This window comes from Urocitellus parryii, unplaced genomic scaffold (genome assembly GCF_045843805.1).
Source record: "Urocitellus parryii isolate mUroPar1 unplaced genomic scaffold, mUroPar1.hap1 Scaffold_70, whole genome shotgun sequence".
In the NCBI taxonomy this organism is placed as follows: Eukaryota; Metazoa; Chordata; class Mammalia; order Rodentia; family Sciuridae; genus Urocitellus; species Urocitellus parryii.
Window position 1 is genome coordinate 110,527 of NW_027554136.1, and position 288,358 is coordinate 398,884.

Consider the following 288,358-nt stretch of genomic DNA (forward strand, 5'->3'; position numbering starts at 1 on the left):
GAATTCATTGTCACATTGGGATTGAACATTTTTTGACCCTTACTAACCCCATGAACTGATACAGAAACTAGATGATTATCCTACATCACCTAAGAGAGCATCTGAAAACATCATCTCCCTCATTCTCAAAATGAGAAGTCTGGGTCTGCAGCTAAAGGTCATACAACTATATGTCAGGTCACACAGCTCATATTTTAAAGCTTTATTCTCTAGATGTATATTTTAGCTCTACAGAAATGTGCATACTTTGTCTTCATATTTCTTTGATGATTATTCTAATCCTGATTCAAAAGAATAGAAATGTGTTAATTTGTTAACAACTTTTGCAAGACTCAAAACCTATTCCAATTTTGATGTATCCTTTTAGGATTTACTGCTACTCATCTGCTTGTGTTTTTCTGTCTTATGGTGGTACGAAACTTTCTTTTTTTAAATATGTTTATTTATTTATTAGGTGTAGATAGACACAACACTATTTATTTATTTATTTAATGTGGTGCTGAGGATCAAACCCGGGTCCCACCTGTGCTAGGGGGGCGCTCTACCATTGAGCCACACTCCCATCCCCGGTACTGAACTTTCTAAGATAGGCATTGTTTTGCATGATGTATCAGAAATTATTTTTTCTTTCAAGATTCTTATTATACAGTTAAAAGAAGGTAATGATAAAAGTATATGTATGTTAAAAAACATTGACATAGTACTTAAATATTTTTGAGTCCTACCTCTGTAAATTTTCTAGTTTGGAGATCTTGTACAATTATTTTTGAAAAGTCTCAATTTTCTCTTCTAGAAAAAAATGGATGTGTTGAATTTTATTGGTAATTATTTTATAGTCTTTAATGGAGTTCCAGGTCATATAGGTAGATAGAAAATATAGTAAGGGTCACATTACCTATGTAAAATGTGTACTGAATTAAAATTTGTAAAATAAGATTGAACTAATGTTCATATAAAAACAAATTTTGTCCCATAGCTAAATAATAAGTCTCATATTTAATCTAAAAATATTTTTTAAAGATTTCTTTGCTGTCCATCTAGTCTTTGTTTTCATACATAACTTGCTGTACCCTTAGACGCCATGGCATTCCAATGCTATTGGGTTCATGTTGAAAAACAGACCAGAAAAGTTAGACTTAAGTTTCCTCAAAGATCACAAGAAAATAAAAGGGCATAATTATTATTAGAGATATTGTGCTTAGTTTAGATAACCATGAGTGTTTAAGAGCTGCATGGATATAACCAGTTCTAATCAACAAATTCATTTGTAAATTTGAGTACTTTATTTACCTTATTTCAGATTCCTTTCTTCTTTGAAAATGTATGAAAATCCTGGCATCAAGTCACAGACTTGCTGAGGAACAAAGTAAGCACCATAAACATTAGCTGCCATCATCTTCATCATTTTGGATGCCATTTTAGCATCTCCATCATCATCATCAATTTTCCAAGTACAGATTTAAAAATTTCTGGTTAATCTATGAACCAACAGTAATTGGATAGATATTATTTTTAAATAATGTCTTTTTGAATAATGCATGAAAGTTTCAGGAATATTGAAATACTTTTATAAAACATACTGATTCTTATAATTTATCTAGTCATTTCAACTGAAAGTACATAGTTCAGTTAAATCATAAAGTTGCTTGAAAACTGTAATTTTACCATACCCAACACAATACATTTGCAAACAATGAGCCTTAAAGATCACTTTTTTTAAGCATAGAGTGCATTAGATTAGGTTTCTACTCCCTTGATTAACTTTCTTTCTGGATTACCAAAGGTATTCCATATAGTTGACCTCCCAAGTCCATAAACCAATATTTCTTACAAGTCACAAATTTCTTATTTATTTACATTTTTTCCAGTCATAACATATTGCAAAATAAATTGAGTGAATTATTTGGAACTATGATTTTTTTTACATTCATATCATTATTATTTCCTCATCTGTGTGCTATCATAGATTCTATTTTGACTTCAGAACCTGCTCACTCTACAGATACCCAGATGTTTCCATATGATCATCATAAAATAGGGGAAATCATCCCCAAGAGCTCATATACATCTTTTATACAAACAGAGATTAAATCATATTTAACTGGGTGCCTGTCATATGTTATTGCAATGAACTAAATGTTGGATCATTTTATTTTTTATGCTATACATTTGTTTCTAAAATTTTTAATTGATTTCAACTTAGGATTTAATTCCACATTTAAAAAAAATATTTTCATTTAGTGTACAATATTTTCAACCATTATTTTAACACTTGACAAGGATAGAACCATTAGTTTCTTTATAGTTTTGACTACTAGTTAAATCCATAAATATTTGTTTATTTAAGTAATGTGTAACAGACTTGTTTTACAAATACAAAGACTAATACACAGTCTGTAATATAAAGAGACAGTCCCTTTCAACAGTTAAAGACTCACTTCTTTCAAGTATGCTCTGTTTTAGATGCAAATAAATAAAATAAGAAAAGGAAGGAAATGAAATGCGTAGACAATGTGGTTCTATATTTTGAATTTACATATTTACTGTAAAACAGCCCCAAACTGGTTTCCTCAGTTATTCTCTCTGAGGACCCAGATGAACCTCCTATGATTAAGTGGCTGGGTTAAATTCTTTGACCCCGGCTGAATTGTGTTGTTCCTTGTCTTATTCAGATTCCCTGGGATTCACTTTGCTCCTTTCCTCTTTACTTCTGTCCTCTTCTTTATGACTGTCACATTCAACTGTGTACACTGGCCAGGACCGGCTGTGTTAAACAGAGCTTTCTCTCTATCTTCTCCCACAGCTTTTCATTCTGCCTGTGAAACAAAGTTAACTAGACTGTTATTTTGTTATTTTTCTATACTCCTCCCAATGCTGTCATGCTCACATCACTCTTTTTTCTAAATCAAGTTAAAAATCACACGGAATGCTTAGGTCCCTGTTTTAGTCAGCTTTTCTTACTGCTATGACTAAAGGACTAGACCAGAGCAATGGTAAAGGAGAAAAAAGGTTTATTTAGGGACTCACAGTTTTAGATAGAGGTCTCAGTCCATAAGATGCTGGCTCCATTCCTCCAGGCTCAAGGTGAGGCAGGACATCATGGCGGAAGACTATGGCACAGAGAAGCACCTCACGTGGTGACCAGAAAGCAGAGGGCAAGACTCCACTCTCCAGATACAAAATATATACACCATAGCCACTCCTCCAATGAACCACTTACTTCTTCCAGCCACCTCCCACCTGCCTCCAGTTACCACTCAATTAATCCCATTAAGGATTGATGACTTCAATGATTCAAGGCTGGATGTGATCATTTCTCCTCCAAACCTTCTTTGGTGTGGAGGAGAAGTGAGCTTTAGGGGACACCACATCTAAACCACAACAGGCCAATAGAGACAGGAGATTCAGTATCATATCCTCCAAGGTCCGGTCTATGCTCAATGTTTTTAAATATCTAGAAATCTTATTTTTAGGTGTATCATTGCAGACTCAATAGCAGAGCATTCAAGTGAATAGGTCTTGGTGTTGAAAAGATAGAGTTTCAACTGCAGGTATGTCACTAACCTTGTCAACAAAGCAATCTAATAAATCCCTCAGCTCCCAAGCCCATAAATTTATATTATTTAACATACAGGATTTGGTTCCAATTATCATATTTTATTAATTCCAAGTCATATGTTTTATTTTCTTCAGATTTTCATATCTCTGAAATGAAGATGCCTTTGACAATAAATATGGGATAAAAAGCATTGGATAATAGTTTATTTCACAAAAAGTAAAACATCCTGTAATTTGAAAAATATGACAATGTAACAGGAAGCTCTATGTGCAGAGATTAAGAGTTTACTTTGAAATGATACGCTAGACAAATTTTACCTCTGCTTTTCATAGATACATGACCTTGGAAAATTGTTTTACCATTATTATCATTTTTCTAACCTGCAAAATGATTTTGATATAAACTATAAAAGCCTCATTTGTTGCTGTTGGCAGATATGGTGTGATGTTTAGAACTCTCGGATATGTAGCCAATGCTCAAGGAAATTCAGCTAGCTTTCATAAAGTGATTTAAAAATCTTTTGAATTTCAGGTGCTTCATGTTTCTTTCTTTTGTTAAACATAATTATTGTATACTACAGGGTCTCCTGAGGTTATACTGATAACATTCTCCATGAAGTTTCTTCTTCTAGATACAAAGGCCAGTGATATAACAGCAAAACATTTGTTTAAGGCTACTGTCCTTTCTGACACTTTCATTGAAAGATTTCAGAACGCTCATTGTGTTGTGAATGGTTAGAGCTAGGTCAAAAATGTATATACTTCTGATACACAAATTAGAACAGATGGTAGAACAAAAGAATGTGGTAGGAAGATTGGGGGTAGGGGGGATTGTTTTTTAGGTGGATTTCTATCCATCTGGCAGATTGGATTTCAGAAGATTTCTTTAAAAGAATTTCAAAGGAAAACCCCAGGCTCTGTAGTCCAGAAAATGCTGATTTTTCTCTACCCATACCTGAGGCTTCTTGGCCAGGTGTTGACCGTCCTATCATTTGGAGATTTGTATTCAGGGATTGGTCTTAGACCAAAGGGAACTGTGAAAAATCTATATGACTAATGGGGAGGGCATGACTTTCCAAATATTCCTAAATCTGTAATCTGTTCATATGAGTCTCCTCAACCTTTCATAATAAATTACCACACACCAAATGGCTTAAAACAACAAATGTATTGTATCACAAATCTGAAGGCCAAAAGTCTGAATCATGGCATCACCAGGACTTGCTTCTCCTGAGGACTCCAGAGGAGGGTTCTTCCTTTCCTGGTACAGCTTCTGGGAGCCTTGGTTATTTCTTGGCTTGTGGAAGCACTACTTGAATCTTATATATTCCTCTGTCTTTGCTTGGCATTTCTTTGTTATTTCTGTGTGGTTACATGATGATCTTCTTTCTTCTAAGGACATCTGTCATATAGGGTTAAGGTGTCACTCTGCTCCAGTATGACATCATTTTACCTTAACTGATTGCATTTTCAAAGACCATTTTCAAGTAGATCACATTCTGTGCTACTGGAGATGAATATTTTAAATATACCTATTTTAGGGGCCCAACCTAATCTATAATACCTTTATAGAGACATATGATCTGTAGTATTTTAAAAACTATTTTGTTTTACAATTTGGTTGAAGCATCAGTTAGGCCTCTTGGATATATAGAAACTTCATAAGCCTAGCATATAGGTAAACTTCATAAGCCTAGCATATAGGTAAAATCCAAATTTACTTATTAAAAGCCCAACCCTGTGAGCAGTCCCCAAATGAAAGTGTAAAGTGCAGGTGTTTGTATACAACTCTCCCATTCCTGTAAACATGGCTTAATTTGATTACTTATGGTTAATGAAACCAACTGATGAACACAATTTAATCCAATTTTATGTTTATAATTCATTTTGCTATATTTTCTTCATTTTCTTATTAGTGCTATGATTATTTGATTACATTGGTATGCATTTCTTTTTCTTCTATTTTCCAATTTTTTTAACTTTGCCATTCCATCAATAGTTAACATTAATGATGCATTTTCCCAGGGCATATAAGTAAAATAAAATATTTTTCTCCTAATGTATGAGAACATAGTGGTTCTCTTGCCACTCCCCTCACCAAGTAAATTAAGACTTTTGGACACTTCTAGGCCTCCAAAGCCTTCTACTGTAGCCTTAGGTAATAACAATAACTGACATTATGGAATGCTTGTTGTATGTAGGCCAAGCACTGTTAGATGTACTTTAAATATATTAATACATTTAATTATTATCATACCCTATGAGATGAACTCTTTTATTATATACTCTAAAATGAAAATTTCAAGTAATCAATTTATTTTCTGCTTTTTCATTCATGAATATTCCCAAATTATAAAACAGTGAATGAAACACAGTAAGGATTCAAGAAACATGCGTAATAAATGTATTAACAATTAGATGAGGGGAATGATATGGAAGAGTGGTTATGCAATTTATCTTATTCCACTGACAACAACTAGAAGAGCCTAGACTGAACTCTACAGGCTTTTTCCTTTTGTACCAGAGATTGAACCCAGTGGCACTTAACCACTATGCCACATTCCCAGCCCCTCCCCCCCTTTTTTTAATCTTTGAGACAGAATCTTTCTAAGTTGCTTAGGTCCTCACTCAATTGCTGAGGCTTATTTGAAATCATGATCCTCCTTCCTCAGCCTCCCAAGCTGCTGGGATTACAGGTATACAACACCATGCCCAGCCACAGGCTTTGATCACAGAATTTATGCTGCTAATTTTCACTTTTTGAGAAGGTTCTTTGTTTTTTGCTTTCATCTCATTTCCACAAAGCAAATCCTAGGTTTACTAATAATAGTTGAAAAATTTTATTTTTCCTATTTTTAATCTCTTTGAAGACGCCATTTTTAACACATGATGTTATAAATTTCTAAAAAATGAGTCATTGTCATGATGCTTCCTAGAATACTTGGCTCTCTTGTCATTTCTCTAAATTTGAATGATCACCCTTAGCCCATACACAGTTAAAGTTTTGTGGAAATGGCTAGCTGGAGTTGCTATGGAAGGAAGGGAGTTGACATTACTGCTTCCCTGACTCACCCAACTCCCTTTTAAATCATATTCAATCTGACTTTAATGCCTCCTCTGTTTTGATGTCACTTCCACAGCCACTAACAACTTCCATGTTGTTAAATATAGTAGCCCCTTCTTGCTCCCACCTTTATAAGATTTGAAGAACCATTAGCAGTTGTCAAATCCCTCTTTCTTAAAACTGTCTGCCCGTTTTGTGTTTCCCAGCACCACAGTTTTCCTTCTACATCTTTAGCTCTATATTCTTAGCATGTATTGGTAAAGTCCTCATTTTATTTAATTTTAGAATTTTTCAGACTTGCTTGTGTGTGGGTCTGCTTTCCTGGTTTTATTCATATCCTCACAATAGTTGATAATGCCAACCTTGTAATGTTAACTGCCTCTTATATTGTGCCTTTAATTTCATGTAACTATTTAAATTCCCTGTCCCTGAATTTATATATATATATATATATATATATATATATATATATATATATATATATATATATATATCTGTCTATTTGATACCATTCTAAAATTTTTCATGACAATTACAATTTCAACATATACAAAATTCAACTTTTGATTCCCATTCTTTCACACCCCACAAATCAGTTCCTCCTTTATCTTTCCAAATCACTAGATGGTCTCAGTTTTCAAAGAGCTGTGAATTGTCTGACACATAAACCATAACTTGTTTTATCAAGAAATTCTCCAAAATATTTAGCAAATCCCTTTTCTTAGCTAACTCTGATACACCAGGTTCCAAGTCTAGGTTTGCATCTCTTCTTGCATCAGCTACAAGAATCATGTGTAATTCTCTCCTGCCTTCGTGTTCCTCTCCATTCAGCAAGAAAGCAGTAGTTTAAAATCATAACTGAGGTTATGTCAGTCCCTCACTTACAAACTTTCCATTTTATCATAAACACAAATTCACATATTCAATATCGTCTCATACAACCTCATTTGTTCTCATCAAATTACATAGGGATCCTATTCTTAATTTGAACAGGATTCTATCTTTTCCTAAAGGCCCCCGTCTTGTTTCTTAGGCCATTTATGCTGTTGACTCCTACTTATTCTTCTGACATCAGCTTATGTTGAACCATATCAAGAATTACTTTGCATCTTACTTCACCCTGATCATATTACCATATTTAATCTCTTCTTTTCATCCATCATGATTTTTACTTTGTATCTGACATATGTACATTTTTCTTTTTTTCTGAATTTCTTACTAAAATAAGAGTTCAGGGACTTTGTCTTTACTGCAATATGTTCACTGCCAAACATAACAGCTAGGATATATATTTAAATGTTAGTAGAAACCATGAATAGTCTAAGGAACAAATGTAGAGCATAAATTCTCTTTTCAGGCAGGTATTGAAGCTCTTCTCTTGACACTGGATCAACACCTAAGAGCATAGGGCTCACAACCTAGGCCCTCTACCTTGCAGGTAGAGAAAATGAGTTCCATCACATTTCCTTTTGCTATAACTGAATATCCTTAAGGGGACTTGAAGTCCCTGTGGTATCTTTTCTGCCAGATTATTTAACTCAATTCCTTCCTGTTGTACCACACACCATTCCTGATCACACCCTTGACAACACAGTGCTATCTGTGTGATATATTTCAATGTCATACATGAATATATGCAAGTACAAGTATATATACAGGGACAAAAGAAATGACTGGGAAAGTTGACCAAAGAAGAAGCCAGTGAAAAATTAATGCTAGCAGCTAGGGTTATGGCTCAGCAGTAGAGCGCTCACCTCGTAAGTGCAAAGCCCTGGGTTTGATCCTCAGCACCACATAAAATAAATAAAAAATAAATAAATAAATAAAATCAAGTTTATTAAAAGAAAAATTAAGGCTACATTATATGATAAAGACAATCATTTTTGAAAACATATTTTTAAGTTCAAAACATTAACAAGGCTATGCTAAGATCTGAGGTGGCTAGAATGCTCTGCAGAGAGGTGTCTGAATAAACTATCAGGAATTAAAAGAGATATGTGAAGACAAAGAGCGACGCAAAGTATTTTTTGTTGACACAATTTTCAAAGGATCTACATCACTATCTTTCTTTGAAGCTGAGATTTTGGAGATAAGTTGATAATTTCTCAAAAATAATACAAGTGGTGTAAGTTGGGCAAATCCAGCAGATTTCCAAAGCTCAAATGAGACTTTTGGTAATACACTGCTGAATCATTTTTAATGCCTCCATCAGATTATATGCTTATCACCAAACAGAAACATAGATTATCATGTTGAGAACAGGCCCAATAAATTGTGGTTCCTAAATTTTCATATTAATAAACATTGAAGAGTTAATAATAATAAAAATGCAGACCATGCCACTGTCGTTATTGAGCACTATCTGTTAAAACTTTTACTGAGTACATTATAGGATTTATTCAAAACTTCTATGGAGGCCTGGGATTACATAAATTAAAGATCACATATGCTATGATTTACAAGAAGAAAAGCTGATTCAGGTGAAAACTAAGACCAACTTGCTATAACTGATTTTGAGAAATAATAATAAGAAAAGTCAAAGGAAGAGTTAAAGATCAGGTGCTGGCAGGGTGACAGACATACAAAATTGCTAGTTCAGAGATGTGACTGCAAAATAGTCTACTTACATGTCTGTGAATGAACCTTGTGGCTTCCACTGCTCTCAAATGTGTGGAAGTAAGAACAACTGTGTCATCATATTATGGTGTTTTTAATATAGGCTTTAATATTTTAGAATGCTTTCCCAACCAATTTCTTTAAAGATTAAAAATAGTTACAATCCTTATTTTATACTTCATCATGATGCCCTCTAACTTTTTTTTGTATCTGTTTGTGTTTATTATATGGTAGGTAATATAATAGTGTTTTTTCTTTCATGCTCTCCTAAGATAGGATTGAGGGATGATTAAAAGCTGGCAAATTATCTTCCTTGACCATCTGATTAAATCTAGACTTCATCCATTATACTTATTAGATGCTCACACACCTCAGGTGTGTATGCACCTACCCTGATCAATCAAGGGCCAGACATCACACAACTAGAGGCAAGAAACTGTTCAAATTAGCCAATCTACATGACTATAAAACCTAACCAACCTCACCCTGCTGATCATGCTCACCCCTCCACCCCACTGTAACATTCTAACTTATATCTCTGTACCCAGTCATAGCTTCCCATGCACTCCTGCCAGACGGCACTCTCTCTTTTGGAGATATAAGTAACAAAAAGTCTTGTCTTTCATCTATTTAAATGTCATTGATGTGACCAACCACCAAAAGAACCTTAAAAGTTTATAAAGAAGGCATACAATGCAGGATTCTGAAATTAATGTGTTTGAGAATACATCTGTGATCATTAATTCCTTAACCAAGTGGAACTCCAATTCCTGTAATAACAGACAGTTTTGAAATATGAGGACAGATGTAGTACATCTATAGAGTGGATAGTGCTTGGTGAGGAGGTGGAGAAATTTCAGGACTTGCTTTCCAAGGACCACAAGTTGGAAACTCTGTATCCCTGTTATTGTACCAACTCTGCAGTCATGGAAAGTTGGAAATTGAAGGTTGCAAATACTGGCCAGTATCTCAGGGCATCCACAATTTAGCAATACTTTCTGTGTGCAGCCCTGTTTCTGCTTAATTGTGGTCCCTGCTGACTTTACTTACTTGCTTGCAAATTACAGATACCTCTTTATAATGCCTTTTAACATATTTTATTCAATATTTTCAGGTAGCAAATTTTCTTTCTTGTAGTTACTTTTCTTTTTTAGTTAGAAAGGCATTTTAGAATACTTAGTGCACCCTATTGAGAGAATGGATGTCTGCTGATAAAATCTTAATGACTGTGTACTACAGATTAGGAGGAAAAGGAAGAACCCAGTGTTCTACAACACACAAATTAAGCCCTGTTCTAGGAAAGCAGACAGATTTGTGCAGCATTCTGTAATAAAGTTAGACTTTTGTTTCTTAAGGAAATTAGACAGAGTTAGAATGTAAAACACCAACTCCAAAGGGTAGCTAAAATGGCCCTATCATTTTTAAACTTTCTGAAAGGTGTTGTATAAAAAGCTATCTTGTCCTACATCTGCTTTTACATGTCTTTCCTAATATGTCATTTAGACTATCAATAGGACTAGGATTTACAAAACACAAAATTATTTAACAATATGTAAGTCTTCTAAAGCATATAGAAAATAAATTGCACTTAATCATTATTGAACATGAGATTCATCTCAATTTTGATGTTGGTCACCTCTAAGAGTGTATTATCCAAATCTGTTTTTGTATAGTCAGTGTTGGATTTTCTCTTCTTCTTTCCTTCAATATAAGAAAATCTATTTTGGGTTCAGCTAATTATTGCTATTTTATTATAAGCAACTTTCAAGTCTGAAACAGACTCCTTCAACACGTGAATTTGAAATACAAAAAGAAAAATATGTCTACATAAGCCAGATTAAATTGTTTCCATTGCAATAGTGGCAATAAAATGTCCTGTATGTAACACCATATTTGAGGAGCTGTCTTGGTTACAAAACTCAATAAAGTGTTCTTCCCTGCCAGCTGGCATCCGTTTCTAAGAAAACCTACTTTAATGTGATGTTGTCTACACATAATCATTTTTAATGCACCCCAAAATCTACCTCTGTAACAAGCTTCATTCCTGAGCTTGTTTCATTGGAACTGTAGGCATCATAAGTGATAAAAAATTATTAGTAATGTAGACAGAGAATGAAAAAACAAAATCTGTTTTGTTTGTAAATTGTGCCCTATTTAGATAAGGTAGATATTTATGAATATTATGTTGGATTTAGGCATGATATCTAGAAAAAGAGCTGTGTAGGGACATGTGTTAGATGAAAAAATGTTTTCATCATTTAATATCTAGTCTCTCTGAATTTAACCTTTGAAATACCTTATTTGGCCCTAGTTGTGATACCAACAGTTTTGCTACTTTAAAAAATATAAGCACACTTATCTGTGTGTTGTATGAATGATATTTTAAAACAAGTGCAGATGTTCATGATTTCATGAGAGCCAACTGTTGTCATACTGTAAGGAGGTGAGCAGATCCTAAAGCATCTTCCTGTCTAATTCACCAGCTTTGTGTGCATTAACTGTTGGTCAGGTTATAATATGTGCCCTCTGAGAGGGCTCATTCCTTAGCAATTGCCAATTTATTTTAAAAATAAATAAATTTGAAAATTTCCAGAATTTCTTGAGGAGATAATTTTATATCTGAATGATTTTGTTACTATAGATATTTTTTTTTCATTCTAAGATTTAAAGAAAGCCCTATATGCTGTCTCTTATACACACATACCACATATGTGCACATGTGTGATTGGCAGGATATGGTCAAAATGAAACTATATTTTATTTTTTTTTTATTTTATTTTTTTTAAAGAGAAAGTGAGAGAGGAGAGAGAGAGAGAGAGAGAGAGAGAGAGAGAGAGAGAGAGAGAGAGAGAGAATTTTTTTTTAATATTTATTTTTTAGTTCTCGGTGGACACAACATCTTTGTTGGTATGTGGTGCTGAGAATCGAACCCGGGCCGCACGCATGCCAGGCGAGCGTGCTACCGCTTGAGCCACATCCCCAGCCCATGAAACTATATTTTAATTCCAGCTACCACTTGGTATTTATTCAGTGGCTGCTTCTTCCCCTGATCTTAGATGAAACTTCTTATAGATCACATGATTTTGTTGTTCATCCTCATTACTTTGAAAAACTGATAATTCTTTAAGTCACAAAAAACTATCCAACTTGAAAATTAGAAATATACAGACCCATCTAATAAATACTTAATTGAAAAAAATTCAGTTACAACTTCTCTTCCCTTTCTTTTTACAGACCTTCCATAGTCAGAACTCAATGCACCCACAGCATGAAACCATTCTCTTAATAACTAGTTTTGGGATTGCTCCTATTCTTGATTTTTTTGTATCTTAAGAATGGTTGAATTCTGCTGCCAGGGATTTTCACCAGAAATACTCTTGATGATATTGTATGCCTTGCTCCCCTTACTGTTTTTCAACTCCCTTTGCTGAATGCAGAAATCCAGAGGTACCAGTGCTTCACTCTTTAGCCTGATTTGACCATTGGTGGCCCAAGTCAAAGACCAAGGTGCCCCTACAAATGAATGATCCACACTTTTGGACACATACAGCTTACAAGAAGTGCTAGTATATCATTTATCTCCCAAATATTTTTCTGTATGTTTGCCTGCCTCTGACTCACCTAGATTATAATTTTTTTTTTAATTTTTCACATTGGAGAAACAAATCCACCCTTTCACCTAACTCCTCCAGTGGATTTAAGTTCTAATCTGGAGGCTAAGATAAACATGGGCCACTTTCCCTCTTCCTTGGACAGTTATGAGCAATTTTCCCTCTAGATTCTTCACTTTCTTGATCATTTTATACATTCCACATGGTTGACATAAGAGTCAATTAGCTTCTTCTCAGTTATCTGTTTGAAACATCTTTATGATAAATATAATGAAACACTATGTTCATCCTTCAGCTAAAACTGAGATAAGAGACATTCACTCTTAACTTTGAGTTAGATAAGGTAAAATAGTTTCTTTTGTTATGAGGTATTAAATACAAAATCACTTTCAGAAGCCCTATTTTACTTACACTTGCAAACCTGTATTAAGCTCAGTTGAATGTTTAAAGTGTTTAGCCACATCAAAAGTTTATACTCCAAGTACAAATATGTAATCCAGAATTCACTTGTGATTGACAACTTACAAATGTTTGTGAGGATTCAGATTTACAGACTGACCTGGATGGGAGGCAGTTTGTCTCTTCCTCTGTAGCAGTGCTTCTTGGATGCCACAGCACTAATTCATTCTTCAATTTGCACCAGTTAAGATATGTCGATATTTACTTAGTAGATTTTTTTTACAATAATCTAATTATTGAATATATATTTTCCCAAAACAACACATCCTCTGGAGATTATGATAAATGTCTGGTAGATTTTATTTTTTAATGAAATTTTTCTTTGGTACATCCTTTCAACTTACTAAAAAAGATACTGTAAGAATTGCCTGTAGGAAACTCATGAATTACACATATATTTGTTCTTACTATTGTTTATTCTGTACTAATTCTTTTATGAGCAATTACTGAACTATTTCTCTGGGATTTAAAAAGTAACCATGGCACTTTAAATGAGTGATATTATTATTATTATCATCATCATCATCATCATCTAATGAAAATTACAGGGAATGTATTTTGCCAGTTTTATTGTTTGCACTGTCTTCTCAAAAGCTCATAATCTGCTTTTTAGAATTTTGGTGATATGCATAGTATATATACAAGATATCAATATAATTGTTTTCTACATTAATCTCACCTTGGGGCTTATCTTATTTTCACAATTTGCTATCATTTTATCACATGAATATTTTATTACTAGATACAAATCCTTTTGGAATATAATAGGGTATAGTTTAAAATAAGCATTATACTTATTGTGGCACATCAAATTGTAATGCTAGAAATTATTAAGCTCATTTTATTTTGTATAAATCCAAATGCTCTACCATCCAGAGCATATTTTTTTCTTACAAAATAATCATAGATAAATGTATGTATAAGTTTACTTGACTCCTTTGAATCTGTTACTTTTATCATTGATAATTCTTCCAAACAACAGTACCTAACTAACAAAAAAAAACCAGATTTTATGGAATCCAGGGACATTGAAAGTTATCTGACACCAAAAGTCTCCCCAGTATGAGTCTGCAATATGTAAAATTGTAGTGGATGCTATAGTAGATTTTTATCTTCTGATTCTATTTGAAAAATCTTTCTATGCTTAGGGAATTCCATTATCAAGAATGTGTGGCAGACACTCCGTTCTATCGAGATTTGCTTATGAAGGTGGCTGTGTAAGAGCATCCTCAATCATCCAGATGGTGCAGTGATCCATAAGGCACTGGTATCTTATGCTAAGTAGTTCTTTTTTAGAAAAAAAAATGAGTATTGTTTGTCCATCAAAATACACCCAATTCTCTGCTCTCTCGTGAATAACCTGTGAGTAACCTAATAATTTTTAAAACTAAATTTATTAAAGTAGATAAAGTTGATCATTAAAAAGAATCTTGATTGATACAGATAGAATATAACTAACCCAGACTTATCTTTTATAGATGTGAAAATATGACATAGAGATGGAACTCTGGTATCAGAAGAAAAATTGGAGAATTAGTGAGAATAGAAACGGAGCTAAGTGGAGGTAGTGGAGGTAGAACATTAGTAGAGAAAAGAGGATACAAATTTCTAGTACATAACCAAGAAGATTGGACCACAGGAGCTCCTATAACTACCACAGCTGTTTTAATTTTATCCTCTTGCTAAGGATCCATCTTTGTGTTGCCACCAAAACAGATACTCTTGCTTCCTCACATCCACGTATACTCTCAAAGTCCTCATAAGAAGAGTATAAGCTGTTACTATGTTTCATCTGGACAGAGACAAAAGCTCTATCTGGCTGTATCCCAAGTATATAGCACAGAACTTGGCTCACAGCAGGCTGAAATACATGAATAAATGAATAACTTTAAATACATAACTGACACAGCAAATTACATTAACTCTAAGGAGTATTTTGATGAATTATCAATTAATCCAGTCTTATTTTGTACTACACATGCGCGCACACACACACACTCACCCTCTCTTTTTTTTTCAAACACACATTTAAAAAATATGAAAGGATAAAATGCTAGAGGTGTTTATGATGGTTAACTGAGGAACAAAAGACACATCTATTCTCAAATTTCTCTAGTTAAGGAAGTGGATATTTTTTCATCTTTCTTTACAAAAATAAAAGTCTTCTAAAAATGTGAAATTTAATGCCACCTAGTATCATTTATTATTCCATCTCTTGCTGCATTACCTCTAGGTTCTAGTGTAATATTTTTGAATATCTGTCTGTAGAGCTTAGGCTGCTTCAATAATTTTTTCCTTTCTCTGTAAGATTTTCTTTGGTTAATATACCTTGCAAGCACTTAATGTGGCATTTTGATTTGTTTTGAAGGTAGCTTGAGCAGTGCTTGACCTCGCAGACTTCTGTAGATCACTACTGATTTAAAGTGGCAGACTAAATACTCCACATTGGCCTGCATCAGATGTTTAATATACCAATAAAACAGAATTATTCCATAGGAAACAATTTTGTCAGTAGTTCTACAGCAGTAAACAGAATACAAATATCAGGGTATTTTTCTAAGTTACAGAGCAAATATATCAAAGAACCAAATTGTGGATCACTGAGAATTGCAATTTTATACAATATTTTGTGAGGAAAACAAAAAGCATTAGCTCTCAAACTCTTCAAAGTTGTCAAATATATCACCAACTATAAGGAATAACATTTGCTTAGAAAAATTTGCATATATTTTCAATCCCCTTTGACCACACTGCATGCCCTTTTCAGTATAATGCAGTCTATTTAAACCAAACAAAAATATCTCTCCATTGCGTCAAATCAGGAAACTACCAAGAAAGGTATATGACAAACAACCGGGTATCTTAATTTATTGCTCACATTGAAATTAAATTCTCTGGGGCTGGGGATTAGCTTAGTAGTAGAATGTGTATCTAGCCTGTGTGAGGCCCTGAGTTCTGTCCTTAGCACTGGGAGAAAACAAAGAATTATGTAAAGATGGTAGATGGGGACATTTCTCCTTCCAAACTTGTAATATTATTCCTTCTTCTGCTTAATGTCTTTTCTTCAAAGTTAATTCATATAATTTAACACAAAAAATGAATTCAGGTGAACAAAACATTTTAACTATATCATGAAGAAATTATGAAATGTAACTGACTATATTATAGCTTTGCGGCAGTCTGGCTGGGCACAAAAACACGAGCCACTCACAGCCTTGTAGAGTCAAACAGCAATTCTTTATTCTCGAACTGTCACCGGCACTCTACACGCATGTTCTGGGGAAAATCCACCAGCACTCTATACGCACGTTCTGGGAGAATCCACACTTCCACTGGGCTCTGCATCCCAAAATACTCTCTGAATCCCGCGAGAACTCATTGAGAACTCAAGGAGAGGCTGGGCGCCTGAGGAAGCAGGATACGCCCTATTCCCAGCAGGGTCCACCTTAAACCTGGAACCACCCTAAACCCAAGGAGCGCCCTAAACCCTGATCCTGATCTGCCCTGGTCCTTGAGCAAGGTCAACTTTTATGCAATGTCACTGCAAATGACCTGGGTGCAAGGCAAGCCCATTTCCACAATGGAGAGTCCTCCCTCTAAGCAACATGGGGTAGGCTGACAAGGAAATTGCCATGTGTCATTCTTACTTAGCTATGGCTCTCAACATAGCTTATTCACATTAATACTTTACATTCAAAAATATTGAAATATTATTTAGCTCTTGATTATCATTCCCTTTGGTTATGCTCCTTTTTCTATCTTCTGTATCTTTTTTTCAAGTAATTCCATTTCTTGTTTTTTTTGTGATTCTAAGTTTGATAATATGTCCATTCTTACATATTTTCTTAAATTTCATTAAGTCCACTTAATTTCAGGTCAGTGTTTACCATTATAATTTTTCCTTTGTAATTATTTTATTTTATAACTTCCTTGAGATACAAAAAGCACTCTTGTTAGAAGCATAGCTCCTTTCTATTGAAATAGTTGGTAGAAACGGTACTTCTCCAGATGGGGGACCCTCTATATGTGCTCTCACTGCAGTAGCTATACAGAGTCTATGAATTTTCTCTTAGTGATACCCCTCCATCTACACCACATCCATTAATTCTACAAACATGCACTGCATTCCTGTTGACCAAATAATCTTAATTGAGATGAATACACATGCCTGGCTTTATTACTATTACTTGATTTCTTAACTGTTTTTCCTATGACTCTTAGCTCCTTGAGTCTATGGGCCATGCTTTTTTTTTCCTCTTTTCATTACCAAGGCTATAATCTAAAAAGCCATCTGAAAGAAAGTCTTTGTGCATTATAGATTTTCATGGGAGAAGTATATCACATTAGGAATTATCTGATTTCTATAATATTTATCACAATACCATAGTATACCAAGAGTTTTCTATTCAAATTTATTCCTGTAAAAATATGTGAAGGAAGGAGTCAACATATGTGGGCCTGAGGAACAGATGCAGTGATATAATGGAGATCAAATGATCACGTTTAATGTTTTTCCAAATTCTATCTTCCATCAGTATACACTTCATTTTTTTCTGTTCTTAGATTCTAATTACCTTGCCATTATTTGTGATATGCCTTTCAGTCTGTGTTCAGGTATGCATAAGTCTGTATTTGTCCTTAAATACAAACCTCATAACAGATAATTTGTGAAGCATAATTTTGTTAAATAACTTGAGCAAGCTCAAGCAGCATACTACAGAACAAAAATGACCACCATCCTCCCATCCTTGAATGCACAACTCTTTAATATCACTTTGCCATTCATCACTTCAACAAAAAAGCCTATTTCTCAACTCCTTGCATCTGGACAATTTGTGGTGCTTCATTCAATGAGACTTTAGTAATTGTGACATAAACAGTCTTGAAAAGCACTTGTGCATTGGTACTTACTTTCTTTCTGCTACTTGGAATTCTGGCATTGTTCTTATAAGGAAAAAAGTATTTTAGTTTATTAGAGCTTAGAAGACTACATATATAATCATAAAAATCACATTAATACTATAGATATACTGATCTGAGTATATAGATATATAGAGATACAAATATACAGACCTGAGTCATCCCACCTAGAGCCCTGAATGGCATGCAGTCTGTTTACAGCTGGACATGTGAGTGAGGTCATTCTCAATCCTCAAAACATATTCAAGATTAGGAAGCACTGCTTAGTAAAGTCACAAATTTCTAAGAAATTAAATGTTATTTGCCTTACACAAGTAAGAGTTGCTGTTTTAAGACATTTTCCTCATAAAAGTAAATGAATTTAGGTACTAAAGTACAAATACAAGAATTTAGCAAAAACAATCACCATTTACATTAATCAGTCTTATGCTACTGGCTCATTTACTGTATTAGAATTTTTGTGAGCATTTTCCAACACCATTTAGCTCTGAGTTGAAAGTTAAGATTTATTATGAAGTTTAGTCCAAAAAAGAAATAGATGTTATAAAAAAATGCTTTTAGTAATGTATAACCTTTGAAAGCTTTCTCTGTCTTTTAGATAAATTTTGAAATATCTTTGAAAAAGAATGGAGATAAAGGATGGTAGGTGACTTTTTTTTCCTCAGACACCAAGGATATTGCTTATTGATATTTCAATATTATTTTAATTATATAGAAACTTAAAATAAAAATTATGATTTCAAAAACACTTATTTAGTCCTTTCCACACAATAACCAAGCTCTGTACTGATATATATTCTATCTATTTAATGTTTACAGGACTTATCACATATAATGTACCCATAAAAATGCAGATTAAGTAATTTATTGAAAGCCATGCTGTCATTAGGTAGCACAGCTAGAGTTTCTATTGTTTCTACTTATTTCAAAACCTATGGTTTAACTATAATGTATCATGGCTCCTTATAACCCCAGATTCAAAACATGATTATTTATGGTATATTTGCTATTAAGTACATTCTAAGAAAAACCATGAATGCCTTTCCATCTTTTAAGACTATAATGGAAAAATTACATTTTTTAGGACAAGTTATTTTAATTATTGAGGCTCAGAAAACTAGCATAACATTTAGTATAAAATAAATTAGGCATCAAAAACACTAGAGTGAAAAGGAAAATGGATGACAAATGGAAAGTCCCCAAACCAGAGGTTGACATTTACAGTCTCTGTATCCATTCTTCCTTGCTTTGTAGACATCCTTTTTTGGCTTATTTGGGTTTCATCCAATAAGCTTTACATTAACAAATTAGCATGTCTATAGCAATGAACATGTATTAAATGTGTTAGTGTTACATTATTTTCACAACTATAGGGAAATGAGCTGGAAAAGAAGAAAAACAATACACAGATTAAAAGTTTGTCTGAGATTACTTATAAGTAAATATTAGTTCTTAAACTTAAGTAACTCCTTGGGAACAAATAAACGTTTCTCTTATTCTTTTCAGAAGGAACATTTTGGGAAGAGTTCTCAGGGTGTGTTGACTTTGAAATACCTTATATAGCCAGCAAAACATGTTTCACAACTGTTCTGTTTTCTTTATTATTAGTATGTTTTTAGTTTTATTCTGAATCTCTGAATTATACTCTCCTATGTAGTAAGAATATCAGACAATGACCTTGTAGACTTAAAATTATACATGGAATGTTTCTGATAAGATACAGCCTTTCAAAATGTAGTTATCATGATCAATAACCCACCTTTGGAAAAAAGAAAACTGTTTGTACTTAAACTTTTTTAGAATAAATGTGAGTTAACCAGCACTCCTTAGCATAGAGAAGAAACAGAGCAAGACTTTGCTTAGACAAATGTATACTTCTAGCATCTTCAGAACATATCCATTTTTATTTGCTTTATAAAATTTTCATGGACTTTATCTTTTAAAAGGAAGGTTATGATTCTGCATGTTCAAAATCACTATGGGATTTACTTGGGATGTGGGAGTGGTTATGCTCCTATAATCATAGGTTAAAATTCATTTTACAATTAGTACAAATATAGCATGACTAAATCTAATTTTTAGCTGAGGTTTTAAAGTAAATTAAGTGATTAGAATCATATTTGAAATAAATTATCCAATTTTATTAATCTAAAAAGTATTTATAAATTTGATAATTCATCTATTGTTCAAAAAATCATCTCTAAACTTTTAAGTGTTTAATTTTACTGAAAGTTTCACTGTTTTCATTAGTGTCATTTTACCCAATTTACTGACTGACTTATGCAGTCCCATGCTGATGAAATATAAAAAAACTCTTTCAATTCAATGCCATCCCATTTATTGATTCTTGGTTTTATTTCTTGTCCTTTAAGAGTCTTATGAATGTCTATGCCTGGCACCAATATGTTGGAGTGTAGACACTATTTTCTTCTAGCAATCGCACTGTTTCTGGTCTAATTCCTAGGTTTTTAATGCAGGGTGAAATATAGGTATCAAGTTTCATTTTTCTGTATATGAATATCCAGCTTTCCAAGCTCCACTTGGTTTAAAGGGCATCTTTTCTCTAATGTATGTTTTTTGGCTCCTTTGTTGAGTATATGATAGCTTCATCTATGTGGATTTGTCTCTGTATCTTCCATTGTATTCAATTAGTCTTTCATGTCTGTTTCACTGCAATTACCATGATTTGTTTGTTACTAACGTTCTGTAGTATAATTTGACGTCTCATATCGTGAACCCCCTGCATTACTCTTCTTGCTTAGGATTGCTTTGACTATTCTGGGTCTCTTCTTTGAATTAATTTTAAAACTGTTTTTTTCCAGTTCTTTGAAGAATGTCATTGATATTTTCATATGTGTTTCATTGAATCTGCATAATACTTTTGATAGTTTGACCATTTTGACAATATTAATTCTATTATCCAAGAACATGGGAGGAGGTCTTTCCATCTTCTCAAGATTTTGTCAATTTCTTTCTTGTAGTGTTCTATAATTATCATTATACTGGTCTTTTACCTCTTATGTATATTTATTCCCAGGTATTTAATCTTATTTTTTAGGCTATTGTGAATGAGATAGTTTTTCTGATTTATTTCTCAGTGATTCATTACTGCAGTATAGGAAATGAAATGATTGATGTATGTTGATCTTGTATTCAGTTACTGTGCTAAATTTGTTTATTAGCTCTAGAAGTCTTTTGATTGCATCAAATTAGAAATCTTCTGCATAGCAAAGTAAATAAAAGCATGAAGAGAGAGTCTACAGAATGGGAGAAGATCTTTGCCAGCAGCTCCTCATATATAAAAACTATAGATATAATCACATACACATGCCAAAAAACCAAGTAATACACTTAATAAATGGGCAAAAGAAATAGACACTTCTCCAAATAAGAAATATACATGGTCAAAAAATATATTAAAAGAATTTAAAACATCCCAAGTAATCAGGGAAATTCAAATTAAAACTATATTGGGATTTCATTGCACTTCACACACAATGTCAATCATCAAGAATATGAACAATAAATAAATGCTAGAAAGGAAGTAGGTGAAAAGTAAACTTTTACATTGCTGGTGGGACTTTAATTTAATATAAACATTCTGGAAAGCAGTATGAATATGCCTCAAAAATTACCCAACTATACCCAACTATCCTCCTTATCAGTATTTATTCATAATAAGCAAAATCAGAATATTATAGTGAAACATCAGCACAACTCACAGTAGCCAAGTAACAGAACTGGCCCAGATGTCCATAAACTGATAAATGAATAAGGAAAATATGGTGTATGTACACAATGACCTTTTACTCAGCCATAAAAAAATAGTGAAATTATGGCATTTGTTGGTAAATGGATGGAAATGGAGAACATCATGCTAAGTGAAAAAAACTAAACTCAGAAAGTCAAGGATTAAATGTTGTTCTTTCATATGTGGAAGCCAGAGAAAAATAAGGGAGAAAGGGGGGAGAGGTAAACCTATAGAAATGGACTTGAGATCCGTGGAGCAGAAAAAGAGGATTGAGGGGAAATGAGGAGGGATAAGAAAAGAGAAGAATGGTGGAATTAAATTGAACAAATTATGCTATCAACATTTATGAACATACAATAGTGAATTTTACCTTTATATGTATCTATAAAGCACTAATTATAATATAGAACTATATATAAATGGAATTACTATAAAGTACTAATTATAATATAAAACTATATATAAATAGAATGAAGACAGAGTAGAGAAGGAGAATAGGGTTTGGGAGGAAGAGCAAAGTACTAGGGACTAGTGTAGAAAATAAATTCTATGCTTGTATGATGATTTCCAAATGAATCTTATTACTGTGTAAATAACTATAATGCTCTAATAACACATAAAAAATGATAATTAAGAATTACATATTGTGGGATAGTGTCTAGGACAAAAGAAAATATATCCTACTAATTTCAAAACAAGGCAATTTAATCCTGTATATATGAAAAAACTTGTTCTAGGTTAGGGTATAGTTAAGATCAGAAACCATAAGCCTTTTTATATTTAAGAATTGGCATTTTTTAAAAAAAGTCTACAAATATGAGTATTTATTTCTATTAGACTTCCATAGAGACCTAAACTAAGAATTTTATTTGTAAGACATTTAAAAATATGATATAAATTGATATAGATGATCCTTCTATGTAAAATAACTCTTAACTGGATCTAATTTTCAGTGAAAACTTTCAATTATTCATAAATTATTATGCTCTACTTATTATGTCTTATTTTAATAGGTAGGTTTGGCTTTTTCATGAATTTTGAAGATTAATTTATTTTTCCAAAAGTTTTGTCACTTATGCTTCCACCTATTAATTCAAGACCCCTGGACATTGCAATTTTCTCTTTTCTTTTTCCATTAAATATATTTGTCTCACAAAAATCTGTAACCGCATGTTGGGGAATTTGGTTTCTGTTCTTTCAAGCTCTGCCTCTGATTTCCAGGACAGCTGCACTCTCTGGGATCTCTTTTCCACTAGTAAGTGTTCGGTCACTCCAGGCAGATGCAATTGCTGCTGCGACTGGGTGTGCCATCATCCTAAGGGCACATCACTGATGCTCTGTAGTCCTTTTCTTTCTGATTAAAAAGAAAAAAGAAGAAGAAAAATAGGAGGGAGTCTCAGAGTCTCAAAGGTCTTGAAAGGAGAAACAGAATGATGTCTCCTCCCTTCTGGGTTGGTTTTCAAAGCAGCCTTGGTTATGTCTGAATATTTAACAGAGATTTTATTTCGGTGTAATGTTTTCTTCATATTTTGTCCATAACCCAATCAATCTCCTAGAAGGAAGGTCAACTAGAAGAAGATTGCTCAAACAAGCTTAGACCAGAGCAGAGGGACAGTTCCAGAAAAAGGCACAGTGTACTTTATTCTATAATCCACCTGTCCAACTCTTCCTGGAGCTTCATCTGAGTTTAAACAATATGATGACAGCTCAAGAATGGAAGTTAATGATATCAAGTGTAGCATGTAAATCTTTATACTTTTCTTAAAATTTGTTTTTAAAAGAATGTAATTTAGAGGAAGGAGATAAATACTGTTTTCCCCCCCACTGAAACTGTATATGAATACACATACATGCACACTGTACAAGGAATTCTTTTAAGTCATGAATTTTAAAAAGATTTTCCTCAGAGAGATGAGAACAGATTTATAACCAGCTGGTGCCAGGCTATATTTGGCATATGGAACCTAGATTTAGTTATCATCTTCAAAGTCTATGAATACCGTTCTAACAACATTACTGTGCATGTAAGACAAATGGTTGGGGAATTCCTTTAAGCAATCTCCAGGCGAGGAGAACAAGGTCAAATGCCACGGCAATGTGCTCCAGTTCCTGAATTTTGAGTCCTTAGCTAGGTTCTCTGAGGCAGCCAGAGCTCTCAGTGATGCTGAAAAAGCTGAGGGTATTTTGAAAAAAAGTAAGGGTGGCAGATTGTTTTTCTGTATTTTTTTGCTAGTATATAGAGACATGGGTTAGTTAAATGAGAATATGTGAAATATGCTGAGTTCTGAGAAGTAGACAGCTATGGTAGAATGAGGTGCCTGTCTTCCCCTCTGAAACAGGTACCAACAGATTCTCTATGCCTTTGTTCTAAGGAGATCTCTGTGCTCCCTGCTGAATAGCTATTGAGTTTTCTATGTGTTAGTATTTTTTATCAAATCATCTCAGTTCCCCTCAATATCTTCAACCTCAGTAGCACTTGCCATCAAAGCAACATTATCTTCTGCATTCTGGGAGGGAATTCCTGATGTTTCAGATGATGTTCTGTTAGAAATCCTTACCCACCCAGCTCTGGTGCCTGGATCTAATTTTAAGTGAAAACTTTCAATTATTCACTAGTGCCTGCCTCCCTTTCAGAAAATTTCCTCTGCTTCCCACTTCTAAATCACAGTCAAGCCCACAGCCAGCTGGACCAGGTAGACCCCTGGTCTCTCAGGAAATACTTTTGAAACCCAGAAAGTACAGTTTTGTTTCCAAGTAATAAAATCTGAGAATTGCTTTAAATCTGAGGCTAAAATGGGTAGAATTCCTTTGTTCAAATTCAACAGAGATTGGGATGCAGTTGGCTCCAGTTCATGTTCAGAATTTTAAGTGCATACTTTGTTTCTCTGTGTCAGTTCTCTTGTAGTTTTCAAACACATCTCCATACTATACTTATCTTTATTTGAGTGGATTCTAGTCCTTGCAATAAAATATTTGCTGAAAAACGCTTGGGAAGACAAGAGTTTATTTAGTTAGAGTTCAATTTTGGAAATCATGTATTCACTATGCCCAATAGGAAAAGCCTTTTCTGAAATTTTTACCTGGATTCTGTTCTTCCTTATTTCTCAGAAAACTTGTGGTACTGCAAGTATGAGAGAGAAATGAAGGGTATCTGCCAGGGTCCTCAGGAATTGCAGTCTGAGGGATAGAGATTGCTTTGATTTTTTTTTCTACTTTTGCCTTTTATTATAAACTGAATTTCTTTCATGCTTCATAATTTTTCTGGAAGATTTATCTTTCAGAGAATTTATTTGAATCCAAATAATATTTTTTCGTCATTACTGACTTTTAAAATTTCTATGATTTTGCTCATCTAGGATTCAGTGTTGACCTAGGTGTTTCTTATAAAAGCATAGTACTCTTTGCCATCTGTGCCTGTTTTTTCAGATACATACACTCTTGAAACCATGGGTTTATTATTTGAATACTCTCCCTGTTACCAGGAATTTGTACATTTTTTCCAAAAATCTATATAGTTTAGTCCAACAACTATTCATATTCATATCCTATCTATTTTAGAAGGTTTGATATAAAAAAATCATTAGATAACTGCATGTGAAATCATATTAACAACTATGTCCGCAAAACAAAGGCAAAATATCTCTGAAAAGAGTTTTGCATGAATAAAGTTGGGTCTATCTTTTTACAAATAAAAGTTGTTATTAACTATTTGTCATTAAGAATTAGAAATCAAACTATAAAAAATTTGCAAATGCTAGAAGTATGTTAAAGAAAAATAGTTCCGATACATAATCCAAAGTCAAGTGATGATTTTTTCCCCAAATACTCTGGTATTTCTTATTATTTTACTGTTTTGCTTTCAGTAGAAAAGTATATCATGGCAACTGGATTTTAATGGTCATAAAGGATCCTTAACTGTTTTACGTTACATTTTTTTGGTGGGGGGGGCTTAAGATTAAATATTTCCCTTTAACCTACTTTTAATTATCTTCTGATACCCTGTAACTAATCATATAGAATATTTTCATGGTCAGAGTAAAAGGAAATGCTATATGTCTTTAAGGTATTTACCATAGTAAACCTCCTGTGGGAAGAATGTGTGTGCATACCTTCACCTGTTCATGGGTTTTAACCCATCTGGGCCCATGGGTTCAGTGATCTTCTCTATCTCTACTCTCTTTGGTACTATTTTGTTATAGTAATAATATTCAATATTAGACAACATTAGACAAAATGAATATCTCCAAAACAGTCAATAGTAGAGATTTAATGATGAAATAATTTTTGTTTTAATAAATACTAGATGCTTGAGATAAATGTAGAATACTAAAAACCCAGGTATTGAGTATTTTTTGTCTTTTTTTTGTCAAATCATCAGAAGAAAGAAATACATTTGTTCTCATACTAGTTTTAGACAAGTTGGATTTCTCTAAATAATCCAAGTGAAAGGATTTGAAGTACAAGGAATATAAAAAATATATAAAGGTGAACAAGGGAGAAATTTTGCATAAATCTTGACAAGAAGGGGATATTGCTTCAATGATGTACACAGAATTTTTGAGAAACAAACATGTTATAAGTCTGTTTTAAAAATCATTTGGCAATATTCTTTACTGGGTTAAATGACAACTAGTCTCTGTTTTTTTTTAGTGAAAACATTTATGATAGTTAAGTATTCATATAACTACTTTCTTTTGTGTCAGCAATGCTATAGTTATGAGAAATAAGGAAAAGTTAAAGTTTGTTAATGAGTCACATTTAGAAGTCATACATTAAAAAAATAAAAAAGAAAAAAAAAACAAGAAACAAAATTATGGGTAGATGAGCTTCCCCGTGCCCTATAGGCATGCCAGATTTGAAAGACTTTTACTTGGAATTAGTAAAATTATTTTTTACTTAATTGGAATTAGTAAAATTAATTTTACTTGAAAGACTTTTACTTGGTTTCTCCCAGTCCCACCATCCCTTGAAAATAAATGAATGCTATTATTATTCACCTCTTTACTTTATGTGAATAACAGATCAAAATTCATAGAGTCATGGCTGAGTAGAGCTCTTGGTTTGGATATTTAAGGTATTTATACCCTAAGAATAAAGCACACACAGGCATGTCTAGAGGGCTCCTGGAATGTCACCATCAAGTATCACTTCACATTAGGGGACTGTGGAACATATTAATATCAAATTAAACTTTAAGATAGACAAATATTGGCTTAGGAAAATGCTTTAGAGTGTGGAAGATATGATTACTCCAAATACAGTTTACAACCCATTTCAGATTGTCCTCTGGTCTATAGTCACACAAAGAAAAGGAAGAGATGTTTACATTGACATGAATATAAAAAATTTAGTGTCAACTTATAAATTAGATTTTATGTGAGGAAGCATAGTATAACATCTGAAATATGGTAAGTGATAATGCCTAAAAAGAAAACAAAAACAAAAACAAAAATGCTGTCTAGAAAAGCCTATGAGACTGAAAACCCAAGGCAGAATCAGTTTATGTGCATCAGCACTGAATTAATAATGTCTCTGGATATGGCAGAAATAGTTCAAGGAAACTACTTTTACAAGTTTCACATTGGTTTCTGAGAGGAACTGAAACTTTGATGCAGGTCTCAGTGGCGGTAGAAATCATACTTCAGCCTGACAGTTGACACTGTGTTGGGACCCAGATCAAGGTGCAGACATTATAATAACATGTAATAGCAGAAAAAAAAATAAAGAACTTTAGTGCAAATAAGAAGGTGCTTAAGGTCTTCTAGATCTTCTGTTTTGGAAGAGCTAGAATCAATCTCTTCCCACTACTGAGTGAATATGGGATTACCTTATCAGGATGTTAACTTTACTCCTGCTTTTGCTTCAAGCAGCAAAAGTTACTTTATGTGTTTAAAGCAAAGGATTCTAAACAATATTTCTATATTGGAAGTACTATTGTGTGATTCCACCAAAGGTTTTTGGTCCATGTGTTGTTACAACACATTATGTATGTTGTGCTGACAGGTAACAGACAAGCCTACACACATCAATATGTACCTATGTTTTTTTTTTTAAAGAGAGGAGGGAGAGAGAGAGAGAGAGAGAGAGAGAGAGAGAGAGAGAGAGAATTTTTAATATATTTATTTATTTATTTATTTTAGTTCTCCGCAGACACAACATCTTTGTTGGTATGTGGTGCTGAGGATCGAACCCGGGCCGCATGCATGCCAGGCGAGCACGCTACCGCTTGAGCCACATCCCCAGCCCTGTACCTATGTTCTATAGCCAGAATATGAAAGGATTGAAGACACTAAAATGAAACTACCTTCAAGTCCTATCAGAATACTAGAATCCTGTTTCATTTTTATTATTTTTTTTTCCTTCTTTTCTTTTTTTTCTTTCTTTTTTTTTTTTTTCTCTTTCTGACCTGGTCTATAATTGCAAATTGGATTAAAGATTCCCAATACATTCAGAGTATTGGTGAATTATAGTAGGGTTTTTTTTGTTTTTGTTAAACATGAGGGTTATCATTTAATTAGTACTTTTTAACCACTATATAAAAGATCTAACAACTCTCAAACTAATTATTAGAGTTAATAAAGAACGGGAGATTCTATATAGTAAGTTAAAAGTATATCCTTTGAAGAAAGGAAGTATACATTTCATTCTGAATGATATTTAGAGATAGATGATTTTGAGGATCATACATTTAGTGGATGAGGGCTGCTCTGGGCTTGCTAGCAATTGTGCCCTGAGGTCATAGCATTGCAGATACATCTTGGAGATCATAGCTACTAATTGAATTGTGCCGCCTTGTCAGTTACCTGTCAGCACAACATACATAATGTGTTATATAACAATACATGGACCAAAAGCCTTTGGTGGAATAGAATAATAGTACTTCAAATATAGAACAAATAGTTCAGCATTTTTTTTTTTTTTTTTGCTACAAACATTTAAAGAAACTTTTGTTGTTAGGAGAAAAAGTGGGGAGAAACATTAGCATCCTAAGGGCTTAATTCTGTATGAACAAAAAGATGACATAAAAAGCAGTCTTAAAATTTTATTAAAAGGGATCATACTGAGCATGGGGGAGCAAAAGGATATTCAGAGTAGGTAATAAATAATTGGGTTATCTAGGAAAGTTGAGAGCTGGTTTAAAAGGCAAAGAACTAAAATGCTAATATCTTCAGGACCCTTTCCCCACCCCCTCAACTTGTTGCCAAGGTTACCTGGTCTACAGAGAACTGTTCCTCCCAACAAGAAGTTGTTAATGAATGAATGCCTCCTGGTCTGCTCCCTTCCTGCCTGTATCCCTGGGTGGCTTCATTCTCACAGTTGGATCACTCCACCTTTTGGTCACTAGTCACATTGGCAAAATAAGGGGTAAAGGGGTAATGAGAACAAAGGAAATCTAAAACCTGTAAAAGGGGCAGGACACCCCCACTTCCTCAGACACCCAGCTCTGGGGCCCTTTCTCTTTAAAGCAGTCTATCTCCATTTTATCCTGCAAATAAAATTTGCTTTCTACTCTTGCCTTGGCATTTCTTGGATGTTCACTTTTCAAATGGGGAAATGGGACTCAGCCTGATACTCATCACTGGTAACAATAGTTCTCTGAAGGAAAAAAACATACTGATATTTTTTCTTTTTAATAAAATTGACCAGGGGAGTGTTATATTTATTATGTGGGTTGTAATTTCCTTTATTAAAATGAATAGGAAATTTTTTGCCACATTTATTATTTAACTATAGTTTTATTTCCAGTATAAACAAGAAGACATTGCATGATAGACACGTATTCTGTTTTTTTAACTTTATAGGAGACATCTAGTCTTTTTTGCCCCATGTCATGAATTACATTGCCCAAACTTATATGAGTATCGCACAGGCAAGAGAACATCCCCAGACTCCATCATTCCTTTTCTCCAGAGATCTGTCTCCTCTCATAGGGATAGATGAAAACTATAATTAAGAAGGGGCTTCTATAAACTGTCCCTGCCGTCATCAAGGCCAATACTGAGTTAGTGCTGCTACTACTGAATCTGTGGCCATTTGATTATCATTTGAACTGTGATCAGTCTCATTTGCCTACTATGTTCTTGGTAGTGTACTATATTCATCACACAGACATAATTTCTCCTATAATTTACTCAATTGGTGTGTAATTCCCTTTTCCTATATTTCAGCTACATATCTATCTTAATCTACAGACTGACTTTCCACATTAGAATACAGCAATCACTTATGCTTCAATCTAAAACTAACATCTTGCCATTGTTTTAGAACAAATTTACCCTTTTCTAATTATTCTAGCACTTTCATCCTTCTCTCTTACATCATCGTTATTCTCTCTAATGTATGATCTCCATCAATGTACAGCAATGCTATTTTGTCTACTCTCTTTAAAAAAAATACTTTTGGAAGGTAAGGGTCAAGAGGGATGTGTAGAGAAGGTTACTTTCCAAGCTGCTCCATGATATGAGACTAGGAAAGCCTACTAACAGCTTATTTTTGGAGTCAGTGAAAAAATAAATTCTGGGCTCTCAGGGAAACCTAAGGACCAAGAAGCTTGGATAGACTAAAATTTAAAAAAAAACAAATAAAGAAAATAAAGAAAAAACTCACCTCAGCACCAGCAACCAATGCAGATCCATTGAGGGAAGATCAAAAAGAGAGACTAAGAGAGCCTGTATTTCACGTGGCATCGAAGTGTGTTTTGAAGTGAAAAGGACAGTGATCAGGGACATTGTCCAGCTGATCTGGTGGGTGAGCTGCACTTTGTTTTTGTGTGAAAAGAACTCCACACATCTTCTGGTAGGGCATAGAGAGCCTGGACAGCCACCATCTTTTCTCCCCACTGCACTACATTGGCCTACAGGTGTGGGTCCAAATCGGGCTCTTAGACCTGTGTAATTAAAGCTGCATCCAAAAATCTGACCTGGCAGAGATCCACCTTGAGACCCTGAGTGTGATTAGAAAAACAGGTGAAATTTAGGAGTGGAAAGTGTTACACCCATAGGAATTTGAGATTCTCAGACCCAAATGATCCTGGGTGTCTCTCACTCTTTGAGCCTTACAGTTCATAGGACCAGCTGGGGACAATTGGGAACTTGATGGGGCAGGGAATGGGGAGGAGTGAATGTGTGCTTTGGGATTGTGCTCAGGTGACTGAGATACAGGATCTGGGGAAGGTGGAGAGTGGCCAAGGACTGGCTCCTCTGTCACTTGAGTGGAATCTAGAGGAGATTCCAGCAGTATAGACACCCAAAGTGAACTGGATGCAGCTGGGTTCAGGAGCTATGCTGATTTAAAAGCTTCACCAAACATAATTCCACAAAGCAGTAGGGGGTCTAGCTAGACCCAAACCCTCCTATGGGAGCTTCACCTCTGGGAACACCTTTCACAGAACTCTAGAGCAACCTCTCTCTATTGGTGGAGTGTCTACACTGTAACCTGCCCCACATCATACTGCTGAGAAAGGAAGCTGAGAACTGGTAACCTGACTAGCTCCACAAAAAGAAGAAGAAGAAGAAGAAGAAGAAGAAGAAGAAGAAGAAGAAGAAGAAGAAGAAGAAGAAGAAGAAGAAGAAGAAGAAATTGACAGCCCACAACTACTACTCTTGCATGCAATACATACCTCAAGAAAAAATGGAAAGAAAGACAATTGGGAACTGACAAACTATATATAATATGGATACCGCTGGTTACCAGTTATCTTCATGAGTCCTGCTTCCCAAATACGGAAGTACGACCAGAGAAGCATGTCAAGGCTAGAGTAGACCAGAAAGCAAGAAGCTTTATTTAAAGGATAGTAGAACAGACTTCTCCTGGGTAGAAGAAGGGGACCCAAAAGGCAGAATTCATGGGATGAGGAAGTCCCATTCCTTTTTGTAAGGTTGGCCTTAGACCTTAGCGTAAGTAACTCCATTTAGAAACTTCAGTTGGAAACCTGCGGTCTCACCAGACACACTTACAGAGCCCTTCATTATGGCCCTCAGGCACAAACAACTCATTTCTTACTCTGAAAAACTCGAGAGTGAAGCCTTTGGCATGTTGCCCTTGCCCTGATAAGAGCGAGAAGAAAAAAAAAGTGAAAAGCAAGAGAATGGGTGGGGGGGAACAGGACCACCAGACCAGATGCTTTAACTCCAAGATGAATGACATCACTGAGAAATCTGGTGGCAACTGTTCAGGATTGAAAGAGTGGTCAGAAGTCCCAAAATTTAGTATAAATGATGGAGCACATAAACAGACATTCAGCCAGCCAGCACTGATGCAAACAAGCCTGAGAGCTTGATGAGGACCTGGACTAATGTCCCAACTTTTCTCATCTGCCTGATCCTCTGCGTTGTTCTCAATGCTCTCAAACTATAGCAGCCTCTTGACTCTGGCGAGAAAAGTACTTCTCCCTATGCCCACCTCCTCAGCCAGTCATCAGCTCCACTCCAGGAGAAGCCTGCCTTGGTTTCTTATCTGATCACCATGGTCTGAATGAATATGCATCTGCTGGACTTAGAGTCTAAGCCTTGAGACTTTTGATCTGACACTTCTGGAAGACTCGTTAAAATAGATTGCTAGAACAGGCACAGTGATGCACACCTATAATTCCAGTAACCTCAGAGGACAAGGCAAGAGGATTGCAAGTTCAAGTTCAGCCTCAGTAACTTAGTGAAGCATTAGCAACTTAGCGAGAATCTGTCTTAAAAGAAAATAAAAATAAAAAGTCTTGGGGATGTAGCTTTGATAAAATGCTCCTTTGTTCAATCAACAATACCAAAAAAAAAATAGATAGATGGGCCCCATCTCCTTCTGGAGTAAAGTCTGATAATTTGCAGATGTTGCTGGTCCAGGTACCATGTTTTGAGAACCATTACAATTGAGAGTGTGTATGAGGATATGACAAAAATTACCTTATTGTCTTCAACTTACTGTCTTTGTCTGTCACAGGTTGAGCCTATGTTCAAGAATTTGTTTTTTCTAAAAAAAAATTCTCTTGTGGAATGTGATGGACATCATTATCCAAAGTACATGTATGAAGACACGAATTGGGTGTCAACATACTTTATATGCAACCAGAGATATGAAAAATTGTGGAATATATGTGTAATAAAAGAATTGTAATGCAAAAAAAAAACAGAGTACAGGAATGAAGATATGAATTGGCGTGAGCATACTTTATATACAAAGATATGAAAAATTGTGCTCTGTATGTGTAATGCATTATAATGCACTCTGCTGTTGTGTATTTAAAAAATAAAATCAATTAAAAAAATTCTCTCTCAGCTACCTCAGTAAGTTCCACAGTTTAACAAAGCAAACTCACAGGAAAGGAAGGACTAATTGTTCCACTTCCTCTTGAGGTAAAAAGTGTGTGTACATTACAGCTCAGTCATTTTAAATAGCAGAGTTCAGAGGGCTCTCAGGTCTTTATGAAGCCACCCAAGTCACACAGAGATGCTGCTATGTCCCTACTCTGAAAACAGTCCCATTGTAGAGTGTTTCATAAATGCAGAAGCTGAGACCTCTAAATTGGCTGGGAAGCTGGTCATGCTGAGACAAATAACTTGGGTAAAACCCAGATTAGAGTGAGAAAGAAAAAAAAAAGATGTCTTTAACCAATATCATCGAACAACATATGTTAAGTTTAATTGGTTCAGAAGTGAGTACAGGGTTCTAAATATGCAGAGAACATGTTGTATTTTGAAACTCCAGGAGAACTTAGAAACTGAACAATGATGAAAGGAACCCTCCAGAGACTCTTAAGATACTCTCATGGTAGATTAAAATGTGTGTGTGTGTGTGTGTGTGTGTATGTGTGTGTAATTTCTATCATAAATTATGGCAACCACAGAACAAATATTTTTGAAAGAGAAAAGAGAAGAGAAAAAACTCTCTACCTCTTTTGTGTAACTGTGAATAAGATTTCCTTCCATATGTTTTGAAGAGTGTGCTTAGATTTAAATGCAAATCTGAAGCTTGTGTAACTAGCCTAGTGAAGCAGGGTTTTTGGAGACAGGCAAACTTGGCTTCAAATCCTCAGTCTAGACATTTCCATCCCCCAGCTCTGCATCTGTTGAATGGAGATGATAAACCTGGTTTGTCTCTGGATGGATTCAGTGACATGCTCACCGTGTGCTCAACACGGGGCTCAGCATAATGTAAACACTCAGGAAACGGTAGCATCCTTTTCTGTTTTCCTTGAAAGACTTGTCAACCTTCCACAATCCGAATAATTGGAATGCTCTTTATAAAACTAGGCCAGAAGTATGCCTAGTTCTATTCTATGCAGCTGGCAGAATTTTATCCCACAAATTCATGGATGGTTCAGGAGCTGCTTTCAAGAAGATGTGTGTGACTGGCCTATCCAGAGCTTGTGTTACCTGGGTTTTCCTCAGAGATGAAACCCTTCAAAGAGGAGTCAGTCAAAGTAAATGAGTGGCCTTTCGTGCTCCTGCAAGTGAGAGGATGGTTCTGTTGTTTTTAGCTAGGCTGTGTGGGTTTGTTCTAACACCACAGATTACAACCTCACCACTGTGGGCCGCTCAAAAAGCCATTTTGGTAGTCTAGATGGAAGGTTACTAGGGAGATGGGTGACAGATTTTGACTCTTGAAGATAGTTACAGATAACAATAGGCAGAATACCAATTAGTTCATCAACTTCTTTAATCCGAGGAAATTGTTTTATACATTCTCTTATATTGTTCCTAAGGAAAATTGGTAAACTACCAAGAAGGACAAATATAAAAGCCCTTTGACCTAGCAATTCTAATTCTAGGACTTTATTCCACAGAGATATTTATGCATGTGTGAACTAACCTATGCACTTCTTTCTGAACACTATTTTTTTTAAATTTGTTATTTTTAGATATACATGACAGTAGAATGTATTTTGATATATTATGATGTGGAGTTATCATGCTTCTGTATTCTTATATAAACTTAGGAATGTTATGTCCCATTCATTCTAATGTCTTTCCTATTTTCATCCCCCTCCCTTCCCTTAATTCCCCTTTGTCTAATCCAATGAACTTCATTCTTCCCTCCCTCCCTACATTATTGTGTGTTAGCATTCCCATATCGGAAAGAATGTTGGACCTTTAATTTTTTGGGATTGGCTTATTTCACTTAGCATAATAGTCTCCAGATCCATCCATTTACCAGCAAATGCCATAATTTCATTCTTCTTTATGGCTGAGTAATATTTCATTGTGTATCTATACCATGTTTTCTTTATCCATTCATCTGTTGAAAGGCACCTAAGTTGGTTCCATAGCTTAGCTATTGTGAATTGAGCTGCTGTAAACATCGATGTTGCTGTGTCATTATATTAGGCTGATTCTAAGTCCTTTGGGTATATGTCTTGGAGTAGAATAACTGGGTCAAATGGTGGTTCCATTCCAAGTTTTCTGAGGAATCTCCATACGGTTTTACAGAGTGGTTGCACCAATTTGCAGTCTCTGGACGCTATTTGTGCTGGTGGAAAGTTGCATGTAAAAAAAGACTAAAAAAGTATTGCTCACCTGTGTAACAGAACATGTAGGCAGCTGTGGAAAAAAAAAAAACGAGGCCACTGAAAGCCCTCATGAAAAAGGCAAATTGCAAGTCACTAGGAAAAGGATAAACAAATTATAGCATATAATGGAAGACTCTTCTGTAATGAAAAAGGAACTAGTGGTGACACTGCAGCATAGAATACTTTCAAATACTATGTGCCCATTCTTTTTTAAATGGGAGAAAGATTCTATAAATGTATTTGCTTGTGTACCAGCTAATTATTACCTGGATTGTTGATGGGAAGGGAACTATATAGCTGGCAGACAAGAGTAGGAGAAAAACATTTTACAGTGTTCTTAATGATACTTAATGTTCTTGTTGATACTTCTACATTTGGAAATGCAAAATGTGTTATGTACTAGAATAAAAATGGAATACCCTACAGGTTGGGGGCATAGCTTATTGATAGAGCACTTGCCTGGTAGATATGAGGTTCTGGTGTTGTGCAAAAAAAATAGCTTTTACCTATACCTATGTTTGGATATTACATACAGTTTTTCTCTCTTGGTATTTTCTTTTGATGCTTTACCCAGTTTTATAAAAGTTGATTTAGCCTATATGCATATGTAGAAGATTATATTTAAAATTTATATCTTTTTGTATATTTCAAACCCGACATTGTCATCATTTTTATATTCCTAATCATACAGCTTTTATCATTTGAGTTTACCCCTTTGGTATATTTTATTGCTTTCAGAATTTCTGTGATTCCATCTGGGATAATTCATCTTCTGTCCAAAAGTAAGACCCAGCCTTGCTAACTAATGGACTAGAACTCAAATATTCTTAATATTCTTTTAATATGGCTCTGTGAGTATTAAATTCTCTGGTTTTTGTTTGTATGACCAAGTCTTTATTTCTTCTTTACTTATGAAGGATATTTTCACTGGCTAGAAAATTCTAGATTGGTATTTTTTTCTGTCAGTGCTTTGAAAATATCATTGCATTTGTTTTTTGGATTTCACTTTTTTGATTGAAAAGTCGATGATCAGTGTTACCATTACACTTTGAGGTTAATGTCTTTTCCCTGAATGTTTTTAAATTCTTACTCTTTGACTTTCAACAATTTTACTATAATGTGTGTAGATTTGAATTCTTCTGTGTTGATTCTGATGGGGATGTAGAGCTTATGAATTTGCATCTTTGATATTTTAATTAATAATATTTCTTCAGATGTTACTTTTGTTCCTCCTTCTCTTTTGGGACTTCAGTTTACATATGTTAGATTTGCAGCTTTGTGTCTCAACATGCTTTTCTGGAAACCACCGCTGCCCCACATACACACTTTTTGTTGTTTGTTGTTGTTCTTTTGTTTTTCTTTTTTTTTTAATCAAAGCAGCTGCAAACAAAAAACACCCAACCTTTACAAGTGTTCTTTTAGGTGATTATGCTGCTTCATCAGTACGTGCAGATTAGGCCAGGAAGGAACTCACTTATATGATGCCACATACAGGCTGGGGGGAGGAAATGTCTTAAAGAGACACTGAGGACAGTGAGTCATCCTTCTGCTCTAGGATTGCTACTGGACCCCTCAGACACTTAATGCATCTTATAAATGTCTCTCTTTCTTCAGAGGAATTTTCCAGGTGAAAGGATTTGGGGACTTTCCTGTGAGGAAGAAACTGGAGTTTCACAACTTGTTCAGAAGAGGAAAACTCTAGTCATGTTTCCATTTGTTCAATCAGCTTTATAGAAGTTGTACATTTATGGTGTGTTTGTTTAAGAAGAGATGGAAACTATGAGAAAACCTGAAATAATCCATTATGAGGTTTTGGACTAAAGAACTTTGAGGAATTCATTCCAGACTCTACTTACACACACACACATACACACTACACACACACACAGATATTGATATACGTGAATTGATATGAAAATATATATATATATATATATATATATATATATATATATATATATATATATTTTTACGAAGTAGGCTCCAGGAACCACTCACTCTGGAGCCAGCCCTGTTTGTGCATACCTTACCCACACTGTGTACTATGATCCAACCCTTTGATATTGACACCCTTCAGAGCCAGTCTTTCCACATACAACACATTTTTAAACCTTGATTTTTTTTTTATGCTACATTACCCTAAACTTGCAATTCAGGAGATTTGAGGTTAACATTCTTTCACTGTTTATTTGGAGCAAATCATTTCTAGTTCCCGAACAATAGCTATTTGCAAGGTTTAGTTAACTGTATATATATATATATATATATATATATATATATATATATATATATATATTCATTTATATACCACCCACAAATGTCTATCACTATTATTTATTACTATCTCTCACTTTACACTTTGTATTTGTTGGGTTTTATAGTTAGTTGTCAGTTACACGTTTGCTTTTCTTTACTTCTCTCCTTTTTACTACTTAAAGCATACCAAATTCAGGAAAAGCGTCCCCCAAACCTCTTTATAAAATACTTAGAGATACGGTTGTTCCTTGAATCACTTTAAAAATCCTTCCAATACTTGGCAGCTGAGTAAACCAACATGTAGTGAAATAACTTTCTTTCAGGGATGAAAGCCAAAGAGAAGCCCTCTGGGGCCACATGTTTTCCTAGCACAGCTGCTAGTGTGGGCTGTGGTTCTGATTGTTCCACTTGGAGATTCTTGCACATCTTTGCCAGTGACAGCTGGCAAGATGCCCAGGAGATCAGATAGTCCAACCCCTTCTGTTTACATGGGATAAAAGTAAGACCCAGCCTTGCTAACTAATGGACTAGAACTCAGACAGCTGGTGAAAGGCAAGCCTCAGCACTGTGCCCCTGACTTTTCACTCTTCTTTGCTCTTCTAGGGGCATGCATTATAAAGAAATGGGCAGCATGACAGTTAAAATACTTGAAGTAGGAATGAGGAAACCTGATGTCTAGATGTCATTGGTTAAAAAAAAATGTTGTTTTCTTTTCCATCAGTTCTCCTTCTACTTTTTTTTTCTTTCAAAATCTGATTGAAAAGTTTCTTGATCCCAGAAATGTCCTAAGCATTCCATGTCTGAATCTGTAACTCCCTCCTGTTTGCTCACAAGGAACTGTGCACATTCCTGTATATTAATACTATGTTATGATACTTATTGTATTATAATTAACCAATTATCTGTCTGCTGGTAGATACGAGTATCTGGTGTTGCACAAAAAAAAAATAGCTTTTACCTATACCTATGTCTGGATATTACATACAGGTTTTTCTCTCTTCCCACCATGCATTATACTGAGCTTCATACAGGCAAGAGCAACATCTACTTCAACTTCAATCCCCAGCACTTGGTGAAGGGCCTGGCACTTTTTGTGCTCTTAATGTTTAATGAGTGTATGAATGAACCCAACCATCCTCTCACAGATTTGCAGTTTAAGTAAATACTGGGCATTTTTAGTTATAAAAAATCACCTGGGATTGTTGCCTTAAAATGCAGTTTTCCAGGCCACACTACAGGAGATGCTGATTAAGAACTGGGGTAGAGGCCAGGAATCTGCACTCTTTGTTAAGCAGCCAATGGTTTGATGCAAATGGTGCAAGCTCTAGTCTATGATTAGTTCACTGTATCTTAGTCCCAGATGAATCTCACAATTGCCTGTTGCTCTGAATAAAAACTTATAGTTTCTCTCTCTATTCACTGCCATGAATTCCTCACCACCACATTTACTTCCCATTATGGAGTAAAACAAACATGTTAAACAAACCCCAAGGCACCCTTCCAGTAAACTTTGGGAAGATAATATTTATAAACTATTTTGAGTTTTTAGAATTATGGTATCTCAGCTCATTAAGGGAATATTTTCATGGTGTAAATCTAGAATTATGAAATTTATCTTGGACATGTCAAATTCAGTTTGAGAATCAAATGAAGAGGGAAGTAAACCCTCCTTTGTGTGAGCTCTTGTTCTGGCTCTGCTCCTTTTTGTGTAGGCATATTCCCCTTCACCAGGACCAAAGGAGGAGTTAACAGTGTTGATTTGAACACTGGGATGCTACATGTTCTTTTGAGACTGAAGTTCCATATTAGTAAACTTAATAACTGACATTTATATAACTTTTTAAAATTCCAAGTAACATACCCTGCCTGGGTGCTATTTTATATCGTTGCCTTTTTGAACAAATTCTGAACTTAAACAATTTCATAAGAGGAAGAACTGCATGAGGTAGTAATATAAGCTCCCTTTTATGGGTACTGAAAGGAATTCTGATCCTTTGCTATATTTCTACATACTGAGGGACCCTGATTGTGATTTTTTTTTTACACTATGGTAAAAAGAATGAATTTCTTGAGACTTGGTTTGTGGTTCTACATGGAGTCAATTTCGGTAAATGTTCAATATGCACATGTAACTCTTCAGTTAGGTTCCATAGAAACTATATTTTCCATTTTAAATTTTGATTCCCCCACCCTGCCAGGCTAATGCAGTGGGATGCTCTCTCCATTCTGGGCAGTGAGCTGCAGCTCAAAGCCAGTCACATGATCAGAAGGGGAACAAGTGAGACACTTTAATAGATACATACTTGGTCTGTCACCAAGCTATGGTGTACAGTAGGTTAGATGAATTAATGTGTTATGGACTTACAACATTCTCAAATTATGATGGGTTTATTGGGACATAACTCCATAGTTTGTGCAGGAGATCTGTTTATTGTAATGTGCTTGTATTCTGTTCTTCATATTTTTTTTTACCCGTAGCTAATCTTATATGCATTCTCCATAGGTCAACCTAATTCATATTTTTGTCATTTTATATGGAAAAATAGTATCTTTTGTGTTTTCCACTATTATTTGCTCTGTCAGTGGTCTCCCTAGCATTGGAATTTTGGGTTGTTTTCAGTTATTTGCTATCATATAAATAGAGTTCTTATGTTCATTTCTGCTCAAATTATATTTTTCTTTGCATTAATTCCAGAGGGTATATTCTCCAAAGTGAGCTGATTAGATTAAAAAAAGTAATGGCAGTTTTATAGTGCTTTTTGCATATTACAGTATTACCTTCCAGAGACACTGAACCAATAAACAACCCCTCTGGGGATCTGGGGCATGCTGGTTTCTCTACTACTTGACCAATGAGGAATTTTATTATTCCAGCCTACTTTTGCTAGTTTAATATCTGTGGAGGACCTCCCAAGAGAAATTTTATTTTCATGATCTTTAAGGGAGGGGTTGGGTTTGTAGCTAGATGGTAAGATGCTTGCCTAGTATGTGTGAAGCACTGGATTCAATTTTCAGCACCACATATAAATAAATAAAATAAAGATTCATTGACAACTATAAACTTGTTTTTAAAAAAGATCTTTAAGGGATATGAAACAATTTTTTTGCATGTGTGGGATGACTCACTATTTTCATTATAAGGATGATTTGCCTCCGTATTTGACAGTTTCAAAGTGACAGGCTTAACTGCCTTTTTGAATACTGATTCTGTATGGGTAGGAAATAGGATCAGTGCTCAGTGTAGAGTCAGACCTGAAGTGTCAGAGAAGATCAATCACGTAACACTGAATTAGGAAACTCTTATGTGACAGATTGGAGCAGAAATGCCAGTTGACCATAGATAAGAAGGACTAGAGAGTACAAATATTCTAATTTTATGACAGATATAAAATGATGGAGCCTTTATGTGAAACAATAGGTTTTGCTTCACAATGAAAGCAAGAATTTGTTCCTCCTGCCTCATTGATCCTCTCAGGTGTCATTTGCTTTCCTTTTCATTTTCTGACAGTCCCACTTTAGACAGACCACTCTGGTCTATTAAAGGAAGGGTTTAGGGTGGCCATGAAACAGGAACATTCTATTTGAGAGACCTTGGGGAAGAACCTGGAGGCAGAAGTCCCTGGAGAACTCATTCTTGTCTGTGGAAAAGGACATGTTGAAGGTTAGAAAAGGTCAGGCAGAGGCCTTTGCTTGGTTATCTTGGCCCTCTGTGAGGTATGTTTATCTTCTCAAGTAAATAAATTGATTGCAGAGGTGGTTTGAGTTCTGATGGTGCCAAGCCCAAGATACGATGTTTATGAGAGTCACAAATTTTGCTTTGGACAGCCATCGGATCTGATTTTTAAAAAATTGGCAGCTATCCAGCTTACAATTAGAATCAGTCTATTAAGCACTTAGTGACAAAATCTGAAATTTTCCTTCATTCCTAGTTGTCACACTTGATTTGACAATGTTTTGCTTTTTCTTGCTGAAATACTTATGCACACATGTACACACATGCAACGTATATCTATCTACTTTATGGAGATATAATTCACACTGCAGAGTTCACCCATTTAATGTGTACAGCTCAATGACTTTAATATGTTCATGGAGTTATTTATCAATCAATGTGGTCAATTTTAGAACATTTTTGGTCTAAAAAGAAATCTTATACCCATTAGAAGTCATTGTTCTTTCCTGTATAGTGGCCCCAACCCTATGCAATTACTAATCTATTGTCTACCTCTATAAATTTTCCTATCCTTGGCATATCATATAAGAAATCATACAATATGTGGTCTTTTGGCTTAGCTTGTTTCACATAGGATAATGTTTTCAGAGTTTATCCGTGTTGTGGTGTGTATGAGTACTTCATTCCTTTTTTTTTATTTTTGCATTGTTAAGTTGCACTGTAATATTACTTTTAATTTATCCATTTCTTACTTGATGGATATTATTGTTGTTTCCACTTTGGGGCTGATGTGAGTTCTGCTGACACCAACGTTCATGTTTAAGTTTTTGTGTGGAAGTACATTTTCATTTCTCTTGGTTTTTTTTTTTTTTTTCATTTCACACCTGGGAGTGAAATTGATTGGATATATGGAAACTGTATGTTTAACTTTTTGAGGAACTGCCAGATTTTTTTCCAAAATACTTGTGCCATTTTACATTTGCACCAACAACGTGTAAGTACCCCAGTTTGTCACTGCCCATGTTTTTTTGTTATAGCCATCCTGGTGGTCATAAAGTGGCATGTCTTTATGATTTGATTTGCATTATCCTGATGGCTAATGGAGTACTTACTCCTAATCTTAGTATTTTTATATACACTCTGAAACTTTAATAAAGGAAATGCTATGAGAAATTAAGGAGTGCAGTTCATGCTGGCTTCTGTAACCTCCTCTGGGGTTTCAGAGTCCTCAACATCATAATGTGAGATATCACCATATGCTCCACATTCTCCCATTTTCTCCTGTTCTCGCATCCATTCATCATTCAGAACCGTGGGAAGGAGGCATGATGGCCCTGCCTTGGGTTAGGTACCCACTCTTTTCTGTTTGTGTTTTTACCTGGGAAGCACACAAAATGAGTGGGCATTTTGAAAGGAAATTGGGATGCTCTTGTGGATGGATAATGGATGCCAAAAGTAGGGCCAGAATCTGGGTTTCTTACCTTTCTCAGCCTATCACAAGACTGGGAGCAAGCAGACCATGTTAGACACCTTGCCATGCAAGTACTTAGAAATTATGCCCTACACATTATCATAGAGAAATATAATAAATTTTATTTATACCTCAGTAAATATTATATTGAAAATGTATATCTGCCTGTTTGTGATACACAGTGTGTTTCAAATATATGGCCTCATTTGATCCTTAGTAATCGGCGTCAGTTTCTTGTAATATTTAGTAGTGATATAAATATTGTATGCTTTGGCCTCATTGTATTTTTTGTGAACTAACCTGAGAATCTAACCACCAACATAATGATGTCATAAGACAATGTGGCCCTAGTTCCAAACAAATGACTGACAAACAAGTGCCCAGAAGTCAACCTGTTTGTAAACAGGGGTCACTGGCCTGTGGTCTGTGCCAGCTGGCCTAGGTAGATGATGTAGAACAACTCTCTAATATTTGTGGTTCCTGACTACCAGAGGCATTGGCTGAAGAGTCAGCAATGTCAATATGGGTGATGCAAAGGATAGGAGCAGTTTGGAAAAAATACAGTCCTTAGGAATTACAAGTCACATTTAAAGTGCTTGCAGGGAGGTAGGAGGATTCCTAAAACAGTTCTCTGGGTTCTCTGGTACAGCAGGCAACCAACCCAACAGGTTCAGCTGCTTTAATGAGAATGTCTAGATCAAAATGGAAACCAGGGTTTAAAGGGTTTTAGTCAGAGATCAGACATCCTCATATAGAGCTAACCCCTCTGAATGGCAGGAGAGAAGGAATCAAATGCCCTGTATCTTTCACTTGGGACTCGAATTCTTCCTTTTGCAGTCAGTCCTGGGCAGTAGCCATAATTGCAGGCATCCTGGCCCCTGAGAACTTCTCAAGTGTATATATTATCAGACAAAACTACAATGTCCAAGGGTAATTTAAGACAATTCTCACTATTACCCAGCCAAGACATATTTTATAACATGATATCAGAGATTGTGCCTATAATTATCATGATTTTTATAAAATGATCACTTCATTTAGATTTTTCTATTTTAATTCAAGGTATTCTTCAGCAGAAATAAGGAAACAGTTTACCCTCCCACCAAACCTTGGCCAGTACCATCGACAGAGCATAAGTACATCTGGCTTTCCCTCTCTTCAACTAGTAAGTATGGGTTCCAGGTTTACTTAGCAAATGGTCAAGTGCATAAGTGTCCAGCCTATGTGTTTGCTTCCTGATTGGCTTTAGGTCTTCTCACTGCCACATGACATTCTCCATCCACCAGTTCATAAAGCTGCCTGCTTTTTTTTTTTTTTTTTTTTGTACCAGGGATTGAATCCAGGAGCACTTAACCACTGAGCCACATCCCCAATCCCCAGCCCTTTTTGTGTTTTATTTTGAGACAGAACCTTGCTAAGTTACTAACTGCTCATTAAGTTGTTGAGGGTGGCTTTGAACCTGCAATGCTATTGCCTCAGCCTCCCAAGCCCTGGGATTACAGGCATGTGCCGCTACGCCCGGCTCTGTCTGCTTTTGACATAATATTCCTCTCTCCCTGGGCCAATCGGGGCTTAGAGGGTAAATAGGACCCAGTGGGACTCTGATTCTGACACCTCTCAACTTAGAGGGCTTCCAGGCTACTCAGTTTCACCCAAATGGTAGTTCGTATTTGATCTAACCTGGAAACTTAACCATCATTAGTAGAATGCTTTTGATGGGAAAAAAATCTATTCAAAAATCTGAAAATTTCAGCCCAAGTAAAAAAAAATCTTTGTTTTATAAAATCATTTTCTTGGAAGTATAATTTACATACAATAAAAATTGTCCATTCTAGGTGTAAAATTTGATAAAATTGGTTAATTTATAGTCATTTAACCTCTACTTAAATCATGCCCATTCAGTCTCCTCTCTCAGCCCCCAGCCCCCAGCCCCCAGAGCCCTTAATGAAGCAACCACTGATCTGCCTCTGTGGTTCTAATGTTGCCTTACCTAGAATTTCATACAGTTAAAATCATACAGTATGTACAAAGCTTTATTTTTAAAACACATTCCCCCTTTCTAGTCGAAGATGATCTACATTTTTATATTCACACCAATTGTTGAGTATATAGATATATACATATAGATATATAAAATATTATTTGAGGACTAAAAGCCAGATATGTGCCAGGTGAGACACATCTGACTTAAATGAGATGGTTCCTAAAACCAGATTTAGACATTCACTTCCTTTGTGAGAGGTCTCCAGACCTCTCTACATTCACTTCCTCACACAGAGCACAGCAGCTCTTTCTGGCTGGTTCTAGTGGTTATCTTGAGGAGGTTAGGTTATTTTTTGTTTCTACTTATTACTTCAAAACCACTTCTGCTCTTAGAAATTTTGTAACCTTCCACTGCATTTCCTGTAGCCGCCATTTTGTCTCCCGTAACAATTTACATGCCGTGTAACTGTGTGTCCTTAAAGGTATGTTTTATTGGAGCGATTTGTGGTTATTTCAGAAGGGTAATTTGTGTGTTGATTCATTAATGAAATAGTGGTACTAAATATATATATATAGCGTCTTTTACTGTCAGAGGTAACTTGCGATGACATTTCTTTAAAAAAAATCTATTTAGGACCTCAGTGGCTTGCTAAACTACCCCTTTTATTTGTACTTTTCAGCTCTGTTTCAAAATTTAAGATTACAATAAATGCACATCAAGCATACACTGTCCAAGTGCATGTTAAGTGAACTTTGTAGCTAAATTCCATGTGCTTCTTGGTTTAATTGGTGCTAACGTATATTTAATTAAAACCCCCTTCCCAATTTTAAAGATTTGTGAGTCGGGTTGTATTCCAAACTGCAAAATTTAATGAAAAAGTGACTGAATACACTCTTAAATCTTAAACAATATAGGAAGCTTTGGCGCTTTGCCTTTTTGTAAATTGAGTCTGTGGCTTTCTGTACTAGCTGTTTTGGGAAATGGTATGAACATCACTATTAAGAGACTTTAAGGTAGTTATTTAACAAGCCTTAACCCCTTGTCTCCATGCCACTGTTAACTTCTATGCTGCAGCCTTAAATATTTGCAGGATGAATTTTTTAAAAAAATGTTAAGTTACAAGAAAAAAATTACTTAATATTTGCACATATTCTTTTAATAGTTTGCTGCATCAGACAGTTTTGACAAAAGTAAATTTTGATAATTACTTCAGTAGCTAGGAATTTTACACGTGGCTTAGCTACCTATTTTTTAAGAGAAGATCTTAAGAAAGTAGTAAAAATAAGCAAGATGGTAAAACTATTCAAGAAGCATGTGTTTCTATAGTTGTCATCATTTGATCCTGGTTCTGTTTATACATGAATATTCCTTAAACTATATTGAAATATGTTGTTCCTGGTTATTCCAATTAAGTTTTATAAGTCTCTTTGCCCAACTGTCTAGCACAGTCCATATATATATATATATATATATATATATATAGTCTGCTTAGGATAGCCCATCTCCTATGTTCACCTGCTATCGTGTTGTAATGTGAGAGTACAGTGGTTGTAGTTTTCCTCAAATCATCTTCTAGAGTGAAAGTTCCCAGAAGAAATTATCAACTTACATGGTGTTTCCTTTTACCTTAAAAACTAATTTTTTCATAGAAATATAATGTCGTATTTCAGCATAATTCATTTGTTTCAAGGCAAAGGAAGGGTTTATCATTTAAATACTCCTCCTGCAGCAGCTTCAGAAAAAATGTTCTTAAACCAGAGGCTGTAAACTATTTATTGTATTATTTTGGCCAAATGAATAACAAGATCAAGTACATTTGACCTTTGTTGGTCTTACCTTTATCTAACCACCATTTCAGCAACCTCTATGCTGATATAAATAGTTGTTTGATTTTTTAAAATATTTAATCAAAGTCAGGTTATTTAAAACTCAATCAATGACAAGTCTGTTGATGGTGTGGTACAGTTTTGCAAGAGTGAAGAGTTTGGTGTCAAGACAGTCCTGGAGTGAAAGGATTATTGCCACTTCTTTGTTATATGATTTTGGACAGGTTACTTAACTTATCTGAAGGTTTTGTATTCCTCTTTTGCTAAATTGGCATACTAATGCTGCCTACAAGAGGGTCAATATAGACTCTGAGTAAATAGTGACTAATATTGCTGTCTTATATATTTGGCACTATAGAGGCACTGTGGAAGAATTAAAAGAAATATGTAGGAAATGGTTTCAGCTCTGAAGGGCTTTTTGATATCGTTCGGGGGACAGGTTATATACAGATTCCATACTGGCTTCAAATGTGAAATATTTGCAAAGACATTCAGAAGAGAAATATTCACCATGTGAGAGGAGGCAAAGGCTTGATGGAGAAGGCTGAGACAACCTGGACCTTTAGAAGCTTTAGTGGCTTCTCTGCCACTGGATGGTTAAATCAGAATTTCAGGGAGAGGGGACAAAATATTAGTGTCTTAACATTCCCTGGGGACTTTGGCATGGGGCCATGGTTGAAAATCATTTAAAGATTCTCAGGTTGGGCATGGTGGTGAACACCTATAATCCTGGCCACTTGGGAGCCTGAGGCAGGAGGGTCACAAGTTCAGGGACAGCCTCAGTAACTTATCGAGGTCCTAAGCAACTGAGAGAGAATTTGTCTCAGAAAATAAAAAGGGCTGCAGATATCACTCAATGGTAGAGCTTTAATCCCCAGTACCCCTCTCTCACACAAAATATTCTCAGTAGATAGAAATATTTTAAAAACAAGGGAAAGAACATACAGAAAGGTAACATTTCTTTTGTTGTTTGGTATTCTCTGAATTGCAGGATGTGTGGTAAGGAAGATCACTTGCTAACCCTGTAGATACATTGTATAGAAATATACTGGCTTCTGTTATGTATCTGATAAATGAGAGAAAGGTTGTAAGTTTGATGTTGTTTTTTCTTTCTACTTTATTGTATTTTTGCTTTTAACTCTTATTGTATGCATTAACTGTGATGATTTTGTGTATATATATTTTCAAAGTAGATAAAATATTTTAAAATTTGGCATTTTTAATATGAAGAAGATCAATCATTTAGAGTTGTTTTTTTAGACATGATGATAAACTTGCCCTGGGTCTAACTGAGTCCTTTGTGACCAGGGCCAGAGAGAGAGCAGCTCTGACCAATAATAAACATCCCTAGATACAAACTCACCCATTGACGTTGGCATTCTCTGTTGCCACAGCAACGAACACAGGTTGATCAGAGACCCTCTGCTGCCAGTTATTTATGAAAGCACACAGCTCTATATTTGATGCTCCTGATAAAATGAATCTGTAAAATATGAAAACTATTTTCTGATTATTGGAAGTAGAAAGGGGAGTGAGACATCCAAGAGGAGGAAGGGTTGGGACCTATCCCTTAAGGTATTAAGGAAGATTTGAGGCACTGTGTGTGGCTAATAACTGTAAGCTACATTTTTTTATGGAGGAAAAAAATGCTATTTTAAAAAAATAAGAATAGAAATGTTTTGTTTTGAAATAGAATAAATCAGCAGGACTATAATGGCTCTGCATGAAAAGATAGAAAAGCCACATGCTGGATATGTACCAAAATACCATGGTTACGTGTTTTCGTATCTAATATTTACATTTGAAAAAACAGTTTCGTACCTTGCAAGTATTTGGTTTTGCTCTGGCATTGACTTCTGTGAAATACAGCAACCTTTTTCTAAGGATGGTAAATGGTGAATCACTTGATCAACATGGTCCTCTTTGATTCTTCTGAGTCTATTGTTCTTTTACTTCATCTTTCAAGGACTTGTGGTGTTCTTAAGTTTCATTGATTGCACTGGAAGGACATGATGGAAAAGGAAGATCTGAATATGGTCTCATGCACATTCACAGTGGGAGATAAAATGAAAGAGTGGCAGGCATCTTGCATGTAGATAGGCATTTCATTATTGTCATTGTAAAATAAGGGAATCAAATCAGACTTGTTAAAAAATAAATTGAAGCCCATGATGGCATGTTCGCATCTTCAATGGCATCAATGGAGGCAGAAAAACATACTTTGAAATCACTGAAACTCAAAAAACCTTACCTCCTTCACCTCTGTTTACTGAAAGATGGTAGAGCTGAGGGCTGTCTTTTTCATTCATTTATTAATTCCAGAAATATTTGTTGGTTCTCATTTTGTGGCAGAAGCTGTTCTAGGAGCTGAGGATACAATAGTTAATAGAGAAAAGGGCAACTTACATTTTATAATGGGAGATGGGCATCAATAGGTAAATATACACTGTGCAGGAGCCAAAAGGACTCTGCAGAATGAAACAGAAAGGGAATGGTGACACAGTAGAATTGCTAGTTTAGATTGGTGACCTGTGAATGGCTGCATGTGGAAAGAAGATACTGGAACAGAACTGGAAATGAACTTGGCAGATCTCCAAAGGAAGGGTATTTCAGTTAGAAGGAATGGCATGTGCAAAATCCCCAGGGCAAAGAGTGGGGCACGCTACAGAAACAGCAAGGAAGCAGGGTGTGGCCTGAGCTGAGCGGGTAGCAGGAGATGAGATCTGAGATTGGAGAGAGAGCAGGGATGGGTTGGAGGCCTCCTCCGATGAAGACAGGAAGCCACTGGAAGCATTGAATACAGACCCAGAACCATTTGACTTTTTATGAGAATCATTTACACAGTTCTTATAAGGATCACTCTGTTTGGAAATAAGACTAGTGAGAAGAAGAAAGATTGGGATAAGTCACTGTGACAAAGGAAAGCAACAGATCTGCTTGGAACAAGATAGAGACAGCAGAGAATGTGAGAAGCAGTTGGAGTCTAAATATATTTCAGAAGAAACATGGAGAGGATTTCCTGATGAATTTTATGTGGAGTCTCAGAGGAAGAGAAAAATCAACATAGATTCAAAAGTCACTGGCATAGGCAACCAGTGGAGTGGAATTACCACTTGGTGATATGCAGAGGCTTGAAGGTGTGGGAAGAGCAGGTTGTCAGAAAAATTAAGCATTAGTTTTGAATTCATGATGTTTGAGAGGTCAATTAGATAACCATGTGGTGACATTGAGGTGGAATTGGAAATGTCAGCCTGGATTTCCTGGCAGAAGTTGAAGCTGCAGATATAAATTAATAATTTTTTAAAAGATAGTATTTAAAGCCTTGGGAGTCTGTAAGCATACCTGGGAGTGAATGCAGATTAAGAAGCAATGTTTTAGGACTGCATCAGTGCCCTATGAGATGGTGGGTACCCTTCATGTAGTAACCAGTCATTCCAATTTGCCCCGACTGAGGAGTTTCCTGGCACATGGCACTTGCAGTGACTGGAACACATGGGACTTGTCCTCCATGAAGAAAGTGTTTCAAGAGGGAGGGCATGGGCAGCTGTGTCCAATGCTGCTGATAAACCAGGACTGTGCAAAGACTATGGAATTCAGCAGCATGGAAGGCTTGGGTGACTTTAGCCAGACTTGTCTATTGTGAATAGCCAAGTAGATATGAAGACCACCCTCCATGGGGGTAAATACATTTGAGGACCCAAGGCCCATCCACTGGAGACATGGAGCCTTTTCCCCTGTCTCATCCAGAGGGATGTGAAGCCTCCCCAGCACTGTGACAAAGCAGTCAGGTCCGTCATGACTATGTGTGTGATTGGGTCAAGTCATTTAACCTCCCTGTTTTCAATACTTGCTAACTATTCCTCAGATTTGTCATTTAAACCAGCTATGAACCTGCTATCTGTATACTACATATAACAAATGGTACACACTGTGTGATAACTCGAGGTATAAAAGTAACATTATTGAAATTGCTTTGGATCACAGCATTTAAACTAGTCTTTGGTTTTCTGTTGACTAGGAAGACACATAGCTTAAAGCAGAGGAAACAAAACAGTTTTACTTTATGCTTGGCTTTATGCTTCTAAGAGCTGAAGTTCTTTCTTGGACTGATCTGAGAACGTCTCCCACTTGCTATCCTGCCTGATTCCCACACTGCACATCCTACTGTGATTCTTGAATTCTTGAATTCTCTTCAATATTTGTATATTTATATTCACAAGTATGTGTACACTGCTCGCCTGATGATAAAACCTACTCTTGAGATTAAAACAGCAGCTAGTCCAGAGAGCAGAAATCTTTTCTGGTGAACAACTGCTTAAAGATCTAGTTGAGAGTAGTGGGGGTCTCCATCTACTTGCCAATAGCAAGTCTAGTTCATATCACATTTGGAATGACCAATTTCTTCCTTGTTGGTTTCAGTATGGAAAGTGTAGGGGAGATAAATTACTAAAGGCCAACTCATGTAGTGTGGTGCTGGAAGTCCTGTCAGTGATAATTCTGTCATTACTATTGATGTTTAGTCTGTTTCATCTTGGAATATAGTAGACCTCAAGAGTTAATGACTATCTTGTGTATATTGTGCTTGGCACATTGCCACACAATTAGTGCTCAACGATGATACTGTGATCTTTATCAGTTCCCCCAAAGGTAGTGTTATTTATTCGGGAAAAGATTGAAAATGTCATCATTGCACTGTTGATTGGAATGCAGCTCCCTGGAAGCAGCCACCTGTTCTCTGCATCCTAAGGCCCAACTCAGTGACTTACACTCAGTAGATGCTCAGCAAATAATTCTTGAAGGAGGGAGTTGGACATCCTTTGCTCCTAGTCCTTGGACAATGTGTCCTGTAGGTAAAAAATGCTGCTATTGGCCTGTTTCCCCCCCCCATTATTTGTAGCTTTGATTTTCAAGAATGTTCAATTATCATACCTTGACTGGAACTGAACTTTCTTCTCTATGACAAGTGTTATTTCTTCATGAGGCTTCTATTTATTAATTATATAGTGCTCTTGTCATCATGCTCAAAGTCTTTTTTTGAGGGGGGGCATGGAGATTGAACTTAGGGAGGCTTTAACACTGAGCTACATCCCAAGTCCTTTTCATGTTTTTTTTTTTGTTTTGGAACAGGTTCTCATTAAGTTGCTGAAGCCAACTTGTGATCCTCCTGCCTCAGCCTCCCTAGACACTAGGATTATAGGCATGAGCCACGGTGCTCTCTTTCCCTGCCTTTTTTAAGTTTATATTTCCTGTGCTTCTGCTTGAGTCATTAATACATTAATTATTATATTTATTTATTTGTTTACTATTATTTACTGTTATTATTATTATTTATTATTATTTTTTTGAGCAGTCAATACCATGAGAGATTCAGAGCAGAATATGTGGGTAGAGGGTAAATTTTTTTACTCACTTCCAAACATACTTATTATTGCCTTGTTTAATTATCTCAGAAAACACAGATTCCCTGAAAGGCCTGTAAAAGAAAACTATCAAAATTACAGTGATGAAGAACATAAGACTGGGGCTGGGATTGTGGCTCAGTGGTAGAGTGCTTGCCTAGCATGCATGAGGCACTGGGTTCGATCCTCAACACCACGTAAATGTAAAACAAAGATATTGTGTCCACCTAAAACAAAAAATAAATATTAAAATTTTTTTAAAAAAAGAACATGAGACTACCTAGACTAGAATCCAGAAGGAATTACACTGATACTTCCTAACTGTATCATCAAGGACATGTTGTTAAATATCTAGCCCTTCATTTCATCCTCTGTAAAATGAGGATAATAAGATTGCATGCTTCATCGGGTTCTAGTAAGGATTGAATGAGATGATGTTTGTAAGACCTATTCCAATTTCTTGGCATGTAGTGCTCAATAATTATTAGTCCATAATTATCAGGGCATAAACTTTACAGTAATTAGTTTAGATATTCAAAAAATGTAATTTTCATAATTTCCTATAGATCTCATTTCAATCCCTAACTAAGCACTCTGTTCTGTGTGGCTGATTGGGAAAAGGGAAATGAGAGTCTACCTTCTTGATTGGGGTCAATCTTATGTGGGAGTGTGTGGTAGGTTTGTTCTGTGCATAGATGAAGCCCATTGTTCCCTCTGGCAGAGTTCAACAGTGCTCCCTTGCAAATTTGGTCCACACCTGGTTCACTCAGAGGTTGGTGACTAGCTCTTTAGTCCTGCTGGTCCCTGGTGCTTCCTTTCAAGGTCCCCTTGTGAGGACAGCAGTCTTCTCAGCTGACCTCAGGTCACAGTTAGAACCACGGGAGACTTGTCTGGCCCTCTCATCCTACCTGTAATGAGCTAGGGTTTTGCGCCACTCTCCACTACTAGGGTTCACCCTGTCACCTTCTCCTCTGCATCCAGATGGGAAGTAGAGTGCATTTTGCCCAATTCACAGCTTCATCCCCACTTTCAACATAAGTCATTCACCAGGGACAACAAGGATGGGGAGGGGACGGGGCAACCACATTTACATTTTCTCCTTTTACTTCCTTTTGCCTCTTTGTTCATTTTCTCCAACATGACACCCTTTGTGGTGTGGGGCTTTAAGAGGATGAAAAACTGGTTTTGTTAGCTTTTCTTCAGAGCTGCCCTTGGATTGCATCAGGGTTGTACAAGTCAAGATCACAGTAGGACAAGTCAAGAATCCGAGGCATTTACTTTTTTGGCCCATTGCAGGTAGAGGTCAAGGAAAATAGCACCCCTGCAGGCTCATGCCTCCACATGGTCAGCCAGAAATGAGCTGTCCACAGAGCTGTCATTATTATTATTGTTGTTATACAAATGTACTTGATGTGATTCTTTTACTTCCTTCAGGTAGTGGTTCCGAAGTCTTTGGATTTCATGGACAAAAAAACATGCTTTGTTTATTGGAAGACTGACAAAGTATTGCCAAACTTTAATTTTATCAATGAAAGAAAATATATTATTTTTAAGTTACCTTCTCTCCCAGCAAATCATTTATTTATTTCTTTTTTCTTTTTGGCGCTGTTGGGCTTCAAACTCATACCTCACGTGTGCTAAGGCAAGTGCCCTTCCTCTGATCTACATCTCCAGCCCCTCTCTTCCCTCCCTCTCCCACTATGGAAGTCCAAGATGAAGAACCAAAAACAATTCTTGCAAAGTGAGCAAATTTAGCCACAAGAAAACTCAGCAGGTTGCCCTGAGATTGCTCACATAGCTGTGGTCCAGTGAAAATTTCTTCCAGACAAGTGCCAGTCAGCCAAGCTGTGCTTGGAAGTCACTGCCTAGGAGGTGTTCAGCCACCAAGGCTGACTTACGATTAGCTGTGATGATGTATGAGCATTGGCTTTTGCAAACCAACATATAGGATAACTCAGGCCAAAGGAAACACTGTGCCTAAATATTTAGCCAAAGCAGGGCTATTTGCCTAAATTTCTGGAAAATTGCCTCCTTTCCCCACCTTGCTGAATTTGGGTAAACAAAACATGGCCTCAGAGAGCTTTTGCAGGAGAAATTATAAAAATTCTGCAAAGTCTTGTGATCTCATTTTGGATCTCCTCAGGATTCCTCATCAAGATGCAATTAAGCAGAGAAAAATTCTGCCTTGTGGTGTAATTTTAATTACTCATCGTGTTACGACTTGACTTTCCATTGCTGCATTTTTTTTCCTTTCCATATCACTGCTGCTGTGTTTGACAGCTCCTTCAAAGAGTCACTTCATTTTAGGCTAAGAGCAGAGCACTAAGTTGAAAAGGAGGGTGAGGCAAACATCCTCCACTGCCTCAGTCCTTTCCCCAGGAAACCGTGCAGGAACATTCTTTTTCTTTTCCTCGCCCCTCTAGCCTCAGTTTTATGACCCGGTGGAGTCTGTGGACTTCGAAGGACTTCTGATGATCCACCTGAACAGCCTGGATGTGGAGCTGGCGCAGGAGCTGGGAGACTTCACCGATGATCACTTGGACGTGGCATTCACACCAAAGGAATGTAGGACTTTGCAGCCCTCTTTGCCGGAAGAAGGGTAAATTGTTCCCCTAAAATGTAGATGGGATTGTGATTGTTGTGACTGTTGTTGGGAAGGATGGAGATTCCCTAATTCTGAACCTCTTTTAAAAATAATCATATTTACTCAACCCATTAAAATGTGCAGGAAGAAATAAGCTTCTATCACCTACTTAGAGAAGGTTTTTAATTGGTTTAGCCAGAGGCTTTGAAGAGCTGTGAGGGGACTACTACGCCAGTCCAAGGATGCAGTGGGACACAATGGAATGCTCCAGAAAGGTTAAGATTACAGATATGGAGCAGGACTGACTGTGGCCTGCTCAATGACCTTGGACTAGTTAGTTATCAATGTCTCCACGTGTAAAAAGTCACAATAATCATTGAAATGCCTCCATTCAGAAGCATCTTAATTGTTTCTACACAAGAGATTGGATAAACTTAGAAATATAAGTTCTACCCATATTTATTGAGTATCTACTAAGTGCTGGGTACCAGAATAAAACAATGAATAAGGCAGAAACCCTTCCTTTGCAGAAAGTTTTGTCAAGGGGAAAACCAATGGGGAAAGCACAGTAGAGTGAATATGTTAGCAACTGTTTGGGGTTGAGTTCCTAAACATAGAAAATAGCCCTTGTTATCAACAACTGTGGAATTCTATTGAAATGAAACTCCTCTTCCTTCCATAAAGTGAACTTCACAGTCTCTGGAGGTTTAGGGTGAAATTTTATCTGTATTCATTTTTAAAATTCAAACTTAAATTCACATCCTGGACACTTTCCACCTTCACATTTTCCTCAAAATGTCCTAGAAAAGAGATCATAAAACACAGTTCCTGCCCTCGTGACTGAGATATTTCAGTTCTAATTTGCATTTTATTTAATCACAGTTACATAAGGTTGGATGACAGTGATGTGGTATATTAGGTCTTCTCATTTTCTTGTTCAGACAATTCTCATTCTGACAGAAGAGCCGCCCATCTACGCAGCTAATGTTTTTAAGGTTTTCCCCTTGACAAAACTTTCTGCAAATATTCCCTAATGTTTTGGGAATATTCACTTCCCACTAAACCAATAGCATTAGCATCCTTGGGAAACATTCCCCCTTTGTTAGTCCAATTATTCAGATGTGGCTTTAATATAATATTGCATATTATCTTCACATTTGGTAGAGAATCATTTAATTTTATTTCTTTGTGTAAACTTTATCTTATTTCCAAACTTGGTCTGAATCTTGGAACAACCTGTTTAAAATACTTAAAACAAATTTAGAAGAAGGAGTTTTTTTTTAATATGTTAGAAAAGGGCTGGGGTTGTAGCTCAGTGGTTGAGCACTTGCCTCACATGCATGAGGCACTGGGTTCAATCTGCAGCACCACATAAAATAAGTAAGCAAGTAAAATAAAGATATTGTGTCCATCTACAAAAAAAAAAGTTTTTTTAAAAAATATGATGGACAAGGCAACTTTTCCCTACCATGATTTTTAAAGGATTTTTCTTTATTTTTAGTTGTAGATGGACACAATACCTTTATTTATTTACTTACTTATTATTTTTATGTGGTTCTGAGGATCAAACCCAGTGCCTCATACATACTAGGCAAGCACTCTACCACTGAACTACAGCCCCAGCCCCTGGCAGATTTTTTAAGTATACTATTGCCTTGTCACTAGAATTTACAGCTAGCATGTTATCTATCTAATGTCTTCAAAACAACCTCTAGTATTTCAATTTTTTCCAAAGTCTTCTGAATAAGCAAACCAAGAGAAGGCCTACCTAGAACTATATGTTGAGCTCTGATAGCTTGCTAGTCGCAGCCTGGACTCTACAAGTGAGGCCCCATTACCACTGTGACTTGGAGGGAGAGCCTGTCACCTCATTCTTCTGAAAAATGAGAACAAAAGTAGTGCCTGCTTTGTGGAGCCGATTAGGAATTAGCTGAATTAATGCATGTAAAGTGAATGCATCAGCACCTAGTCCATAATAAACTTACATAAAGTATGAATTACCACATACAAAGTGGTAATTTGTTCTTACAATGTGCTGAACACTCTTCTAGGCACTTTGCACATGAATTTATTTAGTCCTCATCGCAATTCTCTACAGGAGGCACTCTTAGTATTAATGTCACCACTCCCAGGTGAGGAAACTGAGGCAGGAAAGGGTTGAGTGGCCAAGGTCACAGAACTAGTAAGGGTTGAAGCTGGGATTTGGACAATCAGGACCCAGAAATCAACTGTCTAACTGCAGTATTTCATCTCATACTGACAGCAAGTCCATGGGTTCTGTTCTTATCTCCACTTCATAACAAATATATATATATATATATATATATATATATATATATATACACACACACACACACACACACACACCACTAATATACCTGAGATAGATCAACTTAAAAAGAAAAAAGGTGTATTTTGGCTCAGAGTGTGGGAGATTTCAGTCTGTGGTCAATTGGCCCTGTGGCTTTGGTCCTTTGGTGGAACTGCACATCATGGCAAGAGAAGGTGGCAGAGGAGGTCCATTCACATTATAGCTACGTGCAAAGCACAGAGAGGGCCAGACTGGCACCCCACAATCCCCTTTGAGGACATGTCCCCAGTGACCTAAGAGCTCCTATGACCTAAGAGCTCCTATGACCTAAGAGCTCCATGTCCTAAAAGTTTCACTGCTTCCCAATAACACCAACCTGCAGGCTACAACCTTGGTGTGTAGGCCTTAGGGGGACATTCGAGGTCAAAACTGCAGCCTCTTCTCTTTACAAATGAGAAAATTATGACCTGTACAGTTTACACTTATCTATCTCTGGTATTAACGCCTTTGTGACAACAGCAGAAAGCTTTGCTACTACTGTTATTTCTGATTTCAAGACTTTGAAACACATGTAGAGTATTTCTCAAGGCACACTTCAAGCACACATGACAGGCACCATCCAAGACTAAAGTTGGTGTCTGCAACCTTATCAGAGCCCAAGACAGCTCTCTTGGCCTTCTAAAAGGAAAATACACAAATTTGAACAAAAGGACACAGAAGCAAAAATTTACCCTGTTATTATAAATACTTATTTTTCAGGTTTTGTATTTGATTATCGCTAGTTCTACCCATTTGTGTTGTAATGCCTTCAGGGATGAGTGTAGATACCAATTCTCTATAATAAAGGAAACCCAAAAAATATAAAATGCCAACATATTTGCCTCATTAAAATAAAAATATTGCCTCGGGATTACTTCAGACAGTCAAAATGAATGGGCGAGAACATCCTTAGCATTCTCATGGATATAAATTTGAAATCATGTTGTGGCCTTTGGCTATGATAAGAGATTGCTTTGTGGGTTTTATCCAGTATATATTCTTGTCTCATTTTCTACCTTATTAGGGTTGAACTGGACCCTCATGTCAGGGATTGTGTTCAGACATATACCCGGGAATGGCTGATTGTAAACCACAAGTAAGTTACTTTTCTCCCTCTTTATATATGTTAATTTTATATTGTTAGCCTTTTCTTGATTTTTTTCTAAAGGAATAGATTTTTTGGAACAATTTTAGGTTTACAAGAAAACTGAGCAGAAAGTCCTGACAGTCCTTATATTCTCCCTTCTAATCCCCCCACCACTTAATTTCCCCTATTATTAACATCTTGTATCAGTGATACATTTGCTATGCCCTCTGAGCCAGTGTTGATGTGTTATTGTTAACTTGAAGTTTACGTTACTGTTTAGTTGTTGTTGCTGCATTTGTTTGTTTGCAGTGCTGGGGACTGAACCTAGGGCTTTGCATGTGCTAAGCAAGGGCACTATTACTGAGCTACATACATTTATGGCCCCAAGTTTCTTTTTTTTTTTCTGAACATTCTATGGGTTTTGATAAATGTATAATGACACATAATGTGCCTTGCAAAATCACACAGAATGGCTTCACTTCCCTAAAAATCCCTCGTGTTCTACCTTTGATTGCTCCTCCCTTCTTATCATCACCTCTCTTTTTTATTGTCTCTGTCATTTCATCTCATTCCTTCATGTTTCCTTCCTTCCTTCCTTCCTCAGTGTGAGCGATCAAACTCAGGGTCTTGCACATGCTAGGCAAGGAGCCTACCACTGAACTACACCCCCCAGACATCTATATCTCTTCATGACTTAATAGTTCATTGCTTTTTATTGCTGAAAAATCTTGCATTTTATGGATGCATCACAGTTTGTTAATCTACTCATTTATCAAGAAAATTACATTTTAAGCATAAAAAATAGAGCCTTTTAACCAGGGGTGGTGGGTCCCTGTGATCTTATATACTCAAGAAGGTGAAGTAGGAAGATCACCCATGTCAGGAGTTTAAGGCCACCTTGGGCAATATAGCAACCCTTGTCTCAAAAAAAATTAAAAAAAAGATTTCTGGTTTTATTTCTATTCTGATGAGTTCATGGGGGGGGGAAGTAAATGAATTAAAACTTGACCTTGGATTCAAAAGTATTATTAAAATTTGTGATCCAGACATAAATTACTTGCAAACTCTCCTGTCAAAAGGGTCTTTCTCTCATGGATTATTCAAATGCTTTGTGACATTGTCCTGAACTTTTTATTTCCATACTGCTGAGCTGGACCACACTCTCATGAGAAACATCAAAGCACACTGAAATTCTCAATCTTTGTGTGTGTGTATGTGTGTGTGTGTAAGTGGGACGGGGACAGAGGGGCCCACTCCACTAGAGACAGATCATAAAACCTTGGACAAGACATAAGAATCTTGAAATTTGATGGCCTCACCTTTACTGTACCCCAGTAAAAGTTACTGTTCTGTGAGATAAATGATGAAGGATTTGGGGGGTTGGTCTTCTTCCAGCTCCTGGAAGTGTGTCATTGAATTTGTGCTGATGGTTTTTGAAATAATGTCAGTGTGAGGACTATTTCCAACAGCCAAGGAAGAGAAAGCATGGCCTATAAAAAATAATGAAGAGAAAGTTAGAACCAAATCCATTCTGTGTTCTAATGCAAGTGGAAAAGTAAGTTTTCCAGGCAGTCCAATAAGATTATACTTTGCTGGTAATAAATAGAAAATTTCAGAACAAGTTGTTCTCATTCTTTTAGATGTTATAATTAGAGATACTTTCTGGATATTAAAGTTCTAAAAAAATCTAAGAAGGAACAGTAAATAGAATAGGTCCATTTTACTAAATTTGGTTTTCAGATTTATTTTCTATTTGAGACACTGTACTTTTTCTACTCATGACCATTCAAGCTCCTTGAAATATTTTTTTCTATTTCCCACAAATGTAAAATAAAAAAGAAACTCTTCTTATAATACTTACTGAAGAAATTTTAGAAATTATAGGGAAACAAAACAAAAAAAAACTCAATTTGATTATTATAGATGATTACCTCTGACAATTGTGATTATCCAATGAGTCACATTTCATTATAGTATATGTTATATAAAAACTAAATCAGATTACAATACTGTTTTATAGCATCCATTTTCAGTTTTCATGGTAAATGGTAATTATCTCTTTACTAATTAAATATTCTTCTTCAACATGATCACTAGTGATTGGATAATAAATTTATACCAAAATTCACTTGACAGACTTTAATTGGTTTAGATGATTCCCTGTTTTTCATTTTTTATACTTAAAATGCAGCAACGTCCTTCTTCTAAAATTTTGTACAAATTTGTGATTTCCTTTTTCCTGTTGAAATAAATCTCTTAACAATTTCGTTGTCCATAGGTATAGATATATTTAGGGTCTAGGGAATAATAGATCCAAGATTTTTAATAATATATGCATAAATCATGAAGAACATTGGATATTATCATTTATTATTATTTCCATTTTTTTTGTAAAAAAGCCTGTCCTTTATTTGTATTTTCTTTCATTATTAGATTGAGCATATTTTTCCCACATGTTTATGGGCAACTTGTAAGTTTTCTTCAATGCTCTTCTTATTCATGAAATTTATTTAACTCTTTACATAAACTATTTAGTCTTATCTAACTTTAGAAGAACTTTTATTTGTAGAGATCTTAACCATTTGCCTATCAAATATTAAAAGCTTCTTTCCTGGTATGCCTTTGTCTTATAACTCTTAAGATTTAGAATTATTTATGAAATTAAATCTATATTGATATTTTCCCTTATGATTTTTATTTTGGCATTATATTTAAAATTTAACTCATAACCCTAATATTTTGTAGGATTTGGGGATTAAAGCATTAATCCAGACCACTACCCATGGTAGTTTCTTCATTTGTTTTTAATCTCTTCTGCAGAATCAATGATTATTTATACATTTATTTCTTAAAGTTCTGAAATCTTTGTGTCTCATAAAGCAATATCTGTTTTAACCTTGTGTTTGGCAACATACTGGAGATGGAGATTACCATTGGCCTGGTTCTTTCCACAGTTGTGTAACGGGCCGATTCTGTTCTCAGAAATCAGCAAGCAGACAGGTAAAAGCACACAGCTCCAAAATTTATTGTCAGTTCCTGGTTCATTTTAGCTAGCATTTTATTGAGGAGGCATCTTTTTATATCCTATTTGATTCTCTGGTACTCAGAATCTGACACTCTGAACATAAAAACCACAATTCCTGGCACATACTCCTATCAGCAGCATTCCATCTCTGTCCATAATACTTTACTTGTGGGGAGAATCTAGTACAATATTGCCGGACACCCTTCATCTCCCAGCCCATACACATTTTCATCTCAGTTCTTTTCTGAGTGTTTCTTTGTGGTTGTGATGATGATAAAAGGCACAGGGCAGAGAGAAGAAGGCTCTGACTCGTGTGAGTGCCTTCACAGGTAGCCACTGCAGAGGAAAGACAGTCCAGCTTTGTAGCTAGTGTAGACACTGACTGTTGAGGGGTCAGTAGGAAGGAAGGAATGCAGCACCTTCCAGTCTCTCTTCAGGGAACTTCCCTTTGGGGAGACACAGAATGGCACAGCCTTCTCTTTCCAGCTCCATCTGATCAATAGAGGTTCTTTCCAGATTTAGGCTTGAAGTTCTCACTAGTTTGGATGAGTTCTCATGTTTTCTGTATCTTCATAGGTAGTTCACTGGGAAGTCAGAAAGAATGCAATAGAGGCTGCTGTCCAGTTAGTTGTTAATTGGTAATTCATTAATTAGCTCTCCTTTGAACTTTTATTTTATGTGACAAATAACGCATGCTCATTTTGAAAGAAAATGAGTAATGTGGCGGTCTCCTGCCTCCCTCCCGGCCTGCTGCCTGCCCTTCCCCTTCCACTCACTCCTCACTGCCTGAAGTTCACAGTGAGCCTTCCAGATCTTCTTTTCATTGAAGGATATATGGCTGTCTATATTTTTATAAAAATATGTGTATATGTCTTTTTATAGATTACAAATGTTAATATTTTTCCAATAATATTTTTGACATAATTTTATGTCAGAGATTTATCTTCTTCTTTTGAAATTCTGCCTTGATTTCCTCCAAGGATGAAAGAATCTACCATAAGTTATATAATTTCTCTACTAATGGGCGTTGCAGTTATCTCCCCTTTCTCTGTGATAAATCATACTACAACAAGCATATATGCAATTTGCAGCTATACCTGGGTGTGAAATTATCTGAAAGCATAAATGGAAGCAGTTCACCTAATATATTATATATGTATATATTATATTTGAATTTATTATATATATATTTGAATATTATATATTATTTTAATATATTACATATATTCAAATAAGTACTGCCAGATTCTTCTCCAGAAAAGTTGTGCGAATTCACTTCTTTACCAACTTGATGTGTGAAACTACCCTTTCTCTCTATATCCTTGTCAATGTTGGATGTCATTGATTAAAAGAAAATTTAAATTACTCCAATATTATTCTAGTTATAATTTTAAACTGAAAGCTATTACTACCTATTTTCTGAATACTGTTTCATGTCACTGAGTTTTTTTCACTATTATTCTAAACTCTCAATTAAATATACCCTCACAGATGACCTGAAGCTTCACTCTGTTATAGTTTGGACATGAAGTGCCTCCCAAGGACTTATATGTAGAAGACTTGGTCCTCATTGTAGCAAGTTCAGAAGTGGGGCTTTTAGGAAATAATTGGATCTTGAGGGTTCTGACCTCATCAGTGCATTGATCAGCTAGATGAATTAATAATTCAAATGGTCTATTGGGAGGTGATAGAACCTAGAAGGTGGGACCTAGTTGGAGGAAGTAGGTGACTAGGGGCATCCCCTGGATGGGTGTTTCTTATGATTCTAATATGCATTCTGGAAAAGGCAAAGTCATAGGACAAAAAACAGTTCAGTGGTTGCCAGGGTCTGGGATTGGGGAAAGGGAGTGAGTACAAGAAGGTGTGAGAGAATTTTGAGCAATTCTGGAACTGTTCAATGTCTTGATGGCAGTGGTGGCTACATAACTGGATGCATCTGTCAAAACTCACAGAACTTTCAAAAGAATGAATTACAATTGCACCTCAAAACAATGGACAGAAATATAAGACAGTGCCTGGCCTTAAGTAATTAGTCTTTAGATGTAAGGTCTATTATTTGTTATGGTTTATGATATTATTTTAGAGAATAATGGTTTCTCTGGAGTGGGAGTAAATTAATTCAAATCCTGGTCCACCACTTACTAGCTGTGTAACCCGAGGAAAATTAATTTCATTGTACTTCAATTTCCTCATCAGGATGACAGGAATTAGAATAATAACTGACTATAGGGTCTAGGGTATGATGCGGTGGTAGAGCTCCTGCCTAACATGTGTTCAGCCTGGTTTCAATCACCAAGACTGCTAAAAAATATATAAGAAGAAAGTTGTAAGTTTTTTGTTGTTTGCAATAAATGAGTTAACATATAAAAGTACTTAGAAGGGAGGCTGGGGATATAGCTCAGTTGATAGAGTGCTTGCCTCGCATGCATAAGTTCCTGGGTTTGATCCCCAGCACCCCAAAAGAAAAAAAATGTACTTAGAAGATTTCTTAGCATAAAATAATAATTCAACAGCTATTAGCTATTTGTGCTGTTATTAAATGGTAGTATGGAATTTGGCTTAATTACTCTTGCCCAAATGACAAATAAATTAAAATCAGACCAATGAGAAAGATGTTTTATGTCAAAAACAAGAGGACAGCTCAGTGTTGTGGACGATTTCTTTTATTTTGATGATCCAGGGTAGATTCCACATTATAGATACCATAATTTATACATTCATGGAATAAAGACAAGATTTGGAAAACATGAGATTTGTACTTTAGGATTTATGTAGACACAATTTCTCTAAAATATTTCTTCCAAGTGAAATGAGGTATTCTGAAGTTCTTATTGACATAAGGTAATAATTTAATAAATAGTAGCTTCTAGTTATGATATTTATTAAATATCAGGAAAAAACCCTTACACTAGCATATCAAAGGAAAAAGCAAAAAGCTAGCCCATATATTTTCATGCAGATTTGTGGTGGGGTGACCTGTCTTCCTCTAGAGATTTGTACTTAATGAAGCTACTTTGCTTTCCACAGAGATGTCTTTGTCATCCAGAACCAGGCAGTCAAGCACTGATTTAGTTAGCTCTTTTATTCCTCAATTATCTCCTTGCTGATATTACACTTCTCAATAATATCCAGAGATGGGCTTTTACATCCTTGCTTTCCATGATAATGGCTTTGAATCCCACTTTGGGGGCAGAGGAGTAGAGTAATGACCTCAGTGCTCCCTCCCACCCTCATTGTCCTGTAGGGCAATTGCCACTCATAATTGAGATATTTAAATCAGACAAATAATGCTGCCCATAAAGGATATAAGAAAGCTTTCATCTTCTTTTTAACTTAATAGAAAAATATTAAACTATACATAAGTGTCAATACATGATCTCTTTTTGGTAAAGTTGTTTTTTCATACTAGAAATGCTAGTCCACACTAGACTGGAAAATTCCATGATCAAACACTATCCTGTCTTTCATATCTTCAGCTCCAAGTTTGGTGTCTTTGCTCTAAACAGGATAGTAATTTTCTCTCCATGGTTTTTGAAAATAGCCACTCATTTAATGAGTCCTTAAGTGCCATGTTTGTGTGTCGATCTCATCTGATTTCCATATATCTTGATGGTTTGTATGGATCGAAGTTTGATAGCATCCTTTGAGTGATATTAACTATTTTGAATGATTTTCCCCTGTCCTCTCTAAATGCATCAAGGGGTGATTAACTTCAAAATGTTGTTGATGTCTTGGGAGAGAAACAAACTCTTAAGTAAACATGCTTACACGCTATTTGTTCTTGGTGTATTATTCCCAGAGACAGTGAGACATTTTCTGAGAGTTACAGGCAGCATCATAAAAGCCCTTTAGACTTTGTTTTTCATCCTGGGTGATTAAGGCAATTCTGTAGGAAGGTCAGGCTCTAGGAGAATGGGGATATCAAGGAATGGGGTATCATCTGTTTTATTACTCCATATTTTACTCCCAGTGTACTGGTAAACAATTAAAATTCAAATACATCAGTGCATATAATTCAGTTACTCCCAAAACACCATAAAAATGTCTCCCTGATCAATAATTGCTTATTATGACATGCTGGCTGGCAAGGTGCTTAGCTGTCTGCTTTCTTAAAGCCAGCCAGCCTCATCAGTCTATGTGTTAACACAGAGCAGGCGCAGCTGCGAGTTATCACTGAGCCGCTCTCCACCTGCCGAGTGGAGACTCTAGTTCCAACAAACCCACTGAGGCCCTGTTCAAAGATTAAGGTTTTCCTGAAGCTTCTGCTGACCTGGTCAGAAGTAATCACTCTCATCTGTGACTTTTCAGTATATGTCATTTGTATTTTTCTAGCAAGTTTTGCCATTTGCTACACTAAATTCTTATTACCTAAGTTTTTATCTCCCTAAATGTGAGGTCTTTCTTATTAGACTACAACTTTGTTAAGGACAGGAATTCCTTTATAGCTCTCTACCTCCTCATCAGTGCCTTATTCTCAGGAGGTATTTATTAAACATTGGTTGAATGGAAATATTGATGAAGCTTGAGCAAGCAAATACCCATATCATATTCAAAGCCATCATTGTGGTGGCAGATCTGAGAAAGGAACTTAACAAAGACTGCCTGAAAGGGATGGAATTGAACAAGCTTAAAGCAGGATTACAGACTCATTCAGGTGTTGATTTTGGGGGGAGAGGGGAATAGTATAGCTAAAATCCGAAAATGTGCTCTTTTCAGAACTCTACCCTTGTTCTTAGTAACTAAGTACCTTTCCCATATAAAAATAACATGGTTCCACAAAAATATGGGTGTTAGGAGACTTTAAATTCAACACATCCATGAAATAGGCATATATAGCCTTAAAATACATTCATTACAGCTTTATTTAATGGTGTTGTCCTTGATGGTAATAATGATAGCTGCCATTTATGAGATGCTCTGATTTATGTTATTGGGAAATGGTACTTAGGAGCCAAGATGTAAATGTTGGTGTGCTCATTGTTATTAAGGTGTTGCTTCTCCTATGTTCTCTCAGTGAACAGATTTAAGGAATGTGTGGGGGTGGGGTAGGGTGTAGTTGTGTGTGCAAAAAGCTAAGAGTTCATGTCAATATAATTCCAACCCAACATCTAGTTGTCTTTTTTTATTCTATTCATTCTAGTTTTCTTCTTTCCATATTTTATAGCCACTTTTCCATACAAAATCTGTCTCCCTTTTTCCTTAGTATGTTGACTTGTTGATTAATCCCCCTGTATTTAGCCATCACCCATGCCCTCTGCCCATTCCCACAGAGCTGCTCTCTCCTCCCACTCTGTCCCTGACACCCTACACTGGCTTCCCCCTGCTGCATGGATACTCTCTTCAGCTTGCTAGTGCCAGGACAACGCTCCTCATGATACCCTCATCACCATACCTGGGCTCTGACACCTAGTTTCAGGCTTCCCTTCCATGTGGTTGTCCTCCTCACACCAGTTGGATTGATTCTCCATGCCAGGCAGTTCTTTCTAAATGGATGCCCTCTGCACCCTTCTTTGAGATTTAACTGCCCATTCTAAACTTGCTCAGCTGCTCCCTTCTCTCAAACACAGACTACAGACAGCTGCATTGTCCTGATGACTTTATGGGGCAGGAAACCAAGAAAGCAGATAGGCAGCTTCTCAGCAAGGCATGTGAGCAAAAAAAAAAAAAAAAGCATGGGGTGCTTTACTGGAATTTAATACTGGACATTTAAAGAAGATCAGAGACTCAGGAGATTGAGTAGAATAAAATAAAGAAAAAAACCCCAGCACCACAGTCATGGCCGGAGGCACCAGCTAGAGCAGTCCCTCTACAAGCAAAATGGAGGGATAGGGGAATTAAAGGAAACCACATTTTTAGATGGCCTGAAGTGTGTCTGGGTACCGACAGTTTAGAAATCAAAGATACTGCCAGACTAAACTGAAAGGTGCACTCCACAATATCCTTGCCTGGGAAAGAAGCCCCATCTCTCCCTGCTTTGGCTACAAGTGGAGGACAGCGGAAGGAACCATTTTGCAGCTGCATCTGAGAGAGGGACTGACAGCTGAGAGAGCTGAATCCTGGCAAATGTGAGTTTGGCCCAAAATACAGGCCTAGAAAACACACATTGATGATTTTATGTTTTTTGGGGTTTTTTTGCACCAAATTATATGGAAAGTAGAAGAAAGGAAATTGAAGGAAAAGGAGGAGCCTGCATTATTTTCTAAACTTCACAACAGGCCCTCAAAGTGTGCATAAGTTTTCTTCTTTCCTCGCTGGAGGTCACTGCCTGAGGCCTGTCTCTTAGCCAGCATCTGAACCCAGGTCCTTTTGACTATAGAACCTGGATCCTGCATGCTCCACCACCCTGCCTCTAAATAAAATACTACCACATATGTTTGGTCTTTCAACTGTCATGGGATGTGTAAGACTAGTGTTTAAAGAAAGGGCGTGCAGTTATTTTGGGGGAAAATAGTTTGTGTTCACTTCACAAGAATAGTTTTTCCTACCATTTGATCTACTTCCCCATCCTTCTCCTGTCTGCAGAGAGGCTCAACAGAAACCCTCTTTTTTGACTTAGTTGCCAGTGTGGGGTAATGGCGGGGGTGCTTTGTAGCCAGGGGCACTGAACCAGCGGTCTCAATACCTGCCCTGGTGGTTCCTTCTGTGCTGGCACTTCTGGAATGAGTCATCCTACATTCTGCCAACCCTCGTGCTCTCCTCCCTAGCCAGGGTTACCCTTGCTGTCATAAGGGAGTTTTGTGATTTTCTGAGATTTTAAAAATGAGGAAGGAGATGATAAATTCTAGTATGAGTAAAAGGAGAAAAGTTTTTTTCTGATTTCAAACATACTGTCATGGGAGACACTAGTCTTAACACTTTCCATAGCAAAAATCCTACAGACTGGAATAAACATCAGGTTAAAGCTAATATATTTTGAAATGAGCTTTTAACACTTTCATGTAGTTAATTTTTAATGCTATTGGTCAATGGCTTTGGGGTCCATGTAAGAACTCCAGGTGATGCTGTAATTCAATGGAAGACAGAAAAGAAAGCAAGCACCTATTTACATGAAGTAGCCAAAGAACAAAAGTTGAATATACTTCGTGTTCCCCTAAATTAAGTATTTTTGAAAAAGAAAAATTGAATGTTAATTTTTTCAGATAGAGTATATGATTTTTTAACCATAAAATTGGGGAAGACATTCTAGAATTCATCTCATGTCCATTTCTCACCCTTTGAAGAAATAGGCAGAGAGATGTGACCCAAGGGCAATGGAGGCAGGAACACATCTGTAATGTGTGTGTGTGTGTGTGTGTGTGTGTGTGTGTGTGTGAGAGAGAGAGAGAGAGAGAGAGAGAGAGAGAGAGATAAAGAGAGAGAGATTCATTTGTAAATGAACACTCTTAGAAATAGGTTAAAAGATTTTTAAAGCTAAGGCAGGTGTTGTTCTGGTTGCTATAGTTACTACACAAAAGGACTTTAGCTCAGCTACTCCCTGAGTTCCCTCCTGTGGCTCAGGGTTTTTTTCTAAGGGGCCTGTCATACTGAACCTCTGACTTCAGTACCCTTTGGAGTAGACCGGTCCTAAAAAAGGCAAAGGACAAATACCAAAGTGGAAAATGTGTATTTTAATTCACCATTTGCTTTGATCTTAGAATGAATTAACATTAACTTATTTGGTCATTTTTCTCCTTAAATTGAATTGTTTTGGAAAAATAATCAGGTATCATTTGGGGGAGTATAGTCATGGGACTTAGATTACTTAGATTTACCACTACTTTGAGTTGAATTATCCTCCCCCTCTCCTTCCCCAGCTCACACACACTTTTTTTTCCTTTGAACCCTTAGGGAAACCCAGGCAGTCCTGCACATACCTGACACCCCCGACAGCACATACACATACATGTTGCCACCTAAATTCACATGGGTGAGAATAATTTTTAAGAAGCTAGCAGATTTGTGAAATTCCACTAGAAGCTTTTGCTCAAAAGAATTTTGTTAGGAGAAAATAAATCTTATAAAATAAAATCTGCTCATATGTATCTCTACTGCTTTTTACCAGTGTAATTGTGCACACTTAGAGCAACTGGAACCGAAGTAGTTTTCATAAATATTTCAAATAGTTATTACTTCTGGAGAATTGTTTGAAAGGATCTCCAAAATACTTTTTGTTCAGTGATGTTTCTGAACAACATGATTTATATTTTTAATTATTGTTTTTCTGGGGTTTAGGAATCCCAAATCAGGAATTACTCTGGATACATCTTTTTTCTAAATGTTTGGGTTTTTTTTTTATTTGTTCTAATTAGCTATGACAGCAGAATGCATTTTGGTTCATATACACAAATGGAGCACAACTTTTCATTTCTCTGGTTGTACACACAGGGATTAGAGTCACACCTTACATGCGGTCATATGTGTACCTAGGATAATGATGTCCATCTCATTCCACCATCTTTCTTGACCTCAATCCCCCTCCCCTCGTCTCCTTCCCCTTTGCCCACTCTTCCCTCCATTCTTTCCATGCCTCCTCACATTAAATGTTTGGTCTTATTTCTTTATTTAGAGTATACCATATTTGCTTACTTGGCTTTTTTTTTTGTTTGTTCTCAGTTCCCTAATTTGGCCTGTTTTTCACCCACGCTTGTCCATACAGGTTGCCAGGTGAAGTGTCAGGAAACATTGAAGATGGCCATTGAAGTAACCCTGACTTGAATTAGTCACCAGCTATCTTGTCCCTGTTCTAGACTATTTCTATCTCCTTTTGCTCAAAACAAATTATTTGTCTTCAAAGCACAATGAAATCCAGGGAGAGAGTCCTGTTCTCCCTACAGATGACACTGGGACATCACGTTCTGTAATTAGTGCAGTGAACTAAAATTTATTAACTACCTGCTGAGTGCCTTGCTCCTTCCTCCAACACCCCTCCCTCCCAGGGAGTTATAAACTGTATTTGGATCATTGCTAGCAGCTCTCCTACATTTCTTGCTTTATCTGTCTACCATTCGATTTGCCTGATAAATTCTAACCTCGTTGCTCTTCCCTTTAACAACCTGCTCAGTGGTTTTTCTAATAGTGTAAAAATCAAACAAAATGGGTGTGCATGCATGCACTTCGTAGCATGTTTTCCAAGAAGCCTGTGAGTCATAAAAATGGGGAATACACACATTGGTTTCTGTAATTATGATTGACGACGTTCATGGGTTGCCTTTTTCAGGATGGTTTCATTTCTCTACTGACGGTGCTACAATTCTATTTTAAATCCTCTCCTTTTTGTAAACACTACACATTTCTTAAACGCTATCTTGGTGGAGTTCAGAGTGGCGTTTGAGAATGTCCACCATGAATTTCGACAGATCGATCACTTATGTCTATTTTTTTCTTGACCAAGGCTTGCCTCTTTTATTCATTAAGAACATTGATGTGGAGATGAAATGGTTTCCTCTATTTTTATCTTCAAACAATCTCTGCAGCTTCTGCACATTGCTAGATTTCTTCTAGCTTCTTACACTAGGGTCATAGTTTAGTGTCAGCTTGAAGCCAAGTGCCCCACAGCTGAAATTACCGCCCTTCTGCAGTGGCATTTTCCCAGGCCATTCCACCTTTAATAATGAGTCAGCCAGGAGGCAAGTTTGTGTCTCATTACAAGGGAGCCTTGTCTTGGGCCTGTGCATAATTAGATGCCAGGAATTACAATTGGTTCTCTCTTTGAAAGCTTTTTCAGCACCATGTCTACACTTAGGCCATTACTTTTATTTTTGATCTAATGGCTTTGCCTCTTTCTCCCTCTGTCTCTCTCTCTCCATATTCAATAATATCAACCATAAATGAAACCAAGGAAGTTCAGAGATTTTCAGCTTTAAAAAGACGGGATCTTGCAAAGATTTTCAAAAGACGCTTCAGAAACAGACCTTTGAGTCAGAAACCTTGGAGAACAGTGAACACGCCACTCAGGTATTTCCTATCAAAAAACATGGTTACCCAGTTACGGGGCTGTTCTGCCCAAGGCATGCACAGTTTTTTAAACCAGAATAAAAGTAAGACTCACAGAATATGTGAGTAGGAGGAACTCCCCATCTGAGTCAGTGATATATTGTTTTCAAGCTTGTTCATAGCTATAGAAATGGGGATGCACATGAAAACCCAAAAGGTCCATGATTAAAATAGAAAATAGTGGAGGTACTCTAACTTGGGGAGAGGAACCTCTTGAGCCTGTCCCTGTAGCAATTCCTGCAGAAACTGGGTGGTGCTTCGAAGGAGGATGGCAGTGTGACAAAAAGCTTCACACTGAGGCCAGACATGCCAGATTCTCTTCCTGATTCTATGATTTTTTTAAGGTGTAGCCTCCAGCAGGATAATTAAACTCTCTGGGCTTCAATTTCCTCCCCTGGAAAGATACTACTAACTAACTCATGAGGTCTTTTTTTTTTAAGAGAGAGTGAGAGAGGAGAGAGAGAGAGAGAGAGAGAGAGAGAGAGAGAGAGAGAGAGAGAATTTTTAATATTTATTTTTTAGTTCTCGGTGGACACAACATCTTTGTTGGTATGTGGTGCTGAGGATCGAACCCGGGCCGCACGCATGCCAGGCAAGCGCACTACCGCTTGAGCCACATCCCCAGCCCCTCATGAGGTCTTTTGAGCATTGAGTTAATATGTGAAAAGTTTTAAAACAATGCCAAATATGCTCATTGCCCAGCAAATGCTTGTTACTCTTATTATTGATGTCATTATCATATTATTATAAAGTGATTACACTTTAAAAATCAGTGCTCTGTACACCCATGTTTACAGCATCATTATTCACAATATCCAAAAGGTGGAAGCAATCCAAGTGAACATCAGTGGATGAATGGATATTCAGAATGTGGTTGTCAGGGGCACAGGAAGGAATGGGGACTTATTGTTTATGGGGTACAGAGTTTCATTTTTGCAAGATGAAAAGAGTTATGGAGATGTATGGTGATAATGGTTGTGCTACAATATGAATGTACTGAACAGTACTGAAAAATGTTTAGAGTGATAAATTTTATGTTATTTATATTATACCACGATTCATCTTCTAAAACTACCTGCTGTAGTCAACCCACTTATTTTTTGGTGAGAAAAATAAACAGATGAGAAGTAATTTGTACAAATTTGCACAGGACTTCTTTGTAACTTGTATAGTTTTCATCTTCCAAATATCCTTCATAACACAGGCATGTTTCAAGGCTGAGGACCAGAGTCCTTAAAATAATACCTATTTTTTCAAACAACATGGTCCCTAAAGCCAAGCCAGTTAATTAATATGAGCTCCACAGAGAAACCAGCCATCATTCCAGTGCTGAATACACAGGCTTACAGAAGGATGGAATGAATACCTGAATGCTGTATTCTGTGGGGGACTTAGGGGGGTTTCATTGGTTATTTTGACTATGTGATAAACAACTACATTGTGCCTTGTATTAGTTAGAGGCTACATTCCATTTTTCAACAAAAGAAATTTAACATTGGGAAGTGTGTACTTGATCTTGGAGGATGGAAAAGGGGAAAGTTGAGGTTATACTGCAGGCAACAGTATACCATCCTGAGCTGGGGTCTAGGGCAGTGATTCTCTACCCTGATCTTCATCAGAATCCCCTGGAGGGCTTGTTCAAGCAGAGTACTGGGCTGAGGCCTGGCTCTGGCCTGGCTGGGGCCTGAGGATTTGCATTATCTAATGAACATTTTCCAATTGATGCTGCCAGTCCCAGGACTATAGTCTGAGGAACTTAGATCTAAGGAAGAGCTTGTAGCTATTAAAACCTAGAAGCTCATATGTGGATTCTAACCACAACAAGGGAGGTTGAGGAGGAAAAGAAGAAAAGTCCATTGGAATAGACAAAAGAGAATGAAGGGAAGGGAGAGGAAATGGATTAGAAAGGACAGTGGAATTAACTGGATGTAACTTTCCTAGTCTTGTATTTGAATATACCACCAAGGTAACCCCGCATCATGTACAACCCCAAGAATAGGATCCTAATTAGAATAAGTTATACTCCATGTATGTATAATATGCCAAATGCATCTGCTATCATGTATATCAAAAAGAACAAATAATTTTTAAAAAAAATTAAAAAGAAAATCCTAGAAGCTCAGAAAATGGGCCTCAGAGTAAGTACTCAGATCTCCGAGAAGCAGCACTGGCCAGCTGGAGGTGTTATCTCAGGATCTTGGAGGAAGGACCTCATGGAGTCTGGACTCAGTGATCCATCCAGGAGGTGTGGTCCAGCTGGTGCTGGTACCTCCAAGGACTTGAGATGAGGATGGTTCTGGAAGGGCCAAAACCAGCTGGAAGGCAGAACCAACTGTCTCTATCAAGATGAGAGGAACTGCAAGCAAAGGGGAAAGACAGGACTCACTCCCTTCTCCCTCCTCCAGCCATCCAGGCCCCCTCTTGTGCCCTGAAGGGAGCAGCAGACAAAGCAGAGTATCCTGTGCTGAGATCCCAGGTCCAGCATTATAGGGCCCAGTACAAAAGGGTGAATCTGGAGCTGAGAGACAGTGGAACCTGCACACATAAAGCATGCTCTTTCTTATGGCATACCGTCAGAGCACTCAAGTGAGTCAGCTGGCTGGGTTTAAAAGCCAAGTAGGTTTTTTGTTTGTTTGTTTGTTTTTGGTTTTTAACATTTATTTTTTTAGGTGTAGAAGGACACAACACAATGCCTTTATTTTTAGGTGGTGCTGAGGATCAAATCCGGGTCCCACCCACCTAGGTCAGCGTTCTACTGCTGAGCCACAATCCCAGCCCAAGAGCTGCGTGTTTTGAAGAATTAGAATAGCACTCTTTATGGAGAGATGCTCAGACTGTGAGACAATGAGCAACATTTTCTGTCTCAGTCTCATTCTGCTGCACCTTTGTATCAAATGGAACAGTGAGGCCACACACTTGAATGGAATGGGGAGGCCACAATTTATTTAAGTTAAATACATATACGTGACTCCTCATGTATTTCACAAAGTTAGATCATGTTACACATAATATTGTATGACTTCCTTTTTTACTCTATTAATATGAGAGCATGAGTCACATAACCAGGGGATCTGTTCTGAGAAATGTATCCTGGTGCAAACACTGGAGGGTACTTACACAGACCAAAACAGCTATAACCTCACTAGGCCAAAGACTGCTGTCACATATGTGATGCTTTGTTGACCAGAATGCTGTTATGTGACCCATGGCTGGACCATGATTACCTTTAACTTCTAATGACTACATGGTTTTTGTGTTTTTTTTAAATGGCTGCATGATAACATTCCATATTATGAAACTCAGAAATTTCTTAATGCTTCTTCTTTTGGGGAACATTTAGTTTGTTTCCATTATTTTGCTTTTACAAACAGTGGATCAGAGATTCTCGTGTCCTCACATCCTGCACATTTGTCTAGTTATATCCTTAGGATAAATTCTTAGAAGTGAAATTTCTGAATTAAAGGGTATGAGCATTTTAAAAACTTTGGGTGTATATAAAGGTTGAGATCCTTTTGAAGAAACTTGTGAAATCAAATTCATTTTCTACAAATTCATGTAAATTCTAAGACATAATAATAAAAGTAGTAAGTGTGCATTTTGATTATTGCTAACACATTAGCATATGTAAAATGTATGATTTAGTAGAGTAGCACTTATTATTTTAATGAGGTAGATGGATGTTACAAAAATGTTCAATATAGAGAAATTATAGCACTCTATGTTCATTTTGTAGAACTGAAAATAACATTTTACCATAAAATTTAGAGATTTTACCATTGATCCATCTGTAGTTTTATAAAATATTGTTGATTTCAATCATTTTTTCTTTTCTTTTTTTAGAGGAGATATTGCTATGTGTTTTGCCCAGGCTGGTCTCAAATAATCCTCCTGCCTCAGCCTCCCAAGTAGCTGGGATTATAGGCATACCACCCACCTGGCCACAGTGATTTATTCTTTGTTGATTTCTATGAACAAGCCAAAAACTTATAGCAGTCCAACATATCTTTCAACCCCTTGCTTATGTCTGGTTTATTTACCTCCAGTGAGACACCACCTGTTTCCATATGGGAAGGATGAATTTGCATTTTAGGAGGGTCCAGTCTAGAAGCTAAGACATCATTCATGTCAAGTTCTTGGTTTGTTCCAGAAACTCCATGAGGCTGAGATTCTGTAGACTCGAGTTCAAGCCGTCTTGAGACATTCGGAGTCTAGTTCTATTGGTGCCCACTCTCTCTCACTAAGGCCTACCGTCTTCTCTTGCAGACAGGCCCCCACCGTGTGAACGTGCTGTGTGATGTGTCTGGGAAAGGCCCCCTCACTGCCTGTGATTTTGACCTCTGCAGTCTGCAGCCTGACCAGCGGCTAGAAAACCTGCTGCAATATGTGAGTTCCGAGGACTTTGAGAAGCAGAACTAGGAGGCCCGCAGGACCAATCGGCAGGCTGAGCTCTTTGCCCTGTACCCATCAGTGGACGAGGTAAGTGCAATAGTCTCCAAACTGGACAATTTAACTGAGGACTCAGGGTCCATAGGAATATTCTATCCTTCATTATCACTGTAGAGCAGCACCTGATGTTGAGATGGTATGATTCCTGGGGATGTTTTTTGTTTTGTTTTGTTTTCACTTAGGCAAGTCTGCATCACAGCAGAGCCAATTATTGATCATAATACAGATGGGATTCTGATAATAATAACTAGTATTTTCATAGCACTTTACAAAACATGTTTACTGAGATTAACTTATTTAGTCCTCAAAACATTTTAAAGGTCTATATGGAGCAACCCTACTCAGAGTCAAATCATCCAGTTTTTTAAGGATACATATTATTAAATATTGATGTTCTTTAGTGTTTCCTTAACATTATTTTATTGGTCCTTTTGTACAACTGGAGAGACCTGCTTTGAAATAATTTCAGGCTAAGATAATCACAGCCATGTGCCCAGTATATGGAATTTTAGGATCTTGCTTGTCCACCTCTTTCTTTATTGAAGCTGACCTGTGACAACTGGATAATTTAGACCTTGCCTGCAGTCACTTGCTGGGATACTTTGGAAGGGATGAAAGTGGCCATTATTCAAACCTTGTGTCTGCTTGGGCTCTTTGTATTATAGAGGGCTTTTGGCCTTCCCTTCTGTGTATCAGCTTATCTACACTGTTGGGTCTTTGCAGAATAGATTCCTGCTATATCTTTGCTATTCAAATTTTATTAAAATTTCAGTTGCAAGAAGTAAGATTTGAAGAGATTTTTTCATTAAAAAAAAGATATGCCATATACTTATATTTGAAATTTGGACTTCAGGTCAAGCAAGAATATCAGGAAGCCTAATTCTCACCCCCTGTGATGCCCCCCCCCACCCTGGGAATTGTTTGCTGACTCACATTTTGATGTCCTTACCATTGGTCAGCAAAAAGGACAGTTCAGGAAACAGCAGTCATTAGGTACAACATTGTAATATGGAAATATTATTGAGGACATTGACCATCCAGCACCTCTCCTCAAGGAGCTAGGGAGAGGGAATAGGCCTCAAGCCCTCAGGCAAAGATTTGTGCATCCTGAGACAGTGTGCATGATCAGTGGGGTGTGCATCTCCCGAGTTCGTCACTAAGAGTTCCTCACTGAGAGTTCCTGTTCACCTCTACCAACCATGACAGCTTCGTTATTGGAGTCCTGAAGTTCCTTTACCTTTATTTTCTTGTTCTTATTTTCTAACCACTTCGTTTTCTCATCTAATTATTTTATTTGCAGTTTTATCTGCAGCCTCAAATCCTCTTCTGAATGAGGCAGATTAGAAAAATAAATTAACATACCTATAGTCCCAACCACTCAGGAGGCTGAGGCAGGAGGTCACTTGAGGCTAACCTGGACACCATAGTGAGACCCTTTCTCAAAGAATTAAAATGAAGTTAAATACCTCACCTATATGTGGAATCCAAAAATGTCTACTTCATAGAAACAGAGAGTAGAAAGGTACTAATCAGTGGGCAGTGGGTAGGAGTAAAAATGTTTATGGAAAGGTACAAACTTTCAGTTAGACTAGAGGACTAAGTTTTAGTGATCTGTTACACTATAGTGACCACATTTAATGATAATATATTGTGTATCTTTAAATTGCCAAAAGAATAATTTAAACATTTCTCAAAAAAAGAAAAGATTAATTGGTAAGGGAATTGATATGTAATTAACTTGGTTTAATCTTCCTAGAGTATATACATAAATCAAACTTCACATGAATATACACAATTATTATCAACTTAAAAAGCAAGTACATATGGGTTGAGAATGTAACTTAGTGATAGAATATTTTTCTAGCATGCATGAGACCCCTGGGTTCAATCCCCACCATTGCAAAAGTGAAAAAACAAAAAGTACACTAATAGGAATAATATGTTTAATATTATCATCTCCATTTAGATTAGAAAGTGAGAATCAAAGAGGTTGAACAATTTATTCAAGATTCAGCAAGTCAGGCTGGGATTATAGCCCAGTGGTAGAGTGCTTGTCTTGCATGTGTGAGGCACTGAGTTCGACCCTCAGCACCACGTATAAATAAAATAAAGATATTGTGACCATCTACAACTAAAAATATATATATGTTTTAAAAAAAAGATTCAGCAAGTCAACTAAATTATAAAACAGGGACCTCACATGCTGCCTCCACATCACAGGTTTGTGTGCTTGCATATGCTACCTATTATATTAGCACATATAACTGAAATTTAAAGATGGCATTTTAAAAATCATATCTTCCAACTTTTTAGTTTCTGTCTACATTAAAATTCTTTGCCATATTTGTCAAGAAATAGTAAATCTGACTGATTTGACCTCTACTTCTTTCTTTTTCCTCCCATTTCCGTGGAGATGCTAACATGTAATAAAGAAAGCTAAAGTGGACACCAAAAGAGAGAAAGGAAACCAAAGGATTAAAACAGGGACAGTAGGACATTAGCTAATTCAAGTCCCCCTGGTGGACTAAATGGGGGGATGCCCAGTCTGAACTGACCAAAACAATGAAACATAAATTGCCTCTGAAGGAACTTTGTTTTATGGTCCGGAAACTCAGATGCTACTGAAAGTTATAATCTAGCCAAGTTCCTAAATGGCTGCTTTTCTTGAGTAAATAGGAATGCTTTATAATTAGCCGACCAACTATTTGTAAATTTGTAGGGCTAAAATGCTTGATGGCCTCTGTACCAGCACTTTTAAAATTTTGAAGCTGTTCTTACAGAAATCGCCTTTGTACTTATAATTTGTACTTTATACAAAGAAAGTCCTGTGGAATTGAGGTGAGTCTCTGCCTAATCTGAAAGGATTATAAATGTTGATTTTTTAAAAATAATACATTAATGACATTATTCTATATCATCATTATTTTATTTCCTGGAAATAAAAGTTAGAAGAGGTGAAGTATTAGATCCAAATTTTGACTAAGTCAGTAGGAGAAACCAAAGTAGAATTCAGCCACCAAACTTTGCCATGTGAGTTCTGTCCCTGATTCACAGACCCTAAGAAAAGCATCTTATGGGTTGATTTTTAAGGAAGACACCACCACACTCCAAATAACAGAAAAAGAGTTTGCTTAGGAAGGACTCTTGGTTACAAGTGCCACTCTTTTGGTTCCCAACTAAAACCCAATTTGGGGGTTAAAAAGTGTGGGGGGAGAAATACTCATTGACTCACATAACAAGATCAAAGGTCAGCAACTGTGGAGTTGGCCTCAGGGTTCACTGAGTCTGTAAGGGAAAGAATATCATCTCTCTCATACTTTCTCCCCTGAATCCTCTCTTTATTTGTATGTATTTCCTAAGATAATAAAAACAACAAGTATTCACTAGAGCTTCCTATTTCCTCTTTCTTCTTCCTCCTCCTCTCCTCCTCCTCCTCCTCCTCCTCCTCCTCCTCCTCCTCCTCCTCCTTCTTCTTGTATGTGTGTGTGTGTGAATTAACTCCTATTTCAGACAACTGGGAAGGCTCAAGAAATTCATAAAGAAGAAATTTGGGAAATATATCACCCAAATGTTATAAGGAGCCTTGTTTGGATCCTAATTTAACAAATTGAGATGGAGAATTTTAAACTGACAAAATATTTAGTGGCAGTAAGAAATTATTGTTAATTTTTTAGGAGTAATAATGGTATTACTGTTATGTTTTCAAAAGTCCTTACTTTTTAGAGATATTTACTGAAATACTGACAGGTGAAATCATGTGATGTTTGGGAACTTTCTTCTAGTATTGAGTGGGGGAGTATAGATGAAACCAGGCTAACTATTCATTGAAATTGTTGAATCCATATGAGGTAAATGATGATTCATTGTATTAGTCTCTTAACTTTTGTATATATTTAAAATTTTCCAAACCAGGCACAGTGGCACACGCCTATAATCCCAGGAGCTCAGGAGGCTGAGGCAGGAGGATCGCAAGTTCAAAGCCAGCCTCAGCAACAGCGAGGTGCTTAGCAACTCAGTGAGACCCTGTCTCTAAATAAAATACAAAATAGGCTGGGGAGGTGGCTTAGTGGTTGAGTGCCCCTGAGTTCAATCCCTGGTGCCAAAACTTGTAGATGGACACGATACCTTTATTTATTTATTTATTTTGTCATATATGACAGCAGAATACATTACAATTCATATTACACATGTAGAGCACAATTTTTCATATCTCTAGTTGTACACAAAGTAGAGTCCACCATTCATTCATGTCTTCATACATGTACTTAAGGTAATGATGTCCATGTCATTCCACGTCTTTCCTACCTCTGTGCCCCTTCCCTTTCTCTGCCTCCCCTTCATCCTACCTAGAGTTCATCTAATCCTCCCATGCCCGCACCAACCACATCATAAATCAGCATCCTTAAATCAGAAAAAAAAAACATTTGACACTTGGCTTTTGGGGATTAGATAACCTCACTTAGCATTATATTCTCCAACTCTATCCATTTACCTGCAAATGCCATAATTTTGTTCTCTTTTAATTCTGACTAGTATTCCATTGTGTACATATACCACATTTTCTTTATCCATTCATCTACTGAAGGGCATCTAGATTAGTTCCACAGTTTAGTTATTGTGAATTTGGAGGCTATAGTTATTGATGTGGCTGTGTCCCTGTAGGATGCTGTTTTTAAATCCTTTGGGTATAGATCAAGGAGGGGACAGCTGGGTCAAATGGTGGTTCTATTCCCAGTTTTCCAAGGATTCTCCATACTGCTTTCCATATTGGCTGTACCAATTTGCAGTACCACCAGCAGTGTATGAGTGTGCCTTTTTCCCCACATCCTCGACAACACTTATTGTTGTTTGTATTCTTAATAGCTGCCATTCTGACTGGAGTGAGATGAAATCTTAGAGTAGTTTTGATTTCCATTTCTCTAATTGCTAGAGATGTTGAACATTTTTTCATATATCTGTTTATCAATTGTACATCTTATTTTGAGAAGTATCTGTTCAGTTCCTTGGCCCATTTATTGATTGGGGTTTTTTTTTTTGGTGTTAATATATTTGAGTTATTTATATATCCTAGAGATTAGTGCTCTATCTAATAGTGCATATGGTAAAAATTTTCTCCCATTCTGTAAGCTGTCTATTCACTTCACTGATTATTTCTTTTGCTGAGAAGAAACTTTTTAGTTTGAATCCATCCCATTTATTTATTTTTGTATTAATTCTTGCACTATAGGAGTCTTATTAAGGAAGTCGGGGCCTCATCCAACATGATGGAGATTTGGACCTACTTTTTCTTCTGGTTTAATTCCTAGGTCCTAGATTCATTTTGAGTTTTGCATGGTGAGAGATAGGGGTTTAATTTCATTTTGTTGCATATGGATTTCCAGTTTTCCCAGCAACATTTGTTGAAGAGGCTGTCTTTCCTCCAATGTATGTTTTTGGCATCTTTGTCTAATATAAGGCAACTCTAATTATGTGCGTTAGTCTCTGTGTCCTCTCTTCTGTACCATTGTTCTACAAGTCTATTTTGGTGCCAATACCATGCTTTTTTTGTTACTATTGCTCTGTAGTATAATTTAAGGTCCAGGATAGTGATGCCACCTGCTTCACTCTTCTTGCCAAGGATTGCTTTATTTATTCTGGGTCTCCTATTTTTCCAGATGAATTTCATGACTTTTTTTTTCTATTACTATGAGAAATGTCATTGGGATTTTGTTTGGAATTGCATTAAATCTATATAGTGCTTTTGGTAGTATAGTCATTTTGACAATATTAATTCTGCCTATCCAAGAACAAGGTTGATCTTTCCATCTTCTAAGGTCTTCTTTAATTTCTTTCTTTAGTGTTCTATAGTTTTTCTTGTAGAAGCCTTTCACCTCTTTCATTAAGTTGATTCCCAAGTATTTTATTTATTTTGAGGCTATTGTAAATCCTCATTTCCCTTTCAGAGAATTTGTCACTGATATACAAAAATGCCTTTGATTTATGGCTGTTGATTTTGTATCCTGCTACTTTGCTGAATTCATTTACTAGTTCTAGAAGTTTTCTGGTGGAATCATATTGTCAGCAAATAGTGCTAATTTGAGTTCTTCTTTACCTATCCATATCCCTTTAATTTCTTTCATCTATCTAACTGTTCTGGCCAGTATTTCAAGAACTATAATAACTAGAAGTGGTTAAAGAGGGCATCCCTGTCTTGTTTCAGTTTTTAGAGGGAATGCTTTCAACTTTTCTCTGTTTACAATGATGTTGGCCTGGGGCTTGGCATAGTTAGCTTTTATGATGTTGAGATATGTTCCTGTTATCCCTAGTCTTTCTAGTGTTCTGAACATGAAACGGTGTTGTATTTTGTCAAATGCCTTTTCTGCATCTATTGAGACGGTCATGTGGTTTTTATCTTTAAGTTTATAGATGTGATGAATTTCATTTATTGATTTCTATATGTTGAACAAAACTTGCATCTCTGGGATGAACCCCACTTGATCATAGTGCATTATCTTTTTGATGTGTTTTTGTATTCAATTTGCCAGAATTTTATTGAGAATTTTTGCATCTATGTTCATTAAAGATATTGGTCTAAAGTTTTCTTTCTTGGATGTGTCTTTGCCTGGTTTTGGAATCAGGGTGATATTGGCCTCATAGACTGAGTTTAGAAGTGTTCCCTCTTTCTCTGTTTCCTGAAATAAATTGAAGAGTATTGGTATTAGTTCTTCCTTAAAGGTCCTGTAGAACTCGGCTGTGTATCCATCCAGTCCTGGGCTTTTCTTGCTTGGTAGGCTTCTGATGACATCTTCTATTTCATCACTTGAAATTGATCTATTTAAATTGTGTATATCATCCTGATTCAATTTGGGCAAATCATGACTCTAGAAACTTGTTGATGCCTTTGATATTTCCTATTTTATTGGAATACAAGTTTTCAAAATAATTTCTAATTATCTTCCGTATTTCTGTAGTATTTTTGTTATATTTCCTTTTTCATCATGTATGTTAGTAATTTGAGTTTTCTTTCTCCTTCTCTTCATTAGCATGGCTAAGGGTCTGTCAATTATATTTATTTTTTCAAAGAACCAACTTTTCATTCTGTCAAATTTTTTAATTGTTTATTTTGTTTCAATTTCATTGATTTTAGCTCTGTTTATAATTATTTCTTGTCTTCTACTGCTTTTGGTGTTGATTTGTTCTTCTTTTTCAAGAGCTTTGAGATGTAATGTTAAGTCATTTATTTGTTGACTTTTTATTCTTTTAAGGACTTAACTCCATACAATAAACTTTCCTCTTAGTACTGCCTTCATAGTGTCCCAGAGATTTCAATATGTTGTATCTGTGTTCTCATCACCTCTAAGAATTTTTTAATCTCCTCCTTGATGTCTTTTGCAACGCATTGTTCATTCAGTAGCATATTATTTCATCTCCTTGTGTTGGAGTAGCTTTTAATTTTTATTTTATCATTGATTTCTAATTTCATTCCATTATGATCTGATAGAATGAAGGATAGTATATCTATTTTTATATTTGCTAAGAGTTGCTTTATGGTCTATTTTATAGAAGGATCCATGTGCTGCTGAGAAGAAAGTATATTATCTCATTGAAGGATGAAATAGTCTATATATGTCAGTTAAGTCTAAGTTGTTGATTGTATTACAATTGTAATTGTATTGTTCAGTTTTTATTTGGAAGCTCTATTAATTGGTGAAAGATGTGTGTTAAAGTCACCCAGAATTATTGTGTTGTGATCTATTTGACTCTTGAACTTGAGAAGAGTTTGTGTGATGAACATAGACACTCCATTGTTTAGGTCATATGTATTCATTATTGCTATGTCTTGTTGATGAATGGTTCCCTTAAGCAGTATGAAATATCCTTCTTTATCTCTTTTGATTAACTTTGGCTTGAAGTCTACTTTATTTGATATGAGGATGGAAACCCCTGCTTGCTTCCACAGTTCATGTGAGTAGTATGATTTTTTCCAACCTTTCATCTTCAGTCTGTGGATGTCTTTTCCTATGAGATGAGTCTCTTGAAGGCAGCATATTGTTGGGTCTTTTTTTTTAAATCCAGTCTTCTACTCTATGTCTTTCAATTGATGAGTTTAAGCCATTAACATTCAGGAATATTATTGAGACATGATTTGTATTTCTAGCCATTTTTGTTTATTTTTGGTATTTAATTTGACTTGGTTTCTTCTTTGATTAGTTTTTTCCTTTAGTGTAATACCTCCTCTTGCTGACTTTCATTGTTGTTTTTCAATTAGTCTTCATGAAATATTTTATCAAAGATGTTCTGTAGTGCAGGCTTTCTAATTTAAAAATTTTAACTTTTATCATGTAAGGTTTTTATTTCATCATCAAATCCAAAGCTTAATTTTGCTGGATATAAGCTTCTTGGTTGGAATCCATTTTCTTTCAGAGTTTGGTATATACTGTTCTGGGATCTCCTGACTTTGAGGGTCTGGGTTGAAAAATCTGCTGAGGTATGAATTGGTCTCCCCCGTATGTGATCTGATTCCTCTCTCTTGTGGCTTTAAGACTCTATCCTTAGCCTGTATGCTAGGTATTTTCATTATAATGTGTTTTGGTGTGGATCTCTTGTTATTTTGTGTTTATTTATTTTTTATATGGTGCTGAGGATTGAACCCAGTGCCTCATCTGTGCAAGGCAAGCACTCTACCACAAAGCCACAACCCCAGCCCTTACCCTTCCCTTTTTAGTGAAATTCCCCTGTGACTTTTTCACTGTTTTAACATGTTTAGATAAGGAATCCAGCAGGTCTAACTTGTTTTTCTCTCTACTGCTTATTTACAGATCTCAGAAAATTTCCACTGTGACCTGAACTCTGACCAGTTTAGAGGATTTCTGCGAGCTCATACACCCTCAGTTGACCCATCGAGTCAGGCAAGATCTGCAGTCTTCTCAGTCACCTACCCATCCTCAGACATCTACCTGGTAGTCAAGGTAGTTAAGCACAATGTGATATGCACATGCTAATGTTCCCATTATTGCTTTATTCCCAGCCTGTGTGTGGGGTGAAATGACAGAATATGTCTACATGTCCTTCATGGGATTTGAATTGTTTCCTTCTCAACTTGCTCCTTTTGCCTTATCAGTAAAGTCTGTTTGGCTGTTTTGTTTTCACAGTACTAGGGATTGAACCCAGGGCCTTGTACATGCTAAGCAAGTTATCTACCAACTGAGCTACATTCCAGCCCATAAATTCTGTTTTGAATACTAGAAAGTCTTGGGTTTTTTGGAGTCCTACAGTCATGTAGATACATGACTGACAAATACCTAAACTTTCTGAGATACATCTGCCAAGTGGAAATGATCACAGTGACCTCAGTGAGTAGTTGTAACTTCATATTAAAGCCTTGTCCTTCCTCCTAACTAAAGAATGTGAACTTTGCTGTGGGAGAAAGGAACAACATCTTTCTTGTAGTTTCCTCACAATGTTCATGTTTTCTCAGAAACCATCAGCTAAATGTTTCCAAGTTCAATCTCTGACAGACTGAGGTAAGGGACTGTGATTTTCAACTTTCACTCTCCATTTCTATCACCATCCCACATACTGTGCCTATGGAGAGTCAAAATCTGTGGGGGCATTGCAGCTAGAACCTTCCATTCTATGCTGTACTCTTGGCTGATGTAAGAAAACCATAGACTTTTGCCACATACCAACACAATTGGATAGAATTCAACAGCAGTGGGTATTTAACTAACCTCAAGCCAAACAATTGGACTTATTGACTCTACACCAAGACTGTAAAATAAATAAAAACAGCAAATCCCGGTATCTGATTTCGTATACATTCAGCCTTCTGCGTTTAGAACATTTTCAATTTAGCTCAGTATCTTATGTCCATAATCCCAACGATTTGCCCAGGATCTTGTGGTAGTAGCATATAGATTCCAAATAATTCAGATAACTTAGAAGTTACTTTCTTGACACCATTTTACAAAAACTATGAAAGATGGGAATAATCTAAAGTTTGAAGGGAACCTGATTAAGCTTGTGGAAAGTATGGTTAAAAAATTGTTGCTAAAAAGACACATCTATAGTTGTCAAACATGTCCTTTCCATTGTAGTATTACTTAGAGATTCAGAACATTTAGCTTAAATTACACTGTGGCTGTCCTAAAAATTCACAGTTGTCTCTTGATCTAGGAAACCAATAAAACCAACACCAGTTTTATGGAGTAAAATTGTATTTCAAACTTACTTCTTAACAGATGACTTTATTTTGATTGATCCATAGTAGGTTACCAAATAACTGTGGTAATATCTTTTGATTACTATCAATAACAAAATGTGTTCCCAAACTTTGAAATGTATAAATGTATTCATTTGGCAATAACAAACATACTTTAAATTATCTGGATATAATTGTGAAATTTAAATATATATAGCAAGACAATGCCTAGTTTGCTTTCTATTTATCTTTAGCATTTATCATTGCTGCTTTTCTCCTAAATATGTAGTAAATGCTGTTGTAATACTTAGCTCATACAGGTAGGCATCATTTGATAAAGAGGGGCTTCTTTCTATCGTATTTTTAGTCTCAAGATGAATAACAGGATTTTAACCATATTTTAGGTACAGTCACCTTGTTCAAGTATTAATATGCTATGACTTTAGGAGGTCATTTCACATATAAAGATTAACCTTAAGCTTTCTAAGAATTGTTTTAAAATATACAAATCAGACTGAACAGAGATGAAGGAAGCCTCTCTACTTTAAAAGTCCCAGATGGGTCTGAGGTTGTGACTCAGAGGGAGAGTGCTAATCTAACATGCATATGGCCCTGGGTTTGATCTCCAACACTGAAAAAAACAGCCCCTCATTATTCTAATATGCTCCTTTGCCCTAGCTCCCATGGTTGTGAGGACTCATGCATTTCACGACATATACTTTTACACATCAATCATAAAGGACCGTACCATGGGTATTGTATCACCTTGTGGTTCCTTCTCATGAAGTACTTGGAGTCTCCCTTGCCCAGTATTGTCAAGGGATAGTACCTCCTGCTCTGGTTGAATCTGGACTTTTCTGCTTCCAGATTCTGGTGATCCCTTTGCCATGGGTTTCAAATAAAGCCAGGGCATTCCCCATCCTTGCCTCAGGATCCTGATTAAAATATTCATAATCTTATGTTCAAAGTTTATTTTAAAGAGCATGTTTTTAATCATTGACTTCATGGAAAAGATTAGCTTCCTTCTCATTTATTGTACAAGTTCCTGTCTATGAGCTTCAAGAGAATGAGGACCATATTTATTATGTTCACCACTTAATCTCCCCAGTAGCTATCACCATAAATGTTTTTTGAATGAATGAAGGAATTTGGATAAACAGGAACACAAGTCAGTTTCTAGCTCAATTACTATTTGTGTTTCCAATGTGGTACATCCCTCATCGGACCAACCTTTCCTTCAAGCTGTGAGAATAAGAAAGGTTTTTACATTCTTCTATGCTTCCTGAAACAGGTGTCTATTGAGCTGCATTATGCCACTTCCTTTGAAACCCCATTAATGCTCTCTCCATCAGTAGGGTATGCTGGTTTAAATACTTTGTGCTTAACTGAGCTTGCCTATTAAAATCATGTGTCTATGGAATATGTTGACCTAAATTTCTTCTTCAAGGACATCTCAACTAATGGCTCAAGTTAATGGGCCTAAATCCACTTGTTTTTCTCATCAACATCAAAGTTAAATTTTCTTTGCACAGAGAATTAGAAAATTTCAAATTTCTCCTTTTCCTTTTCCTAAACATAGTGCCCAGATTTATGGCACCTCCCACTAGTTCCTTCACCTGAAACAAAATGGAAGGTGCTGGACAGTTATAGCATTCATTCATCTCCCATCCAGCTAGCAAATTGAGAAGCTGCACATCTACAGTTTTTGACTTTCTTTACAAGTCTGCTAAATCCAAAGAAGTAGCCCTAATAGGAAACACAAGGGACACAATTACAGATAATTTATTCTGTTCATTTATTCATTTTGTGGAAGGTGATAGTCCCCAACTTGACTTTTATGGAAACCATATTTCTTTTTTACTTTGTTAGCCATAATAAAGAAAATGAGCTTTTCACTTCCTACATATGTCTCATGGGTTTTGTTTTATAAATAACTTTTATTGCATTTTTATTATGGATATAATACATGTTTATGGTTTAAAAATAGAAACTACATATCAGCAATAGGAAGAAAATAAGAATCACACATAATCCCACCATACAAAGATAACCACTGTTAACATTTGCTGTATTCCTACTATCATCCTTTTAACATGTCTTCTTGACTTTTTTACAAAACTGTGTGGTATACTTCACATTAGTTTTTTTAAATCAGAAAACATATATTATGGGCACCCTATGCCATTGAACATGTTTTCATTTTGGTTTTTGGTTTGGGGGTTTTGGGGGGGTTGTGGGGTTTTTGTTTTGTTTTGGTTTGGTTTTGGTACAAAGGATTTAACCCAGGGACACTTAACCACTGAGTCACATCTCCAGACATTTTTGTATATTTTATTTAGAGACAGGGTCTCACTGAATTGCTTAGGGCCTTACTAAGTTGCTAAGGCTGGCTTTGAATTTGCAATCCTGCCTCAACCTCTGGAGCCACTGGGATTACAGGCGTGTGCCACTTTGCCCAGCTTGAGCATGATTTTGATGGCTGCAGAGATTCCACTATGTGGATATAATTCACTCACTTGTTTTAATATTATTCTTATTGGTAGGTTGAAAAAGTCCTTCAACAGGGAGAGATTGCTGACTGTGCAGAACCCTACATGGTTATAAAAGAAAGTGATGGAGGAAAGGTATGATGATTTGATTATTGGTAAATGATTAAATCTTAGGATTAGAAGATATTTACAGAGGTGTTCCACAAAATAGTTCATGTGGTCTAGCCTATAATATGTCCCCATATGAAACACTAATAAATTGTATTTAAACAAAAGAAGAAAGAGAATCTATTATTGATGATAATCTTTAAAAGTAATAAATTATTGAACTCACAAAAAATGACATGCACCATCCCATCGTAAGACTGTAAAATTTGGCCAGGGCAAAAACCATATCCAATCATCTTGCTTCTGAGGCTCTGACACAGATGATTGGGAGGGCTCTGGAGACCCCATAAAATTAAACAGTACTAGAGATCTCCTGACCTTTCTCAACACCATGGATCATTGTCCTTTCCAGTATCAATAACTGGTAATTGGCTGTGACTACTGTGCATCATAAATTAAATAGTAAATTACAGGTCCCAGGCCATTAAGCACCAACTTACAAAAGTTCTCCAAATGATTTTTTAAACCTGACCTTTCTAGAAGAAAACTTCCCTAATCAGACTAATACCTTTGAAATAAATTGATTGAACTCAAAACACTTCTTTTTTTTTCCATTTATCATTCAATCTGAACTTGAAAAGAACACACTGGAAGTCTTGTCAACTTAATGAAGAAGTTGTTGGCAATATTTATTCTTATTGAAGTTTTCCAAGGCAACTTTTGTTTAAAAAAATCTTTGGGGGATCTTGGTAGATGATGGATTAAATTTTTATCCCAATTTTCTCTCATGAGAACTAGGTCATACAACTAGATCTGAAAGAAGCGCTTGTGGATTCACTGGTATATTAATCCTTGGACATTTCTTTTATAGTAGAAGTTACAGTTTACTTATAGCCTGCTTCAACCTCCTCCTATAATCATTGTTTTCTGATCAGCTAGACTTCTGGTGCAAGTTGATATTTTCTGCTGATTCACTCTCTAGTCAGTGGAGTTGGGGTTTGCAGATGGGTGGCATATTCATGTTAGAAGTAGTTGACTTGCTGCTGGTTCCATACTGTTTGTTTCAGCTCATCTCTTTCCATTTTCCTCTAGAGTAAAGATAAAATTGAAAAACTGAAACTGCAAGCTGAATCCTTCTGCCAACGTTTAGGGAAATACCGGATGCCGTTTGCCTGGGCTCCTGTGAACTTAGCCAGCATCTTCAATGTCTCCACCCTTGATAGGGAGGTAACTGATGTGGAGCCCACAGTTGGTAAGATTTTCATCTGTTGTAAGATGGGAAGGGATCCCCAGTGTACTGACTCTGAGGTCAATGCTTAATAGTGAGGCTTAAGAGAGCAGGAAGGTGTCCGAGACAGGAAGGAGGAAAGAAATAAATAGAATGTAAAACTAGCCTGCTGGAATTGCATATGTTTGATTGGACAGGGATCCTCAAAACAATTGCCATGAACAAATTTATGGAGCTTAGGTATACTCTCACATTAAGAATTTTGGTTGGAATTTTCTGGATTTTTTTAACATTTCAAAAGATTAATTTTTAGTAGTCACTCCCTCTCAAACAATAAAAATTGTGAAAAATAACAAAAAATATAGTAATAATCCATAGTGTGTTAAAGACACCACACGTGGCTCCTGGATATAGAAACAGCCACTATTACAAAGGCTTTGCTTTGAAAAGCAAAACTCAGGTTTCACAGCAAAATTTCCAGTTTTTTAGTTTATTTTGCCAAGTGCAATGAAAGAATGGACGCTAAAAGAATATCTAGTTACTGTTCCAATTCACTTTATTAATTTCTCTCTTTTTCATCACTTCCCCTTTGATGAACAATTAATGTCCTACAGTTTATACATGGAGCTGTCCAAGTGATTTTAAAATTTTCAAGTGGGCACCACCACCCTGCCCCCCACCACCTGTGTCAGGGTTTCTGTTTTCCTAAATGCCTTTGAATTCAGCAAATATTTAAGTCTACCTTCAAATTCTTTATGCATTCCTTAGCTCTGCTGTTTACCAGGGAGTGGAAGAAAGGGTATTTGTTATTGATGCTTTTCTTCTGAAGTTGCTGTTGCATAAATTCTAGTTAACTCCTGGTTTACTTCTAATTTGTTGATAATAAACCTCATTTGACTACATTCTGATCCCACACCACAATTTTTAACACCAACTTCTATGTATACCCTTTTTTAAGTATAAAGGATAGCCTTATTTGAAAGTGTTACATGGGGAGCTTAGAGGGCTCCATCAGGTAGTTTAGCCCAGGGCTTGTTGAGACCTCAGTGATCAAAGGTCAAGGGTAAATTAACCTGACTACCAGGCAACCCAAGATGCAGTGTATTGTATGGAATTTACATGGATAGTGCTAGCAAGAAACTGTACTTCAGCAAGAGAGTTGGAAATAGATAAGAAAATATTCAAAGGCAAGAATTGGAACTATTAGAATTCTAAGTAATTTGACTGTATACAACAGAACCCCTGAGTTTTGCATTGTAAAAGCCACAAGATTATTTCCAACTGAATTCACAAAGGAGAGAGAAAACTAGACAGAATTCCAGGATCTTGACCCTGTCTCATCCTCATCACAAAGGTCAACAACGGAGGCAGAAACTGAGTTCTCTTGCCTAGTCCACATGAGAGAGGCAAGCTGGATCCAGAATGTACTCAGGCTGACCCCAGCATGTTTGGGTCACAGTCCCAAATGCATTCAGGGATATTTAAGTACTTGCCTTCCCCAGTGGAATGCAAATGTAAAAATAAAACAAAAGCAAACTGTGTCCTGACTAAATAAAGCTTACCAGGAGATCCTGTTCTGGTTGCAGCTCTGGATTTTTGCTGGTGGCATCTGGCCTACCCAGTCTCATGTGAGAGGGGCCCAGGGCTGCTCATGGCCTCTCCATTCTTATCCAACATGAGGACTAAGAAAAGTGGGGGCCCACAGAGGGAAAATTTTATTCAAAACAAGAATGGCCATGTTCAAAGGCTTTCAACCTATCTTAAGATGTTAAGATATGGGAGAATTCATGACTGCTGTGTATGGAAACAGAAAGGTACACTTTCAAATGACAGTTGTTTTGCTTTAAAGGGAGAAGCTCTGCAGGTGATTGGAGGAATTTGTCCCAATCTAGGAGGCTTTCTGAACCAGCCCTCTCCTTGGAGGAAAATGGAGTTGGACCCAACTTCAAAACCACCCCCATGACCATTAACAGCTTTTTCAAGCAGGTATCTTTGTTACAGTGGATCTGGATTTGTCCAGGCAGTGGTATGAGTGCTGGTGCCCTAAGGAGGAATCCAGGTAGTGATTAAGAGAGCCACCATTTAACCTCACCAAGCCTCAGTTTCATTATGTACAGAACAGAGACGATGGTGCTTGCTTCACCCAGTGGTTGGGACAGTTCTATGACACAAGGGATGTGAAAGCTAGATTATGGTACATGCTCTGAGTGCTAGCTATGTCAATTGAGAGATAGATTTGTTTCTGTTCATACAAACTATCCTATTTGAACTGTCTTGGTCGGTGCAGTTAATAGGCTTTGAAGAAAGTCTGGCCAACATGTCATTTCCCCACTGGTGTCCAGGTCTCCTGGCTTAGCTGTCCTCTTCATCTCTGTTCCATGTGCAAACTTGCCAGGACTCCTTCTTGCTTATAGAGAGTGACCATTCCAGATGATGCTCTTGGTTAGTTCAATAAACATTAAGACTATCTAAAAAATAAAAACCTTCCCAGAGTTCTCAAATGCAGAGACAGAAGGTAAAATGATGGTTGCCAGAGACTGAGAAAAGGGGACAGGGTGTGGTTGTTTGAGGAATATAGGGTTCTAGGGGTTTTGTTTGTTTTGTTTCATTTTGTGGGTTTTTTGTTTTGTTTTGTTTTGTTTTGTTTTTGCAAGATGAAAGGGGTCTGGAGATTGCATGATAATTTAAATGTACTTACCACAACTGAACTGAACTGTGCCTTAGAAATGCTTACGATGATAAATTTTATGTTATTTATATTTTGCCCTGGGGAGGCAGGGCAACTTGATTTAGACTTGGTTTGACTGTTTGACTATTCTGGAAAAATCTTACACAGCTCAAGCGGTTTTCATAGGGCATTTAAAAGTATTGTATTAACAAACCAAAATGCAGAAGGAATGCTTAGGGGGTCCATGTGTAGAAATAAATAGAAAAGGACTGAAAGGGTTTCTATCCAGGATACTGTCCTTCCTGATTGCAGTACCTTGGGTGACAAGGTATTTGACTCAATTAAGTCTGAGTGTTCTCCAATGGACTGACATAGCTACGGGTTGTAGTAAGGATTAGACATCATGCACATGAGTATCCTTTAGCAGAGTGCCAGCCCCAGGGTGTGCACGTAGAGGGTAGGTAGCACTTACGCTTAAACTTTTTCAAGGTAAATGTGAAAAGAATGAAAGAGGGAAAGACACCTTCTCCATCTTCACATCTCTGAAGAAGAAAGTAAACTAGGGAGTAAAACTCTCATCCATGGATTGAAGGTGTGGAGAGAAGCTCATGGCTGGGATTCTGAAGGGTCAAATAGGCTTCCTTAGAATGCAGTAGAAGCCCCCCATCCTCAGCAGGGCTGATAAGAGGCTGGTTGATTTCCTGTTGCCTGTTATCCTAATTTCCATGAAAGACCTGTTAAAATAAAACTTAAAGGTAAAAATCTTCCCCAGCAGTCAGATATCCTGAGTCCAGGAGTCCACAGCACATCTCCACTAACCCCACCTTCTCTCTCGGCAGGAGGGAGGTCGCCTCAGTGATGAAGACTTATTCAAGTTTCTAGCTGACTACAAGAGATCTTCATCCTTACAGAGAAGAGTCAAGTCAATTCCAGGTGTGGATGGATTGTCTTTTTCCTCTTAAACTGTCCCCAAACTACTTGTGATTAGATTCATTCTTTGTCCGATACTATGATTTATAAAAACCATCTTCCACTTGCGATGTGGGAGGCTTGCATTCGAAATTAAGAATCTGGGGGCTGGGGATGTAGCTCAGTTGGTAGAGTACTTGCCTCCCATACAAAAGGCCCTGGGTTCAATCCCTAGTACCACAAAGAAAAAAAAAGAATCTGAATTGGTCTGCATTTTTGGCAGACCAAATTTTTGTTAATGTTTTCTATTTATTAAAGAATTGATTCTGTAAATAATATATTCTAGATCTGGTTTCTCAGATAATTTTTTGAACAGAGAAGCCTCTTTTATCTTATGTAATATTATAAGGAAACCTAGTATTTAAAAAAATAAATGTGAACTGCTTTGGGGAAGGTAAAGACGCTTTCCTTATTGTCAGCACAGTATTCCATAAGATATTTCTACAGCACCCTGGGGTACCAAGGAACTCAGTTTGAAAACCACCAATTGTTGCTAGCAATACAGGAAAGTTACTTAGCTGTGCATTACTATAGTGTGATAGTTATGGAAGGAACTTTAAAGATCCTCTGATCCATTCTCAGTCATATCACAATTTCTTGCCTTTTATTTTATAGAAACCTCATCTCAAAAGTTGTCATGACATGCTTTTTCTCAAACTATGGGAAACTATCTAGGAACTCCAAAACTCTCACACTCTCACAAATTACCCTTATATTCATAAAAGAAATACAGTACAATGTGGGGTGCATGCATTTGAAGTTAAGAATCTGAGTTGGTCTGCAGGTTTGGGTCTTTCTAGATCCCTCTTACATGACTATTTCTGTGCTGAACTCTCTCTAGGCTTGCTCAAACTGGAGATATCTCCAGCTCCAGAGATCATCAACTGCTGTCTGACTCCTGAAATGCTGCCTGTGAAACTCTTTCCTGAAAACCGAACATGTCCACACAAAGAGATTTTGGAATTTCCAATCCGAGAAGTGTATGTCCCTCATACCATGTACAGGTAAGAAACACAGGCTCTTGGAAAACCGTGACACCCACCTCTGGAGTTGTGTTTGGATAATGCTTTTCTCATCCTCCAACATATCTTCCTAGGTTTGGGGGGAAGCAAATGTGATGGTTATGTAACTATAGATAATTGGTAGATCTCTTTCTAAAAATGGTTTATGTAATTCTCCTTAACAAGAAACTGTTTCTAAAGTGCAATTTAGATTATAGTGGCTAATTTAGATTCATATTATAGAAATGAAATGGCTCTACTAATCAATAACTTGGTTTTCTTCTGTGCACAAGGACATAAAATAAAAAAAAAAAACAGTATGACTTCAATGTCTGACTTGTCTAAAAGATGGGTCTTCAGCTCAAGGCCAGCTCTACCCAAGAGAATTTACAGCACTGACAGAAATGTTCTGTATGTGTGCTGGTTGATACAGTAGCTGCTAAACTATTCAGTATTTGTCTGTTCTGTATTTGAAATGTGGTTAGTGCAGTGTCAGAACTAAAAATCTAATCTTATTTAGTCTGAATTTAAATTTATGTAGCAACATGTGGTGACTACCTTATTGGAGAGCAAGGAACTGGACTCTGAGGTCCTGAAAGACCAGGCTGCTTTGGGATCTGAGAGTCACATGTGGTGCCACCTGATCCTTCATGTGGGATTTGGGAAGGATCTCTTGTCAAGACACATCTGCCAAAAGCATTGCTGCTCATGTACTTTTTTAAAATATTATATATTTATTTTTTAGGTTAGATGGACACAACACAATACCTTTTAATTTTATGTGGTGCTGAGGATTGAACCCGGGCACCGCCCGTGCTAGGCGAGCGCTCTACTGCTGAGCCACAATCCCAGCCCCTGTTCATGTACTTTTATTGTTTGTTTTGAGAAGATTTTTTTGAATTAAACACACACACACAAAAGTTTTTCCATCTTTTCTCCACCATCCAGAAATGAGATTTTATTGTTTATGAGTTATTAATTTTTAAATAGAACATAAAATTAAATCATAGTGATTAAATGAAGCATCTTTATCCCCAGTATCTGACTGCAGACTTCTACCGTACCTCCCAGTCTTCACTAGCATTATGAACACTTGTGTGTTCTTCCATTTTCTCTGGTTTACACATGTGCATGCATGCACACACACGCATATGTATCTGTGACTACTGAAGGGTTTTTATTTATTGTTTTTGTTAGTTTTTTGTTTTGTTTTGTTTTCTGGCACTGGGGATTGAACCCAGGGGTACTTAACCACAGAGCCATATCTCCAACCCTCTTTTATGAGACAGAGTCTTACTAAGTTGCTTAGCACCTTGCTAAATTGCTAAGTCTGGCTTTGAACTTGTGATCTTCCTGCCTCAGCCTCCTGAGTTGCTGGGATTACAAGTGTGTATCCCCACACCTGGTGTGAATGATATTATTTTTATATTCTCTTAAAATTTACATAATGACCTCATACTCCACATGCACTTTTTTTTACTTAACAATATTTTTTCTTCTCCCTTTTTTATTACTATGTACTCATGAATTTTATTGACTCAATGCCTTACATTCAGTTAGTCTTCTTTCTTTTAAGTTAGTTGGATTGCCATGAATTTAAACAGTGCGAACTCCTAAACATCTTGCATTTTAGAATTTCAGAGTATGTCACTCCTTTAAACTGCTGAATGGTATTCCTTTGTTTGAAGAAGCCATGTCTTATTTGTCCATTTCACTCTTGATAGACATTTGCGTTTTTTTCCAATGCTTGATTCTCATCAACACTGTCAGTGAGTTTTTGTCCTTATCTGTGCACGTTTCAAAGTTTGAATATGCCTAAAAGTGAAATCGCTGAGTCACTGCTAGCATGCATTTTCGGATTTATTTATACTGCTTGTTTCCAAAATTGCACCAGTTTGCTATCCTGCCATCAGTGTAAGAGAATTCCTGTTTCCCCAGTTCCTCATCTGCACTTTGTATTCCATATGTGGGACTCAGATGCAAAAAGCTTCAGAGCTCACCTCATCCAAAGGCCCCTGCACATTTCCTGATTCACAGAATTGAGACGCAGAAAGAGAAGGTGAATGGTTCATTGGGATCAAAACTCACAGTGAGAGAGACAAACAACACTTACAAATAATCAGAGCTCTTCCTTACACATGTGTGTGCCCCAGTTAATCCATCCTAACACAGCTCTTCATTCTCTATCCTCATTCTTTAAATGCCAATTCAGCCCCCAAGACCTCCTCCTAGATAAGATAAGCATTCTTAGCATGCAGTCCTTTCAATTCCCACTCCCTAGAGGGAGATGAAGGATAGAAAATGTTTGCTTGGTAGATGCTATGTTTGTGTCTTTTATAAACCTTATCCTATAATTGGAAAATAACACTTGTAGCATTGGAATAAACTTGTACCAAATGAATTCTACCGGTTATCCAGCTTCCCCTCAGCATTTAATCACCCATGGGAGTCATTTATAACTCTCTTTGCTCTGTGCTGCAGACATTATCCCTTAATTACATCACAGCAGGATTGGAATGCATTTGTACACTGAAAGACTCAGAAATGTAGGAGTGCTAAGGAGGACACGTCTGGACAGATTGCTGCAGACCAACGAGGCGTCATGAGAAGCAGACCCAGAAACACACAGTGATGTTCTTGAGCTGTTCTGAACACTGTAGAAAGGCCAAGGCCTCTGCACTGGGAACCAGGCCTTTATTCTTGGGGTGATAGAAAATACTTCCCTCAAGTTTGGCAGTCTCCCCTTCCCTTGGCTTCCAGGCCACCATATTTTATAACTTATTTAAGGACTTGGTTTTCTTCTTCATGTCGTAAGAGAATCTTACTATGTGAAAACTTCAAGGAATTTAGAGATCATCTTGTTCTAACCTCTTATGTTGTTAAACTTTTAATTTCTTCTCCAGTCCTCCTGTGCTTGATAGTGGGCGATTAGGTTGGGTTTTTTCTTTTTGGTACCTGGGATTGAACTCAGGGACACTCAACCACTGAGCCACATCCCCAGCCCTATTTTGTATTTTATTTAGAGATAGGGTCTCAATCAATTGCTTAGTGCCTCACCCTTGCTGAGTCTGGCTTTGAACTCATGATCCTCCTGCCTCAGCCTCCCGAGCCACTGGGATTACAGGCATGGCCACCACACCTGGCCTGATTAGGTTGGTTTTGACAGAAAGTCAGGACCAGACTAAGACTCCCCTTTCATACACCTACACCTCTCCCCAGGAAAAAGTGGTCTGTTAACAAAGTTTGCCTTGGGAAACCTCACCTTCCTATTTCTGTTCATTTTGCTTTCTTTTTATTCCTTACCATCTCCCCATGACTCAAAAAACCTGAAACTTTGTGGCTTTTCTATTCCCTCCCCCAAAATAAAGGTCTCTTTTAAGCACCTACTCTCTAAACTCATTCCCCTATGAGAACAGGTATGACTTGAAGTCTTCTCTCTGCTGAGAGTACTATTCAAAAATTCCCGTTTCTGTTAGAAAAGCTTTCATTTGACTTGCCTGAGGAATTCTGGACATGATGCTAAGGGCCCAGCATGTAGGGCAACATCCACTGTGAACATTGCTATGTCTGCACCATTCAGTCTGGTCATAGGAAATCAAATACGTGAAAATGAAGATTTAGGAGCCAGTGAATTCAGGGATGGTTCTATGTTTCATAGAGGAGTCACCTCATGAATGTGAAATATGGTCTAACTTATAAAAAGTTGATCTACCAGAGCTTATAGAAAACAGATATATCTGTTGAACCAATGACTCCTAGGATTCAAGTATTAAAGAATATACTTTTAACAAACAGAATTCCCTAGACGGGGGTAGGGGTGGAAGGTAGACTATCACATGGTTGTAATGGAAGACATTGCCTGGCCTCCAGTGGGAAGGGTGACCAGAGTCACACAGTGCAGGAATCTTAACATTGATGAGGTTTCTGTTGAACACCACATAAGTAAATTCAGGTTACCTCTATCTCCCTTAAAGGAGCATCTGCCATGGACCCTCCAGGAGAATGGCTCAGGATCAGCTGAAATTGCTTTTGAGCCCTCAGCTTCACCTTCCTTCCACTTCTTTAGGTGCTTCCTTTCTTCGCCTGCCCCCTCAGGTGGCCTTGGTCAAGGTCACCATGTTGTACTGCAGAGAACACTACTCAAGTGGCATCCTGTGTGACCCTTGACCCTGCCTCTACCCTCGCCAAGCTGCTTAAGGAGAGGTCCCAGCTCAGTTACAGACTGCCAGGACTCCCAAGAGTTGGGCATTCAGAAAACAAACACTTGCTCACACAGGAAAAGATCAACTCCCAAAGGCAAAAGTGCTAATCCCAGGAATAACCAGGTCTCGAATCAGGGACTCTGGTCCTCTGCAGGGACATATCCACCGGCCCCACCCCACCATGAGCTGAGGCATGGGGTCAGACTAGTCTCCTGAGACAGACTCAGGCAAGTGGCTTTGAGAAATCACATACAAAAAGACAGCGATTCTGAAAGTAGCTGCAAAAAATTAGGTTGATAAAGAGGATTATCCAAGCCTGAGTTTGGCCTTCCTGTCTCTACACACAGATTTTTTTAAATACCAGTTGTTTGTTTACAAACACATTTGAACTAACTTCTGGCTTATTTTCCGTGTGATCAACAGCTGGTAATGGAGATGCCAGCTGCCTTCTGGTGGGAGCAGAATGAAGACTGAGTGGGGGCCAAGGCCCAGCGAGGTCTTCAAGGGCATTTTATCCTGTGGCTGCCATGGGGGTATATGCGAGATCACAGGCACCTAGGTTGTAATGAGCTTGTTAAGCTCCTCGCCATCCCTTTAACTGGTGATTACATTAAAGAAAGCCACATAAAGTGCATTTCATCACTCATCCCAGCCCTCGAGATTCTCTGAGGTCTTGTTTATCCAATTACCAGACTCACTGTGGAGGACTGTGCTTGCTGGGAACAGACGGATCAGTCAGAACATGATTTCTTTGATGAATAATTAGCTGTTTTCAGGCCTCCTCCCATATGACTGAACGTTCTCAGACCAGAGAGGTCTGCTCTGGCCTAACATGGAGGTGCCTCCTGTTTCACAGTGGGATTTTAAGGAACATTACCAGACTTATAGTTTACATGTGAAAAAGAATGGTATAGGATGGATGTAAGAGTTGATCTTGAATGAGTGGCAGGCAGTTATGATTAGTGAATAAAATTCCTAAGGGAAGGAATGAACCCAAAATAACTCTGGATGAAGTGGTTAGGCAGGAGTTGGGGTATAGGGAGTATCCTTGAATAGGATTCTATTTTATCCAAGGAAATGGATACCCAGTTTAAGGCCAGCTAACTCTATATCCAGAATAGATCTTCTCAATGCTGGAGACAGAGTGATTGTGACTTCCAGTGTTCAGTCTTACCCTAAAGACTCCAATTCAGGAGGTGGCACTCTGGTGATCTCAGACTCTCCTTTGTTAAAAATCAAAGTTTCCCTCTCTGCGTGAAAGAGAAGTTTTCATTCTCCCAGAAAGAGGTAAAGGTCCTGCATAGCATCATCCAAAGGTCCACAGCCAAAGGTGACTTAGGCCTCTGGAAACTCATTGGAAAGGAGCTGCTGCTTCACTTGCCTGGTTTGGGAAGCAATCCCAATGTACACCTGGACATGAGTTAAAGTGGATTTGGCAAAGAGTAAGTATGTGTCTATTGAGAACCTACAACACCACAGCATACCTCTCCATGTGAGGATGGTGGTTTTATGGCATAATATTCATTAGATGCTATAAGCACTCAAGTGTTATTGCTAATTAATGGTTAGAAGTTTATGATATGTTTGGCGCTGTCTCTTTAAATCACCATCAAAATTATGCCTGGGTTACCAGGCGCAATAGCACATGCCTGTAATCCATTCCAGCAGGTCCAGAGGCTGAGGCAGAAGGATGGCGAGTTCAAAGCTAGCCTCAGCAACTTAGTGAGGCCCTCAGCAACTCAGTGAGATCCTGTTTCTAAATAAAATATTTAAAAGGATGGGGTATGTGGCCCAGCAGTTAAGCATCCCTTAGTTCAATACCCAGTACCAAATATATATATATATATATATATATATATATATATATATATATATATATATATATATATATATATATATATCATATGTATATGGCATCCATTATTTATTGTTTCTTTGAATTTTATTCATTCTGGAATAGACAGCCTGTTGTTATAGTAGTTCAGGATTTGAAAGGTGCAAAAGTGCACAGAGGAAAAATTCTCTCTACCACTTCTGATTTCCAACTATTCAATTCTCCTCTTTAGAAAAAACCCACATATGTGTATAAATGGTTTGTTTATAAAAACTTCTTTTCCACAAACAAATGCTTATTAACATAATAAAACCAAGGGGTTTGGGGCTTCTGGATATAGATGTAGAAAAAGAGGTTGATGTTATACCTTCATTTATTTTACAACTGTTGAGTGCCTGTATTGTGCCAGACCCTGTTATAGACACTGTGGAAATAATAGTGACCCAAACAGATGGAAACAGTGCACCTTTTATACCTCGAGCCTAACTTTGACCATTGGAGACAGCCTTTTTGTTTCAATTTCTTAATCATCCTTTCAGATATGGACTATGCATATATAAGCCAATATATTCATGCACTTTTCCCTGTCCATATAAATGTGTCATGATCTTCACACTGTTCTGTATCTTGATTTCTTCACTGAGTACTATATTGTGTGAGCACTTTGATGTGAATACATGAAACTACGTTTTTATAGCTGCATTCAATTGTATTATATGAACAGTTGTGATTTTTTAAGTCCTGTATTGATGGGCTCTTAAGACCTTTCTGCTCTTTTTCTATTATGAATGTTATAATGAAATAACTTATGGCACACTTATTTATTGGAAAAATTCCTAACTCTTTAAAGAAGTGTTTTAAGAACTCTACCTTAAGTATAAGACAATCCAGAAGCCCAGTCCTTGTTCTTAGAACTTTCATCCATCAAAATTTTATAATCAAGCCATTTACTTAGGAAGAGCAATGACTGCTCAGATCAAATCTAGCCATTTGAATTAGCCAGGGACTGAACACAAAGACAAGGGAATTCCTGGTGCCAGTAGCAACTTGGTCTCAGTAATAAGGCGGGGACACAATCCCCATATTTATGATGTCTTGCTTCAAAATTCAGCACTTCTTTTTATAAGAATGAAAAAATTCAGGAGGGGAGGCCAATGACCCAGGATTATTATGCTGAGGCTTTGCAGAGCTACAGCTTCAGTACACCATTCAGCCACTGGGAGGCACAATTAGCTTACTTTCTGGATTCAGACAGTTCCCTACCTTTCTCATTAGAAAACAGGAGTGGTGATTTATTAAAGAAGAAAATGCACTTCATCTTTTGCCTTTGAAGCCAAAGACCAAGAAAAACTAAAAAGTATTCCAGTGTTTCAAGAGATGGCAGTTGTCATATTTTGCGAAAGATTTTATTCTCATCTGCAGCTTCTGCCTTCTTTCATTAGTAAGTCCAACACTGTTTTTGAAAAAAAATTACTAATTTTTTAATGACTAATTGCTTAGATTTCATGTATCTTTACTAATTAAAAAATCAATGTAAGTTTCCCACTGTTTTTCAAAGATGCAGTGGGGAAGGGGACCAAGAAATACATCCCATTGTGCTGACAGTGAGATCTCCTATGAGAGCTGTTTTTCAGTGTACATATTTACACATTCACCATGGCTGCCTCATATACAAAACTAAAAGAATGTGAAAAATTTTGCTGGAATCCAGGGGCACAGCAATAGTGAAATATGTTAGAGGGAGGTGCTGTGTACACTTATTTTGCTGGTCCCTCAACTCACAGCCCTTATCAGTCTGCTTATTTATATCTACTCCATCTGAATCCACAGTGTGTTAGTGCTGCTGCTTATTCATGACTATTTTAACTAAAACCCCTGCAGCCCATTAAGCAGGGATGAGCATCGTTTTCTTCATGGATCCTTTACATAGCATTTGGCGGGAAAATTCATGAGGCATCTTGTTTTCACATGGCTAAGGGTTAAGATCAGTGGGGGCAGAGACAATGGATAAGTAATGAAATTAAGGCAACTCCAGGCTTGTGTTTTACTGTGATGACAAATGGTTTGTCCAGACTAGAAGGAGCACTCTCAAATTCAAGATGCCTTCTTTCCTTGATTTTAGTTCTTTTGTTAGTTTTTTGTGGCTTTTGTTTGTTTGATTTTGAAAATGGGCTTCACTCATGTTGCCAAAGTCTATCTTGAACTTTTGGCCAGCTTTTTCTCTTCTGATGAAATAGCCTTCAAAGAAGTGTTGCTGTTTGCTGGAGGGGACCTTCTGTGCTTTTGGGCTTTTTCACCCTTAGTTCTAACGTTCCCGTGTTCTTCACAGAGGCCCCCAAAGGTCGGCACTCAAACACTCCTCTGAAGCAGAGGTGTTTTAACAGCTCTCCATTAATGGATGACCCATGATCTGAGGCCTCAGACAGGCTGCCCTTGGCCCCTCTCAGCAGAAGTTGGGTGAAATATGAGATGCTGTGTCAGGGTTTTCTGAGCGGAAAAAGTGGATGTGAGTGGGAGGTGTAGGCAAACACCACAGCACAAAATAAAGAGAACCATGAGTAGCTGGAAGGACTGAGTTTTGACAGCATAAGATAATTTTTACTTGTTTTTGCTTTATTTCTGGTGCTGAGGGTTGAACCCCAAGCCTCATATATAACAAGCATGCTCTCTACCACTGAGCAGCACACGAGCCCCAAAATAAGATAGTTTTCTTTAAAAAAAAAGAAGAAAGAAAAGAAAGAAAGAAAGAAAGAAAGAAAGAAAGAAAGAAAGAAAGAAAGAAAGAAAGAAATGACTAATTGCTTACATTTCATGGATCTCTACTAATTAAAAAAAAATCGATTTAATTTTCCCACTGGCTTAAAACACCTGAAAGGTTATACAAATTCCAAAAATGGCCCAGTCTTACCTCCTGGGCTTCATACTGCTTTTTTGATAACTTTCAAGTATAAACTGAGATCTATGTAACTATTTGTTGAAATATAAGTATTATGACTCAATTAGGACAAAATTAGAGGAATTCAACTTCATGATGTATTGGTTTCTAAGGGATTCCCAGGCCCAAAGTAATAATTATGCAATTTAGCATTGGGAAAATCTCAAAGCCCACTGTTCATTTTTTTGTAGTTAGAGTTAAAAAAGTAAGCAGTTGGTTCCTTTTTTTTTTTTGTTTTTTAATCCTTCCCCTTTTTCAACGGAAGTGACCTGAGCTAGCCTTTCTCTCTTATCCAAGTTCAAAGACTAGTTCAGCTGCTTTTCTGAAATTCCTTCAATCAGTTCACAGGTGGGCAGGAGATACACTTCTTCATGTTATTAATAGATTTGTATTTCTGTTATCTCAAGGCACCAGTTGATATCCTCAAGGATGACACATATGAATACACCCAAAGTCACTATTTACATTTTGAGGAGGTGAATATAAAGGAATTCTGACTTGTTCTCTGTAGCTCAGGCTTATAGGATTTTACCTCCCTGTGTAGGGACATGGGACTATTCTTCAATTAATGTCTCCAATCACCTCATTGGACTCTTTTGAGTTTTCTCATCCTTCCCTTCTCCTATCATTGTCTGGTGAGCACTTGGCTCCCCCTTAGCCCCATCTGTCTGGAAACTTCCCCATGCTCCTCAAGCTTGGCTCATCTTGATCTGAAGTTCTATCCTCCTGTGCCTTTCTTGCACCCTTGACCTTCACATTCCCTGACTGCAATGCTTTTTACTTCATGACTTTTGAGCTGGATGCTGCCAATATATGCCTCCCAGGATACTTACATGTGATTATAATTCTTCTATAACATCCACAAGATAGTCTTAATGGGGAGACATAGAGGGGAGGGAGATGACTTATTCTGCTCCAGCAGGTTTTCTTTCACTTTAATAACCAGCCATCCCAGGGGTGAAGACTTGATTGATGGCTGCTTCCTCTTTTGTTAAAAACATACATCACATTAGTGGTCTGTCCTCATTTTGTGGATAAGCAAAATGATGGTACTTATGCTCCCTAGCCCCTCTGGCTGAATTATTTGGAAGCCAGTGAAATTCTGTTTAGACAGAACATAAAGATCAACCTTCTTGGAGAAGAACTGGGTGGTGTTAAAAGTCCTATTGTATTCAACCTGATGGGAGGCCAAAGGAGACTCGGAATCAGAGCCAGGAGGTTGAGACTCATTTTCTTTATGTCTAGAGTGGGATAACCTTGTGATGCTGATCTCAGGGGCTTTGAGAGAAGAGTAATAAAGACTTTACACATCAAAGTCTTTTGATAAATACAAGATACTTCACAGTGCACATTTTATTTGTGGTTTTTATTTGTGTTATGTGAATATATGCTGCAGACCCCCATCTGCTTGTCAACTCCTTGGATGATAGCAGAGGCTCATACTGTTTCTCCCTTCAGGACCTGAAACAGGGTTTGGAGTCTCACTCAGGAAATGCTCTTTGCGATTGGCATGTGGAAGGGGATGAGGTGGGTTGATAACTAGCTTAGTTTGCAGGTGCTTTGTTCTGGGAAGGGTTTAGTTGCCACGTGGCCATGAGAGGGCACTAGCCACATCCCTGATTTCTCAAGCTTCCTGATAAGCCATCTCTTCTGCAAGGTGCTGATAGGGCCTGGGTGGCCACCTTGATTTTTGTTGCATGGTCTATCACTCACTGAGAGTAAATTCTGAGTTGGTGCCTAGGGAAAGCTTTTCTCAAGTGAGAATGTTTGGATGTGATCTCTACTTTGACTTTGCACCTGGAAACATACGTTTTTCTATAGTCTTGAATTGAGAGTGCAGTTGTGGTCTTGTGCAGGTCAGGAGGACAGGCAATTGGTGACCATCTACAACACCAATCATTGCTGGAAATGAGATCCTGCTGCTCCTCTGATGCCTCACAGAGGGTGCCTTCACTCACTGATCACCAAGAAGAGACAATTATCTACACTTGTAACCAATGCCACAAAGCTACCATTATAACTACCTGTTGCCAAATCATGTAATTTTTTATTATCTCATTGATGTCTTTGCTTTTATTTACAGGAGATTTTCATTAAAACTTTGTGGGAGAGGGAAGGATATTAGTGGCAGGTACTTTTTAGTATTCTTCTTATCTTTAGTGTAACCTGACATAGCCTCTTTAGGGCACATTAGTTAGTAAAATCAGAAACTAGAGCTAAAGAAAAAATATATTTTTAGAAATTCTCAAGTTTTTTAAAACTAACATGGAGATTGAATTGACTCCCAGGAGGTTCTTTTGAGATTAACAATATTTTCCCATAGGTAGTTATTGCATTATGTTCCACAGACCATGAGGATAACTCTGTGACTAATTCAAGGCAGAAATTTTACAAGGTAAAGCCATTTTTTTTCAAGGAAACATATGATTAAGTATCAGAGGATAACCCAATGTATACCTTAAGCAATATACACACTTGTATTAGTTACCCATTGCTGCCTCCCCAAAACTTTGCCATTTAGACAACAGTTAGAATTCAGCTTGTGTGAATTATCCAGGTGCTCCTGCTCAGGCCCTTCAGAGAGCTGTGGTCATTTCAGGGGCTCCCTGGAGGAGGGTCTACTTCAAAGCTCACTTGTGTGGTTGTAGGAAGAATTGCTTGTTCCTGGGTTGTTGGACTGAGGGCCTCAGTCCCCCACTAGTTATCAGACAGAGACTTCATTGAGACTCTGCTGCACTGGTCTTTTCCAAGGACAGCTCACAACATGGAAACTGGCTTTATCAGAACACGCAAGCAAGAGGACAAGCAATGTGGAAGCCAGAGCCTTTTTGTAATCTAACCTCAAAAGTCATATCCCATCACTTTTGTCCTATTCTCCTCATTCAGTGCAAGTCACTAGGTCTAATCCATACTCACAGGAGGAGCATTACCCAGGGCTGGACCACCAGGAGGCAAGGATGACTGGTAGTTATCTTAGAAGCTGCTAGGACAGTTCTTAACCAAACTGTTTTAGTCAACTTTTTTTTTTCTGCTGTGACTAAAAGACCTAACAGGAACAATTGTAAAGGAGGAAAGTTTATTTGGGGGTTCATGGTTTCAGAGATCTCAGTTCATAGGCAGCTGGCTCCATTCCTCAGGGCTCAAGGTGAGGCTTAACATCATGGTGGAAGAGTATGGCAGAGGGAAGTAGCCCACATGATGATCCAGAAGCAGAGAGAGAGAGAGAGAGAGAGAGACCCTAACTCACTAGATACAAAATATAAACCCCAAAGCCACACCCCCAGTTGCCACCTCCTGTAGCCACACCCTGTCTTCAGTTACCACTTAGTTAATCCTCATTGGATGGTTTATTCACTGATTGGGTTAAGAGCATCATAACCCAATCATTTTTTTCTTTCAAGCTTCTTTCATTGTCTCAACGTGAGCTTCTAGGGGACATCTCACATCCAAGCCATAACACTACCAAAAATGAAGAGAGCTCCAGTTGGATTGGAAGAAACATGGAGGGTGGAGGGCAAGCAATGGAGCTTGCTGTGTGAACTCTGTGAATGACATGAGAAGGCTGTCTAGGGAACGCATCCCCCCAGTCTAGTGTATTTCCAGCACATCTGCAAGGAATCCCTTCCTAACAAAAGAAAAATAACCAGTTTTTGACAGATCTTCAAAATCAAGAAATGTCCTTTCCCCCACCCTCTTACTAAGGCTCACTCCAAAGAAATAAGCCTGCAAAGTAGGGAGGATTTTTATTTATATATACCTCAGTTAAAGCAGATTTCCCATGCTTTCTTATATTTAGTAGTTGGGGGCTGGGAGAAGCCCTAAACTGTATATACTAAAGAATATGGTCATTTCTCTTTTTGTCCAGCACCCCAGCACCTTGTTCACCCCACTCCTGTCTAATCCCCCTCTACATATTCCCCAAGTATCTGAAGATCCGTGTGTGTGTGTGTGTGTGTGTGTGTGTGTGTGTGTGTGTTTAGTACACTGAGCAAAAGGAAAACTAGCGATGAAGGGTAAATTTTGCAGGATGTCTGAAATGTATTCTGCTAAAGCTGTTACCATCCCACCCCATTTAGGAAAAAAAATACATTCTTTTGTAGACACTCAAAAAGTAACTGAAATGGAGTTCTAATAAACCAAGTGGGGGCTCAATCTGTAGAACAAATTTCTAAGCCCTTCCTGTATGGAAAAAAAAGTGCAAGGACAATCAGATAAAGATTATCCAAATCACTTAGACCCTTTAAACCACATCACAGGTGCCATGGGGAATAGCCAGAAGTTGAGAGAGATACATTTGCCCAGTGAACCTTTGGAATATTTTGTTAGTCTCAAATTTAAGGGAAAAAATGTAGAATAAAAAAATTGATTCGGGTACCTTTCCATCTTCCCTTTCTTTGTAATTCTCCTCAGCTCCTCCTGCCCCCTCCTCCCAGCCCAAGCATCCAGATCTCACTAAGAACAATGCCTCCTGGTAACTACCCCATCCTCTTTCATCTTTCTCCATTCACACTTTCAGTTCCTATGTCTAGCCTCTTTGTAAGAAAAAAATGCTGAGTAAACTAATTCCTAATAAAATGAGAGCAAATGATACATAAACTTCTTAATACCTTAAACCTGCTAAGTAGGATTTCAAAAGAAGATTGGGGGGCATGGGTACCTTAATTAGTAAAATTTTAGTTAGTTCAGTATGTTTAAAAAAATATTTTCAAGCAGGGTTAAGGGAGATTTATTTTTTGTTTATTAAAGTAGTCAGGTTTCCCCCAGTGGGTTTCAAATGCTTGAATATTTGTGATTCTTTTCAGTAGAAACTGACCTGAGATTCTGCTTTATATAGCAAAAGGAATGTGAGTTCTGATTGCACACTTAAAAGGAATTTTTAACCTACCTCCTATGAAGGGGTGGGATGGGGATTGATGTAATAGAAAAATTACTCTGCAAATATCATAGTAGCTGTGAGTGTTCAAATAATTTTAAAGACAAATTACTGGGTTCAGACCCCAGCACTGCAAAACAAAAAGACAATTTATTAGTAGTAATGATAGTTGTTTTATATTATGCAAAATCACCATGTCTGATATTCAAGATTCAGTTCATTGATTGAGGAAGTATGAATATCCTCAAAAAATATTTTAAAGAGAGTAATAAGAGGTATTAGGCTGGCTGTTGTTTGGTTTTGAGGACTTTTTTTTAACATAAAAGATTTTAGAAAGAGAATATTAGGTCACTTCTTATAGAGTTTCTAAACAATTTGGTGATGTTTTCTCTCTGGCTTCTTAACTGCACTTGCTTTGGCAGGGTAGAGCAGAGGCCCCTGATTTTCAGAGAACAGCACCAGCCTTGATACAGAACGTGTCAGCCTTGCCCACAGAGCCCAAGGTTACTTGGGGGCACGCTACTCCTGGAACCCACACCCCAGTGCCTCCTAGCAATCCCATCTCCTGGCCCAGTTCAGGCAGCCTCCTGCCCTCTGGCTGTGCCCTGGAACAGATTTCACACTCTGTTTTTCTCACTCTGAATTCTGAAAATGGCCCTTTCTCTTCATTCTATATGTCAGGGATTTTCTTCCCATTTTCATTTTTTACTGATTCTTTTGTGAGTTTGCATTTTTATCTGACCTGAAACATCAGATACTGGAATAAACAAAAAAAAATGGCATGAGTCTGTGGTCATGGAATGATAGGAGGGGACATAGCCGGTGTTCTATTTTTATGGACTTATTTACAAACCTTCCCACTTTAAAAAAGCGATGGAGACAGCTTATAGAGATTGTATAACACGGTGTGAAAATTTTCTGGGTGAAAATAAAATAAGGAGAGGAAATCAGTCAAAATCTAGGTAAGGTTATTACACAAAATATATCTTAATATATAAAAGTATCTCTAAAAGTCACCTGCAAATTTGACTTTGAGCTTCCTAGGAGCCAAGGAAGTGAGGAGGATAGACTCACAATGATCTATAAGATTTATGTCTGCCAAATTAAAAACAGACCAGCTCTCTTGAATTAATGCTTCTCAAACTTGAATATGCATTTGAATCATCCATGCGGGTTCTGATCCAGCAGGTCTGTGCTGTACTTTTAACTGGCCTGGAGTGAAGGTGATCATGTTAATTACTGCCCCTGCACCCCTAGAATATCCTTTGAGTAACAGGGTTTTAGCTCACTTATAAGCACATATTTACAAAGTATGCTTCCACTTTTACAAAAAAAAAAAAAAAAAAAAAAAGTAGCCACATTAGGTTTGTAAGTTTCCTAAGTGATTCCAGGATATATAATATATTGAGTTTTAAGATTTCTAACTTTGATTTGCTCTCGATGAATTTAAAGCATCCAAACCTCTAACATGAGGGGACAACACTCTCATCTTAGTGCTATGCAATTTCAAATCTTTTTTAAAAATCTTGTAGTTGGTTAGTCACTGTAAATATTTTAAAATCACATTAGAATAAATTTGTGGTGAGTCTGATTGTTGAACAAAGACACTGTTTACTATTGTTCTTAGAAGTAGCCGTGGGTCTAGCTCAGAGCACCTGGATTTGAGTTGCACTGTACCATTTGCTAGCTGTGTTACTTGGGCAGGTTATGTAGCCTCTCTGTGACTTTTCTTCTTTTGGACCCAGTAAGGTCAGGTATCTATCATAGATATTTAGAAACAGTGCCTGCAAATAGTGAGAATAATGTAGGCTATGTTTATTACTGTATCTAAAATAGATTTTCCTGGCAGTGAAATATGTGTGCTAAATTAAAATTACCTCCTCAGCTGATTGCCCTCAAATACTTTGAAAAATGTATGTACAGATGTGCAACTTTCTTTTGAATACTGAAGTAAAAGACATCATATAACTCTAAGATATTACTGCTATTAGTAGCCATTTGAGGTTCACTCTGATAGAATCAGTCTGATGCCAACAAACTGCTGAAGAAAGGGCACTGACCTTTTTCGGTGGTTTTCCATTGAGAGCATCTTGTTTGTTGGTGCACTTGGTTTTGCTGCATTTCCACTGCAGCAAATAATTCATCAGTTCCTTCACTCTGTCTTTGCAAAAAAAAAAAAAAAAAAAAAGATATAGAGGGAGTTTTAAAACACAAGTAAAGAAAAAGGAACCACTTTGAAATTGCCAAAATTGTTAGGCTGAGAAAAATAGAAAGCTTTTTCTGTTTAGGACTGTTGCAGTGGTGGTGCGTCAGGAGAGCCAGGTGCCCATTTACCAGCCCATCTTCTTTAATCCAGTGCATATCACTAGTCGTTTGCTACTAAACGAACACAAATGTCTCAGGCTCTAAGAAAACTAATAAAGCCAGGCGTAGAGGTGCATGCCTGTAATCCCTGTGGCTTGAGAGGTTGAGGCAGGATGATGGCAAGGTCCAAAGCCAGTCTCAGCAACTTAGCAAGGTCCTCAGCAACTTGGTGATACCCTGTCTCAAAATAAAAAATAAAATGGGCTGGGGACGTGACTCAGTGGTTAAATGTCCCTGAGTTCAATCCCCAATACCAAAAAGAAAACTAATAAAATAGAAAAACTATTTTTTATGGTATTGTATTCTCTCCTGCAATTCCAATATCCATATCTAAGGGTGGTTTTTTTTTTTTAAGATTTCTCTAAGTTGGAAGCACCTGACTACATATTTAAACATGTTAAATATGTACCCACTTCCTCATTTATTAAATGTACTTTACATATAATTATGTATCAGGCTACAAACTAGGGGGATTTTTTTTTAACTGCAAGTTAACTTCAGTAGTCTTACCATTGGCTGATGAAATTTTACATAAAATAAGCATTTAATTAAATATTAATTCTGATTTTGAGGTTTTTTTCACATTTTTGTAGATTATAACCCCCCAGGGGTCTCAGACTTTTTTATGGAATCCTAAGATGTCCATAGATCCTAGGCTCTGTGCTTGTCATTCTGAGAGTTAAAGTCCCACAAACAACCCAAACCCAGCTCAGAGAAGAAAATTATCTATCACTTGCTAACTAACTGATAAGAAATGAACCTCAGTGACAAATGGAACTAGACTTCTAGATGCTCCCTTTAAAAGAGTATTTCAGGGGCTGGGGTTGTGGCTCAGCAGTAGAGCATTCACCTAGCACGTGCAAGGCCCTGGGTTCAATCCTCACCACACTACATAAATATAAATAAATAAAATAAAGGTATTGTATCCAACTACAATGAAAAAATAATTTTCTTTTTTTAAAGAGCATTTCAGGGGCTGTGGCTCAGTGGTAGAATGCTTGCCTAGCATGCATGAGGCACTGGGTTCCATCCTCAGCACCACACAAATATAAAATAAAGATATTGTGTCCACCTAAAACTAAAAAATATTTCTTTAAAGAGCATTTTACCATTTTCTGGGATGATGCATGGTAACCTGATGGGCTGGTGAACAGAAAGACACAGAGACCGGGGAGACTGAGAGAGAGAGAGAGACAGAGAAGAGAAAATGCACATAAATAAAAGACAGAGAAAGCAGCAGACACTGAGAGAAACTGAAAAATAGAGAGGGAAATCCAGGCAGATTGTTGGTTCTCTAAGTTATATACATTAATATCTCACAGTCTGGCAGAATGTTTGAAGTTGTGTTTTAAAATTTACTCAGATGTTTTACATAGTCCTCATGAGACACCTAAAGCTATATATTTTGCAGTTTACAAAGTAGTTCTCAGGTATCCTTGCATTGAGACTGGACCCAAACCATTTTATTACAGGTGAGGAAATTGATTCATTCAGCTCTTGGGGAAGGGTGCATTTTACAGGTTTTCAAAGGACCCATTGTCTTATTTGGTTAGGGCCACTAATGACATACAAACCCATACAAATCCATTTCTTCTGATATAAAAGCAGCTTCCATTTACATGTACTACTGATATTCAAAATCAACATTTTTTTCTTTTTCTAGTTTGTATTTGATAGTATGACTTTGCTGCAAACCATTCATTGAAATTACGGGAAGAAGAAATTGACACCAATTCCATTTCAAAATCAAACCCACCCTTTTATTTCCCCCCACAGTCTTCTAACCTTTACCTTTCATGCATATTCAGTGTTTGTATATTGACAGCCCTGACAGATATAAAAATTTTATTTTCCAAGTTTGCACTGAACTTTATATAAAGAGTAAAAGCCATTTCTCCCTGTGCCTCATCCCTGCACCCAGCTGATTCTGGGAGCTTGACTATTGCTGGTAGAGGCCTTTATTCCTCCTGTTGATCTGCTCAGCTCTCCTCTTAAGGCATTATGCTCTTTCTCACCTTCTGCTGACTGTGCTAGATGCTCAGCTGTAGAGCAGTCCCAAGTGTCCAGTTGCTTAAACTGGGGACTTGTGTGGCTTTTTGCTATAGCTCACTTGCTGCAAGCTGTATAAGTCCCTGGGAAAACACATGGTTGTCATATTGTGAATAAGGAACTGGGCTAGGTTTTTCTCTGCTTCTGTGCACTGAACGAGGCTAAACTTAGGATAAGCCAAACTAATATTTTGTGCATTGTGATTTTTAATAGCATGAGACATTTTCTTTTTTTTTCCTTTTTTCCTTTTTTTTTAGTTGTAGTTGGACACAATACCTTCATTTATTTATTTTTATGTGGTGCTGAGGTTCGAACCCAGGGCATTGCATGTGCTAGGTGAGCACTCTACCACTGAACCACAACCCCAGCCCGACTTTGAATGATTTTAAAGTCTGTTTGGGTTAACATGTTCTCAGCAAAGGAAATAAAAGAGGGTCCCCAAGTGGTAAGAACAGATAGATTTGGTCCACAATTTAAGTAAAACCAAATTCCACAGTTATCCCCAAGGCCTGCTACATTACAGCAGTTTAAAAATAAGTTGAGGACTGGAGGTACAGCTGAGTGCAGAGCACTTGTCTAGCATCCGGGAGGACCTGGGTTCCATTCCCCACATGCTGGCAAATCAATCAAAAACACAAAATAAGTTAATGGTGTTTTGCTGAATCTGCGTGAGAAAAAAAAGTTCAGGGGAGTTTCCCAAAACAGTTTCTAACCAAAAGAAGCCATCTAAAGTATTCTGGAAAGGAGATGACTACTGATGACTACTAACTGTCCCATTCTGTATGTACAATGCATAATGCTGAAGAAAACCATTTTGGGCCACATTTGGGGAAAGGTAAGAGTATCCTAAATGTCTTGTGCATGGACTCGACCTGTAGTTACTAAATACTCATTCAAAATAACTTTGTCCTAACAAGCAATTCATCTTTAAGGTATGGGCTACACCTCACAAATCCTTAGATAATCTTATTCTTAGGATTTTTCTGTGGCACTTCATTTATCAAACATAAAACATTAAGAGCCTGTTTATCAGGTTGTTAATAACTACTCTTATCTGTGGATTATATACCATGCAGGCAGATCTTCCATCCCAAGATAATTATTTTAAAAGATGCTAGTTTAACAAAACCTATTACTTAGCATTCTTTTTGAGGTGGGAAGGTACTGGGCATTGAATTCAGGGAAACTCAACCCCTGAGCCACATCCCCAGCCCTATTTGTATTTTTATTTATTTATTTATTTTTATGTGGTGCAGAGGTTTGAACTCAGGGCCTTGCACGTGTGAGGTGAGCACTCTACTGCTGAGCCATAACCCCAGCCCCCGTATTTTATTTAAAGACAGGATCTCACTGAATTGCTCAGCACTTCACCATTGCTGAGGCTGGCTTTGAACTCTGGATCCTCCAGTCTCAGCTTTCTGAGCCTCTGGAATTACAGGCATGCACCACCATATGCGGCTACTTAGTATTCTACATTTCAGAAAAAGCATTTTCTCAAAAAATTTTTAGGCAAAGTTATTCAACTTTTCTGAGAAATCAGTTTCCTGACTTGCAAAAAGAGATGTGGGGCTAGACTCTCTTGAAGTTTCCTTCCAGCTGTGTGCTCCACAGAAACTACACAGAGCATGGGCAAAGCAGACTACCTGTGCTGAGGTTTGAAAACAAGAGTGAGCAGCCCCTTCCAAATGAATGTGCAAAATTGTTGACTGTGTTGGCTGTTGTGTGGGACAGGGTCGTGGGTCCCACTGTATGGGGCCTAGGACAAGTGTGGTAACAGCAAACCTGATTATCCAGTCTGACACAGCTACTTCTGTTGTGATTTACACAGCCCCTTTCATCTAGCTACTTCAAAGCATTTTTACAAACTTTGGCTCATTATTCCTCCAACCACAGCATTGAAGCAAGTTTGATTGGTGTCTTTTCAATTAACTCAAAGATTAAGAAACTGAGCAAAAACAGAATTTAGAAGTATTATTTCAAAAGTATGCTGCATTGAAAAAAAATTTTTTTAAAGTATGCTGCATTGAAGAGGAGCAAAACATGTAAAGTGTTCATCAAAGTTTTATCATTGAAAAAAAGGAAAAACTCTAAATGCTTATTTTTGGAGGTAGTATAAATTATGACACATTCATATTATGGAATATCATGCAGCTGTTAAAATAATTTCTATTGGCTTTTTTTAGTTAGCTTTTGCATTGCTGTGGCCAAAATACCTGACAAGAACAATTTATAGAAGGGAAAGTTTACTTGGGGGCTCACAGTTACAGAGGTTTCAAGCCATATATGGCTGGTTCCATTGCTCTGGGCCGAGGTTCGAGATAGCACTTCATGACCCACTTCATCCAGCCATGCTCCACCTGCCTATAGTTAACACCCAGTCAGTCCCTTCCAACTAGGATGGGCCAGTTAGGTCACAGTTCTCACACCCAATCATTTCACCTTTGAATATCCCTACATTTACACAGGAGATTCTGCGGAATACCTCATACCCAAACAATAATAAGACTATTTAGTCATATTGGGGAAAATACCATAACTGAACAATGTTAAGTCACACAAAAATAAAATAAAGCTTTGTACACACCGTTTGAGAAGCAGATTTAATGTATAGAGGAAACGACTAAGTGACAATATGCTAAAGTTTTAACAGTGACTTTTCTCAGTGTAGGGGGATAATGAGTGGTGGCCATTTTCTTGTTTATACTTTTTTGTTCTTTTCGGTTATTCAGGATTGAAAAACAATGGGCACACAGTACTTTCATATACTGCTTTCACAATTATATGTGTATATAGGATAATTACATAATTGTGAAAGACAGAAGAGAGAAGGTGGAGCGCCAATTAAATAGAACAGTAGGAGAGACCTGTGAGGATGTGTCTTGTGGGCTGAAAACCAAGAGATGAGAAACAGCCTGTCATTTAGAAACCTGGGGAGAGCTCTGGGAACTGCAGGTATAAAAACCTTGGGGTGGGAGTAATTGGAAATGACCTTGGCCTTGAAGAAAGGCCAGTGTGTGAAAGTGATACGAGAGAAGATCCAACAATTTTCCAAGAGATGGATGATGTAGGATCTGTAATACTGAGTTTAAGAAACCCTTTTAAGTTCCTGACACCTGTTTTACATTTTGAAAGATCCTTCTCACCAGTATAAAAAGAGTAGATTATAAGGGGCAAGGGTAGAAGTCATGATCAATTGAGAAAGCATTGCATCAGTCTCAGGTGGTCTGGGCGCAGACACTGTGGGCACAGTGGAGTGTACCTAACTTATCAGCTCTGCAGAGGAAATGATCATCACAGTCATACCTTGTTAAGTTCTTGCTCGCTAGTGCCTCCATAGTCTATAGGTTGGTGCTATTATTAGTCCCACTGGGGCTTCATAAAGGCTAAGTAACTTGCCCAAGTCCACACAGCTAAAAGGCAAAGGAGGAATGCTACAGGTCCTCTGATAAACATTAGCTCTCTTATTTGAGCGGCAGCAGTGGAGATTAAGAAGAGCGAGCAATGGGTAGAGAGGGGTCTGTACCCCACATGCATCCCATATCCCAACTGTAAACTGTCTTCTGCCATCCATCACTACCCCCACATCCACTCCTGACAGTAACTGTGGTTCTCCTCTGTCTCCTACCATCAATGTTGGGCTGCCTCAGATGGACAGAGCAAGATCTGGGGGTGCTGCTGAGTTAACAATGTGGTACAGTGGAACCAGCGCTGCACTGAATTCTGTGGCTGGCTGTGGCTAACCCAGAGTGAGCTGGCACTTAACCTCTAGGGCTCAGTTTACTCATCTTAAAAAGTTGGGGCTTGCCAAGTGCAGTGGTGTACATCTGTAATCCCAGCAGTTCGGGAGGCTGATGCTGGAGAATTGAGAATTCAAAGCCAGCCTCAGCAATGGTAGGTACTAAGCAATTCAGTGAGACCTTGTCTCTAATAAAATACAAAATGGGGCTGGGGACGTGGCTCAGTGGTTGAGTGCCCTGAGGTCAATCCCCAGTACATTAAAAACAAACAAACAAACAAACAAACAAACAAACAAACGCTGGTGCTCAAGCCTGAGCATCATGTCATTGCCTGTCACCTACTTTTCTGGGTAGGCCATGTATATTTAACTGATAGTTGATGCTTTCTGTGTATTCTGCCATCTAAATTAAATTCACTTCCCTTTGTTAAAAATTGTTGCCTCGCATTTGTCTTCTTTTTTCACTTGAATGTAAGTGGTTAATGCAGCCAGTAATGGACCTGTTAAAAGAGTCCAATGAGAGGATAAGATGGAAACTAGAAAGAGCCAGGAGCAAAGGCTAGAAATCAAGGGGGAATGCATGTGCCAGTTTCCTCCATTGTACAAAGAGCCCAGAAAGGCCACAAGAGACAGCAACTCTAATCTGTTCCCAACACGGTCACCCCATTCTGCCTCCACTGGGTCTCCCAATTTAGAGACACTGGGGTAAATAAAAATAGGAACTGCTACTTATTTGTCTTTTTACTTACTTTTTTTTGAGAAAGAGTCTCACTAAGTTGTTAAAGCTGGCCTTGAACTCAAGATCCTCTTGCTTCAGCTTCCCAATTAGCTGGGACGACAGGAGTGCACACCATGCCCAGCTCCTGTGTGTTCTTGACAGTCCCAAATACTGTTTTTGTTCTTGAACATCTGGGGACATTCATTACTGAGCAAGATATTTGAGTAGAGAATCTTTATGCTATTGCTTTTTCTTCCCTGATGTGGGATGTTCTTCCATAGCCAGATAAGTTTATTTCAATGTTTTCCCAAATCATTTCTAAGAATATTACACCTGTGAAAGAATAAACAAATGAATTGAGTTCTGAAGCCAAAACACTTGGGGAACCAGGCATGGTGGTGTATACCTCTAATCCCAGCAACTCGGGGGATTAGAAGGATCAGCAGTTCAACCAACCTGGGCAACTTAATGAAACCCTGTCTCAAAATAAAAAAATAAAAAGGATTGAGGATGCAGCTCAGTGGTAGAGCACCCCTGGTTCCATCCCCAGTACAACAAAAATAAGAAGCAGTCCTAAAAAGAAGCTGTCCTTCCCCACCTCTAAGGCATTCACGGTACACACTTTTATCTTGATTCACCCCAGTCTTTCCCAGTAGTGTTTGATCACACTGTTGTGTGATCACCACTCCCTACCTCTTCCCCATATACTTGATAACACTTTGCAGAGCACTGAGGGGTCCCTGGAACTAATTTGGAAATGCAAGTTTGGGATGCAATTTTCAATGACCATCAGTCTAATGGAATCAAATTAATACCTAGTAGGAGACTAGATGAGGTTTTGAGGATCCTTGGTGAAATAAGTGTCATTGCTTTCAGTAATGATAAGTTGCCCATGAAATATAGTATGTAGAGGTGCTTGTGGCTCAGTGGGAAAGCACTTGACTGGCATGTGTGAGGTACATAAAAATAAATAAAATAACACCACATAAAAATAAATAAAATAAATTTACTGTGTCCATCAACAACTAAAAAGAAAAAAGAAAAAAAAAGAAATATAGTATGCAATACAAATTTCAAAGTTGCTCTGAAAATAGAATATGGAATAGGAAAAGAAAAGATAGGTCTGGTTCCCAATTCTAGGCTTCCTCACCTAGCATATACTTAGTTCTGAAGACTGACCCATTTCAAAATAGATATTCTCTCATATCCTTTTACCAAACCAGAACACAGAGATTTTGAGCATAAACTAGCTCTCCCAGTGCTTCACAGGGCTATCACAATGACCATTAGTGTTGGAACGTGGCAGACCCAATAGGTGACATTGGTTATTTAATTTAACCATATGTATTAAAGGGAAGCAATCTGCTGTTTATTTGTGTAGATCTGTCCTGTAGAAATTCACACGTATAGAGCTATAGTCCTCAGATGTGGGGATTTTGACTGCCTGTGGATATATGATAACATCTGAAGACATTTCTGGGTGCCAAAGTTGAGGGGGGGTCAAGATCTCAGTAGAACCCTGTAGGTGAGGACTAGGGATGCTGCTGAGCATCCTACAGTGCAGAGGGAAGCTCCCTACAACAAAGAATTATCTAGTCCAAAAAGTCAATAGCCGCCAGGTTGAGAAACTCTGTTGTCTATTAATATACAAATCCTTGTAAAGTCTTGTGAGACCCTGCATTCATTGATGGAATGTCTGGTGACCTGGACTTCGTTCTTGGGCACTTCTCTCCTAGTATTCAATCCATACAAAGGTGGTTTTGGTATCTTGGAAGCCCTTGGGGCAAGAATGTATCTGTTTGGGGAGCACATATGGCCTGGAAGTTAAAAGAGAGACAGATCATGAGCAAAGAAGACAAACATTTCCCAAAGGACATGATACCAATTGAACCAGTCTTTAATTTACTGTTGACACTCAAATAATGAGACCAGAGATTGAAGGTAGACATGAAAAGCCATTCCTAGTATTTCAGTTGGAGCTACGCAGGGGGAGTATAGCTTGGTTAAGAGCACAGGGCTGCCTGGCTCAAGTCCTGACTCTGCCCTTTCCTAGCCATATAGTTTGGCACATGTTATTCATTTTTTCCTCAGTTGTAACATGGGGATGATAATGTGGGTATGATGACAATGATATTGGTACCTACCTAAAGGATAATTATGAAACTTAAACAAAGTAGTGAATAGGAAGTATTTGGGTCTGTGGAGGTTGTTTCTTTTTTTTTTTTTTTTTTTTTTGGTAATGGTGAACCCAGGGCCTCCCCATGCTAGGCTACATCCCCAACCCTAAATATGTACACTGAGCTACATCCCCAACCCTAAATATTAAGTATTTAAAATATCACCTGACTCAGGATAAATCCTGCATAAATGTTAACATTATTACTGTTTCTTTGAATCAGGACTATTCTTCATCAAAAACAAATTTTCCTTTATTCACAAAATATTTACTTAGCACCTATTATGTTCCAGGCACTAGTCTAGCTGCTGAAGATATATCAGTGAATTGAAAAGCATCAGATAAGGGCTGGGGCTGGGGCTCAGTGGCAGAGTCCTTGCCTAGCATGTGTGAGGCACTGGGATCGATCCTTGGCACTGCATACAAAAATAAATAAAATAAAGGTATGCTATCTATCTACAATTACAAAAAAGAATTCTAAAAAAAGCATAAGATAAAGATAGTTATCCTGACACTGGGGTTATGGCTCAGTGGTAGAGTGCTCACCTAGCATGGGTGAGGCACTGGATTTGATCTAAACACCACATAAAAATAAAATAAAGATATTGTGTCCACCTAAAACTAAAAAATAAAATATTAAAAAAATACCTATCCTATGGAGCTTACATTCAGTGGAATATACTAGAAATAATGCAAATAGAAAAAAATATATGCAAATTATTCTTAGCCTAATATCTGTTACATACTTGTCAAATGAATGAATATATTTCTCAAATTATTGTCATTATATAACAACCAGGCTTGGAAGTTTGATCTGTCCTCTTAAACAAGAGGGAAAGTTAAATTAATACAGAGTACCATGCCAATAGGAAATAAAATTACCACATATGGATTAGAAAGAAAAAAAAAAAGAGAAAGAGAAGGAATGAAGTCAGGTCATGAATTGGGTTTAAAATGAGCTGAGCCTTTTTTGCCTTCTTATCTGTGTATCAGACCTACAGTCACCTTCTTGCAGATTTCAACATTCCAAGACATTAAGACTTGCTAAGCATCAGCAGTCACACTACATAGAAAAACAGAGAAAAGTGTTGTTTTTTATCACATGGCTGCAGCTGATGCGGAAGAATCAACAGAAACTTCATCCTCCAACAATAATTGACTTCTAAAGGGAAAAACTCCATTAAAATAATCACTCTCTAGGTACTCAATGAAGAACTTGGTTAAAATCAACTCTAGACCTTATGCTTTAGTTCTTTTTCTTTTCTTTTCCAGAAATCTACTCTATGTCTACCCACAGAGGCTGAACTTTGCTAACAAACTAGCATCTGCCGGGAACATTACAATAAAAATCCAGTTTATGTGTGGAGAAGACCCTAGCCACGCTATGCCGGTAAAGAGGGGGTAACATTGACCTTACAGCAGGGTGGGAGGTATTTCCCCTGTGAGTCCTCATGAGCAGAATTCAGGGCTCCTCCATGTACAGAGTATTGTCTTCGGGGCAGCTGTACTCACCGTGTCCAGGCGCCTTTCCAGCTAGTCCAGTATGGTTCCACAAATGATAGGAAAACAGCCTCAATCTAAATTGAAAGCCTCTTTCCTTACTCCATAATGAGTTATGAAGTGTTGGACATGCAAATCATTTTTGAGGAGTGAAAATGTACTGCAGTACATACCTACCAAAACAGACCGCATCTACAGATAAATATTAAGTACTGCCTAGTAATAGTAAACACACACCACTTCAACACCTTTTAGGGATGGTTCTTCATCCTGAGGCAAAATATAAGTCAAATAATAAACATATAATACAATGTGCTCTAAGAAGACAAAATGCCAGAATCTGTACTTTTTAACTATCTATTACTAAATGAGATGGGTGGTTATTGAAACTGTTTTTCATAAGTTGTAGAATACAGTTACTATACCTTTCTCTGGACTAGGATCTCTCTAAGTTGCTTAGGACCTCACTAAGTTCCTGAGGCTGGCTTTGAACTTGTGATCCTCCTGCCTCAGCCTCCTGAGTCACTGGGATTTCAGGCATAGGCCACCATACCCAGTCATAGTCAGTTCTTTTGCCCGTTTGGTTGGACCACTTGTAGGATCTTGCACCCTTAATTTATAAAATTATGAGACTACAGCATCCTACTGGCCCCCTGGTAGTTGATTTGAATATATCCAAAAGTCACTATTAATTTTGTTCATTCTGTATTGGTGAACAGGTCATCTTTGGAAAGTCCAATGGGCCTGAATTTCTGCAGGAAGTGTACACAGCCATTACATACCATAATAAGTAAGTATATTTCAGAATCCAAACTTATGGCAAGATTGTTTCAGTGTCTTCTAGTTTTTCTGGCTTTTCCAAGTGACTTTTGCCAACAGTTTTTACAATTTAGGGCCTAAAGGACACAGTACATTTTTACCAGTTCCTTAATTCTGTGTTGACTATGCAAATTTTTCACCATCAACTAAGAAAGGAAGAAGAAAATATGGTTAAAAATCTAATATGATTTTGACTTTTTTTTAAATCTCCAATCCTTGTATGATGCAGAGAGATTCTATAGTGTTAAGTAAGGAAGTACATTTTCTATCTTGCTTTGAGATTCCAGATGTGACCAGAAGCAAAATCCAATTTTGGTCATCTTATCTTCTGTACATGACTCCTCTCCTGCCCTACAGCCTGCTTTTAAGTTGACCACAGCAGAAATAGAACTCTCATAATTATGTCAGTAAAATGAACCATGGAATAGTTTTAAAATGTTATTTGCATTTAGTAGGATGGGGAGTTGGGTTTGATCCTGGCCTGACAACCCAGGCCCATTTACATGCTTCCAGTAAACACTGGCCAGGCTTGACATAAGGGTTAAATGGGGTAATGTGCATGAAGCCCTTAGCCAAGTGTCTGGGGCTTCATAATTCACTAAAACCGACTTCCTTTTATCTCCTGCATCATCCATTTTTCCTCCGGTCCTTTAATGAGAGCAGCCTCATACCAGGCCCTGGTCTTTGGGTAGAGATGAAAAAAGAGGTCACAGCAGGACTCTGAACCTTACCCCTTTTTCAGATTATATTGTTGAGTTTTTCCATTGTATGTGGGAATTTCTTTTTCCTTGGCAAAGCCTTTCATTTGTGAGCAGTTGTATGTAAGTGAAGTGTATCCAGTAACAAGCATGGTTTCAAGGACATCTCACTCAGGAACAGAATAATGTCAAATGACAAGCCTTCACACCATGCAGGCTAACTCAAGAGCAAAAGGGCCCCTGCCATTGCAATTTATAGTCAGAGAAGTCATCCTTCTTGCTAAAAGTTATTTGTGTATAATGTGCTTTTGAAACAGGTCTCCTGACTTTTATGAAGAAGTGAAAATTAAGCTCCCTGCTAAGCTCACAGAAAATCACCACCTCCTATTCACCTTCTATCATATCAGCTGTCAGCAGAAGCAAGGAGCCTCCGTAGAAAGTCTCCTGGGATATTCAGTGAGTTGTTTCCAACTTGCTAATTCACACTGCAGTGCTGGGCAGCCAAGGTCCCTGCAGAGATAAACAACTAAAATCCATTCACTTGCTTTTTTCCTGTCAGAAGTAGCAAAATGTCCTAAAGCAGATTATAGGAAGAAGCTGAAATGAGTTGACTTAGTAAATGATGGATTTTACAAATGGAAAGTTACTAGGTGATAGATACTGAAAGAATATTCATTTTTTAAAGAAAAGCATTGCAATGTCTGTTCTTTCCAAATTTAATATATGTGCTTCACATATAGAAGTAGCTTTTTTTCTTTTTTTATTCCTTTAAAAATATAAAAGGTAAAATGAACATTGATGTTCAACACACACAAACATTGGTTATAAAGAAAAATGCTACTACTTGGGCTTTAAAGGCAGTAAATCATTGATATGACCATCTCAGGGACTCTCAGGGAATTTAAAATGCAAAGAACTGGACAGAAACGACTGCCAAAAAGAGACCTGGTCAATATCTCATCATTGTTTAGTTGCATTTAATTATTGGGAGCCAGATAAATTACCCAAATTATATGCTATAATAAATACCACTTTATTCTTTGCATCATCTGTTTCAGTGGCTGCCAATTCTCCTAAATGAACGTCTTCAAACTGGATCTTACTGTCTCCCAGTTGCCTTGGAAAAACTGCCTCCCAACTACTCCATGCATTCTGCAGAGGTAACCAACAAGGGGCCATCAGCTAGTTCTTGGCTATCAGGGTCTTGGATCACTTCCCCTTCCCTTAAATGTGACCAAGGATGCTCATTATGTTTTTTGGAGTGCTTATCTCTCAACACACAGTATTTTCTGAGAATTTATGGCTCTGATGGGAGAAATATCTGACTGTGAAAGAAACCTCATTCAGTTAGACGCCACCAAATCAGAATGTTGAGTAGATGCAGCCTGTGCCCTACATAACCTTACGTTTGGTAATCTGCAACAAAGGAGTCCACAGAATAATACATTCTAGATTAAGAGACAAGTGAAGCCCACTATTGATGAAAACTGCTCCCAGAAAGGATCCTTAGAAAAGGTTTCCAGGACACAGTCTGTCAGCTTCTCCTGTGGGTCGCGGTCCCCAGGTGGACACTGAAGTTTTTACTCCTCTAAAGAACCCTTCAAGTACCATCAAGCTTTTCCCCTTCCTGCCTCCTGTAACCCCCTTACCCATACATTCTGCCTGGGGTGAGCCCATTTAAAGGCATCCCCACAAACTCTCCATCCCAGCCACATCAGTTCCAACTCCAGTTCCCATGCTTCTCAGTCCCTTTGGTTTAGGTCTACATCAGTATATTATGTACATCAGAGTATTATTGTGAAGCAAGTTGCAAATATTATTTCACTTGTACATATTTAAATATGTACCTTGAAATCAAGAGCTTTTTTAACCTTCACAACACCATTTTCATACTTTGAAAAATGAACACTAACTCCCTGATCTCAACAATAGCCAGTCAGTGGTTGGGGCCCCCATCATCCCATTAAGGCCATTTATTTATTACACTTGTTGGTTTGCCTCCAGATCTAAATGGAGTCCACAAATTACTGTTGGTTGATGTGTTTCTTTTGAAGATCCTTTATTCTAGAGACCCTCCTTTCGCTCTTATGTTTTCCTTTGGGTTTTTACGTTAAAAAAAAATTCCCAAGGCTTTGAATTTAGATCTGACCTTTACAGTCAAGTGTCTTCCCAACTCTTTTGCTCCTTACCCCTCTCTCCAGGCTGTCTTCTTCCTCTTATTGTCTTTTTCCCCTGGAAAGAGAGGTATCTTTTGAAATGCAGATTCTGATTCAGCAGGGCTGGTGTGGCCTGAGAATCTGTATTTCCCAGGTAATATTGACAATGCCAGCCTGCAAGTCTTGCAGCAGTGTTTAGAGAGGAAAGACAGAAGAAAGTGAAAGGAGGGAACGTGAATGGCTGTGGTGAACAGAGCCAGGGCTAGAACTCCCCTGGCCCAGGCTCACCCCACATGCAGCCTGGCTAAGGTGATCAGTGGTCAGGACTCATGGTTGCTGGCTGGAAGAACATTCACTTCAGGTTCACGTTTCGCTTGGTTCCTCAGCTAACTTCTCCCAGTTTGCCTTTGAGTCCATGGTGGCCATCGCCAACAGTCTGCACAACAGCAAGGACCTGAGCAAGGACCAGCACGGGAGGAACTGCCTGCTGGCTTCCTATGTACACTACATCTTCCGCCTGCCCGAGCTGCACAGAGACTCGCCCAAGCAAGGTAGTGTTGCCCAATAGGGTATCTGGCGCCCCACCCATTCCATTGCCTTGTAATTCAAAATAAATTCAATCTTATTTTTCAGAATTAACAATTTATGTAAGTCCTGAAATTGAAAGTTTCTTTCTACATTTTCTTCCTCCCTTCCTTTTTAGGCTCTAAGTACCTATTTTGTTTGCTTATTTGATAATATTTCTGTGCTCCTTACCCAGTTCTAATTTATGATTCAGCTAAGGATCTCTTTTTAAAAATATGTCATATTCACTTATGAATATGTCAAAATAAATCCCATTGATACATATAACTATAATGCACTAAATTTTTTTTAAGTAAAAAAAAAAAAGGATTAAACACTTTGATCAAGTGTGGCTTACATACTGGGAAAATAAAGATTGAAAAATGGAGAAGTGTTGACTAATGTCTCGAAGCCTGGGATAATGACAAAGAAAATAATGTCTATCCAATGGCAGTGGTATCAGAGGTTCTTAAACTTTTCATTACTAAAAAGTTAATTAATAAATTCCTTTTCTCATTTCCCCAAACTAAATTTTTAAAATAATAATGATAATTTAGTTTGCTAATTTTCTCAATTATTTATATAGATAATATAAATAACTTTGGTTCAGCATGATATAATAAATAGCATAAGTTTACCAAATTCCATGCCTAAATAAACGTGGTACTTTATTAGTCCATGCAGCCTCATTTCACATAAATCTGTAGTTTCACCCAGGCTGGCCTTGAACTTATAATCCTCCTGTCTCAGCCTCCCAATTTGCCAGGATGGCAGGTGTACACCACCATGTTCAGCTCAACTCTATGGATTTTTGAATCTCAGAAAACCTTACTCCAGGAATTATAAAGTTATCATCATTTAAATATTGATAAATTTAAAAATAACCACATTTAGAACTTCTCTTGAGAAATCAGAAGTTCTGGCAACCCTGGGTTCTGTTTCTTCTGGCAATAGGAGGCTGGAAATGAGGTGTGTGTCTCCAGTTCACCACAATCCTCACCACTTCTCCTGCCTCCTATCCCATCTACTTCCCTAAAAAACAGTGCCCACCCCCAAGTTTTGATGAAAAGACTAAGTTTAAGGCTTGATCTGGTAGGTTTTCATTCCTCTACCTGCCCTATCCCTCTTCAGTTCCTTATCAAGGTCTGTAAGTGACTCTGGTCCTCTGATGGCATGTCTCTGCTGGTGGGACACAAGTGGCACCACTGCCCTCCCCGACCCTCGATACCACACCTATGGACGCACGTCTGCTGCTGCTGTGAACTCAAAGCTGCTGCAGACCTGGGTGATGAGCAGCAGCAACCCAGACCTGGCAGGGACACACTCTGCAGCTGACGAGGAAGTTAAGAACATCATGTCTTCAAAGGTAGGGAAGATGGCAAACTCTGTTTCTTTTAATGTATATAATGCCTTGTGCGGTATGGTTCATGTGAAAAACTAAGACATTAATACTAGTACATTATTATTAACTAAAACTGACCTTCAACAGTTTTTCTGTTAATGTCATGTGTATATTCTAAGATAAATCCAGGGTATCACATTGTACAGATTTACCTTTGCTTTTCATATAACTTATTTAAATGTAAGCTTATATAATTTAATTTTAAAATAATGTCCTTTCGCAAGTGGCTCAAAAAAATCCAAAAATTTATTAATCACCTCTCAGAAACTGCTGAGCCAACTTCAGCACATCCCTGTGTTGATTTTGTAAGTCTAAAGGATAGAATATCAATAAATTGGTTCAACCTATCGATCATCAGAATCTCTGGGAGTGCAATGTTTTAAAAGAGCCATAAATGATTCTTAAGTTCAGCCAGAGGTTAAGACCTCTGCAGGGGGAGGACAGAGGGCAAGGGCAGGTGACTTGCATAGGACCACACTGCAGGGTATGTCAGCACCAAGACCCAATGCTGGAAAATAAAATTCATATTATTCACTGTTTCTGTGTGGCTAAACCAGCTAATGCTCTGACAGTCTCCTACCACTGCTAACTGATTCTGAGCAGAACTTTAAGTGACAGTCTTGCTGCTACATCTTTCAAAATGGAATCCATCAGTTCAAAAGAAATAAAGGTTAATCACTCAAGTCGAGCATTAAGTATCTGACCGACACAATGGGCCTTAGTAATAGCTGCTTTTATGTTATTTCTCCAAATTTTAGTTTAAAAAAGTTTTTAAAGGCATTTAAAGGGCTGGGAATAGAGTTTAGTTGGTAGAGTACTTGCCTTGCATGCACAAAGCCCTGGGCTCAATCCCTAGTAAAACACACACATACACACACACACACACACACACACACACACACACACAAAGGCATTTGCAAAGCTACAGATAGAAAGCAGAAGTTCTAGGGTTCCAGAGAGTGCCATGGTTAACGACATTGTATTGAATATTTCAAAATAGCTAGAAGAGAGAATTCTGAGAGTTCTCTTTTTTTAAAAAAAAAATATTTTTATTAGTTATTGATGGACCATTATTTATTTGTTTATATGAGGTGCTGAGGATTGAACCCAGAGCCTCATACATGCTAGGCAAGCCCTCTACTACTGAGCCACAACCCCAGCCCTCTGAGAGTTCTTACCACACAGAAATGATAAATATATGAGGTGATGAATATCCTGACTTGATTACCATACCTGTATAGAAACTTCATACTGAACCTCATAAACATGGATATTTATTATGCATCAATTAAAAACAAACAAAAGAAAAATTTTTGTCTAACCAAAAGAATAAAGCATGACCCTTTCAGAAGTGGTTTTTGACAATTTATTAGTGCTTAGGGGACTAAGTACAGTACCATGCTAAACCGCAGAGGGGCACTGTTCTCACATTCTTTCTGTTTTCCCAATAAAGTCACAGAATGTTAAAGGAACTATTCAGCCTATAAAAAAAATAAAAAAATAAAAGCTATTAAAAAAAAAAGGAACTATTCAGTATCTGATTCTAACTAGTTTTTAGCCATAGGATGCTAAACACCAAATTATTAATGGTGATTAACTTAGGAACAAGTGAAATTAGGTGTGAATTTACCTTCTTTGCTTTGTTTTGACAAAGTATTTTATCTTTGTAAGAATAAAAAAGTAAGAAATATCTTTAAAATCAATTCTGAGCCTAGTGTAGTGGCGCACACCTGTAATCCCTGACACTTGGGAGGCTGAGGCAAGAAGATCACAAGTTTGAGGCCAGCCTCAGCAACTTAGTGAGATCCTGCCTGTCTCAAAATAAAAATAAAAAGGGCTATGGGTGTGGTTCAGTGGTTAAACACCTCTGGATTCAATCTCCAGTAGGGAAGGAAGGGAGGGAGGGAGAGGGAGGGAGGGAGGGAGAATTCTGAGATTGTGATTTCCAGGCTTACTTTCTCAGGGTGTCAGTGTAATTTAGCTGACTGTTGAGACATGGTTTGTGTTTCAGATTGCTGATCACAACTGCAGCAGGATGTCTTATTATTGCTCTGGCAATAATGATGTTCCAGGTTCAACTGCAGCCCCAAGGCCAGCCAGCAAAAAGGTACTGAGCAATTTGGAGATAATTCCAGGAAAAGGAAGGACTGGTCTGGACCCTGCATTATGATTGGAAATAGATACTATCAAAGTACTCTCCAGTCTTGTCCCTGCCCAGCTAACATACAAACACACACACACACACACACACACACACACACACTCACACTTACAACTCTATCCCTTACCCTTCATTTTTTAATCACCTAAATGTCCATGAACAACATAATAATTCTCAAATTTAACCAGGCATTAGAATTACCTGGAATGCTTCTTAAAACAGATTACTAGATCCTACCCCCTGAGTTTCTGATCAATAGATCCAATCTAGGGCTAAAGAATTTGCATTTCTAACAAGTTCACAGCTAATGCTATTTCTGGGACAACACTTTGAGACTCATTGCATTAGCCTCTTTTTTAGTGGAAGATGAGCTAGGGATAATTCATCCATGACAAAAATGAATGGCAGTAATTAAATACAATTATTTCAATACTATTTAAAGTGATATGAAATGCTTCCGCCTAATTCTCTATAATCAGCCTTATCTCTGAGTTCAGAAACTTTACAAGATGTAGAATTTCTTAAACCAAAAGAATTCTTTAATCATAGCCAAAGCCAGGGTAGTTTAAGAGAGGTGTGGGGGGTGGGGGGTGTTCAAAAGCTTTCTGTCAAGCCAGCCTTCAGACAAGTTTTCCCCTGAGCTAGGCACCCAAGAGTCTCACCATTATGGTAACTTCTTAAGGTCTATAGTGTCTTTCAAGACTCTAATTAAAATGTGAATGTGCAAATTGCAAAGAAAGCCTCTTGCAACAGCTAATGCCACAGGGGAAAGTTTGTTAAACGGGCAAGGAGGAAATGAGCCTCAGCATAGCTTTCTTTGGACTGGAGGAAAGATGAATCAGAGACACTGTAGGGCCTAATGCTGAAAACTTTGCAGTAGTCCAGGCCCTATATGTTAGGGAGATGTACCAGGAGTTAATTATAAAAGGAAAGTGAAAGATGTTCTTAGACTAAAAATTTGTCATCTACCCTAAACGTTAGCATTAGCTGCCATAGCCCCTTCTCAGTGACTGGTTACAAATACCATCTCCCTTCTTAAAAAAAAAAAAAAAAAAAAAAAAAAAAACAACAAAAAACATTTGCCTACACCCTGACTTCCTTGTAGCATGTCCTGTTTGGTTTTGCAGTTGCCTTCTTTTGACCTGAAATGACCAGAAGAGAATTGTTTCATTGCAGGGAGAAGTTTAGCCAATGTGTTTCCTTAATAGCTCAGCAAACAGGGTTTTGCGACTTGGTTATTTCATCTAATGTCTAAAGCAAGGTGTTCTTGTGAGAATGCCGCCCAGTAAGCAGCAAGCTGCATAAATTACTTTAAAAAGCAGCTTATCCTTGTCTAATCTCTTCCTGCCATAAGACTCTGGTAGCCAAACTGACCTATTTACATAGGCTAATTCTGACATTGGTGGAAAGTCTCTTTCCCACCATGGGAAGATCGAGGTGTGGCCAAGTTATATTGCGCACAGTTGACCACCTGCTAGACCTATCACTCAACCCCACACCTCTCCCAGATGGCAGAGCCTCACTTAAGACCCTAAACAGCAAACAAATGTGTTCACATGTATGAAGATTATTAAACTCTGACTAACCTGCAAAATGAAGTGAGACCAGCTGATGAGCTGAACCAAACGGGGATGGAATCAGTTAGATCACACAAACATCCACACTGGAAATTTCCATTTGTCTCCTTTTAGTTTAGCTCTCAAAATTTTAATATTCATAAGAATTAGTAAATTGCTTGCATGCATACTGTATCCTATGGGTGATTTAAAGGATTGTTGAATGTGATCTTATATGATCAATTTTTGCTTTAGGCTGATTTTAAAACTTAACTCCACATCAGGATGTGATATTAGGGTCTTCAAATAGTTTTAACTTTCTAAACCACTAAACAATACAAAAAAAAATGAGCTAGTTCGTCTGTATTTATTCTAGGTTCTGTAGGTATAAGATGAATGGAAGCCACAGAAAATTCCCAGATACTGCTTTTGCCTTTAGTTAGGGTTTTCTCAGAACTAATGGGGTCTCCAAGATGCAGGACTTTCCAATGTGAGACTAAGTCAGCTACGATTTGTTTGTAGTTCAACCTTGAGTCCTAAACTGCTTCCCCATCAAAACTACTGTCAAGTATATTATTAAGGGGCTGGGGTTGTGGCTCAGTGGTAGAGCGCTTGCCTAGTCTGTGTGAGGCACTGGGTTTGATCCTCAATAAAAATAAATAAAATAAAGATATTGTGTCTATCCACAATGAAAAATAAAAAAAACAAAAGAATATTATTAAATATCCAGAGAAGTTGAAGAATGGGAAAGATGGGAAAGGTAAAATTCTGCTCCATTTGCTATGGAGCAGACAGGGCTTGAAGGGAAATGAAGACATAAAGTGGAGCTGAGGGATGTTCCAAGCTTCTGACTCTGGGAAGGAATGTCAAGTTGCAGGTTCCGGCTACCACCATGTCCCTCTTCTCATCACCCATCCAATCACATTTCCCACATAAAGCCGTCATGGGAGTATGCAAAGGAAAATTATCCAATCAGGAAGGGAGTTTACATACCCTCTAAATCGTGGTCCCCAAACTGTGACTGGACCAGCAGCATCAGTGTCCCCTGGAAACTTGGTAGAAATGCAAATTCTCAGACCCTGCCCAGACCTAGCATCTCTAAGAGTGATGTCCAGCCATCTGTGTGTTTTATTTATCAAAGTCACCAGTGTATGCTATTATCTATCCAAATTTGACAACTATTGCTACCTATCAGCTGATTTTATAGATGAGAAGATTGAATACAAAGAGAAGAATGGTTTGCACATGGTCAAACTCTCCCCAGGCAAACCACTCATCTCTTTGTACTCCATGCCTCCAATTTCAGCTGCTACCTTGGAGTGCTTCCCCTGTAGGACAGTTTCACTCGCAGGCTGAGTCTGTTCTTTCAAACCTAGCTCTCCTGCACAGTATCGACCTCACCTCGGGTTATGTCAGCACTGTCTTTGCAGTTCACTGCCTATGGCCTAGGACATCTAGGATATATGCTTCAGGAACTAACAGGCTATTAAATTGGGAAAGAAGAAGAGGGGTGTTGGTGAGTCCTGTCATCACAGCTTGGTTTTCCTAACTGTTGTCAGCATTTCCACGAGGAGCTTGCCCTGCAGATGGTGGTCAGCACTGGGATGGTGAGAGAAACTGTCTTCAAGTATGCTTGGTTCTTCTTTCAGCTTCTGGTGAGTCTCACATGTTCATATCTATGTTCTACAGGGCAAGAAGAGAACATGGCATAAAGGCAGTGATGTTTTCCATATCAGGAACTGACACCTTGTTCACCTAGTTGTTCCTACTGAAAACCCAGGGTTATTCCTTAAAGTATGACTCCTCTCACCTCTTCATCCATCTTCCATAGAATCACATGGATTCTACCTTGAAAATCTGCCTCTAACCCATAGCATCTCATCCTGTTCCCCACCTGCCAAGCCACTCTCCTTGTTCACGTGCCTCTTGAAGGAACTTCCTCTTTCTCCCCCCTCTATCCACCTTTGCCCTCAGCCCATCCATCCTACACAGGACAGCCAACATTAAACAGTGTCACTCCTCTCTTCAAATCCCTTTAGCCAGTTGCAATGTATTGGCAAAAAAAAAAGCATAAATACTTATCATGACTAAAAAGCCCTTGTATGACTCTGCTCTTTTCCTCCATTTCTCACTTCATCTCATTCCATATTCCCCCCTCATCCAGCCACATGGTTACTCTTGTAGTTCTTGGAAGGTATTAAGCTCTTTTTCAGCCTCAAAGTTTCAAGTTATCTCACTAGTTCCTACCTTTCACTCCCTTCCCGATCCCCACCAGACACACACTGTGTTTTCTTTAGGCTTCAGCATAAATGTCACCACCTCCAGTAGCCCTTTTCTGACCACCTTATATTATAATGTAATTCTTCTATTTCATCATTCTCCTTTTAAACACCCTATTTATCTCTACTTATCACCTAACCCAATTTGTAATTTCTTTTCTTTCTTTCTTTTTTTTTTTTTTTTGGCTCACCTACTAGATTTCTAGAATTGGGGTCTGTCTTCTTCATTCTCCTATCTCTTGTGCCAGCACTACCCCAGATCCCTGCCAACAGGATCACTTGGGGGGGGGCTTGGTTAAAATAAAGCAGATTCTTGAGCTTTTTTCTAGGACTACTAAATAAAATCAGGAGGCAGTGGTGTTCAGTTGCCTGTCCTACCAAGTGGCTTCTAAGCACACCTATAATCCACAGATTCACATCACCTCTGCTCTGTAAGTCCTAAATAAAACTGAAGTCTTTGAAATGTGTACCCAGCCAGTGGAAGCATTTTACATTCTCCAAGCTAAGCTGGTTAAAGTGAGTGGCTGCAGCTCACAAGTCCTGGGACAAGACTGCCAGCAGTGGGACATAAGTTCTGGCAGAAATGGATGGTCACAAACTGCTCCCCTCTTTTTTCTTGAGGCATGAGAAGTATTAAAATCAACACTCTATGATCTGTATATCCTGCTCCTACTTACCTACCTCACCCACCAACAAGCTTCTCCATAAAGAGGATTCACGTGGGTTATGATCTATCTAAACAGTTTATACAAATTATCCTGAGTTTGACTGTCAAAATTGCAGTTAAAAAAAGCATGAAGCAAAAACTAAATTTGATATCTTGGAGAGTCTCATAGAAAAAAGTCTCGAACAAAACAGCATTCCAACATAAAGATGGTTGGTATTACTCCTACACTTGGAGCACACTTCACCTAATCCATTTTTAGATATTATCTAATACTTACATGCTACAAAGCACTATAGTTGTTTGATCAGGTAACCAAGTCCCTTGGGCAGTGTATCTCAAGCTCTGCTATGTAAGCATTCTAATAGCAGCTCTAGGGACTCTTTAACTCATCCTCGAAACCTTATTAAAACCCTGTGAGAAGGCTGGGGGTGTAGCTCAGTGTTAGAGTACTTGTCTAGCATGCTTGAGGCCCTGGGTTTGATCCCCAGCACCATAAAATAAATAAATAAATAAAAATAAAATTTGGGTGAGAGAGTAGTGGTTATCCCCATAGCACATACCAAGGCTGAGTAGGGAATTGCTAGCTGCTCTGCCAGTGAGGTATAGAGCCTCAATTCTCCAACTATGAAGTCCAGATTCCTTTCTTCTACCACTTTGCCCCTTTGGGAAGCCCAACCTTACAAACCATCTTCTTAGGTTAATGTATTGATAACATGGAAACCCTTTGCCTTTAGGAGTCAGTCAACTTTAATGTAGAGCTACATTGTTATTTCCATACCTAGTAATCACGAACTCAGTATTGCTAAGCCTGAGTGATTCCACAAGGAACCTTAGAGCTCTGTTTTGAAGGCCAATTTGCATTCTCTTCAGGTGTAATGATATCTCCTTCATATAATCCCAGTAACAGCTGACATCCCGAGGAACAAAAAATAATAGCATCCAAAGTATACTAATCATCTTACTATATATATAATGTACCAGGTGCTGTTTTAAGCATTTTGAAGCATTATCTCATTAAATCCTCAAGCAATCTTTGAGGCAGGGGTTTTTACTATTCCCAAAATACAGACATGGTTGGAGGAAGGATGGTAGCCATAAAGAGAGTCTCCAGAGGCTTCAGCAGTACTGCTTCACTGCCCCTAAGTGCAGGGAGCTAAGAACCATTGAAAAGTTGAAAACTGCACTTGATCTTGCACATCTATTTACTAGGACTTGGTGGACCTCAAAGGGAGAGCAAAAAGTAAAGCGAATAGCCCTCCTTGCCTCCAGCGAGCCCCTGATGCTAAACAGATGAAGTAGTTGGGAACAAAAGTGCAAGTTTAAGCACTCTAATGGGGTTGGTCAACTTGGAGATCAACCAAGGCAGCAGTTCCACGGGGCTCTGCAGGCTGTACCCTGTCAGGGTTCTAGCAGGACAGAATTGAATAGGACTCAACAGGATTAACTGAAAAGCATTTATCCAAAGGTCTCTGCCTGAGGTATACACATGGTTACAGGAGTCAATAAGGATTGGTGAGGCATATGGGAGCAGCAGCTGCTGGAAGACTTTATCTATCCTAGCTGTAAAGCATGAAGAGTAGGAAACAATGTAACTGGGGTCTAGAGACAGCTGGAGGCAGAGAAGAAGGTCCATACAACAGGAAGTGGAACCTTAGGAAAATGTCGCCACTGCCAGAACCACACTGTGGCAGGGATTAGGGCAGGAGGAATGGATAACCACCCAAACCCCTCTGTTCTTCCACCTCCTGGTCCCCTGCTAGTACTTCCCATTGCCAACTCCAACCAGCAGCCAGAGAAAGGATTGGGGGCCCAAATAATGCAATATATAGGGACATCTTCCCAGCACTCAGAGGTAGAAATTTAAGGTAAGAAATTTAGCTGAGGACTGTGACAGAGGCAAATGGAAACTCTTAGTGTCCAAAGAAGACTTTGCAAGAAAATTAATCTCAGGGCACCCAGTGCTCCATGTGTTGTTATGGATTTACCTGACCAATGTCTGGGAAGTTACTAAAATCCCAGTTTTTTACTGAAGGATCTTGATGAGAAATAAACAACAGCTTCCTTGGGCTTAGCCAACAACCTGGGCAGTTTAACATCCTTCAGTTTGTGTTGATGGCCAAGCACTAATGAACAACCACTTTGTCAAGAGAGCTGTTGAGCACAACCCTTGGGTGAATTTCACACTTGGCTAATGAATAAGCCCCTGTGCTTCTGGGAACTGCTGAGCCAGACCTTGGAGACCCAGAGGTAAATGGGTGACCTAGTTTACTCACTGAGGACATGAAGTCCTACATTAAGGAGTTCTTGAAAGCTACCCCTACTTTGAATGGGCTGCAGAGGCCAATATGAGAGAAAAGATTTTGCTGTTTTACCTTACCCTACAAATAATGAGCCACACATCCACTAGTATTTCTGCTGCGTGTTCTCCTCTGAAGACCAGGGACACAGTAGCTTGCAAGTGTCGACAGCCTGGAAATAGGCCATTATTTGGAAGCACAGTATTGTGAGAATTATTTATTTGGTTGTAGGATGGCCAAACTCAGCAGGAAGGAGCCAAATGCAGTAGTGAGCTCTAAAAGCCTGGTGCTGGGGTGGGTTAGTCAGCAGGGAATCTGGATCGGGGTCACTTGAACAAAAAGGCATTGTTTTCCTAGGTCCTTGGTTGGGAGGGCAGTGAGAGAGGTGCTTTAATCAGACAAAAATGGCATCCAGTTCCCACCATCATTCAAGTCCCTCACCAGCTACGTATGTGGGGCTTCCTCGGATATGGACATGTCTATGGGTCCTAGACCAAACAGACCCCTGTGGTGAGGAGAAACCATAATTCTTACACTCAATTTTATATGCTTAGTTCTTCCCCAAACTGGTCTTAGCATTATCTGAAAACATGCAATATATGAAGACTACCTTTCTGTTTTTCTCTTCTTCTTTTGCCTTCTCTCTGTCTTTGTCTCAGTGCTAGCAAAAATCAAGCATCCTGCTTTCTGAGAGACAGAAATCTACTGTTTGTGCATAAAATTTCTCCCATCCAGTTCTCAGGAAGGGAAGTTCAACTTCTAGGGCAATTTCCTTTTGCAGTGACTCTTAGACTAACACAGACAAAGTCATGAAAATGACTTCAGAGTATAAGCACTCATCCACAAGGTCTCCCAGTCTTTCCCATCAGACTGTTCCTAATGGCTTCAACAACTTCCAACAAGGATAATACTCAACCTCTGATGATGTTAAAGGAGGGTATATTGACCCATGAATCTCTTGGCCTCAAGAAATCTAAAAAATAAGTCTGGATTTTAAGTTATGGTAGGCACTGAGTGTGTGTTACACCAGTCACCAATTGATGCACAGACTAGATAGATAGAACTAAAAGTTAGACTTATAGAACTCAAAAGGTGATTCTAGAATTATCATCAGAAGCGATATTCTAAATAGAGGTTAAGTTTCCAGCTAGCCAACAAACTCCCATTCAACCCATAACATGGCTTTAATTTATAGAAGCACAAAGGAGCCTGATTGTAAACTATGAAATTGTTTTTGGAAAAACTGTGTTCCCCATTTCATCTTGAAACTTAGGATGGGAGGAACATTTCTCCTTTGTTCTCCTTACCACGATTGCAGGAGCAGAAAAGATCTCAGGATTTGCCTGTCCTATGAAATGCACTGTAATTGTCCTGCCTATGTGGTCATGGGAGCCCAGACACACCCTGCCTTCCAGGATGAAGGCTACGGAGGAGGCAGGTCCTATGACACTGGAGCTAAAGAAGGAAGCTCCTAACTTTGTCAGCAGCAAGAAGGGAGCCCCTGACTTGGGGTCAAGGAGAGGACACCCTTCTTACCTCCTGCCACCATGGCAACCATTCGCCTGTCAGAAGCATCTATAGTCCAGAGCCAGCCTGGGCAGCACCGGCACCAATACAGTGTCAAAAAGTCCATTGTGTAAAAGCTTTTCTTCAAGTCACTCCACCTTTTGCACATTTTTCCAATCAGCAGGTCACCAGTCTCCATGTTGACATTTCCCCCATCCCTCTGTAGGTGAAAAGCATGGTCCAGTATGTACATAACCTGGACAAATGGGACAGTTTTCGGAGGACATGGTTTTCTGACCGCTTCAAAGATGACATAACTACTATTGTTAATGTGGTCACCTCGGAGATTGCAGCCCTGCTAGTGAAACCTCCGAAGGTAACTGTGTTTCTTAACTTTCTAAATTGTTTACCTTAAACATGTTACTTTCATAAGCAGAGAAAAGTAAGGGTCATTTTGAAATGGTAGTTAAAATGCAACTGTACACTATCATTAAATGCAGCATGTTATGCTAGACTGGACCCTGGGGTGGGGCTGGGGGATTGCTGTAAGGAGATTACAATATATACAGTCATTTAAATCATTGCATCAATGTAGCTATGGAAGAAAAGACTCTTGTGCTCAGAAAATACACCCTGAATTATTGTGGAGCAAATGGGCATGATGTTTGCAACCAAGTCTCAAATGGCTCAGGGGAAAAAATGTACAAAAGAGAATAAGATGTCAAGTATTAATGAATCAGGTTAAAGAATATACAGTTCTTTGTGCTATTTTTGTACCTTTTCTGTAAGTTTGAAATCAATTCAAAATAAGTTAAAATATATAAAATGAACCAGATGTGGTGGCACATACTTATAATCCCAGAAACTTGGGAGGCTAAAGCAGGGATATCACAAGTTCAAGGCCTGCCTTAGCAAGTTAGCAAGGCCCTAAGCAACTTAGCAAGATCCTTCCTCAAAATAAAAAAAATAAAAAGGTCTGAAGTTGTAGCTTAGTGGTAAAGTGCCCCTGAATTCAATCTTTAATATATAATAAAAACTTAAAAGTAACTATAATATGTTAAGAAGCAATATTTATTATTAATTCCTATATTAAATTAAGAATTTGGGGGCTGGGGATGTGGCTCAAGCGGTAGCACGCTCACCTGGCATGCGTGCGGCCCGGGTTCGATCCTCAGCACCACATACCAACGAAGATGTTGTGTCCGCCGAGAACTAAAAAAAAAAAAAAAAATATTAAAAATTCTCTCTCTCTCTCTCTCTCTCTCTCTCTCTCTCCTCTCTCACTCTCTCTTTAAAAACTAAAATTAAGAATTTGTATGGTACCAAGTGCTCAGGAAATTTCATTTGCTTATTTTTCATTGAAAACTTTATTAGAACAACAATAGTATCTCCATATTGGTAGGCTTGGAAATGAGGCACAGTGGGTTGATACATTTTCTAAGTCACACAGCTTGCAGAAAAGTTCAGACTAGAAATTATATCCCTAGGTATTCAGACAGTCATATAAACTACTCAAAAGGAATGGCCATGTGGGGAATGGCAGGAAAGCTCAAGGATTTCTCACTGTTGCTCTGGGAACCTGTTTATTAGTTCTCTATACATCCCAGTGATTGGTCAGGTTGGCCTGAATTTTCAAACTGTAAATCATAAAAAAGAGGAAAATATTTTAAAATTATATTTTCAATAGTGTCAGAGAAAATTGGTTTATCATTCTGAGAATGAATAACATAAACATGAGAAGGTGCATCACTGAGGACTCTGAAGTACTGTAAAATTTCTCATTTATTACTGAGAAGTGATTAAAAAATGAAAATGAAAACTAAGAAAAAAAACTGGCCCCAATTTATATAAGAATTCACTTTACCAAGTATGACTTGAACCTCTCTTGTGCTAGGAATGCTGCCTAACTGGGAAAACAGAAAAGTTTCTGGGCATGATGGTATGTGCCTGTAATCCCAGTGGTTCAAGAAACTGAGGCAGAAAGATCATGAGTTCAAAGCCAGCCTTAGCAATTTAGTGAGGCGCTAAGCAACTCAGTGAGACCCTATCTCTAAATAAAAATTCAAAAAAGAGCTGGATCAGTAGTTAAGTACCCCTGAGTTCAATCCCCAGTACCAAAAAGAAAAAAAAATAGGTAAAAACTGATTCTTGGGCCTGGGGTTGTGGCTCAGCGCCAGTGCACTTGCCTGGCATGTGTAAGGCACTGGGTTCGATTCTCAGTACCACATATAAGTAAATAAAATAAAGGTCTATCAACAACTAAAAAAATACTTTTAAAAAACTGATTCTTTTATCCTGACTGGATTTTCTGCAATAATCCTTACAAATTAAGAATGTGTGTCTCATTGAAGATAGTGATACATTTCCAGATGGCTTGGGGAGAAAAAAAAATCAGATCACAGCCTTGTAAACAGAGAAGGAGCTCATTTATAAATATACAAATACATATGTAGGGAAAAGGGTGGCTAGAAGGAAATGCACCAAAATATTAACAGCACAGAAAAAAAAATCACCTGAGTCAACCCAACAGTCATAGCATCAGATAAGAGCTAAGTTATATTAGCTACAATTTTTTCATACTTAATCTGGTTTACCCAATGCACCCAGAGGGACAATGGCTAATATATTAGGATTTGCCTCTCCCAGTGTTCCCAACCAGGGACCTGATGTTCAGGGCTTACATGAAATTATTTGTATGTTTGTTTTTAAGGAAAATGAACAGGCAGAAAAGATCAACATTAGCCTGGCGTTCTTCTTGTATGATCTTCTCTCACTCATGTACCGCGGCTTTGTGTTTAACCTGATCAAACATTACTGCAACCAGGTGAGAGTTTCTGGGAGCTATTTCATGCCTTCTGTCTCCGATGTGCTGCTTGTTATGTTCATGACCACGTTAGAGAGTGTGGCAATGTGGAACGTTTCTGGAGTCTATGCCGTGAACACTTCTCCATCACACTAGTTTACTTGGAGTGTTTCCAATTCAGTCAGCAAGTTCCTCTGTGGCAACCAAAATTTGTTAGTGATATGATTTGATTTCTCCAATTTAATATTTAATAGAAATTATATGACTGCATTTTTTTCTTTAATCAGGCCTAGTTCAAATTTGGAGGTCTCTTTGTACCTATTAGGGTAATTAATTAAATTGCTGTTTTGACATTTTGATGAAATCATATAGATTGAATTTCATTGAGCCTCAAAGCAAATATTTTATAATCCAAATACAGTTTTTCCATGTCATCCCTCAAGTTTTTTTTTTTTTTCAGTGATTTCCATGTATGACACATCATACATGAATGGATATAATGTCTCATTCTTCTGGTTGTACAAGTTGTAGAGTTACACAAATTGTGTAATCATATATGCACTTAGGGTAATGATGTTCCCCCCATCTCCTTGCCCTCTCCCCCCAATGTTTAATGTAATTCTTCCTTCTTTCACTGTCCCCTGTAAAATGCCCTAAAATGGTAATATAAATAATAGTTATCATTGCTACTCATCTCTTAACATATTCCTACTCTAGCAACCGCTACCACCATTATTGCTGTCATCACAACTGCCACCATTGTCATATCCTGCATACCCACCATCTTCACCATCACCACTTCCACCAATATCATCATATCCACCAACATCACCACCTCCACCAACATCACCATGTCCACCAACATCATCACCCCCAACATCACCTCCACCAGCACCACCATTGCCACTTGGTGCTTTTTCTTTTAATTGGTCCTTTTTAGTTATACATGATGGTAGATTCCATTTTGACATAATTATGCAAGAATGGAGTACATCTTGTTCTAATTCAAACCCCAGTACCTCTCTTTCCTCTTCCCCCTGCCCACTCCCTGCTCCCTTCCCTCTATTGATCTTTCTGCCTTTATCCATAGTTATTTTTTAAATTAATTTCTTATGGATGTACACAATGGTGAGATTCAATGTGGCATATTCATACATCTACATAGGAAAGTTATGTCAGATTTATTCCACCATCATTCCTTTTCCCTTTCCCCTGCCACCTGGATCTTTGCAATTAGTAACTTAGTTCCTTTAAGTCCTTCAAATTACATGAATCTTCAACTTCCTAATTTTTTAGATAAAAGAATTCTCCCGTGTAGCAGTTCAAGAGATGTCAGGGTGACGATCGAGTAAAAAGATAAAATGACAAGAAACAGTAGCACTCAAGCTTCATTGGGTGGCATGTGGACAGGGTTGCATGAGAGAAAAGGTCTTTCCCAGGACAAGACTGCCCAGAAGCTTACAAGGGGAACCAACCACTCCAAGGACTAGGAAACTTCCAGGGGCGAGAGTGGGGCGAGGAGGCATGCCTGTCTAGTTGGTGTGGCTCTGCAGCACAGTGGGGGGTCTTTGAGTCAGAGGAGGTCCAAAGGACTGTAGCCACTTGGTGCCTTGTAACTATAAGCCTCTACCTTATCAATAGGAAACAGCTGTCCAGTGAGGTTTCCTGGGATCTACAAAGCAGTCAGGTGCTGAAAGGCTAAAAATCTTCTTGTTAGATCTATTTTTCACATAATGGAATATGTAAAAATTCAAGTTTGGTGTGAGCTAATGTGTTGGGTGTCAGTCAGGATAGAAAACTCAGGAGCCAGTCCAGAGGGACTATCTTTGGCTTGTTTACTTAACATCCTTCTCCAAACAAAACAAAGGTCATGATTTTCTTTTTTTTTAAGATTTTATTTATTTATTTACTTTTTAGTTCTCAGCAGACACAACATCTTTGTTGGTATGTGGTGCTGAGGATCGAACCCGGGCTGCACGCATGCCAGGTGAGCGCGCTACCGCTAGAGCCACATCCCCAGCCCCAAAGCTCATGATTTTCTAAAGGACATCCGAATAGTGAAGCAGAATGATAGAAGACAATACTAAGGCAATTTTAGAGTCCCAGAGCTTCGCCTGCCCTGCCAAGATCCACCAGAGTTGATCACAGAGGAAATCCTTCATTCCTCTCTGTCCTCCTGTTCAGATTTTCAGGATTCCAGGTCACTGGATACAGATTAATCCGTTTTCAAAACTTAAAGTCTGAGGTTTAGAAAAGAGACCCTAGAACACAGCCGCAGGCCCTGTGCACACATTGCTGTACAAGCGTTGGTGGTTTTCCTTTCAAAAAGACAAAAGAAAATCCACAGTAGACATCCACCTACCCTGAAAAATGTATGTTTTAATTTCTTTTTACTCTCTTTTCTTTTCTTTTCTCTTCACTCTCTTTCTCTTTAAAATTCTTCTATTTTATCTTAGCTGCCTTCTATCTCTTTTTTTCCTCTCCTATTTCAATTTCCTAAGAGCCTTAGATTGGGGTTCTAGAGACCTGTGTTCTAATTCCAGAGGTGCCATTTGCCGCTTCTGTGATTTGGAACCACCAATCTTCATTGAGGCTTCCTCAGTGTAAAAAAGTCAGGCTGAATTGGACTTATCCAAGCTCTGACACTACGGTTCAGTGCTCTGTTTGCTAGTGACATCCATAGATATTGACTAGCATCATTGTGGCACACAGGTCTCAAAAGGTTATGGTCTCAGTCACAGTCAATGGTATACTTCCAGTCGTTCTTTTTCAGACATGGTCTTACTAAATTGCCCAGGCTGGCCTCAAACTTGCAATCCTCTTGCCTCAGAAGTCACTGATATTACCAGTATGTACCACAACACTTGGCTTCAGTCTCTTACTAATAGTCATTAACAACAGATAAATCTGCTTCTTCAATTATTTGTCTCTTACAATGTGCCACTAGGTTAACACTCATCCCTCAAGAGAGTCACTGACACTTTGCTGTGGGTCCCCCAACCTCTGGAGAGAACGTGTCAGGAACTGCACCCCCCTCCTCGTTTCTAAATAGCACTTGTTCTTTCAAGTTCTGATCACCCAACAGCTCTTTTTGAGTGACCCTAAGTGAGAAGAGTGTGACCAAATTCTAATTAGTTCCATTTGCTGGAGGCCCTATTGGTCCAAAATCAGGCAGGAGTGTTTATGGAAGGGAGACAGATTCTACTCACTATCCTTACACAGAAGTTTTATTTTTTAAAGAAAAAAATATTATAATGGCATTAATTGGTTTTAAGAAAATATCTGTGGCTTGAGTCTATAGGCAAAATGCCCCCACAACACGATGACTTCTCTTAAATTGGCTGAAGATTTAAATTACATAGCTCAGAAAATTGCCCTTAAAGTGAATGAAGACCATCCTTGTCTATTTGCAAGGCTGAGATGCCCTGTGTGACTCTACTGGGGCAAGAAGGTGTTCATGATGAAATACTGGGGGTGCAAGGCCCATCAGCCTCCACACCCTGCTTTGACTATGGGGAGCTGCCTCTGAGTGTGGGTGCTTCTGCTGTTCAGCTCATTGGCGGGGAGGGAGGCATCTTCCAAACTGTCCCCATCAGCTACTTTCATTTTTTGTTTCATGATTTACTTTTTAAGCAAAGGTTTACTCTAAAAACCCTTGCAGCTCTCTTTCTTTCTCCCCAATTTCCTTTTCTCCCACTTTGGAGCAAACTCCTTGACTTTTTTTGTAGTTAGTTGATACTTTCCTAGGCACCTCAACACCTCTTCTAAGGAGCTGGTTTGATGACTTTCCAATGGGGCTTTTAATCAGAAACTACAAGAGAACACTTGGGGCCTTAAGGTCACCCAGTCATATTCCGTTCATTTCCCATGGCCCTGTGGAAAGTCAACTCCTCTCATTTAGCTTCTCAGACACAGTTGGGTTTTAGTAAAATTACTTCTGTTACATGGAGACATACCTCAAGCTTAGGTTCAATATGGGCTTGCCAAATCAACAAAGTGGGTATCAGGGATGGGTGCCTCATTTGGGGCAGCTTGTAGGCTAGAATCATTAAGGGAAAGTCATGAATAAAAACTTACTTATTGGACCTTCCTGTAATGCAGAATTTGCCATCTGTTGCCCCATAAGATTAATTTTTATTAAATTGATTATCTTCACCTGTGGAGGAACAAGGCTACTGTCTGTTACGCTCAACTCCATTTAAACTTCTTTCTTCTTTTCATTTTCCTTTCCAGCTCTCAGCCAAGCTTAATAACCTTCCAACACTCATTTCCATGAGGCTGGAGTTCCTGAGAATCCTCTGTAGCCACGAACACTACCTCAACCTGAATCTCTTCTTTATGAATGCTGATACTGCACCAACATCTCCTTGTCCCTCCATATCTTCCCAGGTAAGCAGTCAACTGAAGGATTTATTCAAGCTGTTTCATTTAATTAACTAAATTCAATCATGTGTTTTCTACAAATGTTGGTCTTATTAATTAGAAGTAAAATCAAGCTATTCAAACCAGATCAGTTGATACAGATATGGAAGGTGTGCTACTCAGAAGATGTCCTATCTTAACTAATAATTTATAAGCTAAATAATATGTTTTCTTCCTAGGCTCAAGGGTTCCTGATAAGGCTAAGTACAGCAAGGAATCCATAAGCTTATGAAAATTAAGAAACTTTCAGAAGAGTCTCAAATCTTTCTTTGTCTGATTTTAACTGGTTATTACATTATGCATATACAGGATTCCAAAGTCAAATAAGTTTGTGAAATCTTGTGTTAACCAGGTGTTGTTGCTGTTTTGTTTGTTTGTTTGTTTGGCAGTAGACCATCCAAGAGCCTTTAGCATGTTAGTATAAATTGTTGATGTTCAAGGAAGTATGTATAATGCACAGTGATTCCCAAAATTAGTTTGACTGTGGAAAGCATTGTTCCCTATAGATTTCTGAAGGGACTAATGTCCTCTAGAAAAATCTTAAGGAAATGCTGTTTTATAGTCACATTTCATTTACAGGAAACAAACTAATAGCTCAAGGCAGCTGACAAGATTTCTTAATCTTAGGTTCTTTTTCTGCTGCATATTCCTTTATACTAACACAAATTTGAAAACAAAACCTGAGTCCTCCATAATAGATGGCATGCTGCATCTTGAATACCCACCATATTAATGTGAACAGAGATAGATCTGACTGACAAGGAGCGATTTCAAATGTCTCCTCTTTATGCTACAGCTGCACTGCAGGCTAGGTCCCAAGACTACCCTAGGCTCACCTTGCCCTTGGTCCACTCCCTCAGCATTCCTCTTCTGACTTCTCACCAGAGCTGGAAGGAGTTCTCTTTAGATGCTCTTACTGAAGTGTAACTGGGCTCTCTGGATAAGAACACAAAACAGGCATTGTCTTGGACTGGGGTAAATCTGACATTTTCCTGCCTCACACTTCTTCTGGTTCCAGGCCCCTCAAATTCAGAGAGTGTGCCTGAGCCATCTTCAGAAGTGTTGCTGAATGAACAGGCCACAGCCACACAGGCCTGAATGCAGTTCAAATTTCTCTATACACATTTTATCCTGCGATTTTAATCCTCAGCTTGGATTTCAGGTGGGAAGGGGCATTGTCCATTTTTCAACAGACCCTGAGAGCTTCGTCTTCATCTTTCCCAGTTGGCAATCCTCCATCTGTGGGAACAGGAAAGCAAAGTAACCATGCTATATCTCTGTTTCCTCACCTGTCATGTGAGACCTGTTCACCGGGAAGTGCTCACAAGGCCAGGCCGGAGCAAGTGCTCCGTACATACTAGCCATGGCTATTTTAATTACAGTTCTTTCTTTAAAAAAAATATTTATTTTTTAGTTGTGGTTGGACACAATACCTTTATTTATTTATTTTTATGTAGTGGCGAGGATTGAACCCAGGGCCTTGTATGTGCTAAGCGAGTGCTCTACCGCTGAGCCAACCCCAGCCCCTAATTACAGTTTGTATTACTCATAAAATTGTCATTTGCTCTTCTGTAGAACTCAAGCTCCTGCTCCAGTTTCCAGGACCAGAAGATCACCAGCATGTTCGACCTGACTCCAGAGTACCGCCAGCAGCACTTTCTCACTGGGCTCCTCTTTACAGAACTGGCTGCCGCACTGGATGCTGAAGGGAAAGGGTATGTTTCTGACACTTAAAATGGAACATGATGCAGAAGGGGAAAAAGCATACTCCATAATAAAGTTTACAGTCCAACTTCTTTTTTAAAAAATATTTTTATAATTGTAGATGGATATAATACCTTTATTTTATTTATTTGTGTGGTGCAGAGGATGGAACCCAGGGCCTCTCACATGCTAGGCAAGTGCTCTACCACTGAGCCACAACCCCAGCCCCAACAGTTCAACTTCTTGTCCTTAGTGAAAAACTCTACCATTCAACAGCATCCTTGTTTTGAATAAAATGGCACTCATGGGAATGTAGAGAGGCATGGACAGGGAGGAGAACCACAGAGTGACTTTTCTTTGGTACTGGGGATTGAACTCAGAGGCACTTGATCAGCCCTATTTTGTATTTTATTTAGAGACAGGGTCTCACTGAGTTGCTTAGCCCCTCGCTTTTGCTGAGGCTGACTTTAAACTTGCCATCCTCCTGCCTCAGCCTCCCACGCCGGCTGGGATCACAGGTGTGCACCACGGCGCCCGGCAACAAAGTGACTTCCTAAAAGTCACTTGTTAATTCATTCAGTGGAATTTACCAAGGAAGCTCTGCTTAATGAGCTCCCAATGAATGAAGTTGGGTGGGGGTTTGGGGATTGACCCAGGGCCTTATGCACGCTAAACATGTGCTCTACCACTGAGCTACACACCCAGCCCAAACAAAGCCATTTCAACAAAGGTGTGAGCAAGATGCTGCTTAGTTCAGTGCTGACAAAGGAAGTAACTGCTGAGAAGGCAGTTGCCCTGTGTCTCTAGTAGGCTTCTCGTGGTCAGGCCTCACCAGGCTAAGGAAGATGCCATAGGATCAGGACTTACTATTCTTTCACCTCCTCTATGTCTCAGCACCCAGGAGGTATATGGCAGTATCTGGCCTTGATATCGGTCCATGGCTTCAATTCCATATTGGATTGACTGTAATTAAATTACTCCCAATTTTTTTTTCACTAGAAATTTTTACCCTATAACTATAGCAACAAAAAATACCCTGACACATGTGCTGATAAGGTGCTGATAAGAAAGTTGGAACACAAAGGATATTGCTTTCCTATACAAACATGCCCAATTTCCTAATTGTCCTTTGATACATTTCTTTAAGTGGTTTCTGAAAGTAATCTTTTGTATTTACTTTAGCACTAGGTGTTATACTCCATTCTGTCTTGTTGGAAATAGCTCTGACATCTGTTTTTGATTCCTTGTAAAATTGTAGCTGTGATATTACTAGCAACAGGGTAGAGTATGTTCAGAGACCATCTTGTAATTATGCTTAATCAGGTAGATACATTCTTCAAACACACAAACCAAGTACCTTTTCCACCCCCTAGAGAGAAACTAATTAACAGTGCCACTCTTTGGCAACACAATAATCCCTGACTGCTGAGTTCTCAGTTACACTCCTGGAAAGTTATTAGAAATACTGTCAGGACTCTACCATTTGGGCTAAAACCTCAGAAAAGTTTTTTTCCTTTTACAGAACTTCCTATTGATCAGTGTTTTCTTTTGCTGCCAAAACAATTAATAGACCTACCCACCTGTGGGGCAAGAGCCGATGGGACACATCTCAGTCACTGGATCCCTATAAGCAGCCTCAGCTTATTTTCAGTGGGTTTCCCTGGAAATCTTGTGCCTGGGTGTATCCACAAGTGTCCATGCATCATTAATGCCGTGGTGTTTTTCAAGCATTTGGAAACTGCTTAGCATCTTTTTGTTAAGCTAGCAAACTGTAGTGCCTTATTCAGAACACAACCTACTGCCAGGACCACAGACTGAGATGGTAGTCAGAACAAGAACACCTTCTCAAAGGCAGGTTTTAAGAATCTGAGTCATTTGAAAATTCAGTTAATATTTTCTATCTAACCCTAGATTCTGAAATAGCATATTTAAAAATTTTTAAAAAGCATATTTTAAAAATGGAACTTCAAAGGTTAGCTCCCACATATTAGGTTTTTTATCTCATTTACTTTTTATTAGGGTATAATTCATATGCATTAAAAAGCTGCAATCTGAAGTGTAATTAACTTTCACGTATGAACACTCTTGGGTAACTACCAGCCAGACAAAGATATAGGGTGTTTCTAGCACCCCAGGAAATTCCCTGTTGCCCCCTCTCAGCATTAGTCCGTATAGACATCCACTGTTCTGATCTGATCTGTTCTACCAGAGACTGGTACTTACTGAACTTCACCTTCTTTTACTGAACATTATACCTGTAGTAGCCTTCAGTGTATGGTTGTATATATCAGGAGTTCTTTTTTGTTTTAGTATTCCTTTACATTAGTATACAACAATTTTTCTACTATACACAGAAGCATCCACTTGGGGCTATTGTGAGAAAAGTTGATTTGAACATTCTTCTGTGTGGTTTTTGGTGGACATTAGAGCACATTTCTTTGGGGATAAATACAACCTACTTTTTTATTATAATTTTAGTTTTTACTATTCCTAAATAGGTAAATATCTATACATGATTTTAATAAAATGTCAAAAGAATATATACCAAACTATGAAAAGAAGGGCAAATGAAATCCAAAGCAAGCAGATGGTAGGAAATAATCAAGATTACAGCCAAAGTAATGAAATAAAGAAGAGAAAAACAAGAGAGGAAAAATCAGCCTAACTAAAAGCTCACAAAATTGACAAACAAGTTTAGACAGGCAAACCAAGAAAAAAGTAAGAAAACTCAAATTACTAAAATTGAGACTGAAAGGACCTGGGGAGATGGCACACACCTGAAATCCCCAGCAACCCTGGAGGAGGCTGAGGCAGAAGGATCACACTTTCAAGGCCAGGCTGAGCAACTTTGTGAAACCCTAATTCAAAATAAAAATTTAAAAGAGTTGGGGATGTAGTTCAGTGGTAGGGCACCCCAGGGCTCAATCCCCAGAATAGAAAGAAAAGAGAGAATAAAGGAGAGAGAGAGAGAGAGAGAGAGAGAGAGAGAGAGAGAGAGAGATCACTATTTTAGAGAAATAAAAAGGATTTTAACAAATACTTTGAAGAATTATACACCAACAAATCAGAAAATCAGATAGCCTAGTTTAAATGTACAAAATCCTAAAAAGACAAACTGCTAAAACTGACTCCAAGAAGAAACAGAAAGTCTGATAGATCTACAACAAGTAGAGCTTGAGCTAGCTAGTGAATGAATAAATAAATAAATAAATATGTTCTAGGAAAAAATACCCAGAACCAGGGAGTTTTACTAGAGAATTCTACCAAATATTTAAAGAAGAATTAACCCCAATCCCTTTTTAGACTCTTCCAAAGAATAGAAGAGAAGGGAACATTTCGCAACCCTTCCTATGAAGTCAGCATTACCCTGTAACTAAAACCAGGCAAAGACATCACAGGAAAAAAATTTCACACCATGGAAAATTAGGAGTTATCCAGGAGTGGGAGATAAGTTTATCTTCTGAACGCCAATTGATCTAATGCATCACATCAATAGAAGAAAAGAACAACAACCCCCACACACACACAAAAAAAAAAAAACAATTATTTTGATAGATGCAAAAAATGTATCTGATAAAACCTCATATCCTTTCCTGATAAATACACTCGGCAGACACTTAACAAATAAAGACAAACAAACAAATAAACCTCCCCATCTTGACTAAGGGCCTCCTTGAAAAACCCTCAGCTAACCTGATATTTATCAGTGAAAGTCTGAATGCCTTTCTCCTAAGATCAGGAACAAGACAGAAATGTCCACTTTTGTCATTTCTAATCAACATTGTGCTAGAAGTTATATCCAGGGCAAAAAAGGCAAGGAAGTATAATAAAAGACATTGGTATTAGAAAGGAATATTGATATTAGAAAGGAAGACGTGAAACTCTTTATTCTCAGGTAGCGTAATCTTATTTATAGAAAGTCCTAAAAGAATTCACTAAAAAGCTATTAGAACTAATGAGTTCACTAAGGTTGGAGAGTATAAGATCAATATACAGAGATCAATTGTATTTCTATATACTTACAGTAAACAATCTGAAAATGAAATTAAGAAAACAATTCCATTTAAAATAACACCAAAAAGAAGAAAGTACTTAGGAATAAATTAAGCTAAAGATGTACAAGACTTGAACCCTGAAAATGACAAAACAGTGTTAAATAAGTAAAGATCTTTAAAAATGGAGGCATATCACATATTTATGAATAGGAAAACTTAAGATTGTTCAGATGGCACTGTTCCCCAAGTCCATCTACAGAGTCAATGCATTCCTCCCGAAATCTCAGCTGGCTTCCTTGCAGAAATTAATAAGCTGATCCTAAAATTTGTGAGGAATTTCAAGTAACCCAGCATAGCCAAAACAACTTTTAAAAGGAATTTTAAAATTGGAAGACTCACACTTCCCAATAATCAAAACTTACTGCAAAGCAAAAGTACTCAAGACTGTGCAGTTTGAAATAAAGGTAGACATAGGGCAACTTGAGTCCAGAAATAAATCCTTACATTTATAGTCAATAGGGTTGGTTTTTTGTTGTTGTTGTTGTTGTTGTTTTTGTTGTTGTTGTTGTTTTTTGGAGCAGGGGCCGTACCAGGGATTGAACTCAGGGGCACTCAAACACTGAGCCACATCCCAGCTGTATTTTGTATTTTATTTAGAGACAGGGTTTCTCTGAGTTGCTTAGCTTCTCACTTTTTGCTGAGACTGGCTTTGAACTCTCGATCCTCCTATTTTAGCCTCCCCAGCCACTGGGATTACAGGCATGCACCACCACACCCTGCACTAGTCTTTATTTTAAGACAGGGTCTTGCTAAGTTGATCTTTTGTGATCCTCCTGTCTCAGCACCCTGAGTCGCTGGAATTGCAGGCATGTGAGCTTATAGTCAATTGATTTTTGAAAGGGTGCTTAAAACAATTAAGGGGCAGAGAAGAGTGTTTTTAACAAATGTTGTGGAGACAACTAGATATCCACATTTAGAATAATGAAGTTGAATGTCTACCTCACACTATATACAAAAATTAATAGTGGTAATAATTTTTATCTAATAGATCAAAGACGTCAGTGTGAGAATTAAACTATAAAATATTTAGATAAAATCATAGTGGTAATTTTCATAAACTTTGATTAGTCAATAGTTTCTTGGATTTGACACCAGAAGTGTACCACCACACCTGACAAGAAACATCATTATTTCAAAACTAAAAAGAAATGAAGTTCTGGGGCTGGGGCTGTGGCTCAGTGGTAGAACGCTCGCCTCACATATGCGAGACCCTGGGTTCTATCCTCAGTACCACATAAAAATAAATAAGTGAAATAAAGGTATTGTGTCCAACTACAACTAAAAAATAAATATTAAAATAGAAATGAAGTTCTCATGCAACAACATGAGAAACTTGAAAACATCATGATAAACAATGGATTCAGGATTAGAACAGTCTGCCACTGGGTTCTAGACACTTCTACCCACAGATTCAGGATTAGAACAGACTGCTACTGGATTCTAAATACAACTACCCTATTTTGCTTAGTTTTCACATTGTCACCTCATTGCTCAGGAGTGTCTTGATCACTTTTTTTTTTTTTGTTTAGAGCATGTTGCTCAGTTTTCCTTCGCTGTAATCTGTAGCTCTCCGCATTGTGCCAACAGAATCAGCAAAGTGCAAAGGAAAGCTGTCAGTGCCATCCACAGCCTGCTAAGTTCACATGACCTGGACCCACGGTGTGTCAAACCTGAAATGAAGGTCAAAATCGCTGCCCTTTACCTACCTTTGGTTGGCATCATTTTGGATGCTTTGCCACAGCTCTACGACTTCACAGGTAAGGACCCCTTGTGTTTCCTTCCTGGACTGATGAAGGGCCCTGCCAAATGCCCACTCCCCACCCAGAATAAGTCTCTGTTGTTAGCTCTAGTGCTGGTACTCTTATATGAGTGAGGCTTTGCAGCTGTGGCCTCCAAACCTTCTTAACTCAGGTCCCTATTAGTTTAAAAAAAAAGACACATAACCATATGTATGTTTTGTTCAGAAAGTACTTGTCCATTCATTCATGTACTCCTTGATCTGCTAGTGTATGATGAACTCTATAACTACACAGCACAAAGCATGATATATAATAACAGAACTATTGCCTTTGGAGATCACTGCTGTAATGCCTTGTATGAATTAGAGAACATAATTTTTTGGTTTTGATAATGTTACCAGGTCTTACATACTTTCTATGTGCTATTTACTTCATTATTTGTTTAAAAACCCAGTTGCCTTAAAACACAACAGTGAATTGTTATTTCTAAAATTTGAGTCTGCTTTTAGAATTTAGCAAAAGAAATGTTGTCTACTCTTAAATTTCTCTGAAAAACTGAACATCCAAATTGCTGTGGTGTTGACAGGTCCAATTGGTTTTTAGTGAACCAGTTGATGTCAGGTGCTTTAACATACTTTTCCAAAAATCAAAGGAATGGTCTCTGTGACTGGTAGCGTTCTTTAAAAGCAGCCTTTTAAATGGTTGGCCCCTTTTCATTTGTGCACATCTAGTCCTATGTGTAAATATGGATATGTCAATATTATATAGGGGCAATAAGTTAACATTCACTGCAAACACTTGAAATTTAATGAATTATTGCTGAATTTATGAAAATAACATTATTCGGGTACTTTTGGATATCTTTGAGATCTATTATAGGATACTTGCTTCATTATATAATCATAGATTCTTTTCAATCATTTAAAATAAGTTAAAAAATTATGTTGCAGAAAGCAATTATGAAAGCTTTTATTTTTGCAATTTGAAAAAATCGTTTCCAGCCTATTCTTGTGCTCAGCAACATTTTTTCTGCTTTTTGCTACATTTGGTAACATTATTAATAAAATAATAAATAATTTAAACATCAAGTTTAAAATGACTGCTGATTTTAGTGACTAGGAAGGTCCCAGTCACTGACTGGACATTGGGTGATATCACAGGGAATGCCATCTTTGGCTTGACATCTCCTGTGATATTTTGACTGCAGCTGTTAGTGGGAAAAGCTGAACCAGTGGATCTGATGAAGAACAAGACGGGCCCAGTGCAATTAACCAGAATGTCGCCCTGGCCAAGCAGGGAGTCATTTTAATCTGAAGACAAGTGGAACAATGCTATCTTCCTTGGTATGTAGTGCACATTTCTCTGGCTTAATTTTTGCTTGTGTCTTCTCCCCGCTTCAGATGAGGGAGCCCAGCTTACAGCTAGCAGTGATGGTTACTCTGTGCTGAAAGCAATCACAGTGAGGTTGGCTCTAGGAAAACAGATCAGAGAAGGTTCCTACAACAGTGAGAGACCTTCAGCTCAGATCTAGGCAGCCCCAATGGCCTGAGTTCAAGTTTCAGGAAACTTGGAAAGAGGTGAACTTGGGAACTCTGAGATCTTTACAAAAAAGATCAAACCAAGGCTTTCTTATGTTGGTGTCCTGGGCTGTGCTTAGTTATACTGAGTCTGCCTCCAAAAAAAGATTGAAGTGGCCAGAAGCTTGGAATATATGCTTCTCAGGCAAAAGACTTCAGCTTTCCTGGGTCCCACATATTCCCTGTGAAGGTAAATCTAAGGATTCCATTACTTCTTGTCAATACACCAAGGGTAATTCAAGTTGAAGTAACTTCATCATCTCTCTATTTCCATCCAAAACTAACATTTCCTTCACATAATTCACAAATACCTCATTGCAATTTCACCACTACATTCGACTGGATATTAGCTACGCCACATAAACCAAGGGTGCAGCAGCATATTGTTGTTGACTTGATGAGTAACAGAAAGTGTGCTTAGCACTGGAAAATGAACACTTGTGGCCAGAGTAGAATAATAAATGGTTTGAGCATCCACACCCCACCCACTGCGAAAAAGGAATTACTGTTAAATTCATATTACAGAAGACTCCACTAATTTATGGATTTGACTAATTTATCAGGCAGTTCGTGACCCTCATGTTATATTTCAGACTATGTAACAAAGAAGCTAAAATCTTAAACAGTTATTCATGGTGCCTAGCCAAACTAGTTCTCTTCTGTAAGTCCAACCTTATGTCTGTCTGGCTTCAAGAAGTAATATTCAAAGATCTTAGCAGCAAGAAAACCCCTTTGGGGGCTGAGGTTGTGGCTCAGCAGTAGAGTGCTCACCTAGCACATGCAAGACACTGGGTTCGATCCTCAAAAAACAACCTAACAGAAGCAATGAACAAATTCTATTTACACCTAACTTAATCTTCCTTATCATAATTTAAAGACACAATAATTCCAAAGGAACTACTACTTCTTTAAATTTATTCTTCTTGGCTTTGTTCCAGGTAATACCTCTCTTGGGGATCAGCTGAACTTTTGTAATAGGGACTAAAAAGCTGTTATGGCTTAAACGCACTAATTTCACCAAAGCCTGCAGAAGTCCAGGGAGGTAACTAAAAGCAGAATAAAATCTCAGCATCTTTGCCTTGGTTTTGTATCTGTCTCCTTTCTGCCTCAAACTTTGGGTCAGATTCTGGCTCAGCTGTGTATGCAGACATGGTAAACATTTGAGGAGTGTCCATCTGACACTGGTAATCCTCCCCGTTCAAGGCTAAAGACATCAAGATAGGAGGAACTAAGATATTTTCAAGATTCTCGAAACAGTGGGCCTTGCAGGAAGACCATCCAATGGTGATGAGAATGCCCCCCATCCTCAGCAGGAGGAATAATCTAATGATGTGAACTGAGGCTGCCTTCCAGAACCAGAAGCAATCATCTCAGAATGAGACCTGAGGTGCCCCTTCTAGTGTTAATGGGTTCCCCGGGGCCAGTGGACCTTCCCTGAACTAGACCTGGCACAACTATCAACCAGACCACAGGTTGACTGAGACTGGTTTACTATGCAGATTTGTATTCCCTCCACTTTAGTTTCTTCCCCTATTTAATCCTAAAACTCTGGTCAGTGTCCAGGAAGACAGGGCTGAGGACATTTACAGGCTTGCCTTCTCATTATAGCTATATTAAGTAACGTTCTTTCCTGCTTTCCAACATCATTTTTCCCATTGATTTTTGGAGCAAGTGGCTACAGCTGGTCTATTTTGACTCCCCAGAGTCAGGCCCTCCTCTGGCCTAGGACTTTAGTAGCCCTTGGGCTGCTATCTTGGCCTTTTTTGCCTTCAAAATCTATTCTGATGATTTAACATTTGTAAAGTTGCATAGTTAACTTTCTCCTCCTCCTCCTCTTCCTCCTCCTCCTCATCCTCCTCCTCCTCCTTCTTCCCCCACTTCTTCTTCTTTATCTTCAACCTTGATATTTCAAGTGTGCTCTATAGATCAGCAGCAGCAGCTGCAGCTGGGAGCTTCTTGGAAATGCACACCTGCTTCCCATTACCATTTCCCATATGAAGGCTACACCAGGCTGAGAGCTGCTTCCAGGCAGGGATGACTGAATAGGTAAATTTTAGAATAAGGATGAAGAGTATAAGGCAGATGTGATCCTAGTTTTCTCTGTTGCAACCTAAGGTAAATGAACATGGCATTTTTTTCTTCTTCTTCTTGATCCCAGACTTTGCCTGCATCAAATTCTCAACCCAGTATTTCAAGAATCCCCTAATATTGATTAGATTAAATCTGTTCATTATAGCTTATCTAAGTCATTGAATCACAGGCTGTCAATTTTGTTTGGTCTTAGAGAAATCAAAGACAGGTTATTTTATAAATAACAGCTTATAGGGTATTGAAATGTAAATTCATAGTAAGTTTGGTAAAATGAGCCACAAGGGCTACATATAGATGAACAGAAGAGCTACATATAGATAGTAAGTGAAGGAGGATTACTCATTCCCAGAACTAGAAAGAAGATTTTGTACAAAATTCCTACAGAAAAAAAAAGATTTTATTTTTTCTTAAAGAGAGAATCAGAATGTCAGAGATTTCAGGGATGAAAGAAACTATTCAACTTCCACCTTTTAAAATTGTAAAAAGAAAAGAGAAAGAGAAGGAGGGAGAAGAGGGAGGGAGAAGGGGAGAGACCAAAGGTACTTATTTGTCTTGTTAATAGTTGGTAATTGATATTATATTACATTGATGAGAATTTTTTTTTAAACTTAATTGAGAGTAATAAAAAATGGCAAATTTTACAGTAAATGCTATCAATACAACTATAAACTCATATCAGGGTTTTAATCAGGTTGATTCATGTTCCAGGTGTGTTCTGCTTTTACAATTTGTGGTAAAGGACAGATGTTAAGTGGTAGAGAATTCTAATTGTTTCTTTCTGTCTTCCAGTGCAATCAGCACCTAATATCAATACATTATGATAAGATAGACTTAATTACTTCTGAGAAGATGAGAAATTGAATAATATGTATCATACTTATTAATTACAAAATTTAATTTTCTACAGAAAATAGATAACTTTTCTTGCAAATAAATGAAGAGATTGATTTTTCTCACGATGGAGTTGCCTATTCCCTAGGCTTTTCAAAGAGAAAAGTTTTTCCTACTTCAAACACCTAATGTTTAGGGGCTGGGTTTTTGTCTCAGTGGTAGAGTGCTTGGCTAGTCCATCTGAGGCACTGGGTTTGATTCTCAGCACCACATTAAATAAATAAATAAATAAATAAATAAATAAAGATATTTTAAAAATAAATACCCAATGTCTAGAACAGGTTTGGAACCTATTGTGGCAAGTATATTACTTAAAGTTAAGTTCCAAAAAAACCTAGCTATTTCAAGTGCAAAGTGATTTAATACAGGAAAGTAAGTGTAAAGGGGAGAAAAAAGATTTTCCTCACCCCTCTTAGAGACTCTTGCTGGATTTGAAAGGAAAGCTGACAAAGACAGATGAACGTGAAAAAAGCAAACTAATTTAAGTTCTATGTGACATAAGGAATTTCATAAAGAAATGAAAAAAAACCTAAAGAAAATAATAAACTTATATAATTCCTATACAAGGTTTGAGGAAGTATATAATGTGGAGAAGTATTACTCTGTTAAAAAGTATGGGGGGAAAAAAGGAAAGAGTAAAACTGAGGGGGACTTATCAAGGTGTTTTTGTTCAGATTCATCTCTGTGACCCTGTGTCTTCAGAAATAATGATACTCCTTTCCTGAGTGGGGGGAGAACCTCTAGAAACAGTATCTGATGACCTGCTTTACAGCAAAGTCAGAAAATATTTCCTAGGTGTTATGGTCAGCAACAGGGGGAAAAAAAAGTGAGAGGTAAGTGAGAGTGTCCTTCCTGCTTCTGTTGTTTCCTGAAATGCCAAGGTGCTGCATTTTGAGTCAGGATGGCCTAACTCCATCAGATACTAACAAAGAACTGGAAAAGATGAGGGGGAAGTCAAGATTTCAAATTTTCATGTTTTCATTTACATTGCTATAATGCAGAGTTCTGGAAGGTACTACTGACCCTTCAGAGATCAGGAAGCTTCACGAAACACTGCTACTCAGCAGAATGGTCCAGCAGACCCAAAGCTGGTGGCTGGCAGTGAGGTGCATCAGTGGAGGCCACATAGTGAAAGTTCACATTTCTGAAGCCTATTTTCACTGCTAGAGGCCAAATGGCCTTTACCAGTTTTATACCTTCCAAATTTCTTGCCAGTCCAGCTCATTGGCAGAAATAAATTCCATACAGAATCTCAGCTGCTATGATAATAGTTTGAACAACAATGATCTGTGTTCACAAATCAATAAAGTATTTTCCTGTCTTCCAATTCTTAAAAGCACAAGAAAAGATAAGAGTGAGTACCAAGCAGCGTAGAGAAGGAAAATACCATTTTTTTCTCCACCCTTGTAAGTTCTCTCATGGGGCTTCCATTAGAGAATAAAATGGGACCCCCCTCACACACAGAGAAGCTTATTAACATGCATTATGTATGTGTGTGTGTATGTATATATATATATATATATATATATATATATATATATATATATATCACCCAGGGAAATGGGTATATATCAAAGAAGTGGCTTAGAAACCTGCCTTAAGTAGCACCTTTTGTTACATCATGATACCAAACTATGAAGAGGCAAGTTATAGGGAGATGATCAGGAAAAGCAGAATAAACAAGAGTAAGTAATGTTTGTTATTCAGGTTCAAATTAGTGCTTTCTCCTTCAATGTCCCTAGTAATTTAGTCAGCCTTCTCTTCCTGATACAGAGGAAGAGGTACACACACAAGTGGAAATTTCCTCTATAGAAGTAAATTTCCCTTAAAAAAGGTAACTTACGCTGTTTTCAGAGCTTTTCTGTGTGTGTCTGCTATTTCTCAAAATAATCAGCTCCAAGTCATTCCTATGCCAAAGAGCCATATTGAAGGTAGGATATTTTGGTCTCCTACTGTCCTATATTGGAGTAGCATAATTATCTTCTATAGCAGAAATAGGCAATAATCACAACGTAAGGGGAAAAATCAAGGATTTGCAGGAAGACAAATGGTACATAAAGTTGTCCCTCAGTATCCACAGGGAATTGGTTCTAGAGACCCAGGGATATCAAAATTCACAAAGGCTGGAGTCCCTCAATACAAAATGGTGTTGTATGTGCACATAACCTGTGCACATCCTCCTGAATACTTTAAATCACTTCTAGCCACTTATAATTCCTAAAATAATATAAAAAATTCTTATACAAAATGTTGTTATACTGTATTATTTAGGAATAATGCCAAGCGGAAGATCTGTAAGTGTTCAGTATAGATGTAGCTTCTTCCCCCAAATATTTTCAATCAGCAATTGGTTGAATTGACAAGGAGAGATGACTTGATATCTGATGTGAGAGAAACTCCAGACTTTTACATGATTACTTAATTTAGTATTTCTAGCTACTTGAAAATTATTATCCCTACTTACACTAAAGCTTAGAGGATGTAGGTAATTTGTTCAACTCCATATAACTAGAAGTATTTGAACCCTGTTCTCTCTGAATCTAAGACATTTTCTTTATTCACTATATGGTGCTGAACTCAATGAATTCCTCAGTAAGTAATGACCCAGATGCCTATTTAAATTAATATCTATTTCCAAATTCTCACAGTGATATTTTTCAATATGTCATTTGAATTCCATTTCTTTCACAGTCAACAAGTCACGTGTAGTTAAATAGTTCTCACTAAAGATGTAAATATATTATATTTGTACATCTCTATAGCTATGAGGACTTTTGTAATTTGTAATTACAAATATTGAAAAATATAAGTTATGCCTAGTTTCAACTTGAAACAAATGCAAAGTTTTCCAAAAACATTATCATTACTTTATCTTATTTTCATTCAATTTGCATTCTTGAGAGGAAGAGGGGAAAGGGGCATGCCATGTGGCCTAACCCTCTGGCATCTACTTAACCAATTCCATGATCATTGTAAGTTACTTTTACAAATCATGATGAATCATAAAGTGTGTTACATAACCTCAAAATTAAAAAAAAAATTCTGGATATACCGATATCTATCATGTAATGATGATAAAACTGCTGAGATAGAATATTGAGGGATACTTATTTCTGACTGTGTATTCACAGATTATAATTTGGTGCATCAATTCTTTTTGTGGTTTAACAAATATTTATTCTGTTGTGCTTACTGTTTGTAATATACAGCATAGATAGAATTACAAGCTCTGTCCCTAACCCTTAAATGTTACCTTCAGACTGATTGACTCCTAAAACTCTGTCCCCTAAACTCAATTGAAATTATTGCAACAAAGCTTCTGTCCTGATCTAATTTGGAGAAAAAAAGTTGGACGGAACCTGATCAAACAATGAGAGGTGAGCAAAATAGAATATCCACTCTTTTCAGTAGGTGAACTGTTTTTTTCCCACCACTGATATGGATAGCTTTCTGTAGAAATCCTAACTACATGCATATAAACAGGCATTTCCATATGTGTATTTGGAATATCTACACATGTACATGTCCCTACCATCGATGTCCTGTCTCATCAGTACCAAATGCACAGAAAAAAAAAAGTGCACCATAAGGAGAACAGCTGGGAGTCATTTCTCATAATTATAGCCAGGATTAAGGGGGAGAAACACCCGGCAGGTGGAGTGTTCCCTCTGACAAAATTGTACAGAAATCTGGAAAGGGAAATATTGTTTAAAACATGGATCTTAAAATAAATCATGATTATAACTTCCTCTAGTCTTGGTGTTCTTTTCTTTTTTTCTTTTTTAAACTCGATTCTTATTGTTGAAAAATGGAATATTTGGCATGATAAAATAATAAGCAGAAATTAAGTTGTGATGAGACTTAGAGGATTCCATAATGAACATGGTTATATCCATTTTCTCCTCTGCCTGTGCAGCCTATTAACTGTCATGCCAACATTATTTTGTTGTGGTCGCTTTAAAGTGGAGATGTGGAAATGGGACTATGTGGAGAAAGAGAAATCCTGAGAACCATTTCAAGCCCATCTCTGTTTGGGAAATTTGCTTATTTTCTCTAGACCCAAATACTAAGATTGATGAACAAAGATCATCATTGTTCAAACTTATCATTGATCTTAATGATCACTGTAGGGGCAGAGCAGAGGGTAATCCCTTTCTTGTTCATAATAAAAGTTAGGGCCAACACCCCTATAACACAAGACAGGTGAGCAAGAGAACATCCTAATAAATTTGTTTGGTCATAGTTTTACACAACACAGGAGACTTCAAATTGAAGACCAATGGACCCAGGCTGAACTATCCATTTTTATGCTTAGATATGATGAAGGATGTACACCTGTGCAGACACATTGTTGGACAAAAAGCATCTGATCTAATAGAACAGATTGGAGGCTGATTAGTACCTAGAGAAGCCTGTCTGTGCAGATGCTTCTTGACCCATTGGTTGTAGGATTTCTTCCTTTTCAGATATGGAACAATGTTCTTTCTGGAATGGGGTTCTTATGACTTGTAACAAAATAAAGTAGGTTAGATTATTATTTATGTCTATCTCCTATACAGAAAGGTGGGGAAAAGTGAGAATAAAACATTTCAGTTTTTATGGCTGGTTTGGGGACAAGGATTCTGGTCTATGAACTGCCTAGGGGCAAGAAATATTCTAGTTTTTCTGGATTGCCTCAGGGGAGAATGAAGAAGAATAAGACACAGGAGGGTAGGAGAAGTTTAGAAACTCTGCTTCTGAGGCTGCATCTAGAGCCTCCCCATCAGTGTATCATTTTCTGAGCCCCAACATTAGCAGGGGACAGTAAGCAGAAACTTGAAAGTGGGCAAAGTAAACCTGCCCTCAGGATGCTTGTATTTCAGTATAATTAGAAAAATGGGAACAAAGCAACAGGGCAGAGAATAGATTCCTAGAGGAGAGAGACAGAAACCCACACTGTGACTTCCTAGAAGTGATGGAATAAGGCAGAAACTTTGAAAGACAGAGGGGAATTTTATGGACTAATTTGTGAATTCAGTTGGTTTGAGAGTGGAACAGAAGACATTTTTGATCTATGGTTAAAAAATAAACTGGATTCTCATGTTAAATAAAGGGAGTATATTCACTAAAATATTGAGGAGACAGGCAGTAGTTTGTATTTTCTTTTGCCAAGAGTCACTATATTATATTAGTCATCTACATTGCATTAAAAATATCCTAAAAGCTAGTGACTTAAAACAGTAGTCATTTATTACTTCACAATCTGGGTGGGTCAGGCATTTGAGGGCAGCAAATTTGGTGGTTATGAATGTGGGTATCTGTGAGGCTGCAGTTACCAAGCTTGATGGGACTGCAGGGTTCATTCCAAGAATACTCACTGATGTATTCCAAGAACACCTCTCCGTAAGTTGCTGCAGTGTCCTTATGAGATGGCAGTTAACTCCCTCCAGAACATGGAACCTAGGAAGAAAGAAGAAGAAAAGCAGAAGGTACAATGTCTATGAGGTAGCCTGAGAGGCAACATACTATCACTTCTGCCATATTCTATTAATCACCCCCATTCAACCCTGACAGCACAAGAAATTCCATGAAAATGTGAATAAGAGGAGGTGGGATCTTTTGGGACCATCTAAGAGGCTGGCTACCACAAATACCAATACAAGAAAACAATACTAAGAACTGAAGATGGATGTTTTGATTCTAAGTACACACATACATACACACACAGAAATGCACACAAGTCAGAGAGAAAGCGAGAATTTTACAGAGGATGTTTGTGGTCTGCATCTAGTTTTGATTCTGTACCTTTCTACATCAGGGAGAGCATTCATAGCCAGATTTTTATTTGATACATCTTTCCAAATAACCTACATCCTCTATCATTTTAAAGAGAAATGTGCACTTATGTAAAAAAAATCTGTACTGTTACTTGTGAGACAATTATTATTATTATAATTTTTGCTACTCCATGTGGTTGCCAGAGGTCTTATACCATACAAAGAGGAGACAGTTCTGCCATTTTCTTGCTTACTTATGCTTTCATGGCTAGCATTACCTTTAATCTACTACTTGTATTCAGAAGTCTTTCAAGCCACCTCTCTATTTTGTGAGAGCTAGTTAAACCTGATAACAAAAATCTATTAATTTATCTGATCTATTCAGATATTGATAATACCTTTCAATTCACTGAGAACAGATGTACAGAGACACACTGCTGACTGCTCTGGCCAGAGGGACTTCTACTCATCCCTAAGGTTCCTCACATCCTTCTTCTAAAACAGGACCCTAAATTATAAAGTGAGAGCACAACAATGTTGAGGTTCAACTCAAATTAAGATGGTTTTCTTTCCTTTTTGAAAAACATAATATGTTTAATATTTTCCCTGTACCTTCTCAAATCTATTTTATGACTGAAAAATTTCTCAAAACTTAATTTTGCTTTGTTGAACAAAGGACTAGGCACACAGCATTTCGATCAGGGATTTGCGAACTATGATCCAATTTCTTTCCTCCTTTCATAAAATAAGTTTTATTGTAACTCAGCCACACTCGTTTACATATTCCCTAGGACTACTTTTGTACTACAACCTCAGAGTTGAGTGGTTGTGACAGATTCTCTATGGCTTGCAAGGCCACATATTTACTAAGTAGCCCTTTAGAAAAAAATTGGTCAGCCCCAGTCCTGGGTGCTTTAAGTTATCCAGACTCAAGTAAATTTGAAAATAGTAAAATTTGGTGATTAAACACACAGACTTTGGCTAATCACAGGAAAGGACAGAAGGAAGGAGAAATGAAAGAAGGAAGAAAGGACATTAAAAATCCAGAGTATGACTTTTTGATTTATCAGAAACAATTTTATTAAGAAAGAAGTATTCCATATTCCCTTTAATTTTCATTACTTTAAAAAATCTGGTCTTTGAAGTACATCTTAGGGATTTGCTCTCAAGTCAAAGTAGAGAGATCTCAGGTTATTGATTATAGATTTTCCTATTATACTGGAAAAGGAGGAAAGTCTCAGCATATTTGACAAAAGAGATGATGGAAAAGAAGAGAGATGGAAGATGAAAGAATCCTAATATTTATTCCCTCTGAGAGCCAGTACCAAGAGACTAAAATCATTAAACCATTAAAATTGAAATCATTAAAACCTCCAACTACATATGAAAGCCCTCAAGATTTGAGTCTAAATATATATATATATATATATATATATATATATATATATATATATATATATATATATATATTTAGACTCAAAAGTGATGAGCCTTAAATTATTGAGATGAGTGATGCACTGGCAAAGGCTTGGAGAGAAAAGATGCTCTAAATGTGTGGGAACTTCCTTTGCACACCTATGACTTTCCATAAAACCCTGTTAAAACCTGTCCTACCCCTGAATATACCAAGAGCACAGGCCAGGATTAGACCAATCACAATGCAGGAGAAAACCATGAAACAGGACCATGGAAATTTAAGGCCCCTTTCTCTATTGCTGCTTGTATATAACTAATCACCATCTTGGAAAGATCAAGGGGAAGCGAGGAAAATCTCATAAACTAAGGTATGATGTGAAATAGTGTAATCATGAAAGCAAAGAAACAAAAACCAAACATTCTACTGAATTAAAGAGTCTAAATATTTTGTTTGTCAAAATACTGTTATTTCGGTTTATTTGCTTTTTCCATTATCCATTGGGATAGAGACAAGGGAGGAACATTAGATGTAAGAGAAAATCAAAAAGTACATTTATTTGCACATTTGGATATATCAAGTAAATTAGACCATCCAGTAAGATGAAGAGACATTTGAAAAAAATCCTTACTGTACTGTCTTAAAGGGAACTGAGCTCCACTTCACTGATGGCAATAATGGCATTTGTTTCACCAAGACAAGATGGACAGGAAAAAAAGAATGCTTAAATTTCCCTGATATTTCATAATTAATAGTTCCTCTGAAGTTTGGAGGGGAACAAGTTAAACCATAGACTAATGTCATATGGTTGCTCATGCACATTGCAGTGTATTCCAACAGATAATCCAAACTAGACCCAAACTATCTCACTCTATAGCCTATTATACCACATGGAAAAGGGAAGTCATTTAAATAAAAAGAGTACCTGATGAAAAAGATATAGTCATCATCCCACATCACCCCCTCCCAAAGAATATAGCATTGTCTTTAAAGATGAAAAGCAACATTTGACAGAATTATAGGAAGAGAAGGATGAATGCAAATATCCATGGTATAGAGTACATAAAGAAATAGAATATTTAAGAACACAGTGCATAGAGAAAATGGTATTTCCCAAGCACACATAATGTGACAGGTGCAACACAAATTCCCTCCACCTACATGTGCTAGTGCAATTCTTGGAAATATACAAAGCACATAGTATTATTTGCATTTCTCAAATAAATATGGTATGACTTAAAGAACTTAAGAATATAAATGAATTGCCCATGGTCAGACTCTTAATAAAGACTGGCCCAGGAGCTGTATAATTTCATGACGGTTGCTGTCTTTTGTGAGGAAGGTATTTAGTTATTCTTAAATTGAAATATATGTTATAATGCCTTGCATGAGAATTATATTACAAAGAACCTTCAAAAGAAGATAATGTTTTAAAGTGTAAAGAAAAGCACTTATTGATTTACCTTTTTAAAATAACTTACAAGTATATACCCTTGGGCATCAATCATCTGCTACAGTTCAGGTCACCCTGTCACCCTTGACCCTGCAAATTCCCTCTCCACTACTTTTAGAGTTTTCCCCTTTTCATCCTTTCTTTGTATTTGTTTTCTTCATATATTTTGTATAATATCTACAGTAATACATTTAAGATTTTAAAAATTATAATTACTTTTTCAGGTTCCCCAAAATTTCCTTTTGGTGTTTTGATTGGAATTACAGTCAATCTATAGATCAATTTAGTATACCTATGATTGAACTCTTTTTATTATTTTTATGTGTTTTTAAATGCATCTTCATAGAGATCTTGGTCTTTCTGGAGTTATTTCCTGCACAATTTGTTGATTGGATTTTTATTGTGATTGCATCCAATTTTCTAAAACCTAGTTGGTTATTTCTGGAGGAGAGGGATGGTTTTGAGCTTTATAACTTAATCTTTGGTCTTACAGAATTGCTGTCTCCTCTTATTTATTGTGAATATGTGTTAACTATTTTAAGTTTTCTCTGTAGTTTATTAAATGCATATTGCAATTTTATCCTTACATTTTTTTTCTTTCCCTTGCTGTTTTGAATACAGTGATCATGCTGAGATGCAGTGTCATGTTCTGAGTCATAAGGGGAATGCAATTCAAGTTTTATCTCTATTAAGTGAATGTTTTCTGTAAATTTTAGTGTTTAATCTTTATCAAGTTAAAAATTCTTCTTGTGTAGTTATCTTTCCCTGAGATTTATTAATCTGGAATATTTGTTAGATATTAGCAAATACTTTTGCTCTGTTTTGATGATCATATGAGTTTCTCCAGTTAAATTATTAATGTGATCATTTGCACTGATAGTACTTTATACTATTGGATTTTTAAAATTAAACCTTACTGATATGGTATTTATTATCATTTTAGTACAGTGTTCTAATGGATTTAATCATATTTAACATTCTGATAGGTATCAAGAACTGAGTGGCCTAAGATCTTTAGCCTACTTGCAAGCCAATAAGATGGTCTGCTACAACTTCAAGTATGCTGGCTGTTATGGTTTGGATATGAGCTGTCCCCACAAAAACCCAGCAGAAATTGATTCATTATTTTGTGTGTAAATAGAAATTAAACAGATCATCTAGTATGAATGCATTATTCCATTTGTATCTGGAAAGTCTTTGAACTCTCAGAACCAAGTAAAAGGAAAAAGATTTTGCTAAAACTGTGAATAGTATTGCTGGCCATTCCTGGATCCATTTTAAAAAGCAGTATTTCAATAATTTAATATTAAATGGTTATGGGTTTACTTCCTTACATATGTGGTTTGTTGGTTTGTATACTTATTGTTAACCTGTTTCTTTATTAGGTTACATGTGTCTTTAAAAGATGTCACTGTGAAAAATATGCACACTGCCATAATCGCTGTGGGAAATTTTCTAGCTGAAGTCAATATGCAATGCTTTGATCCCTGTTCTTTATTAAGCTATTCGATTTTATTTTTTAAATTTTTTTAAAGAGAGAGAGAGAGAGAGAGAGAGAGAGAGAGAGAGAGAGAGAGACAGAGACAGAGAGAATTTTAATATTTATTTTTTAGTTTTCGGTGGACACAACATCTTTGTTTATATGTGGTGCTGAGGATCAAACCTGGGCTGCACGTATGCCAGGCGAGCACGCTACACTTGAGCCATATTCCCAGCCCAAGCTATTCGATTTTAGAGGTCATTCTTCACTCTTGTGCAGAATCTTAAAGACTAACTACTATGAAGTAGGTGTTCAACAAATGTTTCCAATACATTCTAAATGCCATCAAAAGAATTGCCACTGGAAAACATTTCAAGTTATTTACAACACAGATAAAGAGAAATAGTACTAAGACCTGAGTACATGACAATAACCATTTTAAGTTTAAACTATTAAATCATATGGGTAGACGATTGAATATACTGGGAGGGACTAGGGTGAATTCATTAATGTGCTATTTTTATTTATATTATAATGTTATCAATAAATTTTAAATATTATCCCTTCCACTCCCTGGTTCAATTTCTCTCTCTCCCCCCTATAATTCCTCAAGGAGTACTTCATGGATTTTATGGGTATATTTTTCAGTCTGTATATCTGAAACTTTATTAACTCTGTAAGTTTATAAACCATGTCTATATGGTATAGCATGAGAGTAGATTTGAATTCCTATAAATGATATAAATAAGATAAAACTTCTGTGACTTTCTCTCTACCTTCAAATGTTTTTAATTTGTATCTTTGAAAAGCATACATCTTATGCCTTTAAGGATAATTAATTCCTTTCCCTGATGTACATACAGTGTTTCCTCACTTACCCATTCTCTTTCTAATTGGACATATTTGTTTTCTACATTCCATTCTGGCACATAACAATGCATTCAAGCACAACAACAAGAATGGGATCCTAATTAGAATGTTATACACCATATATGCATAATATGTCAAAATATACTGTACTGTCACGTATATATAAAAAGAACAAATTTAAAAATACTGCAGTCACACAGACTTTCATTTGTCTGCTTGAACACACCATGCAAGAGACTTCTAGGTTGTATAACTAGTAATAAAATCCTGTGGTTATATAGTATATAAATTTTTCTAGATATTGCCACAGTTATTTGACCAAATGAACACTTCTGCAGGTACTTCCTTCATCTTTACTGAGAGTTAATATTGTCAGATTTTAAATTTTTGTTAATAGAGTAGGTAAAAAATAATATCTCATCATTGTTAGTGATGACACTTTGAAAGTGGTATTATTTATTTTTTTCTTTTTTTATTTCTCTTCTTGCATTTTTGAAAAATAAACGTGTTTATTTTGAAAATTGAGTAATGAAATTAATATTTTCCATTTTTAATCCATTAATTTTAATTCAATAGTATTTATTTTAACATTGTGTTGATCACTCTGAATATAGTGATAAATCAATTTTTTGAAAACACAATTTTCACCACTGCAGAACTTGCAGGCAAATCAGGCAGACAGATATGTTAAAGAAAATAAAAACAAAACCTACATCATTGCAAAAATAAAGACTGGGAGCACAGAAGTACCAGAGAATCAGGAGTAAATAGTTCTAAGGGAAGTATTTCCAGATAATGTTTCTGGAGATGTGACAGATAAGCTCTTCTTAACTTTCTTTTGAGGATCTTTCCAGATTTATTTTATGATTTCATGATGCAATTTGGCAAGAAGATTGTCTAAGGCCTCCATTCAACAGGTTATTCTTGAGTACTCACTATGTGCCAGTGAGAATTAAATATTTTTCATAGCTTATCTTAGGTTAATCTTCATTATTGAACTATAATATTTGAATTATTAAATTACTTTTAAGGTAATAGAACTGGAAGAAACAAATTTAAATAATTTAAGTAAGGTCACACATATCTTTTATGCTAGCCCCAAAGTTTTTTTCTGATCTACTTATGCTATATTATCTGTATGTTTTGTTCTTTTCTCACTATTGTTTTTTGTGTCTATGGGATTGAAAGCAGTAGTTCTTTGGGGAGGAACAAAAGATTTTCAAATTTCTACATTTCCTGAACACAAAATTCTAAATGATCTCATAATTACTAGGAAAATATTTTGTTTAGTTTAAACCTACTGCTACAGACACTGACATGCTTTCAAATTAAGGAAAGTTATTGCATGTATGATAATGTTTGTTGTCAATTCATGGATCACATTCTTTTTTCCCCCAGAAAAAGCCAAAGCAATTGTGATTTCATAAAGAAAATAAAACAGAACTGACATTTGAATGTGGTCTATTACTATATGTCTACTTCCATGAAATCCAACTTACATATGATGAAATGGAAATAATGTAACACTGCATATTCATATCCTAGAATGGTATTTATTGGGACTTCTTTTTCACTTGTAATGTTCCACACATACAGTCTTACAATTTTTGCATTGAGCAAGCCCTGGAATAACTCAGGACTAGCACAGCAGGCACAGAATGAACAATTCATTGGGTAAGAGAGAAGTAATTTAGCATATGTCCTTTATTCCTTATATTTGTGACTGCAGTCATCAAGATCTAATTTTATTTAAGTAAAGCATCTTTGAATGTTTAAATGATTTGTACTAGAACCTGTGTCCTCATGCTAAACAAACAAACAAACAAAAGATTTATCATGATGAACATAAAGGAAAGAGAGAAGTAATTGATTCATTGGTCTGAATTTTCTTCTCACTTAATAAATTCCCCCTTTAGCAACAACAAGGCAAAATAAGAAGGTAGCATAGGAGATAACTTAAGCACAGCTAGCTTTGGCACTGCCAGTCACTAAAAGCTTATCTAGCATTTCCTGCACTCTTCATGAACAGTCCTTCAGCTCTGTGTTTAGAATAATAAAAACCTTGTAGTTCCATAAATGTTAATGTTGTAGGAAAAAACAGCAAATACAAATTTGCCACAATGTAAAATTCTCCATTTTGCTACTTAGCATTTTGAAAACTGTTATAAGGATATTTATTCTGATACATTTGTGCTATGTACTTATAAATATAATAAAACTTAACAATTACAAATGTAATTCATGATCTATATAAAATGAAATTCAGAATTTCCTGACCCCTCTCTAAATATATATATATATATATATATATATATATATATATATATATATATATATATATTTGTATGTATATATATATAATTGTATGTATATATATATATATATATAGTGTATTTTTTATAAATGCATCATGGAATCCTTGATACCAAAGTCAGTAGACAATGTCAGAAATACTCCAAGATGATATCATAAACGTTTTATGTATAAGTTTGATTTTTAAAGGTTTTTGGTGCTTTCTTTTACTACTCCAATGCTATAGACAAAATGCATATATTACACTGAAAGTGTAATGAATCTGAAAATCTCATTCAACTGGAGGCCTGAAAACAGTCCTTCAGACAAACTTTCTTTCCTTCTTAGATTATGGACTATCTTCTATATTTGTCAATTTATGCAAAAATATATGCTGCATCATATCACAGAGGTTGATCAGAAATATAGTTCATTGTATTATTGATATGAAAAGCAGACACTGAAATATTAATTTCCAAATTATTTTCATTCTTATGAATATTTAAATTATACTTATTATCTATTATTCTACCTCTAAATCAAAATTGTAATTAATAATCATTTTCTTCACCAAATATCTGGCGTCTTTACTACAATTCATTTTTCACACCATATAGATTTTAACATAGAAAAATTATGACACAAAGAAGATGAAATAGGCTATTTTCTACAACATCAATACAAAGGTAATATAATGTACATTAGAGTGCATCTACAGTGGATTCCTGCATTAGTATACATACACAAATACATCTGTTTTATGTATATGGGAGATAACATTTTTGAAAGTCAAACCAGAGGAGAGATCTTGCTGAATATTCTGTGACTCTAGAAAGGTTTACATTTTAAGCATAATTGATTATTCTCGCCTTGGAGCAAGGAATTATATTGACCCCTCTCTAAAAAAATGTTTGAAAGCATTTGATGAGATTAAAATGATCTCACAATAAAGTAGTTATCTGGAAAAAAAGAGAACACAATAGTCTTTAAAAGAAATAAAGAGAGACCTGAAACACAGAATGGTATAATGTCCATGATGCTTGCAAAAATCACTAGATGTGTGTAATAGATAGCCTCAAAGGTGGTCCCTAATGAACTCTATGCTCTGGAACATACATCAGTATTGTAATCATCTCCCCTTGAGTGTGAACTGGACTTATTAACTTAATAGAATATGACAGAAGAAAAGGTATGTCACCTCTAAAATTAGGTTATTAGACAAAACATGATTTCTATCTTGGGCTCTCCCCCCACACCATGAAATCACTAGCTCTGAAGTCATCAATTGCGTCATTAGGTTAAGTAGATATACAGGACACATGGTGAGTAATTAAACACCCTCCTGGAAATCGCCAATTGCATGAGCTACAGAGTGGTTATCTAGCCTTTTATGTGAGCTTGAAAGTAGTTTTTCAGCCTTTTAAATGACTTCAGCCCTGGCTGACAACTTGACTGTATGTATCCACATAAGGTACCCTGAGTCACAACCACCCAGATAAACCACAACAGAATCCTGACCCAGAGAAATTATGAGATAATAATTATTGATTGTTTTAAGCTTGGGAGTAATTTCTTATGGAGCAACAGAATAATAATATAATGTATAAAAAGTAATAAAATGTGCTCAATAAAGAAGATGACATAAACAATAGAAAGAGATGCAAACGTAATGCAGATTATGGAATTAGAAAATAAATATTCTTAAATGGCTCTCATGAAAGCATACAGCATGGATAAACCATTGGATATAATCATAAAATGGAACTTGATATAAGGAGATAATAGAAAGAATTTCAACAGAAAAATGGAAACTGTAAATAAAAATCATCTATTTATACCACTGTTCCTGTGTAAATCTGTGTATGTAAGTATGTGCACTTATGGGCATACAGAATGAGTGAACAAATTTTAATTAATGTTGATTTTGTTTTTAGCTGGATAGTAAAACTTTTCTGATTAATTTGTCTTTGAACTTCTTTATAATTTTAATAATTCTTGCATTTTGTGTAGTTTAAGTAATTCTTCATAAAATTTTCATTCTTAATATCTCCCCTGAATATCAAGACCTCAAAATGATAGCTTCTGAATATACCAGTAATAATAATGAGACATTCCAAAAACCATTTGTTTATGGAAGAGTTTAGAATTTCTTATTACTTAAATACAAACAGAAAATATTTTATGTGTCAAAATTAGAACATATACTTGAGTAAAAAGCAGAAATTTCTATTCTAGAAAAAGTTGGAGTATATTATAGTCATTCTAGACATTTAATGTCATAATATTTTATAAATTCTACAAGTTATCCTGTAAGTTATGAGTTACATGTATAATAAACATCTGTGTTACAGTGACTGGAAGTACATCTGTAGGATATTCAGATGTACTCTAAAAACAAAGAAAAAAAGATTCCTTGTTCTACATTTCTTGGCATGCACGGCAAGCTCAGACAAAAATGTGGAGGAGTCAGCTGATCTTTGATAAATACAACCTCTCTATGATGATCATTCACTCACACTGCCTCCCACACATTCGTAGACTTTCCTATTGAATGATTGAGATCCTCATGTGTTTATATCATCCCCAAATATGCATTCATAATGTGATCACAGACGACTGCTATGATGTGCTGTAGGATAGTCAAAAGAGTTTTGGTGTCTTTTCCAATATTTTCACAATGTTAAAATAGTGAATATAATTTCTTCACTATGACTGAAAATTACATAATATTTTGATGAACTTCTTGAGAAGAAACCCAATGGCAAAGTCTCATGACACAAATTCTAGATTAGAGATTATGGCAGACTGATTTTATGAAAGGGAGACACTATATTCCTAAGTTATATCCTCATAAGACTCAAGAAGTCTTTCCACATAAGACTCAAGAAGAGGTCATCTACTCGCATGAATTAGATTACATATCATTATCTCCTTGCAACACTTCTCTAAAAGCATGTTTCTGTGCCCTTTTTAATTTCCAAAGAAGTATAAAAACAAAAAAAAGTTGTTCTATTTGAACTTTTCATAATTTTAAATTTCATATTATTAGCAGTACTATAAATGAAAAGGGGGCAGAACTAGTAGAATCCACCTAACTTTAGTACTGGAAACATCTATTTCTATAATTTTACATTGTACACCTCACTATTATTTTTGCAACACTATTGCATATTTCATAAATATAATAATTTTAGTAAATTAGGACAATCTGCATAAACAGATCTTAGAACATTTCTGAGTAAGCATGATGTTCTGAAATATATTATAGCAACAGTGACAGTGTATAATTCATAAAACAACATTGATGTGACAATACAGTGTGTTATGGTTTGGATGTGAGAGATCCCCCCAAATTTCAGCAGCCTTTTTCCTTAGAGACCAGCTGTTGAGTGGGCTATTTCTGGTAGCAGCATGGAACAGGAGGCAGGAAGTGCCAGAGATGATTAAAGAAAGGGCGTGCCAAGAGAAGAATTATACACAACAGCTGGAAAATGTGGGAGAGGTTTTTAGATATGGTATGCAAGTCTTTTCAGAAGGCACCTTAATAAAAAATAATAATAAAATTAAAAACACACATTCAGCTGAGCTCTGAACCCTAAAAGAGAGGAAGGCATAAAGGGTCATGGCAACTATTAAAACTTCCTTTCAAGAATTCTGTCCAAAATGCCCATTAGGAAATAGAAAATATTTGAAGAGAAGAGGTCTGAGGGTATTTTTTTGCTACTTTCAAGTTCTCTTGCAACTTAAAACTTAATGTTGTCACACTGATGTGAAAGAACCTAATTTTCTCCTTCCAGCAGGAGAGAAGTCTGCTGCCTTTAGAGTCTACAGTAAAGCAGCAGGCAGCCTAGAACCTCAGAAGAGGGGGTGGGTTTAGGGTCACACAGTGCACGCTCACACCATGCCAGAATTGGAAAATGCAGTTTGGCCTCATCTCCACCTATGAATTACTAAGACAACCAGTGTCATAAATGTCATTGTTATGAAATAATGTGTTTCTCCCCAGTTCAAAAGCCCTAATCCCTAATGAGATGGTACTTGGAGCTGTGGCCTTTGGAAGGTGATTAGAGTTAGATGAAATTATGAAGATGGAACCTACATAATGACACGAGTGTCTTTATGAGAAGAGAAAGATAGCAGAAGGTGTTTTTTTCCTCTTTGTCAGGTGAGAATAGAGCATGAAGTCAGCAGGCTACAACACACAGGAGAATTCTCACCACAACCTGACCTGGGACTTCCAGCCTCCAGAATTATGACAAATAAATGTCCGTCATTTAAGTCAATCTGTCTGTAGTAATTTCTTGTAGTAGCCTAAACTGACTGTAACAGACATTGAGAGGGCAATGCAATCTATCTTATTCCTTTAATGATGGGAGCATGAGAGTTTTCTGCTTAATTGTAAGTGATAAAATTAAACAGAGTTTTCACTTAAAATCCTGTACAGTGCCTCTGAGAACATACTCATTTTAGGAGTTAATTCAAAATGGTTATGAATTTTTCAAGAAGGTTGAAAATAAGTATTTTCTTCAATGAGGTGACAATAAGCTTCATGCTGGCAGAATATGATGTTTGTGAAATAAAACAATAGGAGGATAATGAAGAGTAATTTTTTGACAAATCATAACCTAATACAAAACCTAACAGTTCTGAATGGAAATAACACCTCTCATATTCTATGAACCAATACTCCATAACTAAGGAGAGATCCTGGACCCTGCTACTGGCTGGACTTTTGACTTTCACACTGTTGTGGCTATAATGGCCTCTTCTCCACTTGGCCTTCTCTTCTTAAGATTGACTCCTCAATTTAGGTTCCGGGATGGAGTTAAAATTCAGGTCCTGAATGAATTTTGATTATGTAGTATTGTAGGTATTGGCAGTCAGATCAACAGACATGATAGAGAAGAGGGAAAATTTCTTGCACATATGTGGAAAGGGTGACCATTTTCTTCAGAGAGTACTTACAAGTAAAGAATTAAAGATTTCAAAAGTTCATTAGCAAGCTTATTAAAAGTATTATATAGATTAATGTTATTTTGTATATAAAATATTAAAGGGTATAGTTTGATATCATCCTTTATAACTAAATTTTTAAAATTCTGTTTGCCTTACCTCCTTTAAGAGTTTTCCTTCTAGAACTCTAATTTCCTAGGTCTTAAGAATAAAATTTAAACAAGTGGACCATTGTGCAAAGTAAAAGTGCCACTTTCTCCTGCTGAATTCTGGGCAGCTTGGCAGAGATTTTCAAATGGGTTTCTCATCCTTACTCAATAACCAACAAGGGTTTGTTGTTTTGTTTTGTTTTGTTGTTGTTGTTTTGGTTTATGTGGACTTTTATAATACACAACCCTATGGGACAACATCAGGTAATTGGATGAATAGATGACAGATTTTTTAAAAACGTGTGTTTTAAGGTATGGAGTTTTTAAGAAAGGGATAAAAAATGTCAAAAAAGTTGGTCATAAATTTTTACTTCAAAATATAGCTCAAATTATGATTTCCTTTTTGGAAGTCAAATCATCAACAATAAACTATAATTATTCATGCAATTAGCAGTGCCACCGTTCACCCAATGCTCTGACTTAAAACCCTTTGTATCATGCTCAACACCAGCAGTTTGAATTGTAATAAAGCTTACAAGAAAAATTTTTAAAAGCTAACTGCATCTATTTCCAAAATATACCTGAAAAGTTCTTACCAATCACTAAATACACTAATCCAAGTCACCATTGCTACTCTCTTGGACTACTGCAGAAAGCTCCTAATTATTTTTGTCTCCATGTTTTCATACACCTTATTGTCAAAAGCCAATTTTATGTTTAAAACAAAAGTTCAATTGTTACTCCCCCGCCCACCATTCCTCAGACCTTCAGCTACATTTAGAACAAAGTCTAATGTGGCCATCAGGTCCACCATGGTCTTAGTACCAGCTACATCTCCTATAGTAGATTTGCCTCATCCTTGCTCTTTTCCATCCAGCCACTTTAGCCTATTGGCTGTGCCTGTCACATGACTAACAGCAGTGAAGGCCTTTCCACACCGCCTGAGATGCCTGAAGAAAAACATCCCTTTTATGATTGCCCAGGTAATTCCTTAATTCATTCTTGTCTTTACTCAGGAATCTCCTCAAATCTCACTTCTTAATAGCATGTTCTCTAATCATCCTATTAAAATAAATTTCCTCCACCCTTTCACAGCATATTTATATTATAATATAGGACTTTGTTATTTCCAACAATAGTGTGTGATTTTCAATGAGTCAAGAGAAGCCCATTTGCCTTAAACACTTATCAGCTAAAACTATGAACAAGTGTTTATAAGTATTTTCAAGAATTAAAAAAAAAATATTAAAATGGGATTTTGACTATCTATTAGTCATTTCTACTAAGCAGAGTTTATCATTCCTCCTTTTTTTATTGATTGTTCAATATCATTCCTACTTTGAAAGATGCATTTTACTTCAAGTAATCAGGAAACAGTATTTGATGAGAAATGACAGAAGCTTATTTTTAGAAAAATATTACAAGCATCTAACAGTCTTTCAGTTTTTCTCCAGGCTTCTTTCCTCCCTATTGTTCTGTTCCCCTGAATGTCAGGGAGGTGTTTGCCTTAGGGCACTCCTTTGGGAATCCTCAAGAAAACAGTTTCAAATGGAAGGGAAGAGGCCTAATCTGTGTCTTTTAGGTAAAATGCTTTGTAAAAGCCTTGTCTGAATCAGAATCTTGGCCCTGTGTGTGGCTGTGAATTACATTCTAGGCACCCAAGGAAACTCAAGAAAAATCCCATGTGTCCATCCAAATCTAAAAGAATGAAAAAGAAGTGTAATATTGGATGAAGTCTCTTGCCTTCCTCTGGTCAGGCTCCTGACCCCGATGAAGTAAGAACCTGGATCCTCAGGGTCAAATGAGTTGTTGCAAGCCCTCCAGGAACTAGCACACAGGTGTCTGGGTTTTTTCATGAGTCCAGTACACATAAAGAATCTACCCCTGGCAGGCAGGAGGCCTCGAATTTGAGAAGCAGAGCAGTATTAATTACAGGCCCATTTTATCTATCCTGTTTCTCAGGAAGGGTGTCCAGGCCACCATGACATTTGGCATATGATGGGTATGAGAGCTTACTTTGCACACCATCTTAGACTGCTCCCCCTATGCAAACCCCCAGCCAGAATGTTATGATGAGTGTCTGTATGGAAGAAGATGAGGGCCATGTGGAAGTGTTTTTGTTAGAATAGTGGTCTTTTGTGTGGTGGTTGGAAAAGATGACTGGGTCCACCTCAGCTTGAACTCTGGTGTGATGCCATTAGAGACTGAGTTCTGGAACTGATCTCAGAGAACTCTTGCCATGAATCGTGTTGGGATTTTACAAGGCCAGGCATTAGAGGAGCCTTTGGAAACTGAGATCTAGGCTGAGGGTGGCTTTCTCCAAAGCACTGGGAATCTCAGCCAGGATTTCACATGATTTTTCTGTTAAAGCCTTTTCAGCTATAGTTGAGAGCCAAAACTCACATGAACCTCATATTTTAGACCCGAATCGGCCTGGATTCCTGTGACCTTTCGCCACTCCTTGAAAATCCTTGCCCGCATGCGATCTCCATAACTTTTACTGAAAGGAGATTCCTCAACCCTTAATGGCTCTTGAATGAATCAAAACCCACAGTGCCAACTTCTTCATTCTTGAAATGTGGCTAGGCCAATAACATGAAGGTTTTGAGAATCCCATGATCAGAAATCCCTGGAGAACCTTTAGATCTCCTGTTGCTCATCATGACTGAACCAGCCAGTGCTGTTTTTGACTGAGTGGAATTCATGACCATGGTGAAGAAGAGAGATGCCAGTGAGTAGGAGCCAGCAGGGAACTGGGCCTGGAGCAATAGAGTGCAGGTGTGTGACCAACATCTGTGGTGAGCCCCTGTGGTACTGTCATTGGCTTCCAACCAGTCACCCACTGCAGATTTCTTCTCTTGACCTCTGTTGTGTCCATAGCATTACCACTCTCCTGGTTTACAGACCCATCTGTCCCTTATCCTGTCATCACTGAGCCCATTGAGTCAACTTTATATTAGCTTGGGTGTTTTGAACCTATTGCCCAAGATGCTGGCTTTGTATTCCATTCATTTGTATTCCATGTCACTTTCTCATTAGTAGCATCTGCGGTCTATAATTATTTGTAGTAGAGTTCCTCCTTGCATGAATCTAGAGTTATTTGTAGCATTTACTGTGTTGGGAGTAAGAATTTGATTGTGTTCCCATCTGAGGCCATATCTTAATGTTCATTATTTGCCTATAGAGCCTAGAATATATTAGGGACATTGAGTATTTTTATGAAATTAATAAATGAAACACTCACATGAAAATATGTGATAGGAGCAAAATGCTTTATTAATTAGGATTCAATTGCCAGTGATAGAAACACAACTTGGAATGGCCAAAAAGGGGAATTCATGATCACACATAACATTAAAAGAAGATCCAGGCTCAGTGTTCTTCTGGGACTCACATAATTTCATTTTGTCTGGCCCCTCCTCCTTTTTCTTTTTCCTTTCAGAGTCTTGCCACTCTTCTTCGCTCTGGGCTGAGTTTGTTGTCAGATAAGTTTGCTCCCTGGGACAGGAAAATAGTGTTTTGTCCTCAACATTGTCTTCCTGCCTGGATCTCAATAAAGTTTTGCTGGTTGATGGAAGGGAACTGATGATGAGGAAGAATGAAAGAAAAAATCAAATAAGAAGTAAGGAGGTAGGCTCAGAGGAAGGAGAAAACATGTTACATTCTCTGATTTAGAATACAGAGGCAGGTGTTTTCATGAGTAATAGCTCCAAAATTTGGGTTGCAAGCGAATTCTAAACATGACTGAAAATTATTATGTTTTTGTTTTAAAAGATTTGTACCTACAGGTAAAACCTTTTATTAAGAAATGTTCATTAGTACCATGGTCAAAAAATAATATAAATGTGATCTAAAGTCTTGATCTTTCAAGGGTTGTATGTGTTGATATTCTAGGATTAGCTTTGACTGTGGTAACTCTAATGTGAGCTAGAAAGTTCTCCCAGAATCATCAGAGCTTGCTCTCAAGCAGTGTCAGTCCTTAGCAATTCTAATCATTTCCGTTTCTGACCCTATTGCAAATACTTGCTCAAAATATCCTTTGGTGAATAATAATGCAATTCAAATGACATCTAGTCAGACTATTGTTCTCATAATTGATCTGATATTTGCAGGGACTTTTCTTAATCTTTGAGAATGCTTTGCAGCAAGGCCTTTGCCTATCTGTTTGAATTGAATATGAGAAATGGAAATATTAACTCTTGGGTAACAATAGATTAAAAATTAAAAATTATATATAATGCAAATAATGGCTCCTTTTTAATTCATTTCTTTTGAAAAAAAATGTTTATCATGGCACAAACAAATCAAACTTGCATATATAATTAAATGAATTATGTAAAACTAGTCTATCCTTTGAGTTAGTTTCCTCTTAATGAATTGCAAGCATGTAATTTAGGATATTTGGCTTGAAAAGTTTCAAATAAGAATTGTATGACTTTTTCCCCTGGTTCTTTCAAGTTCAAAGAAAGATTTTCATGATATACACACACGTGAGAGTTTCACTTTTTATTAATGATTTCTCTGATTTAAAAACTGGCAGGCATTTGAACATGCATCTATCTCTAAGTGATATGATGTCAATTTTTTTAAAAGTTCTTTATTTATTTCTGTGAGGTGAGAAGATGGAGATCCCAGGACCAAATGGGACAGTGGCATACTGGGGACACATTGTTGATAATAGGAAGATGATAAACTCACTTTGGGTACCTTGAACTCATTCTCCTTTGCTCTCATGTTTAATTATGCCAGGAAAAGATGGTTTTTTACTTACTGAGAAGAAATAGAGAAAAAGAGGACCCAGTACAGACAGACAGATAGATGGACACACATGAATACATACATTCATTCATTCATTCATTCTCTCTCTCTCTCTCTCTCTCTCTCTCTCTCTCTCTCTCTCTCTGTTAGGTAAAGCGAGACAAAGGAGAAAACTAGAGAGAAAGAGGGAGAGCGAGAGAAGGAAACAGATGATGAGGAAGAAGAAAAGAAAAAATTCGAAGTAAAAAGTAGGTTGAAAAGAAGAGAAAAATGTAAATTCTATGGGAATTGACCTGTGACTTGAGTTTTCTGAGAATCACTATTGCCGTCTGCAGAGAGGAATGCTGTCGGCATCTCACTGGTACTAGGCGCAACCCAGTCCTTAACTTGCCTGATGCCAAGTTATTGATACAATTACCCAGGTTTCTTGCTGACTCCACATATTCAGTTATTTTAGGACCTTCACAAACTATAGCAACCAGGGGGGATCAGCTCCATTGCTGACCACCTGATCATAGGCAGCTTTATTTATTGGCTTTTTAAATGCATTTTATCTGTCACCAGCTTATGAACTCTTTGTGAGTTTTTATTGTCCCCATATTCTGCCCAGGACCTGGCGGTTTCCTTAGCAGATATTAAGGATTCAATAAATGCCTGTTGATTGACAGCTGATAACATCCCTGCTTTGAAGTCCAGAAGCAACATGTGCAAATGGAATTTGTTGTGATTCCTACACCCTCCAAAACAATTCATTTATCATACACCAGTCCTCTATGATTGAAGCTCTTTTAAAATAGTGTAATTTTCATCTTGCTTTTCAGAGCCTTTGTGACAAACCCACTATCTGTGCTAGCATCTATATTCAGAGTATATAACAGGAAGGAGAAACAGGAGTTAGTTCTCATCTTGTATTGATTATATGTCTGGTGAAACGAGGGTATAAATATCTAAAAATTAAAGGTTGGTTCAAAAAATTCAACACTTTTAGAGAGAAATTAATGTCTGTTCTTATTCATTCAAGTAATTTTCCAAGGATATTAAACTTGAAACAGTCGCTCTGAAGTTACAGTCATCTAAGCTATTTGAAAGAACTTAATATGAGTGCATTGGAGAGGGCAAGGTCCACATTGTGGAACCTGACTCTGTTTAATGAAAAATCAAATTTGAATATTAAAAAAAATTAATTCAGCTGTGGCACAAAACGGAACTCACTACTGCTCAGCTGTGGTATCCTGCTAATGCATAGTGATAAGATTTGGTGATGAGAAACAGTTTCTACCCTGTCTGCGTAATTATTTTGTTGCTAAATAGAGACTTTGAAGAAGCAATACTTGTCTAACCATTCTTAACACACAATGCATCTGATCTGATCCTGTCTAAATAAACAGTTTGAGAGCATGACTGGTATTGTTTCAATCAGCTTTGTTTATACAGCTCAGCTGTCTGATGATATACACTGATTCAGAAATTGAATTTTACAGCCTGCAACTTCTACTTTGCCACATGACAGTCACACAGATCAGGTACTGTTTCCCCATAAGGAGAATACCTCAGCTGGGTTAAGCTATTATAATAAATATAGCAATTTGAGATGAATGAGAAAATCATTGTTAATGAGCTTGGAATCATGTGAAGAAAGCACAGTCATTCATGTGACAGGAAACACAAGTATGCATGCACACAAACTCTCATAACCTGCCTCTGTTCTTGATTCACCATCAAAAGATGAGATGACAGTGTACACCCAGTTAGATTAGGTTCACATATCCTGGTACGTAAAGTTTCATTCACTTCTAAGAAATGGAGACCTAAAATTATAGTTATGTTTCCATCAATATCAGCTAATTTTGCTTTTATGTTTTAAATACATGAGAATGGTATGCATCACAATAGAATGGTATGCATCACATTACACATATAGAACACAATTTTTCTTATCTCTGTTTGTTCATAAAGTTCACACCAATTCATGTCTTCATACATGTACTTTGGATAATGATATCTATCACATTCCATCATCATTGTTAACCCCCTGCCCCTTCCCTTCCCCTCCCACTCCTCTGCCTATCTAGAGTTCGTCTATTCCTTCCGTACTCCCTCTCCCTACCTCACTATGAGTCAATCACCTTATATCAGATAAAACATTCACCATTTGTTTTTTGGGGATTGGTTAACTTCACTTAGCATTATCTTCTCCAACTGCACCCATTTACCTGCAAATATCCTGATTTTATTCTCTTTTATTGTTGAGTAATATTCCATTGTGTATACATGCCACATTGTTTTAAATCCATTCATCTACTGAAGGGCATTTAGGTTTGTTCCACAGTTTAGCTATTATGAATTGTACTGGTATAAACATTAATGTGGCTGTGTCCCAGTACTATGCTGTTTTTATATCCTTTGGGTATAGACTCAGGAGAGGGATAGCTGAGTCAAATGATGGTTCCATTCCAAGTTTTCCAAGGAATCTCCATACTGCTTTCCATATTGGCTGCACCAATTTGCAGTCCCACCAGCAATGTATGAGTGTACCTTTTCCCCCACATCCTAGCCAACACTTATTGTTGTTTGTATTCTTAATAGTTGCCATTCGGACTGGAGTGAGATGGTATCTTAGAGTAGTTTTGATTTGCATTTCTCTAATTGCTAGAGATGTTGAACTTTTTTATATATTTGATGATTGATTGAATATCATCTTCTGAGAAGTGTCTGTTCAGGTCCTTGACCCATTTATTGATTGGGTTATTTGTTTTTTTGGCCAACATCAGTCCAAATGGAGAAAAATTGAAGGGATTTCCTCTAACAACTGGAACAAGGCAGGGATGCCCTCTTTAACCACTTCTATTTAACATAGTTCTTGAAACACTGGCCAGAGAAATTATACAGATGAAAGAAATTAAAGGATATGTATAGGAAAAGAAGATCTTAAATTAGCACTATTTGGTGACAATATGATTCTATACATAGAAGACTCAAAAAACTCCACCAGAAAACTTCTAGAACTAGTAAATGAATTCAGAAAAGTAGCAGGTTATAAAATTAAAACCTATAAATAAAGGCATTTCTGTATATCAGTGACAAATCCTCTGAGAGGGAAATGAGGAAAACTACCCCATTTACAATAGCCTCAAAATAAAAAGTATTTGGGAATCAACATAACAAAAGAGGTGAAAGATCTATACAATGAAAATTACAGAACCCTAAAGAAAAAAATCAAAGAAGACCTTAGAAGATGGAAAGATCTATCTTGCTCTTGGATAAGCAGAATTAATATTATCAAAATGGCCATACTACCAAAAGCACCATACAGATTAATGCAAATCCGATCAAAATCCCAATGGCATTCCTCATAGAAATAGAAAAAGCAATCATGAAATACATCTGTAAAAATAAGAGACCCAGAATGGCTAAAGCAATCCTTAACAGGAAGAGTGAAGCAGGTGGCATCACTATACCAGACTTTAAATTATACTACAGAGCAATAGTAACAAAAACAGCATGGTATTGGCACCAAAACAGACTGGTAGATCAATGATACAGAATAGAGGACACAGAGACTAACCCACAAATTTACAATATCAGCTAATTTTCATCTTATGTTTTTTGGTGTGGAGGATTGAACTCAGATGGGCTTAACAACTGAGCCACATCCCCAGACCTCTATTTAATATTTTTTTTGAGACAGGGTCTTACTAAATTGCTTAGGGCCTGGTTAAGTTGCTGAGGCTAGCTTTGAACTCATGATCCTCTTGCCTCAACCTCCTGAGAGCTGGGATTACAGGCATGTGTCTCTGCACCTAGCTAATTTTTAAAAATATTATTTATACTATTGATTTACTATGCTCTTTTAATCAGGGGAATAAATGGATTGTTTCAGTATCATGAAATATCTACCTTCAGAAATGCTACATTCAGAAATTTCTATATAAATATCTATATCCTGAATGAAATGGAATTCCAAGACAGATCTACTAGTTGAATCATGCAAAACAAACAAACAATGGGTGGATCTGGTTGATTTTACATGCAGGACTTCCAAAATATTGGTCTAATTTAAGTTTTCAGAAAATTGACTTACATTGCATAATTTTAGTACTGGTGTTGCTAATAACCATATTCTAGAATTTTTTTTATCTATCTCATTATACACACACTCTGGGATTATTTCAACAATACTGGAGGTCTGCTGGTTTTGACAGTACTATTGTTCAGGTGTCCTACTAGTATCTGTTTAGGAATCCTTGCTTTGAGTACATTTACAACATGCCTATAAAAGGAATGATTTAACATCAACCTTTGTTGATGGTTTAGTTTGCAATTTTGATATAGAGTATTCTTTGCTGTTATAGCAAATAATTCAAACTTACTTGTTAGGGTTCTAGAGGCATTGGAATTGGTGTCTCAATTTGCAACATGGTACCTTTCACATGACCAAAGGCAAAAAGGCAAGAGAGTATTCCCTTCAGCTTCTACCCCTTTCATAAATGTGCTAATCTTATTCAAGAGGGAAGACCCTCATAATGTAATCACTTCTTAAAGACCCCAGCCTTTAATACTATGCATTGGGAATAAAATTTCGGCATGAATTTTGGTGAGGGTACAATCATTCAAACCATAGCAGGCACCCAGTAACATTTTTCAAAAACTCTAATTTTTATTTCTTAACAGTTGATATTAGGTGCATTTGGATAGAATTTCAGAGTTCATGAGTGATCTCTATGAAGCAGGGTTCATCTTGCCAAAGTTGTTCTAAAGAAGCATGTGTCCAGAAGGCCACCTCAGGAGGATAAATCTTTGTGTGATGTTGCACAGTCCAGGAAATGAGAGTGGAGAGCCACAATGGAACAGTGAATGGGAAAAAAAAATCACGAACACATACTATTTTGTATGTGAGAGCACATATTCACAACTCTACTTCAGGATTTAGTTCCCATCAATATTGATATTTTGGGCAAAACATTCTTTGCTATGGGGGCTGTCCTGTACATTGCAGAATGTTTAGTAGCTTCTCTCCATTAGCTGTCAGTAGCCAGCCCATGGTGTGACAACCAAAACTATCTCCAGAGCTCCAAATGTTCTTTGGAATTCAAAACCCATCCCATCCCATTGAAAACTATTGCTTTGTGCAGTCAGCAAAGCAAATGTAAATTTAACTATTGAGATTTACCCATCAATAACTCAATAAAAATTATTATCTCCCTACACTATATGGATTAACATTTGGTAACTGGAACTCCATTTTCTCACAGTTCAATCTGTTTAGGCATCCAGGAAACATGCATTGCAATTTCAAGCATTTAATTAAGATATTAACAAGTCAATGGGTCCTTAAGAAAAAGGGAAGGAAGGGTATTGAGTAACAGAGGTAAAGTAACCACGCCTTCAAAATTTTTTGAACAAGCTAACTGTGCTGAAAAATCAAGATATTGAGATTAGAAAAGTCTTTAATATATTATATAGTGAAATCAGTTAAGATGAAAAATTCAAAATTAAAAAATAATCAAAGCAGCCAGTTAAGTTTGAGCATTCATATTTACCCACAGCCGTGCCAGGGTTTGTATATAAGGTTCTGCTAAAAGAACATTATGCAGAATGAGTCTTTATACAGACTTGAAGGAGATAGACTTTTTCCTTGAGGTGGAGATGGGTAGAAGAACACAGAAATTAAGGTTTTAATTCCAAATTAAGGTGTTAAGGTGTAAATTAAGATGAGAAAATTCCATGTCGCTGAGGGCAGAGAGGGACAGAAGGACTTTGGTTGTTCTTTTGTGTTATAGTACCTGATGCCCAGTGGTGTACAGGTCCATCTTTAACTCTTGGATCTTTGAAAAGCAATATTTGCTAATGTATGGGTAGGTGAGATTATTATAAATTTTATTGATATCAAAGATGGATGGCACTTAACGTATTAATGGTTAAAGTACAATAATTTTAATTGTGAATTCCTTATAGTTAATTGATTATCACAGAATATTTTCTTTGATTTTTGCTGAACTCTTGCATCTGTGACCACCAAATGGTTACAATTGACTAAGAAATGTAGAATATTAATAGGCTTTTTCTTGTGATGGAATAAAAAAAAATCAAAGACATATAGTATCCATCATTTACTAATGATGGACAATTTGCAGAATCAGACGATAGTTTTGAAAGTTAGAGGAGTAATTTGTTTTATGTGTGTGTTTTGTATTTGTCATGTGATGTCTATTAACATGGTACATTTGTGATTTAATATGCAGGTCCATACATTTCTTATCCCATTCTTAAGTCTAGAAATCCATACCACAGGGTAATATATCAAGACATGACTTGTAGCAATTTTGTCAATTTCTGTGGTATAAAGACTTCTACCATCTCACTGCAAGCCACCAATGTAATGGCACTGAATGGAAGGGGTATGAAGTTGCCACCAACAATTAGTATTCCCATTAAACAGAAAAAATAGGAATAAATAAGCTCAGTGTAAATAATTGTAAGATGTAATATTTAGGAAGCAATGAGCTACTTACTATTTTTTGCTTTTATCATGATTTTTTTAAAAGCTCACACTATTTAAGTTTGAGTAATGGATATTTTTAAAAAGGAACCTGTAAAATTCTAGAAAGTTGAACAGTTCACCCTTGAAAGCTGTGCAGGCCAGCTGTGGCACACTGCTGCCCAGGCTTCTATCCTGCATGGTGCCAATGGACTTGTGAGAACCCCCATGGAGACTGTCTGGGGACACACTTAACTTAGGTCCCTCTGCTTAGCTCTAGTACATCAGAGATGCCTGTTATAACAGATCATGCTGATCTAGACAGAGGAGCAAAAAGAGCAATGACTAGGGTTGATTAAGACAAAAATTGTTTCTCAGGCTTGAATCTGAACTGTTTATGGCTCATTGTCTGAAGTGCATGCCAGCCCAATCACAGATGCTTGTACTTAGACTGAATTCTATTTATAAAAACAAAAATAATGTGACCTTTCTTGCATCATGTAAATCCAATAAGCTCCCCCAGGGTGTTGCAGGATGAGAACAGCCACTGAATACAAGAGTATGCTTTGCAAAAAGAGCTTGCTGGTCCCTCTCCCCTACTCTAAACCATTCCAGCTAACTTGACTGTAAAAAGATTTCATTGTAGCTGTAATACTGGTTTTATGCCCTGCGTATATCTGCCAGCAGATAAGGAAGAACAAAACCCCACCACTGTACTGAAACACAGTTGATGAGGAGAGTCAGTGGCAGAGGGACGTGGTTATTACTGCTCTTTAGCATGGGGCAGCCCTCTTAAATCTAGGTGGGTGAGTTGAGTCACCCTGAAGTCTTATTTCCTGACCAACAGTTTAAACTTTTCTAATAAAAAAACCATTATTTTTTCTTAAAAGCGTTGCAGGTATTACAGTATATCAGGCCTTAAAATATAACTATTAATGGACAATATTCAAATAACATTTAGAGTGTCGTGAAAATTTTCTACAACTCTTGGAACTCTGCCTTTTCTACTGGAGGCCAATACCTCTGGACATGCCTCACTTTCCTCATTTACTTTTAAATGGGCCACTTGGATGGATGCATATTTTAGAAAGCAGATGCTAGTTTACAATAAAATCAAAGGGGCATAAAGACTGGAAAATCATGACATAATGCTGAAAGCTGGAAAATCAATAGAAATCGTAATTTATCACCAAAGGTCCCAGAGTGCTTTAAAATATCACACTTGGCTAATTGAATTTAATACTAAATTTTAAAAAATCTTTTATTCAAGCTAGATTGCAGAGAATACCTAAAGTAAATTTAGGCATAAACAGGTCACCTTAATGTTAATCATCTAACTTTTGCCCAAATTTAAACATAGCTTGTTTTTATAGTTTATCCCAAGGACAGGCAGTCAAAACCTGGTCTAGACACTGAGTATTAACAGGTCTATGTGGTTTTTTAGAACATTTGAAATCACTTTTGATACTGAGGATTGAAGGGCACTGGAACACTGAGTCACATCCTCAACCCTATTTTGTATTTTATTTACAGACATTAGAGACAGGGTCTCACTGAGTTTCTTAGTGCCTTGCCATTGCTGAGGCCATCTTTGAACTTGCGATCCTTCTGCCTCAGCCTCCCTAGTCACTGGGATTACAGGTATGTGTCACTGTACCCAACTGAAATCATTTTTAATATAAACTTTTGTACCTGAGAATAATTTTAGATTTGCAGAAGTTGCAGAGATAAGAGTGTTCCTGCCACCCATCACATTGACATCACAGTTGACTTTGTCATAGCCAAGAGTCTGATTTTGGTCCACTGCTATTAAGTGATCTCTAGCCTTCATTCAGATTGAACCCATTTCCCACTCATGCCCCTTGTCCTGGTCCAGGATTCAACCAGGACACCATGCTACCTTCCATCAGGATGTTTCTTTAGTGTGGGTGGTTTTTCAGACATTTTGTTTGTTTGTTTGTTTTTCATAATAGTTAGGTTCTTTGTTTTGTTTTGTTACTGGGGACTGAACCTAGAAGTGTTACTACTGAGCCATATCCCTGGTCCTTTTAATTTTTTTTTTATTTTGAGGCAGGGTCTCGCTAAGTTGCCCAAGATGGCCGTAAACTTGCAATCCTCCTGGCCTCAGTCTCCTTAGTTGCTGGAATTACAAGCTTGGGCCACTGTGCTTGGCTCTCTAGTCCTTTTAATTGTTCATTTTGAAACAGGGTCTCACTAAATTTCTTAGAGCCTGACTAAGTTGTTGAGACTGGCCTTGAACTTGAGATCTTCCTGTCTTAGCTTCGGGAGCCCTGCTGGGATTACAGGCTTGTGCCACTGTGTCCAGCTTCATGACAGTTTTGAGGAATATCAGTCAGGTGTTTTGAAGAATTTCCCTTAATTTGGGCTTCTTTGCTCTTTCTGGATTGTTTGATTGGGGCTGGGATGTTGCACAGAGTTGAAGTGCCCTCCCCATACCATGTTGAGGTTATATGATTCCAACTGTAACCCATGGCTGGTGACGTTGACTTTGTTTGCCAGGTTGCTCTGGTGTAAAGTTCCTCTTTCTTCCTTATACTGTTTTCCTTGGAAGTGCCTCACTGAGCCCAGGCCACGCTTGAGCTGGTGGTGGTGGTGATGGGGGTGAATTTAGACTAATCTCTGGGGAAGTCAATGCATAGTGTTTGAAATCTTTCTGTAAGGAAAACTGACCTTCTAAGTTTGGAAGAGTTTTAAAAGACATATTTTATAACATCAGCTGTGAGCTTGTTAAAAGTGATAAAATCCACACTTAATAGTTACAATCTTCATGATTTATATAAGCTAATGCATTTTAAAAGTAACAGAGACTATCAAAGTACAATGGAGAGGGCTTAATTTTCCAGATTCTCCTGGTAAAGGGATTTTTGAAAAAAAAAATCCCTTAACCTCTGTAGTTTGCAATCTCCAAACTCTTTCAATTGCATCCTGTATAAAAAGTATGCAACCCAGCATGCTTTCTCATTTAAAAACCATATATAGGTATCTCTGGACTGTTGTAGTGTTTATGTATTGAAACAGGGGTGAGACCAAGTTTAAAGGCTGCATTGAGAGTTCAAATGTAAATAGGATTTCAGTGATTGCTGGGCCTTTCATGGGTATGTCCCAAGCATCGTCTTCAGTGCTGTGCGTGTCTAAATGGATCATAACCAAAAGGCTCTGGGGTCAGATCTGTGATGTTCACAGATGAAAAAGTGGAATGACAACATTCAGTCCTGCAGCAGCAGGTGACAAACAAGAACCCCAGTCAGCATGAGCACTAACCACGGAGCTCTGGGAGAAGTCCTAGCACTTCTCTTCCTACCTCACTTTGACGTGTGTGCAGTCTGCTCGGGACTGTGTGCACCCATCACTGAGAGCACTGTGTCAGAGAGGCTGAGCTCAAGACCTGTGCAGATCTGCCTCCATGTCCAGAGCTGTTTGTGTCTCATGACTGGCCAGTGCTGTGTTGCCCATTTGTCCTCTGGGAATGAGGCTTGCTCTTTTCCTATGTCCTTGATGGAGATGCAGTTACTGAAGACTGCTTCCTCTGGGAGCAGCTGTACGTTACTGCTGCCCAACTCTGACATCAACCTGTGTGACAGATGACTTCATTTGTTCCTTTCTGCCTGCTGTGGCAGTGGCTGTGGCTGCTCTTCCACTGTGTGTTGGAGGAGGGCGGGAATGGTGCCCCTCCAGTGGTGGGAAAACTGTTTCTATCCAAGACAGCAGTGTGAAAATGATTCCACTGCCACTTAGCACTATTTAGGTTTCTCCCATTTCTTACTTTTAAATATCACCCAGAAAACAGTTACCTGGGTGATTATTGCTGAAAACATTCTCTGGGTTGCATGGATTCATATTTTATTTTTGCAAAAAGATGTGTGTTGTTTGTGTTTGTGAAAGGCAAACCTAACTCCCAGAGATAATTTAGAAAATATAAGAAAACATAAAAATAAATTTAAAAGATACATTTTCATCCAAAGATAACCTTGTTAATGATCATTTATAGTTCTTTCTGTTGATCTGATTTCTGTATGTAAAAAATATATGTGTTTTTGTGTGTTTGTGTGTGTGAATGTGTAAATATAGCCAGGTGTGGTGACTGAGGCCTGTAATCCTAGTGACTGAGGCAGGAGGATCACAAATCCCAGACCAGCTTTAGCAACTTCCTGAGAACCTATAACACACACACACAAAAAAAAATAAAAAATAAAAAAAGGGCTGGGCATATAGCTCTGCAGTAAAGCACCCCTGGATTAAATCCCTGGTACTCACCCAAATATATGTACCCCAATATATATGCATCAATGTATGAATATGTTTATATATACATATAAATACACACACACACACACACACACACATATATATATATGTGTATGTGTGTGTGTGTGTATTATGCTACAGTGTATGAATATGTTTATGTATTTATATATGTAGCAAGGTGGATTATATGTTTTATCCTTTTTAAAAGGATCTGCCAAAACTTTTTCTTGTTGATTAATTTAAATAATTGATCAATTTATTGGACCTGTTGCTTTTAGTTAATTTGTTTCACTATTACATTTACATACTTTCCACCATTGACCATCCATTCACTTAATTGTTAAATTCCAGTATTCATGGAGAGCGGTTTTGGAATTGCTAACTTGTGCTTTTATGGGAAGCAACTGTGTCACCTGGAAAGAATGTTCATGTTTAGTCTCTTGGGTCTTTAAACTTACCAATATCATGTATGTGCAAGGTTCTAGAGTCTGCACCATCCTTGTCTTTCACCCAAATGCAGTGAGGTCATTTCATACATTTCTAATACAAATGGAGTTTTTGCTCATATTCTACACTCCATCCTCAGATCCTCTGATCAACTAAATTATTCTTATTTTAATTACAATATCAAATTTCACTCTTGTCCTATAATGTTCTATGGGTTTTATCACAGAGAATAGATTCACTGCCTCCAAATATTCCCTATGCCTCTCCTATTCAATCCTTACCCTATTTAAATTCTGAGAAAACGTCAGTATTTTTACTATTTGTATAATTTTTCAGCTTCCAGATGTTCTGTCATATGATGGAAGTTTACAGGATGTAGTCTGTCTATTCACTTGCTGTAGGACTTGTTGACCACTTCTAGTTTTGGATAATTGTGAATAAAGCTGTTATAAACATCCACATGCATGTTTCTATGTGGGCCTTTGTAATTTTTTCACATCATTTTGGCACAAGACTGATATATTGTGGGATCAGCCTGTGTTTAGCTTTGTAAGAAACCACTGATGTCTTACATTGTGAAGGGAGGTGCCCTTAGCCTTATCACTGCCAGCAACCAATAAGAGAGCTCCTGTTGTTCAACACCCTTGCCAGCAAATTCTGGGTTTTTGTTTTTTTGATTTTAGCCAGTCTAATAGGTACATGGTGGTATCTAATTATTATTTGAATTTGCATTTCCCTAATGACAAATGATAAATGAGATTAAGCTTCTCAACGTATGCTTATTTCCTGTCGATCTCTCTCTCTTTTTTCATCCATCTATCATCAGCATCTTTGGTCAGGTGTCTGTTAATATATTTTGCATATTTTTAAATTGGAGTGTTTGTTCTATTATTTTGAGTTTTCAGAATTCTTTTTATATTTCAGATACCTGACCTTTCTCAGACATGTATCTTGCAAATGTTTACTCTGAGATTTTGGTTTTTCTGGTCATTCTTGAACAGAACACAGCAGATTTTAATTTTAATAAAGTCCAACTTATTGCATTTCCTCTTGAAGATTATGCTTTTGGTGCTGTGTTTGAGTATTTGTTATCAAATTCAAGGTCATATAGATTTTCTCTTGAGGTTTCTTCTAGCAATGCTATAGTTTTGCATTTTACATTTTGGTATATGATTTTTGTCCAAGGTTTAAGATCTGTGTCTGGAGTGTTTTGTTTATAGATACTTAATTGTTCCAGCACTGCTAGTTGAAAAATTACACTTTCTCCAACAAATTGCAAATGATGCTTCTTTAAAAATGAATATGTTTATGGTATATTATGTGGTGTTTTGGCCTGTGCTCTTAGCATTCTGAGTGTGTGTGTATGGGGATGGGTGAGGAGAGAACAAGAAAGGCCATGGCCAAAGCAGAGGAGGAGGAGGAAAGAAAAGATTTGTTGTATCTGCCTCCAATTTCTTGATAGTTCTCTTGATATTTTATTGCATTTTAAATTTTCTTTCTGTTTTGCAAAAAGTTTACAAATTTTCTTCCTTATTCACATATTTGATTATTATCTCCAAACTACTCTGTAGTAGATAGGAAATCAGTATTTAAAGCAACGTAAGTTTTAGCAGTTGATACAGCAGTAAAGCATATAATTTAAGAGTATAACATCATGAATTTAAAAAAAAAGGGTTTTGTTCCCATTTCAGCATTTATCTTGGATTAAAATACCTAACTTCTTGTTGCTTTTTTTATTTGTAAGATGGCCATAATGATTTGTGTCTATGTATATCAAGTCTTAACTACACAATTTTTGTCTCATATTATTATTATATAATCATCAATTCATTATTGATTAGCAGCAATTGGAATTTTAAAAGAAAAACAGAGCTTAATGATTCTCAAATAATCCATGAATGCCTTCAGATAAGATCAGGGTCCAAGCGTCCTGCTGATCACACACACAGTATAGTTCAATACTTGCTCACCTACGTTGACAGCAGCTTGATTCACAACAGCCAAAATGTGAAAGCAGGTGGAGGGACAAACATGGCACAGGCCTATGGTGGAGTATTACTAAACTTATTCAGGAATGAAGAGCTGACCCAGGCAGCATCATTGATGAACCTCAAAAACATATGATACCAAGTGAAATAAACCAGGCATTAAAGGAAATATTATGAGACCCCACTCACAGGCCATGCCTAGAACAGGTATTTCCTCAGAAAAGAAAGCAGAGTAGAAACCACCCGGGGCTGGAAGGAGAGAATGTTGGGGAGTGATATTTTAACGGGAACAGAAGTTTTCTGTTCCCATTAAAATATCATTGATTAGCAGCAATTGGAATTTTAAGAGAAAAACAGAGCTTAATGATTGCCCAAATCATCCATGAATGCTTTGGGATGAATCAAAGTTTTAGAGATGGATAGGGGCAATAATTTTCAACATTCCAAATATACTTGGTGCCACTGAACTTGTACACTTAAAAAAGTCTTTAATTGATACATTATATACATTTTACCTCAATAAAAACAAGAATAAACAAATAAAAAATATCACTCAGGCCTACACTTCCAATTCTCACTTGGATGTTCTGCCTTTCCTGCCTGACTTTGTGTCACTCAGGTGCAGAGTTCCCACCAACTCATCTGTCACCCCAAGCCTGACAGCAGCTCACATATGCTCTTTGGCCAAGGACCTCACAATTGCTCATAGCTTTCAAAAGTTATTTGTCACATACTAAACTAGATAATATAGGAGAGGAACATGGGGCATAGTTTTGACAGAACTGTGAAGGTCTGTCCTGTTTCTGACCTGCCAAGGAGTTCACCGGTGCTCCCTCCGAGAGAGATCACCGGGGAGCCACCTCCACCAGGGGCCGTCTTTGGCTCTCTTCCTGGGCCCCCCAAGCAGCTGTTGTATGCTGTGCATCAAAAGGCACTGGTGTGGTCAAAGCAGGAGATTTTACCCTTAATTTGTATGAAATGAACTTAACTTGAAATATCACAAAGCTGACATGCTATATGTTCTGGGGATTAATCACATTTCCCATGTCTACAGATTCAGAAATCAAAAATATTACATTAATAGGATTCAGAGGCTCAAGTCTACTGGGGTGTCAGGGAGATACCCTGCAGGTAATGAACAAAAGGCAAGGTTCATAAAGCTCTTTCTTTGATATCAGAAAACATGCTAGAATGAAAAAGATAATTATTCTGGGTCAGTGTATGGTAATGATTGGAAACATTGAAAGTGAAACACATTTTATTTTGAAATGTATAAATTAAGAAATTTTATTTGGAAAAAAATTTGCCCAAATTTACATTTTACACATGCAAATTTGTTTCTGATACATATTATTTAAGGAAGGAGGAAAAGCATTCTATAAATGGATGGGTCAATTATTTTACCTGAAAACTCTTGGACTCAGTTGAACAATTTGCCAGTTAAAGATGAAAGAGATAAGTTTTTCCCTTTCTCCTGAGTTGACTTTCATGGCCAGTTTCTTGGGGATCACGCAGTCAACCAATACCACAGTAAAATGTATACCTTTATTTAAGAGTTTGAGTTACAGTAAAATTTTTTATGGGGATACCACTTGCAAGTCTGATAAAATATTAAGGCTATCCCAGTAATACAATATCAACTGTTGAATGTTTTTATATGGCATTTTTTTGTTTCTTCCATTGGTGGATAGATACTGACATGATTTGGGTCCCTTAATCAGGTAGATTCAATTTATCTATTTTATCCCCAAAGTCTAAAAGGCAGGATGCATACAAACCTTTTCTCACTAGGAAACAGGCCAGAATGTTTGAGAAAAGATGAAAGGCAAAGTAAACTTTCCTATAAAATACCCTTTGGGTTTTTGCTAAAGTAAAACCCTTTCTAGGTTCTTGTCAGGTGGAACAGGCCTGCTGATCTGAAACTTTTCACTTCTAAATACTGTACATAAATTATGTGATTGGGGAGTTTACTGGCATTCATTTGATTCAATCTTTGTAGCTAACATAGTTGCTTTTCATACTGCCAACTGTTAAACATGCATTTTAGGTACAAATAATCTTTGAATAACAGGCCTCATAGGGAATCATGGTTAGAATACTTCAACTGATGAAATTCTAGCTATTTTTTTAAAAGAGGGCTTAGAAAAATTATGGGCAATGTGCCATTCAAATGTAGACAGAGCCATGGATTGAACTCATAAATGATTGATTCTTTTGAGGTCTTATTCTCTGTGTAACTTTAGATAAGGAAATGATTAGACATGTTCAAGAGATCCAAAACCTATTCACATGGCCAAATCAGACAGAGGACAAGATTTTTCTAAATTAGAAAAGGTGTTGTATTGATCAGTGGACTTTCACAGTATCTTTTATCAATCAGCTCAATTCTAAGCAGCAAATAGAAGCAGTTTGTTATAATAGTAAAAGATCAGAAGAAAGCTAGAAACCAGAGTCTAGGTTTTTGAGACAGTACTAAGTGCAGTTGAGGTTTAAAACATAAAACTAAGCTTTGGTTTGAGGTGTAATCATTTCTCCCTGGCTATCTGATTCTAGTCAAGCGACTTAAAATTCTGTGTTTCTGTTTCTTCAACTGTAAAATGCAAATGTTGATGATATTACCTTATGGATAAGACTCAAATAACTTTCCCAAAAGAATATAAAAATGAAACCTTTCATATGACCTTTCACTCCTTGGTTCCATTCCAGATACTGAACAGATGAGTTCTCTTGACATGGCCCCTGCATTCCCAGTGGTGGCTTTTCTCATCCTTAAATGATCCCTCACATTGGTGTTCATAATTTATCTCAGGCATTAAAGATGATGTGTGTTTGTGATGAAAAAAGTCAGAGTTCTTTAAGTCACCTGGAAGTAATGTCCTCTATCTATGCTTAAATTCAAAGTGAAGGTTGAAGGTCTCAGGGAAGTGTTCATCTTGGTGATTTGGAGACAGGAACTCTCCTGGATAAGCCTTCAGGTACCTGGGGGCAGTCTGTCAGTACGCCTCCTGCTGCATGGAAGACTTGGATGAATTCAGCCATCTAGAGAGCAGGTGGCATCTTCTTTCTGTCTTATTTTTTTTTCTTTTGAGAGGTACAGTTAACTTTTGTTGAGGACAATATGAAATAGTGGAGTACTCATGTATCATAAGCATTTCACATAATTGTGTCATTTAAGACAGCAATGTTAAAAGGTTGATCAGCTTACTCCTGTCTTATTAACGTGCAAGACAACATTTGGGGAAGTTAAGCAATATCCTAAGGGCACACAGTATAAGCACAGATCTCTCCATTTACAAGGTTTATGCTGAACTATTACAACAGATTTCAACAAATATTTATAAAACACCATCTTATTTTGGGACACTGAAATAGGTTCTTAAACAGAGCCTGCAGTTTATAGGTCTTCCTGGATAGAAATAAAAACAATTTAGCTTTCACATTAAGAAACTCATTAAATATATATTTAATGACATTGGACTTTGAACTCCTCTAGTCTAATATGATGTTGGATTCTGTTGTAAAGGAAGAGACAGTCACAGAGATTAGATAGTCGAGATCAGGGGCCAGCAAACTATGGCCTGCAAGTCAAATCTGTGTAATATCTAGTGACCCCATGGTGCATGGAATTGTGTTCAAAGCCCTGGTATAATGATGCCCCTGATCATCACTGCTTAGCCAGCTGTGTGATCATACATAAATTGTATAACTCTCTGAACCTCAGATTCCACATCTGTGAAACCCAAGTAGGAATGGAGGACTTGAATGAGGTGGAGAACTTACAGTAATGAGTTCCTAACCTGTCACTGAGAAATCCGACCCTGAGAAATATTGTGTGAACACGTGTTGCTCCTAGTGTTGCAAATGAAGTTTTATTGGAACCCCGGCACACCCATTGGCTGGCACACACCTGCAGATCCTTTTGCAGTACAGCAACAGAGGACAGAGGACACACAGAGCAGAAGATGCCCCTTACCCTCAGGCATGGTTTGCTGACTCCTATTGTAGATCAGCTTCCAGGAGTTGAGGAACTCACAGAGATTCCTCTTGGAAGTGGATCCTGGGCTTTCTTATCATATTGATGGGAATTGTCTGGGAGTGGCAGGAGTGGGATGGGGGTGGGAAGCAGGTGAGTGCAGATGACAGGCTCAGAGAACCCCTTGTGAAACTCCTAGAAAACTTTATAAGGCTTGAACAATTCAGTATGAACAGGGCATTAGTAATCACCATCCCTGCTCAGGAATCTTGGCATTTTTAGTTACTTCTAAATGTAGGAGTACGGTCACCGCCACTGCTACCCCCACCATGGCCACAATAAGCTGCATCGTTGACTTGGGTGAGCCCTTGTGCTTTGTGAAATAGGTACCTGCAGGGCTTTCAGACAGGTGTTGGTTGAGGCAGGATGCATCTGTGTTGGCCAAGAGTATCTATCCTGAGCCACAGCAGAGGGAACAGCCTTGAGTGGGATGATGAGAGATTCCCATGGAGACCCAGGACATACAGCAGACTGTACCGCATAGTGTGGTCACTCACCACTTCCTGGGGGGGGGCATGTGCTTCCCCCTGGGAAAACATCCTGGGATGGGCTACAACCCCAGTCTCCTTACCTCTCATCTCCCAGGCTTTGATGTGTGCCCTTCTAAATCTTTCTTGCCACCACCCAAATCCTTATTCCATTTTTTTCTTCTTATTAAGGAGACTCAGGCATCCATTAAACAAGCATTGGGATCACTGAGGGTCCGTAGAGTATATGATTTAAGTGTGGTTTGGATGCCCGATTCTCCAAGTTCAGATCTAAAGACTGTGTGACCTGGAGCAAGGTGAGTGTGCTTCTGGGGTCGACCTGCTGGGTACCTGAAGCTCCACCTCACTGAGGAGCTGTGCCATCACTTGGCTCACAGCAGATGCTCTTGTTTTAGTTAGTAACCAAAAGACCTAAGAAGAGCAACATAGAGGAGGAGATGTTGTTTGGGGTTCTCAATTTCAAAATGCCAATTCCATTGCATTGAGCCCAAGGAGAGGAAGAACAATGAGGTGGAAGGGTCTGGTGAGGACAGCAGCTCAGGGCATGGCAGCAGGGAGACAGAGAGAGCTCCATTCACCAGAGACAAATTATATACCCCAAAGGCAGGCCCCCAGGGACCCAGCTCCTCCAGCCACACCCTACCTGCCTACAGTTACCATTCAGTTCATGTATTCAAGTGGATTAATGCACTGATTAAGTCAAGGCTCTCATAACCCAATCATTTTGCCTCTAAATTTTCTTGCATTTTCTCACACGTGAGCTTCTGGAGGATACCTCATATCCAAGCCATGACAGCTTTATATGTATGAATTATGCTTGTTATATCATTGGCTGAAAACCAAGTTCCTCTCTCCTGGTGAGCAGGGCTTCAAAATCTTCAAACACTCCTGGAGGGAGAGGGAAAGTATCAGCCTTCTCTGTGGGGCTGTGCGTAGGGTAGACATGAGGAGTGGGGGATAGTATCTCTGGTGGCTCACACTCCTGTGGAGCAAAACTGGCACAAACTCACACACACACACACACACACACACACACACAATCAGTAACCAAGTTAAGTATTATTTTAACACAATCTTCTTTAAAAAATAATGCAAAATCTATGATGAACAGAATATCAAAACTGTAAGTGAGGAAGTGCTATGTGGAGTCATATAGGTGCTTGGGGTCACAGAAAAAGTCAGTAATATGAGCGGGATGGTGACTTCCTCTCCTCCAGCATAGTGTGGGAAGAAACCAAGAGAGGCAAGGGACCAGTTTACAACTTGAACAGCAGTGTCTTGCCTGGGCCTGGAATGAAGGTTGGGAAGAAATAGGTGGAGAGAGAGAAGGCTGGAGAGGGAGCTGCTGTTTGAACAGGCTTGCCACAGATTATAAGGTTTATCCCCAGAGCCAGAGCAAAAGGGGTCCTTGCAGGGTTTTAAGCTGGGAAGTGGCATGATTTGATCCTCCTGGCTCATAAGTTGGTGAAGCTTAAATCTGTAGATTCTAAACCAAATGGGTTTCAAAACACTGCTCTTTGGAATGTAAAACTAGCAAGCAATTTAAAATACAATAAGCAAATCTATATGTTTTGTTTATTATGAATGGATTTTGAGATCAGGCAGCCATAGATATAATTCTGTTCAACATTAGCTAGAAAAAAAATGAAAGAAGAAGTTGATTCCAATGATCTTACTATTAAAACTCCCCTACTTTGATAACTGCCAGTTTTGTGAGCACCCTTGCTTGAATACTTGTGAATAAAATTGAGAAAAGAAAAAGACAGTTAAAAGAATTACTGGATGATGCTAAGTCGTCAATCTACATTTCAGGATGATATTTTTGGCAAGAAGGGATCCATGATGTGTGGTTGCTTTTTGTTGTAGTTTGAAATTACCTGATGGTAATTCTTTAAATTTTTCATTTAAAATGAAAGGTTAATAGTTATCCTGCACAGTTCTTGCAAAGTGGAAATGAGATTGGAAAGTTAAAATATAATTAATTTACTTTCCTATTATCCCTTCCGTTGGAGGAATATTCATGCATTCTGAGCAGATAAGTTTTGAAAGAGGCACTAAATTGCAATTGTTCACACTTGGATTCAGTTTAAAAGTTAAAAGCTTTCAGACCAAATAAATTAGACAAGCAGGCAAGAAGAAGCTCCATTTTAATATTAATGAGTAAATATTCTACCTTTTGTATGTTGTGTGTGTGGCTTCGGTTTTAGACCCTGAATCTTATTGAAAGTTGCTGTGGGATTATATTTGATATGTGCTTTGTTGAATATATTGTTACTATTTGTACCTGTCCCAATGTCAGCTGTGGCCTTGGTTGATGCAATGGGGAAGGTGCTATTGAGACCTACTTGAATGGTATTTCTGTACCTTGCTTGCCGTGTTTCCTGTAGCTGGCTATTGATTGATATGCCACTTAAGATTTCTCTGGTTGCAAGCAAAAGAAGTGATATGGAAAGACAAGGGTAAGTCCCCCAGAATCCAAAGAAAAGACAAAAATAAATAGTGAAGTTGCTTAGCAGGAATCCAAGGTAGAAGTGCTCACTGTGGTTCTCAAGGATGGCCTTTGCATGTCCCAAGGTGGAAGAGTGAGTTGTATTTAGCTGCCTGTGCTTTATCCTTCATTTACAGTTTACACAGATCCTGTTGATGGGTAAAGTGATAATAGGATTTCTACTTGAAGAATCCATTCATAAATGGCTGGTATGTGTCCTTCTATTTTTTACATTACCAGATTTTTCTATAGTGTAACATAGATGTGTCACATGTCCAAACACTGAGGGAATTAAAGAAAAATGTTGACTTACTGATTTATTTATTCATTCAACAAATATTAATTGATGAGTTAACTGTGTGCTAGATACAGTGGCTTCCAGCACTGTGGAAATGAGACAGACCTGGGCCAATGGAAGGTACAGAGGATAAACAATCAAGAGGTTTTAAGGAAAAGGATGCACTTGGAAGGCTTCAGGCACTGCCAAACAACAAAATCAAACCAAACGAAAACCAGGGCAGTGGCTCAGAAAGTGATACAAATAGAGAAGGGCATTAATTTAGGAAGTCCAAGGAGGCATTTTTGAGAAGATGTCATTGGAGCCTAACGGGAAGGTGCCATCATACACATATCAGGTTTCCCTGCAGGCGATCACTGCAGGCAAAGGAAACCAGAAACCTAAAGGCCATAGAGCCGTGGCCAAGCTGAGCACTTGAGTGAGAGATCTCTGGAGTGAAATGGCAAAGGAAAGGAGAAGCAGAAGGAGAGCAAGGTGGAGGGTGTGCGCTGCCTTGGGGATGAGGGAGGAGACAGGTCAGCATCTTGGGAATATTGCACACCCTCTTCCTGGTCCCCTGACTCAGAACATGTCACCAAATGAGAACCCTTGTGCCCTAAGCCAGAATCAGGTCCTGAACAGAGACTGGGAAGTGGCTGGCAGAAGAAATCAAAGGTTAAAAAAACTCTGAAGACTATGTCCACCTTTTGATCCACAAATAACTCTGTTTTGTCATTAAACTAAAAACCATGACAGCTTTAATTTGAAGTCTGGTGATTACTACATCCAATCTAATTTTGGAAAAGTAGTAAAGCATTTTGTAATAACTTTAATATCTTTGTTTTATTCTGTGGAGGTGTGTTTTCAAATATCCTTGAAATTCTCTGATTATAGTTATAAATTGTATCTAGTATCAGTGGAAAATTAAGTTAGGAGACAATGAAACTTTCAAGTTCTAATTAAATTTGTGCACCTTTAATAATTAATCATGAGGTTGTAGCAAATACTTTAGAAACACTTGCATCTTGCAGCATTGTCTGTGTGTGTGTGTGTGTGTGTATGAGTGTGTGTGTGTGTGTGTGTATGTGTGTGCGTATAGAATATAGTGTTTGGTACAGGTAGGGGTCATGTATATTTCCTGTGTCCCTCCTAACACCATCTCACATATAAACATGTGCAACTGGAGAAGTGATAAGTAACAAGCGGTTAAGTATTTGTATCACTTAGGGTGAGTTTTTGCCATTGGTAAAAAAAAGACTCAAAGTCTAAATGATGGACAAAACAAAAATAGAAATTTTGCTCATTCATGTAAGAGACATGAGACAGCCATTAAAAGTTAGTGTCATGCTTCCATTTCTTGAACCCTCAGGGACTTAGATTCAGTCTTTTATCATTTGGGAGTTGGGTAGTCTGGGTCTTTCTGATACAAATTTGCTGCTGTGGTGCGACCCAGTGTATTCAGAGTTCACACAGCAGAGAAAGGAAAGAGAGAGAAGAAAAGCACAAAGGATAAGTACCAGCTGTCACTTTGCACAAATCCCCAGAAATGCTGCTTGGTGCCAGCCTTCACATCACATGGTATCCACCATTTGTTTACATGGTCACAGGAAGATGGAAAGGAAGCATACTTTATTATTTTTGGTGTAGGTTCCTCTATGTCCAGCTAAAAATGGAACACTTTCAGTTAGAAACTCCTCTAATATGGAAAAGGGAACTGAATATTGGCAGGGGAGCAACTAGCTCCTAAAACAAGTATGTAAAAATTTTTTAATTCCCTTAAAAATGTGACAATCAATTTAAATACTAAATTTATCTCCCTTATATCCCTTGAGTAGTTATATATTATTGCAAAATTAAAATACTTATTTTATCACTTTTATATCTCTTAAATAGTAATGTATCACTTTATAATAAGTAGTAATATGAATTTAATAGGAAAGTCAGATAGTCCCAAAGAATCAATGGAAAGAGTTTAGCAATCATAAATTTTGTCATTTTCAGGGAGGGCTCTATCTTTTTTAGCTGTATGATAAGTCAATGTTCTGCTCTGTTTGATTAGAAGTTCTGGTATTGCCACTAAGGAGCCATGATCTTGAGCCTATCACAAAATTGCACAGTAGTGTCATAAATCAGCAGAACACAATCACTGCTACTAATAAAGGTAATAACACTGATATTTTAATAAAAATATTCACTTCACTTGGTGCTTTGAAAACTAAATTAACTGATATAGGTCGGAGAGTCTTGTAAGCTGCTAAGGACTATGATAACTGTCATCATCCAGAACATCTGAGGTTCAAAGGAAGTTCCCTTTGTGACTGTTCTAGGTCAGGACACTGGCTTTGCAATTTGAATTAAAGGATTAACATGGGGATAAGGTTTCCTATGATCCAGGATGTGTCAGTCTCAGAGCTGGTTGTCCTCAGAGACCCCTGGTTATCACCCCTGTAGTTCGAGCTCAGCAGACAGTTGCAGGGCCTATTGCAGACCTGTGGGCAGTGCCGCCTCGAATCCTCCATCTGTATCAAATCTCACTGTATGAGCTCTCTCTAACCGCAAACAATTAGTTGGAACAAACCTTTATTAAACCGTGTGCAAGTTTTTCTCGTGGTTCTGTGGGAGATACGCGGATGAATGAGGATTTTCTAATCTCTAAGACAGAAAAAAAATTTACAACAATTGTTAAAATGATCAATTTGAGAATTCTATTCAAGGCAGATGGGGGAAGTGACATAATGTTTCTAAAACCAAGGTCAATTTTAGTGAATAAATAAAGATTTCTATCTTTCAGATTAAACTGCTAATATTCTTAATAAAGATTGTAACTGTGTGTGTGTGTGTGTGTGTGTGTGTGTTTATGTGTGCTTTTCCTGTTCTGTTCCATTTTTCTTTTCTGACTATTCCTATCTCCTGAAGGGAAAATACTGAGAGGGAGCTGAGGGGGAAAGTAGACTGATTTATAGAACAATTAAAATGTGAGTTGGTGAATTGCCTGTAAAAGCCAAAATTATCATTTAGAAAACTGTAGACTGTAGTTTTTCCTTATTTTCTTTTGAGCTGTAACATTACTATAGATTATTTTATTCCTGTTTCATAATGCATAATGTAGTATGGTGACTATAAATTATGACAATATTAATTATCCATGGATAGTGGTGCTTTGCATATAAATAAAAGCAGTTTTTACTAATAATGCATGGTATAAAACCTTAGTTCCCAGTGTCAGTGAGGAAACACTACAATAAGATTGAGTTAAAATTAATGTATCAGTGAATTTCAGAAAGAATAGGAAATTGGAGCTCAATAAATTGCTACACCGGTAGAGAGTTATGATTGAAATTTTGAGGGGGAGAAATATAAATACTGTAATTAGGGAAAGAGTGTATTGGTAAGTTACAGGCAAAGGATCAAATATGGCCCCTTTATATAAATAAAGTTTTATTGGAAAGTGGCCCAGACCTTTCATTTACATGTTGCTGGTGGCTGTTTTTGGAGCACAATGGCAGATTGAATTGTTGCCACAGGATTTTTGTTGCATGCTAAGACAACTACAGAGAAAGTCTGCTGATCCTGCGTCACTAGCTTGGCTCAACTCATGGTTCTTAATTCCCTCTCTCTGTAATGCTGCTCGCCTTTACTCAGAGTTCTGGCTTTATTGTCCTTCAGGTCCCACATTCAAAGCCCCCTCCCCAGGGATCTTTCCCCACAAAACCCCCATCTTCTTCTCTACCATAGTGTTGGTGATGTTTTTCTCAGTACTTCTCATATCTGAAATTGCAACAAGGAGTGGCCAGGGGTACGTATGTGTTCAAACTAATTAGCTAATAGCAGTTGGGGATCTCATCTGTCTCTTTCTCCTCCTTATCACAGAGGTCTGAAGAGTGTAGCTCACGAATCTCAATGAGTGTCGACAGAATGAACGAGAAATAAGCCATCTTGGATGTGTCTCCATGGGCAATAATGTTTATATCCCAAACATATTCAGTATTACCCTGGATTACAAGGAGCAAGTGTGTGTGTGAGAGTGTGTGTGTGTGTGTGTGTGTGTGTGTGTGTGTTGGAGGAGAAGGTAGTAGCACCAAATTCGGTGGCTTATTAGAAAATGTATTTCTAAATTTGAAGTTTTCTGTACATTAAAAGATTTGTAGAGAATTTCATAAGAATAATATGTAAACATTTCCTCTTTCACTTCGGAGGGGGGGACCATACCTGTCAGGGGTTTTATGCACAATTTATAAAGGGAATCAGAGCTTGCAATATACACTGTGTATCAGATGTGAGGGTTGCATGTGAAGTGTCCTCCACAGGCTCCTGTGTTGAAGGCTTGGGCCCCAGTGCAGCGATGTCCACAGTGGGCCTCTGGGGTTATTGGGGATGGTAAGGGACATGGGACCTAGTTGAAGGAGTGGGTCATTATGGCATGTCCTCGGGACTGTATCTTGTCCTTAGCCTTTTCCTTTCTCTCTTTCTGCCTCCTGTCTGCTATGAGGCAAACAGCTCTCCTTTGCAATGGTGTTCTGCCTCATCTTAGGCCTGAAGCAATGGAGCTGGCCGACTCTGCACCAAAACTGGGAGCCACAGTACATTTGTTCCTTTAGGTTGTTTTTCTCAGGTATTTTGCTCACAGCTCTGAAAAGCTGACTGACACAGATGTGGTATGATCGGCTGTCCCACAGTAACACTCAGAGAGCATCTTACTGATTAACTGATCTGAAACTATATCTATTTGCTTAATTGTATTGCCTTCAAAGGTATTTTTTCCAGATAATGGATGCTAGTAAATATTTAATTCAGTAATGTGAGTTCTGTTTTTTATGGAATATTTATTACAGGATTTTTCTGAGTTTTTTTTATCTTCAATTTTGCCACAATAAATCTTATGACAAAGTTTTGAATCAGCTGTACTTTATGTCACCATTCTTTGTGTGAGGAAGCAAAATGTTATGAGAGTGTTTATAAACTCAACTGTGTAATTAATTGAGGAGGCTCACAACACTCCTAATTCTCCTTCTGAACTTTCTTACTAATAACCTGACCTTCCCAATTGTCCTTGAAAAACATTGCTTTGTTTATCTTATTAGACTCCTCAGGGAAAATGAAATGGCCCTCGATTTCTATTAATTGATAATGTCTTTTTTTTTTTTTGTTTTGTTTTGTTTTTAATGTTGTGGTGAAACATTTTGGTTATTTGCACACTCATCAAGCATTTACTGAGACTTTTCTGGGTGCCAGGCTGTGCCACGGCTGCCATCTCTCATGAGAACCTCAGGAGTATCTGGTTGAGGAACATCCTTCAATCTGTTGAGAAGCTTCTCTGTAGAACTCAGGTTCACATGCAGGGGTGGTACAAGAAAGGTGAAACTGGGATTTTAAGACTATCTTAGTCCATTTTGTTTTGTTGTTGTTGTGATAACTGAATATTACCAACTGGTTGAGTGGTAAATAATGGTTTTATTTGGCTCATGGTTCTGGATGCTGGGGAGTCTAAGAACGTGGCCCCAGCATCTGGTACATGCCTTCCTGCTATATTATATCAGGGCTGAGGGCATCCGTGGTAAGTGTGCCAAGTGTGTTGGCTGGAGTCTCTCATCTTCTCATAAAGCCTCAGCGGCCATCATGGGGATCCACCCTCATGACCTCATCTGATGCTAATTACTTCCCAAAGGACCTTTTCAAGTCCCATTAATATGAATTAAGGAATTAAGTTTCTAACATGAGTTTTGAAGGGGATAAACACAGAGTCTATAACAGAGTATACATAGAAAAGTACAAGAAATATAGCACTTTGCATATGAAAATTCTTACCTGAAATCTAGTTTCTTCCCCTCTCGAATGATCTGAATAAAAGACCTCAGTACTGTGAGTAGAATGTGTGAAGATAAAATAATAATAGTCAATTTCATGAGTATTCAATGCATTTTGGCTGCTTTATTAAACTTATTTTTGCAACACTATTCTTACTTCCAGATGAGCAAATGCAATTACTAAGAACACAGAGCTGATGGTTGATCGGGTCTGGTTTTAAACCAAAATCTTATTCCAGGGATCTAACTCTCTGTCACCTCCAGCAGCTTCTGGCTTCTGGTACTCTCTAAAATGACAGAGTGTATTTTGTCTCTCAATATTGCACTAAATATCCAGGATTCAAATCTTGTTTTGATTTCTCTTTACAGTGGCTATTTGCTGGTATGGAGATGCATGTGTGGCCATAGAAATGAAAGGGAAAATGGAAACCCATGGCACCCAAGTCTAAGAATGCCACTATCCCACCAACCACCTTAGGACTACTAGATTCTTAGGCAGAGACAAAACCCATCACAGCCAGGAGTGTACACGCCAACACCCCTGCCCTTCACATCACAGCCTGGATTCTGCTCTCGATTCTTTATTTCAGTGGTTGGAGCATTTAATCTGCTTGCTGAGCCCTCCAAAGGTGGATTTTACCCTTCCATCTGATTTGTAGTGACTCACCTTGTCCTTCCGTCACTGGGTTTTTCCTTCACCATGCTGGAGTGTTAACTACAGCTACCATCTTGTACAGCAGATTGCTTGAGCTTATTCCTCCTGCTTGACCCATTTTATATTCTCTGACCAACATCTCTCTGTTACCCCAACCTCCAGCTCTGAAAACCACAATTCTACTCTGCTTCTGTGAGTTCAGATGTCTTGTATTTCACACATACATGAGATCATGCAGTATTTTTCTTTCCGTGCCTGGCTCATTCAGTTTCATTTAAAGTCCTTCTGGTCTATCCGTGTTGTCACAAATGATAAGATTCCCTTCTCTGTATGACTGGATAGTGTTAGATTGTCTGTCTTCATAGTTTCTTTGTCTAGTCATTGATCCATGGACAGTGAAGTTCCTTCTGTTTTCTGGCTCTGATGACTAATGCCACAGTGCACATGACAGTGAAGATGTCTCTTTAGCCCACTTACTCCATATTCTTTGGATATATCCCAGTAGAGATATTGCTGGGTCTGGTTGATACAGTAGATCTTTTTAAACAAATTTTAAATTCAGTAGATCTTTTTAAACATTTGCATTGTTTTCTAAAATGGCCGTACTAACTGACATTCCCACCAACAATGTAGGAGATTTTCCTGTTATCCACGTTCCTTCAAGCACCTGTTATATGTGATAATTTTTATAATAGCCATTCTAGTGGAGGTGAGGTGATATCTCATTGACTTAATTTTCATTTCCCTAATCATGTTGAACATTTATATTTTTGTATTTTTTACCTTCCTATACCTGTTGGTGCTTCATATGTCTTTTGAGAAACATCCCTTCAGCTCCCTGGCAAATTTTTAATTGGGTTATGCTTTCTTTCTGTTGAGTTGTTTGAAATCCTTCTATATTTTACTTACTAATCTTTTATCAGATGTAGGTTTGCAAATTTTTTCTCCCATATCTTAGGTCATCTCTTTACTCTGTTGGTTATTTCCTTTGTTGTACAGAAGCTCTTTAGTTTGAGGTTGCCCTATCTGCCTATTTTTGCTTTTGTTGCCTGTGTCTTTGAGGTCATATTTAAATAATCATTGTCCAGACCAACCCACTGAATCAATTGCCCCCTTTTGAACCTCATGACAATCAAATCATCACTACATACCTGGTTGTACCTGGCTTCATTTACTCACTACATCTGTGAGAGTCTCTCAGCTTATTGTATGGGTCCGGGTTTTATGTCTGTGTCTGGTTCCATTGTAAGAAGATAGTGAAACTTGTTCATTTAGTTCATTTATGGTTGCTTAGGCTGCTTCAAGTTTGAAAAATTTTGAATATAGTGGTAAGAAACATCTTTGTACACAATTTTTATTGTACAGAGACACTAATTTCCCTTGAGCATACACTTGGGAGTGAGTTGGTATGTTGATATTGCCAAGTAGTTTTCCAAAATTATAGCATGAAATATACCCTCAACAATAATATTTAAGAGTTCCAGTTGTTTCACATTACTTTGGTATTATGAGTCATTTTATCAATTCTGGAGAATGTGCATTGGTGTTTTTTCATTACACTGATGTGGAATGTTTCTTTGTTATGCCTACAAGGTTCTCCAAGTAAGACCACCCTATTTTAAAAAAAATATAATTTTAGTTGTAGATAGACAAAAAACCTTTATTTTATTTCTTTATTTTTATGTGGTAATGAGGATTGAACCCAGTACCTCACACATGCTAGGCAAACAATCTACCAACTGAGATACAACCAACCCCACCCCCACATGTTTTATTTAACAAATCATCTATTGAGGGGTCATGAGCCTGTTTTTGGTATGTTTTCTGTATAGACCATATTCTCTTTGTACTTGTACTGTGATAAAATCCAGAACTTGAAATATTGGCTCAAAAATCATATTAAAAGTTTGATAATTGTAGTTTCTCCAAAAACATGTGCCTATTAATATATCTATCATCAATGTGTGAAAATTCCTTTCCACATAGTCTAGGCAACGCAATATATTACCAATAAAACAAAACCTTATGTTAATCTAGTCAATGAAAAGTGAGATCCATGTAAGTTTAATTTTGCTTTATTATTTTTCTGAATGATGTAGAAAGCCTTCTAATGTTTATCAGCCATATGAAACTCATTTTCTATGAGTGCCTGATTATGTCATTTGCCTAATTTTTAGAGTAGGATTATTAGTGTAACTCCTCACAGAATCTCTTTATATATTTTAAACAGATACTTATGTAAGTGGCTGACACCCTTCATTTAGATAAAAGCATTTTAAATAAAAAGGAAAGAAAAATTTAACATAAAAGTGAACCCCCACATTCTTACATTTTAAAGCATTCAGCAATACTTTGCTAGTTCAGCATAGCAGGACTTCATATCTGCTGCACCCCACTGGGTTTACAACATGTTTGCTTGCCTAGTATTTTATTTAATCCTTATATTAATGCTATTAATTTTTATATGTATTCCCTTTATTAAAGATATTAAGAAATTGAGATTTTAAGTGATTTGGCTAAGGTTGCATGCCAGCCCCAGGGAGGACCTATGCAATATGGTTCCATGTAATAAACGTGTTGTGATTTCCCAGGCACTTCCTCCCACCCCAAGTTCTGACACGGGTCCACCTCTGAGGCCCCACCATTTGTGTTTATTACTGACCCCGGTAGCATCTGTACACATAAGCTCTTTCATATAGTAGGAAAGGAGGGCTGGAATGAGGTAAAGAAACGTGGATTAATTTGATCACTCATGATTTCTGATTAGAGAGTAATTAGAAGGTCATACATACTGAAAAGCTGAGATCAACAAAATATACCAAAGCAAGGAATTAAATTAGTATAATGGTGCATGTGTGAAAGAGATGGAGCACCATCCACACAGTTTACCATGTTGTAAAAACATACTGGAAATTAATGGACGTTGGAAATTAATGATGAAATATTTTATTTTCCCCCTGAGGCAATTATGCAACAGGATTTCACACATGGTATGATTTGGTTGCATGAAGTGTTCATATATAATAAGCCACCCTTAGGGAGAGCTTCCTATGTGGTACGCACTGTCCTATACTTTATTCATGGTAATTTGCTTAGTCCCCCAAATGTTTCCCAACTGCAACTCTGGGAAACAGATAAATTACAGGGGGCCGGGGAGGGAAGAAGATAGGGAAGGATAAAGAAGGAGGAAGGAAAAGAGGAAATAGCTGATTATTTCAAGTGATAAAACTAAAGTTTAGTTTAGTTTTAGTTTTTTTTAAATTTTCTGTATTTTCTTCATGTTTTTGTGGTTATTGTTATTTTTTATAATTCCTATACATTTCTTAGAATAAAATAAAAAAAATTATAACATGCCTGGAAGAAGACTTAAAAGAAAAAAAATATTTTCCCATCAGTTTTTATTAGCCCTTTCCCCAAACTTACCAATGGGTTAGGAATGCAGATATCCAATTAGAATTGGCAAAGCAGGGGTAAATTCCAAGAGGACATGATGTACAAAATTGGAAATTTTCCTGGTTCATCACTAGTCCCACCACATTATTATACAGGACAGACATGTCCTGCCTGTGGCTTCTCTGGGGTCCAGGTGGTAAAATGGAAAAGATCCTGTTTTCTGGGGCTGATGTTGTCTTTGCTGTACAGACCCACACTCTACACCAATCTCTTTATTAAATTGCACATATGACCCTTAGCAATGTGCCCAGAGGTCAGCACAATCCCTCCTGAAGCCAGATTTGAGGACTGGTGCTTGTTGTTACATGTGACTGTCCTGGGATATGAGAGAAAGTGGGAGAGAACTTGGGGTTGTCTTAAAAATGGGGAGATGGATGTTTCCCCATTTTCTTCCATCAGTTGCTTGCCAGGGGCCTCTATTTATTTAATTAATTCCCAGACTTTGGGGATGTCCTTCATTATAGGTGAACACATGGTGTATTCCAAAGGGAAAGATATTTTTTTCTGTTATTGGGTTGGCATTTGAAAGCCTGTCATCCTTTCTGAATGCTGTATCTTAAATTTCTCAACTGACCCACCATTAGAGATTCTGAATTTTCAAGGAAGAATTTTAAGAAAAATATTTGGAGATGCATCCTATTAATTTTAATGGAGAGTAAGCAAATTCAATTTCCTCCAGTGTGGTGTTTAGCAAATAAGAAATCATTAAGCTCATACATTCCATTCACTGGAGACAGACAGGTCTATATTCCTAAAGAAAACTGAGCTTGCTCTTGATACTTGTTAGCAATGAGGAAAAGGTCCTGAAGTTTCTTAGAAGGTGTACACGATATCTAGAGGCAATTACAGAGTTGGGCTTTAAAATTACTTTTATGAAAAGGAACAACATTTGTCATTTTTGTCTAAAATCTTGATTTATCACATTCTGGGAGCTGAAGTTGAAATGCCGTGTTTTTATTTTACCTAACAGAATGCCTTGCCTGCAGGCAAACAGAATGTTGGATTAAAACTTTTAATAGTCTGGGGCAAAATCTGCTGGTTTTAATAAGAGACAAAGGCTCATTTGGATCTTCTCTTCATACACAAACAAGCCGAGCTTCTGTTTATCATGTTCATTGCCTTAAGTCTGGGTGCACAGCATTGAAAAGGAGGTGGTTACCAGGGCACACATGGCCTGCAATGAGGGATAAATTTGAGGATCTGTCAACAGATGTACTCGCTCTCACAGGTAATTGTCTAACTCCATCTTCTTTCATCTGTAGCCAAGACAATTTCGAATGGATATTGTTGACAAATGTATCACTTTATGCAAATAGTCTCAAAGAAAAATGAAGTAGAACTCCATACAAATAGTGTCAGTAAGGTCATCTGTCTTAAAAAATAATAAAGCTCATGGTGATTGAGACCTTCTCTAAGCCAGACACTCTGCCAGACACTTCAAATATACTGATTCATGTAATCCTCGAAGTAACCTTTTGGTTTCAATAGGTCTGCTGTTCTGTACTTTAGATCAGAAGGCACCAGGGGAGGTCATGTGACTTGACCATGGTAGTAGATTTTAGGGTTTGTCCTAGGAATCTGACGTCAGAACCCAACCTAACAACCCATTATACTATGTAGCATAACAGAAGCTAATTCATGACTTTTTCTTTATGGCATGAAGATGGGCTGAAACGGACCAGAGGACAGCTCTGATATAAGGCTGTCACCAACACACATCCTGGCAGGAAGCAGACTGGTTAGGGTGTGAGGGGAGATGTCAATCATCATAGCACAAATTCAAAAAATGCTTACACTGGTAAAAGTAAAACATTGCTGGCACATATTTTATTAGGGTCTGCTTTTAGTCTCCTTGATTGACATTTTCCCCAGGCTTTATCTCATGTATCAGGGCATGATCACATTATGCTAGGAATAGAGAGTGGCAGCAGCTTAACTTCATTGTGCCATCTAGGTGACTAGCTACGTAGACTTAAACAAATGAAGGAACTCCTCTTGGTTTTGATTTCTGCATCTCCAATGGGGTGTGGTTACCACCATCTTGTAGGATTCCTTTGAGGATTTCAATGAGAAGACATTTGCCAAGAATTTTGCAAAGGGAAATATGGTTTTGATTAGCAATAGTCCAGCCTTCACACTAAAACCACCCTTATTACCATGTCAGTCTATGGCAGTGTGAGGTTAGTTTGCTGTTGCTTTAATATGACTCCTTTACAATGATAGAGATTTGAGCCCCCAAATGGGAATTATCATGATCTTAAAGCTGTGTGTTTCCATTCAGAGTGAAGTAGAGTTGAACTTTTTCTTTATTTTATAATTTAGCTACTGAATCATTTGGGTTAGTATTTTCAGCATTGTGTCTTTTAATTTAAAAAAATCAGTTCTGTTCGATAAATATTCATTAAGCATCTACAGTGAGCTAGGCACTGTGCCAACTGTTTATGAGGCACAGATATCTTCTCAATGAATTTATACTAAAGGAGCAAAAGCAGCCACACCAACACATCCATCCATCTATTCATCCATCTACCTGTCAATCCACCCATCAATAAACTAACAAATAACATGAAATGAAATATACATGGTAAAGAAAGCATTTGGTGTTCCAGAAGTCTCCAAAGTGAAGATGATATCTGATTTAAACAAAATTAGAAATTTCTCAGGGTTTTAACTGGGAGAGAGTAACATTCATTTATGCACTCATTTATTTATTTAGTATGTATTATTTAGCTATTTTGTACCAGGCATGGTGCTAGGTGCTCAGGGTAGGATAGTGAGTAAATCTGGTGCTGGTTATTTTTTCTTATGGAAATCCTCATTGAATGGGGAAGAAGACACCCAATCTGCAGTTTTGATGATGTTAGAGTAACAATGTAAATAACATAACAGAGTAGAATTACAATGGAATACAGGAAGGAAGAGATAATTGCAATAGCCCAGGTGTTATTTTATGAGGACTTAAGATAAGACAGGGAAATACATTTGTCTGAATTATCCACAGAAATGCATCAGATTATGGACTCATATTTTTCTGTTAATCTATATGCTGCAGACATAGTATTCATTTAATGAGAAAAGGTATAGCACAGAATGGTGTTTCCTTGTCTGCCTCGAGTATTCATATTTGTGGTTATTTCCAAATGATGTTACTCAGAAGGATAGAAATGGAAATAGAACCAACTTCCAATAACATAGAGTGGATAGATCTTAAAAAATGAAACAGTGAATAATTGTCATGAAAATGACAGTCTTGGATGCAGACAAAGGGAACAAATTCTAATTTCAGATTGTGCAGTCAGGCAACAGAGCTAAGCAGAAATGAAAGGCTTTGTAAAAATCTCATGTCATAGTCTAATTTTGAACACAAAACATCCACCCACTCCAAGAACAGATTAAAAAGTGCTTAACTTTAACAAATCTGTATCTGAAAACTTTTCTGTGGGGTTCTGATAAGATGAATGAGATTCAGTTATTGGACCATTGGAAATTAGCCTGCTTGTCTATGATGCTCAATATTTCTAAAGCTATGCATTGAATTTAGCAAACATTTACTGAGATTCTAGCAGGGTAGGTGCCTTCAACAATGTGAGGTTGAAAAAAGACTTAATTTTGCCTTCTAGAAAGTCTTGGTAGCTACTAATATGCAAATCACAAAGATGGCCTAGCGCAGTGATAGAGTGTGGACTTTGAAGATATCTTTTGCTTCAAACTCCAGTCCTTTTATTTAACATCAGTGCCTGTAAACACATTACAGGTCTCTCCCTTAATTCCAAATTTTGCCATTCCTCCAATGAAAATATTAGTATGGTATGAATTTTCTAAGCTGAAAAACCAAAACCACAAACAGTGGATTAAAAATAATGTACATTTATCATCTTGCAGTGTCAAGGGAACAGAAAACTAGGAGCCAGCTTACCCTGGTCTACTGCTCAGGCTCCAAAGAGGCCAGTCTGAAACCAAGAGGCCAGTCTAGCCAGGTCCTTTCTGGAACTTGGGGATCCTCTTTTAAGGTTGTATGATTGTTGGTGGAATTTGGCCTTTGGGGTTATATGACTAAGGTCTCCACTCTCAGAGTGGCTGACAGCCAGGGCCTGTGTTCCTGGCCCAGTGTGTTCTCATGGTCCTTCTCTTGACATAGCAGTTCACATCTTCAAAGCCAGCAGCAAAGCTCCTGAACAGCAGACCCTTTTTTAAAGGAATCACCAGAGATTCTCCCTTTTCATTACATAAAGTAAAGTGATTAAAGATTTTAATTATTTTTGCAAAATCCCTTCATCCGTGTCATATTCTGCTGTTTAGAAACAAGTTCCAAGTCTGGCTCACATTCAGGGACACCAGATTCTCATGGGCCAGGGAATCAATGAGTACATCTTAGAATTCTTTACAAAGGGTTTGGATGGGCTGTATAGCTCCAAAACATAGGCATCTGTGACTAAATAGCACACCATTGTGGTCACATGCTGAGACCCCTTACCAAAGTCTGCTTAGAACTTTCAGCCTGATGATGCCACATGCATCAAGACAGTATCCTATATGTTAAGTGAAATAAGCCAGACCCAGAAAGACAAATGCCACCTGAAGTCGCTTACATATGGAATCTGAAAATGTTGGAGCAGAGAGTAGACTGGGGATTGCCAAGGGCTGTGGGGATGGGGTGGGAAAGTGGAGGATGTTGTTCAAAGGATAAAAAGGTGTTTTAGAGTTCCCAAAGTTCTGGAAATCTAAGGTACAATATGGTGACTGCAGTTAGTGATACTATATTTTATTCTTGAAATTTGCTGAGAGAGTTGATCTAAAGGTACTTTGATTTTTTAATTTTTGCATATTGGAAATCAAACCCAGGATCTTGCAAATGCTAGGCAAGTGCTCTACCAGGGAGCTGTGTCCTCAAATCCCTATGTTAAGTATTATTAGCACAAAAAATAATGTAATTAAGTGGTGATAGAAATGTTAGTTAGCTTGGTCATGGTGACAATTTTGCAGTGGACACGTACATTGAAACATTACTGTGTACATATTAAACATATGCAGTTTTAATTTGTCAAGAATATCTCAATATAGCTAAAGAAGAAAAGGAGAAGGAAATGCGTACTTACTTAAAGATCTCTGGGAGTGTAGGATGGGCCTCTGAAGCTGGTTGGAGATGGCTGGAGAGAGCCAGTGAAGGTCACTGGCCTGGGTTTCCTTACAGTTAGGGGTAGAGTCCGAGTCCACATCTGTACATGCTGATGGGGCTGGATTTCCCATCAGTATGTACAGATGTGGGCACAGGTAAGCAGAAAGGTGAGACACAAAAGCTGCCAGAAGCCAGATATCAAAAAATGGAGTCAGAGGGGTCCTGGCACCTACGTCACAGCAGCGTTGGGGTTGCCAGCCCAGCTGGTGTGGAGGCAGTGGGGGGAGGGGTGCAACCATCCTCCATATTTCTCTGCTTTTCTTAGCCTTGCTCTTCTGACTTAGGGTCTTTGCACAATTCATGATGGCTTTGAGACCTTTTTTATCCTTTTTGTCCACATTCCAGGCAGCTGGAAAGAGAAAGGAGAAAAGTCTAACACATGACATTCCTCAGCTATCTGTCCTTCATTTAAAAACTTCCTGAAAGGTCCTGCAAATAATCTTGTCTATACCTCATGGCAGCACCATGAGTTAAAGAGGGCTGGGAGCCTCAGGGGAGTGGGAAATGCAGGTTTCCTGCTGATGCAGTGGGTAGGAATTCAAAGAGGAGGAAGATTTTTCCTTGGATCTCAAATACCTAGTCCAGTGACTGCTTTTTCTAGAAATTCTATTAATTAAAAAATATGCACATTTAGCTACTTCAAATAATCCTAATCTAGGAGAATTATAGATTTTGTAGAAAAATGGGTGAAGAGTAGAAAGTGCCTGAGAGTCCTCACTCTTCCAGTTCTTCCCAAAGTGATCTTCTTGTGAGATGTTGGTGTGTCCCCATGAACTCAACTCCAGACTTCCTTTGGAAGTCACCAGCTTCTCCACTGATGCCTTTTTTTTCCAATTCAGGGTCCTCTTGTGTTTAGTTACCACATCACCTTCTCTCTCATGTCTGTGATGCCTTTCTAGAATGTTCTATTTCTGAAGACCTTGACAGTTCTGAGGATTCCTGGGCAGTTGTTTTGTGGACTAGCTCTCAATTTAGATTTTTCTCATATTTCTCATGATCAGCATTTTGGGGTATATCATCACAGAAGTACAAAGCATTTCCTTCCCCATCACAAGAGATAGTACATGTGATGTTGTTTTGGGGTTTCTGAAGTTACATTTTCCTCCCCTCCATAGACTCTAATTTGGAAGTGGGTCACTGAGTTTAGCCCTTACTCAGTGGGTGTGGCAGGGAAGAGGATGAGGCTCTGTGTTAGCTTTTCACCTATGTGATTGAAATGCCTGACAAGAACAACTTAGAGGAGGAAAAGGCTCACAATTTCAGAGGTTCAGTCTCTGGTCTGCTTTATCCCTTGCCCTGAGCTTGTGGTGAGGCAGAGCATCATGGCAGAAGGGAGTGGTGAACAAAGCTGCTCAGAGGCCAAGGACGGATATTGTCCATCCCTCAGTGACCCATTTCCACCATGCACATGCCAGTTGCCTATAGTTACTACTTTAATGGGTCCATTTGAATTATTAATCTATCAAATTGACTTCACACTGATGAGGTTACAGACCTCACAATCCAAATTTTCCACCTCTGAGCATTGCTACATTGCCTAACATATGAGCTCTCTGGGGGACACTTTTATATCTAAACCAAAACAGATTCCATCTCCTGTAAGGAAGGGATCTAAATATACTATCTGGACTTTTTCATTAAATTACCCCTCTTCCTAGTTTATTTATTGCAATAATTTATTTGTATTAGTATGGAATTATACATATTTTTGTACATTTTGTATAATCAATATTAAATTATTTATTGTGTTTCTCAAGTCGTTTCAGCTCTGGCCACTGGGAACTCTTTTAACTGGCCTTCATGACAAGAGACTGTGGGCTCATCAAGAACTTTCCCTACTCCATCTTCAGAATCACCTATTTCTCTAAGGAGCCCCTTTTATTGGAAAATGGTGCTAAAAACTAAGGCCTGGGAACAGGATGCACATTGAATTTTATAAATGTCAGCTGAGTACTGACATGATGGAGATAGTGCTATAAAACTATGGCCATGATTAAATACCAGTGGAGAGTTACAGTGTAATAACGAAATGTGCTTTGTGAATGATATCAATGAATTTGTCTATACATCATCTCATTTTATTCTCCTGCAAGCACATGAATGAGATATATTAAATCACAAAATTCTCCAATTTATGCATGAGAAAGGGGAGGCCTAGATATGGCCAAGTGCTTTGTGCATGTCACAGAACTAGTGAGTGGTAGAGGTGAAACTTGAAGTCTCAACTTCCAGATCGCTCACTTTTCCTTCACAGTATGCTGCCTCCCCAAGGGATGTTTTTAAAAGAGTTGCTTCAAAGTTTTTTTTTTTAATTCTTTTAGATTTTAAGTCAACAAAATGACTAGTCGTAGGCCAGGCACTGATCTAGAGTAGAAATTAAAAGTTGGGTGGAGCCGTTCCTAGCAATGTTGTAACTGGAGAAGAAAGTCAGTTAAAGAGTCAAAAAATAAGTATATAGTTTCTTGGAGTATGAAATACCATGCAAAAATATCATTTTCTGTCAGATGAATGATGAAAAATGGCTACATTAGCCAAGGAGGCCCTAAGTGTATTAAGGCATGGCGGATACAAAGAAATCAGATATAAAATGATACAACCACAAAAAAAAAAGAAGGTTCCCATGGCTGGAACAGACTTGGTATATTCCATGAAATATAATGAACGCTAGTGTGCTGGGAAACTTGGGGGGTATATTGAAGAAGATAAGGCAGAAGATAAGTTAAGCAGAATAGACCTCATAGGGCATTAAGATGGTTTTGTTTCTACTATTGCTGGGAGCAGTAGGAAACCATTGTAACAGTTGGTAGGGGAGTTAGAAGATCTGATGTGAAATAAAAAAAAAAAAACTCTTCTTACCATTTGTGTCAAGAATACACACCAAAACTTCCTTCAAAGTTAAGATACCATTGATTGTAATATCCACTCTTGTTTTGATATGCTAAAATTTGAGACACACACAAAAAGGGAAAAGAACAGTAAAATTCTAAAGTGCCTTCCACTGATTGTAAGATGCATTCCAATTTCAAAGGTGCTAAAGTGTGGAAAAAAAGAACATCTTAGAATACATGGATTGCAGAATGGTTGGTAAGAGAAACAAGCAGTGAGATCAACAGGAGATGGTGGCCATCCTGCAGGTGGGACATGTACCTGGTAGGCTGGAGTCTTTGGGCTGGAGATTGTTGAACATATTTTGGTGTAACTGGAGGTAAAGTAGCAGGGCCTATTGACAAATGAGATGTAGGTGTGCAGGAGAGAGAAACAAGACATTTAGGATTTAGGTTGAAACACGGGAGTATGGACATATCTTCATTGGGATGGAAAAAGACATTTTTGAAAGTGTTCTGACTTCAGTTTTTGGCCCCACGAAAGTTGGGATAGCCAGGAGACTTCCAAGTGAGATTAGATACATGGTTGAATAAAGGTTATCTGGCTACAGTAGAGCCAGGGGAGAGCTGATGATATTGATCTGAAAGCCATTCACATGTGGTCATTAAGGAGGATATGAACAAGATGAGTGAGAAACCAAAGAGACCATGGGAATTCTTAGAACTTAGACTTGGTCATGAGAAGAAGAACCAGCAAAGAAGTCTACAAAGGAAGTCAGTGTAGAAAGTGGCTGCAGGTGAAGTTTAGCATCACAAAAGGGAAGAGTGTACAATGGAAACGAGTGCCAACCAAGTGGCATGCAGCTGAGAGGTTGAGTTTGATGGAGAACGAGCGGTAAGTGTGGGTTTTGCAATGTGGAGATTAGCAATAACACTCTGGGCTTGTACCAAGTGCTCATATGTTAATTTACACCTTAGACAAGTAAAGATAAACCTCTCAGAAACTACTCATGCTGAATATTAACCTTGACCATAGTGCCCTTTGTCTAGTTATTTTTTCTTTCTCTTTTTATAACTCTGGTCCTTCTGTAAGATAAAGAATATTTGTGTTTTTTATTTTTAAAAATGCTTACAGTGGCACATGTATTAATCAATTCTGAAGTTATTTGGTCAAATGATAAAATTGAATTATTAAGCTTTGCTTTTGAATTGCATCTGAATTATATATTAGTTTATTTATTCAATAACCTTTCTTTTTTATCCTAAAACTATTTACAAGAATCTTCAAATTATAGAGGAATGCTTTTCTTTTAACAATCAACCACGTCCTGAGGGTATTGAGTTTGTTATTTTGACTAATTTTGGTATTGATCATTCTCTGAGTGTCTTAGCTTTGTCTAATTGTGAGATGTTTTACATTATAAGTTTAAATGTGGCTATTGTCATCTAGACATGGTGCTGGATTTTTCTGGAAACATCAATCCTGTCTTTGGGTTATTTAGAGACTAAAGAGTCAGTGATGCTGGATTTATTACAACTCTTTATATTTTTTCATAAACTCTTTATTTCAGAAGAATTTGAGACTTATAGAAAAATTATGATGGTACAGAGAATCTGGGGTACCCCCAGTTTCTCCTATTAACATCTTGTAGTAAAAATGTACATTTTTGCAATAAGTAAACCAATATCATTACCATGTGATTATTCATGGAAGTCCACCTGCTGTCCTTTGTTCCGAAATCCCATGGAGAACCCACATGACATATGGTTATCTTCTCCTTTGCCTGACCTTGACTTTGCTAGTTTCTCAGGTGTTGCCACGATATTGGTGGCACTGAAAGCTTTGGTAATTGGTAGATGGTTCCTCCAGTAGGGCTTGTGTGTGGTTGTCCTTGTGATTACACTGACTTATTGGATCTGTGGGTGGAGTAGGTACAGTGTTATTCTTGTCACATGGTGTCAAGGGTACACCCTGTCCTCATAACTTGTCATGGTTGATGTTGAACATGGGCACCTGGCTGAGGCAAGTTTCTCCTCAATGGAATTTCTATTTATTCACTTTTCCACTTGAGCCCTGTTTTCACTGTCCGAAGTCCTATTGGCATTCTGGTCTTCTGAGCTCCCACAAGAATTAGCCATTAAGCTCCACTTACAACCACCTAAAGCATTTCCAGCTTGCATTGCTAAAGATCTCAAAATTTCTCTCACCAATTCCAAAAAGCTCAAAAAACACTTGAAACACATGGTCAGGTTAGTCACAGAAATGACCTCACTCTTGGTACTAATTTCTGTTTTACTCAGCTTTTTCACTGCTGTGACTACAGGACACAGCCAGAACAATTGTAGGGGAGGAAAAGTTTATTTGGGAGCTCAGTTTCAGAGATATCAATCCATAGACAGCAGGCTCCATTCCTTGGGGCTCAAGGTGAGGCTGAACATCTTGGTGGAAGAGTGTGGCAGAGGGAAGCAGCTCACATGATGATCAGTAAGCAGTGAGAAAGAGAGACCACCATGTGCCAAATATAAATATATACCCAAAGCCATGCCTGCAATTCCCCACCTCCTCTAGCCACACCCCTCCTGCTCTCAGTTACCACTCAATTAATCGTATCAAGTGATCAATTCACTGATTTGGTTTAGATTCTCACAAACCAATAATATCTCCTCTGAACCTTCTTGCATTGTCTCACACGTGAGCTTTTGGAGGACAGCTCACATCCAAACCATAACACCTTGACACTTTTGTGGTGTTCGGGTTTGGTATTTGGGAGAGTTCCCCATTTAAGACTTGTGTTATATTTTACTTCTGATTAAAATGGGGTGATGGTTGGGGGGAGGAAGATCCAGGTAATGCATCAGTCTCATCATGGCATATAAAGGGCAGTATATCATCAACATTGTTTGTCACATCTATGTTAAATTTGATTGATGTGCTCAGGTGTGTTTGTCAGGTTTCTCCACTGCAATGTTATTCTTTGTGTCCCTTTATCCATACTTTACTCTTTGGAAGAAAATCACTATGCACAGCCCTCCCTTAAAGAGTGGGAAATTATATTAAACCATTTTAAAAGTTAATTATTATAAATTATTTGTAATTCTTCTGCATGGAAGAGTTTTCTATTCTCACCCTCTTTTATTTATTACAACTTCTCAGACTTTTATTAAGTCATTTATTTTTATCAGTATGGACTCATGAATATTATTTTATATTTTGAGTTGTAATTCAGTACCATTTTACTTTGTTTCTCAGAATTTTCCAGCCTGGCCCACGGGGAGTGCTTTCAGCTGACCTTTGTATCCCTTTGTCAGATTACCCATAAATGTGGTTTATTTCCGTTTCTTTTGATTTTTGAACACATTTAAAATTTTTGGCACTATAGAGTACTCCAGAATTCACTCATGTTTCCTGGCCTGGTCCTATAATCATCCATTTCCAAATAAAGCCCTGGGTCCTTTCACTGGAGATTGGTATCAGAAACAAATATATGGGTGATAGGTGTGTTATTTGGGTATCATTTTTCCCCCTAGGCCCTTCCAGCTGACAGAGCAAGGAAACATTTGTAAGAGCAATAACTTGTGCATATGCTCTTATCTTTATACATTTCTATATGTGACCATCTGCATCTTTACTAAAGTAAACTTGAGTTTTCATAGATGCATCCAGTTCTAATCCTTTACTTTATAGATGATGCTCATGTCTCCCCTTGTTTAGCCAAAATGTTCCTCTGCAACAGTGGGAACATTTGCTCCTACCCTCTGCTGTTCATTCATTTTTTCACCTCCATTACACAGGCATAGTGGGTTTGTAACTGTTAATCTGTCCCAGGGAGAACAGCTTTATTGACTCACCTGCTCCTGAGTGATTCTTGCCTTTACTCTTATAACCTCATTTCCAAGGGGGATTCACTTGGGTGCATTTTCTCCTGCTGCTTCAGGGAGGTGGCCTGTAACGCACATGCCTTTGTCACATACTGCATTCTATTCCATTCTATTCCTCCACTTCCTAAGTTATTACTTTCAAAATTTGCATGCATTAAAGTTCATTTTTTTTGCAAGTACATGTTGTCAGATAGTGTTTCATGTCCACTACTGCAATATTGTACAAAATAATTTCACAACCTGAAAAATCCCCTGTGATTTTGTGTATTCAACCTTCCACCCAAACCCTGGCACAGTCATCTTTTTACCCTCCTATATCTTGGCTTTAACAGAATGCTACATAAATGGAATCATACAGCTAAGTAACCTCCTAAGATGGGTGTCCTTCACTTACCAGTATACATTTCAGATGAATCTGCATCATGATGTCACCCATATTGCTGAGTAGCATTGATTGTGTGGGTCCCACAGTAGGACCTGTGCCATTTTTGAGTATTTGTTTTTTCTCCCATGGAAACTGTCATGACTCCTATTTCCTTTTTCTAACTACATTATCTTCTTATAATTTGTTTCAAATGAGTTAATAATTATCTACAATTTTCTTTTTCTTATAAAGTGACTCTTAATTTCTTGGGTGTTCTATTGAACTATCAGTGAATTTTCATTAATGTAATGATGTTTTAATTATTGAATTCAATAATTTGTAGTAACTTTTCAGACTAATGTACCCATTATCACAATCCACACTTAGAAAATTTCCATCATACCCTGAAGAGCCTTTGGACCCATTTTGTTTCAATGCTCTTTGTGCATGCATGTGTATGTGTACATGTGTGCACATGTGTGTGGTGCTCAGATGGAACCCAGGGGCTCACAAATGCTAGGCAAATGCTCTGCCACCCAGTTGCACCCCAACCCGGTTGCACCTGTTTGCATCACTCCCTGTCTATACTGACCTCCACCCTTGGTTAGCCATAGATGCACAGTCTGTGTCTCCAGACTTGCCTTTTCTGGTCATTTCATATAAATGATCTTTTGTATATAGTTTCTCTTACTGAGGTTAATTTGAAAAATCTATCCTTGTGATAGCAGGTGTCAGCAGTCTACCCTTTTTAGTGCTGAAGAGCATTCAATTTTATGAGCATACCACATTTTGTTTATCTACTCACCAGTTGCTGAACATCTGGGTTGCTTGCAAGCTAGAAATTACCTGTTGGCTTCCCAAAGTACTGACATAGGCCCCCATTTTTTACCACTGCTAGGAGATGCTGGGTAGTCTGGCCCTGGTTTTCTTAGCAGCCTCACCTCTTCTAACATCCTTTGCTTGGATGCAGGGTGTGTGCTCCTCCCAGCTTGTTTTTGCCTGGTGCCTTTGGAAGCGACCTTAGCTACACACCCTCTTTTCTTTGCTACTCTTAGAGGCTTCCTTTCCAACATATACATTTCTTTTTTTTAAAGAGAGAGTGAGAGAGAAGAGAGAGAGAGAGAGAGAGAGAGAGAGAGAGAGAGAGAGAGAGAATTTTTTAATATTTATTTTTTAGTTCTCGGCGGACACAACATCTTTGTTGGTATGTGGTGCTGAGGATCGAACCCAGGCCGCACGCATGCCAGGCGAGCGTGCGGTTACCGCTTGAGCCACATCACCAGCCCTCCAACATATACATTTCAACTCATATTCCTTCCTTTGGCTGTGCTCGCTCCCTCTCATGTCAATTAATTCTACTTTTAATTTCTCCACGCATTTATAGCCATCAGTTATCACTCAGTTTATGCATTTGTCCATTTATTGTTATCCATAAAAGTTGATGGCAATCTCTGTGGAAAACGGATCTCCTGTGTCTTATTCCTGATCTCATTTCCCATGCCTACAATGGTGTATGACACTCAATCAATATTTGCTGAATAAATATCTATATGCCTGGTGCTAGTAAGCCCAGGGCACTTAGCCATAGCTGAGTTATTGCAGTGGAAGTAAGATGGTCTATCTCCATCCCCAGTTTCCTATGCAGGTTAGCTGATCTGTCTTGATTTGGCCCATACCTCCTGAGATGTGGATGACCATGATAGTAACCATAATCCTGACTACCATCTCTCCAGATTTTACCCTTTGAATTAAGGTATACCAGTGGTATATTTACTCTCATAATTTGCTTTTCTAGGTTATTTTGGTCACGTCTTATCCAGAACCCATCTCTGATACTCACTGATGACATATGTTTCTTGCGGTTTTTATGTTTTTATTTCCTTTATAATGAAATCAGTAGGCATCAATGTATGTATGTTCACACTTATGCCTGTGGATGTCAGATATAATAGACAAATTTATTTTCCTTCTTTTTTTGGGGTATGGAGGATCCTAGGTATTTAACCCAGGGATGTTTTATCACTAACCTATATCTCCAGTTCTTTCTTTCTTTCTTGTTTTATGTTGAGACAAGATCAATTGTTGAAGCTGGCTTCAAGCTTGAGATCCTTCTGCCTCAGCTTCCCAAACTGCTGGGATTATAGGCATGTGCCATTGCATCGGGAGACAGATTTCTTAATGGTCTCAATGACCTTGGCTCCCTGGTGTTATTCCCAATGATTATCTTATGTCATATGAGGAAAGGAATTTTGCAAATGTGATTGTTTGGTTGTGTATAAAATAGGGAGACCATCAGTACAGGCTCAATTGAATCCCATAATTTCTACCAAAGCAGAGCATATTCTGTAGCTGGCAGCAGAAGGGAAAGTCAGAGACAGTCAAAACATCAGAGGATTCCTCAGGAGAATGATTTTTTTTTTTGCTGCTGACATGGAAGATGACAGGGAATAAGGACAGGATAGTGGCCTTTAAAGGAGTGAAGAAGGTATCTGGTTACCAAACAGCAGGAAAAGGGGCACTCAGTCCAACAATGGAGAGATGAATTCCACCAGCCACCTGAGAGAGCTTGGAAGCAAATTCTCTCCCAGAACCTCCAAGGATGAACCCTTTCTGCTGTGACCTTGATTTTGGCCTTGTGAGACCTTTAGCGGAGGACATAATCAAGGCCTCCTGGACTTCTGACCTACAGAAATGTGAGCTGATAAATGGGTGTTGTTTTAAGATAATACTTTTGTTGTAGTCTTTTATACAACAATAGAAAACGAATTCAGATATGCTTCTAAGCTGTCATCTTACCTGGATAAAAGTTTATCATATTTCAACTGGGTTTATTCTTCTTAGTAAAATCCATACTCTATTGTTGAAATTGAGAGTTCATATTTCCTACACTAATTATTAGGTGTAGGTGCCGAGAGTTTAACTTTTTGTCTGCTGTCTTCTTTTTGAAACTATTTTTGCAATGGTGTTAATTATTTGCAGGCCAGGGGCCACTGGTAAATGTTGTCAGAATGCTTTGTGGTGATAAGAACTGACAGAGATGTGCAGCTTGTGGTGAAATTCTCTCCCGTGTCTATGAAATTCCATCTCACATTCTGCTCATGCTCCAGCAGTGGCTTTGGGTTTCACATTTGTCTCTCAATATTTGCACTCTCGTTGTTCCTTGGAGCTGTGAATTGCTCATTTTCAACAAGCGTGTCCTGTGTCCTTGGGTGCTGCTTTGGGCATTGTCAGTTATTAGATACAGGTACCAGCATAACGGGTCAGGAAATGCTGGCCCTTCAATGGAACACTGCTTTGGTTTTATTGAACCAAAGTTTGCCTAGAAAGTTTTGTAGAAAGAGGAACGATCAGCAACTAGAATGTTGCTCTGAAGACAGAACATTGTGGACTATAATTCTGCTACTGTAAAAAAAAAAAAAAAGTCTAATCTCAATTTGGCTTTCTGAGAATCTCAAAGCAAGGCAAGGTGCATAGGATCAGAATATTAACTTAGTCATTGACTGGCTGTGCATTGCGAGTTAATTATTTATCTTCCCTGTGACTTAGTTTTTACCTCTATTCATGAATTAGTTACCTAGAAATCTAGTTTTTAAGTTATTCAACGAATTAGTGATTCTCAAAGTGTGATCCCTAGACCAGTAGCAGCATTGGCTGAAAACTTATTAGGGATGCAGATTGCCAGGTCTCACCCAGACTTAATAAATCAGGAACCATAGGGGTGGGCAAGGGAGCTGTCCATGCTTCAACCAGATATCCAGGTGGTTCCTTGGGGAAGTTTGAAAAATACTGCCATAATATAGCTCGACATGGTCTTCCCAATGGTCATGGCATATACTTAATAAGCATGGGTTCACTTGAGAAAAGCAGATATGAATTAAAATAGAATTAGATGGGTGGTAGAAATTAACTGAGGTTGCCAGGGCATAGCACACATGTAATTTTGAAACATGTAATTTATTTTAAAAAAATGACAACTAGAACCTATATTGCATATTTGCTTGTTTTAATATAAAAATAATTCAAAAATTATTTTGAAGAATAAAAAACTCAAATCATTAATTAAAATTAAGTGATATGAAATCTCCAAAAAGGAATGTCAGTCTGCTTCTATAGCTTTGATAGCCCTCCAACCCACATCGGGTTACACTGAGCCCTGTGAGTTTGAGATGTGTGGCTGTGACTTGCCTGTCAGGTAGAATCATGTTGGACTGGCAGAGTGTGTCTTCTCTTCTGAGTGTGTTGCGCTGCTCATTTCCCAGGTATCCAGTTGGTCACTTCTATCTCAAAACCTCCACTGGTCAACATGATGCTGGGTTTTCTGAGGGATTAGTGGGAACTGTTAGATATTGCTGCAAACTCTCCATGTGGGTGACTCTAGTCACTGTGGTGACACTCTTCTTCACATTATTATGGCTGTGTTTCCTGTTGTCTGAGTTGAGGAAAGGGTGGGGAGACACTTTGGTAAAAGAGAGTCTCTTCTTGAGTCAAATTGAAAACTCATAATGCCTATTCATAATTCTTTTCCTGGATTATATATATATATTCTCATACATGTATTTTAACTAGAAAAATGTCCATTTATAGGAATTATTTTTGGAGTCATTTGGGTTAGTATTCCATGTCTAGAGGCCAACTGGAGTTTAATCAAAGAAGTTGGTTTAGGTTAAACTTTGAAGAAAGATTACTACCTCTTTTGTCTTTGATCCAGAGTGCTAGAGTTGTCAAGGCTTAGCAGAGAATTTAAAGCAGGACTTCCAGATCTTTTTGACACTTTGTGCTTCCTTATAGTATACGTTTTCACCCTAAACATCATACATAGATTTCAAAGAGCCATAGGTTTGAATCCTGGCTCAACCACTTATTAGCTATATCGTCTGGGCCAAGTTACCCAAGTACTTTGAGCTTAGATTTTCTCACCTGGATATTGTGAATAAGGATGTCTATGCAACAAGGGATCATATGAAGTATACTTTTTATGTATTTAGTGTAGAGGTTAACTATGTCCTCTGCAGCAGATAATTGCCGCAGTCCGGCTGCAGCAAAATAACCGGGGGGTGACGAACAACTTGTGTACGTTGATACAGCAGGAGTACGAGCCGTTTATTGTAGGACAACAGAGCTATTTATACATTTTGCACAGCTTATCTTAATTAGCATAAACTAGATACATCAGTCAACCAATAAGGAATCTCCACACTTAATGGCTCACTTTTGTTACTTCACAAACAACTCCCTCTGGCATTTTGCCAGGCACCAATCAGACTTGTTTACAATCTCTAACATTCCCCTGGCAAAATACCAGGTGTTATTTTGACTTGTTTACAGACCTTAACAGATAATAAAATTGGGACCAGCCCAGTGACTTTAGTATTCACAAACCAAGATGGGATGGAAACCAAGAGACTCCTTTCCTGCCTTCTGTCCTATTCCTTTTCTGCACAGTCACATTGCTCTTCAAGTTATTTATCACAATGTGCACTTCATTCCCATGTTGAACTGCTGTGCTCTGCTCTGCCTAGCCTAGTTCCCCTTAAGTTCTGGAATATTCTTATACTTCATTTAGGTCTCTGCTTAAATACTACCTCCCCAGAAGGCCCTCAGTGCCCAATCCCTGCATAGTCACCCCCCCACCTTGGCTTATTAATGATTACTTTGCTTTATTTTTCTTACATTAATCCACATCCAAACTAATATATTGATTTTTCTATCCATTTGGGGTTTTGGTATTTATTTCTGTTTCCCCTAGGATAAAATATTGACTTCCCTGAGGTCAAGGACCAGCTTTTCTTTTTATCATTTAATTTGTAATAAACCAAAATAGGCTTTGGCAGTAAAAGAAATCCAATTCAATTTGGTCAATAAATAAAGTACTTAATGATAAATAAACTTATTCAACACATTGTGGCATCTGCGATTGCTGACTTCCTATGGGGTTCTCCCAGTCCCTTGAGTGGTACCACCTATCTTTGATCAGGGTTCAGATGAAAGTTCCTGCATTATAGTGTCCAAATGCGAGGATATTCATATAGAAAAAGGAAAAAATCTTCCAATGTAAACTCTGCAGATATTGGCAATGGCAACACCAACACAAAGTTATCCCCATCTGCACACCTAAGGTGCTGCTTTGTGACCATCGGCTGCCCAGTAGGTAGCTTTGCTACTTGTTAACAGAAGACTCAGTCTCCAGCACAGATAACTGTGTTCCAAGGTTGATAATGGTCTCTTAATGACTCTTTAGGCCCTTCTCAAAGTTCTCACAGCTGATGGGGTCATAATTCCAAATGATTTTGTTAATTGGGAATTATCCAGAAGGACTATTAATAGAAGCCATTACTGAATTTGCCAGATGACAAAGGACATGTTTCTGTTTTCTTCTCCTTGTTATTTGTGTTACTTGTTTTCCTGTTTGGCTGTGACCTTCACCGCAGGACGACATGTTAACACCTCTGGATTCAGTTTCAGGAGTAGTTTCTGATTGACAGAGACGAGTTGGGTGTTGGATGGGATATGGCATAAGTAAGCCCTCTATGTGGCAGCTAAACCATGATTCCATGATGTACAAAAGCGGGGTGGACACAGGCCAACCACCTCCTGGAATAATAGGGTTCTCATACCCACTTCCATCCTCAGGGCTATGGAAACAGGTAAACATGATGGTCAGTTCCTTGAGTCAGATCTCCATGATTATTTTTGGAAAGACTCAAGTCTCAGACACGAAGATGAAAGAAAAGCAGCTTTTGTAAGTCTTTGGTTAACTTTGGTTTAAAATTCTAGTTTAAATATTTAATAATTTTGTGACCTTGGAAAATACCACCTATAATCTTATAATGCCCACATTTCTTCATCTGTTAAGTGGGAAAAATAATTGTAATTACTTTAGAAAACTGTGGTGAGGTTTAATAAGTGATGCTATAGAACATTTAGAATAACATATCCCAAACAAGTGTTACATAAGTAGAATTAATTATCTATTGCTGCATAAAAATTATCTCAATATGCAGTGATTTGAAGCAACAAGAGGTATACATTTGTATGGCAGATAGAATTTGAATAGGGGTTCAGGGGGGATTATTTAGGTCAGCGTTTCTCAAGGGCTGCACTCATCTAAATAGTTGACTGGGGCTAAAGATCCTTTTTCAATATGGCACACACATATGGCTGGCAAGATAGTGCTGGTTGTTGACAGAAGGCCTTTGTACCTTATTATGTGGGTCTCTCCACAGGACTACTGAAGTGTCTTCATGCTGTTTTGACTGGTTTCCATGGAACAAAAGATGCAAGAGTAAAAGAAAGTGGCAATGTAATCTATGTCCTAGCCTCAAAACCACAGCATGGCTCCTGCCATATACTTTTGTTCAACTAGAGAAAACCAAAGACAGTGTAGTAGTAGTGGGCTACATAAGCACATTCATGCCAGCAGGCCAGGATTTTTTAGGATTATTTTAGAGACCAACTACTGTAAAAATACTATCTATTATAATGGTACACTTTTTCCAAGAACTAATATCAATCAATATAGTTCATTTAGAATAAATAATCTGAAGCAAACAGTGATGGGGCTGGAGAAGTACACATGGATCCAATCCCTGAGAATCTCTTCAGCTGCGTCTAGAGGTTAAGACTTTTTCCCCTCTTATCCCAAGGGCAATGGAAAACCACGGAGGAGATTTTAGCTGGAGGATGAAGGTCAAATTACCTTTTGATAAAGGTCATTCTGACTGCTATGTAAAGACTAGATAAAGATAAAACAAAAAACAGTGGACAATATCGATGGTTTGGAATAAAAGGTAGCAGAGAAACTTCAGATTTTGCTTGGCTTTGGGATATACATTAAAGGAAAATCATGAGTCCTGCCATTGTTGCCTGACAGTGGAGGGTATAGGAAGATTATGAATGAAGAATAAAATGGGTTTGAAAGTAGAAAAAAATTTTTGGAGAAATGAAGAGAGGTCTAAATGAGAAGGCAAACTTCAGACATGGAAAATCAGGTTTATAAATACACATTCCTTTAAAAGTTTCCTCCCTAAGAATAGCCTCCAAAAAGACTAATAAAATTGAATTTGCCAATGGCATCCAAGTCTCTGTAAAACTGAAATGTGATTCCTTTCTTCTCTGGTTTTAGAAAGTGTTCGGGGCATGTGCTGTTTTAAGGTTTCTGGTTCCTGTGAGGTGGTGCATCCATCTATCTGGACTTTAATCTATAGGTGACTGTCCCCAGGAGACCTTCATTAAGTGAAGCATGCCTTGCCTCGAGCCTTGTGACCACCAGAACTAGGGTCAGGAGTCCTACTATAAGGACTCAGGAAGGGCAGGACTTAGCTTCTGTGTTGGGGAGGCCACAGGGGGGTGGGGACTTGGCCTTCACCATCTGGCTGTGGCCTTTGTAAGGAGGAAATAAGGAATCCTCACAGATGGGGCACTGATACAGCAAAGCAAATGATCTTGCTGTGTGGACAAAATGTGTGAAACATTTTACCAGTGCATCCCTCTGACAGCTCCTGGCATTAAAAGACACAGTTTTATATACTCAGCTGTTTTTAATTTTTTTTTTTTTGGTGGTTGGTGTTCTTATTTTTCCCCCAACAGGACACCATTCCCCTGCTGCAGAGGTGAACAGAAACTTCATCTCTCTGTTCTTGAGATCTGAGAGAATTGCTTCCTAGGTGAGGATTTCCGTGGTACAGCAGGATAGCTTATGAGAGGGCATATAAAAAAGCCAGACACCATAAATCCTTCCTGGGTATAAATAAATGGAATAGAATAGAACTCAGCTTCTAATGGGTTTCTAGGGACAAACAACCCATCGAGCAAGTATTTACTGACTTGCTGTATGCCCAGCAATTCCGTATGGACTTTCAAGAGTGGTGAGAGAAAAATACAAAAAAATACAAGGGGCGAATCCACTTTTTTTTAGGACTATGGGTACCACTTTCAATATCATGCCAAGTATTTCCATTTGGTTCTTTCCACTGTGACTGCTGCTTTTAGAATCACTTCCACAGTCATCTCTACAAGTAAGAGATTTTTGTAAGAATTAATTAGTGTTCCATAATAGTTAAGTTACTAATTCTACTATGATCATGGCAATGGTAACAAATAATATGGTGCTCATTTGACTAATTATTGCTACTATGTATTATTATGTACCAGTGTTTGTGTTGCATCTTTAAACCTATTTTATGATTTAATCATTCATTTTACCTTATGACCTCGGCTTATTTCTAGAGGTGAGAATTTCAGCAGAAAATAATTAAACATTTCTCTAAGTGTGACTTAAGGCAAAGAGTCCAGTTGTTGAAAATTGAAGGTGCTCAAAAATATTTGACAATTAACTTATTAACCCTACAGCTTATACTTCATCATCATCTTCTAGCCAAAATAGTAGCTCTTGAGCCAAAATTGTTCTATGACATTATATTTGGTTTACACGGACTGTTTTTTAATGTAAATTAAGTGATATTATAGAAATTGTGAGATTTAGATGTCACATGCACTGTTGTTTTTATGACTTCTTTTGAAAAAAATTGTAAGAATGTTCCACCCTTTTCCTATATTATGACCTGGAAATAATTTCCTGTTTCCAACCGGCTGTTGAGTCCTGGTACTCACAGTATCTGTTCAGGCCTCTTTACCTGCTCAAAACCTGTGATGGTTTCAGTTTAAGGCCTCTGAAGAAATGCTCAGGAGTGGCACGTTAGCACAGCCTCACAAATTTAATGAGTAAATTTGACGACCTCAGAGTGGACCGTGCTAGGAAACCCAGATAGGAGCAGAAGGCAGCAGTGATATTCTGTGCAGACAGTAAGTGATGCAGAGATTTGAAAACTGAGAGGGACCAAGGTTCTCAAAGAAGCAGGATGGTGTTTCATGGCAGCATTTGACTTGAGGCACTATTGATGACATCAACTTTGCAAAAGTTGAGAGTAAAAAGAAAAAGAATTGTTTTGCATAATATGTATAAATAATAGAACACACAACATCTCTATTCTCCTTAACTTGGAGGCACAGTGACTTTTAGCAAGAGCACTGGATGGAGGATTAGCATTCACCAGAGTTGCATCTGTTTTTGAAACTTGAAATGGCCTGAGAGTAGGTAGGTGAAGCTCAGCGCACCTAAGTCCCTGGAAATACCCTGGGAGATAATTAGCACTGGAGAGATTCAGAAAAGAATTATCATGTGGCCACTTTCTGCCTCACTGAACTGATTTTTCTTGCCAGACCTCAATCCCTATGGCTTTCTCTGTCTCCTTGCTCCTGATGACCCCAGAGGGAGAAGCAGCAGTAACATAAACATCCAGAAGCCAAGGACAGCGCCAATTATAGTCAGCTCCGTAAATGGCACAAGGCAGACGCCAAACCTCATGAATCTCCCAGCTAGCAATTGCTTTAATCCCCTGTGTCAAAGAGAGGCCAAATTGTCCACCCTCAAAATTTCAAGGTCACAGAAACCCTAATTTGCCTGTTTCACTACACCTATGCTGAACTCAGAGCTCCAACCCCAGGTCCACTCTCTTAGGTTTACTCTTAATGCTGAGTGTGTCTTCCTCCTTTCTGCTATAACAGTGTATCTTGGACAAATATCATGTGCTGAATAAAATATCTTTTTGGCCAAACAGACCTTATTTGAGTCCTTTGCATGAGCTCGGCTTGATTTCTAACTTTCTCATTCTTGGTTTCCTTTTCTGTAAAGTGTGGAATATAGCTATTAAGGAAACTACATTAGTTCAGGTATGTAAAACATTTAGACTAGTGCCTAGCACATTTGGAGCACTCAAAATTCATTACTGCAATGTCCCGGTTTTGACAGTGGCTGTTTATAGGCTCCTCATTGCTAGGAGGAGGTATTAAAAGGCAAGTGAAAAACAAGAGGTAGCATGGTCCTTTCTATAGAACTTGGCAAATGGGTGTTCTTTGAAACGGATGATTATAATTCAGAGGTATGGATGAGAGGTCCAAGGACACTTCAATGTCAAAGGCAAGGGAAGAAGTTGTACGGAGGCCTCTTCAGAAATGTGAGAGAAAACATTCCGTTCTGTGCTTCAGCAAGTCACAGGTAAAAATGCTAGTGACAAGTGCAAATGGTTTGCTCAGCACCTGGAAAGCATAGGGTGTGATCCTGTTCCACCATGAGGGGCAGGCACCTTGGGGTGACCACAGGTGTGAATGAAACAAGAGACCCATTAATTCAGTGGTGGCAGGAGCAATGGAAGGCTAATTGCTTTTCTGGAGGAGTCACAATCGGACCACCACTTTCTGCTTGTACACATTTATAGCATCAAGCAGCTTCATGTGCACCCCAAGGCTCCGGGTGGCAGGCAGCACTCTCAGTCACCCAGCATCATGCGACATTTCTATCAGCCTGGTAATCATTTTCAGCACAGTGTCTCATTAAATCAGCCTGCAGTGTTGGGATGCTTCTCATCGTGGTAGATTCATCGAGACACCCAAATGCTCATGGCTGTCCATCAAAACAGGCTTCATTAGCAAATATCGAAAACAAGAGAATCCCTCCTCTGCTCCACTCCTCAACAATCAGATGACTGGAGTCACCACAGATCTTTGAACAGTTCCCATGATTTACAGTCCCAGCAAGTGGCTTATTTTGTATGATTGTTGGAGGAGTGAGGGAGAAGGGAAGAGAAGCGCTTCAGAGTTTTCTTTTCATCTTTATTTTACAGATTCAAACTGCCCCATCCCGGTTTTGACAGTCTGCAGTGGAAGAAAGCATCACAATAATGGTATCAAAAGCAAGAGAGTGTCCTTGTGCACTCACAGCCATAGTTTTGCCTCCATTAGTGGAAATTGTGAAGCTTTAAGAGCAGACAGATATATATAGCCACAGGAGGGTCAAGCTTCTCATTTTACTGATGAAGAAACAGAGGCCAGAAGCTTGATGGGACCTGTAAAGGCACAAAGTCTTGCTGACATCTACTGTTTCTTCCTTGTGAGCTCCTTACTTTCTTTAAGGGAACATCCTTTTCACTTCTTAGTACTTAGGACTCAGGCAAAGATAGCCAGGGCAGGCTGAGCCCGCCAACAGGCTCCAAGGTCCAATGTTGGCACAGCCTCAGGCTTGGCCAAGTAAAGCCTGGATTAGTTATGTTCCAGTGGCCCTAGCCAGGCCCATGACATGTAGTTCTTGGAATTGACCTAGAGCCAGTAGGAAATTAAACACTCTTTCCTATTAAGGTTACTGAGCTGGCATGGGATGGTCCCAGGACTGCTAACATAAGAGAAAAACCCACCTACTGAAAAAGCCACCCCAGCGATCAAGAAGGAGAAAAAAGAAATAATATCTGATGATGTTCTTGACAGCTTACATCCAACTGCCAGGGTTTTTTCTGTAGCCTGGGATAGCAGTACTATTATTATTTAGTTTTACTTATTTATTTTTAATTCAGGCCATTTTGACTTAGATTTCTTCACCTGTAAACTAAAAACAGTTCCTGACTGCATTAGAGCTAGTGATATCTCTGATCATCTGAGACCTAGAACAGGCTTCTTTCAACTCTCAGAAATATCATGCTTAATTATGATCTCCATCCAGAAATAACCAGGTATGCAAAATGTATCTTCCACTTGCAAATTGATTCTTGCCTCACACATGTGATTTTGAACTCTTGTTTTATCTTGTGTTCTGGATGGCTATTTCTGCGTAACAAACCATCATCATAAAATATTTTGCTCATGATTTGGAGGGTTGACTGAGCTCAGATAGATTCATGAGATTGCCATCAGATATTGGCTGAGACTTCAATCACCTTAAAGGATTGTCACCACAATATTTGGTACCAGGAATGGAGAGAGTTCAGAGATGGACTGGAATAGCTGAGGTTTCTTTGGTATCTTGTTCTCTCTCTGGCCTCTCCAAGTTCACGGCAGCCCAGGGTTGCTGGACTTTGTGCATGGCAGCTGAAGACTCCTGATCAGGCATCCTGAGAGTAATAAGCAGAAGCAACTTGGACATTTCTAACTTAGCCTGCAGCCTCATTTCTGCCATTTTTGATTCATCAAGAATCCAATTTCAAAGGTCAGGACAAAGCCATCCCTCTTGTTGGGAGAAATATCCAGGTTTTGTTTCCAAAGAAGTATAAATTGAGAAAGTTGTAAAACTAGTAAAGTCCCATGTACTTTTCTTATCCCAGTTGTGACATCTTATATCACTGCAGTGCAATATTAAAACCAGAAAATTGGCATTTCTATATTATTAACTAGGCCACAGGACTTTTCATTGTTTACCATTTTTTTTCAAATCTGCATTCATTTGAGGTTTTGTGTGTTTCTATGGAATTTTACCCATTTGTAGATTCATGTTAACTACTTACCTGTCCATATATAAAATGGTTTTGTCAGCCACAAAGAACATGCTTGTGCTACCTGGTCCTTTGTGTGACATTCCTCCTAGTATGCTCTACATCTGTGTTTTTTAGTTGTCATTCATCTGTTATCCATATCTGTAGATTTGTCATTTTGAGAATATTATATATGTGATATACAGTGTGCAACCTCATGATTGATTTTTTTTCAGAATCATGCCATTAAAGACTATCAAGACTGTTAACAGATCAATAGTTCATTGTTTTTTATTGCTAAGTTTTATGTCTTTAAATGGATGTATTTGCTCTCTACTTATGCTGTTCCATTGAGATGACCTTCTTGTAGACAGCATATAGTTGAGTAATGTTCTAATTTGTTTTGCTTTTCTTAAAATTTACTCTATTTTAATTGGTTTATTTAACTATCTACATTTAAGATAATTATTTAGATTCTAGGACTTAAGTCCATATTATTACTAGTTTTTTTTATTTCTCTGATCTTATTTTCTTATCATCTTATGTTATTTAAACATGTTTTGTAATTTCATTTTCATTTATCTTTTATGTTTTTAAATATATCTCTTTGTATAATTTTTATAGTGGTTTCTCATATTTGTTTCAAAATCTGTCCAGTTTCTTATAAATTGTAGCTACATTGCTAGATCTTCCAATACTAGCTGTGTGCCTCAATTTCAATGAGTTTGTCCTAAAATTAGACTCTTAAAATCCAATCTAATTTAATTCTGCAAAACCATATATACTGAACCAAAAATGGTTCACCCTGCATGCATACCATGTTATCTTCATCTTACATTCTGACTTTAAAACCTAATATGTAAGAATAATAAGTAGTTTCATGGCCCACTGGTATGAGAATGATGATTGACCTTTAGAATAACTTAAGTATTGCCCTGTATTGCTCTTGGAAAGACAGAACTGAGATTCCCATGTTCTTCTATAAAACTTAACAAGGAACAAAGGGTATGTAAGTATGATTTTTAAAAGATACAAATTCAAGATAGAAATACATACTGAATGGCTACTATGTGTCAGGTTCCGGGCTTTCACCTGTATGATCACTTTAAATCTTCACAATAGTTGAAGATCCATTAGCATGAATTGACATGATAGAGATTTAACAGCAAATCAAAGTGGAGTGAATCGTACAGGCAGACAGGAATCCTCTGGAAACAACCTTTGTGTCAAATTCCCCACTAGGGACTTTGAGACTACCAAAAATATACAAATTCCATTGCTGTTTCCTTTTCTCAAATTTCTGTGAGGATGAGAATTTTGAATAAAATGACTGTGTGCTTCGATGTGTGCATGCATAAACACTGGTTTTAATGGGCCAGTCACAACATTTTTTCCATTTTTAGTATATGCCTCTGTAAATGATAAAGACTCTTGCACCAAAGCCATGATTCTCCTGAAGTATCTTATGTTAATAATAAATCCTCAATATAATCTAATACCAAGAGGGCTTAAAAGGTGTTTATGATTATACATGATTTTCATTTCATCTTCATTAATCATCTTACTTAGTTCCCAGAGGTATAACAGATACACAAAATCTGGTAAAGAAAATAAGGTTAATGTGGGTGAAATTACAAGATCTAAAAACCATGGCCACTTACAGGTAGATGTGAGGCTGTGAGGTAGAGACAAGAGGCATTTGAAGTGTTGAGAGAAATGAGAAGCCGGAGACAGTAGGCTCTCTTGGTGGGTACAGAAGACTTCTCTGTCCTGTCAACCTGTCACTCATACCTCTTGCCAGGCTTGCTTGCTGCTAGTGATGACGGCATCCACCACAGTCTCCTAGCAAATAAAGCTTTCTTTTTCATGGAGTGATGGTGTTTTATAGATGAAATAAGATGCCTGCCAAAGAAAATAGAATTTTTGCCTCTAATTATAACAGCTTAATAACATAAGGGATAGTGCAGAAAACTTTTTAAAATTCTGGGCTGATGCGAACCTGCTGCTGGATGTCTGCCAGCCTACCGCACCTGCAGCATTTCCCCACTAATATTTCAAAGTGTCAGCTTAAGTGGCCTGAGAGCCGCCTGCACAACTATGGTAATTGCTGAGACATGCCTAGACCAGCTGAGATAATAGGGCACCAGGAAGCAGGGGAAAATGTCAACAGCTGGGGTTCATGCTACTAATTTTGTTTTCTTTAAACTTCATGGAATGACAAATTCCACTAAGAGCGGATCCAGAATTATACAATTACCAGTTTCCTTCTTTATTTCCTTCTTTATCCATGTGGTCAGTCAGTAAATACATAGCAAGCATGGATCATCAAAAATATGGACACTTTCCCCTCCAGCACTGCTGGTGGATGTTGCAAATGCAGCCCACTGTCAGGCTGAGTCTCTCTCACCACTGTGTCCTTCTCAACCAAGCTCCAGGCAGTGGCGATCTTGCACAGTTAACATGTGATACAAAATCCATTTTCATTTCTATGCATATTCTCAGTACTCTCTTAATATCTCTGGAAGAGAGAAGCAGACCACGAGGTGCTGACCATGCTATGTGACTACGGTATCTCCTTATAAACAGATTAACAATGATGCAGCGCTCTGAACAGCACAGAGCATACCCTGTATATTTTTAGAATCAAGCACAGGACCAAGAACAAGGAAAATGCAATGGGTCACTGAACAAAAGAACCATCACACGTGTTATCTGAATCCACAAGTGTAGGATGATAGGCATATAAGCAAGATAAGAATAAATCCAGCAATTGTAATAGAAAATAATTAACGTGACAGCTAACCCATTGGATTCTTTAAGCCAGGCAATGCACAAAAGTATATGTGTGGACACTTAATGCTCACAGTAGCCTTCAGAGATGATTCTTTTATTGGACCCATGTTTCCAGTGGGAAAACTTGAGGGGATTTTTCTGGGCTCTTCTTCTGTTGGTTGGGTTCTCAGAGGCAAAATATGGGAAAAGTAAGGAGCCCTGAAAAGACTAGGTCCCTAGGAGTTATGATTCTCAAGCCAGTGGATGCTCACTGCCTGGAAATGCACTGGCTGCCTTGCAAGGATTCCATGAGGCACTGCAGATGCAGCCTCTACTCCTGCAGAGCTCTCACTCCCAATATTCACCCCACTCTTCAAGGTTTGGGGTGCAGCATTATTTTGTAACCTTGGTTGTCTGAAAGACATAAGAAACATTGTTGCTTTTGAAATGTTTTCATATCTTTTTTTTAACTGAGAGTGGAAGTGAAGACTTTTAGCTTATTGATTGTTGGACGTGAAATGATGGCTTTTCTTTTCCTTCTCCTGTGGATATCTTTGGTAATTGGACATTTATAATTTTATTGCAACGCAGGCCATTAGCTTCTTCCTTCACATAATCTGTATGTCCTGTTTAATTTCCAAGAAGATACATGTAGGAGCCATCCCTAAGTGAAATCACAGAAAGCAAATCACAACTTTGCTTTCTGTGATTTCACTTAACTACAGTTAACTGTGGTCCAAAAACATTGAATAGAAATTCTCACAAATACACAATTTATACATTTTAAATTGCATACTGTTCTGAGCAGTATGAGGAAATTTCAGGCTGTCTGATGCATACTACCAGGATGTGTGCTGTCCGTTCTTCGGCTGGTTATCTGTGCTGTGTATACTACACCTGTTCTGCCATCACTCTGCAGCAGTCTCAGTTATCAAACCAGCTGCTTGGAATTGCAGTGCTCGTGTTCAAGTAACTCATATTTTACTTATAATGGCCCCAAATCACAAGCATAGTGGGACTGGCAATTCTGATATGCCAACAGAAGCCATATAGCACTTCCTTGGAGTGAAATGGCAAAAGTTCTCAACTTAGGAAAACCTCATGAACTGATATCGTTACAATTTACAGTTAATTATCATTGCTAATTGCTTACTATAAATTTATAAATTAAACTTTATCAACGGATGTCCCTTTAGGAAAACTTGGCAGGTGTAGTGTTTCAGACATCCATGGGGGCTTGTAGGATGCGCCCCCTGCAGATCAGGAGCGTTACTGCAGCCTGCCCTTTGCTTCTAGTATTCTGCTTTCTCATTGGAATCTGTACTCCTGGACCGTATCTGTATGTGGGATGAGGTGCTTTCCAGGTAGATGTCCAGCTTCTCCGAATTGATTTATTGGAAAAGAACCTTTTGCGCTCCCTTGGCTCTTTTTGTACCAAGTGTGCCTGGTGTGTTTCTGAGACCTCTATTCTATTGCTCTGTATCCTGTTCTTAAATTCTCCCATGTGTTCTGGTCAATATGTAAATATGGAAGTGTAAATTCTCCAATTTTGTTATACTATTTCAAGAATATTTTGAATGATTTTTGACTCTTTGCATTTCTCTATAAGTTCTAGAATTAGCATGTAACTTTGTACAAACAAACAAGCAAAAAACCTGGCTTAATTTTGGGTTTGAATTGCAGGAGAAAATTACACATGGATTCTAATCTGTTTTCTTAAAAATTAGGAAGGATATGGCACCATGTGAAGACATAATTCAAGATAGTTCGATTTAAAACAGTCAGGAACACATGAAATTTCAGGTTAGGTGCTACAAATCATCAAACAAATGGGGGAGAAAATAAACTTAAGAATCCAAAAGAAGAAAGATAAAACATAATGAAAGGAAAAATGAGATCTCTGAGGATGGATCCAACAGGAAAAAAATACATACACATTTCTGATTGAAGTCAAAGCTGATAGAGAAGTATTATGGAGCATAAGTAGAGGGAGGGAGGCTCTCCTAAGCCACCTGGAAAGTTAGGTACATGAATAATTTGGAAAAAATATAATAAAGTATTTTTTATGAAAATAATAATAAATTTCTGCTTTGTCTTCTGCCAAAATCTATGGAATTTAAAAAAAAAAGAATTTCATATTATAGACTCAAAGGAAACTTCAGTAAATCCACAAAATAATTATGCCATAGGCCATCTTTACAGATCACATGCAATAATAATTCATAAACAAAATTCCTAAACATAAGGATAAATAACGATCCTCAATAATTTTTGGGTTTAAGAATGAATAAGTAATATAATAATAATCTGCTGACAAAATAATAAAAATATACACTATGATAGTGAATGTAATAAAAATTATAGTTCTAGGAAAATGCATGACCTTAAACATTTGTATTAATGTAACTATCACAATAAATAGGCTAATAGAATGAAAAACCAAAAAGAAGAAATAAGTAACAATGTGTACAATTACAAAGCAATGATAAACATATACGTTAAAAATTGTTCAAAGTATGATAAAAGTGAAGAAAGATTGATAAAATGATTTTAAATAGGCAATTAAATGATTTAATATGAAACCATGAGTAAATGCCTGTAAAATTCTACATAGACAAATGGAAAAATATCAATTTAAAGATTATTTTTCTTAAATGACTTGTTCAGAATTAAAGTAAGTGTCTCACATAGAAAACTTAATGCACATTTAGAGAAGATATTAAAAGTATCAAACTTTGACTATTCTCTAGGATCATGTGATTTTAATATGATAATATAATTCATATGAAAATATCTAAATTGTAGGTCAAACATGAAGTATTTGTTTTGGGAATTATTTAAGTAATTCACTGAAACTTAAGTATATAGTAATCTTCCAAATTATTCTAAATGAAACATTAAAATTTTTCAACAACAAATTTGCCAAGCTGGCTATAGAAGATGATATTCAATATGGAGTATCTTCTGTTTCTAATTCAAATGCTGTGAAATTTTAAATATTAAATTTATTAGCAGAGCTTTGGGACTTCAGCAAAAACTGGCTGCATAGATGTGAATCATTCAATTTAAAAGATACCCAATTACGTTTATTTCCCTAATCTCAAACTATTATTATCCTTGCTTGCTTCTGGATGTGACTTCTTGTAATTCACAAGATCCTTGTTTCTTCTTGTCTCAGGTTATCACTAATCATTGATCAAATAATCTTTGAGGTAGCTTGGAGCCTTACAAAATAGCCTGCACAGTTCCACTGAGTAAACTAAGAGTCATCAATAACATTGATTTGGATCAACACTTCCAAGAACTGTTTCTCTAGATTTGCTACTGGGAGAGGATGATTGTCCTTCACCACATAAGCCTCTACAAGCCTGCTGCTTCGTGTTCTACCTGAGTCTTCATTCAGCTTCCTGCTTATCTACCAGGAACATGTGAATCACCCCTCCAACACCCATCCCACCCCTCCACCATTCTAGTCCATTCCTGGGTATCTTGCATTCTGAATCGGTCCCTCTCAACTCAGCTTGCTTTCCACTAGATCTGAAAGTCAGATTTTCAGATATGACATAGAAGTCACTTCTTTTAATTGTCATTTTGATTTATCATATTCTGTTATATGATAACCTCATCTTTCTTCTGATGAAGCTCTTCCTCACTTCTTCAACAATAAAACATGACATGTTTGTTCTCATTCATTCCTTCATGCCTAAGGAGAGAGTCAAGGTTACTGAAAGGATAGGAATAGATGAGGTGTCCCTTGCACACTATGACCACACTTGATAATATCTGGACCTTTGGGCACCCCCATCCAATGATCAGGCATGGACCACATCTAATGTGGACATCAGCCAGGAGGCCCAGGGCAGGCTAGGTAAGCAATGTAATACCATGTATTCTCCGGACTTAAAGTGAGAGCCACGGAGTTGAGGTGCCCTGTGTGCATGTCTCAAGGTGAACAGCCTCCTTGGTGCCTATGATATCTGAGTAACTACAAAATTCACCCAGATAGCAACTCTCAAGTTTTAACTTTCTGGAAATAGTGGAGATAATCACTATGGATGGGCAATAGGAATTTTCAGAGACTAAGGCAGTCATGGAAAATTCAATAGTTTTTCCTGATGACCCCATGCCCAACTCTAGGAAAAACACATTTTTTGCTGACCTGAAAGCTCAGGTAGTAAAGGTTGTCTTCATCCTCGCCTCTCTAGACCTTAGTACAGTGTCCAATACCTAATTTTAACTAAAATATTTCTTCCATACTTATTTATGCCTTCAGTGTTCTTATCAAGCTAAACATTCCCAGAGGTCAGGGTACATCACAGACAGCCTCCCTGAGACCATCTGATGCAGAGTCAGATTCTCAAATATTTTCTTATTTGAATCAAATCTTCTAATTGCTTTGGCATTATGTTAGTCAGCTTAGCCACTGAGCAAAAATTGGGGTTTCTTTTCTACTTTTTCTCTTCTATTCTTCCCACAACCTAGATCAAGAGAATATACTCAGTTTAATGTGAACAGTTAAATAAAAATTCATTTGTCTATGGTCTACCCATTCATGAAGATCATTGTGAACACTAAAAGGTTTAATTTTTTTTCTTACTACAAAGAAGACAGGGATGTAAAGAGAGATAGCCTGACTCATTCTCTGATCTTTGAAACTGTTCAGTTGAATCAGGCTGTTATATGTTAGGGTTTGGAAATAGTTTGGTTGTGTCCCACCGAGTTTCCCATGTTTGACATTTGGTGTGGAAATAGTGGTAGGCCCAGTGGGAGGTCCTCAGATAATGGGGGAACTGCCCTCAAAAGCATTAAGATAGCTCTTGGGGAGCCCTGAACTCTTATGAAAGCAAGTTTTCAGAGAACTAGCCCATCCCTAAATCGTCCCCAGAATTCTTATTTGGAGATGTGATCTCAACCTTCCACACCTGCTCCTGACATCTTGACACCACCCATCACGAGACCCTCACCAGAGGCAAAAACAGGAAATCCAACTGATCTTGGGTTTTGAATCTTCAGAGCTGACAACTAAATGCACTTCTTTTTAGAAAGTCAGCCTGCCACAGGTATTTCCTTAAAGTAACAAACAATGGACTATTACATTATACAATTCACATTTAAAACATAAGATGCCCAGTGATGCCTGCAAACTGTTCTTTCATTCTTTGTTTGATTATGCACTTACCATATGTTTTATTGTAATTTCTATGTGACTATCTACCTCACCTTCCCAAATATTCTGTTCCACTCCATCAAGGAGTCCTCTCTTCTCTTGATGTGTCTTGCCCTTTCTTTAAACCATACCATTTCACATTCCTTGAAATGGCTTTTTAAAGTTCCTAATCTAGCTAGATATAAGTTCTCCTTTCTGTCTCCACAAATCATTTGCATCTTTCCCCAGGAAAACTCCCCTTCTTTAGGTGAAGTGCGCCCCTCTATACTTACACACACTTGACCTTTGTTTCTCTGTTCATGTGTATAGAAACACAGTTCCTTGAAGCCAAGACTGAATTTATTTATTCTGCATTCTGCACTCAGCACAGTCAGAGACTGAAAGTAAGATCTCAAAGTGTTTTGGGACTGACAGATGGGCTAACTCTGCTTCTCAGCTGGGACACTTGGCAACATGTGAGGACTTTCTGGTTGCTAAAACTAAAGGCTGCTATTGGCACATAGTGTTATAGGGAGGAGTGTTGAAAATAACCTACAATGTCAAGATAGTTCCTCAACAAAATGCCAAGAATACAGAGGCTGAGAAAACTAGGAACTTATTCCCACCCAACCTTCCCTCCAACTCCCATTCCTCATTCTTCAAGAAAGAAGACTCAGACTGGTTCCTTAAGTTGGGAATTTTAGAATTTTCAGTGTTAAAAAAGGTTTCAAGCAATCTAAAGTAACTTAAAATGTAAAGGAGATGGGGTGGAGTTTTTTTCAGGAATCTGTGCTATCAACAGCACCTAGCACGTCTGAGCTGTTGGTGGGGGGAGCATTATTTCTTCACTTAAGACCATTATGTATCATTTAAATTGTTGCATGGTAATGGTACCCTACCTTCATTTTCTAGAGCCCCAGATATGCTCAATGCCTGCCTTATGAGAGAAGGCCTTGAATTTAAATATTTTGCACTGGCTGTTAAGCCTAGGAAACCTCTTCTTCCTTAAACACCTGCTTCCTTTGCTTTGGACTTTTTGAGTATGTTCCCTCACTAATGGTGTTGTTTTGCATTCTTAGTAACATTCAGAACTTTCATTCTTGAATTAATGAAAATATAATGCCTCCAAACCAAGTTTTCTGGTTCAAAATTGTGAATACAAAGAGAAAATTCAACATGAAGTGCAGCTAATGTAGTTAAAATTAGCAACCAGTTTCAAGTCACATTATGGAATAAATTAATGAGAGGCCGGTGCTTGCCTGTGTACATGTTGTCATTAACTACCCAGTAGTACTCCCCAAACTGTGTTTTAGAAATAATTGAAAATTTTAAAGCGTTCTTGGAACACAACGAGGTTTCCTTTCAAAGAACATGCAAAATGCACCCCCCTAGATAAAGATTTAACTTACAATCAAAAAGAAATATCTACCAATTTTGTAACCAAGAAGACAAGTTACCATGGATATAGTCTCAGCAGAACACACATAAATTGTGTGTGTGTGTGTGCACGTGTGTGTGCATTCAGCTTCTGCAGCCAATAGGTAAAAACAGAGAGTGAGATAGAGAGGTGGATGACAAGAGAGTGGGAACAACAGAGGTAATTATAAACACTCACACACAACCCCTAAGCACACACATATAATACAAACAGTCTGTTCTCTTGGAAATTAAACTTATATGTGCTCATTTTCAAACATTTAAGTGACATACAGAATACAATAGAAAAAAAGTGGCACACAAAACCAATCTAACCACAGGGCAAATATTGTTGTTCATTTTTTTCCTTACAATGTCTTTCATGCACTTATTTTTGCAGTAAAATGCAGACATATACATGGATATATAGGTATTCATATTTGTATTCATATGTATTAATATTTGTATTTTGCATTGCTAGATTAATAATAGAATTATCACATAGAATTTATTCCACTGCCTTGCCACTTAACATATTGTGAACAATTTGCCGAGTCATTATATTTTCTTTTAACATGACTTTAAGTGCATACGTAATTACTTACTATAGCTAAGCTATAGTACAATCTTTTAATGGAAAATGGAGATTATTTTTACTTTACACCATTGCAAATAGCACTGAAATTGCCATTATATAAAGTGACACTATATAAAGTGCCTTCACATGTAAATTTGTTTTGAAACTGAAGCCAGACCAAAGTTTTTATCCTGATTTTCATCTCTGAATGTGTTATATTATATATATTACACCAATTTATAAAATATTATTTAAAAAGTAGCATTTAATGAACATGTAATATTTAATGATACAACTGTGATAAGATCTACATTTAATTTTAACACACTTGAAATTTATGCTTCAAATTTACCAATAATATAGGTAAGATAAATATGAGCATTGCCATACATGAGTAGATGACAGGCAGTACAGGTATCAAGTGGCTACCCGCCATTGTCCTGGCTTGCAAGTCCACTCTTTCTCAAAAAACAAAACTTGTTTCAGGTCAGCCGAAGCTAGTGCTATCATCTCAGCTTCATAAGTTTAAAATGCCAGTATAAAAACCCTGCAGGATTCGGGTGGTTCACTGCTGTCAGTCTGGACTTGTGTGTTTTCATTCTCTGTGGCTTCTAAGGTTTTGCAAGGGGAAACTGGGAAAGTGTGAAGGATAGATGTTGCTTAGAGACCATCAGAATTCAGAAAGGTGCTCATTATCTTCCAAATTTTACATTGTATGTTGGATTAGAAAATATTTAATTTGGGGTACAAGAAATTATACTGTTGTTTCCCGGTGAATCTTTTCTTTCTTTCTTTTGGTTTGCTTTTATGAAAATTATACTAAGGCAGGTATAGTGTTTAAAACACTGATGACACTCATTTTTGCATTTAATATATATTCCTATATCAAGTATCTATTTTATCTTTATTTTGGCTAAGAATTATCATGAAATTTTATTTGAGCTTTTCCTCCAAAATGTGTTTAACTTCTCAGCAGTATATCAAATAAGCATTTATTTCCAATTAATATGTGATGCTAAATTTATTATTAAATTCTTGCTTCTGTTTCTGAGCCTCAGTTTCTGTGATCTGTTAAATACTTAGATAAACCACACTATTTTCATTAATATACTTCTCTCATTATAAATGTGTTGGCCTGATTTTAGTACCATTGGTTTACACAGTATTTTTGAATATTCTTGCTCATTCATTCTGATAAACTTATGAATTACTTTTTCAAGGTAGATGAATATTCCACTCTGTTTTTAATTGGATCTAATTAAGCTCACACATTGATTTAGAAAGAATCATCATTTTTCACAACATTTAGTCTTTATATTTAGGACTATGATATATTTCTCCATTTCTTCAAGTTTTCTTTTATGACCCGCAGTAAAGTTTTATGATGTTTTCAGAGCAATCTGGCAATTACCAGTTACAGTTATTCCTAAGAAGTTTTTTAAAATATTTTCTTGCTATTTAAAATTGAATTTTCAACTATATTCTTCAAAAAGTTATATTGATTTAAGTATGTGATATAGAAGAAAGTACATCTGTTTTTCCATTTTCACCAGTGGTGGGTGAGAGGGCTAAATTACAGTGAGAATATTGCAGTTTGGACCCTTTTAAGTAGTTCCTAACTATAGTGTTGATTATGCAGCACCCAAACAATAGATGCCTTTAGTCAATTCATCCAGCAAAAATAGTTACCCCTTGTGTGCATCACATGGAAGATTTCTCATTAGTATATATTGTTATGTAAAATGTATTTCCAGCCAAACACTCTTGATTTCTTTTGTGTTTTTGTGCAGATAGAGTCCAAAAGGGAGTATATTTATACTCTTACTGCTGAATCTATCCGTTATAAAGAAAAAGGATCAACATTTCCTGGAATCAGGGAAATCCAGGATATAATTGTTTAAGAATGCTACATTGCAGTTTCTGAGTTTATCCTAAGTTTCTCTTATTTGTTCATGTGGAATGGCTGCATCTCTGACTCCAGGGTTTATGATGCCAAAAAGGAACCTTTGCAGACTAGACATTTGAACATATTGTCTTTCTGTCTTACAAATCTCAAAGCCACAGCACTTTGTACAGGGAGTTATCTATGAAAATGTTAATTATCGATGACTTTCAAAGATATAAATTATCAATTGTATCTGAGTAGCTCAGATTTTCCTCTGAAATGATAATTAGGCAACTTAGGTTTTGGTATTATCTGACAGGATGCTGTAAATTCAGCTAACACTTGTCAAGAGGCTTGAGGCATCTTTAAATCACAGATCTTAATGAAGCCTTTGTCAGGACCCAGCTAAGTAAATTTGTTTTAAGTATCAGAGGGAATTACATTTCCTTTTGTCCCTCTATAGTCAGGATAAAAACAAAGGGGAAATTAACTTGGAAAGTTAATTACTTGCTACTGGGTAGAAACAAAAATCCTAGCAATGTTGTCCCAAATGTGTTTTGGTAAGCATTTAAAGATGAAAGGCTAATTATAAGCCAAGTGCAAAATCAAAATTAAGATTCAGGTTGCAATGGATTATTGCATCAAGGAATTTTATTCCTTATGGACAAAGCAGATTCCTAAACTAAATGTAGACTATTTTAACATAAAAATTGAAGCATAGAAAAATTAGATTATTCACTATGGGAACATAAACCAGAACATTGCAGTACATTTTATCATTATACCTCTTCCTCCTCTTCCTGCCAAAGAGTAGGGTATAGTTATCCAGAAGAAGGATGGAGCATGATTCCTCTTCTTCTGCTTCCTCTCTCATTGATAACTGTTCTTCTACTGTGCTGCATTCCAGAGAAAGGAAAGAAAAAATGGCAAGGCTTTCCCCAGCTACATTCTCCAATTTAGTCCTTCAAGATCTGGTCTTCATGGCTCTTTGCCCTTTTTCTACCTGTTATGAGTTGAATTATGTCCATCAAAAAATGTGCCTTCAGAGGCTGATTTGTGGGTTAGTGGTAGAGCACTTATCTAGAATGTGTAAGGCCTTGGGTTCCAACCTCATCACCACATAAAATAAATGGATAAAAATAAACCACAGTAGCTTTAATAAAGTTACTTAAAACATGTGTCTGGAAATCAATCTTCAGAACCTCAGAAAGTGCCCATACATAGAAGTAAGATCCCTATGGAGACAATGAAGTTAAAATGAAATCATCAGGATGCTCCCTATTTCAATATGGCTGGAGTCAGTATAAAAAGGGGAAATTTGGACCTCATGGAAAGATGATGTGAAGACACAGAAGAAGGTCATGTGAAGGTGAAGGCAGAGGACAGGGATGCACTGTCAAGTCAGGAGACCCCAGTATTTTCAGAAAAGCATAAGAAATTAGAAGAGGGACAGGGAACAAATTCTCTTTCACAGAGCTCAGAAGGAAACCTCCTGCCAAGCCCTTGATCTTGGACTCAGGTGTCCTGAATGATGACATGATACATTTCTATTGTTTAAGGCTATTGGTGTGTGATATTTTGTTACAGGAGCCTCAGGAAAGGAATATTTCAGCCAGTGAAGACAGGCCACAAATTCTCTGTAGGCATTCTGGCTGCTCCTGGAAACACGCACACACAAGTTCAAAAATAAATTACCTGAATTTTAAACTGTTTTTTCAGAGACAGAGTTTGCATGTGAGTCCTAGCTGGCTAACTCTCAGCTAAATCAAAACACTGATATTCTTTCAAGAAAAATAATGAAGTCTGGGGCATCCTCATATGAGAATATAATTCCAAATTACTAGACATACAGAGAACCAGGAAAATAAAAGTAAAGACATTTAGTTGAGATGACCCAGATGTTTTTAAGGGTAATTAAAGCTATTATAACATTGCATAATAAAATAAAATAAAATTTGTGTGTAATAATAATAAGACACAAAATAGAAGCAAAGAAGCAAAGGCAATTTAAAAACTACCATATTGGAAATTGAAAGTTTCCACAGCCTTAGTAGCTATCATTGTATTTTATTATAATTTTTAAAATTTTAGGCTTTCTACTTGGTGTGTGACCATATTGCATTTTGGCTTTAATTTAGTTCCTAATGGCTAGGGATGTAGGAAATATATTCCTGTGCTCATTTGCCATGTATTTATTCTCTCTGGTGTTGTGTCTTAGGATCTTATGCCTATTTTCTAATTGTATTGTTTCCTAGCTTTTGAATAGTGAAGCTAGCCAATTCCTAAAAAAACAAATACCAAATGTCTTCTTTGATATAATGAGAGCAACTAAGAACAGAGCAGGGAGGAAGAGCGCGAAGAAAAGATCAACATTAAACAGATACATTAGGTGGGAGGGAAAGGGAGAGAAAAGGGGAATTGCATGGAAATGGAGGGAGACCCTCATTGTTATACAAAATTACACATAAGAGGTTGTGAGGGGAATGGGAAAGTAAACCAAGGAGAGAAATGAATTACAGTAGGTGGGGTAGAGAGAGAATATGGGAGGGGAAGGGATGGGGGATAGTAGAGGAGAGGAAAGGTAGCAGAATACAACAGTTACTAATAGGGCATTATGTAAAAATGTGGATGTGTAACCGATATGATTCTGCAATCTGTATTTGGGGTAAAATTGGGAGTTCATAACCAACTTGAATCTAATGTATGAAATATGATATGTCAAGAGCGTCGTAATGTTTTGAACAACCAATAAAAAAAAAAAAGAGTTTATATTCTGGATACAAGTCATTCATTGGGCATACCTCATTCTCCTTGGGAGGGCTGGTTTGCATTAGCCAGTGTAGAGGAGGTGGAAGTAACAGCATATATCTTTATTTATATTATAAGAATGTTTTGCTTGTAGTGTCTTGCTGGTGGGTATTTTCTTTTAACCCTTTGTATATATTATGCCAAGTAGAATAAATTTGGACATTATCAACTGCAGCAAACCAATATTATCCATCGAAATTTGTCCTCTTCTTTCTCAGCACCACATAAAGTAAATTAATAAATAAAGTGAAGGTCCATCAACAATTAAAATAGATTTGTCCTCTTCATCTGCTTGTTTTGGGAGCCATTCTACTGATGACACCTGTATGTCTTACTGAGGAGTTCAGAGTTTTTGTATTGAGCTCCAGAATCCAGTATCCAGAAAGGTAATACCTTTCAGATATATTCTTTTCCTCCCAGATCCATCACCAACTCTTTTTCTTCTTTAGAACCCAAATTTCTCAGGAAAGACTTCCTTAACTCTAAGCTAGGAACTACTTGCTAAATATCCTAATCGTAACTCTCAGAGGAGGAAGATTAAAAAAATTTAACTATGACATTATAAAAATCTATAGTTCTCCTTAATTTCTACATCTGACACATTTGTCTCTTAAAAACCCACCTGGATTTTTCTTCCTCTCCCTTTTCCCTCTTTGTTCTTCTATAATTATACCTCTCAATAAATCCTCAGCCTGTGCATTTTGCTTCTGACCATGTTTTCTACATTAAAATTGGCAATGACGTTGGCAAGTGAGTGATTGACAAGAACAGTGGTTCACTGCAGTTGACCATGTTCAGATCCAAAGCTTGGGGGACCTGGCCCTGGGCTGCCCCTGCACCAAGGTGTGTGCCTTTCTCAGAGATACTACCTGAGCACTCAGAGGAGCCCAGTGAGTTCCTGTCTGGACTTTGAAGGAGCATCTGAGAAGGGCAGTGCTGGGCTCCTCTGTCTGAAGGTCTTCACAGACCTTGTCTTTGTCCTTGCACCCTCAGAGAGCAGCTGACTCCATGCATATGTATGAGGAGAAGGTTCTACCACCTCATTGGCTGCCACACATTATTTACTCCTGATGAGAACTCTGTACTTGTCCTTTGTGGAGCACATCCAGACATTGCTTTTGATTCCCTCTTGCTCTCAAAGGGCATTTTAAAACAAGGAACAATATTCAGGCTGAGTGGTGTATGATTCAGGAAAGAAGAGCAATGAACTCAAAGACAACTGTTTTTATTAAACGAAAGTTCACTGCCAGGGAATTAAGCCATCTTACTTCATCATCCTCTGATTCTATTGCTCTTAAGAGACAAGAGTACCTTATTAGTTTATCATATTATTGGAGACCTACTATATATTTGTTTTTTTCAGCTCTAATCCAACAAATATTGATTAATCACTTTCATATACCTGATATTGCTATATATCTAAACTGAGGGGGATACAAATGTAATCTGTGATGTCAAGTCCATTCTCAAATCACTTACAGAGGGAGAACCAGAGGAAGACCTGCTGATACACATGGAATAATCAGACAACATGAGACAGAGCCCAGGAGAAAAGTGCCAAAGGAAATATCCACCATGGGAATGGATGTGGCATTCCATGAGGGGTGGGGAGGGCTCATATTGGAAGGGATCCTTGAAGACATCTTAGAGGAGTAAAAATGTATGACTTGTAGTGCACTAGTATCCTAACAAATGATTGCCTGCAATGGGAAAGATACGAGATGCATCTTGGGTAAGAAATTATACTAAATTTATTTTGAATACTGTATGAGTGTCCTTGACAAACTGGTAGCACTTGGAATTAGTGTGATATACACAGGGGGTTAATCAAATAGTAAGCTATGTTTGTGACAGAGTGAGCCTAGAGAAAGACGTTCAGGGTTGGTGAAATGATGCCACCACTTCAGCAGTGTCTCAGGTCCCTTTGTCCTTGCTCAGCCGTGCTTTACAGATGGCTTTTACTCCCTTGAAGTGCCCATATCCAGTAAGTGCTTCACATGGAGCTCAGTTCCTTTGTGCTACCTGAAAAGTTCTGCAGTGTCCTGTGCTTTCAAAGACTCTGGGCATTGGTTTAATTGTTCTGCTAATATATCATTACATTTTCTTTTCCTCCTGTGCCCAGTCTTGATTCCTACTCCTTCTACTCCACAAGGTTTGATCCTGTGAGAACTCCTAATAATCTCTTTGCAGACTAGTTTTAGTCTCAGGGTCTATTGCCTGAGTAAACCAAGCAAAGAGACTCCGTTAGTCAGCTTTTCACTGCTGTGACCAAAATACCTGTAAGAACAACTTAGAGCAGGGAAAGTTAATTTTGGCTCATGGGTTCAGAGGTCTCAGTTCGTGGTTGGTTGACTCCATCACTTTTCACCTGAGGTGAGACAGAAGATCCTGGAAGAAGGGCATGGCACAGGAAAGCTGCTCCACTCAGGGCAGCAAAGAACCAGAAATGCAGTGTGAGGAGCCAGGGCCAGGTACAGAATTCCCAAGGGCATTCCCCCAGTGTCCCGCCTCCTTCAGTCCTACCTCACCTGCCCACAGTTACCACCCAGTTAGTCTGCTCAGATTATTAATGCATCAGTGGATTAATCCTTGGATCCAGTTAGAGCTCTCATAATCTAATCAGTCCACCCTTGTACAGTCCTGCATTAGCCCCAGAGCTTTTGGGGGACTCCTTTTATGCAAACCACGGCAGACACACTTCAAGTAGAAATAAGTTGAACATTGTAAGAAAGAATGCCCATATCAGGAAAGCCATTTTTTTCTCAAATACCCAGGAGAAGTGTGATGTATTCTAATTGATAGAATTGCATCTCATGGCCACCCTTGATTGCAAGTAAGACTGATAGTGCACACTTGGTGTGGATGTGTGACCTTCACAAACAAAATATGTGACTATCTTACTTTTCCAAAAGATCCCCAGAGGCTTCAGCACAGGGGAGGATTGAATTTACACAGCCACCATAAACAGAAAGCAGGCTACAAAATATTTTTTTTTATTTGGGCACACTGTCTCCACAAAAATTAGGACTTATGAGGAGAAGGAAAGAAAGAAGCTGGGTAAATAATTATGTGTATTTCCCACGTGTAAAAATCATGCTGCTAATAATTAATACTTAGGACATTCTTTTACTTTGTGTCAGATACTGTGCTGGGCAGATGTATATATCTGGTCATTTCATTTTCTAAATAGTCCCCCAAATCGGTCCGACACAGAAATCCCTGCTTTCCCTTGAACATTGATATACTGCTGATGTTATTTTCTTTTTTTTGGTAGGGCCCAAATAATTCACACAGAGTTGTAAATACCTATTTAATGCGATTCTTAATTTGTGAGCTGTAGATAGTTATGCTAACCCCACTTAACAGTAAACTGAGGCTTACCGCACCTAAGTTACTTTGTTGAGGTCACACAGCTGCTAAAGTGAAAAACTGGGATCTGCCTGACTCTTACATATTCTTTTCAGCACCTGGTCCTCAGATCATCTGTTCTGGATAACAGATTACAGCTCTAGGACACCTGGGTTTTATTGTGACAGTGCTACTTGTGCACTTAATATATTCAGGCCTGTGCTAGGTAGCATCAGATGAGAAATTACCTTGTTATCCTTGAAGAGTTTATCTGAGTGGTAATAAACAGAAATGCAAATACCAAGGAAGACACCAGGTGCTCATTGCTGTAATAGTAGTATATAAAATATACAGGAAAGGGAGGAACAACTGAGTCTACCTAAGACTATGGTAACTTAGGGCTTGCAAGGAAGTCATGTTAGGGCATTGGTAAGATGTTATCTTGGGAGCCCTCAAATAATTTCAGAACTCCTTCCAGGCTTCTGATAAGGGTTCACATTGGGTAAAGTGAGGTGACATTAATATGAGCAGAATTTCCACGTTAGTTTTGTGACAGAATAAATGAGATTTGTTTTTCTCATGAAACTGCAATTTCAGTGGGGATTGGCACTGACGGTGTCTGCTCCTTAGCATCAGTGGGGATGTTCTAGCTGGACTTGGCAGAAGGCATGCTCACTCACACATCCAGCGTTTGACACTGACCTCTTGGTCGAAACTTCAGTTGACTTTGTTCCAAAGGAGTGTGTGTGTGTGTGTGTGTGTGTGAGAGAGAGAGAGAGAGAGAGCGCAAGACAAAGGCAGACTCTATTGGTTGCTGCCATCCCAAGACCTTATTCATATTGAAGAAGAGGAAAACTCCAGCCCACCTTTGAATGGGAGGACTACCAACCACGATGCAGAAAGACCACGTGGTGTGGGATACAGCCATCAACCTGCCCCGTCCCACCTTCTGGCACAGCAGCTCCCAAAACGTGCTTACCATCTCCCCCAGGACTTCCAAGACCTTTTCCTTATGGTTCAAAGTCCAAGATACTACTCCATAAATGAGGTTTAGGTATGGATAAAGTGTATCATATACGACTTCTCACATCTCTTTGAGTGCAGTTCCTCTAGTTGTCTATCCATGTGAACTAAGAGAATTCACCACTCACCTGCCTACAAGCCAAATGCAGAGTTGTGAGTGTGCATGGATAACAGCTGTGGATCTTCCCATTCACAAAGACAGGGGCTTTGGGAGGTGCACAGAAGCTGTCTATGGGGATTTTGAAATCTAGCTAGGACATGTTGCTAGTTCTTTAATGGACATACCATCCTATAGCCTAGAAATAATTTTGACTTTTGACTCCACTTTTGAGCTTCTGATTTCACATAAGTGACCCTTATGATAGGAAATATCTGGCACTTATAGATTAGTAATTTTCTTATATTGTTTCCTGCCTACAATACTACAATTGTCAGGGGCCCAAACTAACTATTCTTTCTGTACTGTCTCTGTCAACTCCTACCAGATAGTGCTTAAGAAAACACATTTTCTATAAAAACTTCTTCGCCTATTTGGAGTTGTGTTAGGGACATTTCATCAACAGAAAACCTTCCCTATAAATCTCATCATGGCAAGTTTTTGTCTAATTTGAGGTTCCTCTAAGACCACTGGGGTGACACAATTGTCTTATCCCTAGGAGCACTTCTGTTAATGGACAGCATCTGCAAACCATGCTTCCAAAGTCCCTGTCTATTGTAGGCATCTTCTTAAATCTTTCTGAGGTCATAGAAAGAGTTCTGTGATTATGGCCTTAGCTTCACCTTTAGACCTAATTTTGCTGACAATGTCTTGTGTTCAAACTTGCTCATAAGTCCTTTCATAAGTTTGGCATCCTTTTCTATCTAAGGAGGCTGGGCATAAGAAATAGTGTCATTATTTGTGAACTCAAAGTTTCACAGAGTCTTTATATTTCTTGGCCTTTATAAAAGCTTGCCTTTGCCCTCTCTCATTTTTTTTATTGGTGAGGTGAAGAAGCCAGAGGCTTCAGTCTTCCTTTAAACCTCCTTGGCAGGACCATTGGCTCCTTAGGTACATTTCCCATTTTCTACACTAGCACAAGCAATATAACTGTCTGACACTAACAAGGATCCCCTCTTCTCTAATGATGATCCCTTCTTCTCTAGCTTCCAATAACATTCTCCTCATTTTATTTTAATGTCTCACTTTCTCCCAAGCCCACTTCAGGGTCGCCTGGCATCTTGTAACAATCCCTTCATGACATTTCCATTTCCTTCCACTGCTCCATTCTGAAGCCATGGTCACATGTTTCCATTGGTTATAGAAACACCCTACTTGGAGGTTCCAAACCTGTTTCAGCTGCTCTGGATCAGTAATGAAGTACCTGGAACCTTTGTGGCTTAGAATGATGACATTTATTTTGCTGAAGAATCTGTGGTTTGGCCTGGGCTCACTAAGCATGACTCCTAGCTCCACTCCACTTGGCACCAGCTACAGTGGCCCAAAGACCAAGGGGAGGAATCATCTGGGGTTCATCACCCATTCCTCTGGTAGTCTATGCTGCACTCCACTGAACCCCCACATGTGGCTTCCCCATGATCCTGGGTCCTTCATGCATGTGACTTTGTTATGAGAGAAAGGACACACACACACACACACACACACACACATGCACACACAGAGAGAGAGAAAGAGAGAGAGAGAGAGAGAGAGAGAGAGAGAGAGAGAGAGAGAGAATCTCCATAATATGACCTAACCTCAGAGTAACATATCTATCCATCTACCATACTTTATTGACCAGAATAGCAGCATGCTCCTGTGTGACTTTTTGGGGGGGGGTATGGGTACTGAAGATTCAACTCAGGGGCACTTGACCACTGATCCACATCCCCAGCCCTATTTTGTATTTTTAATTAGACACAGGGTCTCACTGAGTTGTTTAACACCTTGCTTATGCTGAGGCTGGCTTAGAACTCATGATCCTCCTGCCTCAGCCTTTCAAGCCACTAGGATTACAGGCATGCACCACTGCGCCTGGCACCTGAATGACTTTAAAGAAAAGGAACATATGCCCTGATTTGGGGTTGGAGTCTTGGTTGGAGGAGTGTCAATCACATTGTAGGCAGAGCAGAAGGGACAAAATGCAGACACCCACATAGACCTATCTTTCAAAGGTATAAGCTGCCACAAAGGAATAATGTGAATGTAGCTAGGATCATGGGTGAGGCTGACCACTTGAAGATTAAGGACAATTATTTTGGAACTCTGACAGGGGTAAGTTTAATTCCTGTCCCTGCTGCCTGTGACCTGTGTAACATAGACCCCATACAGCAGTGTCTGTCTCAGTTTCCTCACCTGAGACAGGTCTTACTTTGGCATAGGGAACATGTCTTAGTCCACTTGGGCTGATGTAACGCAATCCATTAGACTGGGAAATTTATAAACAATGGATGCATTGTTCATAGATATCAAGGCTGGGAGGCCCAAGGAGGAGGCTCCAGCAGGCTTCACGTCTAGGAGGCTTCTGTTATCCTTCAAAGATGGCACCTTCTCACTGTATCCTCATGTGGAGAGTGAGTGAAAATCACTATTAATTCTTTTTGATAAGGGCACTAGTCCCATTCATGAAAGCATGGCCTTCATGACCTATCACCTCCCCAAGGCCCAACACTTAATGCTATTATGGCATTAGAGATTAAGTTTCACCATATGGATTTCAGTGAGACAGACATTCAGACCAAGCAAAGCCTTATTTTCCACTTTCCTTACCTCTTCAGGCCTAGAATAAGTGTTTCTTTGCTCTGGACCCATAACCAGTTATGGCTTTTAGAGGACTTGATGAGGATATTAATTGCTATACTTATCCCAAGGTGGGCCTCATTCCAGCTAAGCCACTGAGACCCATACCTCTGGGATCTTGAGCTGTCCACACAGAGACACAGAGAAGGAAAATGGGTTGAGATGGGTCATGTCAGCCACAGGAAAGATGCAGAAGACACTGTTAATAAATCCTTGGCTAATGAGCCAGCTTTCCAGAGATCTGGTCATCCAACTCTTTCTTCGTTTCTCTGTATTAACAAGTAATATTCTAATAAGTGTTTTTAGGCTTAAATTAATTAAAGTCTATTTTAAATGCTAACTTGCAAGCTGACACAAGATAATAAGTCCTATGTCAACGTGCAGTTGTGAATATTCAAAGTATTCATTAATGAAAAGCACCTGACACACTCTGAGGATTTAATAAAAGTAGTTCATTGTCAATTATAGTTTTATCCATAGAGTTCACAGCAGATTCACCTTCCACCCTCCCTCCATACATCTCAGCAGTCGATCCAACCACAGTATGAGGCCCACACAAGTTCCTCTGCAGCCAGGGTGAGCTAGCTGTCCTCCATCTATGCAGGCATCATTCGGAATGGCTCTGTCAAAAAGGACTTGTGGGGAGGCATTGGAGTTCATGTGGATTTCTGTTACTGGCATGTACTACTTTTATCTCTGGTCTCTGTCATGCACCTCAGCTGCTGTCTCTGTGTGTGACACTTTCTGCAGGAAGATGTTCTACATTTGAAGGTGACCTTTGTTACAAATTGATGTTCCCCTTTCCACAGGGGTGGTAGGTGTATCAGACCTCCTCTTCAGCTCTCCACAAATTAAGCAATTTGCCATCTCCTTCTAGTCCAGATGGAGCCATCCTGATGGGTTTGCTGTGCCACCGAGTGTCCTCAGCATCCTCTGCATTTTAATCACCTGGACAGAGGAGGAAGTGGCTTCTGACAATCCAGGAACATTTCATCCACTAGGAAACTCTAGGAATCCAGCTTTATAATTCACTGGATAAAATGGCATGCAGTCCTTGGGTAATACAATCCTGACGGCTGGGCAGCATTTTTATTAGGAAGAGCTGACATTATTAAAGGGTATTGCCAAGGGATCAGGAATAAGGGAGAAAAACAAACTTTCTTTTAGAGTAGTGTAGCTTCAGGTTAATTCCACATTAACCAAGACCTAATTTGTGCTACTAAAATGTAGTGTGTTTGTAGGTGAGTTGGTGCAGTGCTTTCATGAGGCTCCAGGTCTGATCCTCAGCACTGAAAAAACAAACAAACAAGCAAACAACAACAAAAATCCCCAAACTATTGTTTTTGGTGTAAATGTGAAATATAATACATGTTATTTAGCCTTTCTCTTCATCACGATTTACACAAACTTCATGTGAAGATGATAAAATGTATGTTTAGCAGGGTTTAATGAGATCATGCATATAAGGTGACTAGCTCATTGTTTGGGCCTAGTACACACTTATTACATGTTATCAGTCACTTTAATATTGCTTTCCATCCTTATAACAAAGAAAGGAAGGCTATTTTGATATAAGCATTTGGAGCAAGTAAAGAGAAAGAAAGTGCACTGGATTTGACATAAGACCTTCTGAACCTTGACTTCAGAAATCCTTCATTGACAAGGTCATTTCACTGATCTGAGCCTTAGTTTCCTGACAGTGAAGCAGAATAATAAAGTCTTTCATGCTGAGCTATTATTCACATCAGACAAAAAAAAATTTCCATTCTCTACCCCAATTGGATTGCATGTTGATATTCGATAAGAATATTGTCGCTATTGAGATGTACCTTTCAGGAGCTCAGTAATACTTGGGTGACCTTGAAGTGGGGGCTTGAACTGAATGACCAGTATCATTCCTTCCAACTCTGATGTTTTAAAACCGTGTTCAGTCAGATGTGGTGGCACACACCTACAATCCCAGAGACTCCAAAGGCTGAGGCAGGAGGAACCCAATCTCAAGGCCAACCTCAGCAACTAAGCAGGGTCCTAAGCAATTTAGCAAGATCCTGTCTCAAAACAAAAAATAAAAGGGGCTAGGGATGTGACTTAGTGGTAAAGTGCCCCTGGATTCAATTTCATATACTACTGCTACTACTACTACTACTACTACTACTACTAATGTCATATTTAGAAGCAATTTTGAAGTCCTGTGTAGTTCATTAGTAATACCTATAAGGAGGCACTGCATCTGTTAAAACACATTTCTAAGTTTTTTCTTTAAATAAACACTCTATTCTCAAAGATTTTTCTCAATTTACATTTGGAGCACACACAGATTATTAGAAAATAATCTAGAAGGGAGGTGACAGCAATATGTTTATGGTATTTTGGAAAAAAAAGAAAGAGAGGAAGAAAACTGCACCCTTCTGGAAGGAGGGGATCTTTTCTGGATATATGAATCAATGGGGGCAGAACATTTAGGCGACAAATGTTTGCATGCTGGTTGAAAAGGGGCCAATAAAGTCATCCTGAGAGCACCAAAGTCAAGAAGAAGCAAAGTAGTGTGACTCAGGGGAGCAACCGCTCACCTGTCAGCCAGGTGGGAGTGGCGGCTGCAGTGTTCATGGGTGGGCTCATTGTGAGCTTTGCTCTCAGACTGTGTCGGAATCCCTGGGTCTCACCATCAGGGTGGTTGCTGGTTAGCCATGGACATCATCAGGGTTCTTGACCACTTCATGTTGTGATATTTTCCCACTGGGTGCTTCTTGCCTTTCAATGTAGACTGTACGTTCTTCTTGTTGCCAGGGTATGCATTCATTTCGTAGGCTCTGCCAATCACTCTCTGTCACGTGATGCTGACTTTGGACATTGCCTCCATGAGGCAGGCAGTCCTAACTGTTCTGGTCTGGGAGACTGCAGAGGCAATGGGGCCCTTAAGGGTCAGGAGAGGCGGGTTTTTGGCCACAACAGGGGTAGTGTGCTATGTTGTTCTGGAAGGTTATTTTAGATGTTCAGCTAAGGGCCTGTTCCTCGTGGTCTTTCAAAAATTCTGTTTGTAAGTTACTTAGTAATATGTTTTCATTTTCTTGCTGCCTAACCATCTTGAGGGAATTTTGTCATTTGAAATCAACAACCCTGGCAGAAGGGGCTATTTAACCTGGCACTCATTCTCTTCATACATAAATCAGGATTTATGAGTAGCTATCAAGGAGTAATTTAAGAGCTGAACAAAATAATTCATTAGTTTCGAGGTAACCAAATTATCTTGTATTGCAACTAGGAATTTCAGAAGGTAGTATAAGTGATTTATTTACCAAAGATACCTTATTTTCCCAAATTCCCCAAACTGAATGTATGGCATCATATGTATACATGCCAGCCAACATGAGCCAGCAGTGGCTGCTGGCTTCTGACTGCTGGGTACCCCTGAGGAATTGATGCTGACACTGTGCAGAAGCTTCCCAATCTTCACTTGGCAATGGCACTCTTTGGCTGTCTGTGGTTCTGCTGATTTACTTGATACCCTGCTGGCTGCAAACTTCTGTCTCTTGCCTTGTTCTGCAGTGTGACATCTGGCTGGCTATCCACTTCAATATCTTTACGAAGTTGCTGTGTTGCACCAGGTAATAGTTTCAGAGTATGAGAACTGGAGTCAACTTGAGAAATGTATAGCTTAGTGTCATGTTGTACCTGGTTGTGCTACTTTTGAACTAGTAGTGGTTCCGAGATTGGCAAGGAGCAGTTGGTAAAGGGGCTTCTATAAGAGTCACAATGAGTGAGGAAGTGGTGTTTTCTTTCCCAACCATGAGACTTCCTTGGGCCAAAGGAACGTATGTGTAGGAGCCCCCACATCACTGGCAGCCATTCATTCTATCCTAGGTCCCCACCTCGGGGGAGGGGGGGCAGTTAGCACATCCTGGATACAAGTTCGCAAAATCTTCACTTGGCCTTTCTGTTATTTTCACTAAAACATTTCTCCTTACAGAGATTTCCTAAGCCCTTCCCCAATGACCTTGTTACTTGTTATTACTCTGTCTCTCTGTCTTCTTTCCACCGTATTTACCACTTTTTAATCTATCTTGATGGTGCTTTTCTAGTCTCTCTCTCCTTGCTCTCTAGAATGGAAGTTCCATGTCATTACAGCCCGCCTCTCTTTTGTATCTACGGAAACGAGCTCAAGGCCTGGCATCTAGTAAGGTTTCTGTGGATCATTGGCAAATATATGGATCATCCTATTTAACTCAAGGAATTCTTTGCATCTATACTCTGTCAGGAACTTGGGAGAAGAGGAAAAAGTTAAATAAACTGATCAGCTGTCATAAGACCATTTTCTGAGGCTCTGATCTTGTGCAGATACCTGGGAAACTTTTCCATTGTTTTTTTTCAAATGTCTCATCAAAATAGGCCTTAGACCAGACCTTCCAGGGGAGCTGTTGCTATAGTTTTATTGGTTTTGGAATCACATTTTCCCCAGTGATGTCGGCTCCACCAGTGGTGTGCACAGCTGGGAAAGCAGCTGGAAGAAGAAAAACAGGGAGGACAGGGTTCAGCTCAAAACTTCGCTCATTTGGGTGTTAAATGGTTGTCTCTTTGTTTACAGGACTCTAGGCAGCAAGTGTGTGCTGAAGGCTTCAGGGATGTCTTTTAGATAGGAAGAATCAGGCTTTCAAAGTGATGAAACAGGTGGTATGCTAATTTTTTGTTGTTGTTGGTGGGGGAGAGGTAAAATCACCATATTACTAAGTAAATATTTCACAATCTGTTGAGCAAATAATATCAGGAAAACAAAACAATACATTAAATAAATAAATAAAAGCAAACAAATTCCCAAACATCACAGTATAAAAAATAGAAATTTTTGTCTAATTTGTACCAGTTGTATTACTACAGGTGTTGCTAAATTTCCTATGTCTTCCAAGTGCTCAGATGCCCACAACAGGGACTCAACAGCTTCAGCTTGGGACGAGTCTCCAGCATCAGACTGGAAGGCTCATTGTCACTGAAGAAGAGCCAGAGTGGGATTGTATTATTTTGACTTTTATCTTCCGACTTGGTTTCTTTCTCTTCTTCCTTCTGTTTTCCTTTCCCTCCTTCTCGTCCTGCCCTTCCCTTTCCCTTTCTTTTTAGGAAGGTCAGTTTGTTTATCTGTAATGCTGAGCTCTCAGTGTGACTATCTTAATGTGGCCTGTGCGGATTCCTGGAGGTCAGACATTTTGGGGACAATGGAGGAGAGGGCACTGTCACCAACCCAGCAGCCATTATCTTTCCTTTGGTGAGTGCAGCTTGCTACTTATTTGCTGTATTTCATGAGAGCTAAATTTCTGACAATAATGAGCAAGCCATTATCAGCCCTTCTGGGAGAAGAAAGGAACTGGCTTATGCATATCAGTTTGAGAGTGTGAGTAATGTCCATCCCTGTCCTCTTCCCCTGTGCTGACCTCGTTAGAGCTGGAACCAAGGGTGAGGTGGGAAGCCAGTGGTCTGTAAGAATGGAGATCCAGGCTGTCTTCAGTTTTACAACCAAATCTGTAAACTACTTTGTACAATAAGAGAGGTCTGTATATAAGAAGTATATAAGAAGGTTCTTCCTTGTCAATTGATTTGCTTCTGATTCTTTGATAGGTCAGCAGTAGCAGTAATTAATAAACTTCATATGCCAACTACAACTCTAAGCATTTAACTCACATTGTCTCCCCTAATGCTTACAACAGACCTTATTAGACACGTGCTCTGACCCTTTTTAAGCTGAGAAATAGGTGAAATGCAGAGGTTAAGTTTTCTGCTCAGCACTTCATTCTGGAATGGAGCCAGATTTGAACCATGGTGGTCTAGAACTGAATATCATGCTGCCGTCACATTGTGAAGACTTGAACTTCTGTAATTTCAGATTCGGTCACCACTGCTGAGCTGCTCTGCTTAATAGCTGTTTGACCCTAAGTTACTAACCATGCATCAATCTCCTCCTCTGTAAAGAGAGAGCATCACGATGCTTCTCAAGGCTGTTTGGAAGAATTGAATGCTCTGATATTATTTTATTAGACAAGACAGCCTGGGCTGGAATTCAGGAACAATTTAGCTTCCAAACCTCAGGGGCTTCAGACAAAATGATTTATTTGTCACTCTGTCTCATGATCAGTGCACTTGGCAGGGCTTCTGCCCATGGAACTCGTGGATCCAGGCTAATGGAGGGTCTAATAGCAGAAGATTCACTGGCCCACAGTAGTGCAGGGGACAACTGGAGAGTTTCTTATTTTCACTGCTACATCTGAATGCGACCCACACCCAAACCATTTATCAGAACTAGTTATGTGGCTTTGCCTAGCTCTAGTTGAGTTAGAAAATGCAGGGGGAAAAAATAAGATTGTGGGAGGTCATGATTCTTTTTGCTACAATATGAAGTCTTTCCTAAGATTCTTGCCACGTGGCCTTCACTTAGTAGATAGTTCCTATTGCCATTGTGAGGCCGATCATAATTAAAGTGTTAACAAGAAGTCATTCTCTCCATTGGGCATTGCAAAACTGATTCTAGAATTTGAAGTCCTTAATATCATGATTTCAAATGGGTTTTGAAATGTGTGGAGATTATCAGACATGTCAGATGATGACTTTTTCAAATCTCAACAAAGTGTGAATTCTTTTCAATTCATGGGACAATTGGAGTAATTCCTCATACAGCAAATTCCCTCTTGTTTAGTGATTCTCTCTAGCCCGTTTCTGTTACACTCACCTATCCATAAACAAGAAAAACTTGGGTATTGTCAAAAGAACCACTTGCCCATCCCGTTGGCTGATTGAATATAAATCATCTTCATCCTTTTATGCCTCATCGGCTCATTTATAAGGTATTGCCCTTTATTATGACAGATTTTATGATATTTTGTGATGACCAGCCATGGGGAGAAAAAGGTTTAATGCACTGACATCTAATTTTATTATCTCTGGTACCTATTCATTTTTTAGAAGCATTTCTTGACTTTGTGCCAGTTTAAGCTTGAAGCTTTAAAAAGTAGATGATGACAGGGTCGGGAATTAAACCTTTAAATCAGAACAGGATTGGAAAGACAAATCACAAAGAGATTTCCATCATTTAGCATCCCCCCTAGCATGTTAATAAGTGGGGCTCACAAAATAAAAAGCACATTACCAACCTGTGCTCTAACAAATGCAGGTGTGCCGGTGCTGCTTCCGGCCCAATGGTGATTTATGAGCTCTGGCCAAGATAAGGAGAAGATGCAAACATCTAGTGAGTGGTTTGTTTCTCAATTTGGAAAGTAACAGAGCTTCAGTGGATTCCAGGTTAAGAAACACGCAATTTGTGTAACTAAAAAGAGGTGTTTTCACAGCTCAGTGGTTGAGTATTTTCCTTGCGTGTGTTGGGACTTGGATTTAATCCTCAGCACATCTTGGTGTCTGGTGTCACTGTGAAATATTTCACGTTCCTCAGCCTTTCTCCAATACTATGTTTGCGCAAGTGCTATATGAAGATAATGATAACTACATCCAAAGCACCGCACAGGGTGTTACTTACGTTAACTCAGGTTATCTCACTTTGTACATAAAAACACTGGAAAAAGAGCTATCATTTTCCACAAGTTGAAATGGGAAAAGTAAATTTGCAGCTAGTCAGTATGAACAGGGGAACTTTTGTGCAGCATAGTGACTGCAGTTAGTAATAAAGAGTCCGAGCATTTCAAGTATTGTAGACTTGGAAATTGCTAAGATAATAGATGTGAAATGTTCTTGCCACACCCAAATAAGAAAATAAATGGTATGTATCTGATGCGGTGACTATGATAATTACCTTGATTAATCATGTCAAAAAGTATACATCCATCAAAAGGCCACATATACCATAAAGATAAGTAATTCTTCTCAATGATAGTCTAATAAAGCTGAGGATTTTTAAAAAAAAAATACAAACCAGAAAAATAAGTGAGGTAAACTAAAACTTGTTTCTCACACAGATTTTCTTCTTCACAGCCAAATACAGATGCTCCTCCCCCTGGGTGAACTGGTCCTTGCCCAGATTCAGTATGGCTGGCTCTGTTATCTCATGTGGCTCAATGCAAATCTCCTGGTGTTGAGGGCTCCTCCCTGTGGTGATCGCCCTTGACTGCCCTTCGAGCTGATCCCCTTACTTTAACCTGGACCTCATCTGGCTGTCTGAATGCACTGTGTGGTAGTATAGTCTTTGTTCTTTGTGTCTTTACTGTTCTTGTGTGCTTTTTCTACTGGAATGCAAGATTTGAGGGTGGGGGCATTTTATATCTTATTCGATTGCTCCATAAGTACTTTATCAAGTTCGTCAATGTCTTTGAGCTAGAGGTATTGACACTCTGAAGGGAGGAGTCAGTTGCTAAAGATCACAACACATGGGAAGGCAGAGCCAGGTCTCCAACCACGGCCTTAGCTATAACAGGGAACAGAATATGATGATTTTCACCCTCTTAAATGTTTACCAAGTGTTAACCCAGTTAGTTTCACATTGTAAAATAGTTTTAATTCTCATTGGGCAGATGAGGAAAATCAGACCTGGTCCACGTGCTTTCTCACTTGACCATTTGCTGTTGCAAACCTGTCCATTCTAGGCAAACCCAGGACCTCATCCTCACAATCGGCATTCAGGGCATGTTGCTGTGCAGCCATTCTGCCCTGCCACATTGGCATCTTTAATCATTTTAAAGGTAGTCCTGACTTGACCATATTCTTGTTTAACTACCTTAATCAAATTAATTAGTTTTGTGCATCCCCTGATGCCATTAATTCATTGTCTATAAAACCTCTGACCTAATTGAACTTTTAAATATTGTGTCTTTACTACCTGATATAAGTGTCTTTTAAATTATAAGAATTGCTATAGTTAATGCTTTATTAAATAGCTACATACATATGAAAGTATGAGAATTTTTTCCAAGATTGCAAAGTAATCAAAATCCAGATTAAAACAAGGATGATTATTGTAAGTTAAAAAATACCAAGAAGTTTGTTCATGTAACAAGTAATAGAAAGTTCTCATATTTCTAACTTGCAAAGATATCTGAGTTTATCAGTAACTATTCACTAACTGAAACATAAGAACAAAGAATGTGACCTTCAAACTCACCTTGAAATATCACTTCATACCTTCTAGGATGACCACAGTCAAGAAGACCGACAATCACGAGTGTTGGCAAGGATGCTGAGAAATCAGAACCCTCCTCCACAGCTGCTACAAATGTAAAATGGCAGAGTTCCTTTGGAAAATAGATGAACTGTGCTCAGAAATTCCTTTCTAAGTATATACCCAAGTGAAGTGAGTGCTTATGAATAAGTCCATAGCATGGCTCAAAGGGCAGAAATAACCTCAATCTCCATCAGTTGATGCATGGCTGGATAAAATGTGCTATATCCATATAGTGGAATATTATTTAACAATGAAAAGGAATGAAGTGCTTGCACATGCTCACCATGGACAAGATTTGAAAATGTTATGCTATGTGAAAGGAGCCAGTCACAGAAGGCTACTGATGGTATGGAATGATTTCTATGAAGCACCTTGTACAAGCAAACTTTTAGAGAAGTCAAGTAGATTGATAGTTCCCTAAGGCAGTCAGTGGAGTCTGAATGGGGGTAGACTGATAATTGCTATGAGCTCTGTTGGGAGGGTGGCAGAAATGTTTCAAAGCTAGTTTGTGGTGGTGGCTGCAAAAGTCTGTTAATAAACTAAAGCCTATTGAATTGTACATTTATGTGGGTGAACTGCAAGGTATATGAATTATAGTTCATCAGAACAAAATTTTAAAAGAAGCAAATTAGGCAAAAATAATACTTAAAGAAAAAATACCTAGGAGCTAAATTAGGAGACAATGGTTGGGATAACTTGAGTATCAATATGACTAATAAATGAAATCTAAAAGTCCAAGAATTCATAATAAGAATTTAAAACTTTTTCGATTCATTTCAGGATACCAAGGAGGCAATTTATTATTCTAAAAATAGATAAATAAAGGGAAAACCAAGCTCTTAACCTGTTTTATTGAAACAGCACTTCAAAGTAACCTAATCATTGGTAATGTTTTTCTCTGTAAACATATCCAGCTAATAAATGAAGAAAGACAAACAGAAAGCATTTAAGACAAACAAAGCATTTAAGAAATCCATAAAACTAATAAACATGGGCAACGGTCACCAATTGCCACTAACATATTAAAAAGATATTCCACTGTCTAGATGTCTCTGGATGGAGTTGTGTGACAGTAGCTACATAGTTTTAGGAAAACTTTGTCTCTTTCTCCAAAACAAATCAAACCTCTGAACAGAGATATGTTCAATGAAATTGTGGAAAAGCATACAGAAAAGTTTGAATGTTGGTGACTCAAGGTGGCAAACAACCCAATGTTAGAGTAAGATTAATTGCAAGATGGAAAGGAGGAAAAATTCTTGATTTAATAAGAATTAAGAATATATCAAAATGTGAAGTGTGGGTCTTGTTTGGATTTAGATTAGAATAAACTAAATGTAAATATGCAGAAGTGACAATCAGAAAAATGTCAACACTAAATGAGTATTTTATGGTATCAAGGAATTACTATTAGTTCTTGAAGTGATAATTATATTATGGTTTTATAATTAGTAAGAGTCCTTCACTTTCAGATATATATAGGGAACTATTTATGGGTAAGATTGTAGAATGCCTAGAATTTGCTTCAAATGAAGGAAGCAGTGATAAGAATTAGTGGGAAGAGAGTAACACAGGAATGATCCTGATTTCTTCACTGTTGTTGGTCAGTGATGAGCATACAGGGTACTTTATACCATTATCTCTATTTTTGCATATGCTTAGTTTTTTTTATAATAAGAAATAAAAATGGGTGCATTTAAAATCATCATCATTTGGTTAGAGTAAATCTGAACAAAAGAGAGACTTTAAACATGAGAAAAATTGTCCATCTGAGAATAGGTACAGAAATTGAGAGGTGAATATGAATGTAGGGGAGTGAGTGATGTAAGGGAGGGGTCCTGAGGGACTGAGGATCAGGCCAGATGAAGCCATTCTACTCTCCTGATGTAGTCTGGGAAAGTCAGATAAGTGTGTCTCTGTCATCTTCTCAGTCCTATTTATTTTCAAATAAAACTTTTTATTCTTCATTTGAAAAGAAAGTTGAGGAGGAATACTGAAGAACACCACATTCACCCAGGGGCCACCCTAGATCATCTATGTCCAAAATTCAAAAAAGAACAAGAAACCAAACATGGAAAGTACACTCTGGCCAAGTGAGCCAACCAGTTCCCTATTAAGTAAACCTAGTTAAAACAACCACAGTTACCCTTGTCAATATATTTTGGATTGGTCAGTGGTATTATAGAGAGATTCACTCTGGCTGTATGGTTTGTCCTGATGATAATGAAAAATATCAATTTATGAGCTACAGTTTCCCTTAAATTAACTTGTTATGTAAAACCATATTAAAAATGAAGATAGGCAGTTCTGACAATTATTGGTGGCAATTCCAACTTTCCATGTGGTAAAGTCACTAAATGATATTTTGCAGAGCTCATCTGATAATTATGAATGCATTTCATAATCATGCAGCCTATCTCAGCTGCATGGTGGGGGTTCATTTCAAACCTGAGGTTTGGTCAGAGCCAGTTAAATTAGTTAGCACTCAGAAGTGTTCTGTACGTTTCTCAAATCACCTTTGTTTGTCTTTTATCAGCATGGCTTAGACTTAGGTGGCACCAGAACTTGTAAACTTAGTTTGATGAAAGAGAATATGGTAAAAACTTTTTTTGTGCTATGATGACTTTTAAAAGCACCATTTGGATTTTCATGGGATACTGTAGCACAGTGAGATTTTCCTTTCTTCTTTATTTGTAATACCATTATGAGGGAGATCAGACATCACCTTTGAATTATCAATATACACCCACTGAAAACATCAACTTAAAAGAAACATGTCTATGGAGTCCTGAGCATACAATTAGAAATTTCATTTGAAAAAAAATGTGGATAAGAAAATGTTTGGAGTTTGGATTTCAATTTCACTTCCTGTACCTTTCAAATTCACTGATTTTTCTGCCTATAAAAAGAGAGCCAAATGTGTGGTCCTAACAGAGATTGGAAAAAATAGAGTCTGTAAGTCAAGCTCTGTGCTGATTTTTGAAGAGCTGTGAACACTTTAAATTACTGACTTGCCGTTGTAAAGAGTTGGAGGAAAACACGAATAATATATTTGACATATGAAAAGGACATGTGATTCAAATTTCGCTGTCAGTACAGCTGAGTTGGAACACTGCTACACTCTGGGTTCATGTGTTGTCTTGGCTGCTTCTGGGCTACAAAGCAGAGTGGGTGGCTGTTTCAGATTTTATGGACCTCAGAGCCTAGGAAGTTTCCTACTTGTAGGAACTTCTCCCTCCCCTGAGTTATATTCAACCTGGAAGGAGCTATGGCAAAGGGAAAGAAGATATTAGTGAGAGAGGTCATCTGAAGGCTTGAGAATGAAGCGAAATCATTAGAAAAGTCTAATGAAAAAGACAAAATATTACAGGGTGTGACTGTGTGTGTTCGTGTGTGTGTATGTGCGTGCACGAGCATACACACACACACACATGTGCAAGCAAGTACATGTTTGGATTAAACCCTCTGAAGATCTTCAGGCCACAGATCTGAAGCCAGCCGCAGCTGTGAACCCTTGCAGAAAGTCTGTCCTGATAGTTTGAGGCTGTCTCTGAAGGTGCCCTTGAATGTTCTCACTACAGCTGACCTATTGCCTTACCACAAGGCAGAGCCCTTTGGGACTGGGACAATGAATTCATAAATAATCCTTAGTCATTCCAAAAAATGACTACTCAGACAACCACCATGTGCCTTTGGGATGTGAAAGAATTCAAATGCTAAAATGCACACTTGGCATTGAGGAGGCCAGGGGGGCCCTTGGTTATCCTACAGCATCTGACCTAATTAGCATCCAGCTGTAGGAAGCCCCACATGCATTGACCACCTAAGTTATTTACCTTTGGACTAAAATCCAATCGTTACCCAACACAGACTCAGGAATTAAGCATAGCTGGTCTCTGAAACTGTCATTTCTTACTGTTTGTTGGCTACGTGTCTCCTGAAATGAAATGTAGTATTACAGGGAAGAGAGTTTGGTTGAGATAGCACATTTGAAATTTTGAAAACTTACAAAGACCAAAATAAATGTAAAGGACTATTACAGCCATTCATCATAAGTGTTATTATTGCAACGTCCAGAGTGAGGGGTAGACATGCAGTGTATGCCCTCTGTTTGAGCTTCAGGCACTTTGAGTTATGATTAGTGTAGATTCAGCATTGCAGAACCTCCAGCCTGGAACTTATTAACCTTACTAATGTGATTGACCTAAAACAACAAAGCAATGAAATTCCTTGCAAGTAACAGTGGGTGTCCTGACATGAGAGATCAGTACTGTTAGATTAGCCCAGGGAATCCAGGAAAGAGCAACCATTCTTGTGGCTTCTTTTTGGAACCAATCATTCTCTCAGCAGGAAATCAAGGAAGGTGCTGGGTGCCACCTTGGCCTATCTCATCTGCAATTTCAACATTTAGGGATCCACAACTCACTGGAGGAGAGTGATTATCCAGCAAAAGCAACCAAAATAAGTTCCCAAACTGGATTTTATTCTAAAAGGTCAGTGGCAAAGATAATAAATTGGATCTTTCTTGGAAGAAAGAGTTGGGGGCAGGTGTGGCCAATCCAAATATCTTAAGTGGAATGGCATCAAATTAAAAATCTTCTACACAATAAACAAGAGAGTAAAGAGAGAACTTACAGAATGCGAGAAAACCTTTACTGGCTATTCTAATATATAGCGATTAGTATCCAGAATATACACGGTAAAACCAAAACAAAATTAAAAAAACTTACCATCCCAAACCAAACAACCTAATTCATAAGTGGGCATATAAACTAAACAGACTCTTGTCAAAAGAATATATATAAATGGCCAGCAAAAATATGGGAAAAAATAATGCTCAACATCTTTAGTAGTTAGGGAAATGCAAATCAAAATTACACTTAAATTTCTACTCCAGCTAGAATGGCAGTCATTAAGACTACAAATAGTAATAAATTTTGGAGAAGATGTGGGCAAAAAGGAAAACTTCCTATTGCTGGTGGGATTGTCAAATTAGAATACCCACTATGGAAATCATTGTGAAAGTCCCTCTAGGGATGGGACTGCCATATGGCCCAGAGTTTTAGTCAGCTTTTTTGCTGTTGTGACCAAAGAATCTGAGAAGAACAATTAGAGGAGGGAAAGTTTATTTGGGGGCTCATAGTTTCAGAGGCCCCAGTCCATAGATGGCTGATGCTATTCCTCCCAGACCTGAGATGAGGCAGAACACCAGGACAAAATGTTTGGTGAAGAAAAACAGCTGGGGACCAGGAATCATAGAGAGAGCTCCTCTTGACAAAGACAAAATATATACCCCAAAGGCACACCTTCAGGGTCTCACCTCTTTTAGCCATAGTATGTCTGCCTATAGTTACCACCCAGTTAATCTCACCTCTTTTAGCCATAGTATGTCTGCCTATAGTTACCACACAGTTAATCTCTATCAGGGGATTAACCCAATCACTTCACCTTTGAACTTCACTTTCAATCTCATAACTCAATCACTTCACCTCTTAACTTTCTTGCATTGCTTACACATGAGCTTTTGGGGGACATCTTATATCTAAATGCTAACACCCAGCTATACCACACCTTGGTATGTATTGATCCTAAAGAAGTAAATTCATACATGTATACCCATGTTGATAGCAGCACAATTCACAGTAACCAAACTATGGAAACAGCCTTGGTGTTTGTCGATGGACTAATGGATCAAGAAATTGTGCTACACACACACACACACACACACACACACACACACACACACACACCAAAATTATATAAGGTTTATTCAAACATAAAAAAACATAAAATAATCTCATTTGTGGGAAAATGGAAAGAACTTGAGAGCATTACAGTAAGAAAAGTAAACCAAACTCAGAAGGTTAAGGGTCATGTTTTCTATAATATGTAAATGTTAGAAAAAAGAGTTAAAACACACTGGTGGGGGAGAGGATCTCTTGAAAATGAAAGGGAGACAAGTAGAATAGAGGAAAACCAGGGGGAGGGGTAGAGGGAGGGAAGGGGAGGGAGTGGGGAGCAAAGTTGATCAAATTATGTTATATTGTGTGCACATACAAATATGCAACAACAAATGCACCCATAACAATAAAGAAATAAATAAAATTTAAAATGTAGAAAAAGAATCCATTACCAGAGGGAGTTTTATCCTAGCCAGCCATGATCCATTAATCATGTGAAAGAAAGAAGAGTTGGAGAAAGGAAGACTCTTTATAGGACAAAATAAAAATTATCATGATTACAATCAGAATGACTAGAAACCCAGATGGATTTAATTAGCTTAAAAGTGAAAACTTGGGCTGGGGATGTGGCTCAGGCGGTAGCGCGCTCGCCTGGCATGCGTGCGACCCGGGTTCGATCCTCAGCACCACATACCAACAAAGATGTTGTGTCTGCCGAGAACTAAAAAATAAATATTAAAAATTCTCTCTCACTCTAAAAAAAAAAAAAAAAAGTGAAAACTACCTGTCATTCTAGGGGCAGGTGAAGCATCTCTCATCTCTTGTTCAAAAGTGAAGAGAGCATACCCATCCTCTCTGTGAGTTTCTTTGGTCTGCCTTCATTTCACCTTCATTTCACCTTCCACTGGATAATCTCTCCTTTTCCATGCCTTGTTTTCCATTGGTTTGTAAATATAGTCAAGCCTCTCTTACAAAGAAAAAGAAAATGATCTTTTCTGAATTATATGTCCTTCTCCAGATAAAGGCATCTCTTCTCCTGTCTAACCAAATTTTGTCTCTTCCCAATTGCAATCTTCTTGGAATAAGTAATTTATAACAATTTTTTAACAACTTTCTCCACTTCCCAAATTTCAGTATTTCTATTTCAACTTAACTGTTTTTTATACTTTATTTTATGAGTATTTTGTTGATGAAAGTTGTTGTATTTTGTCAATTATGCTTTCTGCAGCATGGAAAAGATCATGTGACATCTGTTGCTTATCTTCTTAACATAATGTATTATAAAAATTGATGGTTGGATGTTAAACCAACCTTGAATTGATGGAAACCATCGCACTTGGTTACTGCATGTGATTTTTTTTTAAGTTTTTTGCTATATTCAGTTTTCTAGTGTTTTGTTGAGTATATTTTTTTAAATCTATATTCTTAAGAAACATCTACCTACAGATGTCTTTTCTTTTCATGCCTTTGCTTTTGGTATTGTCTCGGGGGTTCCGAATACTACCCTCAAGTTTGATGATTTTGCTAAAAGGAATTTAAAAACCCAGAAAAACTGATTCTCATGGTATGATTTGTTATACACAAAGATAGATCAAAATCATCAAAGGAAAAGGAATGTAGGTCCTTTTGAGTCCCAGAGAAACTGAAAACAAACTTCTAGTCATCTCTTCCTGTGGAAACACACAGACAGTACTTAATTCTCCTAGTAATGATATATGACAAAATTGCAAGGAGCACCCATGCAAGTGACCTTAGCTACTTATTCTCCTGTCCCTCATCTCCTACCACCAGAAGTCAAACTGATAAGTATAGTCCAAAGGTCCTGATACCTCAAATTAGGAGTTCCGCTTAAATTATATTGTTATCACAAACTATTTGGTTTGGCTCAACTTCACAGATATACAAAAAGACTGTTGTTATTGGGCCAGATATTCCAAGCGCTCAGAGGTTACCCTATGGAAGTCACTAAGAGATAGTCTTTTCTTTGGAACATGCAGGGTTGGATGCTCCAACCTGTGGCCTTAGTTCTCATGCTATAGCTATATCTCTCTTTTGGGAAACACTATCCTTTCTTAGCTATGGGGATAACTCATGATCCTTGACCTCTTTTAGAATTTCTCAACACTGTCTGTCATGTTTTAAATCACATCCCTGAAATGCTGTTATTTCTCCGAGTTTTGTACTGGGCTTTCGTCTCATCCTTCTGTAAAATCCCAGGATTGCACCACATAATTTTCTTCTCTTTTTGAGAGTCATCTACATGTTGACAGCTTCTAGCCCACTTATATTTCTGCCCACATAGATTCAACCACAATTAGCATAGTGACCAGCATGTTCAATCCTCACCTTCTCAAGTAAGTAAAACCCAACATGTCTTAAGCCAAACTCACTGGGACACCACTAAGACATGTTTCTCAACCCCTGCCCTGTATGTCAATGAAGGGTACCTGTGATTACTGAGTTCTTTGAACAGGGAAACTTGATGTTAACCAAGTTCTGTTTTGCTTTGCTTTGTTTTTACATCAAGAAAGTTGTATATAATCTTTGGAGTAAAAAGATTTTCAGACACGTGCTAGTCTTGGTAAAAGTCAGAAAGACAGGCTGTAAAATTTAGAATTTTAAAGAACATTTTTCCCACTTCAATGTGTTTCGAGAAAGTATTTGTGGTAGTGCCTACTATTTGTGGTAGTGCCCCACTATGACCTTGTACACCCTCTCTCCTGCCAGAAGATCTCACTCTTGTGTCCTGTGCATGAAAGAGATTCTATAAATGCTGATTTAATTGAATTTAATTGTTTGAATTTTATATCTACCCAATTATGTGCTTTGATATGCCCTTTGCAAATTTAGCTTGAATCTTTGACAATAAAGGTGACTTTAGCCTCTGGATGCAGACTTCAGTATTCATAGAGGGAATGCCAAGACTTAGGATCATAATTCAGACAGGTGCATATTAGGTCAGTACAAAGTAAAGTGCATTTGACTTTTTGGTTGCTGCTTAGATACCCTTTCTTCTGAAAGTAAATTGGGAGCCTTAGACAGGGCCAGGATTAGGGTGAGGAAAGTGAGATGCTCATTCTGAGCTTGCAATTTAAGGAGCACCAAATACTTAGAAATCCAAACAAATAATACATAATGCAACCATGTTTAATAATCAAAATTAAAATTCATGTACAAACAAAAACTAGCTGGTAGTTCAGGATCTTGAATTGCTGTATAATCAGAATATTTCTTTCCAATGAGCCTACAGTGCGTTAGGGCCCTGCATGACCAGGGCCTCCCCCACAGGGTGGGCTCTTGAGAATTGACAGTGGTGTGAGAACAGACTGGACAACCCAGGGCTTTCTATTTAATTGTGACTTTATATGGAAATGCTTTCATTAACAATTTCACTTTCTTTGAAATACAGAAGTATTTTGATAAGTGTGTATAAACCTGTACATATTTTTCCCTTTGATTTAGGCTTCAGCATAACTCTGCAGAATCACTGTCCTTGGAAATATCCATTAAACATCATGTTATAGAAAGCAAAAGATGGGCACCTGAATCTCATGGACAGGGTCTAATGCAAGCATGGGATGGAGGCTAGGAGTAAGAAGGCACGAGGAATCCCCCCGTGTGTCAACATCCACTGAAGGAGCTATAGAATCAAACAAAGTAAATTGTCTAAATAGCCAATTTTTCTAAAAGCAAAGAAAATTGGAATGGCTTTTTCTTTTCCTTGCTGCTCTCTCCAACCTCACTTCATAGCAGACATCAAGAACTGCACCTTCTCGATGTGGCATGGACAAGGAGAAGGGTGGTATTGACATTTTGAAAGTGCTAATTAATTATAGTTTCACAAGTTAGTTATTCATGGAGTATTCAGTAAATAATAACATTATAAATAACAACTTCTATTCACCTACATGACTTATAAGATAAATTATTCCCTATACATTTGAAGGCATTGTGTTCACCAATCATTCCCCCATCTCCTTTGACCTATGGGAGTTACCCATGGTCTTGAATTTAATTCACAATGAAACTTCTGCTAATGATGAGTCAGCTTCCTGAGAAATATATAAAAGAGCTTTGCCTATTTGAAATATATATACATGGCACCATCTGTACATTTTCTACCTATCAGACATCACCTGGGATATAGTGGAGGACAAGGAATCTGATAAGGTATTGCTGGGGGGGCGGGCGGTTCTTGCAAACTGACTTAGCAGGGTTTTTGTTGGTGGTGTTTTTTGCTAAAATAGGATTTTATGTGAAAGTACACAGATGGGCCTAGCAGAAGTTTCAGACACCCACCTAGAGTTTGGCCAAGCAAAGAATCTTTGTCAGAAGGTAGTCAGATATAAAGGAGGGGGATTCTTGCTAACATGTCTTCAGGCTTTTGCTGAAATTGAGTGATGCCAAAATTCACTCTGAAGTCTGAAGGCTGAAGCCCGGTGGAGAGGGCAGCTATAGGAATCTGACATAGTCAAGGGAGTCATATAGGTAGGTAGATAGATAGATAGATAGATAGATAGATAGATAGATAGATAGATGATAGATAGATAGATAGATAGATAGATAGATAGATAGATAGATAGATAGAAGTGGTGAATGGGTGGAGATATAATTGTATGGTCAATGGTCAGATAAATAGATGGATATAATTGTTATAGATGATATAGATTTCAATCATTTCATTTTGCTGGTGTTTTTTATTTAAAGACTCAATCTACCCACTGACATGTAGAAAGATTAGAAGAAATTAAGCCAGAGTATGTTTATGTCTGGAAAAGAACACACTGGCAATTGGCTCATTCACTTTTAACTTCTGTATGCTATTCCACTGCACAAATACTTTCAACTTACTTATGATGCATTCTCCCACTAATGAACTTTTAATATCTATCTATTTTTCCTCATAAGCAAATGTTGCTAAGGACATTTTGAACTTGTCTTCTTTTCCAGTTTTTCTGAGCCCATTTCTGAGCCCATTTCCAAAGTAGTCATGATGATTTAAAGGCCCACTAGAAGAGTATAAAAACTCTCCTGTGGAACATCCTTGCCAATGAATGCTAGTTAGACTTTTAAAGATTTTTATCAATGAATAGGGCATTATTTTATGTGCATTTTTCCAATAGCAATGAGCTGACTCAATCTTATATGTGTCCATTATTTATTTACATTACCTGCTCTAAATTTCCTATACTTAGCTTTTGTCCATTTTTCTTTTTGGTTGTTTTAATTTATTTTATGTTGCATTTTAAACCTCTTTAAAAAATTTTTTTTGGATACTAGTTCTATAATCCTTCAGTAGTGCAAGCAAATATCTTCTTCTAGTGTATAGCCTATCTTTAAAATTTTAAAATATTTTTTGATGAATTAAAGATTTTAATTCTTTGTAAAGTTAATAAAAATATTGTGTTATTACATTTTTTCTTTAAAAACTACTCTCTTTCCCCAAATCATAAGTTTTATTTATTTTCTCCTAGACATTTAAAGATAATTTTCCTGTTTATACTATTTTTGCTAATTTTCTAAGTGATAACTAATGATCTAAGGACAATTTACTGTCAGTACCGCTCATTTACAGATATTGAATTGCAAAATATGCATGGATACCTTTGTGGGTTCTTGACATCCCATTGATCTTCTATTTCTCCATCGCCATCATTGGACTCACTTAATTTCCATAGTTGAACTCAGGAAAACTCACTTCGCCTTCTTGTTCTTCTAGATTGGTAATTTGAATTACAATAAAAATACTGTCATCAGTTTTTCAAGTTACAGCAAATGTTCTGCTGGGATCTTTATTGAAATTTTATTCAGGGGCTGGGGATGTGGCTCAAGCGGTAGCGCGCTCGCCTGGCATGCGTGCGGCCCGGGTTCGATCCTCAGCACCACATACCAACAAAAATGTTGTGTCCGCCGAGAACTAAAAAATAAATAATAAAAATTCTCTCTCTCTCCTCTCTCGCTCTCTCTTTAAAAAAAAAAAAAAGAATTCAACTCTTATTTGGTTTTAAACATCTTTCCTTTGGAAAAAAAAAATAAATTTTATTCAGTTTTGTTTAGCATGGAGACACCTGACACCCTAATGGTCATGATTCTTCCTGTCCATGAACATGGTATAACTCTTCATCTACTTAGGCCTTATATCTAATTTATCAATAAATATTTCTAATTTTACCTGAAATTTTCACTCTTTTATTAGATTTTTCTTAGATATTTATACTTTTGTTTGCTATTTTGAATGATTTTTTTTAATTTTATATTTTGTTGTTGCTGCTGTGTAGGATATATATTGTTTTTTTTAACTGAGGTCTTACATGCAGTGACCTTGTCAAATGCATATATATTTATATATTACAAATATATGCACAATAACTTACATTTCTCTTGACCCTGTTTTCTGTGTCAGAATGGTGGGAAACTGGCTTTGCAAAAGGAGTAAGGCCATTCCAATGTGTTTGCAATGTGTTCAAAGACACTGTAATCTCTCTGACTTTTAGCTTTATTGTATCTGTACCTAAGAAATAATAAGTGGTGCCTAGCATGCATTTTGTAAGCATGAAGAAAGATAATGGGTGTGACATACTTGTGCTATCTCACAAATTTTAACTCCTGCAGATATCCTGTCAATTTGAGAGTGCAAATCAGGGTGAACTTTCTTGAAATTTGAAGGAATTAAGTGCTGGCTTAATCTACATGAGGGTTTCTCAGTCTTGATACTTATAAAGCTGCATTCTGGAAAATTCTTTACAGGGACAGGGAGCATTCTATGCGTTGTGGTATGTTAGTAGCACACTGACCTCTACCCACTAAATTTCAGTAGCATTCAGCCCCACCCATCACAATTATGTCAACCAAATGTATCTCCATATACTTTGGGGACCAAAATTCTCCTTAGTGAGGAACCATTGGTCTTTGAATCACTTGTATCTCTCATATAGGCTCCAAACATTCTGCAACTTCATGTGATAAATATCCTTATAATTCTGATATTTTTCCATCCAGTCTTATCTCTGCGTGTCCTTCCCTGAATCTTGAAGGTTAGTGGACCAACAGTGATTGGAACTGCAGAGGTCTGGCCTAAGACATTGTCTACCTTATGCTTGATCAGCTTTTCCTGCAGTCCTTAGAAAAGGGAGCCATTGCCTTCTTCCAGAGCTGGCTGGTGATCTGTTTGCCTTGGTTACCCCATGAAACTCCCTCCACTGCTTCCATCCACAGCCTGCTGGGCTTTATAAATGTAGAGGACATGATCTTTCAATTTGTAAAGCTTAGACAATGGTGTTTCACACTATTGTAAATGGGGTAGTTTTCCTACCTTATCTTTTAGAGGACTTGCCACTGATGTACAGAAATGACTTTATGGATGTTGATTTTATATCCTGCTAATTTGCTGAATTGATTTATGAGTTCTAGAAGTTTTCTGTTGGAACATTTTGGATCTTCTAGGTATAAAATCATATTATTGGCAAATAGTGATAATTTTAGTTCTTATTTTCCTATCCATATTCCTTTAATTTCCTTCATCTTCCTAATTGCTCTGGCTAGAGTTTCAAGAACTATGTTAAATAGTAGTGGTGAAAGAGGGCATCCCTGTATTATTCCAGTTTTTAAAGGGAAAGCTTTCAATTTTTCTCCATTTAGAATTATGTTAGCCTGGGGCTTAGCATAGATAGCTTTTCTTGTTGAGTTATTTTCCTAGTATCACTAGTTTTTCTAGTGTTTTGAACATGAAGGGGTATTGTATTTTGTCAAATGTTTTTTTATGCATCTTTTGAGATGATCATATGATTCTTATCATTAAGTCTATTGATATGATGAATTACATTTTTTGATTTCCATATGTTGAACCAACCTTGCATCCCTGGGATGAACTTCACTTAATCATGGTGCACTATATTTTTGCTATGTTTTTGTATTTGATTTGACAGAGTTTTACTGGGAATTTTCGCATCTATGTTCATAAGAGATATTGGTCTGAAGTTTTCTTTCTTTGATGTGTCTGGTTTTGGAATCAGGGTGATATTTGGCCTCATAGAATGAGTTTGGAAGTGTTCCCTCTTTTTCTATTTTATAAAATAATTTGAGGAATATTGGTATTAGTTCTTCTTTGAAGGTCTTGTAGAACTCAGCTGTGTATCTTTGTGGTCCTGAGCTTTTCTTGGTTGGTAAGTTTCTGATGGCGACTTCTATTTCATTCCTTGAAATTGATCTGTTTAACTTGTGTATATCATCCTGACTCAGTTTGAACAAATTATGTGACTCTAGAAATTTGCCTATGCCTTTGGTATTTTCTATTTCATTGGAGTACAAATTTTCAAAATAATTTCTAATTATCTTCTGTATTTCTGTAGTGTCTGTTGTGATATTTCCTTTTTCATCATGGATGTTAGTAATTTGTTTTCTCTCTCCTTCTCTTCTTTAGCATGGCTAAGGATTTATCCATTTTTTTTTACTTATTCAAAAAATAACTTTTTCTTTTGCTCAGTTTTTTTCAACTGTTTGTCTTGTTTCAATTTCATTGATTTCAGTTCTAATTTTAATTAATTCCTCTCTTCTACTGCTTTTGATGTGATTTCTTCTTTTTCTAGAGCTTTGAGATGTTACATTAGGTTATTTGTTTGTTGACTTTTTCATCTTTTAAGGAATGAACTCCATGCAGTGATCTTTCATCTTAGTACTACTTTCATAGTGTCCCAGAGATTTCAATATGTTGTATCAGTGTTCTCATTTATCTCTAATATTTTTTCAATGTCATCTTTGATGTCTTTTGCAACCCATTTTTCATTCAATAGTATATTGTTTAGTCTCCAGGTGTTGGAGCAGCTTTTATATTTTATTTTATCAATGACTTCTAATTTTATTCCATTATGATTTGATAGAATGCAGGGTAGTATCTCTACTTTTTATATTGACTTACCATTGCTTTGTGGCTAATATATGGTATATTTTAGAGAAGGATCCATGTGCTGCTGAGAAGAAAGTGTATTCACTCTGGGGTTGAGGTTATGGCTCAATGGTAGAGCATTTGCCTAGCATGTGTGAGGCACTGGGTTTGATTCTCAGCACCACATATAAATTAATAAATAAATAAAGGTCCATCAACAACTAAAAATTTTTTTTAAAAAGTGTATTCACTCATTGATGGATGCAATATTCTATATATGTCTGTTAAGTCTATGTTATTAACTGTATTATTGAATTCTATACATCTTTTGTTTAGCTTTTGTTTGGAAGATCTCTCCAGTTTGAAAGAGGTGTGTTAAAGTCACCCAGAATTATTGTGTTGTGGTCTATTGGACTCTTGAATTTGAGAAGGGTTTGTTTGGTGAATATAGGTGCTCCATTGTTTGGGCCATATACATTTATAATTGTTATGTCTTTTTGATGAATGATTCCCTTGAACAGTATGAAATATCATTCTTTATCCATTTTGAATAACTTTGGCTTCAAGTTTACTTTATTTTATATGAGGATGGAAACCACTGCTTGTTTCCATAGTCCATGTGAGTGGTATGTTTTTTCCCCACGTTTTACCTCCATCTTTTCCTATGAAATGAGTCTGTTAAAGGAAGCATATTGTTGTATTGTTTGGTCTTTGTTTTGTTTTTTTTAATCCAGTCTGCCAGTCTGTCTTTTAATTGGTGACTTTAGGCCATTATCATTAAGGGTTATTATTGACATATAATTGACATAATTTGTATTCCCGGGCATATTTGTTTATTTTTGGTTTTTAACTTGACTTGGTTTCTCCTTTGATTAGTAGTTCCTTAGTAAAATACCACCTTTTGCTGATTTTCATCATTGTTTTTCATTTCCTTTTCCAAGGATTTTCTATAGTGCATGCTTTTCTAGTTGTAGATTCTTTTTTTTTTCCTCATGGAAGGTTTCTATTTTGCCATCAAATCTAAAGCTTAATTTTTCCAGATATAAGATTCTTGGTTTGCATCCATTTTCTTTCAGAGGTTGGTATATGTTGTTCCAGGATCTTCAATTTTTCAGGGTGTGGGTTGAAAAATCCAAATCAGTATCTTTCCAGCTTCCCTTCTCATCCAATAGGTGGGGTGTCTGTTACTTGTTGGTATATCTAACCTCAGGGTGGTGAAAGTTATTAGGGTGAGAAAGTTATTCCTTCTTATAACATTTATAAAAAGTTATTGATGGATGATGATTGGTCTTGGGGGCATGGTTCCTGGAGGTGGGGTATAGCACTTGCCCTTCAGATGGGAGACTCACCCCAAGGATTTCCTTTGGGGCCCACTCATGTGATGTGGGCCTGGCCTTATCTCCTTATATGGCTTGTAGACTCCACAATTCCTAGTCTATAATTTAGTCTCTAAACTGGATCTCCCTCCCTCCCTGCCTTTCTACTTCCCAATCAGGAACCTGTCTCTCCGGAGGTCTGATGGGCTGTGCTCTGGCGGTGCACACCTGTCATGGAGAGCTGTTCTATATTGAGCCATTCAGGACCCAGTTTTGAGACCAAGTTTTGCAAGCTATGGACTGGCTGCATAGTCACAGGCACTGTGCCAAGTTAGCAGCTATTGGGAGGTGGGGGAAGTTGGGGACTTTGGGTACCTTGATACTGCTTCTAAGCCCCAGATGGCCACATAGGTGTCCCAAGATAGAGGAGGCTGCTTTCAGCAATGGGGTGTCTGAGAGTTGGGTGAGGCCAGGCAGTGGTGTTGAGTGGCATGTTCAGAGATGCAGCTGTGCTATGCAGTATTGTGGCTGGAGGCTGTCACTGGACCCAGTGCAGTGTCCCCAGGTGCAGGCTACCGCATTGTAGGGGACAGTGGCATTGGTTGCAGTGCCCCAATATGGAGGCCACGGGAGGAGCCCCACGTTGGTAGGTGGGGATCCACATAGGAGTGTTGCTAGAGCTCCTGTGCATGCACTGCAGCCGGATGTCCTGCGCAGGTGAGTGGTCAGGAGTCCTGCATGGGTGCTAATACAAGTGGTCCTACTCAGGCACCTGGAGGACCTGTGTGGTCAAGTCACTGGGTGTCCTGAGCTCTACAGTTACTTTCTTAAGATCAGCATGTTGCAGTAACTTCAGAAAGTCAAGGGGATGAAGGTGCAGGTTAGGTTTGTTGGGGACAATCAACACCTGTGATAACAGATCTTCCTAGACTTTTTAATTTCCTTCAAAACATTTATAAAAAGTTATGGATGGATGATTGACAGATGGATGTAGAGATACTATCATCATGAATTTCAGCAGCAAAAGATAATTTACCTAAGTTTTCATTTTGAAATGCTTAAAGAAGATGTAAACAAATGGTATAGAGAGTTCTCCATGCCCTTACTCCTGCTTCCCCAAATGACAATATCTTAAAATAACAAAAATTCAATATCACAAGTTAAAATTAACACTGGCATTTTCATACTAACTCAAGTTCAGAATCTTTCTTAATTTCACTCATTTACAAACACTTTGTGTGTGCTTCTGTGATAATTCAACACTTGTATAGACTCATGTAAGCAACACCATAATGAAGAGGTGTTGATTGTCAATGCTCTGTCACCAAAAGGAAGTCCCTCCCATTGTCCTTTTATATTCAACTCCCTCCCCCAGCTCTGTCCCTCAGGAGACTCTGATGTGCTCTCCTCATTATAATGTTGCTGTGAGGGAATGTAGCAGAATTGGAATTATACAGTATGCAAACACTTGGCACAAGCTTCCTTCTTTTGAGATGCATCCAGTTTGTTGCATGTGTTAGTAGATTCTTTTGCCCTTTTTTATTGCTGAATAATAGTTCATTGCATATATGTACCAGATTTGTACTTTCATTCACTTATAGAAAGCCATTTGTGGCATTTGCAGGTTGAAGTTAATATAAATAAGGTTTCTATGAACATTTATGTACAGGTTTATGGGATAAATACCCATAAGTGCTATTTTTGAATTATATCATAAGTCTCTGCTTTAATTTTACAGGAAACTGGAGATTTTTCCTCCAGAGCAGTCATACCATTTGTATTCCCACCAGCATTATAGGAGAGATATTGAATTTCTGAATCAGCCTTCAAGTTTATCAGTAATTTAATTTTATCCACAAGAGCAGGCAGATTTATAATTTCTGTTCATTTATTTTTGATGGTGGGGATTAAATCCAAGAACTCTTGCATGTTAGGCAAGCTCTCCATCACTGAGCTACACCCTAAATCTTTTTATTTGAATTTTGAGACAAGGTATTGCTAAGTTGCCCAGGTTGGCCTTGAACTTACCATCCACCTGCTTCAGCTTCCCCAGTAGTGGGGATTAAAGTTGGATGCCACCAGATTGGGTGTGTAACAACCTTTCATTGTGACTTTGCTTTGAGTATGTAATACCTAACCATGAGAATCATTAATGTACTTATTTGCCACCCTTACATCATCCTGGTGAAGTTTCTGTTCATGTATGTTGCTCGTTCTCTCAATGGATTACTTTCTTATCGTTTCATTTAGAATGTTCTTCATATATTCTTGATATAAGTCATGTGTCAGATATGTGACTTTCAAATATTTTTTCCCAGTCTCTGGCTTTTCTTTTTGTCCTTTCAACAAGGTGATTGCATTGAATAAATTTTAAATTTTGGTAGTGTCCAGTTCCTTAATTTTCCCTCTTATGAATCACAACATTGGTGTCTTGTCTGAGAGCTCTTTGCCTAGTCCTCCTTCATGGAAATGTTCTCCCATTTTCCTCTAAAATTTTGATGACTGGAGGAATGAATAAAATGAAACAAAAAAGGCACTATTAATACACTAAAAAATGAATAAACTATATTATGTGCACACAAACACACACACACACAAATAATCCCCACATAGTCACCTACATATTACTCCTCAAGCTTTCTGCAGAGAGGAACACTCCTCGAGGAGAGCTTATCTATCAGACTTCCCAGGGGAGCACATGTGGGCTGAAAATTGTCTAATACGTTAAATTGTATGAGGACTTAAAATGCATCTCTCTCATTGACAGCAATGATACCCTGCATTTAGTGAACTCTTTGAGACATGGAAGTTCAATGGTATTTGTTGAATAAACAACCCTGTGACTGAGGAACAGACAATTAACGTCATAAAAATCAGTGATGTCTTTCTGTTTGCAAGGTTTACATCCTTGCAGATGCTAAGGTAGTTGGTTACTTGAACTATAGGGAGGGCATTTTTCAAATGGAGACTTCATCTTCAATGAAACAGAATGAAATGTCGGTGTTCTTGAGCTGCTATTTTTTAAGTACCCTTAAATTGGACAATATGCATATTTTGGGGTGACATAGTCTCAGATCCTTTAAAATGAATCACCCAGTACATGTATATAAATATTGTAATATATTTCATATATAGTATAGAATAATATATAATGTGTATAACACACAATAAATGTGTGTATATGTATACACACACTTAAAATGAGCAATTTCAGGGGAGTTTAGAGATAGTTCTCAGTTTCAGTTTTTAGGGGAAGTCTAGAAATCTCTTGCACATCTTATGCCATGTTAGTTATGAAAAACTCAGCAGAAAAACTAGACGGGAGTGGGCATGTTCTGATGCATTCCATCAAGTGAGGAGTGAACAATAACATGGAACATTCTGGAAATGAAAGTTCTGTCTTAGTTGGGAAGGATTCATGACTCAACAATTACAGACAGAGTCATCACAGGCACAAAGTTATCCAAGATGTAGCATGCAAAATGGAAATTTCAAGTAGAGGTCACACAAATGACGTCACCTCTCTCAGATAGCAGCAGTCTTGTTTTCATACCACACAGTTCCTAAGCTCCTGGCTTGGCATGGTTGCCATGTAGGAAGAGTCCACTTGCCTGCCTGGGCCAAATGATCTGCATTGACCAAAGAAAGGCTCACAGATCCAAATGACAGTATGCAAGTTACAGAGGATTTGTCTTTTCCTAATTCTGCTCACTGTTCTCCAGCTCCTTGGCTATTGTGGATACAGCTACTACTGTAAGGAACACAGAATAGATTTAAAATTCAAATTCACTCAAAACCTACAGATCTGCGGGTCACAACTCACAAATAACTGAAGGAAAAATAAATATGTGTTACTGAATAACACTGAGACCTGAGGTTGTTTGTTACCTGCCATTATCTTACTACTACCTAACAAATACAATGCCATGTTATATAAATGATCTTATTTTAAATTTGATTATTTTACATTTTAAATTACATGTGTTTTGAAATTTATTTGGATTACAAAGTTATACACAAGTTGGAAACAAAGTCTTCACATTTGCACATATTGGAAAACGAAATTATTGCTATTATGGGGAGTCTAATACATTTTTAGTTTTTTATTTGATTTTAAATACCACATATATTAGCTAGATTTGATAAATACTGAACTCCATAAAGAGAAAGATGGTGACAGGGGAGGAAATATCCCTGCAAAATGAACAGCTACTTCAGGGCAGCATCTGAGAATCACATTGAAAAGTGACTCTGAGCTCTCGGTGGGAATGGGGAAGCCCACGGGCAGGGCAGGGTGTGGACAGAAGCAGGCATATCAGGCCACACTGGAGGACCACAAGAAGTTTCCTCGTCTGACTCATGGTCTGTTTCCTAGGCACCAGGGAGTGGCAGCTAGATGTGATGTCTTGTTTTGCTTTAAAAATATTTTGGGCCTAACATTTTACAGTTTAAAAATATAAACTATCTTCTTATATAAGAGAAGCATCTTATTTCCTGAGGTTTGATTTAAGGTTGGCTTGACAATGTCTATTCATTTTTGAAAACTAAATAATTTAAATTCCTTTTATTGGTTTCGAAGTTCCTCCATAAACTTCTACATTTTCAATTTTGGAAACCCTCAAGTTTAAAAGACTGATGCAAGCATTATTAGGGATTTTCCTTTAAAATTAAGAAAACATATTAATTTAGGAAAAGACAGGCTTTTCTTTCCATAAATCAAACCCTGGCCGTCAAACAGTCTTTGAGATACATTTTCTACAATCTCTGTTTATGCAGCATGTGGATGCAAATGGGCATGTGATACTTATTTCCTATTTTATTTTATTTATTTATTATTATTTATTTATTCCTTGGGAGCTGAACCATTCAGCAACCACAATAGATTTGCATGGAAGGTACAACTTTCATGAGATGCCCTTTTGCTAGCATGGCAATAAATTAACAGCTCTGGAAGCAGAAGAAAGTAACAAGAATACAGACCTGGTGGGGCTAGTGGCTTTTCTTCTTGGATATGATCCTCCAGTGGCTCTCAAGTTCCAGGTCATCTCTCTTGCCCTGACCCCTTTCCTTTCTCTGTGCGTGTTCTACTGTCTTCAGTCCCGGACTTCAATTCTCCCCCTCTTCTTGGGATTTCTGTCCCTGTCTTGCTTCCTAGGCCATTCTCTGCCTTCCACATTACTTAATGACACATGGTAGCATTTGAGTAGCCCCTATGGGACTTTGCTGGCTATCTTTATCAATGTGATCATCCCTCCTCTGGTGGCCCTGAGCTGTAGCCTACCTTGATATCCAGATGCAGACACCCCAACAGCTCAAGTGTAGCATCTGGGCTAATGAAAGCCCACACCAGTACTGAGCTGGGGGTTAGAGGATGTTGTTTATGGGCCAATGTGTTTACAGCTTTTATTCCTGGACCTTCCTGTTGCTTATGTGCAAACAGTGTTTCTTCTCCTTGAGATCCTAAGCACTCTCCAGTGCCATTTAGAAGAGGTAGAAGGAAAGAGTGATAGAGACAATTTTTGCAATATTAAAATCCCCAGTGTAGACAGAACCAAAATTATATAAATAGGTCAAAGGCAGTGATAGGCAGTGAGGTTTCTCAGCTAGAAAGGTCAGCTCCAAATTAAAGAGAACCACAGGAGTGTGGAGGAGGGTGGAAACCCTGATCATCGCTCCCCTTTAAGTGACCAGGCTTTCATGAGAGTCTCCTCTACTCCTGAGAATGGATGCTTCTTCCCTGGCTGCTGGACTTCTCTGCCTGATCTGGCTGTTTCTGCAGAATAAAAGACCTGGATGCCCCTGTGAGTGGGAGGTGCCTTCTCTTCAGGGAGGTCACCATGCCACCACTGGGCTGGTAGCAAAGTGAGTCAGGTCCTCAGGGTAGACAGTGGAGCTTGAAGGCATGACCCTATATTTTGTGGTTTTATTCTCCTAGGCCCAGACTTTGCAAATTCCTAAGTGTTAGCCAGAAATGGCCCTAGGTTGGGAGTTATGCAGGGAGGTGGAATTTAGAGTAACTGCTCTGTAGAACAGATAACTCTTGCCATTGTTGGATAGGATGACTCCATCTAGTTTTGAAATTTAGCCGGCATTTGTGACTCCAAGTTTGGACCAGAATAATGCTGCCATGGAGCCCTGGTATTTGTGACTCCAAGTTTGGACCAGAATAATGCTGCCATGGAGCCCATGTGGATATGCTGTCCACAAAGAGAAGAGGAAGCCCTTCAGACACAGGTGTTGGGGCAATACAGAGAGGGCCCAGCTACCTGTCTCTGCAAGGTCACTGTCTTTCCTTGTCCAGTCTACACATCATTGGGCAACACTTAACGGAGGGGCCTTTCCTCATCAGGCCATTCATTCCTTCCTGGCTTGCTAAATAAGTGACATGTGCTAGACATTAAGGCTCTGACCAGTCAGCACTGACCATCATTTTGTGTCAGGCACCAGAAGGGCCAAGCCTGCTTTCCTGTCCTCCAGGTTCATTTGTTCAGCAGGTTCCATTCACAGCCACGGGTGGAAGCCAACATCACACAAAGTGGAGCTTCATATAAAAAGTTAAAATGATATGGAAATTTATGAGTTTGA

General features: G+C 37.7%; 1 protein-coding gene across 1 annotated transcript; it reads left to right on the plus strand.

Moving 5' to 3' along the window:
* Positions 1-54,539: 54,539 nt before the first annotated feature.
* LOC144252939 (dedicator of cytokinesis protein 8-like) lies at positions 54,540-152,853 on the plus strand. The gene is given in 27 exon segments (XM_077794960.1): positions 54,540-54,682; positions 58,042-58,113; positions 70,939-71,062; positions 75,365-75,577; positions 84,346-84,495; positions 88,271-88,351; positions 89,417-89,576; positions 91,402-91,538; positions 93,060-93,153; positions 94,031-94,193; positions 120,350-120,467; positions 121,297-121,367; positions 122,412-122,550; positions 123,153-123,254; positions 123,659-123,761; positions 124,637-124,801; positions 126,011-126,180; positions 128,228-128,323; positions 131,493-131,588; positions 136,909-137,058; positions 139,393-139,506; positions 143,719-143,874; positions 145,483-145,622; positions 151,254-151,423; positions 152,613-152,704; positions 152,707-152,748; positions 152,806-152,853. Coding segments are annotated over 27 exon segments (3,294 nt in total). The 5' UTR covers positions 54,540-54,554.
* Positions 152,854-288,358: the final 135,505 nt, after the last annotated feature.